The sequence below is a fragment of the Gigantopelta aegis genome, chromosome 9 (genome assembly GCF_016097555.1).
Source record: "Gigantopelta aegis isolate Gae_Host chromosome 9, Gae_host_genome, whole genome shotgun sequence".
NCBI lineage: Eukaryota > Metazoa > Mollusca > Gastropoda > Neomphalida > Peltospiridae > Gigantopelta > Gigantopelta aegis.
The window spans coordinates 59,798,794-60,049,645 of NC_054707.1; the positions used below are offsets into that span (position 1 = coordinate 59,798,794).

Below are 250,852 nucleotides of genomic sequence, written 5' to 3' on the forward strand. Positions count from 1 at the left end.
TAGAGGAACCACACCACATGTACATTATTGGATGTCCAACAGTTGGTAATTCTAACATATATAGTCTTAGAGGAACCACACCACATGTACATTATTGGATGTCCAACAGTTGGTAATTCTAACATATATAGTCTTAGAGGAACCACACCACATGTACATTATTGGATGTCCAACAGTTGGTAATTCTAACATATATAGTCTTAGAGGAACCACACCACATGTACATTATTGGATGTCCAACAGTTGGTAATTCTAACATATATAGTCTTAGAGGAACCACACCACATGTACATTATTGGATGTCCAACAGTTGGTAATTCTAACATATATAGTCTTAGAGGAACCACACCACATGTACATTATTGGATGTCCAACAGTTGGTAATTCTAACATATATAGTCTTAGAGGAACCACACATGTACATTATTGGATGTCCAACAGTTGGTAATTCTAACATATATAGTCTTAGAGGAACCACACCACATGTACATTATTAGATGTCCAACAGTTGGTAATTCTAACATATATAGTCTTAGAGGAACCACACATGTACATTATTGGATGTCCAACAGTTGGTAATTCTAACATATATAGTCTTAGAGGAACCACACATGTACATTATTGGATGTCCAACAGTTGGTAATTCTAACATATATAGTCTTAGAGGAACCACACATGTACATTATTGGATGTCCAACAGTTGGTAATTCTAACATATATAGTCTTAGAGGAACCACACATGTACATTATTGGATGTCCAACAGTTGGTAATTCTAACATATATAGTCTTAGAGGAACCACACATGTACATTATTGGATGTCCAACAGTTGGTAATTCTAACATATATAGTCTTAGAGGAACCACACATGTACATTATTGGATGTCCAACAGTTGGTAATTCTAACATATATAGTCTTAGAGGAACCACACATGTACATTATTGGATGTCCAACAGTTGGTAATTCTAACATATATAGTCTTAGAGGAACCACACATGTACATTATTGGATGTCCAACAGTTGGTAATTCTAACATATATAGTCTTAGAGGAACCACACATGTACATTATTGGATGTCCAACAGTTGGTAATTCTAACATATATAGTCTTAGAGGAACCACACATGTACATTATTGGATGTCCAACAGTTGGTAATTCTAACATATATAGTCTTAGAGGAACCACACCACATGTACATTATTGGATGTCCAACAGTTGGTAATTCTAACATATATAGTCTTAGAGGAACCACACATGTACATTATTGGATGTCCAACAGTTGGTAATTCTAACATATATAGTCTTAGAGGAACCACACACATGTACATTATTGGATGTCCAACAGTTGGTAATTCTAACATATATATAGTCTTAGAGGAACCACACATGTACATTATTGGATGTCCAACAGTTGGTAATTCTAACATATATAGTCTTAGAGGAACCACACCACATGTACATTATTGGATGTCCAACAGTTGGTAATTCTAACATATATAGTCTTAGAGGAACCACACCACATGTACATTATTGGATGTCCAACAGTTGGTAATTCTAACATATATAGTCTTAGAGGAACCACACATGTACATTATTGGATGTCCAACAGTTGGTAATTCTAACATATATAGTCTTAGAGGAACCACACATGTACATTATTGGATGTCCAACAGTTGGTAATTCTAACATATATAGTCTTAGAGGAACCACACCACATGTACATTATTGGATGTCCAACAGTTGGTAATTCTAACATATATAGTCTTAGAGGAACCACACATGTACATTATTGGATGTCCAACAGTTGGTAATTCTAACATATATAGTCTTAGAGGAACCACACCACATGTACATTATTGGATGTCCAACAGTTGGTAATTCTAACATATATAGTCTTAGAGGAACCACACATGTACATTATTGGATGTCCAACAGTTGGTAATTCTAACATATATAGTCTTAGAGGAACCACACCACATGTACATTATTGGATGTCCAACAGTTGGTAATTCTAACATATATAGTCTTAGAGGAACCACACACATGTACATTATTGGATGTCCAACAGTTGGTAATTCTAACATATATAGTCTTAGAGGAACCACACATGTACATTATTGGATGTCCAACAGTTGGTAATTCTAACATATATAGTCTTAGAGGAACCACACCACATGTACATTATTGGATGTCCAACAGTTGGTAATTCTAACATATATAGTCTTAGAGGAACCACACATGTACATTATTAGATGTCCAACAGTTGGTAATTCTAACATATATAGTCTTAGAGGAACCACACCACATGTACATTATTATTGGATGTCCAACAGTTGGTAATTCTAACATATATAGTCTTAGAGGAACCACACATGTACATTATTGGATGTCCAACAGTTGGTAATTCTAACATATATAGTCTTAGAGGAACCACACCACATGTACATTATTGGATGTCCAACAGTTGGTAATTCTAACATATATAGTCTTAGAGGAACCACACCACATGTACATTATTGGATGTCCAACAGTTGGTAATTCTAACATATATAGTCTTAGAGGAACCACACCACATGTACATTTTTCCATTAGCAACATGGTATCTTTTACATCCATTTTCCCACAGGCAGAACAGCACATACCACAGTCACTGATATGTCAGTCCTGGCCTTGGGGCACTGGCTGCGATGGGAAAATCCAATTATAGAATGAGTCCACCAAGGGGATTCGATCTTACAAACCAAGCACCTTAGACAAGTTTAAAAAGAGTCCACTGTATACTGACAAGTGGTTAAGCATGGCAGGTGCTGCCACCTGGTTCTGAAATGAAAAATTAACTCCAACCCAGAGTTCACAGCTAAATGGTCAATTTATTACCTGCAGTAACTCATACTAACATTTATCATATTTTTTAACTGTCAAAAAAGGAACCCCCATTTGATATAGTGCACAAATCAATGGATAATTTAACACTTTCTAACCAATTAACTCATTGGTATAAACAGAAACCAAAAAAAATAAAAATATGACAAGTGTTTTTTGTAGACTAATAAACGTGGTACAAGTTATCAAATTTATGTCCATCGAAGCTGATCATGAAATAATTTTCATTTGCTATATAGTTGTTTAAGGTTGTGATAAATGTAAATTATTTTACTTGGTACAAAAACTTAATAATAATAATAAAAAAAATAAAAATAAAAAAATAAAATAAATAAATAATAATAATAATAATAATAGGAAACTCATTATCTTTCATAAACCAACTTCTCTCCAACTTTATATATGTAACAGTTTTACAGAGAGCCAAAATAGCTGAAGTTAAAAAGGTTTGGATTAAAAGGGTTCAGAATGAAAAGCAATTATAAAATTTTAAGTCCTAAATGGGTTGAAAGCATGCACTACCACTTGATATTAATTAATATTTATTTCAAATTCATAATGCTGAAAAAGAAGTGTTACAAAAAACATTATGAAGTTTATCTGTATCAAGCAAATTTACATTTTAATTGGTATTTCAGTTTTTCTCTATTCAGTCATATATAAACACACACTTCATTCTTCAGAAACAGTGAATGTCGTCAGTCTGGCTATTTGTTTCCATGATTAACAGAAAAAAATATCGAAACTAAAACCTCACTCACAGCAAAGGCACTACTAGACCACTAGACTGATATGATATTTATTCTTTCTTTCTCTTTCAGACATTCCTTGACAACACTCTCTATAAAACACAAGCCATGTCCAACTCTTCATCCGACTTCCTGTCAAACCAAACCGTCTGGACGTACACGGTCCCGACCCTGCAGGAGCGTGCCCACGCCATCCTGGCCCAACCGGTGGCCATCATCAGCCTGCTGTTGTGCTTCTTGTCCCTGTGTGCCAACCTCTTCTCGATTGCCTCCACCCTCCTCGGCCCCAGCAAGATGGTCACACACATCAAGCTGGTCTTCAGCCTCGGCCTGTCAGATATCCTCCTCAGCATCAGCGTGGTGAGCCACACCCTCAACAAGGTCTTCAACCCCATCCCCAGCGTCCCCACGGAGCGGGAGTCATTCTACTGCACAACCATCTTCCTTTTCACCCTCAACACCATGGCCACGACCATCTCTCTGCTGAACCTTCTGGCGATGGCGCTGGATCACTACGTGGCCATAATGAAGCCCCTGCACTACTCCCAGTATCTGAGTCGGTCCAACGGAAATATTCTCATTGTCACCATTTGGGCGATCTCCTTCGCGGCAGGCCTGACGGTTTACATCGGAGATGTGTTTAAGTATCAGAAGTCTTCATACAAGAGTTACTGTGAGTTTCTTCGGTCGAGTGTCTATCAAGGAGAATACCTGGTCATCGCCACTGCCTTTGTTTGTTTTGTCTTTATAACCTACACATATCTCAGAATCTACTTAGAAGTGCACAGGGTGTACCACAACGGTCCCTCGGGGCGAACAGATTATGCAAGGAATCGCAAAGCCCTGCTGACAACTCTGGTGATCATCGGAACATTCCTGGCTTGTTGGTTACCAACGTGTCTTCTACAGGTTTTTATGATTATATTATAATTATATAGTTTATTATTTCCCAAAACAATCATATATCATATGTCTGGGTTGGACGTTCGATATCACTAACTTACAATCAAGTTATAGACAAATGATAACAATGCAAATGATATGGATACACATATAATGTATTACAACAGTACTATTAAAATTATTATATGTGGAAAAGAAATTTAATGACTTACATAAAGTTGTAAGTATAAAATGAGAAATTTTTAATGACACCTCTAGAGCATATTGATTTATTAATTATTGGCTATTGTATGTCAAACTTTTTGTACACTTGACATATAGTCTTAAAGAGGAAACTCGCTCCATTTTTCCATTAGTAGCAAGGGAACTTTTATATGCACCAAACCACAGACATACTTTGACATACAAATCATGCTGCACTGCCCAATGAAAGAAAAAAAAGAAAGAAATGTTTTATTTAACGACGCACTCAACACATTTTATTTATGGTTATATGGCGTCAGACATATGGTTAAGGACCACACATATTTTGAGAGGAAACCCGCTGTCGCCACTACATGGGCTACTTTTCCGATTGGCAGCAAGGGATCTTTTATTTGCGCTTCCCACAGGCAGGACAGCACAAACCATGGCCTTTGTTGAACCAGTTATGGATCACTGGTCGGTGCAAGTGGTTTACACCTACCCATTGAGCCTTGCGGAGCACTCACTCAGGGTTTGGAGTCGGTATCTGGATTAAAAATCCCATGCCTCGACTGGGATCCGAACCCAGTACCTACCAGCCTGTAGACCGATGGCCTGCCACGACGCCACCAAGGCAGGTAAATGCCCAATGAGCCCACCAACACAGATCAATCCCAGACCGACTACATAAAAGGCGAGCAATAAATACCAATGGGCTACATACTGCCCCTTACATTAATAATGAGCCAATTTACAAATACTATCATGTTTTTTTCCTTTATTGCTTTGGTTTATCTGCTATTTTTAATTCCAAACCAAACTTTTTTCTTGTTTTTTTTCCAGGTTATTTTATCTATCCAGGCACACCTGAATCCCCAGTATGTAAGGAGACACTTCCGAACATTTCTCAGACTGAACCGTTACTTCAATACCCTGCTGTTGGTGAACACGCTGTGCGACCCCATCATCTATGCCGTTAGACTGAGGGACGTTCAGCTTGGGTACCGCCGACTCTTTCAGAAGTGTCGCATCCTTCGCCCCAAACGTCAGGGGAGTGTCCAGAGTCGATCCGGGTTCGTGCGGCAACACACGCAGGTAGCTAGACTGTTAACAGCAGAGAACAGCTGCACGAAACCGGAGAACCAATCCGAGAACAAGGATGACTCGGCCTTCAGTCAGCCGATGACATGTCTTAGCAGTCAGCCCAAGGAGAACAATATTTATCTGAAAACCCAAGACAGATTGTCCACCAGCACCAGTACCTTGTAACACAGTGTATTAATGACATGTTTTAAGTTAGCCCAAGGAGAACAATATTTATCTGAAAACCAGAGACAGGTTGTCCACCAGCACCAGTAGCTTGTAACACAGTGTATTAATGACATGTTTTAACAGTCAGCTCAAGGGGAACAAGATTTATCTGTCAAACCTACCAGCACCAGTAGCTTGTAACACAGTGTTTTAATGATATGTTTTAATAATCAGCCATATTTTTTAATTACCCATATCAGGCTGCATGTATGACCCTATATATACAGCAGAATCTCGTTGGCTTGAACTCGAAAGGGTCGAACACACTGCAACGCTCGAACCAAAAACGAAGTTCCGAGTTTTTTGTTCGGTAAACCCTTATATTAACTGCTGACATGTCGAACACGATCAGGGTCAACTACACGCCTTCGCTCAAGCTCAAACTAAATTATCGGTCCCATCTGTGTTATTAGCTATATTTCCCTCGAACTGGTGATCCATCAAATATTGAATGGAAAACCACAGAAAAGGAACTATTGCTGCGCTTGCACAGTTGGTTATTACAACCTTCAGATTAATTATTTAGGCGGAATGAACTATAGATGAATCGGGGAATCACAACAATAGCCATCCAATCCTTTCTTTATGTTGTTTGTTATAGGTGCCTGTCGGTAATGATATTAATGTTGGTAACAGTTAGATGAATCGTAATACCAATCAAAGAATTAGTTCACAAACGGGCCTCAGCATAAAGCATTACTTTGAACATGTCTGCAAGACCAATTTTAAATGAAACAATGGGCGAGTTAATCAGCTGTCATCACTTCAGAAACCACACATTTAATTAATACCGTCAAGGGCTTCTGCATCAAACAATTGGTGTAATAGACTTCTTTCTCATTCCACTGTGCTCGAGGACGCAAACCGCAAGATTTCGCGAGATCTCGCCAAAATAGACCTATCTGCAAATTGGGGGGCAAAAGCAATGGGAGGCCACGACCATTGTTCAATTATTAACTGTTCCATCACATATGTCCAAGAAATTCGTTATCCTTCCATCGATATCCAGCCAATGGATATCGGAAACGTTTGTGGGTAATCGTTTCACGTAGAAAACGATTTTAATGTTACTCTTAAGTACGAGGGTTTGTTCGGCACATTTTGTAGGAGGGAAGCCAGTGAACGCATAAGGGACCAAAACCTTACCGGTTCTGTACAGGACGTTCCTACACAGGGCGGTCTAGTATACTTAGATATGGTGGCAAAACACATTAACAGTAAAGAAAATAAATATATATTTTGTATATAAAGAAAATATATGTATATTTCTGATTATACTCAATAAAATATATAACATGTGAGTGTGTAAATATATAAAACATATATGTAGTCAGGATAGCTCTGTACAGAACGTTCCTATACAGGGCAGTCTAGTATTCTCTACTTAGATATGGTAGTAAACAGTAAATAAAATAAAATAAATATATATTTTGTATATACAGAAAATATATGTATATTTCGGACAATACTCAATAGAATATATATATATGAACTTTTAATGTTATTATTACTCAGTATGTTTCAAATTTAATTATAAGTATTGTCTGTTATTACTTTTACGTTCATCTAGGTATGAAAAAAAAAAATCATCCGCAAACTTATGTGAGAACGGCTTCGCAGATTCACACAGTTTATGGATGATTTATTTTGTTCATACCCCGATGAACATAAAAGAAATAACAGACACTCCTTAAATAATAATAATAATAATGTTATATAAATATATATCAAGTGATGACGGCTCTGTACAGGACGTTCCTACACAGGTCCGTCTAGTATTTTATATACTTAGATATGGTGGAAAACACATTAACAGTAAAGAAAAGAAATATATTTTTTATAATACTCAATGCGTTCATGTTGACACTGTATAAAAACGTGTGTATGGGTAAACAGAACGGCACCTACCTTCAACCCCCCTCCCTCAAATCCGCCTACTTTAAATTCCCACCTTATGGATATACATGTAACAGCATAAAATCTCTTCTTTTTTTTTACTTTTCCCAATAAATAGACACTAAGAAAAATGCAACAAAACACATATATATATATATACACAGTCAAACCTGTCCTAGCGGTCACCTGCCTTAAGCGGCCATTTTTTTCCTCCCAAACGATTTATAATGTAAATGCACCTGTAATAAGCGGTCACCTGTCTAACGCGGCCAGCGGCCACCTAAATCGGATCCCAAATCGCTAAAATACCTGCATTAAGCGGCCACAGTAAAGTTTTACTCTTATATAAAAGGGATATTTTAACAACAGCGATAAGGTGCAGCAAATAACCCATCTTCACACCTTCAGGAATACTAGTACCCATTCAATCCCGACATCTCCACTGTGTATCAATTAAGGAAGTATGAATCTGACATGCATATAATTGCTTCTGGGCAGGCTACGCTTGACATTTGTATATTCACTTACTATGACAATACATCGCATGAAGTCGGAATTAAATAATTAAATGGAAAAAGAAAACAAACTTGTGGAGAACGGTTAATTTAATATATTCTATTTGCATTATTTCTGAAGGAGACAACATGTAAAAAAGTTGATTTATAGTCAACTATGAAGCACACATCCGTTAATTAGCAGTACAGACGGTAAAACAAGAAACGACAACGAATGTTTTAAAGACTATATATGTGGCAACCTGTACTCGGCGGCCACCTGTCTTAAGCGGCCACGTTTATCTACTCCCTTGTGTGGCCGCTTAAGACAGGTTTGACTGTATATATATATATATATATATCTATCTACATATATATATATATATATATATATATATATATATATATATATAATGTGTGTGTGTGTGTATATATATATATATATACTCTCTCTCTCTCTCTCTCTCTCTCTCTCTCTCTCTCTCTCTCTCTCTCTCTCTCTCTCTCTCTCTCTCTCTCTCTCTCTCTCTCTCTCTCTCTCTCTCTCTCAAATATATATATCGATCGATGCCATAACCTGTCGATGCCATAACCTATGGATCTGTCAAATGTTTTGTTTATACTTTTTACGAGATAGTCTTTTAATCTGGCGTTATGAAAAAAATGTCAACTTTCAAATTTCACTTCTGACCTCAATCGTCCTTCAAGAACTTTGGTGGTCATAAAACCTACTATAATACTTAACTACCAGTTGTAATTACGTCTCTTCCCCAAATTATGCCATTATACTTGTTATTACATGTGTGCTTTGAATGATTATTATTAAATAGATTATGTTGAACCATATGAATAATGAAATTATGTTTACCAGTAGTAAGATTCAATGCCACGGTATATTTTATACAGACATATATACTGTAATAGTGAATTAAATCTGATCCTAAATATTATGTGTTCCCTTATTTCTTTTTATCAGTATATATTTGAAATGAAATAAAAAATTATCACATGCTAATATACTAATTTTAGGTTTATTTTGACAGAACCAAAATAGCGACTGCTTTATAGTAATACAAACTCCTGTGAGTATTAAATGCTGACACAGAATACAATCAAATAAGCTCTTTAAGTCGATGTATTATCCAGCGAATCGGAATTTAATTGTGATGAAAATTAACTTTATTCTATATTTCAAATCCCTGTGCTAATTTAATCAGTACACATACAAGCTTTCAAATTTTTATATAAACTTCAATAGTAAAAAATTTAAGTTCAACTTCCAAGGACATACAAATGAAGCATCATTAATATTGACAAAAACTGTTATTTGTTTACAGAGATGAACAGTTATATATGTTATAACATATACACATACCATTATTTGTTAACAGCAAAAGGCAAAGTCATCATAAAATGTCAAAATTGTTTTATAATGCTTGTATTTATTCAAACTGTACAACAAATTACATAGTTTAATTATGGAACTATATTTTTAAGTGGACAAATCAAGTAATATATGTCTAAGCATTGATCCTTTCCTATTATTTCTGGTTCCAAAAACATAAAATGTTTTATTCCATTTTTAGATTGTTATTTATTTTAAAGATATAAATAAAGATCAATAATGGGTAATCAATAAAATATTAAACATAATACCATTTCATATCAAGTTTATGTCCCTTAATTGTGAAATAATTTTTATTATTACTCACTAAAGCTTAAAAAATATGAAAGCTAATTTAATATACTATAATTAATAACACACTATGCAGGCACACACATGGATGCAATATGTGTTTGTGTGTTTATGTACGCACGTATCTGGGTTGTTCTCTTTAACTTGGATGAAATCATTATCAAAATAAAATCAATATCTGTGTATTCATTATGTCGTCAAATAATATATTTAGTACTGCCATTTTTGTGCATGTGTATATGTAATTTATTAGTACTGCCATTTTTGTGCATGTGTATATATATAATTTATTATTAGGGCCATTTTTTTGCATGTGTATATGTAATTTATTATTAGTGCCATTTTTGTGCATGTGTACATGTAATTTATTATTAGTGCCATTTTTGTGCATGTGTATATATAATTTATTATTACTGCCATTTTTGTGCATGTGTATATGTAATTTATTAGTACTGCCATTTTTGTGCATGTGTATATATATAATTTATTATTAGGGCCATTTTTTTGCATGTGTATATGTAATTTATTATTAGTGCTATTTTTGTGCATGTGTGGTCCCACTGGGCTATTTCTCATTATAGCCAGTGCTCCACAACTGGGATGTTGCCCAGTGGTAAAGCTCTCTACTGATACATGGTCAGTCACTCAAGGATCAATCCCCGTCGGTGGTCCCACTGGGCTATTTCTCATTATAGCCAGTGCTCCACAACTGGGATGTTGCCCAGTGGTAAAGCTCTCTACTGATACATGGTCGGTCAAGGATCAATCCCCGTCAGTGGTCCCACTGGGCTATTTCTCATTATAGCCAGTGCTCCACAACTGGGATGTTGCCCAGTGGTAAAGCTCTCTACTGATACATGGTCGGTCAAGGATCAATCCCCGTCGGTGGTCCCACTGGGCTATTTCTCATTATAGCCAGTGCTCCACAACTGAGATGTTGCCCAGTGGTAAAGCTCTCTACTGATACAAGGTCGGTCCAAGGATCAATCCCCAACTGTCGGTGGTCCCACTGGGCTATTTCTCATTATAGCCAGTGCTCCACAACTGGGATGTTGCCCAGTGGTAAAGCTCTCTACTGATACATGGTCGGTCAAGGATCAATCCCCGTCAGTGATCCCACTGGGCTATTTCTCATTATAGCCAGTGCTCCACAACTGGGATGTTGCCCACTGGTAAAGCTCTCTACTGATACATGGTCGGTCAAGGATCAATCCCCGTCGGTGGTCCCACTGGGCTATTTCTCATTATAACCAGTGCTCCACAACTGGGATGTTGCCCAGTAGTAAAGCACTCGCCTGATGCAAGGTCGGTCTATATCCATTGGGCTATTTCTCATTCAAGCCAATGCACAATGACTGGTGTATCAAAGGCCATGGTATGTGCTATCCTGTCTGTGGGATGGTGCATATAAAACATCCCTTGATACTAATGGAAAAAAATAGCAGGTTTCCTGTCTACGACTAGATATGTATGTCAAAATCACAAAATGTTTGACATCCAACTGCCAATGATTAATAAATCAATGTGCTCAAGTGGTGTCGTTAAACAAAATAAAGTTCAACTTTCCTCTGTTTAATGAATATGGAAGACCTACTGTAAATGGTTAATTAATAAAACTATATTTGAATCTTCGTCTTTAATAAATGTTTTGTATTGTTTACTGTGTATTCTGATATCAAATTAAGATCTTTTATTACAATTAAGACAATTTAAAGGAAGGGACAATTAAGGCATTTGGCCTGGTATGCATATTCAACGATATATAATGCACATTATTGCTTAATATCAACAAGTATAATTGTATAGATAATTAATAAAATGGTTAAATGTGATGGCTATTATATATAACGGGCGCAGCCATTTTGTACCATCTCAGTGAGTACGCCCTCTGGCAAGCTGGTGGTTACGTAATACTCAACATGTAACATCAGGAATGAGCCTTAGAAAGACAATCTATCTGGTTTTTGCAGGATGATAAATAGTCATATATTGCAATGTTCTGTAATAATACACATCCCACTAAGCCAGCAATAAGTATATCCAGCACTATATATATTATTTTTCAATACAAAATAAAATACCATTGTCAAAGTAACAAGTTGAAATAATTAACAATGTTTTGTCCATGCATTAACCTACGTACTGAAATGATACATGGCGTGTTTTCTTAGTTAATTGGTCTATGCTGTTAGTTGCTTCTACCTGTGATTCCTGATTGGCAGGTGTGTATTTGATTAGTAACAGACGAGCCAATTAACTGATGCTGTCTTGACACCAAAATACATACCGGTATTGTGGAATATTACCTGTCACCCCTAAAATGGTAATGGACATGGTTTATTACTGTAAATAGTTCTGTAAAACTATTGATTAAGTAGACTTTTCCATCTAAAACCACAGAACTGACCAATTACGTAGTCCCAAAGAAATGAAAATTATTACTTGGGCATCGTGGGTTGTCGTTTTTGCTCCAATGTAGCATATCAAAAGGCCTAATAGTGTACATTTTTCCTTTGGATTATTTAACAGAGAAAAGTACTATAACTCCATTTTGTTCCGTTAATGCAACTTGAAATATATTTAGTTTAATAGTTTATTATATTATGTCATTTATGCTGGTTTACAAGTCAGGTTGATCAAAGAGAAGTGCCTTGTCGAAAATTACTGCTTTTGTTTACACTGTACAAACAGGAAATGGTCAGGAGCTGACATCACTTCGCCCCAAGCTATCCCACCGGACGTCACAAAAACGAAACAAAATGGCTGTCCCCAGTTAGCAGGAATAATCATGCTTTTTTAATAACTCTAAAATTACGCGTTTTTCATTTGCTAAAGTGTCAGTATGTGTTGGTGGTCCGGGTATGCATCTTTCCAACACATAAGGCTCTTGTTTGAGTTGACCCTACCTTTAAGGACTGCCAGCAGAAAACAAAAGACAATATGTTGATTGAACATCTTGAGAAGACAGTTTTCACTAATTATGTTGTTATTTTTAGACTTCCATGTTTATAAAATGATGTCATGTGATTGTGGACTATATAAGTATGTATTAACCAAATTTTAAAAGTCCATACCAGGCACATATATACAACCATGTCCGGTGTATCGGCGCGTCCAGTGATTCGGCGCACTTGGTATTTGGCTTAAGTATGCTTAGGAAGTTGTCATGTTGTCGGTGTTTTTAACGAATTAAAGTTCAATTCCTTTTTCAATGGAATCAACATATTTATTGTTACGGATGCAATTTTTTTTTTAGAATTATCAATAATTATATCATAATTTCAAAATAAATAATTCACCTGTTTTCGTGAATATTTATAAACGCAAAATAGGTCAGCCGTATTGATATTAAGAATGTTAAAACCAGTCTAAAAACACCTTTCCCGCATTTTTAAAATTATAGTAAATAGTATAAATGTAAAAAACAAAATTCAGTTATTTTTATTTAAACTGAAAAGGAAACACAGACAAATGCAAACAAAACGAAACTTTTACACCTTAATTGGCAGTCATTCCAGTTTACAATTGTCACATTGTTATAAATAATAAAAGCGAAATAAGATCCACGTATGTGCACAATCTACCGGCATCTTAGCCATGCATGACAATAAACATGCAGTACTGTGCCACTCAAGAAAACGATTCCGAAACTGATCATGAGATGGGTCACGTGTGATTGTTCATTTTCATAGCAATATTTTTAACAAGACAAAACAAAAAAGTACTAAAATAGTCCTGGGACAATAGTGTAGCGTTTATGGGCTACAAAATGAGGTCATGGGTGGTCTATAAATAGTGGGGTCAACAATCCACATCTACTGCGCCAAATCACCGGACATGCAAATCGTTTTGGATACAAGGGGGTGCCTATATTTATACACCATTTAAAAATGTTTATTTACTACATACATAAAACAGTTTGTAGTGTATTTCAGATTATGCACTGCTTCATTGGTGAGAGACACATTTTATTAAGTATTTCACAGTGTTTACATAGAAAATGGTCTTTGAATGCTTATGTGCGCCAATACACTGGACAGCACTGTATACATCTATAAAAGTCCATACCAAGCACATATATACACATCTATATAAGTTATGCAGACCTTGTCTTTTAAGGTGCACGGGTGTGATTCAGGGATGTGAGAGGGGCTGGAACAAAAAAGCTTACTGAGTCTATAGGGGCCCTGAATGCAAGCTTTTAATATATGCCTTACAAACCCGAAACAACTGGTTTATAATAGACATCTTCGAAGACGTACCAATCCGATCAGAACTCCTTTGCCTATTTAATTTATTATTATTTGCAAGGTAATAGATCACAACGGCCCAGGAAAGGAAAATGGTTGTGGTGGGTGGGAGAGGGGGCAATTTTGATGCTATTGAATTTTGAATATTCCGAGCACATTGATTAGTAATCATCGGCTATTGGATGTCAAACATTTGGTAATTCTGACTCGTAGTCAATAGAGGAAACCCGCGATATTTTTTTAATGCAGCAAGGGATCTTTCATATGCACTTTCCCACATACCACGGCCTTTGACCAGTTGTGGTGCACTGGTTGGAACAAGAAAAAACCCAATCAGTTGAACGGATCCACTGAGGTGGTTCGACCCTGCGACGCAAACACATCAAGCGAGCGCTCAATTGACTGAGCTAAATCCCGTCCCTTCTTGAAGGAATGTTGGTGTATTTTAGAACTGTTCACCAAGCAAACAGTATAACATTGTTAACATTTATGAGTTTGGTGGTGTTCTACATTTATAGGGTTATTTAAAAAAAAAAAGACTATACGGGGGGGGGTGGGTGGGTGGTGGTGGTGGTGAAGGCACTGCAATTGTAATATTCGTTCCGATGATAAGAAGAGACGTACGCTTCTACTTGGGTCAGAAAAAGGGGCGGGGGTGGGGTTGTGGCAGTATCAATTGTGGGTAGTATAACGGTAAATAATTATTGGGTGGAGGGTTTTTTTTTCGGGGTGAGGGTAGGAATAAAGTCTGTAACTCACTTTGGTGAAAACAAAGTCCCCTCCGATTACATGCCACATAAATGATGTATAGACTTTCTTCTCTCTTTTTTGTTAATTCAAGATGTCTGTGGGTGTGCATTCTGGGATATTTAATTTCATTATTCATTATTAGGGTGGGTTAAATTCTTTAACCATTAAATGCGTTTTTGGTTAATATATCTTGATAATTTAATTTTATTCTACAAATACATAAAATATATCAGACACTACTGTAACGGTTTTTCTTCGTTGTCTTCTTATTATTTGGCTTTTAACTTACTGTATTAAATACCTGAAAAAGAGAAAGAAATCCAATGACAATCCAAATATCATAAATTAAAAACAAAGTAAATTAAGTGTGGATGAAACCAATCTTCGTCATCTCATTTATGTTTTACTTTATTGATTGATTGATTGATTTTTCTAGGAAGATAGGACAATTTACTGTCATCACTGCTGATAGATCGCAACTATATAAATAACATCCAGGCGCGGATATTAGTAGGTTTTTTTTTTATTAAAGCAGAGTACACATCTAAAATTTCAGTTGCTATATGTAGTACCGTAGCGTCATCTTTCATGTATATATTTACCATCGGTTGATACCGTGCGCATATGGTGTCGATTTTTAAAAATTATTATTATTTTTTTTTTTTTTAACCAAAGATCCACAGGGTTTTTTTTCTATCAAATTTAGATAACGTTATTCTTATCGAGTCTTACCCATTGTTGGTCCCAGCACGAGGAATTCGTACCTCCACCCCCTGGCCTAGTTGTGCCTCATCGCCGGCCCAATGACACCTATTTTCTCCCACCTTTTACTATTACCGGCCATCCCATATAACACGTGGAAAAGAGGGAATTAACACCCATGCACGGTGTGGTGATTTGCTTCCTTTGAGAGTGTGTATTCGAGACGTCTGGAGTCGGTGTATTCGAAACGTCTGGTGGTTTGCTTTAAGTCAGGCAAAACAAGACCGTAAAAGAGAAATGTTTTGCATACTTCGGATTGTGGTTAGGTTGTGGGGAGCATAATTGTATATAATTATTATTATTTTTGCTTTTTAAGCCTGTAACACATTTTGTTCGATGATGGGGACCTAGGTACTATGCCTACAGTTTTAATTCAGTATGTGAGTAGATGAATTCTAGGATATTTGATTTCATTATTCATAAATACAGTCGGAAAATATACTAGATACTAAGTTATAAAGGTCTTATTTCATCTGCCGTATTATTTTATTTTTTAACTTACTGTATTAAACACCTATGGGGGGGGGGGGGGGGGTCCAGAAAGTGAAAATATAAAACAATAAATATAGCGTGGATGAATCCAATCTTCAGAATGCTGTTGTTTCTCCACTCCCGCTGCACTGAATTTTAAGGTGCTTAAAAAGGAACAGCTGCGAGACAAAATTTGAATTAAAATGTTGTTGTTTGGGGTTTTTGTTGTTGGTTTTTTAAATCGTCACAATATTGTAAATACTAATCAAAGTCAAAACTGATATATTTGAAGAAAAAGACCTTAATAAAAATAAAATAAAAGTAAATAACACCTGAAATAACCCCAGAACCCCTCTATCTGTGTGTGTGTGGGGGGGGGGGGGGGTCGCACACACCAGACAAACCTGCACAGTTAGTGAAAAGGTAAATGGGGTTAGATATAACATATCTGCAGCAACAACATCCCCATATAACACCTCTTCCAGGCACATGTAGCACACACCTCTCCCACTTGTGGACGAATATGTACGGTTTTTGTTTGTTTTGTCCTATATATAAATACAGATTTTTAAAAATTGGCTTCTCTTCCCAACCCCCACTAGAGACTGAGCCCCCTCCATTAGAGATTGTGCTCCAAACCCCCACACCCGGATATTGTTACCACGTGCATGCGTACCTTCCTATCGAAAATCACTCACAACGCAGACGAAACGACTAACGATCATTTGTCAAATCTGTGGTAAACATACATGTATAATGCTATTGTTACAGATAGTGAAGAAAATGTAAATGGGGGGATAGCGGGAATATATCCACAATAAAAACAGCCTCAAATAAAACCTGAACCCTAATTCCTTTTGGAAATCGATTAACAAAGCAGCTTGCAGACCCGCGATCGTTTGGGCCGTTGGTAAATTAAGCCGCAAACATAATTATATTGCAGGCGCGTGTGCACAGGGGTGTGCTTCAGGGTCTACCCTCCCCCCCCCTTCCCGAATTTTCTTTAAAAAAAATATTTTTTTGCGAAGCATGACCCGATATTCCCAAAAAAATTCTCACCAGTCTACACACCGGTACTCAATTTTCTGCACATGCGCACATTGTTTTGTAACCCCACCCCCCATAAACGTAGCTCGCCAGTCTAGACCCCCCCCCCCACCCCCTTGCTAACATTATTTCACACGCGCCTGCATTGGCAAAAACAGAAAAAGAAAAAAAAAAAACGAATTTTAAAAAACACCCTAAATAATAATACATGTAATAATAATACAAATAAAATGAAGTTTTTGTTAGCCGCTTGTGACAGACGTCACGTAGGCAAGCCACATGCACATTTATTTGTCGATTTCACTTCTTTTCTCTCAAAACCGCAATACCCCCCTCCCCACCCCCCACCCCAGACACATGCAGTGACGCTCCTTTTCCTTTATACTTTTCCTTTTTCAGCTGTCTACAAGGGTTGTCGGTCAGTTAAATTACATCATGTGTTTTGGTTTTAAAATTTAGAGTGAATGATTTAAAGATGCCAATCGGAATATATCAATAACAGAAGTTTTAGGATAATAATTTAATAATTCTGCTTTTAAAACGTATGTCAACGCTGCGGCATACAAGTTGTTGTTTTGTTTTTTGTTTTGTTTTTTAAATTAAATTAAATTTATAACATATCGGCAGTTAACAACAACCGACAGATAAAGGTCACAGATTCGCAGCAAAGTGACCGGTGCGAATTTGCAGAATCGCAGCAAGTTGTTACTGGTGTGGAACAAAATAGTCTGATAGCCAATTTGGTTTTAAACATCCGTCCCTCAAACCAACCCCCTCCCCATTTTTTTTTTTTTTTTTATTCGGTGGCACATCGAAAAGTCAAACAGATCAAACTGATCCCCATCATATATAATGAATTCTTCCACAGCTGACGCAAGTTGCACGTGAGTCAGTTTCACAATTTATTTATTTTTAAAAATTGGTGTGTCACTTTTATGACTTGAAGCTGTTAATAACAATGTGCATGTAGACATGGTCAGTATAATCATAATGAACAGTTCTACGCGTTGGATGAAGTGCAAACGTAATTCTTGTTGAAATAAATATTTTACAAAATTGCCAATCCGCCGATCGGCGAATGCTTGAAAACTTTTTTTTTTCCAAGACCGCCGAAACCGCCGAGCCGACCGCCGAGCCGATCTCCGATATTGCCACTATGGTTGGTTCGTGTACATGTCATAGTCTAATGCTGACATTCTTCAGATACACACATAAACCAGGCTATTGGTTTTCAAAGTGTCGTGTGTTGCTCCATATGCTGTGACCAGTCAAGCGTTGTTAATCCTTGGCCACATTTATTTCAATATTGCCCGAACAGAACGGCACATTATCAGCTACTCAATAATATCACGTTTTTAATGCAACATACACAGGGCTTCTACAATTGTTATAAAAATCAACTAGCCATGAGATGAGTGATTAACATTTTTTTACTAGCCATGATTAAAATTTAACTAGCCCTATTTTTAAGTAAATACAATTTTACAAATAGGAATAATTTGATGTGTCACCTCAAGGAGATATTTCTTAGAAACCCTTAGATTTAAGGGAAGGATATTCACATTTACAAAATAGACTTCAATGCAATATTTTACAAAAAACAATTGACTAGCCATCGGGCATGGTGATAGTCGTTATTTACTAGCCCAACATTGAATATCACTAGCCATGGCAGTTGGGTTACCATAATCTAGAAGCCCTACATACAACTGTGTTGTTTAAAGTTTATTACCGGTAGTAGTATTTTATTTCAGTATATTACGATTAGAACAGAGTGTAAAACTTGGAATTTTTCCAACTGAACGCGGAAACTGGCAAAACTTTCAGAAATGTACCCATAAATATTCACTTTGCCTATTTTTATCAAACTTCTCCCCTTTCTTCTGGGAAGGGAGAAGTCACTTCTCCTACTTTTCAATTCTAGATTAGTGCCTGCATTTAGCTAAAGCACAATTTCATATTGCTGTTACAAATACCAATTTCCAAGTGATGGCATACCACATCACACACAATTGTTAGCATTTACTAACAAAAATAACCAATAACTTCAAAACAAGGTCACTCTACAACATTAAAATCATATCACTGTGTACTTCTCTTAAATGGTACACTTTTACACGATATGTCTGTATGACAACTAAAATAAGTGTCATTACATTTACATGTATAAGCAAGATTTTTTTTGTTTAAAGACACCACTAGAGCACTTTGATTTATTAATCATTGGCTATTGGGTGTCAACCATTTGGTAATTTTGAAATGAAGTCCTAGAGAGGAAACAAGCTACATTTTTCCATTTGTAGCAAGTGATCTTTTATTTGTATAATCCCACAGACAGGATAACATATACCACCGGTGCACTGGCTGGAATGTGAAATAAGCCCAATGGGCCCACCGACCGGAATTGATCTCAAACCGACCGCACATCAGTCGAGTATTTTACCATTCAGCTATGTACACTGCCCCTGTATATACAAGAATGATGACAGCCAGTAAGTTAATAAAATCATCAGTTCTACAGTATTCTGCAGCACCAGAAACAGCATCACGTGTAGAATCTATCAGTTGTCTCCCCAGCCTTGGCAAGTACCAGTCCATCGTGCCAGTAGATATTTTACAATGTTCTTTCTATTTTCACACCATTATACAAATATTTTTTTCGACCAGTCAATCCATATAAAAGAATGACTTGTTACACCGAGCATCATTACAATGATATTTACACCATCTGACAGAAAAATAGAGTATTTGAAAACATTAATATCTTGTCTTATAATGGAATTCATCTTTCAACAGCAGTAGTTCTAATTTAGAACATACATGTATATTCAAATTGCCACTAAAGATGATGCCCCACAATATGAGTGCCTCGAATGAGAATACCCACGAGTATAACCAATTGCATGGCAACTGATGAAATTGTAATTCATGTATTTGTCTGGTCAGTGCTATACTCATACAAGGCACTCATATCATGTCTGTAGGGTGGTATTTAGCTCAGTAGGTTGAGTGCTCGCTTGAGGTCCTTGCATCGCAGGATCAAACCACCTCAGTGGATCCATTTAACTGACAGGGTTTTTTCTCATTCCAGCCAGTGTACCACAGCTGGTCAAAGGCTGTGGTATGTGCTTTCCTGTCTATCAGAAAATGTGTATAAAAGATCTCTTGCTGCATCAGGAAAAAATGTAGCAGGTTTCCTCTGAAGACTACGTGTCAGAATTACCAAATGTTTGACATCCAATAGCCAATGATTAATTCATTAATGTGCTCTAGTGGTGTCCAAGGCTGAAAATTCAGATGTTGATTCCAAAGAAAGTAGTCCACGGGAATCCCCTGATTCTAAACATTTTCAGAAAAGAACTTTATCAACAGTGTTAGTATATAAAATTATGTGTCATATGCTGTATATGGATTAGTGTATATAAAACAACCCTTACTATTTACTGGAAAGAATAATCAATTTGTCAGTAACAGTGTATCCATTACCACATAGAACTGTGTTTTGACGTATGATATATTTCTCCATGGAAACATCTTTTGACGTGTAAACGCATTTCCATGCAGATGTCTCTTGACGTGTAAGCGCATTTCCATGCAGACGTCTTTTGACGAGTACGGAAAAAAACGATTATAACTAAGGTAATATTCGGTAAAAACCGACATATTTTTCCTAAGTTCAAGTTCAAGGTCTAATGGAAATTTCCCACAAGCCAGGTCATGACCATTTATAAATAAAAACAGGTTATATCCGGTTTTTAACAACACATGTAGCAACATTTTACAAATTGTTTACCATGGAAGAAAACAGCGAAGAAAGTGATGGAGAGTCATTATTTGAGGGTTTTGATGAGAGTGAAGTAGGGGATGATATTTCTGACATTGATGTTGGAAATACATCAGTAAGTGATATTGAATCAAGTGACGATGAACTGTCCGATGACGCTGATGACGGTGACCTGAACTGGACCTATCAATTTGACAACACTTTCATGGTGAACGATTTTCATGAAGAAACTGGACTTCAACTGCCTGAAAATTTTGATGTAAATACTGCTTCGCCGTTAGACTATTTTTACATGTTATTTCCTATGACATTACTTGTTAATATTGTTGACCACACAAACAACTACGCAATTTGGAAAATGGCCCAATCTGGCGAAAATGAACCAAAGTGGATAGCAACCACCGTTGAAGAAGTGGCCGCATATCTCAGACTGAACATCTTTATGGGGATCGATTCCAAGCCACATTACAACATGTACTGGTCAACAGATGAATTTATTGGAAATGCTGGTTTAAAAAAAAACAATGAAGTGCAAATCGTTATGAAAAACGCAGTATTTTCATGTGGCAGACCGACAAAGTGAACCAGAATGCAGATCTCCAAACTATGACCGGCTATTCAAAATTAGACCCATCATGGACACTGTGAAAGAAACATTTTATAAGTACTACAAACCATACAGGGAGATGGCTATTGATGAGGGAATTATAAAATTTGCAGGAAAAAACTTCATGAAACAGTACATGCCAGCTGAACTAGTGAAACGAGGAGTAAAAGTGTGGATGAGATGTGAATCCAAAGCCTCGCACCTCACGAAGTTTAACTTATACTTGGGCAAATCAGACAAGACTTACGAAAATGGCCTGGGACACGGAGTTGTAACTGAACTAAATTATGATCTACGAGGAAAACATCACCACATATATTTCGACAACTTTTTCACCAGTGTCAAACTGCTAAAAGATCTGTTGAAAGACGGTATATATTCTTGTGGAACTGTTAGACAAAACCAGCGACACTTTCTGGATGAACTGAAATGTGTGAAAAAAATGTAACCTGGAGACAGCAAAATTATGCAATCAGCTTCGAAGAGAAACATTACAGCTGTTATTTGGCAAGTGAGTGTGCTGAGTAGCTCGAGTCTACCACAAGACATCCTACAAGCAGGCAGGAGGATTGGAAACACCCAGGTACAGCTCAACCAGCCACATTCTGTACACAGCTACAACAAGTACATGAACAGCGTAGACAAACTCGACCAGTATCGCTTGAAGTATGATGTTTTGAGGGAAAGCAAACAGTGGTGGAAGTACTTGTTCTTCTTTCTGGTGAACTGTGCCATTGTGAAGGCATATATTCTGTACAGTTTGTCGTCAAAAAGAAGAACACAACACAAGCAATTCACGCACTTGGACTTCAGGAGGGAGCTTGCCAGGGCCCTGGTTGGAGGCTTCACTTCAAGAAAGAGAAGTGCCATGTGTGACATTCAGGACGTTCCCGTTGCTAATGCAAATGTGAGATTGCATCGCAACACACACATGGGCAAAGCACGCCAGTGCAAAGTTCACAGCAAAAGTGGAAATTAAGCGCAAAGAAACTGTTTATGGGTGTGAACTGTGTGGGGTTCATTTGTGTAAGGAGGGGTGCCATGCAAAATTCCATAACACTCAATGATATTCAAAGGACAAACTTGTAAATAGAACATAACATTTTTATTATAATTCTTTTTCATACAGTGGAGCACTTCTCATTGTTTTGTGACCTTCTGTTGTGACCTGAAACTTATAATAACCAAATACATGTATGACAATGTAAGTAACATTTTAAAAATATTTAATCTTTTCTCTAGGATGTATATATAAAAAGTTATAACTAATTTCCTTTGTTGTGTGGTGTTAAATTATTTGATAATTGACAAATTGTCTTGTGGAGATGCTGCCTGCAGGGCCTTAGTAGGTCATGGTGCTTATAATAGCAGCCAGCAGACAATAGGGCTCTATGTGGTAATGAGTTAAACAAAAAAACAAAACAATGTTTTTGTTTTTTTACTAACAGATTTTTTTTAGTTCCGTTTTTCTTTACAGTTGATTTTTTAGGTGTCTTACCAGCCCCAAGTTCAGTCAGCAAATGTTTCGCTAACATTTGCGAACTAATTGATTGGTTTTACTGTGAAGCACATAAACCAGTTTAGCAGTCGTTTTGCTGCTCAGACTGGTTGAACGCAGCCCAGGTTACTTTCGAAGATTGCTTATTCGTAAACAGCGCATGGGATACTTTTACCGATGTATTTTGCGCATTGGTTCAATGTTTGTATGGATATTATTGAAGTACATTTCCGCTACTGACAAAAAGATTTGATTAAAAAGAGCAGGTAATTCAATGGTAAAGGAACATAATATCAGCAAAATGTTTGATGTATTACTAAATTTGGCACACTAGTGTCTATTGTTATTATGTAAGAACCTAACAAACGTGTTCCTTTCGGTTCTCTTCATTGGCAATTTGGTTCATACAAATGGACCAACCACCGCTTGACTCCTTTATGTTTCGAACATGCGCGGATTCAAATGTATGCTATGCTTTTGAAGCCAGTTTAAACTGAATCTTGATAACCTGACTATTTTTTTTATTTTTTTATTTTTTTATTCTGTAACGTTTTACTCACTGATTATTCAATTTAATAAATTTGTGGAAATATTTCACGCGAATCCAAATAGATTCTGATGTTTTATGCTTGCGCGAATCCTGGCATGAATCGGATTCGGAGATTCACATGATTTTTAGCCCTGGTGTCGTTCAACAAAACAAACTTTCCTTTTCATATTGTGTGGCATTGCGGTAAGAGCACTTCTTTATAACGACAAAACAAAACATTCAAGAATGATCAACATATCAGAGAAGCTGTTTAAACATCTTTGGTGACGCAAGCTGGTGATGTACAGGTATGAATGTACATAGGTGGCTATTAGATTATCTTGACCTCACAGTCGCGAGTATCACACGACATCCAAGTTGTCAGTGTCTATAGAGCCAGCACGGGGTACTGTTTTAAGAATTAATTACCAGTGATTAATGATCTGTTATGCAATTTGTGACAGTTCAAAGACAAAAGCCAACGATCAATGATTGTTTTTAACAAGATGAATGTATTTCTCCATTATAGGGACAGACCTTAGTTTCAACTCATAAAAATTAACACTACGTTTAGTTAATCTATAAACCTGTAACACATTTGGATAAAGTTACAACTGAGTGAAACACGAGTCCGTGATTTTGAAATGGTGAAATACCCTCTAAAAATAGACTAAAACCAGAGTCCATAACAGTAACTTCTCAGACACGTGCGGTTTTTAAAATATGAGAAATGCATTTTGTGATATTAAAAACACAAGGATGACCAAAAACACTTTGAATGTACGGAAATTAATAATCTTAAACAATACAATCTAAGTAAAGTATGATTTCAGTTATCAAAAACAGCTCTAATAGTAAAAACAAATATGCCGTAGTGTTTAAAAACTAGGGTATGTCCCTTTAATTAATAGTAGTGTACTGCAGTTCTGTGTGTGATACCACTGGCATGACTGAGTGACTGCAGTTCTGTGTGTGATACCATTGGCATGACTGAGTGACTGCAGTTCTCTGTGTGTGATACCATTGGCATGACTGAGTGACTGCAGTTCTGTGTGTGATACCATTGGCATGACTGAGTGACTGCAGTTCTGTGTGTGATACCATTGGCATGACTGAGTGACTGCAGTTCTGTGTGTGTGATACCATTGGCATGACTGAGTGACTGCAGTTCTGTGTGTGATACCACTGGCATGACTGAGTGACTGCAGTTCTGTGTGTGATACCACTGGCATGACTGAGTGACTGCAGTTCTCTGTGTGTGATACCACTGGCATGACTGAGTGACTGCAGTTCTGTGTGTGATACCACTGGCATGACTGAGTGACTGCAGTTCTGTGTGTGTGATACCACTGGCATGCCTGAGTGACTGCAGTTCTGTGTGTGATACCACTGGCATGACTGAGTGACTGCAGTTCTGTGTGTGATACCACTGGCATGACTGAGTGACTGCAGTTGTGTGTGTGATACCATTGGCATGCCTGAGTGACTGCAGTTCTGTGTGTGATACCGCTGGCATGACTGAGTGACTGCAGTTGTGTGTGTGATACCGCTGGCATGACTGAGTGACTGCAGTTGTGTGTGTGATACCGCTGGCATGACTGAGTGACTGCAGTTGTGTGTGTGATACCACTGGCATGACTGAGTGACTGCAGTTCTGTGTGTGATACCACTGGCATGACTGAGTGACTGCAGTTGTGTGTGTGATACCATTGGCATGACTGAGTGACTGCAGTTCGATACCATTGGCATGACTGAGTGACTGCAGTTGTGTGTGTGATACCATTGGATTGACTGAGTGACTGCAGGTGTAATCATGTTGTATTTGAAACATCATTTACTGTGTAGTTGTTACCAGGTTTTAAGAAAATAAAAACAAATAAAAAACAACACTTTTTGGACATAGTATTTGTTTTGGATATGTTGGTGTAATATAGGCTTAACACATGATTAACACAGGGCCAATGTTACCATAATGAAATAAAAATTTCATTATTAACACAGGGTCAATGTTACTTTAATACAGTGAAACCCCACCTAACAACCACTCCGGTATTAAAACCACTCTGCTATTAAGACCACTTTTTCAAAGAATGGAATATTTCCTTATTATTTTATAGGTAAAACTACCCCAGTATTAAGATCACCCCGCTATTGCAGATTACGGCCAGTAAAATCAGTCCCATTGGTTGTTTGCAGACCCAGTCAAAGCAACCATATTATGGTAGAAAATTTCAGCATTTTCATTTACACAAGTATTGAAAAGTCACATATCTAATGGTTGGTTTGTTCTCGCTGATTGTTAACAAATGACAGGTAATACAGTCAAAGAGTAATCATGTTAGTTTAATCTGTGAGCATATCTAAATCAAAAAAGGATACCAGTACTTTCAGTTTCGGGAAAACATTGTCACCTAGTTAATATTAATGAGCAATGTAACGTGTGACACGCACCTGCACACATTCCGATCACAGCTAATTAAACACAATTGTAAAGAAACACACTGACCATACAAATGATGTAACTTATTATGCGATGCATCACAACAATTACTTTTAATGTCCAGCCCAGAACGTTGAAGAATAGTTCCTCATAGAAAGAAACAGAAAATGGATGATCTAAGATCCTTAACCGGAATAATACCCGGGACCAAACTCATTATCTGCCTAGTATAGGACAGATTTCTTCAAGGACATGGGTCAGTTATTTTAAAGAAGTGACAATGAATCAGGAAACACACATAAACGAGAGAAAATTGGGTTTAGTACCTCATCTCCATAATACAGATTTGTTATTTATTTATTATGTTAATGCTGTTAATGACATGTCTTCATTATTCATTCTCAACAAATATTCACTGCCTACAAGACTCATTGCTGTTTTATAGTACAGTGAAACCTCTCAAAACCAGACCCTCTATAAACGGGAATTCCCTCAAAAGTGGACATTTTCTGTGTCCTCCTTTTATATGTCTGTACAGAAGCGAACCTCTTTAAACCGGATACCTCTTATAACCGTACATTTTACAGGAGTTTCACTGTACATTGTTTAACTAAACTGCTCAAAATGAGACAAACTATTGGTTTTTAATAACTAACAGTGCAATAGTGTGTGACCTAGAATGGAGACAAAATTATTAAAAGACAATTCAAATGGCAGAATGGTGGTTCATAAGGAGAAACATAAAATGGATTATCAAAGCTATAGGTGCTTGATCAAATTAGATCCAGGAGAGCAAACCAACTCATTATCAGCCATGCAGCTTGGGATAGGTTTGTTCAAGGACATGAGTCAATTCTTTTAAAGAAGTGACAATGAATCAGGAAGTAAGAAAACAACAAAGCAAACTGGGTTTAGTACCTAATCTCCACAACAATAATTATTATTTAGTATTTCTTTTATTTCTTTTTATTGCTGGTATTCTTTCCACAGTGAAAGCTCTTAATCTAGTCATAATATCTATTTATATATCAATTAAAAAAACACTATTTTTGTAGTTTAATTAACAAGATGTTTCTATCCCGATCAAAGCATCTCCCCACTCTGCCTCTTATGCAGTTTAGGGAAATAAACTTCTCTTTCTGTATGTCTTGGGGTCAATGGTGTTCTGTTATGCCAATTGCCCTGAAAAATATCATGAGTAATGCCCCTTATCGAAAGTTAATCCATACATGTGACGTCACACTATTGTTCTAGGTGTAGATTATTTTTCAAGAATCAACAACTGTGAAACAATGCAATTTGAACTTTTTATGAGTTTGGGACAGGGATTCGAACGTACTACCAACAGAACTTGTACATTGTAAACAAGTACAACGCATTAGCCCACGAGGCCAAAAATCTGCATCATCAAATAAACATGTAATTTAAGCCTTATAACCCTGATACTAGTGATTGTAATATATTCTGGCCGAACACAATGAAGATTGTCGGAAACTAAATCGGAAATCAGAGGTTACACGTTTAGCACATTTAGCTTAATGCCAGCTATCTATTGCTGAGGTTTTCTTGACCGTATCGTTCTGGTTAGGTCCGAAAGGATCTTACCATTTTGAGTTATTAGTTTTGTAAATATTCTTTGCCATTTTAACTAATATTTTCATTAAAAAAAAAAGATCAAACAGAAGTTAATTTAGCAGTCACATAATTTTTTAAAATGAATAATGGAGTAAGTTGGAGAATACATGGTTAACTGTCGATTCTTGAAAAATAATCAATGAGCCCATAGGGGTTTGTGGGTTATTTTTCAAGAATCGACAGTTAACTGTGTATTCTCCATTACTTCCGTTACTAGTGTTAGAAAAATGATTAAATGCAGTTTTCAGTGTTTAAATCACCAGCATGACCATTTACATACGAAGTGGATATAGCATGTCATGAATTGAAGACTGTTTGTTTTTTTAGATTGCAGTCCATGAACTGTTGACAAAATGATAGAGTTGTGGCAGTCTAAATGAGATGACAGAAATATTTCTCCCCAAATATCATAAAGTGATATAGATTATGTCTTTACTGGAAACCCTTTTAAACAAGAGTACCGGTGAGGTACATGATATGCCCGTCAGGAGTTTGTTGGAAAACCATAGATATTAATGAATATGCTATGGGTATGATTCAATTCTAATTATATGAATATAGACAAATTATTTGATTAATTTGTATCACAGTGACCTAGTAATTGTATGTGACACACCACCATCCAAAGGTGTTCCTACATATGTGAGGTTTGATGGTCCTGTATGCATCTGTATGCAAGATATGATCCAGACATGGATTTACTGTTATATGCAGTAGACCATGAAAAGTAGGTCACAGTGACCTAGTAATAGTATGCGACACACCGCCATCCCATGCTGTTCCTACATGTGAGGTTTGATGATCCTGTATGCATCTGTATGCAAGATATGGTCTGTACAAAGATTTACTGTTATGTGCAGTAGACCATGAAAAGTAGGTTACAGTGACCTGGTAATAGTATGCAACACACCACCATTCCAATTGGTTCCTACATCTGAGTTTGATGGTCCTGTGTGCAAGATATGGTTAGGAAAAGGATTTACTGTTATGTGCAGTAGACCGTGAAATGTAAGTCACAGTGACCTAGTATACGACACACCGCCATCCCAAGTTGTTCCCAAGAGTTTGAAATATAATTTGTTTCATCTTTACCACTATTCATACATGTTCTGTAATTACGTAATTTTCTATGTTCAAAGATTGGGGAAAACATGTCATACTTTTAAATTATCCCTCCATATAAGCATTTCTAAAAAGATACATGTATATGGATCCTTGAATGAAAAGTAGCAAAGAAAAATTGAATTAAAAATAATTTAGCATATTTTTTTCACAGCATATATGTACTATGATTCCTCCCCTCACCATGCATTTAAACATTTTAAAATTCAGGTGGAATAAAAGCATGAATGGATGGATGGATGGATGGATGGATGAATTAACAAATCTTGGACATGAAGCAAAGCATCAGCTTTTGTATGTCAAACTAAAGTACAAATAATGAAATTCATTTCTTAGATTCACGTACATTAATTTTGTTTATCTAAAACAAGCCTTGTTGAGTGTCAGAAAAACAAAACAAAAAACACAGCCATACCTAGCTGAAGAACAGTGATTTCCCTGTCTAAAAGACACAAGTGATTGATTATCAATGTAACTTGATGGCGATGAAACCAGGTAATAAAAATCCTTTGACAATGTTGGAAACACAAAGCCCACATGTCCTCTTCAGTCATCGATTACAGACATAATAATCAATTACTAGTAACAACCATTGACACCAACCAATCAATTTCAAGCCGAATCAATCTCAATACATCTCTTGAGAAATACAGATGATGATGTCTAAATCAAAACCTTATGGGACAGGCTGAACTAAACCAGAAATCGACAAATGCACTAGTGACAAACAAAATAATTTTGTGTGCATTTTTTTTTTTTGGTGTGTGTTTTAATTTATTTGTTTTGTCTGGTTTTTCGGGTTTTTGGGGGATCGTAATTAAAACATTGTATCAGCAGAGATGAAAGTGGTTTATAAAAATAAATCCTGACTGGCACATAACCGTCTCCCAATTAAAAAGAAAAAGAAATCAGACGTCAAAAGGTGTTATCTGATGCATTCCGGATTATTCTTGCAAATTATTTTTACCTGAAACCAGATATCCATGAGCCTAAACAGTCAGTTGAGGAAATTGTTGACCCCACCAACCATACTCATGGAGTGAATAGCATCCATATTTCTGCCGAGTCAGAATGACCAAATTCATGATTTTATTGCTCAATAGGTCAAGGAAGCTCCCACCAAATTCAGTTAGAAATAGTCTTAGACCAATACTTGTTAAGGAATTACAGTTTAAATGCAATTCATCTACACAACTCTAGTATTAATAACTGACTCCTCCACAGGCACAAAACCAGAACCCAACATTAATAAAATTCACAACTTTGATAAACCATTTGATGACTTTTGCATACTGGTTATAGCATTTCTGGAAGTAGACAAAAAGTATATCTTTTTTAATTGGTTTCATTGCCCCTTTTGGGCCCTGCCCTCCTCCTCCCCTTGGGGTTCTCAATGATCAAATACACAAATTGATTTCTCCATTTGCCAAGGTTTGACATTTATTGAAAAAAATATTTTTCAAAATTGGCTTATTTTGTTCTCTTTTTGAACTCTGGCTCTCATGTCTCTGACAGAGGGAGTGTGTCAGAATGATAAATTCACAAATTTGTTTCTCCATGAGCCAAGGAAGCTTGTCACATCGCAAAATGTGGCTGGAATTGGTCAAGTAGTTTTGGAGAAGAAGTCCAAAAAATTAAAAGTGTATGCATGATGCATAACGATGGACGAAAACAGATTGCATTAACAGGTCACTTGAGACTTCGGCTCAGGTCACCTAAAAATATAATGTAAAATAGAACACACTGTCCAGTACATGTAACTCTTCAACATTTGGTCTATTCTTACAAGTGGGTACAACATCCATTCTGATTGTTGCCCTCTAACAACAACCTTTCAAAATGTTGAAGCTGATCTGTCGACTTCTACATTGTTCATCTCTTGAGCAATTAAGACACATAACCATACCCCCGTTTACAACACTTCAAATGTTTTCCTAACATATTTAAAAATTTTGTTTTTCGTAAACAACTGGTAAATGAATATTCAACTTCATCTACTGTTTCTTCTTTGCATAACAGTGGTTCTTCGAGGCAGTACTATCATTTGGATATCAGTCGATGTGTGAAAATCTAGTTTTTGCAATCAGTAACTTGGCAATTTTCGAAACTACTAAGAAGCTGTACAATGTTCTAAAATGGCGGTCACCATTCAGAATGCAGGCAAATCATCAGCCAAAACTAGAAAGGCAAATCATATTGTTTTGGACGGAGAAGATGGAAAATTTGAGACAAACAGAAAACCTTGAAACATTCTACAGATGATTAAAAATTCAGAATTCCAGATACAGTAAGTCCAGAAATCTTTCATCTCTGCCTCAGTCTCCAGAGAATTCCATATAATTGCTTTTGATAAACACAATAATTACCTTGCTACGGATGATCCAAACAGTGTCCGTATGTTGTCAACGTAGGATGAATTCTGTGGTGTACGAACATCAGCCATGCTTTCTCCCTGCTGTAAAAGGAAAAAGAATGTATGATTAACAATACCTTTGAACAAGTTTTAATCAACCCTGAACAACAATTGCAATTAACCATGGCAATTGGCATGCAAGGGCAGTGTAAACTGTCCGGCTATGGAATTTAATAAATGAATTTCATTCATGTTTATAATTTAGCCTCACATATACCAATAATAAATAACCGACAGGGTTTATTTTTGAAAAAATATTTCCATAATGTTATAGGTTAAAATACACTGTCCCCATTTAAAATTGCAAAAGTGACCTACATGTATCACAAGAGTTCCAAAGAGAAGGAAATTATCATGATGACCTCATTTGACATACTTGGTGATTGTAGGTTGTCATTTTTGTTTGAACATACTAGTATGCATTTGATCTCATTGGATTTTTACAGGACAAATATTAAAAGCCCATTCCATCATGTTATAACTGAAAGTTCAAAGATACAAGTAAATGTATTATGTTCAGACATAATGTTCCAGCTAGTAATCCACAACTGGTGTAACAAAGGCTGTAGTATGTACTATCCTGCCTGTGGGATGGTGCATATAAAAGATCCATTGCTGCTAATCGAAAAGAGTAGCCCATGAAGTGGAGACAGTGGGTTTCCTCTCTCAATATATGTGTGGTCCTTATAACCATATGTCTGACGTCATATAACTGTAAATAAAATGTGTTGAGTGTGTCGTTAAATAAAATATTTCCTTCTTTCCTTATACTATAGCAAGTAACCAATTTACAAATTAGCACAACATGATTGATATAATAGTACATGAGCCAGAGGGGTTGGTCGGTACCATCTAGGGGGACGAATGCTCATAGTGATTTTTGTTAAGGCCTACATCCCTAGGGATGGAAAATGTATGATAGCATTGCAGGACTCGCAGCTTAATTTCTGTGTGTATCTACCTGTTTTGTGACCTTAACCCCATTTTCACAACAGTTATATTTTTACAGAATTATATTAAAAGAATTGTTAAATATTTGTCAGGGCATTTAAGAACACAAAATTTGGAGGATTGGGAGATAATGGATTGGAAAATACAGATATATTACTAATATTGATATCCTTTGAGGATTATAACACTTTTTTGTAACATTACAAAATACAACAATTTACAGAGTTTTATTTTTCAATAGAAATGAAGAGTTTTCAGCATTTTTTATGCTTTACAGTTACACAGATGCATTGCTTAGCCTTCTACAAGCATCTCATGTGGGAATTGCACTTTAGGGCTATTAAGTTAGTGATTCCATGGTGTTCTGCTTTGACAAGCTGTATTATGGCACATACACACCGACCTATTAAGCACAAAACCTATCTTCCAATTGAGCACCCTGATATGTTTGAAGCCTTTCAGATTAGCAGCATTTTTTATCAGATGTATGGCAACCATATTTGTGGATACATTCCTAAAAACCAATAAATTAAAGTGAACAAAGATGCCCGGACTCTAGAGGTCACAACAGGGTTAAGGCTAAATTCTGCTGCTAAAAAGATACATGTACAGCAGAACATCAATCAATGTGTTATCATAAAGAGTTTCCAAAGTCAAACGTTTAAAGGGATTATGACTATATTCCATAGTACTGGTAGTAAGCCTCATTCAGTGTTGATTAAATGCATTTGTGGAGAACATCTGTATTGCATAGGCAGTTTCAGTGGATACTTACTGCCTTTGACTTGATGAAGAACAATGTTATGTAGCCTTCAGTGGTGAGCGACTATATATACTCTTCAAAAAAAGAAACACAAAAGGGTACAAATGGGTTATAACTCCGATTTTATGTTTCCTACCGGTTCATGCTTTGTGAATATAAGGTCATTGCATGTCCCAAACACATTCCCACGGTTACATTCGATAAAACGCAGCTACTGTACAATAAAGTTCCAAAATGTGAATATTCGCAAAAACGCAGCCACGTGCAAACCATGTCACCACTGCACGTGCGTTGTCTGCACGTGCAACATGAACACCGACAGTATAAAAGTGCAGGGTGTTCGCTTGCCTGGCCTCTGTATCTGGCCGACAGTTGACAATCCAGGACATGCCACGTCTCGGTGAACCGCAGAGAAACAATGTCATCGGCCGACTAGACGCAGGCGAATCCAGAACGGCCGTTGCCAGGGCATTCCATGTGTCCCCAAGCACCATCTCCAGACTGTGGGACCGTTACCAGCAACATGGATCAACACGTGACCTCCCTAGATCCGGTCGACCACGGGTCAATACCCCCGGGCAGGACCGCTACATCCGGGTACGCCACCTTCGGGAACGATTGACTACTGCCACCTCCACAGCCGCAGCAATACCAGGTTTGCGCAGGATATCCAACCAGACCGTACGGAACCGCCTACGTGAGGTAGAAATTCGTGCCAGACGTCCAGTTCGAGGTGTCATCTTAACACCACAACACCGTCGACTCCGACTGCAGTGGTGCCAGATTCATCGACAATGGCCTCAACTGCGATGGAGACAGGTGTGGTTCAGTGACGAGTCCCGATTTCTGCTCCGACGTCATGATAGAAGATGTCGCGTGTATAGGCGTCGTGGTGAACGTTATGCGGCAAACTGCGTGCAGGAAGTGGACAGATTCGGCGGGGGTAGTGTCATGGTGTGGGCAGCCATCTCACACACTGGCAGAACTGACCTGGTCCACGTGCAGGGCAACCTGAATGCACAGGGCTACAATGACCAGATCCTCCGGCCACACATCGTTCCAGTTATGGCCAACGCCAACGCAGTGTTCCAACATGACAACACCAGGCCTCACACAGCACGTCTCACAACGGCTTTCCTACAGAACAACAACATTAATGTCCTTCCTTGGCCATCGATATCACCGGATTTGAACCTAATTGAGCATCTATGGGACGAGTTGGACCGACACCTCCGACAGCGACAACCACAGCCCCAGACCCTGCCCGAGCTGGCAGCAGCCTTGCAGGCCGAGTGGGCCACCATCCCCCGGGACGTCATCCGTACTCTGGTTGCTTCAATGGGCAGGCGGTGCCAGGCAGTTGTCAACACACGCGGAGGCCACACCCGGTATTGACTCCAGATGACCTTGACCTTGGTGGTGTGTCCTATCACTTACTCACAATGGACTAGAGTGAATTGTGAACAATCCTGCAACATTTGGTAATTATCGGACTCACCATTCAATAATTAAATCAATTCTCCAAATGTTACGACAATGTGGTTTTGCGTTTCTTCTTTTGAAGAGTATATAACAATAAATCTCATAACAAAATCAGAACACGAAAAGCTGAAACATCAGCCAATTGTGACAAAAAATGAATTGAAAACCAATCACTGTTTTCGTGCATCACTGAGCTGGCACAAAGCATAATTTCCAGATATCCTTTAAGTTTCATTGGTACCTCTATAATGGGCCTCTTTGCAGATGAATTTGACATGAGCAGATAGTCTAACAGAAACAGAACTATTGTTGATGGGATTGACTGGGTCCAGGTAGTAAACAGTTTTTAGAGTGCGAGTGCGAGCTCATATACCACAAGAGTTTCGAGCATGTCCGTCCCGGGGCCCGTCTCTGGATAGCCAGTGACTTTGAGGTTTGAGGTGGGCAGAATTTGGAATACAAATTTAGTAGTTAGGTCAAAGACCAAAAGGAAAATGAGCTACAAAAATTTAACTCCAAACAATAAAATTAGAGTGCTCAACCGAAAAGGTTTTAAGGTGATTTGAGCAATTTAGACGGGCTGCCAAAATAAACTGCATCGGACTGTTTACCGAAAAATAAACATAAAATTTTGAATTGTGGCCGAAATGTTTTAAGTCCAACTAAGCCCAAAAAAGGAGGTGCCTGTCCTAAGAGAGGGTGCAGAGCGAAACTCATGGCGAGTTGATGGGATGATCGGCTCGGAACCTCGGGAAGAAGTGGAGCAGGTCGATGTAACACTCTCCCCGAAGTAGTGCTGAGTATTCTTCTGGAAGTATCAGCTTGATAATCCGATGGATGATTGGATTATCCATGTCTGTCTTCAGCAAGCCTTGCCGGTACATCCCGTTCCGCTCCACAGTCAGGTAGAAGGTGCAACTTTCCTCGACTAGTACCACCCTTGACCAGATGGTGTTGGTCTCCAGCTCTTTGGGACGAAGGGGCCTGGTAGTTGAGAGGTCGCAGTGAACTCCCCCCTTCACACACTCGTGGTACCTTCCTCTTCTTGGCATTACGCTCCGTAGCAGCTGTCGCAACAACTTCTGCCGGTGGACTGGTTGGTGTGGACATCACTCTTCCGGACTCCATCGGTGCTGGTGCTGCAGGGGGAGGGACCATCACTGCCAGTTTAGCCGACAGCATTAGCCCCCCCCCCTTTGCCACTTTTGGCGTCTGCTGCTTCCGAGTAGTGGGGGGCGGTGACGCAGAAGGGACTGTCACTGGCAGTTGAGCTGCCAGTTTTGATCCCCCCTGAACCGCCCCTGCCGGTCTTGTCTTCTGTAAAGCCGAATGGACTGCCCCTGGTGGTTGAGCCGCCTGGTTTGGTCCCCCCTGAACTGCCGTGGGACGCTGTCTCCTCCTACTTCCCAATCTCTTCTGTCTATTGTCACCATAATAAAGGGTGACAACAGCTGTGCTCCCATTGTGTTCAATGCGATACTAGGCCAAACGGCGAAGCTCACGCAACACTCCCGGGGGGGGGGGGGGGGGGGGGGAAGGAAGAGGGAGGAAGAGAAACCTTGACATTTTCTAAACACAACTGCATTGTAGCACAGGAACCTTTAATGGGTTTATATTAGAAAATAATAACAAATTTATTAACAAATATGTTTTTTTAAAGCCATGCTCATGTTAATAACTTCATCAGTTAAATAGGTTAATTTATTCAGACAAGCCCATCCAGGGCCTGGCCTCTGACATCGCTAGGGGGCAGTTACAGGACAGAAGGAAACCATAATTGACATAACTATCAGTTAGTCAAATCCGCTAGCCCGACACCCATGGCTAGTGGTTTTTAAGTTCGAACTAGTGAGAAACCCTCCCCCTCTTCTTATCACTCTATCATGTGCTTTTTTTCCTTTTTCTTTTTCTCTCGGCTGAAATGTCATTTAATAAATTTGATCGTGACGTTTGTCATTGAATAATATCAACAACGTAATCAGTATATAATAATAATCCACTTGAATTAGCTCTGCAAACTGCAGTAACATGCAATCTCTACATCTTCACAGTTACAGCATGCATTATTTACTTTTCCCTTTCAAGTTTCTGGCACAGGAAATAAAGTCTAATGACATGCATGTTTTGATTGGTTGGACACGTTGCGTGGTAGTTAATCTCGCACATATGTTTTAGGCTAAGAACTTGGAAACCACCAATCGCGATGACAAGTTAATGTCAATCAAGTAAACCCAGTCATGCTTTGAATTTCAGTGTTTGTTTTATTTACCTTGTTTACTTTATTGTTTTCTAAGTTAACACTTTGCTTACATGTTGTTATCGGCAACCAGAAAAACTATTTACTTTAATGGTAACTGCACATGCAATGACTGAGCTTGGCCTGTTATGTGTAGAGGTTTGGATAATGCATCACAGCTGATAATAACTTTTTTTTGTTCATCAATTAACAATGGATTAGATGTTCGCCGTTATATTCTTTTGATATCGGTCTGACACGGGATGATGCCCTGTATTTGAGCAATTGGCATCACCGTTCCTGGCGACATAAATAGTAGACCCTAAATGCATTACCAAATACACTGAACCATCTATGACCATGTGTCACACTGTCGTACCCTCATTTAAATTTAATATTTTGATAGTGGGTTTAGATACCAAGCATGAGTTTGCTCAATTGTTTTTTTTTTCCGGCAAAAACGGCACAATGACGACAAAAAGATGTAGATGTTTTTTGCCACAATGGAAGCAATCGTGGCCATGGCTAGACTATTCAGAAGACCAGGATTGAGTGTGTGAAAGGTACACGTCATGTAAATGGACACAATCAGCCTGTTGTGGATTCCTGTGCAAGGTGGCTCTGTGGACGAGTTGGTGGAACTTGATTAGTAACTTTTGGACAAATTTCATGACAGTTTATATTTTTGTGTATTTTATGCTCTTGCTTGTATGTTACAACATGATTTAAGTGTTGTTACAAAAATTATATAAAAATCCAGTTATAATTGATCAGGAATTTGGGCTAGTGCTTTATCTTGGTGGGCTAGTGTTTTTCACAAACCCACTAGCCCTGTGGCTAGTGACTTTTCAAAATATTTGTCATACTCTGTAAAATAAACTTAGAAAGAAAGACTGTAACCAGGAATATGTGATGCAATTCAATGAATACAATGTAGGCTGTGTGTAATGAACACACCCTCGAGACCATTTAAGTGAAATGAGCAGGATTAGTGTAATGAAGCAGCTGTTCACAAAAAGACATCACACTGGTATTATAATCTGTCATCGTTGTTACCGAAGGAGTTTCAAAATACAGTAATGTCTCTAAGACGGTATTATCACTGGGTGCTGGATCAAACATATCTAACTTTAGAATAGTCAGAGCCTAATCCTGTAAGCCTATTCTGTTCTTAGGTGCTATAGCTGACTGCCTTATGCAATGTTTATGTCAGTATTGGAAAGTAATAATGCTCAGGACGGTATTAAACTTCGACTATTTGGTGCAAACAAAAGGGCTATTGTTAGACACTTGTCTAGACAGCCAGACAATTGTCTAGATAGATAATCTTGTTTAGACAGCCAGATACTTGTCTAGACAGCCAGACACTTGTCTAGACAGCCAGACATTTGTCTAAACAGCCAGACACTTGTCTAGATAAATAATCATCTAGACAGCAAGACAGTTCCAACCAGTGCACCACAACTAGTATGTGCTTTCCTGTCTGTGGGAAAGTGCATATAAAACATTGCTTACTGCATTAGCAAAAATTAAGCAGGTTTTCTCTGATGACTATGTATCAGAATTACCAAATGTTTGACATCCAATAGCCGATCAATGTGCTCTAGTGGTGTTGTTCAACAAAAAAACGTTTAACTTGTCTAGTCAGCCAGACAGTTGTCTTGACAGATAATCTTGTCTAGACAGCCAAAAGCTTTTCTAGACAACCATACATTTTTGTCTAGACAGATAGACAGTTGTCTAGACAGACACACAGTTGTCTAGATAGACAGACAGTTGTCTAGACAGAGACACAGTTGTCTAGACAGACAGACAGTTGTCTAGATAGACAGACAGTTAGCTAGATAGACAGTTGTCTAGACAGACACAGTTGTCTAGACAGACAGACAGTTGTCTAGATAGACAGATAGTTGTCTAGACAGAGACACAGTTGTCTAAACAGACACAGTTGTCTAGACAGAAATTCTTGTCTAGACAGCCAGACAGGAACCAGCTTGAACAAAATAAGCTAATATGGGATGTATATTAATAGTATCATGACAAATACCATAACCATGCAGTCAAGGAGTACTCACTGGAATGGGAAAACACCAACAGGTCCACTAAGAGTGATCATTTCTGTAACCCAGTGCACCTCAATAAGTGAAATGCTTTATCACTGAGTTACATGTCCCATGTCTTGCCAGTGGGTTCATTTTTTACCAATTACATGTAAGTTCAAAGACTTGCCCATCCCTCGAAATTCATGATGGCATTTCAGCAGTGCCAGTGCTAAAATCTGTTTCAATGAAATTAGATTTTTGTTATTATTGAGGTATTTACTAACATGGACCATCCCATGATGATCTGAATTTTTAATGCTGCTTGTCTGATAATCAATTGTTAATATAATAACTAATATACATGCATATAATATACCATATGTCAAAGTCCAATAGCCGATGATTAATAAGTTAATGTGCTCTAGTGGTGTTGTCGTGTTACACAGAAAATAAAAGTTTTATCTTTTTTGTTCTTGATTTATCAGCTTAAAATAAAAAAGTGTCAAGGTTTCATGTAATTAAATAGTTTAATTAATTTAATGTGTATATAAATTATTATTTCTGTGATTTTCCTGTCTTTTAATTTCTAGTCCCTAATTTCAAGCATTGAAAACTTTTTTTTTATTGACCCGTTTATAAGTCAACCCAAAAAACATTACCAGTAAATATAAAAGTATTTCTTAGGATGTTGTCTTAGCATGTGCGATCAGTTCTTTTTCCCCATGACACATTTCATAATCAAAACTGATATAATGCCAAAAAACTAAAATTATAAAACTTAAAATATAAAATGAACACATTTGAGTATAAACACTGGGATAATTCAACAATAAAAACTTCACCATAATGCTAATATTTTCAGGTGTAATTTTCTGATCCCCTTATAGGGTGTATACTACTAAATCAAATCCCATAGACGACAATAGTAACATATGTGGCTAAAACTCCTACCTGCAACGTATCAACCGACATAAATGCCACGGATATAAATACTACCACCCCTTACACTTAAAGTGAATCAGAAAAAAATGGGGGTCAAGCTGCTCGTTTCTGAGATAACGGGTAGCGTCTATGACTACCCTAGTTTCGCACAAAATTCGAGTACTTTTTTTTACAGGTACCCCATACATGTTTCAAGTACAAGGCTACTTGACACAATGGTACTAGATGAAATAAAATTGCACATTTTTTTTACCCAGATGAAACTATTATTTTTTACAACCAACACACTCACATTTATAACCAATCACAGGACTTGTGGTGTTCACTTCCCTATCAAAAGTTGGGTGCACCTCCAACTTTGACCCAGCCGGAAGTTATTTGGTTTAGTACTACCTATAGGTCAACCCCTTAGTTTTTCATAATATTTTGATGAAAAACATTTGACTTATTGGTGAAGATATACGGTATGTATTTTTGTGTGAATGTACCATATATATTGTGAAGCCCCACTAAACCGGACACCCTAGGGACCAAGTAAAATATCCGGTTTTAACAAGTATCCGGTTTAGAAAGGTTAAGTTCTATACAGATTTTGACAGTGAAACATGTCTGCTTTGGGGGAGAATTCCAGTTTACAGAGGGTCCATTTTTGAGAGGTTTTACTGTATATGAAAAGTAATCTCAAGATACATTGCACAGACATGTGCAGACAAGCATGATTAAACACTTCATGTAGTAAACTCACAATCGTTTGATGATGTGATAAAGAGCAGCCAGTAATAAAGGATATAATGCAGCTTATACATACATGAATAATCAATAAATGGAAAACAAAATCAATGCAAACTGGTTAAGTTTAATAGATGAGTCTGAAGGAATAACCTGGCCTCCTATTTATTTAACAAGACAAGACATTTTATTCCTAGTGGTCAGCCTTAGTCAAGAAAAAAAGTCACCACATTGGTTTTAAAAAATTGCAACTTTCAGAATTTTGTAGCCACTTTAATGTTTAAATTACTTTAAGAAATTTTTTTGTCAAACAGGTCTTTTTATATGCATTACATCAAATACATGGCAGATATATAAATATTTTAAGCACATTCATCTCAAAACTATTACTGGCAAGCCTCGTCCCAGGTCGAAATTTTCACCACCTCGAGTGTACTTTTTCTATCCTATATGACCACATATGATGGAGTCTTATATTCTTTGTTACTGAATACCTAAAACTGAGCTCGTAAGTATATATGTTTTATTAAAAACAAAATCACCACAGACATTAGCCACATTGATTATTTAGTGACCAACAGTCCGAGTACTGCATTCCATTTATTTTCATATTTTTATCAAATTAAGGTTTAAGCACAATGTCCTGGATACACACCTCAGCTATTTGAGCTATCAGAGGTATCAGAGATTTAATGGTTAGGTGGTAGTGGTTAGTGAAAGGAAGGAAATCTTTTATTTAACAACATACTCAACACATTTTTATTTACGATTATATGGCGTTGGACCACACAGATATTGACAAAGGAAACCAGCTGTCGCCACTTCATGGGCTACTCTTTTCGAATAGCAGCAAGGGATCTTTTATATGCACCATCCCACAGACAGGATAGTACATACCACGGCCTTTGTGGTGCACTGGCTGGAACGAGAGAGAAGTCAGTTTAGTGGCTTTACACCTACCCACTGAGACATAAAAGCTCGCTCTGAATGGGAGCTAATGCTGGAATGTGAACCCAGTACCTACCAGCCTTAAGTACAATAGCTGAACCACTACAACACTAACTGACTGTTTAACATACACACCCGCTCCCCAAAAAACAAAATACATCAGCATTTGTGTGTCAAACAAGAAGAAGTTTGTTTTGTTTAACGACACCGTAAAGATTAATTAATCAATGACTACTGGATGAGTAACATTTGGTAATTCTGACTGGTAGTCATCAGAAGAAACCCGCTAAATTTTGCTAATGCAGCAAGGGATCTTTTATATGCACTTTCTCACAGACAGGAAAGCACATGCCATGGCCTTTGACCGGTTGGGGTGCAATGGTTGGAATGAAAAACAACCCAACAATCCTGCGACGCAAGCACCTCAAACGAGCACTCAACTGACTGACTAACCACTACAACACCAACTGATTGTTTAACATACAGCTACCCTGCCCTGCCCCCCCCCCCCCCCCCCCCCCCCCCCCAAGTACTAAACAATACATCAGCATTTGTGTATCAAACAGGGGCAGGACATAGCCCAGTGGTAAAGCATTTGCTTGATGCGCAGTCAGTCTAGGATTGATCCCTGTCGGTAGTCCCACTGGGTTATTTCTCGTTCTAGCCAGTACTCCACAACTGGTGTAACAAAGGCTGTGGTATGTACTATCCTGTCTGTGGGATGGTGCATATAAAAGATCCCTTGCTGCTAATCGAAAAGAGTAGCCCTCTTTCAATATATGTGTGGTCATTAACCATATGTCTGACACCATATAACTGTAAATAAAATGTGTTGAGTATGTCATTAAATAAAACATTTCCTTTCTTGTGTGTCAAACAAAGATAAGTACAAGATGAAGTGATGACAAAATCAATACAAAAGTTAAATAATAACGGTAATTAATAATTATGAGAATCCCACACTGACTATACCAATATATAATATAATATATATCATTTATGTTTATTAAGAAAAATTAAAATTTTAAAAGTTTGAACATTATACAGCTGCCAAGCAACCTAGCAGTCTAAATTATAACACGTTTTATGTGGTCTGTTGCCAGATCTGTAGTTTGCACTAGCATAGACGAGGTGTTTTTTGTAACATTCAATTTAGTCTGTTAATTTTCGACTGATAGAACACTCGCCAGACTCACACATTGGTGTTATTTGGGTCTAAGTTGATATTTTAAAAAATAATATCAAGTTAAATAGGGGAGATATTGCCAGTTGTTTTGATCAGTCGACATTATAACCAATGATGTAGAAGTTTGGATAGTAGTAGTGTCAACATACTGTACATGTAAGCTGTAGATACTGTATTAATTTCTTACAATAAATGAAAATGTATAAAAATAGTACAGCGTAGCTAATAAATACAGTACTTTTCAACAAAAGAAGAAAGAAAAAGATTATTACTTCACCTAACAGAACCTTTACTTGTCTGCCTTTTTAAGAAAAGTACTTGGGATAAAAAAATTCATTTGCAAATTATTGAGTAGTGGAGTGCTCCATGGAGCCGAAATATAAACATTTTCCTATTTTATTAAAAAATAATCCACCTTGAGAAAGAAATATGTGAAGATAGAGGAAAGGATAAACTTCTTTTATATTTTTAATTAAGAACCATTCACAATTAACAATACTTGCACTACCAGTTACCAGTTTATATATATATATATACATGTATATATATATATACTGTAAATCATGTAATTAATACGTCATGATATTATTGCGTCCGTACATGAGTGAACAAAAATGCGTATTTTTATTAATGCGTCGGGCAAAAGTCCACATCACATAAAAACCACAGTTGTGTTGTTATTATATTGTTTGGGCTTCATCTTTCATCTTTGTTTTGACAGCTACTACATAATCTGAAGCTAATCGCATGGTGGGTCGACCAGGAAACTCTAATTACTTAAAGCAGAGTAATTAGTATAACTACATCTTATTGTTAAGGGTATGCCTCGCACTTTTGTGTGGTGATTGCTTCTAATTAATCCACCAGTAGGAATAAAAGGTAAACCGGTCACTATTACAGGGCACAATATTTCACGCGAACGCAGACGTATTATTCTAACAAATGTTTTAGACTGATTTTATACACTTGATGCGCAGCACAGTAATAGACGTTAACAAATGCGATATATTGCAACAGTGACAACTTGCGACCAGTCTAACTTAAATGCCATGTATAGAGTCGAGCCAAATGGTTTCAAGAAATATGCACGGATTGTTGGTTGCGGTTACTAGTATATAATTTTCTACTGTTTAATTTTTAAAGGAATATATTTAGTAATAAAATTTGTTGATTATGATTATGAGTATTATAGTAAAATCCTGCAAATTTTTTTGTATTGGGAATGAGACTAAACAAAATGCGTCAAGTTATTATTGCGTCGATGTGTTCGCCGCATTTTTCGCATTAATTACTTGCTCGCATTAATTTCATGATTTACAGTATATATATATGTATATGTATATACCCCGGTATATATAAACCCTTCCCACCTCAAAATATTTTTATTTTGCAATGAATACTTTTTATTGTTTTTGTTTGGTCAAAAAGGTGTACATTGCCATTAGCACACCCCAACCCACCCACTCTCAATATGTATGGTTTGTAAAAACAGCTGTAAACAGACATTTAATTTGTTTATCAATTCTCAAGTATTAACCCATTTTTCAACATTAACTTATGTAGGCAGTGTTTCTGCCAGAAAGAAATTTTTGGGTACGGCTCTATGGAATTGAATGCAACCACAGTAATCAGGGTGTATGGGGGCCCTACCCAGAAAGAAAATGGGTTAAGTTTAGGCTTAGGGTTAAGATAATCATACAGTAATGATAAGAGAAATTAATTTTGTCAAAAAGTTAACTTAAACAAATAAAATCTGCCAAAATATTTGGGTATGGTGTCATACCCGTTTTACCGTCTGGCAAGAAATCCTGGTAGGTGCCATTACTTGTCTCATGAACTTGGTAAGATTAGTATGTCTATGTAAGATGAGGTTTTTATATTAAATATCCATAAAAAGTAACTGTAGTAAAACAGACCTTCTTGACCCAGTGAATAATAGAAGTAAACACAATTCACACTTACTTTCTTTAGTGTAAAGCCAACTTTACAATTATGGACTGCATATCTGAAATTAAAAAAAAAATAAAAAATTAAAAAACATTCAGAATATATTGTAAGATAAATAAATTATTTGGCATTTTAGAAAATGTTTATCATCCAAAACAAATTTGGAATGAGTAGAAGGCCATCTAAGTATTATTTTCAGGTTAATTTGGAAAAGGACATATATACAATGTAATGATGCATATAAAGATCACATTGAATGGGTCGGAGAAAAAACAACTGGAATTTCTAAAGATTATGTCATGATAATAGAACAAGCATTTTGAGAGAACTGTTAAAGCAATGCATGTCCCCTACTTGGCCCAACAATTTTTCGTATCTCTTAAATTCAAGGGCCATAACACAGAAAAGTGGGTAAATCATCATGAAACTTCAACTTGATATGTAAAGCTATATACAAATGATAAAGCTATATACAAAATTTCATTTTGTTATCTTCAGGCATTGCAAAAATCCAGAAAACTAATTTTTTATATTCCTAAGTTCAAGGGCCATAACTCCATCAAAAATGGGTAAATCGTTATGAAAGTCAAACTTGATCTGTAACAGTACATAATAAACCAATACACAAAAGCTCTATCTCAAGGTCTTCTGAAAACAAAGTCTGGAAAACAAATTTTCACATCTCCTAAATTCATGGGCCATAACTGCATTAAAAATGAGTAAATCGCCATGAAAGTCATACTTTATCTGTAAAAGTATGGGATAAACCTATACACAAAAGTTCAGCTCAATATCTAAAGGTATTCCGAAAAAAAGAAGTCTGGAATTTTTTTTTCCCACATCTCCTAAGTTCAAGGACCATAATTCCGTCAAAAATGGGTAAATCGTCGTGTAAGTCAAACTTGATCTGTAAGAGTACATGATGAAGCTATAAACAAAATTTCACCTCAACATCTCAAAGACTTTTGAAAAAAACATCAGGAAACATGTGGGACAGACAGACAGACGGACGGATGGAGATGAAACCTATAGTCCTCTCTGGTTGGACCGGTAGGGGACTGATAATTGGTATGTCTGGATAATATGTGTTTATTTTCTTCTTCTTTTTATTTATAACACTGCCCACTCTCCTTTTTCGAATTTTATTTCCATCTCATTTATTTTATCTTTTAAAATCTGATAACAAAAAATAAGGAATTTAATTAAAACATTATAAGGTACTACATATACATTAACATTGTCATATAGGAGACTATAATTATTTGTTGTAGTGCAAGCTTTAACAGTTTGCTAATGCTAGAGACATGATCATCTATATTGGGGTGGAACATGAACAAAGATAAAATATAACGAGTTACATGATGCTTGTATTATTCATTATATTCATTTCATCTGAATTTTTCAGTACAAATGGCTGCCATCTTGAATTCCAGATTGTGTGATCAAATAGAGAATAATACATGAGTTTCCGTTTGATACCATTTATCTTATGAGATGTTTAAAAATATAAACAACGAGTTGTAAAATAAATGGTATCAAACGGACACAAATGTAGTATTCTATTTCTCACATACTTCGAAACAATGAAAATGTAAACAATATAATGAACTAAATTATGTTGTTACAGAATATAGCCTAACTGGGTCATGGTATGGATACTTGGCTTTAAGCATACATACTTCCTTTTAAAAATAGAGCACTCTGAAACATTTGCCAACCACTCAAAATGAAATTGATGAAAAGCAAGCATTTTAATGTGCCGATCGAAGCAGAGCATAGTGAACCAATATCAAAAGTCAAACTGAGAGGGAATATGAAGATCAGGGCTAGCTAGGTCAATTCCAAGTGTAAATCAAAATCTATCAATTATTTTAAACAAATCTTTTTATCCCTGCAGATACTTTACGCAATTTTTCTTTTATTAGCAGCTATTAGCACCTGTTACACATAGATTTCCCACAAAATACACAGTGGGGGAGTTACCATTTAAATGTCATGACTACACACAGGTTTTAATATTTACTATCTTCGCAGATGGATAATACATTTCTTAATTAACACAGACAACGTGCTGTTTAATCAGTATTGCATGGCTACTGGGGAAAGGTGAAATTATAACTACATGACACTGTATGCAACATTGATCAATACCAGGTTGCAAATTTAGCATGATTCTGTGCTTCTGCAAATCCAAGGTTTTGGGTTTATGAGATGGGATGTAAAAATATCCAGCGGCTACTTTTATCCATTCTTGCAATTTTTTCAATTATGAACTGAACATGTGTACAATACAAAAATAGATGAAAATATGTTTGAATGCATTCCTTAAAGAATTTAGCTACAGTTTAGACTAGTGATCATATTGATAACAAAACTAAATTTATTTGTTGGGAAATTGTGTTGTGACGTCATGTTATGACGTCATAGTTTACGCCAGGCTATGACCTAATACTTTCCGTTTATGACATCATACTTGTTTTGAATGTTTTCAAACAAAACAATTACATGTAAATAACTAACTTATGCAGCTTAAAATGTCAGGTAGAGGGAAAGCAACAAAACAGAAGGCTGGAGGACCAGTGTCTGCGAGACAAAAGAAGGCAGGCAAGCAGGAAAAAAAGGGTGTCCGAATCGATACTGAATTTAAATGAGTCTTCTGTTATGTGGGCAATGCCGCAGGTCCAAGTTCATGGTACAGGAAAGTAACATTTTTGGGCAAAAAAAACCATTTGAAATAATTCCTTTAGAGGGTGATGCAATATAATTACAGGTCCCAAATAATTTGAAGCAAAAAAATTGTGGTTATGAATATTTTAATTTAGCATTACTTCTAAAAGGTAATGTTGAGTTAAGTCAATTTGTGACATCGACATTTGTAATAAATAAACAAGGAGAATTGGAAACAACACCGCAATCTTGTAAAGATAAAATTATGACAATTAAAAATTGGACTGATGCATTTCTTGTATATATGTCAATTTATTTATAAGAGATGTTACAATACATGCAAATGATTAGAAATGCATCATCGCAAGGAACTCCATTTGGATGGTGTACATATGATGAACAGTTCAGAGTACGACTAAGCCACAATCCACTGCAATCATGCGGGACAATCAATTCTAACTTATGGTTAAAGGTTATGTCACCACAAACAATGCAAAATAATATGGTTCCAAGGAAATCAAGAGTAAATACTTGTAATGCTTTTAATAAATCAGTTTGTAAGTGGAAAGATTGTAAATTTACACATGTGTGTGAAAAATGTTTCGGCAATCATGGCACATTAAATTGTTTTCGTACCCAACAAAAGAATCAAGTAAAGGGCAGCCAGCAATTCAATTTGGGTATGTTTAGGCAGAACACCAGTACGAAGTAAGTTATTGTGTCAAGAGTTTAAAAACCACCCTAATCAGAAAATAGCACTAGAATTAGTTGAGGGTTTTAAACAAGGCTTTAAATTGCATTATTGTGGACCAAGAGAATATTTTGAATCAAAAAATCTTCTATCAGTCAGATTAAATACCGAAGTAACTTTGGAGAAAATAAATAAAGAAGTTAGTTTGGGTAGAGTAGCTGGACCTTTTAAAACTAGACTAATTCATAATCTTCAAATATCTCCAATTGGCATCATTCCCATAAAACAAGAAGGAGAATTTAGACTTATTCATCATGTTTCATATCCTAAGGATAATTCAGTAAATTTATATATTGATAATAAATTATGTTCAGTCAAGTATACAAAACTTGATAGGGCCATATAAATGGTACAAGAATAATAGGAAAGGGGCTTTATTAGCAAAATCAGACATTAAGTCAGCTTTCTGATTACTACCAGTTTTTCCGGATGATGTAACTTTACTAGGATTCAAATTACAAGATTTGTATTATGTGGATTTGTGCATGCCAATGGGATGCTCTATATCATGTTCAGTCTTTGAAAAGTTCACCTGTGCTTTAGAATGGATTGTTAGGAATAGGTCTGGAGAAAGATTTCTGCTACATTATCTTGATGATTTCTTATTTGGGGGAAAAGCAAATAAAAACCATTGTGCACAACTACTGCAACAATTTATGGAAATGTGTGATCATTTAGGTTTCCTTTATCAAAAGAAAACACACTGGGGTCTCTGTAGAATTATTTGCTTCTTGGGTTTAGAAATAGATACAAACGAGTTCACAATAAAGATTCCAGTTGAGAAGGTTCAAGAAATTTGTCAAAAACTAAACTATATTTTAACCAAACAAAAGGTCACTTTATTAGAAATGCAGTCTTTAATTGGATCATTAAATGTTGCATGCAAAGCAGTACGTCCAGTACTTGGGGATTTTTGTAGAAGATTAATTAATCCAATAGCTAGTTTAACACAACCGCATCATCATTTAAGAATAACAAAACTTATAAAGCAGGATATTGAAGCATGGATAACTGCTTTCAATGACTTTAATGGAATTGCAATATTCCACAATGACTACTGGGAGAGCAGTGAAGTTTTTAATTTATATGCGGACAGTGCGGGAGATAATGGTTTAGGTTTTGGAATATTTCTAAATGGAAAATGGGCAGGTGGAATTTGGCCATCTGATTGGCATGAAAACGGGTATACAAATAACATATTTTTACTTGAATTTTTTCCAGTTTTGACAGCAGTGGTCATTTGGGGTGAATTATTAAAAGGAAAAAAGATCATTTTTCACTCAGACAATATTGGAGTAGTTAAAATGATTAATACTTTAACCTCAAAATCAGAAAATTTAATGAAAATGGTCAGATATTATGTTATATCATGCTTAAGATATAATATTACATTTAAGGGTAAATATGTTGAAGGTAGTCATAATGTTATACATGTATGTGATGCGATTTCCCGTTTGAAATTACAGGAATTCAGGATATTGGTTCCATGGGCAGACAAAGAGCCTTACCCAATACGTCACCATCTACGGAAAATATTGGATTAGAGATAAACAAACTATTGAAGAAAAGTTTGTCTTTGAATACACAAAAAGTTTATGAAAATGCATTGAAATCTTTATCGGATTTCAGACAACCGTACACTTAATAAAAGTTGTGGCCAGTTCCAGTTGACCATTTAGTGCAATATATAGTGTTTATGTCAATTAACAATTATTCTTTCAAAACAGCTCAGACATATTTATCTGCCATAAGTCATAAACACAAAATGAATGGTTGGCTAGATGCAACAAAAGAATTTATTGTTAAAAAAGTATTCCAAGGCTTTAAAAAAAACAAAAAAAGCCAACAAAAGATGTTAGATACCCAATAACATTAGACGTACTTAAAAAAGATTATACCATTTGTAAAATTCATTTGTTCAACATCATATGAAAGACATTTATTTGAAGCAGCGTATATTTTGGTATTTTTTGGCCTATTAAGGGTAGGAGAAATAGCGCTAACACCTTACCAAAGTAACAGAGCATTGTATGTTTCAGATATAGAAATAAACAATATTTCTATACATTTATTTTTAAGACATTCAAAAACTGATCGAACTGCAGAAGATTGCATGATTGTAATTAGTGAACTGCCATCTTCTCCTTTGTGTCCAGTACAGGCCTTCACGAAATTTATAATTTTGAGACCCAACACTAAGCAGAAACAGTTCTTTTGTCATGTTGATGGAAAACCTTTAACATGTTACCAATTTTCAGCAGTTTAAAAAAAAAATCTTTCTGGAATTAATATGTCGACATCTCATAGTTTTAGAATAGGTGCAGCTACTTCTATGGCCATGAACAAAGTTTCAGAATCAGATATACAGAAAATAGGTCGGTGGAATTCAGATTGTTTTTAAAATTATATTAGAATTGAAAGCTCAAAGGTGTTTAAGTGAAATTGCCTTGTTTTTCATTGTTATTTTGATTAATTAATTTTTATTTCATTTTGTCTATGTAATTGTAATCAGTTTATTTAATTGTTATTGTAGAAACAGAATCATGATTTGGATAACAGGTTCTTCAATTATTTACGTAAATATTATTCATATAATATGTTATTAATAGCAGGAATTAAGCCTGCACTTATGCATGCTGTGTAAGAAAGGACACTTACACCAAGTTATGGTGATGTATGGCTCACCGATCAGCTGGACATAGGCCCTTCCGGCTGTGGCTCTTCAGCTAGGTTCCCTTGTATATTTTAGCCAGCTGTGTGAGTCAACTGACCATTGGCAGTGCGCATAGCATATAGCTGGGTTTCCCCGTGTATATTTTTTAGCCAGCTGTGCGAGTCTGCCAACATTGACTGACCAATGGCAGTGCGCGTAGCATATACATTGCCGAGAGGGAACGTTTGCATTGGGGAACCTTTTAAAAATGTAAAGGGATATTTTTTTTAATGAAGTTATGTCTGCTCGTAATTATTATGGCAAAGATACAAATTATTGATGCTGTATCATATTTTGCATTGACGCAAGAGAGTGGAAATAATTGGGGATTCCCTGATGGGATCAGATGCTGGGTCTCGCCAATATTTCCCCATCTTTTTGTATGGTGCTAAAAATATAAAAAGCATTTAGAGAACACAGTTAAATAAATAGAAAGGGGTGGATTGTTTGGGATGCCCCAACCAATCGGATGGAAGTTTGTTTTGAAAACCTCTGCGGATTTCAAGCAGAGCCACTTTAATTTGAATTTTCATTGAGCGCAGACGTTAATTATTAAAAGCGAATTTTACTTTTCTCCCACTGTCCCACCCTTTATACCTATGTTTAAGAAATGCATGTATGTAGTTGTAGTTTTGTAGTAATAATAGTATAGTTTGTATATGAATACATGGTTATTAATTTGTGTTTTAAATTCATTGTGTGCATTCAATGAATGCAGGGAATGCATTTGCGTATTCCACTTTCAAAATAAAACCATGATTTTCTCCCAAACCTGCGAAATTTGTTTTGTTTACTTATATATGTATGTACTGATGTTAATTGGGCATATAAAAGAGCGTGTCAACGATTAAATGTCAACATAAGGCTGGAAGACAGGAATTTGAAAATAAAATGGGTAGATGTTCGGGGAATGAAGCGGAATGATTTAGTACCATTGGTTAAAAAACTTGTTCAGGACCCAATTTACTATGGAGGCCCTACAATGTTGATTATACATTTAGGGTCCAACGACATAGTTAATTGGAAATGTGATGACCTCTGCAGAGCAGCAGACAGAGATTTGCACCAAATTCAAAACATGTTGCCAGATACGTGTTTGGTTTGGTCGAATATTTTACCCAGATTATTTTGGTATGGTGCTAAAAATATAAAAGCAATTGAGAGAACACAGTTAAGAATAAATAGAAAGGAGTGGGAAATTGTTAAGGATTCTGCATTACATGGAAAAGTTATTTCTCATTCTGAAATCACTTTCGATTGTCATGGTTTATTTAGATTTGACAGTACTCATCTTTTCGCAATTGGTTCAGACATTTTGATACATAATTTACAGGGTTTAATTGAACAATTTCTTGAAAAGGAAGAAACTACAATTTATGAATAATTAATGTTATAGTCCAGAATTGAGGCAGTAGATATTGACTTTCTGTGTGGTGGAATTCTGGATGTATATTACATAAGCATTTATTAAATCTGCTTGGTTAACCCAAAGGATTTTAGTTTATTGTGGTCTGACATTAACATAAACAGTTACAGTTTAATGACTGCCTGGTCTGCACGGCATGCATTTCCCAATTGATCATAATATTTGTTTGCCTGGTTTTCACAGGGAACAGGGTTTTGGCTACTTTGTCCTTTCACCAAGCTGGTGGGCATGAAGCATTTGTTGTGGTTATTGCCTCCATGCTGGAGCAAGTTTAACGGGTATGCTATATACATGTATGTATATAACTATGTGTGTAATAATAATAAATCTGTGGCCTGTGTATTCAACAATCTATTAATTGTTGTTGTTTATTAGGAAGAACTGTTGTCATAAAATAATGTGTCCCTAAATTAATGCGAGTGACGGTGGGCAGACAGAATGCAACATGAAATTAATGCGAGTGACGGTGGGCAGACTAAAATGCAACATGAAATTAATGCGAGTGCCGGTGGGCAGACTAAAATGCAACATGAAATTAATGCGAGAGGCCTCCCTTTGAAATATTACTTTCCTAACAACACGTCTGTGTACTTTTCAGTTAAATCCTAGTTACAGGTTGATCTCTTCAATGAGACCAACCCACTAACATGTTGGGGTACATATCAATTAACCTGTTTAGTCCCTAGTCTTTTTGGTGAGATGTCACTCAAAGCATATGTTTTCAGCAATCATTTACGTAACGTGTCTATTTAGCTAAATCTGGCTAAACATTAGTACATGTGTGTACTATACAACTGTATCTTCTTTATCTGTGAACTGTGATTTCAAAGTCATAATGAAAGAACAATTCACCCAGTGGTATGGCGACAAGGTTGCATCGAACTTGAACAGTAAAAACAAAGAAACCGTAGACCCTACAATTAGCGTACTAAAACACATTTACGCGTAATGGATCATGTCAGCTTTTGACAGGGTGGCCAAGAAAGAAAGAAAGAAAAAAATGTTTTATTTAACGACGCACTCAACACATTTTATTTACGGTTATATGGCATCAGACATATGGTTAAGGACCACACAGATTTTGAGAGGAAACCCGCTGTCGCCACTACATGGGCTACTCTTTCCGATTAGCAGCAAGGGATCTTTTATTTGCACTTCCCACAGGCAGGATAGTGCAAACCATGGCCTTTGTTGAACCAGTTAAGGATCACTCGTCGGTGCAAGTGGTTTACATCTACCCATTGAGCCTTGCGGAGCACTCACTCAGGGTTTGGAGTCGGTATCTGGATTAAAAATCCCATGCCTCGACTGGGATCCGAACCCAGTACCTACCAGCCTGTAGACTGATGGCCTAACCACGACGCCACCGAGGCCGGTGACAGGGTGGCCAAAGACCCTACAATCATCACATGTGGCTGGAAGCTTGCTGAACTATTGGACAATTAGTCTGTCTCGCCTACGATGAATTGTTTTCCAGTTGTCTGTTACAAATATATTAGAATTTTAAGGCTTCAATTAACAGGGTGTCAATTTCTGTTAATGACGAAACTGATATAGCAGTTAAACATTGGGAGCTTGAATCAATTGGAATTCTACCTGAAACAAAAGAACAGTTTACAGAACTTGAGACAGAAGCTTTAAAACAGCATCGTGAAAACATTGGTGATGAAACAGGGTTAATTCGGCATCCAGAATGGAAAGACAGTGTGCTCAGATCTAACAAAGCCATGGCAATGAATCATTTGAGAAGCTTGGAAAATAACCTAAAGCGTAAACCAGAGCTGGGTATTGAATATGAAAAGCAAATTCAAGAACTGTTGAAAAATTATCGTGCTGAAAAAGTGTGTGATAAGCTTGATGCAGAGTATGGTGTTTGGTACTTGCCGCATCATACAGTGATTTAAAAGGAAAAAATTACAACTAAAGTGCATATTGTGTTCGATGCATCAGCAAAGGGATCGGAGGGCGTGTCGTTGAATAGTACACTCCTACCTGGACCACCTCTTCAACCTGATATATTAGCTGTTCTACTGAGATTTCGAAAGCATCCAATTGCAGCTGATGTTGAGAAAATGTTTCTTCAGGTGAAAATAAATGTGACTGATCGAGATTACCAAAGATTTCTTTGGAGAAATTTGAATACTGATAGAGAGCCAGACGTGTACAGAATGACAGGAGTAACATTCGGACTAAAACCATCACCATTTTCATGCATACAAACATTGTTGGATCATGTGGAGTCAAAACGAGAGAGTTTTCCGTTGGCTGCAAGTGAAATTTGTGATAACATATATACTGAACAAAAAAAGAAACTTCCGATTTGCACATATAGTATTTGTTGTGTTAAAGAATTCATTGTGTAATGAAATTATATAGGTAGTATTAGCCTTGAGCTGTATTATCAGGTTTCATGAATTTTATTGATTATTTTTGCACTGTTAATCGTCGACAACGTGAAATTCAATTTGCACGTGCATGCATGGTTCGACATGTCCCGTGTAGTATTCAGTCAATTTGTTTTACTTGTCTTACTGACATTGTTGTCAAGTAAACGAAAAGCATTTTTAGTATGCCAAGAATACCCAATAATTTACGCGAACGGGCGATTGATATGCTTGATGCTGGCATGTCGACAGAAGACGTTGCAAGGCATGATGGGAGTTCTAGTCGAGCGATACGAAATCTTCGCATAAGATTTCGAATGACAGGAAGCACCAACAACTTGCCATGTCGTGGATGTCCGCGTGTTACAACGCGTGGTCAAGACCGCTATATCATGAACACGCATTTGCACTATCGGTCCAAACTGCCACTGCTACTACTGCTAACACACCTGGGCTTCATAATAACCGAATCAGTGGGCAAACTGTTTGCAATCGTCTGCGGGAGAACGGTTTACATGCACGACGTCCTTACGTCGGATGCGTTTTAACGCAACGTCATCGTCTAAATCGTCTTAATTGGGCACGTGTACACACCCGTTGGATACGGCGACGCTGGAATACCGTTCTTTTTTCAGATGAATCCAGATTTTCTTTACATTGTGGTGATGGCAGGGTGCGCGTCTACCGTAGGAGAAATGAACGCTATGCTGACTGTTGTGTTCTTGAACGAGATCGTTTCAGGGGTGGGGGTTGTGTCATGGTCTGGGCAGCCATTGCCCATGGTTATCGTTCAACACTAGTCGTCATTGATGGCAATTTAAATGCTCAACGTTACCGCGATGACATTCTCACTCATCACGTCATTCCTCTGTTCCATAACAACGCCAACATCTCGATTTTTCAGCATGATAATCCCACCTCTCATACAGCTAGAGACACTGTAAATTTTCTTAGGACAAATAACATTGATTTCATTGATGACTGGCCTGCTAAAAGTCCTGATCTCAACCCCATCGAGTATGTCTAGGATACTCTGGACAGATGATTGAGGCGTCGTCCCAACCCACCCGCTAACGTCAACGAACTTCGTCAAGCACTCATTCAGGAATGGATCAATATTCCACAGGCAGAAATCAACACTTTAGTCAATTCTATGCGCCTGCGGTGTACTGCAGTGGTCAATTCAAGAGGTGGTCATACCCATTATTAAGTGGGGTTTTTTTTTTGTTTCTGTTAACCTATGGCCATGATTTCTGCACCAAACGATGCATCCTGGAACACTCTTTAAACGCATATATAACAATTCTTCCCCCGGTTTGTTTTCATCAAGTTATGTTCAAGCAAAGTTAGAGGAAGTTTCTTATTTTGTTCAGTATATGTAGATGATGTGCTTACTGGGGCAAATAGTGTAAAAGAAGCTGCTCAGTTGGCATTAGACATGAAAATAGTGCTTTCGTCAGGAGGATTTCCACTGAGAAAATTTGTGTCGAATAAACCAGAAGCTTTATCACTCTTAGAAAAGGAGGATTTGGCAGAACATCACATAATTCTTGTAGCAGGGGAGGAATTGTCAACCAAAACATTAGGTGTGAAATATGTTCCAGGTAAAGATGTATTGATGTTTTCATTTTATGAACAAAGGCAAGCAAATAAGTTTGAATCAAGACGAACTGTGTTACAACAACTGAATCGTAGTTATGATCCCATGGGTGTGCTTTCTCCTTTTACAGTTAAAGCAAAGCAAATATTTCAGCAGACTTGGGTGTCAAATGCTGGTTGGGATGAACAGTTACCACAGGAACTTACAGACTTGTGGAGAAAGTGGAAAGACCAAGTATGCATACTTGATGTCCTAAAGGTACCACGGTGTGCGACACGAAAACAGTGTGAAAACCCAACATTTTCATTACATGCATTTGGAGATGCTTGCGATGTATCATATGGTGCTGTTGTGTATTTGTGAGTGGAAGATTCTGAGAACAATAACATTCATACATCTTTTTTATGTTCAAAAACTAGAGTTGCACCTTTAAGAAAAAAGAGAAGTGTACCAGAGTTGGAATTAATGGCTTCATTGATAACCACTAGATTGGTGACATATGTTAGACGAGAGCTGAAAATTAATATTCAGTCTATTCATTGTCAAAAATACAGCAGCTAACTGATTCAAGTGTATGGAATTATGTTCCAAGAAAATTGAATCCAGCTGATTTGTGTTCTCGTGGTTGTAAAGAAGAAAAATTGATAGAATCAGTTCTGTGGTGGAATGGACCTGATTTTTTTTACGTTGGATCAAAGTTATTGGCCAAAACAGAAAGAAATTGATGAACAAACTATTTCTGAAATTGAAAAGGTGAATGTTAAGTAATTAACATGTTATTAATATGTTGTAGATCGCCCGCCCACAGATGTTTCTAAATGTCGGCACGATTAATTGTCGGCGAGATATGCATGTCTTTGTTTACCTTCCTGTGACTGATGTCGTAAGTTGTTACGCATCGATTACATCCGTTGTGCATTGCATAACATGCCCTGTATAATTGTAAGGTATGTCCTCTGCCTATCGAAGGGCACATCACATATTCTGTACTTTGAATGGGCCAATGATAGGGCTTATAAGCAAGATCCTTTGTTTAACCCCCAAAATGAGGCATTGTTTTTCCGGCAGCGATAAAGTGTCACATAATTTACAAGCACTAAAGTTTTATCCCCACCCACCTCACCCTAATTCTGATATTTAATATTAGTTATTTAGTTTAGTGATTATGTAGTTATAGTTTTGAGATGGAGGACTATAGTTCTAAATTCCTATGTCATATTTGACGACGACATTAGCATATATAAATAAAACTATGGTCTATTACCCAAACCAAAATATGAATGTGTTGTTGTTTATTCTAGTATATGTCATATATAATTTATCGCAAACAGTTGTTAATGAGAGTATTTAGCAAAATATGAAACTTTAAATAAGTTCATAGGTGTTTTTACAACAGTGAGAAGCTGGCTGAGAAAACACAGACAACTGAAGAATGAGGGGAGTGATGATCAGATGCAACCTGTTGCATGTAGTGATAAAAATGAGGAAGTACTGTTCTGGATTCGTTTGGCATAAGCAAGTATGTATCAAGATGAAATTCAGTTACTTCAACAAAACAAAGTGATCAGTGTAAAAAGTAGTTTGAAATCATTAGATCCAGTGTGGGATAATAAAGATAAAGTGCTTCGTGTTGGGGGGGGGGGGGGGGGGACTACAGACTACAGCAGTCACTATTGTCAGACGAAATAAAAAATCCTATTATCTTGCCAACTCATAATATGTTTGTTGAAAAACTTGTTATGAACATTCATGTTCAAACTCATTACACAGGTGTAGTGCAAACATTAGCAACTTTAAGACAAAGTGACTGGTTAGTTCATGGACATCAGGTAGTTTGTCGAATTCTGAATAAGTGTCTTAAATATAAGGAACCAAGACCATTTGTTCAGAAAATGTCTTCTTTACCATATGAAAGAGTAAATGAATCCACACCATTTACTTATGTGGGTGTAGATTTTGCTGGACCTTTGTATATTAAAACTGTAGATAATTGTGACAAGAAACTGTACATTGCATTATTTACATGTATGTGCACAAGAGCTGTTCATTTGGAGCTGACAGAAGATATGTCTGCTATTGAATTCTTGAAGGCTTTCGAGAGAATGATGAACAGATGAGGAAAATGTGTAGTGATGTATTCTGACAATGCTAAAACTTTCAAGAAAGCAGCAAGTGTAATTAATCAATTGTACAATGACAGAAAGAATAGAGACATTATTCAAGACAGACTGAAAAGAGAAGGTATTGAGTGGCATTTCATTACTGAAAAAGCACGGTGGTTTTTATAAGAAGTTTGATAAAAACTCTATTGAAAAGAATTCTTGGAAAATCAAGACTGACTTATTCCTAGATGGAAACAGTGTTGACAGATGTAGAGGCACAAGTGAACTCTCGTCCACTGACTGATATTTCTGCAGACAAGAATGATCCGTTACCTTTAACAATGGGTCATTTGGTAGTTGGTAGAAATTTACAACATTTACCAGATGTTAGCAAAACTTTGACTAAAACTGTGTTATGTAAATGCTGGCAATATTGTCAACGTATTGCTAAGATGTTCTGGAGTAAGTGGAAAATGGAATATCTTACTGAACTAAATCGCCAAAAGAAATGGTTCGCAGAGAGTGACAATGCCAAAGTAGGTAATATGGTATTGGTAGCCAAAGACAATGTGATGAAAAACCAGTGGGTAATTGGAAACATTTAAATCATTCATCCTGGATGTGATAGTAAAAACAAAAAAAGGTTGTATCAGAAGACCTGTGCAAAGACTGAGATTGTTGGAAGCAGCTAATTAAAATGTGCTTTAAACCATTAATAGTATTGCGAAAATCAATAATCAAAGTATGGTGAAAACATTAACAGTATTGTGGCAATCAGTATTCTGATGTTAATGCTGTGACAATCTATATGTGAGAATTAGATTGTCAGAGGGGAGTGTTCCTTAATGCTTCTAGTTTGAGGTATTTCCGATTTAAACATGATTTCTGGTTGTGAAAAAACATTATTCAAACTATTTGGAGAAATGTGTTCTGTCATAGTGTGTGGTGTTATATCTTGTGGTGAAAAACTTTGTGTAACGAAAATAAATAGTGAATTGAAATGTTTGCATTATTTTATAGTAATCGAACGTTAATCAGTTGGTTCAAATTGATGAAATTCCAATCGATTCACAAAACTATGGGAGAAAAGTTTGTTTTGTTTAAGGACACCAGTAGAGTACATTGATTTATTAATCATCGGCTATTTAGAATATGGTGGGAGAATTTTTTTATTATCTTTACTAAAACATTCTTTATTTTATGTTCTGTGTATTGAAAACAAAGACTATTTATTTTTCTCCACCAGCAATAACTCACATTCTAAACCCAATTCATTTTCCCATTTAGACATATATTCAGAACTGTCAATCTTCCCAGATTCCACTGCAGAATCCTGGTATTTGACCAAGTCTCCAGCAGGAAAAACGTTTCTCCTGGGAAATCGTTATTTTCAAAGCATAACAAAATTCAAACAATGGCCATATATTAAAAAAATCCAATTTAGTCCTAATAATGCCTCTGACTTGTAAAATGTCTTCCCACTAGATTACATAATGCAAAGTTCTATGGCTGGAAGTGTCAGAGTTGACAGCGACCACATGCATCAATACACACGATGTCAAAATCACATGTCAAAGTATAGGACAACCGAAAGACCAATTAGCTATATAAACAATACTTGTATCTGTTAGATTTGTAGATTTGTGCAGTAAAATGTTGGTAACAAGAGTAAACTTCAAGGGATTATTTTCGTACAATTAATAAATCTTGTGTTTGACATAAAGTTACTCACACGATGTCCGTAATGAGCTTTTACTTATAATTAGTGGAAATACAATGTTTATTGCATGGTTATGATAATTTTAAATAAGTACCACACCACTGTACTGTACCTCATTATAGTAAAAACTGAATATTAATTTATAAGATTTTTATAAATTTGTCTTAGGTCAACTTTTCAAAAACCACAAATAGCGATGATGCAACCTTTAAGTGTAATACCGTAAATGTACTAATTAATTTCTAAATTTTTTGTTAGTATTCTTAACATTTTTGGATAAAAGAGGTTTTTTTAAAATATGTATTAAATCATAATAATATTTAAACAAATACACATGTACATATAATTTTTTTCTAATTACTTTTTTTTCTCTTTTTTTTTTTAATGCCAAGATCTAAGGTTGACAGGTATACATGCCATTATGTAGTGTTCATATAACTTATTGTAATACTTTTTAAAAACTTAAATCATGTGCATTTAAAAAATCTCCTGCTTTTTGACAAAATCTCCTGCTTTTTCAACACACCTCCTGTTTTCTCTTGACTAAAGGTTGACAGGTCTGATGTTATTAAAACAAAAGACGAATCAATATTTTAGTTATATATAGCCCTAGATCCCTTTTCGTTCTTCATAATAATGTACCTATCGAAATAAGTACTTGTTCGTTTGTCTTAACAAGTGAATATTTACTCGGACAAGCATAATTTACCTTGGTGGTTATCCGGCAGACAAGTAAAAACTTTAAAAAAACAAAAAACAGTATCATCATTTTTAGCAATGGTTGTACTTAAAAAAAAACCCACCGAAATCAGCAGTGTCTCGTCACAAAATGTACAAATATCGTGGTTTTAGAGTTAAATAAACATGGTCTTGATAACACAATAGTCTTAGCTTGTGAATATTCGGAATACCTTGGAGTTGCGATTGAGTTCCAAATTCCCCACTTGGAACGTCTTGGCTGAAATTACATGTCAAAAGTTTGACAAACGTCAACTTGTTTCATGATGAAAACACACCCCGACCTCCCATGCTAAGTGCTTTATAAATTGCATCATTTTATCCACATTTGATTGTAGTTGTTATTTGACAGTTTTATTACGTTTTCCATATTTAATAGTGAACAAAGACTTTTACGTCAATTCCCCTGTAAACTGGATACCCATCGAACTTACTTGTGCCCAATTGGGCACATGGGTTTAGGCTACTGTTTAGAGGAGATTCACTGCATCATGTAAACTTGTACATACTAGTATATGTTTAATAAAGGACAGCAGTAACATTATTTTAACATTTGGTGATAGTCATTTTCATTTATGATAGGTCATTTCGACAAGCACCGCCAAACAATTATTTCTAGGCCTTCAGCTGAAAGTGAAAGTTGAAAACCAGTGATGTGTTCTGAATGGAATGTGCTCAAGAAATGGTTTTCATTGAATCCTAAACAAAAACACACATTTTTTATGACTTTTGTTTCATGCTGAAACAATCTCGACTGTAAAACATTCTACAATTTGTTCCAGTCACCTGAGTCATGAAATTACATGCAATCTTAAGTGAAGAGTAATAAGCGAACTGGTTTAGAAAAAAAACCCAAGGGCTTTAACTTTTCCTTCTGCATCCACCTACTGCCCTACAAAAATGGACAAGCAGAAATATTGGCAGACAAGTAGATTTTATGGTATACTTGTCCAGTGGACAAGTTTTTTTCTTTTTCTTACTTCTATCACTGCCTATACTTCAGCCAAGAAAGAACATTTTCTGGGAGATTCCTAAATTACAGTGGGCAATTTTAGCTTCTCAAAAATAGTAAACAGAGGAGTAAACATATAGTTAATTACCGGGGATAGGTTACCATTCAGATCAAATGTATCATGAACATTTGTGATACCTATTGTATTCCAATTATGATATGTACTTCTGTTACTAATTTTGACTGATGAGTTGTGCCAATGTGGTTCTGGAATATCAAGTTTTACTTTATTCTTAAACAATGCAAAACTGTATAATTGATTTGATTATAGATTCCAATTATGATGATATGTACTTTTGTTACCGATTTTAATTGATGAGTTGTGCCAATGTGGTTCTGAAATGTCACGTTTTACTTTATTCTTAAACAATGTAAGACTGTATAAGTGATTTGATTATAGATTTATGTATTTTTGTGTGTACCTTTGTATGTCACATTGTAAATAAATCCAAAATTGATTAATGATGTGGATATTGTTTCTACTAAAGGTGACAAATATCTTTTTAAAATGTGTATGTGTGTGCGTGCGAATGTGCGCGTGCACGTGTGTATGTGTGTGTGTGTTAATAATTAATTATTCACTATTTAAAGATAAAAACTATGTTGAAATAATTAAAGAAACCATCAAATATGTTAAATGTCAATATGCATTACCTGTATACAATTTAGAAAATATTAATGAAATCTCAAATTAAAACATTCAGTTTACAATTAATGACCAACTCTTCTTAGAAGTTTTACTAATGGAGATAAGAGGTAAAACTATATAATATTCTTCATTTAAAAAGAAAAACGAAAACATTAAGGAAGCAAATGTCTGTGATGAAATCAATATTTTAGAAGAGGATGAAAATGTGATAAATTCCAAATTATTAGAAAAGAAAAGAAATGAATTAATACAAATTAGAAGAAAGAAAAAAAGCTAAAATGTCAGTTCATCAGGTCTAGGGCAAAGTGGATTGAAGAAGGTGAGAAACCTACAAAATATTTCTGCAGTTTGGAATCAAGAAACTTTTATAGTAAACTTATTTCTAGAATAGAACTTAACAATGGTAAAGTAATAACTGATCAAAAACTAATTTTAGACGAAACTAAAACAGGTTATAAAACATTATACTCTAGTTAAGCTTAAAATGAGTCGAATGTGCGCGTGCACGTGTGTATGTGTGTGTGTGTTAATAATTAATTATTCACTATTTAAAGATAAAAACTATGTTGAAATAATTAAAGAAACCATCAAATATGTTAAATGTCAATATGCATTACCTGTATACAATTTAGAAAATATTAATGAAATCTCAAATTAAAACATTCAGTTTACAATTAATGACCAACTCTTCTTAGAAGTTTTTTGGTTAGATTTGGGTCATTTCATTTTATGATCAATAAATCATAGTTATGACATTAAAGAAATGTCAAATACACAGAAATTGGGAATAATAACTTGCATACCAAAACAAGATAAACCTAAAAAAAAAAAAAAAAATGGACACCAATAACATTATTAAATTTTATATATATAGTAGCTTCTGGTTACATTGCCAATAGAATAAAAAAAAAATGTTAGATAAAATAATTGCAAGAGATTAGACTGGTTTCATTAAAAGCAGATACATAGGGGGAAATATATAAGATTAATCTATGATATTATGCAATATACAGAGTTGTATAAAATTCCTGGATTGCTGCTACTGGTTGATTTTGAAAAAGCTTTTGATTCGGTTTCCTAGAACTTCATTGAACAGACCATAGATCTATTCAACTTTAAAGCATCAATAAAACAATGGATAAAAGTGTTTTATAATAATTCTGAGTCTAGAATAATGCAAAATGGTTTCTTATCTGAAAGCTTTGAATTAGAAAGAGGCTGTAGACAAGGCGATCCCCTCTCCCCCTATATTTTTATCATTTGTGTTGAGGTACTTGCGATATTAATAAGAAATTCTAAAGAAATAAGATGCATAAACATAGGAGGTGAAGAATATGTAATATCTCAATATGCAGATGATACAACCTTCGTTTTAGATGGATCCCCTGAATCCCAGGACAGTATTTTAAGAATATTAGATCAGTATGCTAATGTTTCTGGTTTGAAAATAAATTATTTAAAAACAAAGATCATTTAGATTGGTAGTAAAATGTTTTCTAAAGATGTATTTCACCATATAAAATGGAAGTTAATAGGGGGGAACAAAACTTTAATCTATTAGGACTACAATTTTCTGTCAATCTTGAAGAGATCATTGTTAATAACTTTGAACAAAAGGTGCTGGAAATGAAAAAATTAATAAAACATTGGTTATCAAGAAAGTTAACTGTTTTAGATTGAATTACTGTTGTTAAAACTCTAATAGTACCAAAAATAACTCATTTACTTATTTCACTACCAAACCCGCCAGATATAATAACAAAACAAAAAAATAACAGTGGCATAGCTTCCATATATGCAGGTACGCAGCTGCATACCAACTGAGATTACAAATAATTTTTTAAAATTAAAATACATGATGTAAATGCACAGTCAATAGCGTTTTATTCCATCGCCGAAAAAGTCTGCATACCACCTGAAACTCCCAAGCTAGGCCCTTGAATAAACTATTATATAATTTCATTTGGCAAAATAAACCTGAAAAAATTAAACAAGAAATATTGATACAAGATTATAGCAAAGGAGACATTAAAATGTTACATTTTTCAAATTTTATGATGGCACTAAAAGCTTCCTGGACAAAAAGATTCTTCAATTCAGATTCAGGCAGTAACAAAATTAAAGACAGAAGATATGTTTACATTTGGTTATATGGTTAAGGACCACACAGATATTGAGAGAGGAAACCCACTGTTGCCACTTCATGAGCTACTCTTTATCGCTTAGCAGCAAGGGATCTTTTATATGCATCATCCCACAGACAGGATAACACATACCACAGCCTTTGATATACCAGTCGTGGTGCACTGGTTTAAGCAAGAAATAGCCAAATGGGTCCACCGACGGGGATTGATCCTAGACCGACTACGCATCAAACGGGCGCTTTACCACTGGGCTACATCTCACCCTCGTTTAAATTTGGAGACAATTTTATTCAAAGAAAACAAAAATAAATAAAAAATATATGTGTCAGTGGGATCTAAAACACCAAGGCTGTTCAACTCACAAGGCTGTACACACAAATAACAGAATTCACATCCTTGGGAAACACATGATTTTGCCAAGTACACACATCCACCATTAAAAGCATACTTAGTAATTTAGCCTTCAAATGGTGGGTCAAGTGCTAAAGAATTTGTTACATGAACTATAATGGCATTGTCTGAGGGTCATCGTAAAAATACATACAATCAGTAGTACAAGTGGAAGAGACGTCATCACTGATCTGATAAGCATTCAAGGCAGAAAACTGACACATTTAAAGGCACAAACCCTAGTTTCAGCCCGCAAATATGGACACTAAGTTTGGTTAAGTTACACACCTGTAACACATTTGGATAACATTACAAGAGAGTGAAACAAGAGTCTGTGATGTTGAAACGGTGAAATATCGTTAAAAATAGACTAAAACTCGACTCCATAACTGTTACTTCTCAGACAAATGTGCGTATTTAAAAATATAAAAAATACATTTTGTGGTATTAGAAACACCAAGATGTACAGAAATGAATAAGCTAAACAATAAAATGAAAGTAAAGTTTGAGTTCAGTGATCATAAACTGCTCTAGTAGTGAAAAATATGCCGTAGTGTTTAAAAACTAGGGTCTGCCCCTTTAAAGGTCATGAATCAATTGTCAGTGAACAAAACACTTGCAGGTATACAATGTAGATGCAATGCATTACGGATCATTCTGTATGTTAATGTTACTAAATCCACAATTGATTACATAATGCAAAGTTCTATGGCTGGAAGTGCCAGATTTGACAGCGACCGCATGCATCAATACACACGATGTCAAAATCACATGTCAAAGGAAGACAACGAAAAGACCAATTAGCTATATAAATAATACTTGTATCAGTTAGACTTATAGGTTAGTGCAGTAAAATGTTGGTAACAAGAATACACTTCAGGGGATTATTTTCATACAATTAATAAATCTTGTGTTTGATATAAAGTTACTCATGGAAATGGGTATAATTCCGGTATACTTCACACGATATCAGTAATGAGCTTTTACTTATGATTAGTGGAAATACAATGTTTAGATAGGAAAGGAAAGGACTATTTTTTTTAGCGCCAAGTAAGCACATTTTGAATTACAGCTATTTGTGTCTATACATTGTAATGTGTGGCTGGTACTACCTCCTACTAAAAATGCTGCTTAGAGATCAACTTTCTAACCTATTCACTACAATACGTCTAACGAGGAAAGTGACTGCTGACTTGGCTTCAGTAAACAAAGAGATTTTCAGCTGGCTTTTATTTGCAACAACTGCAAAGATGAACGTTTTTTTTTCAATTCAAGTGTTCTAAATCACTTGGAGCTTGGCCACTTTATGAATAATTTTCTGATCAACCAATATATGTTGAATTAAGTAATGAATATTTTATGTAATGCCAACATGTGTTGAATGCACAAAAATAAACTGATATAAATGCAGATTTTTTAGTGTTGACCATCCATGCCAGTTAAAGGGACACACTGTCAAATAAATATAAAAAGTAACAAAGCATTGAAAACTGTAAATCGGCTTACAGTTTGGCACCAATACTGTAACTTGCCTTGAAAATGTTTTGTGCCATTTTGAATTTGCTATATGACTGTGCAACATGCACTATTTTCTCTAAGCAAATATTAAATAAAGGCCAAAAGTCCAAGGTATGTGTTGTTTTTTAATTATTACCTCTTTCATTATAATTCCTGTATGTGAAGTTTCATGAAAATCTGACTATCATTAGTAACAATAAACATTTGGAGGAAAATTTATCATTGTGTATAAAGTAGACAAACAAAATATTATGTTAAGAAACATTCCTCCTTTTTTATCTTTCTATTTTAGCTTTTCTCCTTCTTTTTTCCATTTTCTCCAAGAATGTCAAAGTATTGGACAAAATTTTTAACTATAAATATTGTGTTTGTATAAAATGCTGGTAGAGGCCTTAATACAGAGGTTAGCCAGTTGGCCAATCCCAAAACTGCTTATTTTTACAGCAAATAAATATGTTTAAACCAATATCTGATAAGAAATAAAGTGGGTAGATGTTATAATAAGAAATAAAGTGGGTAGATGTTATAATTTATATTTGTAGTAAGTAGGCTGCAAATTTAATAGGATTCCGCAAATTTCAGTAGTTTTTGTTGAAAGCATAAGATTGCAAGATGGAATTCCAAAAATCTATAGTAAATCATTTATTAAAAGATTTTCTTAAATTTAAAATAAAAATTCAATGTCTGGTAATTGACCTTGACCTTTGACTCAGAGACGTATAACATGAACTCCTGCAAGAAAATCAAATGAAAAATGAAGTTGGTAAAGTGATATAATTTCTATTTTTAGTAATAGTAATATGACCTTTGACGCAGAGACAAAACACAAACTCATTCAAGATATCATAATCATATTCCTATATGTGAAATTTCACGAACTTTGGATGAAATATAGTCAATAGAACAGTGACATAATTTATATTTTTAATTCATGACCTTGCTCTTGTTACACATGTCATGATCCTATTCCTGTATATGTCAGGTTTCATGAAAATTGATGAGAAATGAAATCAGTTGAGTGGTGCTGTCGTAATTTCTATTTTCAGTACAGATCTGACCTTTGACATGGAGGCAAAACTCAAACTCATTCAAAATATTATGATCCTAATTTTATATGTGAAGATTAACACTACAAATGAACAAAGTTATACAATAAATATCTGAATAGGTAAATAACTGTGGTTTTAATTTTAAATAACGTGTGAAAAAACAACTGTCAGGGCTTAAATAAGATATAAAACGATATTTTAATTCATTTTATTACATTATAATGTTGCCACACAAACAAATTTGGGAACTGAAAAGGGTAAAAATTCACAAACTACATCCAATAACTTTGAAAAGAGGATTGTGTTTTTTGTCCAAAATATGTTTAATGGATACATTATTTTAAATGTTTGTTGCAATTTAAAACAGTTTAGTTTTTGTCATAAAGTACACAGAAGTAGAGTTATAACCATGTGACCTTTGTTAGGCCATGCATTAAGGTATAAACAACATATATTGGGGTTTAACAAATAAGCTATAAGTTGCTATGGTCCATTAAAAAATCTGGATAAAACATGTTTATAAACTTGTGTAAACACAAATATAATTAATGCCCATTTATTCATTTAGTATATAGAGGTTATTACAAGAGTGTTTTTCGGTATCATCAATACCATATATTAGGAATAAAAATTGTAAATATGTGAGCAATACATTGTTTTTATTCCTAATATATGATACTGATGATACCAAAACACATCAGTTTAATAATCTCTTTATCATATAATCTCAAGCTTAATGCAACATGTTTTTGTAAATGGTCCATGCAACTTTAATTCCAGTCAGCCATTACTAAATATTCAAATGAAGTAAGAATATGTGGAGCCATGTCTTTTTGAATGGGAATGAAGTCAAACTCGAATGAAGTCATTTTGGATGTCCTTACATCAAAATAAACAAGTGTGTACCGTTTTTTGTTTTCTGAACGCTGGACAACTTCCAGTGTAGAATTGCTATTGATATGTTTTTATTTCATGACTATGAATGCATATGACAATTATGGAGTGTCACCCTATTACATTTGCTTAAATGTCAATAAACCTAGTGCCATGACCGTAATTAATTTACATCTAATTTGCAAAGTTATCAAATTCTTAAAGTATGTGATGTGAAAAACATCACATACTTTGATTGCACTGAAAATGTAAGATATATGATAAACAAACTTATTGTAGCATTTTTCAATGAACTCTAACCATCAAAATACCAATGTCATCTAGTTTACTATGTGACCTTTGTTAGGCTATGAACCGAAGATGTATAAACAACATAGTGCAGGTTTTAATTAATATGGAATCTACAAGTTATGGTCCATTAAGAAATCTTAATAAAAACATTTTTATTAAACTTGTACAAACACAATCATTATTATACCACCCATTCAGTCATTTAGTATATACAAACTTATCGTAGCATTATTAAAACAGTTAATGTTTTGTACTAAAGCACACAGAACTAAAGGTATAACCACATCTGTTCTTTGTGTGAACTATAGATCGAATGTACATGCATAGACAATATACTAATCAGTTTAATTAATATGAAAAATTATGGTTCATTTAGAAATCTGAAGAAAAAATATTGAAAAACATTTGTTGTATAAACACACACTATTAAGGCCCATTTACTTATTTAGTATACAAACAGTAGCTTTTTCAATGAACTCCAATCATCATAATATCAGGGTGTCATCTAGTTCTCTCTGTGAACTTTGTCAGGCCATGAACTCTTGATGTATAAACAACAAAGTACCAGGTTTAACTAAGCATTAAGAAATCTGGATAAAAATCTTTTAGAAACTTTTGTTGCGTAAACACACACACTATTAAGCCCATTTACTCAGTATGCAAAGTAACCATACTTTTTCCAATCATCGTAATACAGAGCTTCAGATTGGAAAGTCAAATTAAGTACAAATATGTTGATCTCAAAACATTTCAGATCAAAAAAGTTCTGAATTACCACATTTTAATTATAGTTATAAAACATCAGACATTTGGGTAAGGACCACATAGCTGAGAGAGGAAACCAGGCGCTACTATGTAATGGACTACTCATTCCCATTAGCAGCATGGGATCTTTTATATGTAGCATCCTACATACAGGATAGCACATACCACAGACTTTGTTACACTAGTTGTGAAGCATTGGCTGGAATGAGAAATAACCCAATGGGCCCACTGATGCGGATCAATCCTAGACCAACCGTGCATCACGTGAGTGCTATCCCACTGATATGCATCCCACCCTAGGTTATGATGAAAATATGCAATAGGTGAGAGCAGAGATCTTTGTAACATACATGTAGATGTCAAATGAAAGTTAGACGAGGTTACAACATGTCACGAAAGTTGAGAATGGAACTTAGTTCTCTTTCATTTCAACTTATTTTCATGCTTATATCCAATTTAGGTTCAAGCACGCTGTCCTGGGCACACCAGCTATCTGGGCTCTGTCTGTCCAGGACAGGGTGTTAGTTGTTAGTTGGTTAGTGGTTAGTGAGAGAGAAGAGGGTGTTGTGGCCTTACACCTACCTATTGAGTCATTATTGGTACAAGGCTGCGAATCCTGTACCTACCAGCCTTCTTAGTTCTCTGTGATCTTTACAGTAATACGAATCAAACGAAAGGAATATTTGCTTAACAACACCTTAGCACATTTTAAAACTACAGCTATTCGGTGTTTAACATATTATGTTTATTTTAAAACTTTGTCAAGAGAAAACAAAGATAAAATGTACACTGATTCTTAGTGCAAACAGACACAATAATTGGTACATACCACCGGCCTCGATGGCGTCGTGATTAGGCCATTGGTCTACAGGCTGGTAGGTACTGGGTTCGGATCCCAGTCGAGGCATTGGAGTTTTAATCCAGATACTGACTCCAAACCCTGAGTGAGTGCTCTGCAAGGCTCAATGGGTAGGTATAAACCACTTGCACCGACAAGTGATCCGTAACTGGTTCAACAAAGGCTATGGTTTGTGCTATCCTGCATGTGGGAAGCGCAAATAAAAGATCCCTTGCTGCCTGTCATAAAAGAGTAGCCTATGTGGCAACAGTGGGTTTTCTCTAAAAAACAGTGTCAGAATGACCATATGTCTACAGGCTGGTAGCCGATGATAAGATAAAAAACCAATGTGCTCAAGTGGCGTCATTAAATAAAACAAACTTTTTGGTACATACCAATTATTGTGTCTGTTTGAAGGGATTTTACATTAAACATATTGAAAATTGTGAACTTGATAAATTTACCATATTTTGTGTTAACCTGTGGAGGGAGTGAATGGCATTAGATTAACACACTTTCCTGCATGTAATTTTAATAGTAGTCATGAATAAACTTTACTAGTTCATTATAAAAACAAATACCTGTCATAAATTTATGGCGACTCCCACTGATTGGGGTGTTATTAAACAAACATTCCTTCCATTTTCTTTATTCTAAAATGACTGTGTCACTTGCCTACTGACGACTTCGGCTATCTTGGCATGTTCCTCTGCAGCGCTCCGAAGTGCTTTCCGCCGTGTGGCAATATTGTAAAACAAGTCTTCAACCTGCAAGAACAGGGGAAATATAAACAAGTCATCAACCTGCAAGAACAGGGAAAATATAAACAAGTCTTCAACCTGCAAGAACAGGGAAAATATAAACAAGTCTTCAACCTGCAAGAACAGGGAAAATATAAACAAGTCTTCAACCTGCAAGAACAGGGGAAATATAAACAAGTCTTCAACCTGCAAGAACAGGGGAAATATAAACAAGTCTTCAACCTGCAAGAACAGGGAAAATATAAACAAGTCTTCAACATGCAAGAACAGGGGAAATATATACAAGTCTTCAACCTGCAAGAACAGGGGAAATATATAACAAGTCTTCAACCTGCAAGAACAGGGGAAATATAAGCACCTTTCAGCAGCTCAACACGGTTCTTGTGATGACCAAAGCAGATGAAGAAGAAAGGAGGGAAATGGTTCATTTAACTCAACACATTTTATTTACGCTTATATGGCATCGGACATTAATGGTTAAGAACCACACAGATACTGAGGGAGGAAACCCGCTGGTGTCACTTCATGGGCTACTCTTTTCGATTAGCAGCAAGGTATCTTTCATATGCACAATCCCATAGTCAGGATAGCACATACCACAGCCTTTGATGTACCAGTCGTGGTGCACTGGCTGGAGCGAGAATAAAGCAGATGATTGCAAAGGCACAGCAGGTGGACTATGTAAGTATTATTTGTTATTATCCACATAGTTCAAGATATTCAGTGTAAAGTGTACAATTATAATGGAGCAGAAAAAACAATGAGGGACTTCCTTTTCAGTGACAATGGATCTAAGTGAAAACAGGCCAAAAAAACCCAAACATAAATGTTCTTCCATTCAGAAATAGACCGTCTGACAGGAAAAGGTATATAAAAACTCACAGTGATCTGAGTGCCAACATTTCCAGCACAAGGTTTAATGGCTTCCTTCAATCTGCCATCAAGATAACAGCCCCTGAAAAACAAATACATGCCATGTACAAGACAGGCATGGACAGTTACAATTCTAACACAATTATCTGACACCAATTTTTTTTTTTAGCTCTTAGCATTCAAATCTTCTTGTGGCGGCAATTTAGAACAAGTAGCATAATATAGGGTTGCATGGCCCTGGCACTTGCAAAATTCGTCAACTGTGAATTTAAAACACAATTGGTGAATATTATTTTAATTTGGTGAAATGATTTCATGTGATGACTGATATTTAGTTCAAAATTAGCTGTCAGTTCCTTAATTCTTTTTAATGTTAACAGATAATTTAGTGACTTTTTCTGCCCATCCAGAACTATATTTGTAGCCCTGTAGTAACAAAGTACATGTAAGTACCCAATAATCATAAAAATGCCATTGTAGATAAAACTTTTGTGGCAGCACTGCTGAATGCCAACTCAAATTTCTAGAGCTGTTTTTTTAAGAGGTGGGGTTGTGTGTAACTGTGGCTACATTATCTTTCATAAATACATATACTAAATACATATACTATAGCAACCTTAAAAAACAAGGATGTTTCTCTTCCCTATCAGCTGTCAACATATAATAAAATTTGCATTGTAATATTTATATTTTATTTCAACTTAATTTTTATGCTTATAATTAATCAAGGTTCAAGCATGCTGTCTTGGGCACACACCTCAGCTATTTAGGCTGTCTGTTTAGGACAGTGATTAACCCTTCGAACCCAAGTGGCCGAAAACCGGCCGTGACGTCAACCTCCAAATACCCCAACGGCTGGAAAACCAGCCGCCACATGTCTTTGTTTATAAACAATATCGCTAGGCAACTTCCCAACCAATCAACAGCTTTGTTTTATCTAATTTTCAGTCCACACTTCCTGTGAATGTAACTTCCGTGCTTCCAAGAAAGTTTCCCCATTTGACACGTATAAAATTGGCAAAATAATGGCTAAAAAATTATTCTCTGTTCAACAAGTTTTAGCTGAAATACTGAGTTCTGACGATGAAGAAATAGGTGAAACAACGTACGGTAATGAAAGTGATTTTGAATCCAAAATTGATTTACAAAGTCATATTGATATTGATATCACTGAAATTGATAACAATGTGCAGTCGTCTATTGACAGGTGGTCGTCAGAGGGGGTAAAAGGGGGCGTGGCTCTAGTGATCATTCTTGCAATAACAGGAGAGGTTTTCAACTACACCCACAACATAGCAGTAGCATGCATTCCATTGGTAGAGGATGTGGTCGAGGTAACAATGACAGGACGGTTCACAGAGGGGGCAAAAGGGATTGTTCTTTGGTTTACCTTCAGTAGGGAGTTTTTTGATGTACCTTCTCAGGCTTCTGTAGGGAGTTAATGTGCATTAGACAGCCGGACAAAAACTGCTGGTTTGACTGGCACCACACGAGAGAATATTGGAGATAAATAACAAGGAAGTCCATATTTATTTCAAATAGCCTTTACTTTGATAAATTAATGACAGAAAATATTCTTAGTGGCTGAAAAACAAATAAATACATATTTTTAGATTTTCCTGATTTTCGTGTCAGGAGCTCAGGGTTCAAAGGGTTAAAGAGAAGACAGCCTTTGAGAAATTAATTGCGTAATTAATTTATGCGTTACACAAAAACAAATTCAGCCAACACATTTTGTTTTTGCATAACCCATCATGACCATGTCAATGATGTCCTGAAATTAATTAGCAAACAAAAAATGGGTTACATAAAACTAAACTTACACAAGTGACTGAAATGACTGTTCTCGCAATTTTCAGACGCCTTATGTCGTGCTTTACATCCCTCAATGAGCCTTTAAAACTTGCTCTGGGTCGGAAACAAGGAGATGTTTTATTTAACAATGCACTCAACACATTTTATTTACAGTTATATGACGTCAGAAGGTCTGAGTCAACTGAGGCACACATAATTGAGGAAATAAATATCATAATTACTCACTGAGTTATTATAGTACATTGGTGTAAAGTACAATATTACTGGATGGATTTGCACTTACAAACCAATGACATTGCTGATACTATATATGTAGTCAGGGCTGTTATGACGTCATGAATGATGATCTGGTAGACATACACAATGACAACACAAAAAGAGTTTGCATTTATGCCTATTAGGTTTTGTTGTTAAATTTGTCATAAAATGTCATTTTAGTACAATTCATTACAGACTTTTTTTAACCGAATACATTATTTATACAATATATTATTTATTTATTCTTATTCTTATTATTTATTATTTGTGGACGAACCAATTAATTGATGCCATCTAGACACAAAAATACATACCGGTATTGTGTAATATTACCCGTTGCCACTATAATGGTAATGGACATGGTTTATTACTGTAAATAATTCTGTAAAACTATTGATTAAATAGACTTTCCCATCTAAAATCACAGAACTGACCAATTACGTAGTCCCAAAGAAAAGAAAATATCACTTGTGTATCATGGGTTTTTGTTTTTGCTCCAACATGGCATAAGGCTACTCTCCCATTAATGATTGTAACTCGATTCTTGCATAAAGACTGGTTTCAGTAATATATTATGTGTTGCTCTGGCACACACTTGTGTTTTCCGCGCAGACTCGTGTGTATAAATTATATACAGTTAAACTTCGATAACTCAATCTTGAAGGGGACAAGGAAATAGTTTGAGTTTCAGGGAGTTCGAGTTTTCGAAATTAATATATAAGAATTCAAATTTGAAACTGCATTGCAGCTGGTTGCAGCATTGCAGCTGGTTGATTTCGCTTAATATTGTGAGAAGCTTGTACTTCGCTGCCTGCCTCTGAATTCTGAAAACTATGCATTCCCAGTTGAAAGGCGAATTAATATATCCCCGTCACCACACCTCATGCCACCCCATCCCATCTCACCCCACCACAGCTGTTGGCATCTTCGACGCCTGTATTTTGCATATATTTGTCAAATTAAGTAAATTACAAAACAAAAAGATAGCCCAGATGAATTTGAAATATACTCTTCAAAAAAAGAAACGCAAAAGGGTACAAATGGGTTATAACTCCGATTTTATGTTTCCTACCGGTTCATGCTTTGTGAATATAAGGTCATTGCATGTCCCAAACACATTCCCACGGTTACATTCGATAAAACGCAGCTACGGTAAAATAAATGTTCAAAATGTGAATATTCGCAAAAACGCAGCCACGTGCAAACCATGTCACCACTGCACGTGCGTTGTCTGCACGTGCAACATGAACACCGACAGTATAAAAGTGCAGGGTGTTCGCTTGCCTGGCCTCTGTATCTGGCCAACAGTTGACAATCCAGGACATGCCACGTCTCAGTGAACTGCAGAGAAACAATGCCATTGGCCGACTAGACGCAGGCGAATCCAGAACGGCCGTTGCCAGGGCATTCCATGTGTCCCCAAGCACCATCTCCAGACTGTGGGACCGTTACCAGCAACATGGATCAACACGTGACCTCCCTAGATCCGGTCGACCACGGGTCACTACCCCCGGGCAGGACCGCTACATCCGGGTACGCCACCTTCGGGAACGATTGACTGCTGCCACCTCCACAGCCGCAGCAATACCAGGTTTGTGCAGGATATCCGACCAGACCGTACGGAACCGCCTACGTGAGGTAGGAATTCGTGCCAGACGTCCAGTTCGAGGTGTCATCTTAACACCACAACACCGTCGACTCCGACTGCAGTGGTGCCAGATTCATCGACAATGGCCTCAACTGCGATGGGGACAGGTGTGGTTCAGTGACGAGTCCCGATTTCTGCTCCGACGTCATGATGGAAGATGTCGCGTGTATAGGCGTCGTGGTGAACGTTATGCGGCAAACTGCGTGCAGGAAGTGGACAGATTCGGCGGGGGTAGTGTCATGGTGTGGGCAGCCATCTTACACACTGGCAGAACTGACCTGGTCCACGTGCAGGGCAACCTGAATGCACAGGGCTACATTGACCAGATCCTCCGGCCACACATCGTTCCAGTTATGGCCAACGCCAACGCAGTGTTCCAACATGACAACGCCAGGCCTCACACAGCACGTCTCACAACGGCTTTCCTACAGAACAACAACATTAATGTCCTTCCTTGGCCATCGATATCCCCGGATTTGAACCCAATTGAGCATCTATGGGACGAGTTGGACCGACGCCTCCGACAGCGACAACCACAGCCCCAGACCCTGCCCGAGCTGGCAGCAGCCTTGCAGGCCGAGTGGGCCACCATCCCCCGGGACGTCATCCGGGACGTCATCCGGTTGCTTCAATGGGCAGGCGGTGCCAGGCAGTTGTCAACACACGCGGAGGCCACACCCGGTATTGACTCCAGATGACCTTGACCTTGGTGGTGTGTCCTATCACTTACTCACAATGGACTAGAGTGAATTGTGAACAATCCTGCAACATTTGGTAATTATCAGACTCACCATTCAATAATTAAATCAATTCTCCAAATGTTACGACAATGTGGTTTTGCGTTTCTTCTTTTGAAGAGTATATATGCTTGTGCATATAGGCTACATGTATTTATTGACAGAAAAAAAAAACAAGAAAAGAAGGCATTTACATACATATATAAATAACAGAAAGTAAATGATATAATAAAAGTTGACACATTATGCAGATGGCAAAACATGGCAAAAAGTAACTAACAAATAAAACACTGAATGCCGAATAACACAAAATTATGTATGCTTCGCACCTCTACTTTCTTTCTTCAATCTGGCCACCCCATTTCTGGACACTAAACGAGATTGCTTGGATGACAAGAAAGCAGAATGTTTTAAAACCGATCTGGGTATCCCCCATTACCCGAGTCCTTCCCCAGATTTCTCAATCTGTGATGTATCAATTGTTAACATAACTTGATAAACCTTAACTGATGCATGAATAGAAAACCTAAAGTTTGACATGATTCACACTTTTGTGAGCAAAAACCAAACAGGGATAATAATTATTACAAATGCTCTTTGAAGTTAACCAGACTGTGTCTGTAATCATGTATTATGTCGCGAGGCTCTCCACCAGTACGACCACCGACAACCAAACACAGGATCATTTCGTTCCGCTTAGTCGGCAATTTATTATTCTGTAATTGTCACCTTAATCCTCAACAGCCAAGACCACCCGAGACAGGCACGCTTCATCTGATTGATCTGACAATTCATTCATCTTTGAAGTACTATCGGCAACAACAGTTTGAGCAATCCACACGCGTCAAGATTTAGAGGTGCATAATCATTAAAAAATTTAATACGGGACAAAAAAATTATGTCGAGAGATCAAGTTTATCAAGTGTTCGAAGTTTACTTTTTCGTAGGTCGTTATTACTAGTTTGTATAGCAATTCGGCCAGGACCATCGCTTCAGGTCAAGAGATCAAAATTTTTGAGAGATCAAAGGTGGAGTTATCAAAGTTTGACTGTATATTGGTTCAGTCTTTCTTGATATTGTGCACATGTTGGACAAATGTTGCTCTGGCATACACTAAAGTAGTGTCGGAAATAGAATAAAACAGATTTTTGTCGATTATATTTTTCATATTAAACGGACAAGTACATATTTTATAAATATCTATTTAATGACACTCTACCTAGATTAGCATTTACTTGTTTGGGCTCTCACTGATGTATAAGGTGGTGTTTACTCTTGAAATTAAAAGAAATATGTCTGTAAACAGGTGATTTGTGTACTTTACTGGAACAGACTATAACACATTTTGATCGACATTTACCCTTAAACAAACTTTTAATTTAAAACTACAAGTTAACTCATTATTTTGAATTGCAGCATAAATTATTAATTATGTGAAATTAATTTATTAGAAATTTACACAATCTTGCAGCCACTTAAAGGTGTTATATCATAGTTATATGTGAGCATCTATTTGTGATAAAGATTCTCCAATAAAAATGTATTTTCTACTAGTAGATAAAATTATATTGTTAAAATCATTTATGGGCATATAGTTGAAGGTGTAGTCTTTAAATATTAAAGCAAAAATTAATTTAAAAAAATATTTGCAATAGCTGTGATTAGGCAACTTGGAGATAGCACCTTTAATACATATACATAGCACCTTTAATACCTGTATAATAGATCACACACTCAGAATGGTTCTTGACAGTTTTGCTCAAAAGTTACTTAGAAATGTCTACAAATATTTTGTTTGGGAGAGGGATAGGGGTAAACCTTCAACAGAGACAGTCCCTCGCATATTGCAACAGGTAAAAGAAATTAACACGTCGATCAAAATATGTTATAGTCTGTTCCGATAAAGTGCACAAATCACCTGTTTACCGACATCAATCTTTTAATTTCAAGAGTAAACACCAACTTGTACATCAATGAGAACCCAAACAAGTAAATGCTAAATTAGGTAGAGTATCATTAAATAGATATTTACAAAATATTTACTTGTCAGTTTAATATGAAAGACATAATGGACGAAAATCAGTTTTGTTCTATTTGCGACACTACTTTAGTGTTTTCCCCATAGTCTTTCGTGTAACATACATACTGGTTCAGTTTTTCTTGATGATGTGCACATGCTGAACAAAATGTTTTCCCCAAACTCAAAAAAGGCAGACACCCAACAGCTTGTCTGGGTTTTTTTGTGTTGGATTGTTGTTAAACATTAATTCATTCAAAACAAGGCAGAGTAATGGATTCTGATGACTAGGTTTTGATGTGTTTAAAAACACCTCAGCATATTTTGAACTACGGCTACTTGTCTAACATATGGTTCTTTCAACGGAAGCATAAGAGAGGAAACTTACTGCTTTCCCATACCAAGAGATCTTTCTGTACTATGAAATATGTTGCAGGGCACTGGTTAGAAGACGAGAACAAAAAAGCCCTGTCCACCTGATGCAAGTGCTCTATCACACCATCCTGGGTGATATAATACGAGGTTAGAATTGTCAGTCAGAATATTCCAGACTCAAGGGATATACTGATGGGGAAGAAACAAGGGTTTACATGACATTTAATTTAGATCAGATTTAATTTATTACTAGTATAGTAATGTCTGTATAAAATACAGATATACAAATGTAGTGTGGGATTGAATGTCACTAATATGGGATTGAATGTCACTACAATGGGGTTGAATGTCACTATTACTGACTGAATGTCACTATTACTGGACTGAATGTCACTAATATGGGGTTGAATGTCACTAGTATTTGGGTGAATGTCACTAATATATGGTTGAATGTCACTAATATGGGTTTAAATGTCACTAATATTGTCACTAGTATGGGGTTGAATGTCACCAATATAGGGCTGAATGTCACCAATATGGGGCTGAATGTCTCTAATATGGGATTTAATGTCACCAATATGGGGCTGAATGTCACTAATATGGGATTTAATATCACCAATATGGGGTTGAATGTCACAAATATGGGGTTGAATATCACCAATATGGGGCTGATTGTCACCAATATGGGGCTGAATGTCACTAATATGGGGCTAAATGTCACTAATATTGGGTTAAATGTCACTAATATGGGATTGAATGTCACTAATATGGGTTGAATGTCACAAATATGGGTTTGAATATTACCAATATGGGGCTGGTTGTCACTAATATGGGGTTGAATGTCACTAATATGGGGCTAAATGTCACTAATATTGGGTTAAATGTCACTAATATGGGATTGAATGTCACTAATATGGGTTGAATGTCACAAATATGGGTTTGAATATTACCAATATGGGGCTGATTGTCACTAATATGGGGTTGAATGTCACTAATATGGAGTGAATGTCACTAATATGGGGTTGAATGTCACTAATATGGGGTTGAATGTCATTAGTATGGGGATGAATGTCACTAGTATGGGGATGAATGTCACTATTACTGACTAAATGTCACTAATATGTTGTTGAATGTCACCAATATGGGGCTGGTTGTCACCAATATGGGGCTGAATGTCACTAATATGGGGCTAAATGTCACTAATATTGGGTTGAATGTCACTAATATGGGATTGAATGTCACTAATATGGGGTTGAATGTCACAAATATGGGGTTGAATATTACCAATATGGGGCCGATTGTCACTAATATGGGGTTGAATGTTACTAATATGGGGTGAATGTCACTAATACGGGGTTGAATGTCACTAATATGGGGTTGAATGTCACTAGTATGGGGCTGAATGTCACTAGTATGGGGCTGAATGTCACTATTACTGACTAAATGTCACTAATATGGGATTGAATGTCACCAATATGCAGCTGAATGTCATTATTACTGACTGAATGTCACTAATATGGGGCTTAATGTCACTAATATGGGGCTGAATGTCACTAATATGGGATTGAATGTCGCTAATATGGGATTGAATGTCACTAATACGTGGCTGAATGTCACTAGTATGAGACTGAATGTCACTAGTATGGGACTGAATGTCGCCAATATGGGACTGAATGTCACCAGTAGTTAATATTTTCTGTCACTACGTGTGTGTTCCCTTATTACTTTCCATCAGAATATTTACTGTGTCTTGATGGGTGGGTGAGTTAGAGATAGGCTGGTTTGAGGGTCATGGGGTCAAAACATCACTGATTAATACCTGTTTGCACATTAAGGGCTCAATGGGTAGGTGTAAGGCCACTACACCCTTTTCTCTCTTACTAACCACTAACTAACAACTAACCCACTGTCCTGGACAGACAGCCCAGACAGCTGAGGTGTGTGCCCAGGAAAGTGTGCTTGAACCTTAATTGGATATAAGCACAAAAATATGTTAAAATTAATTAATTAATACCTGAATGCACATTTGGAGTCTGAGGTTCTGGTTGTTATGGTAACATGAGCCACATGGCTGATACTGGCTAGTGCTTCTCCCCGAAAGCCATAGGTTGCTATAGTTTGGAGATCTTCAAACTTCTGTAGTTTGCTGGTTGTGAATCTCTCACACACTATCTCCATGTCTTCTTTCTGTAGGTCACAAATCAAAGGAAAATTTGTTTTAGTAACAGCTCAGCAATTTAAAACTGTATGTCAGCAAATTAAAACTGTAGCTCAGTAATTTAAAACTGTAGCTCAGCAAATTAAAACTGTAGCTCAGCAATTTAAAACTGTAGCTCAGCAAATTAAAACTGCGGCTCAGTAAATTAAAACTGTAGCTCAGCAATTTAAAACTGTAGCTCAGCAATTTAAAACTGTAGCTCAGCAAATTAAAACTGCGGCTCAGTAAATTAAAACTGTAGCTCAGCAATTTAAAACTGTAGCTCAGCAAATTAAAACTGCGGCTCAGTAAATTAAAACTGTAGCTCAGCAATTTAAAACTGTAGCTCAGCAATTTAAAACTGTAGCTCAGCAAATTAAAACTGCGGCTCAGTAAATTAAAACTGCGGCTCAGTAAATTAAAACTGTAGCTCAGCAATTTAAAACTATAGCTCAGTAAATTAAAACTGTAGCTCAGCAAATCAAAACTGTATCTTGGTCAATTAAAACTGTAGCTCAGTAAATTAAAACTGTAGGTCAGCAATTTAAAACTGTAGCTCAGCAAATTAAAATTGTAGCTCAGCAATTTAAAACTGCAGCTCTGTAAATTAAATCTGTATCTCAGTAAATTAAAACTGTAACTGGGCAAATTAAAACTGTAGGTCAGCAATTTAAAACTAGCTCAGCAATTTAAAACTGTAGCTCAGCAAATTAAAATTGTAGCTCAGCAATTTAAAACTGTAGCTCAGCAAATTAAAACTGTAGCTCAGCAAATTAAAATTGTAGCTCAGCAGTTTAAAACTGTAGCTCAGTAAATTAAAACTGTAGCTCAGCAAATTAAAACTCGATCTCGGTAAATTAAAACTGTAGCTCAGTAAATTAACACTGTAGCTCAGTAAATTAAAACTGTAGCTCAGCAATTTAAAAATGCTGCTATTTGGCAATAATACTGTATGAAAAAAATACTGTCTTTAAATGACCTAAAATTAACTGATATTGCAGTACTGCTAATAGGAAATGATCCTAGTCATCTGGCAATGTAAAATAGTTTAATGTTTTAATTGACTTAGTATTTACAGTAGCAGCAAATGCATTTTGTGAATGAATGAATGAATGAATGAATGAATTTAACGACACCCTAGCACAAAAATACATCAGACATTGTGCATCAGACAATGGTAAATATATGAATGAAATATAAAAAGTCCAACGTTAAATTAAAACCCAGTATAAGTAGCTGTGCAAAGTGTAATTATCACAGGTAAGTATATTAAAATTCTGAATGTATGCAAGACAGAAAAGAGATCTAGCATTCGACTAGTGACTATAATTATAACTATTTAGAGGTGTTTAAATGTAACAGTTATAGAGAAATAATGGGGGGGGGGGGGGTGTCAAATAATGTACTAGTTAGCAGTTTAATACTGGGTCCTCGTACATTAATGATTTTTATTAAACATGCAGCAAAACTCACCTTAATACCTGTACCATTGTCTTGAATCTGTAACAGCTTAAGACCTCCTTGTTTTACCGTTACTTGAATGTTTGTAGCTTTGGCATCCAAGCTGTAAAACGAAAATGCATGAAAGACATTTCACAACTGTTTTGCTTTACTACTATAAAATCATATTTCTAGTTACAGATTAAACAGGGGCGGCGTGCCACTTTTGTGTGTGTGTATGTGTGTGTGTGTTATATTTGTGAAAATATCCTTACAAGTAATCTGAAAGGCGAGTCTGGCACGAGCCGTACCACTATTTTTTTTACACTGTCCCTGTTTAAGTATGACTAAAGGATCAGCATGGACATTATGTAGGACAGAAAAAAAGAAAGAAATGTTTTATTTAACAACGCACTCAACACATTTTATTTACGGTTATATGGCGTCAGACATACAGTTAAGCACCACACAGATTTTGAGAGGAAACCCGCTGTCGCCACTACATAGGCTACTCTTCCGATTAGCAGCAAGGATCTTTTATTTGCACTTCCCACAGGCAGGATAGCACAAACCATTGCCTTTGTTGAACCAGTTATGGAACACTGGTCGGTGCAAGTGGTTTACACCTACCCATTGAGCCTTGCGGAGCACTCACTCAGGGTTTGGAGTCAGTATCTGGATTAAAAATCCCATGCCTCGACTGGGATCCAAACCCAGTACCTACCAGCCTGTAGACCGATGGCCTGCCACGACGCCACCGAGGCCGGTTTATGTAGGACAGGTGCAGACCTCAACAGAATTGAAAATCTGCGTAAATCGTTTATGTTTTATGCAGAGACAAATTTAGGTTTGGGATCGATCCATTCCAGTCAATACACCACAACTGGTATATCAAAGGCCATGGTATGTGTAATCCTGTCTGTGGGATGGTGCATAAAAAAGATCCCTTGCTACTAATGGAAAAATGTAGTAGGTTTCCTCTCTATGTCAGAATTACCAAATGTTTGATGAATACATCAATGTGCTCTAGTGGTGCTGTTAAACAAAAACAAACAAATTCAGGTAACCTGTCATGATCAGGTAAATGCTGTCCTAAATTTAATATGCAAACACAAAAAATTAAAATGACAAATAAAATCAGAAAATGGAGAAAACTTAGGAGTGTTTTCTTTTTCATAGATGCATCACCTGTTCTCAAACTACCCCTGCGTGTGCTGTAACCTCACTGTGGTGCAGGGGTGTAACATTCTCTTTGAGAATGGCCAATACAGCACAAATCCCTTTGTTTTCTTCGGGATACAATTAAAATTTTGAATAAAAGTCAGTATCTATCTGTGATGTTTGTATTTTTGCACAGTTCTTTACACTGTGTTTTTATTTAAATCTTGAATTTTTATATTGATGTTGATCATCACTTTATTTGTTTGCATACAATAGTTTGACACCCAATAGCCGATGTATTTTCGTGCTGGGGTGTCGTTAAACATTCATTCATTCATTCATTCATTGTTCTCAAACTAGAGCATATTCCCCTAAGGATAGAAGTCTGGTTCGAACATCCAAACAGCATGGCCAAAGATTCTTCTACTGTGGACCCCTTCCTGTCCTGGTCACTTGACTGTAACGTCCTTCTTTTCCCTGAGCGGATTGCACGGAGAACTGGAAGCGGGGAAGCCGGGTGGGTATAACCCTTGAGGACAGGTGATGTATCTATAAAAGAGAAAACATTCCAAGTTTTCTCCATTTCTTTTCAACATCACCTGTCCTCAAAACTAGTGCAGCATTCGACAGATGGTGGTGGGTTCCGTACTCCGAAGATGTACACGTCTTTTCTCCATGGACTGGTAGGAATCTGAAACAGTGGGGAAAAAAGGCCAGCCTTGCTTAGCCCATCCCCCATGGGATGCCGGGAACAAACTAAACCCGTGCTGTTGGTATAAACAGTGGTGATGGTGACATCCGTCAGTGGTATGGAGGAATGAACCCGCGTAGTATGTATGGACTCGCAATTTCGTCCTCCAACAAATGGGTTCTGACAGGGTGGATAAGCGTAGCCACCAAGGATGCAGATATTAGGTAACCTCCCATGCCATTCTTGAATTAGTAACAAAAACAACAATACTATGGGTGCATCCATCAGAAACTTGAACTAAACAGTGATTTGCTAGCTCAATTAGGTGGAAATAGTTTGTCAATATGCAGTGCAGTAGAATGACTAGTTTTATCCTGACAAATGTCCTGTCACCAACCAGTGCGTAAACTTCGGAATGGTTCAAAAACAAATTGTCAAAGTCAAGTCCTCACCTGTTGGACATCTTGGGGTGCAGTCCGGAATGCGACAGACATCTTCATTGGATATATCACGTAAGTAGTAGTTAGCGAAGATCAAGTCAGTGACCCAATAACACCCTGTTAAAATGCTGTTAAGACATGTATTGCAGTGCAGCAGCATGGTGGCAGCCAGTGGACATAACTCATATGGGTTAGACATCAACGGTAAAGGTAAACCCACTGCTTGGTAAGAGCACAGGATAGTGGACCAAATCCAGGTAGACGCTGTGTTTTTGGTGAAGTCTTTCAAGTGGCTCTGGTTACATGAGAAGAACAGGTGCTTTCAATGCTTGCGAAAAGACTTAGTTCTCTTGATGTAATGCTTGAGGGCTCGAACAAGTCCTCGACATTGTGGGGACCCACAATGGAAGAGAGTGCTTGAACAGCGTAGGTGCGAGGCGCTTGATCACCATCACCGCTTCATCATGTTCACCGTTGAATGGACTGAAGAAGACTTGGGAGTCGACATAACTGTAAACGGCCTCGCAGTGTCATGTCTTACACCGCATCAAAGAGACCCAACAGGCTCTGCCAAGCCATAGGTTCTGCAGGACTGTGGAGACAGCAGATTGAATCTTGGTCCATCTGTCGGCAGGAACCTGAAGTAGTCCAAGATCGGTATGCAGCAGGACTCCAGTGAATTGGAGATTCTGTGTTGGTTACAACTGAGACTTTTCTAGGTTGACAAGCCAGCCGAGGCAATCCAAGAACTAAGTATATAGTTGACATGTACTGCTAACTTCATCTTGCTCTGGCAGTCATCCAAGTAGGGGTAAAAGGATATACCCTGACAATGGAGGAACCATGACATCGTGGCTGTTATTCCGGTGAACGGCCAAGGAAGGAAGGAAGGAAATGTTTTATTTAATGACGCACTCAACACATTTTATTTACGGTTATATAGCGTCAGATATATGGTTAAGGACCACACAGATATTGAGAGAGGAAACCCGCTGTTGCCACTTCATGGACTACTCTTTTCGATTAGCAGCAAGGGATCTTTTATATGCACCATCCCACAGACAGGGTAGTACATACCACAGCCTTTGTTACACCAGTCGTTGTGCACTGGCTAGAACAAGAAACAGCCCAATGGGCCCACCAAGGAGGATCGATCCCAGACTGATAGCGCATCGAGCAAACGTTTTACCACTAGGCTACGTCCTGCCCAACAACCAAGGAGCGACCAATATACCAAAAGGCAGGACTATCCACTCATAGTGCACTCCCTGCAGCATGAACCTGAGGTATTTGTAATAGGCTGGATGGATGGGCACATGGAGGTAGGCATCCTTGATGTCCAACGAGGCTAGCCGGTCGTTCGGCTGGACGACGGTCCTCACATCCTGGACAGTGAACATCTTGAACTTCGGAGAAGACTCTAGATGATGATGCCAGGTTGTGAATCATCTGGAGGTCTCCGGAATCTTTCTTTGGTTCAAGAAAGATGTCTGAGTAAAACTCCGGATGTACTGCAATGGTATCTTCCTGACCGCTCCTTTCTCTATCAGTTTGTCGACTGTCTCTTGCAGAACCTGCACATGTGACATGGAATGACAGTCTTCCCTTGGTGTAGTCAAGGGTGGTAGTGAAGACAATTGCAGCCGGTAACAGCGTTGTTTAAATTTCAACGACAAACACGTTGTCCCCAGTACCTCCAATACCTCTGTAGTCAACCAGAAGTGTAAGTTGAAAATCATTGTTCAACAGGATGGTTGAAACAGTCGAAGGAGTCCAGGGTTGGCCAGCTGGCATCAACGATGTACAGGCTTTCCTTGAGGTCGACTTCTGGTTCCGGCAGGTGTTCGAGGGGTAGGCTTTCTACGAAACGGCTGTCGCTTACAAGGTGTATGTTTCCACTTCTTGGCCCGAGTTGACCGAGAAAAAGGATTCTTCCTTTTGGATGCTTCCAGGGTGGAAATAAGCTCAAGAGCCTTGATGATGGCAGTGGACTGCTGCACCTTCTCATTATCATTAATGACCTCCGTGATCTTGTCTGCAAACAGTTTCGACGAAGACCAATGTTACGACAACAACGTCTTCTTATGCCCCTCATCCAGGGAAGAATATTTCAGGCATGGCTGGCGCCGCTGCTGAGTCAACATAGTAGACATGGAGGTGATCATCGATGTCATAAATGCAGTTATTTTGGCTGATTGCTGTAGCAAAGAATAACCTTTCCAATCTTTCACCTGAGAGGCTAACGCCACCAAGAAGACATCTAGTATGTACAGTAGCCATCTCTGTGTGGTGTCCATGGCCGTCTCTGTACGCTTCAGAATCTCAACAGTAGCTGGGTGTTTGCCGAGCCTGTCTAAATCTGCGTCGAGTTCAGGTGCCCGATCTTTAAACGGCATATTAAATACTGGGTACAAATGGAGGGAAAGCCAATGGCAACGTCATCTCTTTGAAGTTGGCGTCCAACTCTGAACCCACGTTAGCAATCATGGTACCAGTGGCTTATGATCGAATCACGACATCCTCTGGAGCTGTGTCAGTAGCTATCATCGGCACAGGACCCTTCTGTGCTGCAAACATCTCTTGGGGCATGCTGGGCAGAAGAATCTGAAGTACTTAGGCTACCGAGTCCATAACTGAAGGCTGTGGAGGGGCTAAAGCCAGAAACGTCTCAACCTTCTTGGCCCACTTACATAGAGGTAACAGCAAACTCTGTAGGACCCAAAGGTAAGCATAGACGACACCTGGATTCTATGTCACACAGCAGCCGTCAACTGGGACACATGACATGCAGGTCCCCTCCAGCCATAAACTTGTTGCAAGATTTCACCACTCTCGATGAACTTGTGTCTGACATATTCAATTATAGCTGTAATGAAAAAGCAAACACATGAGTCTGTACATTTCCTGTAAACAAATGGCGACCTGAGCTCTTGACCGGCACACATGGGAATCAAAACTTTTCACACAAAACTTTAAATAAAGTGATTGCAACCCAAATAATTGTACGACAATAAAGTAACAACATTGTAGAATGCGTTACAGACATTAAAGCCTCAAATAAACCAAGAAAAAAGGATAGATGGCTCAGATTAAGACGAAGTGAAAAATAAGAATGTCCGAACCATAAGAGCGAAGGAAAAAGAAGGAAGTTACAGTCACATGACCGGAACAGGAAGGAGTGTGCAGTAGAAGAATCTTAGGCCATCCCAATGGCTGTTGGGATGTTCGAACCAGACTACTATCCTTAGGGGAATATGCACTAGTCTGAGGAAAAGCGATGTTGAAAAAAAATTAACAGAGCGAGACAAAATCTTTTCTTACCTATTTTCTATAAGCTCCTTCAGTGCATTTGCTGGCCTCTGAATTACCTCCCCTGCTGCAATTCTGTTCACTACAACTTCATCAAGTTTCTTGATTGTTGAAGGCTGTGGTTTTGATGAAGCCATACTAAAAGGTCGAGTTAATAAATAATAAATAAAAATGGAATAGATAATATTCATGTAGAAAAAAAACACTCTACAGTCAAAAGAAATTATGTAATTTTAAATCTGAAACCATGAGTTATTATATAATGTTTTCTGCACAATAGACTATGGAAATTAATGTCACATAAACAAAAATGCATCCTATGGCTTACATTGCTGGTATTTTGGGTTACTTTTAATCATGTTATTATACAAACCATGTTGGTTTGAATCTGTCTACAATACCAATATTAAACTGGTGTATCACTCCAAAACTTTCATTATAAAATTGCTATTGGAAATGTTCTGTATGTAGACTGCTAATGCATCTTATTGTTTGAAAAAAAGAAATTGTCATTTAATTAAAATAGTACCATTTGCAAAACAAAAATGGATCTGAAGTGAAATTAAGTTACAATATTTTATTAATTTATAGTACCGGGGTATATGAATATATGATGTCAAACAATGGTGCCAAAATGCTGTCATCAATGATTATGAACTACATATCTCACAGCAAAATAAAATTATCTGACCCAAACTTTGATTGTGAGGAACCATTTAAGATATTGCCATATAAATTTACACTTTTTTAATAGAATGTCCAGTTAATTATTGTCTGCTCGGACTGACTTTGTTTCCAACAGGTCATTCATGTATTATTTGCTCTTTTATGATATACAATTGTTTGCTCTTAGTGACAGGAGATTGAGGAAGCGTAATATTAAGAATGATGTCAGTTTTGTGTGAGTGTAATCCAAAAAAAATAAAAAATTAGGAATGAATGCTAATTTTTTTTTTTAAATCACCTTTCCCTTTTTTTAATTCTTATTTATTTTGAAAAACCTCCAAAACAACTCATATATATATATTCATGTTATCTTCTGAGGGCTCTTGCTGTCACCACTTCATGGGCTACTCTTTTGGATTAGCAGCAAGGGATCTTTTACATATGCCATCCCACAGATAGGATAGTACATACCACAGCCTTTGTTACACCAGCTGTGGAGCACTGGCTGGAACGAGATATAGCCCAATGGGGCCACTGACGGGGATCGATCCGGCATGAGAAAATACATCCATTTACATGTTAACGATATTTACTTTCATTTGATTATGAGATCAGGTAAAATACTGCTTTCTAACATAGTCTGAATTCAGGGTTCATGCACTATTTTCAATTAAGTTAATTTTTCAGGACTTTTTCACTTTTCCAGAAGTCTTAAAGACATTACCTGGAAATGAATGTTTGTTTAACGACACACCAGGAAATTGGTTATTCAGCGGTTGGTATATGTCTCAAAAATAAAGTTTTTGTCATACATTGTGACGGTCTACAGAAAATACATCACTAAAGTTGTAAAAATACATAAACAAAATATATTTCAGGGTGCATTTTCTTTTTTAACTCTGTATGTGTGCGAGTATGCATGCATGTGTGTGTCTGCATCCCAATGCTTGATCTTGAAGTAAAACACTGGTGTTTTGGGGGATTTATTGTGTACCCTATGATTCATAAAAATGTAGTGCACGGGGCACATTAAGGCGATACTTTTCTTAACATGCACGGCAAGTTACTTCCCTCTATGTAGCAAATTTAAAATGGCGTGGACATTTTTAATGTTGTTGTTGGAAGATTTATTTTGTTAATACTGATGCAAGTACTTCAATTGGGATTTAGTGAGTACGGTATCGTCAACATCCCTAACTGTGTTATGCTTCCAACTCCGTTCAGTTTGTTTTCTCATGCACGGTTCGCGCAATCAACATCCGATTTGTTGTCGTCTGCTTATCGTTCATTTCTGAGGTATTTCTTGACAGTTCTAAATACAAAACTTTACAAACCCCTAAAACCATTAATTTTACTAAGTCGTGTTTATTTATTAAAATTACCAATATCAGGTCCACATGACTCGTAGAAATTGACTTAAAATGGAGGAAGATGAATTAACATTTGGTATGTGTCAAATGACTTCAAACGAGCTAGATCAATTCATTTAATTTTTACGATTTTAAAGGCATATATATTGTCAAAGACCACTGACCTACATGTATTTAATGGTCTAAAAAATAATTACCTGAACAAAAATAATTTGATTTGTCGCTAAATGTACTTTATTCAACCATCTTCATAACCACCATACTCCATTTATTAATGACATTTTGTAAAAATAATTGAATTATTGCAATGGTCCATAATTCAAAAACTAAAATTGCCGAGAGGGATGACATGGATTTCGCTCCATCATGGTTCAGTTAAGGTGATGCAATAGCTAGATTTGGTTTCCACCAATTAATGTAATTTTTATTTATTATCCGTTTTTAGAGAAATAAGTTCCTTAAATCCGTGACAGTATGCCTTTAAACCCCGCTGTTAGAATTTGTTTTCAATTATTATATTCGATCTGCAAAAGGTATGCTACATTTTTGGGTCTCTACTGTAGTGAATAGTATTCATAATCCATTTATTACAATTGTAAATAATTGAATCAATTCATAAAAAAAAGGAGAGATATTTTACAAACTCTTCACTGGTATGAATGTAATGCCTATCCGTATTGACATCATGTGTTAGCGATGGGTGTTGGTAAAACGCGGACCGGACCAGAATGCTTAATAAATTAAATTTTTCCTTTTAAAAAATATTAAACAAAGTGTTCATCAACTGCATAGTTAAGAACCTTTTTTATTTCATGTAGTAGCCTTAAAATGGAAAAAGATTAATCGCACACGTGCAGTACCATACTTTTTGCAAGCGTATGCGCCTGAACACAGTTACAAAAGTTGCACTCTTTCCTGTTTACTGGAGGGTGCGTCATGTTTGTTTAGTAGAATGGCTTTGTTTTTACAGTTTTATGTCCACATTGTTGATTTTTTACATTAACTGATTGCAATCTATTTTGTTTCACATATTGTAGCTAAAAAATGTAAAATAATATTTCCGTAAATGTTGTATGTGTTTTTGTCGTTAGGTGAATGCAGTTTGGGACGTTGATGGTACTATTGGTAGGTTATACATTTTTGGTTTGTGTATCCATTTGTTGCACTATTTCAGTTGAGAAACAGTTGAAACATGGTTCCACAAGGTTTTAATAACAGCTATATATATATACTACAGGGTATGTAACAAGATCCGGATGTAGAAACCCCCCCCACCACACTTTCTACATCCCTTCGAACTAATAACAGGGCTAGCTCCGAGTTAGTTCACCAAGGTAAACATCTATGGTCCGTTTTTTAACATTTTGACATTTATTGGACTGGAGACGTTTATCTTGATGAACTAGCTCTGAGTGAGCAACAATTTCGCCAAATTACCTATAAAACTTTAAAAATAGCAGAAACTGAGTTATTTTCTAACAAAATATCAATCATTACACGTAATCTTTTCGCCAAATTAAAATATGTTTTTAAAATCGAATTTGGCGAGTGGCAGAGCTAGTCCTGAATAAAAATGCTGAAAACGGGATACACAAGACTTCAGACAAGAATATTTAACTTTTGCGTTCATTCATCATTGGGTTCAAACTTCATAAAAATTAAAATTTTACAACGCATATGACAGCTACCTTGTGATATATAATAATGTTTCTCTTCCTACAGAGTACCAATTGCTGCTAACATAAAAAAAAAAAAAATATCTCTATATATTTATAATATTGTTAAATCAGACTCATAATTTTAATCAACAAATTTCTCTTTCCCGCAATGCGAAACATTTGTGTCTTCAACATTGAAGAAATCGGGGATAAGCTCCCTTTGTTGTTTTAAGGTTGCACACCACTACAAACGCTTGACTAAACTCAAGTATGATATAAATGATGAAAACTAAACTACAACAAAAAATAAACAAGTGGGAGAGGGGGAGAAATAAGTAAGATTAATGTATAATTTAAATACTAAAATTGCTCGGTAAAATATATCAGAATTAAAAGTGCATTCTCTACAAAAATGTGTTTTGTAAATAATGTCAGTTTGGTTTGACGTAAGAAGAAAAATAAAAATGTTTCGAAAATAACACACAAAAACGCTGACATTTGTAATAGTCTCTGGAAAAGGTGGCAACAAAGTATTTAACAACACTCATATTTGAGCATGTAATGATTGAGTAGCCTAAATCTTGATATTACTTTCAACCTGTCCTCTGGCAAAATTAGTATAATGTCCAGCTTGATGAACGTAATAGGTAAAGTTTCCAACCTCCACTGAGGTGATTGACACCACTGGCTCTCTGTGCAAGTCCAGCGCTAATAACACAGCGCCCTAACAATTGAGTACTAGTAATAGGTGGGGACATTCCCGCTAGCTAGTCAGTAGTGAGCACTTTATACATATCAGTGAAAATTCTACATACATACCCCGTCAAGTATAGCGGAGTCTCATGTTTTACAGACTTTGAAAAAGCGGAAGTATTAAACAAATATTTCATATCAGTTTCGTCGATAGACGACGACAATAAAATCCTGCATTATTTTGAGAAAGGGTACATGGATAAATTAGAGTTATAAATAAAACCCTTCAAGAAGTTGTTGATACAATTAAATCTTTAGTTCCAAATAAAGCATGTGGTTTCCCGTCCCGATAAAATAAATCACAAATTATTAAAACAGGTGTCAATTCTGTTGTATACCCACTGTAGCTATTATTTAATAAATCACATCTTTTATCAATATATCTTACTAAATAAAAAATTGCTCATGTATAACCATTATTTTAAAAAGGTGACAAGAGCTGGACTCCTACAAATTATAACCCAATTTCATTAGTTAGTTGTCGGGAAAATATTTGAAAGAATTGTATTTAAGCGCCTTTTTATAAAAAAATTTATATCCAACATCTGTTTTATAAATTTCAGTGTGCTTACCATCCGAATCATAGCTCCTTATATCAATTAATAGAGCTGTACACCGAAATATGTGAATCTCTTGATAAATAAGGAGTATTTTTGTACTGTTTCTGTGACATGTCCAAAGCATTCAATATCGTATGGTACAAAGGCCTGCTTTATAAACTAGAACGTTACGGTACTACCGGACATCTACTTGAATGGAAGAAAAATTAAATATCAAACAGAACACAAGAGTTTATATTACTGGTTCTTTATCCAACTATGACACATTAACGGCCGGAATATCCCAAGACTCAGTACTCGGCCCAAGTTCTCTTTTTAGTATACGTCAATGATATTGACCAAATGACATAAAGATTATCGAATCTAATCTCAATAAAAATTTACAGAAACTGCACATGGTCAAAGCAATGGCTAGTCACTCCCAACCCTGATAAAATCACGTAGTATATTTTCGAAAACTAACTTTAACTCATTTCAGGTAACCAGTTTGTATTTTGGTATCACCCCTATTTATATAACACAAACACATAAGTATACAGGTTTAACTTTCACAATTTATGAAAAATTGACATACATCACATTCAAAATATATACATTAATCAGCTTCAACTATGATCTCTGTTCTAAGGAAATACAAATACTTTTTAGATCGACAACTACTGATACAAATATACACAACTTTACCAATTGTATTTACCAATACTTGAATATGCATCTTAAGTTTGGGTTGGGTGTTTAGTAATAGATTCTGAACATTTAGAAAAGGTTCAACTTGAAGCAGCAAGGATAATAATAGGTCTACCGTTGTTTGCATTTAGAAACACATTATATTTAGAAATAGGTTTGGCTACACTCTCTGAACGCTGAAAGACCTAACAATTATGTACTATGTTCAAAATAATCAATGGTATGACTCTTAACTTCTTACTCAGCAGCGTACCACCTAGGGAAGTTATTAATGTGGACAATTCATGTCTACATTTGTGAAACATTAGTATTGTATGCGCACCATCAACTATTCTAATAGCATATGTTAGTTTAATAACTACAAATGAAGTAATTTATCAGTAAGAAGGCTGTGGAAATTATTTCCATGCTTGGTTATATCTGGATGTTAGCAGTCATTTAGAATTATTTTTTTACTGTCTTTTTTCTTAACAATGATATTAATAGTTCTGTATTATAAAAATCACATTAACATAGGTTTACAAACTATAACTAAACTAATCCATCTGCTAGCCGGAAATAGTTGCTATAATAAGGAACAAAAGGTTCTATGTATGACAAAACCTGGCCACTTTTAGTTTTGTCAGCCATTTTGAGTTTTGTCAGCCATCTTGGAAGTTGTTAATATCGACATTTCATGTCTACATTAGTTAAGCATTGTATTAAAGTAGGTTTACTAACTTAAAAAAATGTATTAAACTGTTTGATAGAAGGCTACACCTACAATAGAGAAAAATAGTCTTCACATATTGTAAAATTCAAAATGGCCGCCAAAAATTCCAACTAGACCTCGCTACTGCCAGTAGAAATACTTTATACCAAGTATAGGCTCAGTTATGGTAGATGCTCATGCATTGATCCGGTGCATAAAGTATAAAATCTGTTTTATACCTTGATCTATACATAGTGATTCAGGATGACGTTGACTTTCACACAACGCTGTATGATAAAAGGGATGACTTCAGCTTTCCAAAAGTAAATTTTCCCTTCGTACCGAGCAATATTCCTTCTGGTCTATAGTTCGCAACTTTTGAGATATATCTTAGGGCATGCCAGGGCCGTACCCTGACCAAAATCCATGGGGGGGGGGGGCACTAAATTTTATAAATAATTTTTAACATACTATAAAGATTAAACATTTCTATGCTATTACTGGAGATATATAAAAAAAAGAAAAAAGGACAAGATTCTCGGGGGGGGGGGCAGCTGCCCCCCCCCCCCCCCCCCCCCCGGAGGGTACGGCCCTGCATGCTCATAATATGCCGAGTTTGAATTTGAAGACCGACATATCTTTCTGGTAATGAACTTGTTTGATTAGGATTTTAGCATCGAAACACTTTTGAAAGCCTTCAGATTTTGTTTTTATTATTGTAGGCACCCAGAGGCCATTTCACGATATGACACATTTCTGACTGAAATGATGTTTGATGCAATATCTTATTTTGACATTGTACATGCCTTTTTATCTTTTTTGGTAAAATTCTTGTACATTTTAATTATGGATTTGATGGCTGTATGTTGTGCTCATGACGTTGCCACCGGTGGGGAAGGATATGCTTAACTTTCGCGAACACCTATTGTCACTGTTTTTGCCACTCGAATGCATGCAATCACAGCTGAACACTATACTGTGCAAATTTTAGTTTTCTAAGCCAGTTTTTGGAGAGGCAGTCTTCTTACATGAGGTGCAAGAGGGATTTCTTAGTGGAATGGCGATACTATTAAGGACAAGTACCTGATAGTGGATCATAGAAGCAATCACCACTTTGCCTGACATCCTTTCGACTCTGCCTTGTTCAAAGATACGATTTTAATTAGGGATTACGGTTTTGTTGTTCAGATTTATATTCACCAATGGTTCTACTTTTTATAAACAAATGAAACTCTATACAAATTAAACCCTGAGATGTGTATGCTATTTTTTGGAATAAAAAAAAAGTTAAATTCTCAGGGGGGAAACTGCCGCCTCCCCCCCCACCCCCGAAGAATACGGTCCTGTATTCATGTTTTAAAGCTACTTATTTGGAATGTGAAATATTATATATACATTCTTAAGCTTAGACCAAATGTTGGATAATTTTTAAACATGCTGATTTTTGTCAAACAAAAAACCCCTCCAAAAAAACCTAAACCGAAACACACACAGACGCATACACGCACGCACAAACTAGACCTATTATAAAAATAAATGATGACTAAAGAGGGAAGTTTACCAACTATTATTAGTATTATTTAATGTCACTTAATCGTTATTTCATTTATATAAATTTATCAATTAATGAATTTATAATAAATAAACAACAAAGATAGAACGTCAGAGTAGGCCTAAAGGCCTTTACACGCTATACGCGAATTAGACAGGCGAGCGAGTGAAAAATATAGAACAAACACAAACTATACTGTGAATGCACACTGCACGCGTACGAATAGAGAGCGAGCGAATACTTAGGCGAGCGAATTTAAAAAATAGAATCAATCCTATTTTTTTTCGTACGCGTTGACAATTCGCCTGCAACGTCATTTCCTGTTTCCGGTCAAGAAGCACGTGGTTAAAAAAAACTGGCACCGTCAACCAAAACAAATAAAAAGGAAGAACTGATAATAGCCGTCCAAGAACATGTAGTGCTTTATAATAAAAGCAGCTGCAACTACAACTCCACAACTGGTGTAACAAAGGCCGTGGTATGTACTATCCTGTCTATGGGATGGTGCATATAAAAGACCCCTTGCGTTAAATAAATCAGCTCTTTCTTTTACAACATGGGGGATAGAACATTTTGGGTTTTTTCGCGAGCAGTGTGCATGTACTTGTCGCTAGTGTCAACGCGAAATTCGCGCCAACAATCGCTCGCGTACAGTGTGTAAAGCACTTTAAGCTGAATCCTAACTGGACGCGAGCGATGCGAGCGATTATTTTAGAAATCATTGATTTCAATTGCCGCATCCTAACCGCACGCAGGGGCGAGGCGTAGCTCAGTGGTACAGCGCTCGGCTGATGCGCGGTCGGTTTGGGATCGATCCCCAACGGTGGGCCCATTGCGCTATTTCTCGCTCCAGCCAGTGCACCACGACTGGTACATCAAAGGCCGTGGTATGTGCTATCCTGTCTATGGGATGGTGCATATAAAAGATCCCTTGCTGCCAATCGAAAAGAGTAGCCCATGAAGTGACGACAGCGGATTTCCTCTCTCAATATCTGTGTGGTCCTTAACCATATATCTGACGCTATATAACCGTAAATAAAATGTGTTGAGTGCGTCGTTAAATAAAACATTTCCTTCCTTCCTAACCGCACGCGTACGGCGTATCTCTGGTCAGGATACAGTTTAAAGTTACATTCTCTGGTTACCATATTATAACATCATGTACAAATGTCAAATACAAGCTCAAATGCACTTTTAAAAAAGTTGTGTGTGTTCGCTATGAACGGATATCGTCAAACGTATACGCTTGATGGTTGGACTATACCAATTCAAATCCCATAGGCGACCATGTTAACGTTTGTGTTTAAAAACACTATATGCAATATATCAACCATGCTATGACCCATAAATATCAGTACTACAACCCCTACCTCAAAGTATTAACTGCAGAAAATGGTACCTTTCATGGCTCATTTTCGGTATAACCAGATGTTTTTACAACACCCCTAGTTTCGCACAAAATTTTAGTATTTTTTTTTTAAATGTACCCCATACATATTCCAAGCACGCTACTTGACACAGTGGTACTAGATTAATTAAAATTGCATACATTTTTAGCCCAGATGAAACTAAATTTTTTACGTCCAACACACTCACATTTATAACCAATCACAGGACTTGTGGTGTTAACTTCTCTATCAAAAGTGGTGCACCTCGAACTTCGACCCAGCCGGAAATTAATTGGTATAGTGCTACCTGATTCGTCGCCTGTGCCGCCATAGCTCGGCAAAGCACAAACGACAGCCCGTTGTCAGTTTCAGTTACACGGGCGTTTGCCGATTTCAAATTGTAGGGTTCGTCTCAAAAAATTAAAAGAGAAATCTTGCGCTGTACAAAGAACGTTCGGTTGAGGATACGGTAGTTAAAACCGGTTTAATCTTGACAACGTATTATTGACAGTCGTACCTTCCTATTTCAGAATATATTGATATTTTATAAAGTGTTAGTAGAACTTTCAAAGTTTAGCTTGTATACTAGTAACACATTAATCATGTATATATTTTTAAAATAAAATATACTAAAGTAGACAATGAACGTTTTCACTTCTTAATTTTACGTGTTAAAATCGACAAATTCAAATAAATAATATTTCGTTTGGAAATGGTAAAGTGGGGGGGGGGGGGGGTTAACGACATCAAAGATAAAGCATATTGATTTAATAATCATCCGTCCCCATACAACCGTAAATAAAATGTGTTGAGTGCGTCGTTAAATAAAACATATCCTATCCTTCCTTCCATCTGCTGTTGGATGTCTAACATTTGGTAATTTTGACATATAATCTTAGAGAGGAATCGGGTTTATGTGCAGGGGGAGGGTATTGGAGGTCGAAACCCTTACGTGCCCAAGCTTAAAAAAAATTTGAAATGTATTTTTGGGGGGAGCATGGCCCCATATAAACTTCGCTCAACAGTCTATAACCCCAACCCCGCTGAAATCCCTGCACACGCGCCTTGTAAACGCGCTACATTTTTTATGGGGTTTTTTTTAGCAAGGGATCGTTTATATGTACCATCCCACAGACAGGATATCACATACCATGGTATTTTTGTATACCCGCCGATGGGGATCGATCCTAGACTGACCGCGCATTTCCAAAAATACCTTTTTAGGTCTAAGTAATGAATAAAAATAACATATAGGCTAGTCTTGAAAAATGTTACGTAAATCGAACACAGTACCCTCTTCCTCTACCCCTAGAGCGTTACGTAATTAGTAACACCCCCTTAGGGTAGGGTGGGGCAAGACGCACCCCTTAAGGGGAATTAAGTATATTTTTGTTCAGACCCAACATTTCAGCATTTTAATGGCATAATATGATAGACGTGTTGGTGTACTATGATTTGCTGTCTATTTCTGATGAAAAACAACTATATTGAACATGCAATCTTTAATAAAATATTTTTATCCAAGGGGGCATCTTGCCCCGTGCCTGGGGCAAAACGCCCTTTAATGTGGGGTAAGATGCCCCAGCATAAATGAAACAAAACTTTCAACTTTTAATCAAGGAAGAAACCTGAACTTCATTAAAACAACAGTTTGCCCCCTATTTGTATCTGAACTGGTGTTTGTATCATTGAATCAGATATCAGTCACTATCTGAATCACAGTTGGGACAAATAAAACAGTCTTGACCCTCTGTACAATCTCTGTGCGCCCATTTCTTACAGTCATGGCACTGGACCCACACTTCGCGTGGTCTGCTGTTTTCGAATGGTTCTCCACATATAAGACATGGCCACTCTTCATCCTCACTGCTGCTCATTTCGCACCTCTGTTTCTTACACTGGCTGCTTTGGCCCAAGAACAACAACGCCGCTGTATTTCACCTTGAGGTCCCGGTGTCGACGTAGCGTGCGAGCTGGAATACCATACTGGCGACTAACCTGCTTCAGCGGCTGATCTTTTAGGGCATTTAGTGCTGATTTGAGCTTTTCACCACCATACTTCCCTCGGTCCGTTTTCCTTTTATATATCCGAACCATTATCTGTAAGAAATCAAAGAAAGAAACTGAGAAAGCTTTTAATTGCATCATTTACATTGATATTATTAATATCATGTATTGTACGAGTTCAAAAAATGAAATTAGTTTAGTCTATTAAATGAGACTATCGTGTGGGCAAGACGCCCCCTTTCAGAGGCGTCTTGCCCCACGGTATGCATGACGTAAGAACATACTTTACGTCATCGGAATCCATATTTTCGCCCATGTGCGTCAACAATTTTTGAAACTTGAGATATTTATAAGTAATATTATAGTGATTGCACGTTGAAGTATAGTATCTTGTTTTTCACAGAGATTAATTCATTACTTACCATATTTATAAAAATGGACTATAAAAACATAAAATGTGAATATTTTACGTACCGTCAGTTATCAGCGTTTGTGCTTTTGTATACACCAGCCGTTTGATGGCAGCACTGTCTGCAGTCGTTAGACATCCGCATAAAGTCCATACAGGCCGAGTAAATGGAAAGAGGCGTTTTACCCCGAGGGTGCATCTTGCCCCACCCTACCCTACATGTAACGCGTATGTCAACAGCTGGCCACTGTCAAAATTTCAAGGCAAATCCCCCACTCACCGACCCCTGGAAAGTTGTATCTATGGATATAAATATGTTTTGGAGATATGAGACGACCCCTCAATCAAGACAGTTAAATTTGTTCAAAAAGTGCGAAATCTCACGTGATCTCTTGTTGGGCCTATCTACATGTAGGCCTACTAGTAAATTAATTAAATACATTTTTATAAACCACAAACTATATTTGTATGAAAAAAAATACGCCTTAAGCTGTAATCGGTCGCGAGCGATGCGAGCGATTATTTTAGAAATGATTGATTTTAATCGTATCCAAACCGCACGCGTTCGGTGCGACGGATTAATCTGTCGCGTCGCACGCGTGCGGCTAGGATGCGGCAATTAAAATCAATGATTTCTAAAATAATCGCTCGCGTCCAGTTAGGAAACAACTTTTAGGTAGGAAATACTATTGAATCGTGCACTTTATAATAGAGACATGAGCGAGAGAGACTGAACTGAACTGAACTTTATTTACAATCAGGCCGTAGTCTACGGCATATGAGGATATATATACATACATACAGCAGTCAATATAATTGTAACAAGATGGTGGGTGTACATAAATACAGTAAATAAATACTAATAAATACAAAAATACACAGAATATCAGCCAGAGGATTTGAAAGCATTCATAATTAGATTACAAAATATAAACCGTTTTCTAAGGACACCAGCTTTCTTAGAGTTGAATAATTTATAAAATTAGACTGACAGAAAGATGGTAAGTAACGCTTTCTTTCATTCTTGAAAAACAAACATGTAAATATATAATGAAACTCATCTCCGATATCGTAATTATTACAAAATGGACATATTCTATTTTGTAGTGGTAGGCCTACATTTGTCCATCTGCCCGTTTCAATTGGAAGATTATGGTTTGATAATCTGAAGCGTAATAATGGACACCAATGTTTTCTCTCTATAATTGTGATGTACGTCTTAAATTCAACAGTATTATAAAATAATTTATAATTTGAAGCTTTGGATGAGTTATCAATATAAGTATACCATGATTGTAAGTATTGATCCGTAAGCTTTTTATTAATATACGTTTTGAACATGGAAGCACTAGTAATAGCATTGCATTGTGATAACCATATATATGTACAACCAATATCACCTAAAACAGATTTAACATACATAATCCATTTGTGATTATAAAAGTTATTATTAACATCATTCAGTAATAATGTGTACACCAATAATGACAACTTGGACTGTTTTCCAGTAATTAGTCGATACCACCTTGAATATGACCTCTGGTGGGCGTGGCCACACATTTAATATGATCAGTGAGGTCATTCTTTTATTTATGCAATATACTATAACAGTAAAAATAAAGAAGTGCATGGTACTGAAAAATAATCTCAAGCAACCTTCCTTGTGCAAGTTTCTTCATACTGATAATGGAAATTCTATTGGTGTTGTGCAACCAATGCCAAGGGGAATAATCCAAATGATTGCAACGTCAGACGCGACAAGTTTTTTGAGGCAAATGGCTGCCGATGTGTTTGTTAACTTTTGATTTTGTTTTGTATAAAATATAATAATGGATGACGAAGAACGTAAAAAGAAACTTGAAGCAGGAAAAGAAAGAGTATGTGTATAGTTATTGCTAGTTTTATATAAATAACAGTATTTCTTTATAGTGCCATATGCGGGTGCATGTCATAACACTCAGTTACAGTGTAACTTACACTGTCATTTGAGAAGTTGTCTGGACTGAAGTCAAGACGAGTACAGTGAAAACTGGCCTTGTCAGTTATCTAACTTGTAATTTTCGGAATAATATGTAATGCATTAACCAAAAAACAAAAAACAAACGTAAACTGTTAACATTTGCATGATATAAACAATTTTTTTTTAAATGAATGACATATGAATTGCAGGAAAGTGTCCTACTTCCGCTATTTGTAAGTGTAACTGTAACTAGAAACTCGAATCATAGCAACCCATAAAAGAAAAACCCCAACAAAACAACCCTAATGTAAAATTAATTTTAAAATATACATGCTTTACACTTGGTAAATTCGAATTACTGAGTTGAAATTAAATCGGTGTATGTTTGTTTCAGGTGCCCGTCAACCGATCACATGTACTAGAAATCTGACACTACCAAGGTCAAAGTCCTTGGCTTTAAATCACTTGACCAGTATCGTGAAACAGAAAGTAGAAATGTGCGAATACGTCGCTATGCTATTAACAAAAACAAAACCTGCTTTACTAAATTAGTTTTTTGTTGGTGTACGCGTTTACTGTGATATCAACATGTATAAACATTATACACATAGAATTATTGGACAGAGCACCTATTATTTTTTCTGTACGTGATCAAAACGACGACAGTGTAAAATAAATTTCATTACCTGCATTATACGAAATTAAACACAACAAAACCGACGAGATCTTAATAATAAGTGAACTCCTAGCTGATTGGCTCAGTGTAAAGATAACCAACGAATCGTGTTTCAATTTATAAAAAGTATTCTAGGACGTTCATTGTGAACAGAATGGAATGGTTTGTGGCATTGTGGATTGGATTCAATACACAATTAAAATGGCAGAGTTAAAAAAAAAAAATACAAGCGTGATTTGTTCAGTTTAGGAGTGCGTTATCTCGCCTGTCAGATTGAGTGGATGGGGGTTCACGGGCGTGATAGCGCTTGTGCCCGTTAAAAATGAAAGTCTGCCTAATTATGTCTCGTGTGAAATTAGAATTCATAAAATGTAAAGGCTGTGATAAAAGTGGATCACAGTAAACTGTAAAAAATGGAGTTTGCCAAAATACAAAATGGAAAATCATACCCACTACTGGTATGCAGTATAAAACATGCGTTTGCATTATCACATGGAAGTATATTTTAAGCTGTAATTTCATGATATGTTTTATGAGCCACTTGTACTCATGATGCCATATTTTATATTTCCTGTTCAATATGTTTATTTTCAAACTTCCAATTTCAGTTAGCAGCTTTCAGAAAAAGAAAAGCGAAGAAGAAAAAGCGATCTGTAGGTGATGTTGCAAGTGGTGGAGACTTGACAGTGAATGCTGGGGTTGATGGTAACTCGGCTGACATTTCTTCATCAAGCGATGTTCAATCACTAACTGAAGACGTAAGAAGGTTTCTCATAACAGACATATGAGTGTACTGTAAATTTAGTTTGTTTGAAAAATAATAGCTTTTTTCAAGTTTGGGTATTTTGCTGTGTTTGTATTAAAAACAATTTAATTGTTGTTTGGACTCCTTTACTTATGGTTGTAGTAGAAGTGATCACACAAGATACACAGGTGAATGAGAGACATTGTATATATCGTTTTATTTAAAAATTGAAAGTGATACTTTTTGACGTTGATACAAATATTAACCACAGAACCATGAAAGGTGTAGCTCATTAGCATGATCGAAGCTGTTGAAACATAAATATGTAAAGTGGTTCAGTGGTTCACACTTGCATGAACGTAAAACATTATCACATTAAATTTTTATAATTCCAAGTTAAACTATTGCATAAAATACAATCAAATAACAGACTCCTCGAGGAAATTAGGAGCAGGACGTAGCCCAGTGGTAAAGCGTTCGATTGATGCGCGGTTGGTCTAGGATCGATCCCCGTTGGTGGACCCATTGGGCTATTGCTCATTCCAGCCAGTGCTCCACAACTGGTGTTACAAAGGCCATGGTATGTACTATCCTGTTTGTGGAATGGTGCATATAAAAGATCCCTTGCTGCTAATTGAATAGAGTAGTACATGAAGTGGTGACAGCGGGTTTCCTTTATCAATATCTGTGTGGTCTGTAACCATATGTCTGATGCCATATAACCGTAAATATTGTGTTGAATGCATCGTTAAATAAAAAATGTCCTTCCTTCCTTCTTCCTCGAGGAAATTAATACAAGGCAACAAGCTGAAAAGTCTCATCTCTTTAGACTTGTAAACAACTTTAAAAACAAATGTCTGCATGTTGTTGTTTTTTCCAATAAATATTAACATTTACTAATTGAACATTAACATTTACTGTTTCAACATTAACGGTTGTTTTATTAATATTTAACAATAAAGAAAACAGCTGAAATGATCTGTTTAGGGATTTTTGGGGGGTTTTCTGAAAATAGTGCAAAATTGAGATTCATGCAGTTATGGACCATCAGTTTTGTTGTAAGTCATGTAATATCACCTGGACCAATCCAAGCATTTATAACAAAAAGATTATTTAAGTCATGTAATATCACCTGGACCAATCCAAGCATTTATAACAAAAAGATTATTTACAGATTGGAATTATATCTGTAGGATTTGCTACATCTTTTTTCCTAGATTTGGTTTAAAGATTCACTTTATATAATAAAATTATGAACTTTGAGCTGTACGAGTTGAAATGTCTTAAAACCATGACATTGGTTGAATTCATTTCTGTTTGGCTGTTCTTGATATGTGCATGGTTTTGTATTAATTACATTAAGGCATGATGATTATATACTAAACTTCATTGAAAAAGCACCACCTGATTTTCAGTTATTATTACATGTATCATGTTAGCACAAAACACACACAATAAAAAAAACCCCAGAAACAGACAGACCTTTTCCAATGCTGTATTAAATACACTTTCAAAATACTTCAAATGAAAAACTACCAAAACAACGTGAAAAGCAGTTTCTTATCAAACAACCAGTGAAATGGACGATAAAAAATACTTCTGAGATAAAATTACGGTTCGCTTGGACACACAATCGCGATTGCACACCTATGATATGAAGTATTGTTTATGTTACTCTAACCTTAACGCTCATCCAAATCATAAACCTCACTGTAAACCTTGTTTACAATTTTTGGTTTATCTGTCTACAGGAATCCATCAAATTATGCAAAATTAGTTAAATATGTTAATTCTTTTCAATTTTAAAGTGGTTTTTTTTCACTACTACCACTACAAATACAGGTGCATTTTCAGTGGAGTTAAGTATATGTGCATGGTGTTCTGTTTACATTTCAGAGTGACCAACTGTCCTTTGATGATACTAGTGGAGATGAGTGGTCTGGCAAGGTGTGTTTCATATACCGTATATCGCTGTGTATTAACCGACTTTTCAAGCCTCTAAATACCATACAGTCAACAAAAAATGTCTGAGAAAATACAACAAAATATTGGCGTGTACGGAAATATGATACTAATTAAAACATGTCGGTCAATCCAGGCTTCAAACCTTACAGTTGTGTTATTTAATCAGTATTTTTAACAGCCTTTGTTAAGTCCCATACCAGTATCCATTTGATTGTTTGATACACGCAATAAAAGTTATATTTTATTTGAGAAATTAAATGAAATTTATTTAATTTTTATTGTGTTGACAATTTCCGGCAAAAGCCACTGACAGGTAGTACCAGTATTTGGCACCAAGTGTGTCACGTGATCGGAACGGTCATTAAGTCTTTTCATGACTTCTGATATTTTGTCCCTAATTGCAGGTTTAATTGGTCAAAACTGATGATTTTTACTTACCATCATTGTTGATTCTGCAATTCCTAATAAATTATTAGAAACTATGTTTTATTAGAGATAACACCAGTTATTAAATGAACAGAATGGGTGTGTTCATCATTGCAATTATCTATTGTGGGTGTTTTTATTATTTACACCGCCGTATAAAAGTGAAACTACATGGGTGCGATTCATTCGAGAACCAGGGCATAAAATTTGGCACAAACGATTTTGTCGTTCATCTGTCAGTTATGCAAGACCAATATCAACTTAAAAGATGGATCGTTCTTGCAAAAGCTGTAATAGCTTGTCAGAAAATCAAAACAAACTTAAGTTGGCTAATATCAATGTTCTGGAAACTGTGTGCAGTGGGAAATCCCTGACCTAGATGTACGTCATATGTGCTTGATGGTAATGTTCTAAACAGCCTTTTCTCCATCGTTCAACGTGACCAGCTATTTTCTTCATGACCACCATCCCTTTCATTATAAAACGCATCCTACATTGGTATGCCACCAACATATTTACAATTTACAGACGTTTGCTGAAATTCTCAAACTCTTGACGTGATGATATTCAGTATTTGAAGCATGCCACAGAACTTTTATGGGTACTTTCTTAGAATACTATATTATATACTGAAGCAATTTAATGACACTGATGAAAAAATATGTTTAAAAAATAAAAATAGATGGGTGTCATGAAAATCTCTCTCACCACTACTCCAAGCCAATCGGAATAAGTCAGCTGATTACGGATTTTCTGTGGAGTTCGACACTTGTAGGTTCTTTCAGACTGATTCAGGTCTATTAACAGCAAACATCATGACATTCTAGTGACTGTACCTAGTGTCGGGACAGAATGACCACTCATATTAACTTTGTGACTGTCACAGCATGCCAATACATAACCTCATCTGGCTAATGCGAATGTACCCGTGCAGCTACCGTTAGATTGATTTAGTTTAAAACCCATTTTGCCTGTCACAAGAGCATGTAGTATTGCTAACATGCACTGTGGTGCACTAGATCTCGTGCCACAGTTGCGAGAAAATCGTGTTCTCGTTACTATGAAGAGCATTTTACAGAATTTCTAATTTTCAACGAATCGAAACTACCGTATATCTTCGCCTATAAGTCGAATTTTTTTCACCCAAAAATTATTTTATAACTTGGGGGGGTCGACTTATAAGGGTAAAAAAATTTCACCAAAAAATATTACTGTTTTGGGGATTATTTTACAACTTTTATTGTTGAAGTATGCCATGTATTTATACTCAAATATGTTAATTTGACACATTTATTTTTTATAACCTTTTTTTTTTTTGGGCATTATAACGGTTTTCGTTAAGCGAAAAGGCTTACGATCTCACTCACATGCCAAGACAACAGTCCACTTAGTTAAATTAACAGTCATCACTAATAGTAAAAATGTAAACAATACTAACTACCTGTTGCCTGAGTTTATTTTGAAATCTGGTCACTGGCATTAATGGTTGTTCAAACAATGTTTTGGCGGTGATTAACTTCATGAATATTACTGAGCTTTCCCTTAAAATAAGACTGATCTCTGCAGTTCACTATCTAGAGCAATAGGGACACATCATTTGGTACAAAAACCAGTGTACTTTCCAGAGTTATCCTCCTTACATATATTAATATGGCGGCAAAACGTGATACTTTCAGTTTTATCGTAGTGATCTGTTGGCAGTGTTTATAAATAAAGTTGTTGTCTGTGCACAAAACCATCTGTACAGTACCATACAGTAACAGTCAAACAGCTTTCACTCTCTACTAAGGGAATATTTCGTTTTGATGCTATGTAATAATGACAGTTTGATTGGAATAGTCTGATTATATTGCGATGTACAAAACGTGAAAACCGAAGTTTGTAAAATAATGTGCTGAAAATAAGAAATATTTCAATATTTATAAGTTGTTTTTCATGGGTCGACTTATAAACGGGTCAATAAAAAAATACGTTTTCAGGGCTTGAAATTAGGGACTCGACTTATAGCCGAGATCGACGTACAGGCGAAGATATACGGTAGCTTAATTTTTATTTATGCCTGGCAGCTTTCAAATTAGTCTAGCACACAAAAAGTATATTTTCGTATACAATAATCACTCATCTTAGATTCATGTTTGATTATCATTACCCATTAACCTTTTCATTTGTATCTAACTACTAAAGAAAATCGTTTGTGTAAACACTAAAACCACATAAACGACATATCGGTTGTCTGAAAAATTCAATTTTATGTCCTGAGAACAAAGTTATCCCACAGGAGGGGATTTAAAAAAACCATAAACCTTTATTCTTTTTTAGCTATCTTAAATTTTTTATTAAAATAGTTTTTGTACATTGTACTTTGATGGTTCACCAAAACAAATTCCCGCGATTGACTGTTGCACGAGACCGACATTATGATTATCTTGATTGGATATATTCTATATTTTTGCCCGTTTGAACTATGTAAAGTTGAGTCAACTTATACATCATACCAACCTTTTTGTACCAGATATTGAGGGGCAAAGTAAGGGGTCAGCTTATCCACAGAGTTGGCTAATACACAGCGATATACGGTACTAGCCCATTTTTCAAAATGCAGTCGCTTATACCCAGTGACAGAAAAAATCCTCTGTTTTTTATTTTTATGAAAAACATAACTGATGGTAGTTACGTGTATATAAACTATCAAATCTCAGATGTAACAATGAGTTTTTGATCAGATTATTTAAAATTTTGGACTGTTCTTAATTGCCAGCATTTTCACAGATCTATACAAACAGGGTCCATTTGGGTTGCTGCACCCCTTCCACCATATAAATGCATATATAAAATAAATGCTGATTACTGCCAGGGATATATTTTTTTTTCAATATTTCATTTTGTTTACAAGTGTATGTTAGTATTAACGTCCTCATTTAAATTTGTATGTATGCCATGTATGTAACTGAGTAAAAGTTGAATAAACACTTTTGTATTTGTATTTGTTAACCTCCTCATATTAGCGTATGGTTTGCATGCTTGTGAAAATATTGATAATTGTCTGCAGCCCTTATAAAATAAGAAAAATAAAACTTTCAAGACTTCAGTTGGGAAAATTGGAATCTGTTCTAGTGCTATTTCTGTATTCCTCCGAGACTTACAGGCCTCATTAAATTGTAAAAACAATAGTTTCGTTCATGCATTGATCATGCAAATCTAATTTTGTGTTTTTTTGTTTGCACATTAAATTTATGCTGTCATGTACATGGACATAATGGGTTATACAAAAATGAAATGGATTATTTAAATTTATTTTTGGCATCACTATTTTTAATTCTCAATGGCCTGACTTACATGCAAATTGTTTAATACACACATCTTTAACAGTTTAATTTAAATAATGTATTTAAGAAACATATATAATTTTAATTTTATTATTATATTATAGGAGTCTGAGTTACATTCAGCAGTATACTACCAGTCCAAGCTGAGCAATGTGATTCAACGTGTGGCTGAGTTGGAGGAAATGGTGGAAGGGAAACAACTAGCACTGGACAAGCTTGTCAGTGAAAACGAAGCACTTAGATCTCAACAAGCAAGTGCTGAAAATCAGGTATCAAAATATATACAGCTAAAATTGGTAACAAAATGTTTTTATATTTATATATTTTTTTATATACATAGAACACTTTACTCTTTATCTCCCTGTATATTATGTGTATTGCTGTGAAATACATTTATTGTGTATTATTATGTTAGAAACTTATGTATATTTTTTGGTTTTTAAAATATTTCTGCTCTGTGAAAGAACAAATATTTGTGATATCTTTTGTGTTTTTACTTTTCCTTCAGGAAATAATTAAATATCAAAAAAGTTCTGTTTATTTTTTAAATATTTCTCATTAATAAAATAATTATCAATTATTGCCCGCCATTGAGGGCAATATCAGGTTTTATGGACCAAAGAAATTGATATTGGCCGAGTCCATAAAACCTGATATTGACCGAAATAAGGTCAGTAATTGTTTTATTATATAATAAAATCCATAAACTTGTACATTACTGCTTTATTTATTAGAATCGAAATAATCTAATTCTTATAATTTCCCACAAAATAATTTCTAACTAATGAGATTTAATGACAAGCAGATGAATGAGGAAATAAACAGTTGAAACATTACCAAGACAAAAATTAAATTAGAGACACTATGACCAGCAAGAGTGTCCAAATCATATTAATCACATAATAAAAAACAAAAAATAATAAATCTGAACATACATTTAAACTGAACAGTTACTGATTACCTCCAAATGCATTTTTTATTTGTAACATAAAATCCTGAGAGTTCCGATTCCAGCTGCATTTTGATGCATCATGTACGTTTCTAAATGCGAAATATTCCTCAAACAATGTGACAATTACTGACTTTGCCTTTGTCATATTTCTGGAATTAAACTCAGTATGTTATCTTTTTGTTGAAGGACAGCAAAGCGTTTTGTCACAAGTTTGTGGTTGTTTACATTAGAATTAGCAGTTGAGGTTTCATTACGTTACCTACTCATTAATTGGATAGAGTTTTGTCTCATCTTTAGTTTCATTGGTTAAATTTCCCAGGGCAATGTCACTTTTGATCGGACCGGTGAGACCGTCTCATGGCAATATCACTATTTACGGAAGATGTGACTGGTTTTTGACCAATAAGAATACAGATAAATTTTCATTATATAATAATAACATATATGTCGCCTTTTTGTGTTTACAGTTAGAATCAAAGGATCAGATGATCAACCAGCATGGTGATGGCTTGAAAAGTAACCATGATTTCCCTGAAAAGGTTTGGTTCAGTTATTTTATATTAAAATGTAGCCGGTATTCTCTTTAAGACTGTAAAAATTACCAAATGTTTGACATCCAATAGCCAATTAATTATTAATGATCAATGTACAGGGAACATTTCGTTTTCAAAACTTTGATTAGAGATATTTTTAATCAATTCAAAATTGATTAGCAACTACTGTTTATAATGTTTTAAAATTCTGTAGCGATCTCTGAAACTTGTGTAGTAAATCAGGACGCGATGCTGAACAAAATGTTGCCAGATGTGCTCTAGTGGTGTCATTAAAAAAAACCCACCGAAAAACTTTACATTTACTGTAATTAGGGGTTGTTCCAAAATTTATGCTGTAATTATACCCATTTATAAAGTTAAGCAATTTATTATCAACATCAGGGGTCGAAATTGGCTGATATTCCGTCTGGCAAGTTACAAATTCTGCCAGCCCAAATCAAAACCTGCCGGACCAAATGTGATTGACTTAAACTATGAAAATAATTGTCAGTCCGGCTGGACGACATGCAAAAATAATCTGGCACGTGGTGATGTTTACTGGTAAAAACAGGTTGGGATGAAAGTATTTTGACCCTGAATATGATAATTCTTTTTTAAATTACAATGAGATAGATGTCTGTTCTTATTCAGTTTATGATATTAACATTTTATGGTGTTTTAGCTCGGGCACGCATGTATGATATTTTTTGATATTGCTAAAATAAGTTGACATACATGTACAGTTGGCAAGATCATTAATTAAAAAAATAAAAAACCACACACACTTAAATTGCTTAATTTTCTATTGGGGACTATATTATTTTGTACCTTGTGAGTCTGCCACATCTTTAATTTAATAAATGATTCCTACCCACCCAACGTGAGAAATACAGGAACAGCGTTAATACTTATTTATTTATTACTGATCCTGTCCTGGTAGCCATTTTGACTGAAATTTGCTCTCTTGCTTCAGACTTTTTGAGATCAGTAAAAGTTTGCACCTGAAGCCCTCTAATGAAATTATCTGTTCCCCTCAACTAATAGTAAATTTTTTGATATTTATCTGTTATTTCCAATTTTGTGTTTCCTAGGTTCGACTCCGTGATGTGCAGATGGCTCTTGGTCAGCGAGATGCCATAATTCAGCAACTCACAGTGCGACTGCGAGCAACGCTGGAGAACTCTGTTCCAGACTGCTATGCAGAGACACAGAATTTAGCCAAGCAGGTGGCTGTGCTACAGCAGCAACTCATGGAGGTAATTGTTTCTGTTAAAATTTGCTTCGTTACTGTCCTTTTTTACAGCATAAGAAGGGTGTGGGCTAATGGTACCAGATGTCTTAGGATACAAACAGTTCGTTGCATATTTTCTTGGTTTTTTTAATATAGTGCTTCATAAACTAGTATTAAAATGATTGAGAAAAAAGTGTTGTTGCTTAACCTTCTGAGTTCTGCAGGCGAGATATCTCGCCCGACGTCACGTCGATATACTGTACGCTGTATACAGTGCATTCTTCATTTCATATTTCCCGCCGTTTTGCACACAACACTCACCGGAAACGGAAATATAATTAAAGAAAAAAGATTTTTTTTCAAAATGGTGGGTTTTGTTTTGATTTTTTCAATTGAAAATACCTTGAAATTTTGAGTTCAAAAAGTGGTTTTCGGCAAGTATTTTCGCTTCACAACAATGGCGGCACGTCGCGGTCATTTTCAGGGATCGATAGCTGATTGTGACAGCTAATTTGATAATAAATTTGATCGTTTTACCAACAACGAAAATTACCAAATATTGCAATATGAATCGTAGTTCGGGTTTAAAAAAAAATTCTGGTCAGAAAACCACTGTTATCGGGCATAATGGACATAAATACTGGACAGCTGGCCACAAATGCCCATAAGTAAACGCAACTTTTTTGATTTTTTGCCTAATTTTAATCACCATTAGCCGATCTAAAATAATAAAAAATTACAAAAAAAGACACGAAAATAATACTTACCAATTCATATATGAACTTTATTTCATGTATTAATAAAACATTTAAGTGAATATATGAGTAAAAATTATAAACTTGTAACCACTCAACATGGTTTTTGTTAAAAATTAATCCAGTAGTCTAAAGGCTAAAACAGATTTAATCTAATACTATATAATACTGATAGTTCAAACCTCTGAGAATTGAAAACTGGCATAATCCATTTATAGGTTACACAGAAACTAATTTAGAGAATTCATTTTGTTTATGTTTAACCCATCATAACCATGTAATCTGAACAAGAAAACGGTTATACATGGGCAGGGCCATATTGAGTGCGCATTTGGCAAAATAGTGGTTGATTCCATGAATCTCTATCTAGTGCCTCATCTATATGATACCCACTTCAGAAGAAATCCTTTACTGGAGATTTCATCCCTCTTGCACTTCCAAAATGATGTCCTAAATTTAATGCGTGAACAAAAATGGGTTATGCAAAACTATATTTGTGAGAGTGATGTGCCAATAAATCGATCACTCTAGCAATGTTAAGAGTCCAATTGTAGCGGATTGTTAACAGGAGCATCTGTTACAATAATGATTTTTTTTTTACACTTTGCTGTGTACTGTACTGCACTTACCAAGTTAATATAGTATTTAACACTAGTGCTTTCTTTGTATTCTGGATTTTGAAGGTACTTAATAAACCAAGTCCTTAAACAATGATCTTTGTTTTGATTTGATTATACGATTCTCATTTTCATACATCAGTTTTTTGAGTGAAGCATTTTGCTTGATTTGGTCTGATCATTTTTATGAGCAGAATATTTTGCCTGATTTGGTCCCTAGCTTCTGCGTAGGTTGTCAGGGCCAAGACCTAAGCAAAGACCTGGACGCTTGAACATTTTCGTGTTGCGGTTAGTATTCTTTGTGTAGATAGAGACCATTTAAGTCTAATACACATCGTAGTGCTAAAAACCTGATAGTGATTATGTAAACTGAATTCCATGTCTTGCTGTATCAAGTCTTTGCTTAGTCTCTAACAGCTTGCAGTAATAATAAGGTGTTGAGAAAGTATGAAATCCTTCAAAACCATTTGCTGGCTGGTTTTTCTTCTTCATAAACCCTAAAAGCAAACTATTATGGTTTTCAGTTATACCAGTTATGTCATAATAATAATGTCCATAAAGTATTATTTTCAAAATTTTATATTTTTAACAATGGTTTTGGTAATAACTTCATAATAATAGAACATACCAGTATTTCTTATTCCAAATTGTGAATTAAAATATGATAGTTAAATTGATTTGAATACATAACTGTCTGAATCCTCAGGAAGTTAGTTAACATTTCAAATTGATATATCACATATGTATTGCAAAATTGGTATAGCTACATGTGTATGTTAAGTTGAAAAGCTGCTCATTTAGCTGTTTCAATTAAAATTTCTCATCACTTTGCATCTATAATTCTAGCAAGACCGCTTGCATGTTCTGTTATTCCTTTGTGTTTTGTAGTTAACTGGAGCATCGTTACAGTTTATATTATATTCCTCAGCAGGAACATTATTTTAATTCATGTCACGTTCTTTAAGAGGAAGAGGTTACACAGAGTATTTCACAGTCATTAATGTTATTCCAAAAAGCTCTTGCATCTTTGAACATTTAGAAACATACCGAATGATGGAACAATAAAGCTGTTGAACCATTTGTAGTGAAAACCTCATTCTTGCCAGAAAACAAAATCATTGAAATAGTTAACCAGTGTATTTACTTGGCCACTTAATCATATTTATGTACCTACCTTTGTTTGACACCCAGTGGCCGATGTGTATTTTTGTGCTGGGGTGTTGTTAAATGTTCATTCATGAATTCATTTACTTTGGATCTTAACCTTTTGCATCACTGTAGTTGGTCATACAAGTAAAACGTTGGCATGAAACCTGTAGATGTACAAAATTAAGGCCTGAATTTGTATGGAATGAAGTGTGATAAATTAATCTGCTTGTTCCTGTTGAAAATAAAACAACATTTTTCATTTCTATATATTTCATAAGAGAAATTATCAGTTTCAGTTTCCTGCTGTGAAAGTTGTATCCTGTGATTGCTTATGCAAATAATATACTACATTTTAGTCATAAATGTTAGCATGAAAAATACAATTTTACTTTATTTAATTGCACTTTTGAAATATGTTTATTAACTTCACCAGTGTTGCATTTTTATGTTTGTTTTGTGCATGTCTTTAAAAAATAAAATTAATTAATTTGATTTGTAATAGTTTTATGTTTTGTCTTTGAAATGCATTGTATATTACTTGAAATGTAGTAATTGATATTGTCTGTAAATTAGAGCAAGATTTACTCATACATACAACAGAGAATAAAGTGTATGAAATATTTGTATGTAAATCATAAAGCATAGTTATTATTTTAATGTGTATGTCCACATAATTCTTCTAAGTAATGTGTAATTTTCAATTTAAAGTAATAATAAAGTATATATTAATTTAGGGTAGAAACACTCATTAGAATTTATAAATATATTATTACAAAAGTGAACTACAAATATATTTATAGATAATCGAGGGAACATTTTGCTTTCAAAATTTTGATTAGCGACATTACAAGTAAATTGAAAATTGATTAACAACTACTGTTTAATGTTTTAAAATTGTGTAGCAATTTCTGAAACTTGAGTAGCAAATCGCGACATGATACTGAATTTTTTTTTTCTCCGATATTATAGCATTGAATTATTTGGCTTGTTCATGAACTCTTCCACAATTAAAAATGTTAATTTATTCATGTGTTCTGTCACATACATATTAGGAATTAGTATTTCGTGAAAAAAAGACATAATTGAATTATCTACAATTAAGAAAGTAAAGAACTACTTCTTTGCAATTTATGCCACCTTATAAAAAAGAAAAATAATCATTTTCTATAACCAAAACATTGTGTTCCTGTAAGAAATATAAATGTGGCAAAATTAAAATCCACTCTGTTAAATTAGCACAATAATTGCAAATTATGATAAATATTTGACTTAAATTTAGCTATGAATAATACTTAGTGCCAAGTGGACATTTAAAAGTTACATCAAGTTAAATGATAATAATGCATGATTTAAATAATCTTGTAATGATAATCTCAACTGTTGAAACGTTTCTTCAGTTTAAATTGTTTATCTGTAATTTTTAGCATGCATATTTGTTTAAATTGGTTAGATTGATTGAAATAAAAAGAGACATTTGATGTTTAATTTTTGAAAAATTCAGTAAGTAGTAACGAAATGTTTTTGTTCTTTCAGGCTGGAGAGGTTTTGCAGGCTCAGATGAACCATCATAGCCTATCATCAAAAGCACTGCAGGAAGCCAAGGCAGAAATCCTTTCACTGCAGGTAAAGCTACAGAAGAAGGATGACCTTCTGGCACATCTCAAACAGAACCTGACCTGGAAGTCTGAGGAAGTCATCAATCTTGGTAATACATGCAACGAGCTTCAAGCACGGCAAGAAGATCTCCAAAAAGAACTATTAACGACAACAGACGACAAAAATGTATTGTGCATGAAATTACATGATCAAGCTGATGTGGATAGTTTGAGGACAGAGTTGGAAAAACTAGAGGCTGACTATGCTAATGTGGTAACTGAGATGACAGTGGTTAAAGCATGTAATGCAGAATTGGAAGCGGTCAGTGTTCAGAAGGTTGGTATGCATGAACATTTTGAAGACCTAGAGTCCCAGGTGCTAAAGCTCACTAATGAAAATATGAGACTGTTATCTGAAGTAACATCACTGAAGTCTGATATTGTTGATCTGAAAGTGTCAAGTGCAGAATTTCAAGAGGAAGCTCGACAAAAACAATCTGAAAATGACAGAATGAAAAACAAAATTAATGATCAGCAAGGAGAGATTGTTGACTTGAGAGCCCAGCTAGAAATGCTGGAAGATGAAAATTTCTTGATGTCTTCTGAGGTAGTTAAGCAAATGGTTGAGAGCAAAGAGGCAGCATTTGCAAGTGAATTAAAGGCAAAAGTTGATGATATTCTAGCTTTGAAGGAAGAGCACCAAAGATACAAAGATACCATTGCGAAATTGAATGCTGAAATCCAAATGTTCAAGAATATGCACTTGAAAGAGACTGTAGAAGCTGCTGTGTATACTGAAGATGTTAGTGTAATAAAAACTGACTTTTCCACTATAATTCAGTTGGACACTAATGACGGTGCTGAAACTATATCGGGTCAAAACTTGTCAGAAGCTAACAGAGTGATGCGCCATCTTGATCCAGAACAAGATGTCTTGCAGCATTACAATCTAAATACTGACCAAGCATCTGTTGATGGTGGTGCTGTTCTAGTAATGCAATCCCAGCATGATAAAAATTCCATTGTTGTGGAAGTAAATACAAATGGTGCGCATGATAAGCCTACAAAAGGTGCAACACAAGATGATCCAAATGATGAGAAAACGCTTTCTGAAAAAGTTAAGATTCTTATATCTAAACTTAAGAAGACCAAAGCTGAGCTTAATGCAAAACAAGAAGCTTTAAAAGAACTTGCTTCTGAGAATGATAATTTGAAGTTACAGCTTGAAAACATGAGCAGAGTACAAGAAGAGTTGAATCAGTTACAGTCAAACCAGGAGGAACAGAATTCACAATATAATGAAGATAAGAAAAGTCTTCAGAACATGGTAGACATTTTAACAGCAAAAATTGAAGAATTGCAGTCACATAATTCTGAACTGTCTGTGGAACAGACAGACCAAGAAAGTGTTGTACAAACACTGTTGACTGAAAAACATTCTTTGGAAGAGAGCATAGCAGCATTGAAGACAGATGTTGAAAGAATGAATTCAGAATCACAGTGTTTGACATTAAAGTTGGAATCAGACCATGATCACCATGAGAAAGAATTTAACCAACTGGAAGAAGAATGTAAAACATTGAGACAGCAAAATGAAAACATCATGTTAAGTCAAGAAGAAATGCTAAAACACCACAAAGAACAGCTTAACTCTTCAGCTACAGACATTGATACACTGAGACAAGAACTGGCAGATGCTAAGGCTGGTGTGGAGATCGTCATTTCAGAGAAACATAGATTGGCTGAAGAAATCCAGATTCAGAAAGAGGCCTCTCAGCGTGAGATTCAGTGTCTTAGAGCAGAGTTGGAGCAAGCTAGACAAGAAATACAAAGAACAGTGATGGAGGAACAGCAACAGAAGTCTAGTACAGAAATAGAAGTAGAAAATCTGTCTGAGGAACTAACCAAGCTTCAAACCAAAGTGGGCAGTTTAGAAGCTCAGATTCTGAATGAACAGAACCTTAAAAACCAGTATGAAACTGAAAATTCTAATTTGTCAAATGAAGTTGGTAGACTTAAAATAGAATTGGAAGAATCCAGAACAGCCATTCAAAATTTAGAATTAGATAAAACCAAGTTGGAAGATGACGTCTCCAAAGCTAATGCAGATGTACAAAAGATTACCTCAGATTGTGAAAGTATGAAAAGTAACTTTGAGAGTCAAAATCTTCATGTAATGGAAGAGATTCAACAGTATGAAGCATCTATAGAACAGATGAAAACCGATATCGAGAACACAAAAATAACAGAACAAGAACTAAGACAGTCCCTTCAAATGCAGTATGAAAATTCCCAAGAAGAGGTTTCACGACTTCAAATGGAGGTTAATCAGGCGAGAGTAAACTTGGAACAACTAGAAGGGAAGAAAAGACAGGAGGCTGAAGCTTCTGAAGCTCGACTATGTGAGTCTGCTGCAGAAATAGAGCAACTGAAGAGAGACCTTTCACAGAGTAGAGTTGAACTGGATAATTTGCAGGCGAGTTATACAACAACACAAGAAGAATATCAAGAATTCCAGTCTCGAACACAACAACAAATAGATACACTTGAAAAGAGTCTTGAACATGCTAATGAAGAAACTGAACAAATAATAGGTCTCAATGATCAAAAACAAGCTTGTCATGAAGCCAGTCTTGCTGCAGCACATGAAGAACTCGAACAACTAAAGACGGAAGCAACTAAAGCAAAGTCTGCATTTGAATCACAGCTCTTGTCCAGTACTGAAGAGCTTACAGAAACTCAAATAAAGCTGGAAAATTTGGAAAAACGTCTTAAAGACGTGATGGATCGATTAAAGGTAGAATGCACCACTAGAGTTGAAGTTGAATTTCAAAGTGAAAACGTTTCTGGTGAGTTACGTAATCTTCAGAATATGCTGGATGTTAGCAAAGCAGAAGTAAACAGCTTGCAAGGTCGACTTGATATGATGACTGAAAAAGTTCAGAACGAACAGACTGCAAAAGAAGAAATACAGAATCATTGTGATTCATTGACTGAAGAACTTGATCGGACTATTCAAGACAGAGATGACTTGCAGCTTTCAGTAGATAATCACATAGAGGTACTTCAGGCATTAAAGAGAAGACTATGTGATGAATTGGATGATATAAATATTAACACACTTGAGGATGGTTCAAGAGTGGTGGAAGGTAACATGACCAGGATGAAGTTAGAGATGGAGAGGCTTTTGATCTTGGTGGATGATAGAAATTCAAATATTACTGAACTGGAATTGGCTGCTGCTAAGAAAAATGAAGATATGGAGATTATGACGGAATATACAAATACCTTGAAAACAGAACTCACCGAAGTTAAAATTTGTTTAGAGGAAAAATTGGAAGATGTATCCAGCAAGGAAATGGATATTACTTGTCTTCAAAGTACCATAGACATTTTGAAAAAGGAAAAAGAAGTTCTCAAAAACAATTTTGATTCATGCTTGGAGGAAATGCAATCAAAAATAGCTGAACAGGAAGGTGAAATAAGAAACCTTATGAGCCAGCTGGTTGAAAATATGAAGAACAATGATAATGATGAGGATATCAAGATGACATATGAAACACATATATCAACTTTAGAAGATAAGCTTGAGAAGGCTGAGGTAGAACTGGAAGAAGTGAGACAGGGGTTCACTTCTGCTCTTGATGACAAACGTAACTTGCTGACTGCTGCAGAAAATCAGCTTGCTGAATTGGAAGATACTTGTAATGGTTTGGTGAATGAAAATGCTCGTTTGAAAGAACAGATGGAAAAAAAATCTGAAATCTTCCAAAGGGAGAAATGTGATTTACAGAAAATGCATGAGGCACAAATTGCTGAAATGGATGATAATTGTAGGACTTTGGAAGAAAATATTAGTAGACTACAAAGTCAGATGTCTGAGCAGGCAAAGACTTTTGAACAGCAGCAGAATGAACTAGAGATGAACTATGAAAATCAATTGGCTGATATTGAAGACAGATGCCGTATATTAGACATGGAAAATGGAAAATTGAAACACCACCTGGAGGAAATGGCAAAAGATCACAAGCAGGAGAAGGAACATCTTCACAGTATGTTTGAGAATCAGATAATTGAACTGGAAGACAGATGCAGGGAAAATGAAAATAAATCTGGCTTCTGCCAACAGAAATTAGAAGAGCAGCTCTTTGATTCTGAGCAGCAGAGGCAGAGACTGGAGCAGCAGGTGCAAGAGTTGAATGACAGATGCAGGGAACTAGAGCAGAGCAGGACATTAGTGCATGACAGGCTGGCAGAGGCCATTGAGAGTTCCAAGCAAGAAAAAAGTTTCATGGAAAGAGAAATTGCCCAAGAAAAGCAAACAAATCAAGAATTGGAGCACCAGCTGTGTCTTAGGCAGAAACAGGAACCAGACCACATAACTGAAACTCCATTAGTGGGAAGTGAAGCTGAACTAAGAGACGACCTTACTCCAAATGGTGCTGAATGTAAAGTTATGCAGGAAGAGATGGAAGAGAGTCATGATGCAGCAATACAGGTGTCACAGAATAATTTAAATATACCTGAAAATCAAACACTTTCTGAAGCCATGTCTGATGCAGAACAAATACATGACTTGGAAGAGAAAATAAAGTTATTAAGTATACAAAATGGAAGACTCAAAGAAGCCATTATGGAAAGTAAGAAGATTACCCAGTCACAGACTTGTTCACGGCGTTTCAGTTTTCCAACAAATGACGATATATTTGTTCTTAGAAGTACTGTTTCAAATCTACAGATGCAAACTAACCATTTATCAGAAGAAAATGATGCCATCCTAACAGATCTTCAGAATGAAAGGGAAAGGTTAAATGCAGCTATGCGGACAGTTGAAGAATTAAAAGAAGGCCTAAGAAGTGCTAGAACAGTTTTTGATGAAATAAAAGCTGATCACCAGAATGAAATGGATCAGCAGAAAGCTGAGTCAGATCGTGAAATAGAGGAACTTCGCGAGAAGCTTGTTGCATGGGAAATGGAATTAATTCAAAGAAGACAACTAGTGGATAGTTCGCCAAGTGAGCAGATGATTGGTGGAATCACTGCCCAGGCATGTCAGTCTGTTACTGTCCAACTTGCAAGTTCTGAACCATCAGAATTGGAACGTGACGGTACAAATTCAGAGTCAGAGTATGGGAGTGGCAGTAAAAAAGCAGCAGAATTGGTCAGATTGGTTGCCGATTACGAACAAAAGGTGGGACATTTGTCTTTGGAGCTAACCCGTTTGCAGTCAGAGTATCAGACTTCAAAGAATGTACATGAAGCTGAAGTGCTTGATCTAAGAAAGAGACTTGATGATCAAGATGAAGTAGACTTGATAGGAGTTTCTGCTAGTGCCTTCAAGCGAGAATGTGATGCAGTTAGTTTGTCAAAGATTCAACTTCCATCTTTGCAATCACAGACTAAACCACCAAGTAATCTGTTAGAAATGTCTGGTGAATTTCAGCCAGAATCGGTGGGCTCTTTTGAACCAGAAATTCTTACTCCTGAAATTGATCCTACACAGAATAGGTTCCATCTTGAGTCTGAGCTTCATCAAATACTTCCTTCCTCTGGAGATCACATATCTTTTAATAACGATTTTGAAATGGACATGGAGCTGTTAGCGAGTCCTAAACAATCTGCCACACAGTTTCTCATAAATAACCAACCTGTTTATCATACTGATGTGGGTACCCAAGCAAACTTCAGTGTTAAAGAGAAAATTGAAAGCAATTCTTTGTCCATAGGTGTTAGTGAAAGATTTGATCCTGAAGGAAACTCGCACCTTTCAACAGAAACATCATTAAAGTCATCATTGTCACTGACTGTAAAACCAATTCACTTGCATGAAAATGTTATTCACCCAGATACCAGTACCCAGACTGAATCAGCAGAAATTGGTGCTAATGAATGCACACAGCAAGACATTAATAATGCAACCGAGCTTCTACGAAGGCAGTTGACACACGAGAAAGACATGCTAGAAGAAGACTACATCAAAAGGTTGAGAATGCAGGAAGTTGAAATCACGCATGCATGTGATGCTGAGAAAGAGAAGCTGAAGAAAGAACTGGAGCAACGTCTTCATAAGAAAATGTCGGCCATTACCATTGAGAAGGAGCAGCAGTTTATTAAAGCCTTGAGGAAAGTTAGAAAGCAGTTGGAAGCAAGGCATGAAAAAGAACTTGAACGAATTCGACGTCAAGCTTCGAAGCAGTCTGCAAACAACTCTCCTGTAGATGAACAAGATGAGATAGTTCTTCAGCTGAAACAGGAAAATCAGGTAAAATGGGGTTCTTACCTTTTTTGCATTTTGTAAGACATTTTGTCTGTTTGCTTTTTTAAAATAAATGTTAGCATGGTATCTAATATGTTAGCTAAATGTTAAGCATCTGCAAATCTCATTCACACTTACTCAGGGTGGTGAAACTTTGTTACCAGTCCAGTACCTATGAAATATTTTAGTAACCCACGAGGAAGTCAAACATGTTGCCCTTAATAAAATAACTTCACACAAATTTCATGTATGCAATTTGATTTATTACTAAAGTTAAAATAAGAAATAAGTGCTAGAGAAATATTTATTTTAGTGTACTACTTTTGTTAAAAGAGAAAACATACATGTTTGTAATCTCTTGGTTTTCCAGGAACTGGCAGAAGCCCGAGATGCCTTATTGAAACAAGTGAACATGACACAGACACAACAGACTTGGCTGCAAGATGAACTGGATACAGTACTCTCTGAACAAGGCTCACAACCTTCTCTTGTTCTGCCAGATATGTCGAGAGCAGATGATGATCTACCACCAGGTTCACCCTCATTTCCTTCAAACAGTGCAGAGTTTCTGGAAGAACTAGAAAAACTTTCCAAATTATCTTCATGTGATGTGCCTTTGGAATGGGAACTATCCATGTTTTCTGAAGATGGCGTGTTTGACAAGGAACTTGATTCCAGTGGACCATGCACCAAGTATGAATGTACTGAGTTGAAACGAAGGTATGATCATCTTGTAGAGTTGTTTAACAAGGTCCAAGGAACTGAAGACGGTGCCTTTGTAGAAGAACCACAAGTGAATTTGTGTCAAGTAACAGATGTTGTTAAAAAGTCATGTAGTAGTAGAATTTGTAATGAAGAGAATGACAGTCTTAAAAGCAGTCCAAGAAGTGGAGATGAGATTTCCAATATAAATGTTGCCTCAATGCAAGACCCGCTAGGAACAACTGACAATGACTTTATGGACGGTGATTTTAGGCAGCGGATTATTCAGCTCGAAACTGACAATCTTTCTCTTGAACAGAAACTGTCTGATCAGCTGGATGTGTTCAGCTCTGAGAAGCAACACCTGCAACGCAAATGTGAAAAATTACAGATAAGTTTGGATCAGGCCTCATTGTCTGGTCGTGAATTGGAGCAAGAGCTGATGAAGCAGAATGATGTCCTTCAACAAACAGTTTCCCAACTAAGACAAGAGATAGACCAGAGAACACTGGGACCCTCAGTGCAGGCTGCATCAGTAACAGTGAATTTAGATGATGACCAGAAGATGCAGATACAGTATTTAACCACTGTTCTTGAGACAAAAGAAGTCCAAATTGAACAGCTTCAGAACAGGCTGCAACTAATGACGTCAAATCAAGAATCAACGGCATTAGGTAAAGAAAATGATGTGGCTTCAGATTTGGGAAATTCTGAATTTCCTTTTGAAGGAAAAGAACTAGACAGAGTTGAACATGTCATTCCCGGCACTGTACCAAAAACAATTTACAAACCTCGACCTTCAGAGAAAGCCTCTAGTGATGAGTTAAGACATAATGGCTCACCACAGCATGCAGATGATTCATGTCTAACAGATAACATATGGATTGATCAGTCTTTCAGTACTATTGACGACAATTTGAACATCGAGCATTCAGAGCTTATAGAAGAACTACATAAAATACAGCAGAAAAACCATGAACTCAAAATGATACATGCGGAGGAAAAAGCTCTCCTTCAGGAAGAATTGGAAAGGGAAAAACTCACAGTTCAGTTACTCCAAACAAAGACTGAGTATGAAGCACAAAACCTGTTTTCCTCAGAAATGGTTGAATTACGAAAAGAGCTTGCAGTTCTAAGAGAGTTTAATAAAGTATTGTCTTTTGAGAACAAGTGTTTCTATGAGAGAATGAGAGATCAAGAGCATTTAGTTCTCTGTTTGAAAGAAGAACTTCACAGAGAGGATGCTAGTTTTAATGATTGGCAGAACACATTTGGTAGGCAGCTTCTGTTGTTGCAGAAGCAAAGGGAGCAGTTACTGCAACAGATTGAAAACGGTCATTCCAAACAAAATCAGTTATCATCTCTTCTAGGAGAGAAAACTGTTCTGGAGGAAACTCTTAGAAGAGAAAAAGAAATTCTGCTTGAAAAACTTGTTCAGTTTGAAGACTTGCAACAACAGCTGACTCAAAGAGGAATTCACTTTGAGCATTTCTTCGGGGAACAAAGACGCCTGGAGCAGCTGCTGCTGTTAAAGGATGAGAACGAGAAACAGCTCATGCGACAGAAACGTCTGCTGCAGGAAGAGCTGTTTGAAATTGAAGCAAAGCTGAGAGAAAGGGAAGCACTTCTTCAAGAAGAAAAGATGAGGCTTCTCAGAGAAGTCAAGGAAAAAAATGTGACTATAAAGAAACTGGAATCGTTAAATATTGGAGAGTCTTCAGAGGACGGTATGGATTTGAGAGTCACCCATGCCAGATGCAGGCGAGCTTCAATGGGAAGGTTGGAGAAGCACAGTCAGCTTCAGCTTGGCGGATCATGGCGTGCCGGTGAACAGTCTTACGATGAGGCCATTGAGACTTTGAGAAACAAGTTGAAGATGGAGTACGAGGCCAAACAGGCGGGACTGGAGGAATCACATGCAAGCCAGATGGCATCGTTTTGGAATGAGCAGATGCAAAAGGTGCCTAATCAGTAGTAAAGTTGCTTTGTTTATCAGGTTGTGGGGTAAAGTTGGTGAAAGACTAGGGTGATGGAGTATGTAGATGGTGTATTTGGTGATAGTCCATTTGTGTTATTAGTGATGAATATTGTCAGGGCAAAAAGTTACATACCATCCATGATAAATATCCATTTGTCCCATTAAATCAAAGTTAAAAAACCCTGCCATGCCATATTTGGTACATCATGTGATGAATTCAAGATATACATTTTTGTGTATAGTAGTCCTATCATTCTTGATAAATGTCCATTTATTCCACTAAGTCAAGGCTGAAAAACCTGTTTGCCATTTTCAGCTGATTTAAAATTTGGTACACTTTAACATCGTGATCTACTATTACAAAATTTTGGTTTACCTAATATTTGTTTATATGGGTATAGTTAAGATCTGGGGTTAGTTTTCTTTCTTTCTTTCTTTATTTTACTACCAGAATCGAGAGTGCAGACACATTTTGGCATGATTGCTGCAAATATACCTGTATGTTATTTTATCTAAAGGTGTACATTTTACATAGATTTTGTATTTTTTGCATACTTTTTGTTTTTCTTAAATTTTGCTTCTTTTTGATAATTGCATATTGTCTGTGAAACCCATTTTTTTGTTTGTGATATTATAAAGACTTCTTAGTGTTTTCTTACATTGTAAGGTTAACTATAATACTTGTTTACTGTTATCACTTCCATTAACTTAGAAATGTCCATTGCTTAATTAAGCTGTCATTTGTTTAACAATTGAAACTATATTTGGCTTAAATATTTTACAGTTGTATTTTTCAGACATCTAAAATTGTCAATTGCTGATCTAAATTTTACTTCTATGAATATTGTCTTGTGATAAAAAGTAAATTAGTAAAGTAATTGTAATTATTATTTAAATTTGCATTTGATGCAAGATGTAGCAAGTATTTGTAATTTAAATAATAATTTAAATCATGATGTACATGTATTTGTAATTTCCACTTAATAAATTAAGCTAACTGTAATATTGATGCAAATTACTACAACAATTACTTATTTTCAAGTTTTATATATTTGTGTTTTATAAACATACCAGTAATTCACAATCATGGGCTTTCACAAATTTGTACCAATATGGTATCGAGACTTCTTAAGTGTTCTTCCACTACTTAAATAGCATACCAGTTGGTACTGTTGTTCAACAAATTATTATGATACAAAATGACGACTATGCAAGTCAGCGGTGCAAGTGGTAAGTTTTATTTGAAACAATCTTTTGTCTCACCTTTTTTCAACAGCGATGACGGCATCAACTTTTGGGTTTAGCTCATTATTAATGTTTCATGTTTAGCTTCATTTTTCTCAAACTATAAGCCCTAGATTAATGAAACTTTGTTTATAGTTGCACCTACTGATGTTCATAACAATGCGTGTGAAAAAAGATAAACATTTATTTTAAAAATTTAATTAAAAATTATATTGAATTTTAAGAAACAGTTTGATTTTGATTTTTAAATTTAAAATCAAAATAATTTGTTTAATATATATATATATTTTTTAGCATGCATTAAAATGAAAATCCATTGATGCAACTATCATCAACAAATTAATATCTGGAAGACGAGATATTTAAATCTGTCAAATTCTTGTATATGCATATTAATTGTATGTTATTTGAATAACGGCCATACATATATATATACTTTTTATTAGTTCCTATATTATTAAGCACAGCACACAAAATCTTCAATAATCATTAAACAAAAACAAAACGGGTAAAATATTCATGTTGTTGAATATTCCATAGGATTTGATTTCTTTAGTATAATCCATGATTTTAAAATGTAAAAAATTGCATTGTGTTGCAGTTTTATTTCATTTGTATTGAGATAGGTTTCTTTCTGTTTCGTTCTTAAAATATAAAGACTAATATTTCACTTCAAATATATATATTAAAAAAATAAATATGCTATCGATTTAATGTGACATAAGAATGTACAATTATTTGTAAAAGATATTTTAAAATGTAATTTAGATTTTAATATTTAATGTTTATTGACTATACAAGTATTAATTACAGATATGGTAACTTACATTTGCAGGTACAGTGAAACCCCACTAAACTGGACACCCATGAATCCTTCGTAAAAAGTCTGGTTTTAAGGGGAATCCAGTTTATACTGATATTTAAAAAGGGGCTGTGACAAATGTCCAGTTTTGTGGAAATTTGCAGTTTACAGAGGTTCTGTTTTTGAGGGGTCTCACTATATTTGTAAAGTTTGTTTCTAATTTGTGTAAAAAAAAAAGAGATGCTAAATGCCATGATAATTTCAAAGGTAATATATTTTAGGCTGATTGTCTCCCTTCAATTGTTGGGAAAATGCAAGATCCACATTACTTACAGGGCTATGTCACATTACATTTGATATTTATGTACATGTACATATTGCTAAATTAGTTGTGAAGTAATGGTGAAAATATATTTCCTTAAAATACTGGTAATATATATAGGCTGGTTACCAGAATAGGGGGGGGGGGGGGGGGTGAGGTGGGGGGTGGAGAGCATACATGTAATAGGAATGATACAAAACTATGATTTTAGACCATCATAGCTGGTTTTGATTGTCAGCATTCGATATAATTATTTGATATAACTATTGTTTGAAACTGGTACAGCATTATGACTTAATGACTTACTTTAATATTATTAATTAGCAGTCTTTGTCAGGCAGGTGCCGGGACGTAGCCCAGTGATAAAGCGTTCACTTGATGCGCGGTCAGTTTGGGATCGATCCCCATCAGTGGGCCCATTGGGCTATTTCTCGCTCCAGCCAGTGCACCACGACTGGTATATCAAAGGCTGTGGTATGTGTTATCCTGTTTGTGGGATAGTGCATATAAAAGATCCCTTGCTGCTAATCGAAAAGAATAGCCCATGAAGTGGCAACAGCAGGTTTCCTCTCTATATCTGTGTGGTCCTTAACCATATGTCCGATGCCATATAACTGTAATTAAAATGTTTTGAGTGCGTCGTTAAATAAAACATTTCCTTCCTTCTTTGTCAAGCAAGGCGAGTGATCACTCCCGCTCACCTCCACACTCGCCTCCACACTCACCTGCAATAATGTTTTCAATGAATTTCATTTAAAACTTCATGTGATTGTTCGTCTGACATCAATTAAGGAGAGTGATCTTCAGCTTGCCTTGATTTTGTTTGTGGAGAAGACTGAATCGGTGTTTAACTTTCTTTATTAAAGTTTACATATATCCTTAGAATCTCCATGATGTGTTTGCTCGTCAGTGAAATACTTCTCCACTACTGTTGCAGAATCTTTATTCACTTTCCTGCATCTATGTATCATTTCATTTCTACATCATATACACTTGGTGTATTTATATATAATCTTTATTGCTTTATCTGGTGGGAAATCCACATCTTGCATGTGCTTTACGATCATTTATTCCATGGCTATTCATATGAAGGTCTTGATAAGATATTTAAGTTATTAACTAAGGTCTTTATCAGTGACAGATGAAACCGGTGGGTTTGTGCAAAAACTTAATAACTGTTTGAGATCTGGTGTTCGAAGTCAACACAACTGAGTACATTATCATAAATCTCATGTCTTAACTGATGTTTGTTTTAAGGTGTATATATATATGCATGTTCATACATGTGTTCAGTGGCATGTATGCAGTATTAACAGATTATTGTAGATGGGTTTTTTTGTTCATGAAAGCTCGCTCACTGGAGGTATACGTGTATATTTGTGATCACAGCTACATTACAGATGTGCAGATATAATCTGTTTGCCAACAGATTTTCATTGTTACCTGATTAAAAATGAAACAAAATTTTGTTGCATGGTCTTTGCATCAGTATTCACTTCAAATGCTTGCGATTTAAGTTATAGCAAAAACAAAGAGAAAAAAAGAGAGAAGATAATGTATTGAAGGGTATTTTAGGTACTGGATATGGTGGTCATGTGTTATATGATTCCAATGTAATTTAGTTTTCTAATACATAAAAGGCGGAGTTCTTTCTAAGTTCATGTAAACTATACATGCATGCAGACCGGCCTCGGTGGCGTCGTGGCAGGCCATCGGTCTACAGGCTGGTAGGTACTGGGTTCGGATCCCAGTTGAGACATGGGATTTTTAATCCAGATACCGACTCCAAACCCTGGAGCAAGGCTCAATGGGTAGATGTAAACCACTTGCACCGACCAGTGATCCATAACTGGTTCAACAAAGGCCATGGTTTGTGCTATCCTGCCTGTGGGAAGCGCAAATAAAAGATCCCTTGCTGCCTGTCGTAAAAAGAGTAGCCTATGTGGCGACAGCAGGTTTCCTCTAAAAACAGTGTCAGAATGACCATATGTTTGACGTCCAATAGCCGATGATAAGATAAAAAAAATCAATGTGCTCTAGTGGCGTCGTTAAATAAAACAAACTTTACTTTACTTTACATGCATGCAGCTAATGATTTACAATGCAAAAGTTAATTAGTTTATTAATTTTTTGGAACACTGTCACTGTAAACATGTTCTATATATGAAGTATACATGTACATTGTCTAGTATTTTAAAAATTAAATTTACATGTGTAAGTGGTTTGATTTTAGACATTGGGAGGGATTGATTAATATTTTTGTAAGATGATGATTTAATATAGTGAATTGTAAAAACCTATGTGTACATGTATATTATCAGGGCACGTTTTGTTAAGTATTGTTGCAATTTGTTGCACAAAATTCAAAGTCACTACACAATTCTAAAACATTAAATAGTAGTTGCTACACAATTTTCGATTGATCCCCATCTGTCACTAATCAAAATCTTAAAAATAAAATGTTCATTGTATATTGGGTCCAGATAGTGTGTGTTAGATGGGTTGTAACAGTTGATACTTGAAGACTAAATATGAATGTAATTAACTACCATGGTAAGGCTGGTTGCCGTAAAATAGTTTTTTTCACCTTAGTTGTAACGTTATTGATCTTGTGTGCTTTTCTTGCTTTGACAATACTTATATGTGTTAAAAACTCTTTCTGACCTCATCACCAGAATCTTTAATTAATTGATTGTCGTGGTTTTCGGTTTGGCATATTATCCCTGCTGAACACTATAATAAATACGATAATGTTTTTCGAGTACACAAACTTAATTCAAAACTAATAAAAACATAATACACCCATCATTCTTAAACTTATAGAAATACTAGTATTAGTTAATATTGTATCTTGTAATTTCTAAAATTAAAACTTGCTCACTAGCTGTCATCACATACTCTTAAAAGAACTGGCCTCGGTGGCGTCGTGGTTAGGCCATCGGTTTACAGGCTGGTAGGTACTGGGTTCGGATCCCAGTTGAGACATGGGATTTTTAATCCAGATACCGACTCCAAACCCTGGAGCAAGGCTCAATGGGTAGATGTAAACCACTTGCACCGACCAGTGATCCATAACTGGTTCAACAAAGGCCATGGTTTGTGCTATCCTGCCTGTGGGAAGTGCAAATAAAAGATCCCTTGCTTCCTGTCATAAAAGAGTAGCCTATGTGGCAACAGCGGGTTTCCTCTAAAAAAAAAAACAGTGTCAGAATGACCATATGTTTGACGTCCAATAGCCGATGATAAGATAAAAAATCAATGTGCTCTAGTGGCGTCGTTAAATAAAACAAACTTTACTTTTACTCTTAAAAGCAACTCTTAGAATGCATGGAACTTAAAACCGAATTATGACCTTGTGTTCTTTACTAACACATTTCTATTAACTATTTATAAACTCTGCACTCTTTATATATACATGTATACTCATTCGATCAAATCACATCCAAACCTTTAAAATATTTTCTTTGTTTGATAAGGTTATAAAAATATACAGTATGCATATGTGTCTTTGTTTTATTAATTTTAAAATGATTGGTATTCTTTGACAGTAAAGATTCTAGACTATGTTTTGCCTTTATTACTCTTAGAAATGTGTGTTCAAATATTATAATACAATATGACAGTTTCCCCCCAAAATTAATTATTTTAAAAACCCACCAGACATACAAGGTCTGTTATTTTTGTAAAAACATTACTTAGGAAAAAGTGACTTGTCATCATACTTTGTTTTATTTAGTAAACATATTTTTGCTACAAAAAGTATTGTTTGTTTTTTGTTTAATTTTGTTCCAAGTCGTTGATATATTAGATGTTTTTTTTAAATTTTGTTTTATAATTTAATAACATAGATATCAAAGAACTATAAGCTAAACTGTAGCCACAATAATAAATAAAAACAACAACAATTTAAAAAAGCAAGAAAAGTGCACAAGAAATACATATTTTTTATTCTTCATGTACAATGCAACCCTTCAAAATCGGACCTTCAATTAAGATAGAAATACCTAAAAATCAGGCAATTTTCATGATCCCTTTTTAAATATAAGTTCATAACAACCACTCTAACAACCAGATATCTTAAAACCAGGCTTTTTTGTATTGATTCCATCAGTAAGTTTAGAGGGGTTTCATGGTACACACATACCCTTGATCCACTCCTGCACACAGTAAAGTAAATTTTGTCACCATTATACCAGTACTGTATAATAGGTAAATACCCAGGATATTTGTGATTGTCTGGTTAATGTAAATTTATAGTTCAGGTATTTAAGACTGCATTTTACAAAGCTTCGGTCCTTTGGCTGGGTTTTTACTCATGAGACGTATTGTTGTATATTCTGTTTTTGGAACATCATTGTTATATACATCAGAATAGGTTCATTTGAATTAACTCCTTCAGCAACATTTAGAGGCATACATGTATATCTATTTGTGGTAACCATGAAAAAAGTTGTTTAAAACCTCCATTTTGGACTATGATTAGATGCAAAAAGAACTCGAAATATAAAGCACCTTAAAATATATATAACAATCAGTGTTCATGGGAATCCATTTTATAAGAAGTTTGTAAATGAAATTGAACTATTTTTATGACTCACTGACTGGAGTAAACCAGTAATATACTGGTACCATGCATATACCATCTAATAAACTCACGGGTTGTTTTATTTTTGTTTGAAGTCCCTTTTAAAATCTGTTTACAGTTAATTGATTTTCATAACAAGAAGTCTTTTGTTATACACAGGCCAATGTCCATTATTGTGATACTTACATGGAACAATAAGGTCTATGACAATTAGTTATGTTTAAGTTGTGGATATATTTAATTTTTGTTTTGGATGCATCTATATGCAGCTGCTATATAGATAATATTTCATATTCATCGGGGACAGGATGTACCTCAATGGTAAAGTGCTCACCTGATATGTAGTCAGTCTGGGATCGATCCCTCTCTGTGGCCCCAGTGTGATATTTTTCATTCCAGTCAGTGCACCATGACTGGTATGTGCTATCCTGTCTGGGAGGGTGCATATAAAAGATCCCTTACTACTAATGGAAAAATATAGTGGGTTTCCTCTGACTATATGTGAAAATGACCAAATGTTTGACATCCAATAGCCAATGATTAATAAATCAATGTGCTCTAGTGGTGTTGTTGAACAAAACAAACTACTTTTTTTTTTTTTTTTAACTATTCAGCACAACCTTAATACCCACCCACCGACCCCTTTTAACTTTCACAGTCTTAACTTGGTAAATCTACAACTGCTATTTTCCCACTTCACCACAAACATAATCATGCAGAACTCTTAATGAAAATTCATCAGTCAAATTTATACATGCAGTTGTGAAAATGATATAAGAAGAAAATGTAATATATTTAACTGATTTTGTATAAGTGGATGTATTCTGATGGGGAATAAATGACCCAAGAATTGTATACCGTACATAGATTAGTGTTATAATTGGTCTTTGACAAATGTTTGAGAAAGTAACTAGCCCTCACAGAATACAGTTAATAATTTCCACTAGCCCTCACAGAAGCTTTGGCTAGTGCCCTATGTATTATAGTAATACAGTTGATAATTTCCACCAGCTCTCACAGAAGCTTTGGCTAGTACCCTATGTTTTATAGTATTACAGTTGATAATTTCCACCAGCTCTCACAGAAGCTTTGGCTAGTACCCTATGTTTTATAGTATTACAGTTAATAATTTACACCAGCCCTCACAGAAGCTTTGGCTAGTACCCTATGTATTATAGTATTACAGTTAATAATTTACACCAGCCCTCACAGAAGCTTTGGCTAGTACCCTATGTATTATAGTAATACAGTTGATAATTCCCACCAGCCCTCACAGAAGCTTTGGCTAATACCCTATGTATTATAGTAATACAGTTGATAATTTCCACTAGCCCTCACAGTAGCTTTGGCTAGTGCCCTATGTATTATAGTAATACAGTTGATAATTCCCACCAGCCCTCAGAAGCTTTGGCTAGTGCCCTATGTATTATAGTAATACAGTTAATAATTTCCACCAGCCTTCACAGAAGCTGTGGCTAGTACCCTATGTATTGTAGTATTACAGTTGATAATTTCCACCAGCCCTCACAGAAGCTGTGGCTAGTGTCGGGACTATGTATTATAGTAATACAGTTGATAATCTCCACTAGCCCTCATAGAAGCTTTGGCTAGTACTCTATGTATTATAGTGTTACAGTTGATAATCTCCATTAGCCCTCACAGAAGCTTTGGCTAGTGCCCTATGTATTATAGTATTGCAGTTGATAATCTCCACTAGCCCAGACCAAATATTCACTAGCCGGCACTGAGGGCTAGTAGATTTGTCAAACCCTGGGTTCTTGTGTGTTTTATAGCAACCTCACACAAGCAATAGCAACTGAAACTTGGGTGGTATGTTTTCAATGGAATTTAGTGTATATATTGAAGTCTGCTGATATATGCCGGTTGTTATAACCAAAAGTCTCGCCCCATCCCACTTTGCACCCATACACGGATACAAACGCACATGAGACCAGGATAGTGAGATGATTTTTGTCCTTTATGTAAATGGGTTGGGGAGACATCCATTTGTGTGAAACATTAACCTTCAATGAAGTCTTTATGGTTTGTTAGTATAATGGACTGTCACACTATATGACAGTTTAACAATTGTGACATTAAAGGTGAAATAGTTTTTTAAGTTCAACAAATAACCTGTAAGCGAACGCCATGCATTGTTTGAACACCACTATAGTATAATGGTAACTGATATACACATGCAGGTATGGTTTGGTTCTGGACAATTAGAATCAATATCTCATGGCCATAGTTTGTTGTTTGAGCCAGCATTAACCATTTTGGTTTCTATTGTGTTCTGTTAGAAAATCTCAGCATGGGTGAATTTTATGTTAATTGTACTCGAATGGCAGTAGCCTCCTGGAGGACCCAATGTTTGATTTCTGTTCTAACCAGTTGCCCATGCGCGGTATGTCAAAAGACCATGGTGTATGTTTTGCTTGCTGTTATTTGGTAAAAAAAACCAGTGTTGTGTTGTGCTTATTGAAGGATTGGAATGAGCAGAACAGAATGTCAAGTCCATATATTCTAGACATGTTAGGGGGAGGGTGGCGTAGCCCAGTTGGTAATACACTCGCCTGATGCGCGGTTGGTCTGCGATCAGTCCCTGTCGGTGAGCCCAGCCAGTACACCATGACTGGTATATCAAAGGCCATGATTGTTTTCGTCTGTCTGTGGAATAGGGCATATAAAAGATCCTTTGCTATTAATGGAAAAACGTAACAGGTTTCCTCTCTCTAAGATCATAAGTCAAAATTACCAAATGTTTGACATCCAATTACCAAATGTTTGACATCCAGTTAACAAATGTTTGACATCCAATTTGCAAATGTTTGACCACCAATAGCCAATAATTTATAGGTCAGTGTTGTCTAGTGATACCGTTATACAAAAATTAACTTACCTGAGACATGTTAGTAATGTATTGGACAGCAGTGGCGCAGGCATCGGTCCTGATATGAAAACACTGCAGATCAAATGTCCATATACAATTTAGACTTCCCAACTCGGCCAGCCTTCTGGGATGCCATTGACTTTGATGTCATGCAATGATGTCCCACATTCTATGCATCATGCAAAGACTCAAAAAGGTAGTACATCTTCAGGCACAGTGGAAGCATGTAGACATTGTGATGGTGGTGGGGGGGGGGGGGGGGGGGTGTGTGTGTGTGACTGAGATCCATCCCACAGACAGGATAGTACATACCACGACCTTTGTCACACCAGTTATGGAACACTGGCTGGAACGAGAAATAGCCCAATGGGCCCACCAGTGGCAATCAGTCCTAGATCGATCAAGCGTCAGGCAAGCGCTTTACCACTGGGCTACATCCCACCCCTTCCATAGGATTGAACCTCTTCAGTGGACCTATTGTTTACTGTCCCAACCAGTGTCTGATATATCAAAAACTGTGATATGTGCTTTCCTGTCTATGGTAAAGTGCATATAATGAATACATTTTGCAGGTTTCCTCAAAATTACCAAATGTTTGATATCCATCAGCAAGTGTTAATTAAACAGTGTGCTTTTGTGGTCAGTAAACAAAGAAAAGTCTGACTTCTACACCTTTATTTGTATTTAATTCAAATATCACCTAAGTATTATTTTGAACACTATTGAAAGTGAATGGTTTATACAGTGAGACCTGTGTTAAACAGCCAGAAAAGTAAGCATCAGAAGTTGGCTTCTAAGAACACTACTGCTTAATACAGGTCAGTTTGCACTACCAGTATATTAGATGATTTGTGAGAACAAAATTAATAAGTGGCCTGTTAGGACAGGTGGCTGGTTAATAGAGATGGTCACTGTAGCAGGTTGGACTGTAATGTGTCGTGGAACAAACATTTCCAGTTTTTGTTTGTGCTTGTTCAGTAGTGTTTACTTGTTATACAAAGGTCTTGTAAGTCATGATCTGACAATGTCAGTGTAAGTATAAGCCACCAATTTGACCGTGATGTTGACGGATCACTGGAATTTGTCGCGCTTGATTGGGCATTTGGTGATCAATAACGGAGTACAGTCTAATCGGGTCTGCTGGCCGGAATGTGTTCTTGTTACTGTAAGAATGCGTGCATACTTGTCAGTACCTATCAGTTTTGTTGGGCGGTTCTGTCAGGATCTTTGTTAATTTTTTATGAATTAAATATTGATTGATGAGACATCGGGGTATTTCTTAAGGCATGTCCGGTAAACAGATGGTGGTAGGATTATAGCCGTTGAATTAATAAAGATCAGAAAATACCATTGTTATTGAAGACCCGTATATGTACTTGTGTGTATGTGTTATTGGCTGGCCAGTTGAAGCAAAACACTTATTTTTGTGTTTCATTTTCATTTCTTTGTAACTTGATTTTTATGTGTGTATCCAACTGAGGTTCAAGTATTTTGATCTGGGCTCCCATATCAACTAGCTGTCAGGGCCATCTCCCTACAGAACTGTTAAAATGTGTTCTGGGTGGGAACCAGTACTGAGATATGAACCACTGCATTTATTTCAACACATTTTTGTGCTTGTATCCTATTAAGGTTGAAGCTCGCAATCCTGGCACACACAGATGTCATGGTTGATTATCCAGAAGAGTGGGTTAATGAATAATTGTTGGTACGTTAATGAATAATTGTTAGTGGTTGATGATACCAGTCTTTTAGGTCTGATCGTTTAACCATTATAAGGGCGGGATGTATTCCAGTGGGACGTAGCACAGTGGTAAAGTGCTCACTTGATGCGCGGTCGGTCCGATATCAATCCACCTCAGTGGGCCCATTAGGTTATTTCTCATTCCAGCCAGTGCGGGGTGGGACGTAGCACAGTGGTAAAGCGCTCACTTGATGCGCGGTCGGTTTAGGATCGATCCCCATTGGTGGGCCCATTGGGCTCTTTCTTGTTCCAGCCAGTGCGGGGTGGGACGTAGCACAGTGGTAAAGCGCTCACTTGATGCGCGATCGGTTTAGGATCGATCCCCATCGGTGGGCCCATTGGGCTATTTCTTGTTCCAGCCAGTGCGGGGTGGGACGTAGCACAGTGGTAAAGCGCTCACTTGATGCACGGTTGGTCCGATATCAATCCACCTCAGTGGGCCCATTAGGTTATTTCTCATTCCAGCCAGTGCGGGATGGGACGTAGCACAGTGGTAAAGCGCTCACTTGATGCGCGGTCGGTTTAGGATCGATCCCCATCGGTGGGCCCATTGGGCTATTTCTTGTTCCAGCCAGTGCGGGGTGGGACGTAGCACAGTGGTAAAGCGCTCACTTGATGCGCGGTCGGTTTAGGATCGATCCCCATCGGTGGTCCCATTGGGCTATTTCTTGTTCCAGCCAGTGCGGGGTGGGACGTAGCACAGTGGTAAAGCGCTCACTTGATGCGCGGTCGGTTTAGGATCGATCCCCATCGGTGGTCCCATTGGGCTCTTTCTTGTTCCAGCCAGTGCGGGGTGGGATGTAGCACAGTGGTAAAGCGCTCACTTGATGCGCGGTCGGTTTAGGATCGATCCCCATCGGTGGGCCCATTGGGCTATTTCTTGTTCCAACCAGTGCGGGGTGGGACGTAGCACAGTGGTAAAGCGCTCACTTGATGCACGGTTGGTCCGATATCAATCCACCTCAGTGGGCCCATTAGGTTATTTCTCATTCCAGCCAGTGCGGGATGGGACGTAGCACAGTGGTAAAGCGCTCACTTGATGCGCGGTCGGTTTAGGATCGATCCCCATCGGTGGGCCCATTGGGCTATTTCTTGTTCCAGCCAGTGCGGGGTGGGACGTAGCACAGTGGTAAAGCACTCACTTGATGCGCGGTCGGTTTAGGATCGATCCCCATCGGTGGTCCCATTGGGCTATTTCTTGTTCCAGCCAGTGCGGGGTGGGACGTAGCACAGTGGTAAAGCGCTCACTTGATGCGCGGTCGGTTTAGGATCGATCCCCATCGGTGGTCCCATTGGGCTATTTCTTGTTCCAGCCAGTGCGGGGTGGGACGTAGCACAGTGGTAAAGTGCTCACTTGATGCGCGGTCGGTTTAGGATCGATCCCCATCGGTGGGCCCATTGGGCTATTTCTTGTTCCAGCCAGTGCGGGGTGGGACGTAGCACAGTGGTAAAGCGCTCACTTGATGCATGGTCGGTTTAGGATCGATCCCCATCGGTGGTCCCATTTGGCTATTTCTTGTTCCAGCCAGTGCGGGGTGGGACGTAGCACAGTGGTAAAGCGCTCACTTGATGCATGGTCGGTCTGATATCAATCCCCCTCAGTGGGCCCATTGGACTATTTCTCATTCCAGCCAATGCACCATGACTGGCATATCAAAGGTCGTGGTATGTGCTATCCTGTCTATGGGATGGCACATATAAAAGATCCCATGCTACTAATGGAAAAATGTAGTGGGTTTCCTCTCTATGACTAAAAAAAAAAGACCATGTTTGACATCCAGTAGCTGATGATTAATAAATCACTGTGCTCTAGTGGTGTTGTTAAACAAAAACAAAAATTAAGCCAGTACACCACGACTGGTATATAAAAGGCTGTGGTATGTACTGTCCTGTTCATGGAATAGTGCATATAAAAGATCCTTTCTACTAATGGTAAAATGTAGCAGATTTCCTCTCTAAGACTATATATCAAAATTACCAAATGTTTGACATCCAGTAGTTGAAAAATTAATAAATCAATATGCTCTAGTGGTGTCGTTAAACAAAAACAAACTATAACTTAACCATTATACCACAGAGGCCAGATATATCTACTGCACATGAATGGTGTTTATAGCACACTATCCGTGTCAATGTTTTATACCACATAAATCAAAATGACAGTCATTTGAAAGTCTATTAAAATTTGCCCAAAATACTTGGATAGACACCATTACACAAATGCATACCTAATTAATATAAATGAACCAATTAATATTTGTTACTTTGACAACCCATTGAACATCAAAACAATGACCTTAATTGTCCTGTTTTGCTAATTGTAATCCTAATGACCAACCTGTACTGATGGAATGTTTTATGGGAAGGACGGTAATTAATCCACCATGTAATTGAAATAATAGATTAAACCTCACGTGAAAGGTATTAAGAGCCATGCCACCTTATATTATCTATATATATATTTTACTGGCATTGTGCATTAATCTGTCATTAGGCCTGCTTGTTTGAACATGTTCGTCTTGGAGGGAAATCCCAGTCTGCCTGCTAATACACTGTGTGAGTGAGTGTCCTGTTCACCAGAGCCATTATTGAACAGTTAAATGTACCAGCGCATGTGTCACAGTGGTGATTCTTGTTGTTTTTTTAGAGGAAGTTTACCTTGTAACTACTTTAAAAGTCGTGATTAGATAATAAGCTGGGAATTTGCATGCTGAGCTTCTTTCTCCCATTTTGGTGTCATTCTGCATGCAGAAGACTTTTTACAGTGTTGACATGCAAACTCCGTGTCCGTGTTCTTTGAAAATATTATCCGCTGTCAATATTGTATAATTTCCAACTCCCTGTTTGCACGGATTACATGTACACTTGACTTTCTTGGATTGGAAAGGCTTCGCACGGTTTCTCTCAGTTCTATAGTACAGTCATTAACTGAAGACTGTTGATGCTGTTCATAACACTGGATTTTTGTTTACCTTGAATCTCCCCGGATAGCTGCCTGCATTTCCACTGAAATAGACAAGGTATAATTTGCTTGATATTGATTTGTGATATTGCATGGTTACTCTCATACATACACCTGACATTATAACATGAAGTAGTGCTTAAACATTATAATTTGTTTTATTTACAAGTGCATGAATGCTATATATGTGTATGTATGTGTATGTATATGTATATGTATATGTATATGTATATGTATATGTATATGTGTATGTGTATGTATGTATATATATATATGTGTGTGTGTGTGTGTGTATATATATATATATATATATATATATATATATATATTACTATTTTTATTTCATAAAATTTTATAGCTATTTATAGCTATATATTGCACAGGGTATATGCCTAATAAATTTGTAAAAACATTTACACATTTATAGTGTGTATCATCATCTTTCAACAATTTGCAGTTAGTTTGAGACCATTTATTTGTTGCACAGGAACCTGTTGCCATTAATATACATGTATATACTGAGTAGATCACATGACATACTAATTTATAAAACCTGAAGCAAGTAGCAAACTGAACTATTAAAGGAAGTATTGTGTGGGATGTAGCCCAGTGGTAAAGTGCTTGCTTAATGCGTGGTCGGTCTAGAGTTGATCCCCATTGATGGATCCATTGAACTATTTCTTGTTCCAGCCAGTGCTATAAGACTGGTATATCAAAGGCTATCCTGTTGGTGGGATGGTGCATATAAAAAAATCCCTTGCTAATAATAGAAAAATGTAGCCAGTTTTCTCTCTCAAAGAGTGTATCAGAATTAACAGTATCAGAATTAACAAATTAACAAACGTCCAATAGCCGATGATTAATAAATCAATGTGCTCTAGAGGTGTCATTAAACAAAACAAACTTTTTGAAGGGAGTAGATGCAGCTTGTTATCGTAGCCTATTACATTTACAATGCAATGTATCTCACAGTCTGCTACTGTGTACATGTAATCTGATTATCAGTATGTATGCATGCGTGAAGCCAGCAATTTCAGAATTTGAGTCCCATGTCTATGGTTTCCCTGATTAAAACCTGCATATTTTATATGCACTGGTAAATTGTTAATGAAGAGCTCTGTATAGAAGGTACCCTGATCAATACAGCCCCACACAATTACATGCTTATGTATACCGGTATTGTGTCCCTTTTGTTTTGTGACGGGCTAGATGTAGCTCTGTGGTAAAGTACAGGCCTCGGTGGTGTTATGGTTAGACCATCGGACATAAGGCTGGTAGGTACAGGGTTCGTAGCTTGGTACCGGCTCCCACCCAGAGTGAGTTTTAACGATTCAGTGGGTAGGTGTAAGACAACTACAACCTCTTCTCTCTCACTAATCAGTAACAAACTTAACAACTAACCCTCTGTCCTGGACAGACAGCCCAGATACCTGAGGTGTGTGCCAAGGACAGTGTGCTTGAACCTTAATTGGATATAAACAAATAAGTTGCAATGAAATGTGGTAAAGTGTTCGCATGAGGTGCAGTAACTCATAACATCAATTTCCTTCAGTGAACACAGTTTTTTTCCTGTCCCAACCAGTGCCTCACGACTGCAGACATGTTACATGTTACATCAGAGGCTGTAGTATATGTTGTCCTTTCTATGGGAAACTTATATAAAAGGTCCCTTGCTGTGTTTTGGTTGGAATATAAGTCTTTATGATGGCAGTGAATTTCGTCTCGGTCTCTATAAATAATCATATAATTATATATTTATACAAACATACATATTTACGTACATACTGATACATACACATACATGTACAGGCACATAGACACATTATTGTAGATAAAAGTTAATAATTGCTTAACACCAAAACTCTTAATTTTGTAAATGACATTTACTACTTTAGGTACAAAATAGTAACTTTGTAAATGATGTCTCAGTAGTATTAAATTCTTATTCAATTTTGATCGCTTTATTAAAAAAATTATGGCAATTATGGAATTCTCTTTTATAATCTAAATCAAGTGTCAACTATCCATATGTTTTCAAATACACATAATCTTACTCTTCTGGTAGTTAAAAATCAAAATTAGGATTTTTGTCTTGACTAAATAAAAAGGTACTAATATTTTATAGGAAAATTGTGTGTGTGTGTGTGTGTGTGTGTGTGTGTGTGTATATATATATATATATATATAGTAGTCGTTTTCGAGTTGAAAGACGCTATTTTATAGAGTGCTCAACCGTGTGGGAGCCCATTTATATATATATATATATTTACAGCTTACATATAATGTTTGTTGTAATTGTGGAAGTGGCTTTCAGATTGTTCTCTGCAGAATATAATACATTTTATATATGTTGTACATGAGTAATTGAGTCCCAGTTTTTATAGCATGATATATAAACACTCCTGGCTGACAGCTATATTTTTTTTGTCACACAGCAATGACAATTAAAGTGAAAGATATGTAAAACAGCTCAGTCACGTGTAGGCTACTGTGAAAGTCATGGTCACATTTATTAGAAACAGTATGGTATTTTATGACAGTGGTTCAGTGATGGGTCATGATTGATTTTGATTTTCTTCACTCAGTACATGGTCATGCTACATGTAGTCCTCTTGGCTTGTGAAGGTAAAAAAAGGTATTCACTTTTATCACAGTAATGTATGCGTTGACTTAAGTTGACAGGTCTCAAGTGTTCGTTCAGATGTGTGTTTACAGTGCTTGAGAATTTTAACAGCCAGTGTTACGCTTTATGATTCACTTCTTTATCCCGAGTCCAGCAGTGTTTACAAGACTCAAATGCCTTCATGGTGGATCCCTGCTACACATGATAATAATGTAAGAGATTATGTCAGGTGTGAAGTTTTGCAAGCTACTTCTGTATTGTATCTTTCTGTTTTATCTCTCTGTTTTAAACAGTCCAGGTATGAAACATACCTTAGTTGCTAGCACTCTTTATAATAAAACAAAGGAGCTTTGACCTCATTTAAGCACAATATGAAACCCATTTCGTTGTGTCCGATATACATCATTTCTCTGAAATACACTGTGGTATTGATTTTCTATTTTGCAGTTAGTGAATCAAGGTAAAAATAAAGATGGAAATATGTATATATTTTCTATTTTGGAGTTAGTGAACAAGGTTTACAAAAAAAAAAGAGGACATTTGTATATATTTCTGTTTGGCAGTTAGTGAATCAAGGTAAAAATAAAGAGAGAAATCTATAAAATAATGTACACGGCTGTTTTAATAGTTTCCAATCATTCTGATTGCTTTTTCTCTTGTGATCTGTACTGCCGATCGCCGCCTTTGTATTACCGACCACCTTCTTTGTACTTATCTGATGCCACGCTTCACAAGGATCTTTTTGTGCTCAAGTCTAGTTGAATACTCATCGTGCTGAATATTACATTCAAAGATGAATTCTATAAATACAAGGGCAGGATATGGCCCAATGATAAAGCTCTTGCTTGATGCGCAGTCTGTCTGGGATCGATTCCCGCCGGTGGACCCATCAGGCTATTTCTCGTTCCAGCCAGTGCACCACGATTGGTATATCAAAGGCCATGGTATGTGCTATACTGTCTGCGATATAGTGCATATGAAAGATCCCTTGCTACCGATGAAAAAATGTAGTGGGTTTCCCCATCTAAGACTAATTACCGAATGTTTGACATCCAGTAGATGATTATTAATAAATCAGACTTGCTGTTGCTAAGTATAGGTTACATCTAGTACATATATCTTTTCTATTTTCTGTCATAGCGGTCCCAGAATTAATCAAAGTTTGTTTTGTCTAACAACACCACTAGAGCACATTGATTTATTAATCATTGGCTGTTGGATGTCAAACATTTAGTAATTCTGACACGTAGTCATAAGAGGAAACCCGCTACATTTTCCTAATGCAACAAGGGATCATTTATATACACTTTCCCACAGACAGGATAGCACATACGATGACCTTTGATATACCAGTTGTGGTGCACTGGCTGAAATGAGAAATAGCTGAGTAGGCCCACTGATGTGGATCAATCTTAAACCGACAGCACATCAAGCGAGTGCTAGCTTTTACCACTGGGCTATACCTCATCCACAGAATTAATCAAGTAAAGGAGATGGCATTTTATTTGGGTGGATTTTTTTTTTTTCTCTCGGTATATTTGTTTTAAATAAACTTTTATTTGAGGGATGATGGGTATACAAAATAATTGCTTGTACCCCCCCCCCCCCCCCCCCAACAACCAATCAATTCTAGAACAGTCCTGTTAACTTTTATCAAATAATGAGGCCTGCATGCCTTGTCATGTAATACACTTGTACATCAATTCATGGGTACAGTATTGATTTTCTATTTGTGAATCAAAGTAGAACAAAAAAGAGGAAATACATTGCATGTGTATACATGTACTTTCTATTTATCAAACCTCCCTTTATATATAGTCCCTATGAGACAATATTCAAGATTCTTATTTTGAAAGACCAGAGTAGGTGATCCTGTTGAAATAGCAGGTCATGTTGATTTTGGAACATTGAAAAATAATCCGTTAGTTATAAAACTGAAGCAGATAAAATGTTGATAGCCAGCAATCATAGGCGGTAAGTAGCAAAACTGAGGAACCAACAATGCTGAAATATTATTTTGCAGTATAATGAGGCTTAACTGGTTAGTTGCCATGGGATGCTTTGTGATAAGAATACAGCTCCAGGTGACAAGTGATAATGATTGGGGAACACTGAAACATAAACAAAATGTGTATTTGTTGGTAATAAGGGTTCGGGTAGGTGTAGCTTTGTCAGTAGAGTGCTTATCTGAGTTATACCGGCCTCGGTGGCATAGTGGTTAAGCCATCGGACTACAAGCTGGTAGGTACAGGGTTCACAGCCTGGTACTGGCTCTAACCCAGAGCGATTTCTTAAGGGATCAATGGGTAGGTGTAAGGCCACTGCACCCTCTTCTCTCTCACTAACCACTAACCAACTAACAACTAGCCCACTGTTCTGGACAGACAGTCCAGATGGCTGAGGTGTGTGCCCAGGACAGCGTGCTTGAACCTTAATTGGATATAAGCACGAAAATAAGTTGAAATGAAATATCTGAGTTATAAAGTTTGTTTTGTTTAATGACGCCACTGGAGCATATTGATGTATTAATTATTGGATGTCAAACATACATCTAGTCTTAGAGAGGAAACCCACCACATTTTTCCATTGGTAGCAAGGGATCATTTATATACACCATCGCACAAAAAGGGTAGCACATACCACCACCTTTGATGTACCAGTTATGGTGTACTGGGTGGAACGAAACATAGTCATGCATTAAGCAAGTGCTTTACCACAGGGCTACATCCCGTCTCACTTATCTGAGGTGTGTCGTAGGATAAAACACCCTTGGTGGACCAATTCTCTTTTATTGGATTTTGTCCCATCCCAACCATGCAGTGCCCCATGACTGGTATATCAAAGACTGGTATGTGCTGTCTTGTCAGGAAAAGTGCATAAAAAGATCCCTTGCTTTTAGCATTCCTCTAAGACTGCATCTCTGAATTACCAAATATATGTAGCTAATGGTTTAAAAGGTTTAAAATTTTATTTTTGTTGGTAGTGACTTAATTCATGATAGTAAATTACTGACAGTGAATTATTATCAAGTGTAAGCAAAATTACCAAACACAATGCATTTTAAAGTTAATGAGAAAACAATTACACATAAGAAATATTTATAAAATGTATGGTCAAATTCGCAGTACTTACAGAATGGTATTATTATTTGTATTCAAACATTGCAACATGACTGAGTTAACATACATACTTCATATCTGTGTGGAGTTCAAGTGAAATTTTGCATCTATCTGTCTGCTCATAGGTCCATCTGTCTGTCCATTGGGAAGGCAAAACTTAACTGACCAGAATGAAAGAACTGACCCCAAAGAAATACACAGTGAGATCTCCCATGTATATAGAATCACAGTAATTAATTGAGCTTTTGATCCTCTAAACACAACATACACATATGTCCTGACATGTTTTACTACACTGATCATGAAGTACAATAGCCTGTAATAAAAGTACTGTATGTCATTCGATTTACACATGAAATTGGTTTGTTTACACATGTTAATCAAAAGTATGCTAATAGTAACTAATAAAATAGCCCAATACATCATGTTGGCTCATTCAGTATTTATCACACGAGCTCCACGAGTTGTGAATTGGAATTCCAAATACCCCTTTGCTGCTGTTCGAAGGATATTATTCATGTGTTCATAATTGTGGTCTCATAGTATTTGGCAGTTCTAAGCAAACATTCAAGCTTGATGATCATCAATACGTTCAGTTGACAGACTTTTGATTATATGCTTGCGAGGCTTTTAATATTTGATGACATAGCTGGTGCTCCCTGACTTAATAAAGCCCGGTAGATAGAGGTACATATCTGTACATGCAGGTACACGTAGGAGAAGTTCCTTACAGTCTTAACTTGGCAGTTTCTTATAGAATTCAAGGAGGTGTGTTTCGGTTTCAAGGATTAATTGAGAGTTTTGTGAATTGTGTTTTGTTATTTTAAAAAACTTAAGACGTTTGTCTTCCTGCAGCTACTTCAATGTTCAGGAGCCAAACAGAAAAACAACCAAAATAGTTTTGAGTATTCATTTGGGATATTTGCAAAATTAAGACATCAATCGATCATTCCGGTTTTTATATCCAAGTGCTTTTTGTACACACAGCTGAATTAGAGTCTTGGAAAAAAGTGTTTATTTAATGTCCAGGAGATTCTAATCATCAATTATAGTTGATCAATACATTGATGGTGTAGATTACTTCATGCATGTATCGGTACAGGGTACAGTATTTGCAACAGTTGTTCATTGATTTGAATTTGTGTCAAGGAAAAGTGTTTAATGAAAGACCAGGAGATTCTAGTGATCAGTTATAGTTGATCAATACATTCATGGTGTAGATTACTTCATGTTGATCGATACATTCATGGTGTAGATTGCTTCATGTATCGGTAATGGGTATAGTAACTGCAACAGTTGCTTATTGATTTGATTTTATCATTGCTATCCAAACCTCACAGATTTTTAAATCAGAATACAAAATGAGCAAAAACAATACCAAGCTTCAAACATTGTACATAATTTAAAAAAAAAAATTGTGATCTGGTTTGTAATCAAGCAAGAACCACATCATTATCATTTTTGCTAATGAAATATAAATTTGTCCCAAATGTGTATTCATGACCTTGGAATAAATTGTCTGATAAATGTTAATGGAAGTTATGATTAATTACTCGTAAAGACTAAGTGTTACCTGTTGCGATTGATTTCCTTTTGAGCAAACATGTTTCCAAGACACTTTTCCAAATTAACCGGCTCCTTCGTGTAGCATAACTCCGTTACCGCTGCAGCGCCGATGTACATTGTATGGCTATAGCAATGAGGATGTATTAGGACCAAAAGTCCTTGACAGAATGATTTTGACCGGATCTTGTGAGTCAGCATCTTTATATCAGTGAAGATTCCCACTGTCGTCATTGATTGGCGTCTAATTGGCACAACACTCATGTGGGATTACAGTAATCTACAATAGCTTTCTGTGGGGCTTTTTTTCTCCACACATATCTGCTGGCTATTTGTCCACAGGTTCATGTCAAATGTGCATAGTTGTTAATAGGAATGTGATAAATAATCATCACATCTTCCTTACGAACATGATGTACAGAGATGATATATTCTATTCTGGTAATCCTACTGGCTACAGGTACATTCATGATGGTTGGAACTATACATAATAGCACTCCAGGATTCCTCAGTCTTGTTGTTTCTTCCGCTTGTGCTGTGTTTCATGATATTGTTTATGAACGGAAGTAAATTATAATGACAAGATACAGGCAAGTTTTGGGACTAATATTGACAGAATTGGAGACACTGAAATTCAAATTGTAAAGTGTGAGTACATACAGAATGGAAAGTTTACAGCAACTGAGTGTAACTTGTGAAGACGGTTTGTTGATCAGCTGGATGCCTGATGGATTGCTACTAGAACTAGCCAAACAGAAGGTAGTATCATGTTCATTTTCACTTTGTATTGATCAGAATTGTAGACACTGTAGGAGACTGTATGATATATGATGCCATATTTCCAGCACAGTTCTCTAAGCATTACCAGAAGAAGTTAAAGTTGTTAGTGACTGTGTTTTTTCAAATTTATATCTGCATATGGTATTGATTGTATATAGCTCCAGTAATTTAAGGCTTCGTTTACAGTTATTCTGGTATTGATCTCATGGGGAGGGGGGAGCAGTATGCATTTTATTTTTGTATACCTACCACCCACAATTTAAAAAAATATATAAACCAAGTATATTTATAGAAAAATTGAAGCATACTCACCAGAGATTTGTTTGATTAACAATGCTTTTTTCCCATAATAAACCTTGTTGGATCAATTTGGTATACATAAATATAGTAAGGTGTAAAGTTAAAGTTTGTTTTTGTTTAATGACACTACTATCACACATTGATTAAATAAGCATCAGCAACTGGACGTCAAACATTTGGTAATTCTGACATGGTGACTTTAGAGAAAACCTGCTACATGTTTCTATTAGCAGCAAGGGATCGTTTATATACATTGTCCAGTACACAGAACAGCACATACCACAGCTTTTAATATATCAGTTGTTGGGAACTGGTTGGAATGAAAAAAAAACCCAGTGGGTTTGCCAAAAAAGTACCATGCCTTGATATTTTGCCTTCTAAACCCCCAGTGTGTATTTTTGTGCTTGGCAAATAGTTTATTCAATTAGCCCTTTGTTGTTCAGTTGTTGCATTTAACACCAGTGATCTACTTGTGTCTGTTGAGCCATGTAATCCATGTTTGCTATCAAGCATTCTTTGGCTTTGTTTCATAAAACATATGTTTTTGTACATATGTTTGTAAATAACTAGTTATTTGACCTCAACAACTGACCTCAGTGGTATAGTGGTTAATCCATTAAGTTTAAGGTTTGTAGATATTGCTTTCATGTCCCACAATGGGCTCCAATTCAGAGGGAGTTTTAATGAATATTGGGAACAGAAGTATATGTATATAATGACCAGCCTTCTTTCCCATTATAACCATTGATTTCTGTATTGGACAACCCATTCAGATAGCTGAGGTATGTGCCCCAGACAGCAAGCTAGAACCAGAAGTGGATTAAGTATGAAGAAATAAATAAAATATGAAATAAATAACCTCTTGTGTATTACAACTGATATACTGATTTGCTTACTAGTTAAGGTCATATTGAACATTGTCATAAGATTGTGCAAATTTTATAGAAGGATTAACTTGTGCATGTATAATGCATTTACTTGTCTGTCCCATCATTCTATAAAATTGTGTTTTGTAAATAATTTCAGTTGGTTTGATGTAAGAAAAAAAGTAAAAGTGTTCTGGAAATAAGAAACAAAATACTATTTGTGTGTGCAATTTACAAATCGGTAGCCTCAGAAATAAATAACTTGTAGTAAATTCCACAGTATGAAAAAAGGTGTTCCTGTGGGATGGACTATAATTTCTTTAACAGTAACATGGATTGGGTTTTTTCGATATACTAGAATCATTACTGAGATAATTGAGTGGTTTTTTTTATTTTTTTTATTTTTTTTTGCCTTCTGAATTCTTTAAATTGGCTGTTGTTTAATAGAAAGCAGAATTGAATACTACAGATGTACATAGTTATTTATGTAAATCTACAAGGATGTATATCACCAAATCAAATCCCATAGGCTAAAACTGCTGTGTGCTCCATTTCAGTCAAGACACATACATGTACTATGGATATAATTTCTCTAGAAATTTGGCAAGGCATTGTAGAAACAACACTTTGGGGACATTTTTGGCCTTTTTCAGGGCACTTTTTATGCATTAAAAGACAAAAACAATAATTGAAATAAACATAAATGTAATTAATGTTCTTGCTTTTATAAATGAATGGCAAAATATATAACAGATATTTGTATTAATTAATAATAATAAATTTTTATATCGAGGCAATTTTAGAATTAATTATTGAAAAAGGCGTTTTTAAATTTCAGTGCAGCATGGCACTGATTATGGCAAGATGGTGCTAGACTAGTGAGACATGGTGCTAATGCTAAAACAAGCTAGGGAAAAAACTAGGATATAAATAATGTAACCCCTTTTCCGTAAAAAAAATTGGAAAAAATTGTGGTTTTCAGATATAATGGGAAGCGTCTGACTACATTAGTTCCGCAGAAAAATTGTCATCCTATTTTTGTTTCAAGCACAATAGTAGCTGGTATGTTGATAATAGTTCAAATTAAATTGCATGTATTTACTGGCCAAATGAAACAACAATTGTTAAGTCCTGCCAGACATCTCATTTGTGGCAGGCATCGTCTTATTTAATTTGACATTCAAAGGTGCTCTTCAAACTGTACAACTGGCAACTCTGTGAATAAAATTAATATAATTACAACACAATCAACAAAAAATTGACATCATGCACTGATCATGTTTAAGTGACATGTTCATATGAGGGTATGTTTTTAAAGACAAAATTTTCTAGCCTTATGCAAAAGCTAGCCAATTCATTCCAGTGGGCATGAAATGGAATCTTGAGAGAGTGGAGGTCTTCTTTTTGTCAAAGGCTGTGGGCCTGTGCTTATAAAACTTTTAAGAGTCCAGACTCCATTTTTAATGACGTCACACACATACAATTTGTATGGCATTGCCATGACGTTCACGTCTCTGTCTCAGACAGGGGTGGGGAAAAGCCCTTTTTTCCCGGTCTGGTACTGATTCTCGATCTGTTTGCTGGTCCCACTTCTGTCATTCTTGTAGGTCTGAAGCATGTGTCCGTTTTATTATTGTATGTATATATAGTTACTTAGGCTCAGAAAAGGTCTTTTAAATGTTTTTTAATTTTTCTGTACACATTCCAGCAATTTTATTTTAAACAGTTCCCTTTCAATATGAAAGAGAAGAACCTCATGTATTTTTAATATTTGCACCCGCATTTCTGTGATCCTGTTTACTTTTTCATTTAATCCATTGTTTGTTTTACGGTTATGTGTAAAGTTGACTTAATACTCTTAACTGAGTCACATAAATTTGCAGTAAACAAGTAAACATAGTCTTTGGCACTGTATTGATTCGGCAGTGCTTCTTAGGCACTAAATAATTTGAAAACCTGACTGTTCACACTGCAGTGAAAAGAACAACAAAAGCATGTATGATTGTGCATACACTTGGCCATATTTGACGCGACATCAAGATGACCAGAGTAAACACCCATTTCACATATAAAATACTTGCTCTATGTTATTTGTTGTACCAACACTGGGCCTGCCGTCTTTGAGTCAACAAAGGGAATTGTGTGGAGTTTGTAACATTGTCAATTTCCGTTATATTGATTCCAACTTAATGTTGCTCAGGTGAAGCTAAAACAAGTACCATCTTACACGGCTGACCTACATTATTAATAAATATGGCTGTACTATTCATGAACTGGACAGGCTAGGTAGTCTATGACAACAGACAAAAAAAATTGTTAGCTCTAACCCAACTAACATAAACAAAAATTACCCTATTGAGCTGTGGAATGTTAAAATTTCTTTCTTTTTTACAGTATTTGCTTTCTGTATTAAAACCTAAAGAAAATATTTTCCAATTGACCTACTATTAAGAGTAATAGGCAAGATATAACAGACCAAATGCTCTATAGGAAAATATTCTTTATTTTTTATACCTGTATTTATCTCCTAAACTATCTACAGCAAATTTATTTATTAGCCAAATTTAACTCTTAAATGCTTTTTATATAAACTTTTGGTGAAATTTATGCTCTGTAAGAAAATACATTTATTTTTTGTATTTACTTGTGTTTATTTATATCTCCCAAACTATATACAGCAAATTTATTTATTAGCCACATTTGATTTCATATCGTAAGATCTACATTTTCTCTTAAATGTTTTTTTTTAATATAAACTGTTGTTAAAATTTATAAAACAGAATATAGCCAGCATAAGATAAGTTGAATTTTTAAATTATGTTTATCATGTTGATTTTAAATGTTAAATGTTACCTAGCCTTAACTGCAGTTTTATGGTCACCATGATCAGGTTTAAATTATGTTTTTGGATATAGCAGTTAATTATGGGTATATTTTATTGACTATTTTGATACAATTCCTAGAGTAGATTTTTAATTTATCGTAGGCACTATTCATAATTGCAATATGAATGGACAATCTTCAGCTTAGTTCTTTAAAGTACATGTACTCATGTACAAAATGTAGGTACTGAATATATGATCAAATTCATGTGTCATACATTAGTTATACAGATGTTCCAATCATGCATTGATTATGTGCCTACTTACATGTAATGTCTGTGCTTATCATGATTGGGAAATGTTCTGAAGAGCAATTAACGTACCACTTTACTTGGTTATTTTTATTTTTATTTTATTTTATGCATTATTCATAATGCTGTATGGAAATTCTTGAAAAGATGGAAATCCTTGAAATGCATGAAATTTTGTCATTAATTTTCCAGGTCCTATAAAATTGAAGAACAAATAATAAGCTTTAACACATTAAAAAAAGAAAGAAAGAAATGTTTTGTTTAACGACACACTCAACACATTTTATTTACGGTTATATGGTGTCAGACATATGGTTAAGGACCACACAGATATTGAAAGGAAACCCGCTGTCGCCACTTCATGGGCTACTCTTTTCGATTAGCAGCAAGGAATCTTTTATATATGCACCATCCCAGAGACAGGATAGCACATACCACAGCCTTTGATATACCAGTTGTGGTACACTGGCTGGAGCGAGAAATAGCCCAATGGGCCCACTGACGGGGATCGATCCCAAACTGACCACGCATCAAGTGAGCACTTTACCACTGGGCTACGTCTCGCCCTCCTTTAACACATTAAAGAACAAAACATATTAGTAAAGTACATGAACATGTAATGATGTCGAAATAACTAAACTATATGGAAAGCATGTACATACATCTAAAGAAAATATGTATTAAATCTGCACCCATCAAGATGTAATTAACTTTGATATTTACTTAGAAATAATAGCTAATATAATTAAACAATGTGGAGTTAATTACATCTACAGTTTCCATTCTTTCAAAAGGTATTTTTTGCCATAACTTCATACAGCAGGATATATGTATATATTTTTTTAATAGTTTAAATGCGACATTTATGCGATGTGCAGCTGATATTCTGTCTGAAAAATAACATATTTCAATAGATGACTGAGAGATGTTACATCTGTTCGACACTTAAAGTTAATATTGCCTTATATTAAAACAGTGTACTGAGTGGTTGATAAATATTCTGTTTCCTTCCAGTTAATTAAATAAGGTTTCTTGTAAAAAGTATCAAAGGTTATAGAGTGGAGACATTTTCTTCAATGCCTGCCATCCACAGAAGTGCCTATATAGTTCATCCCATCCTCCTACAAAAAATTTTTTGTTGTAAATAATTTCAGTTTGGTTTGACTGAAGAAGAAAAGTAAAAGTGTTTTGGAAATAAAAAAATAAAACCCCAAAACCAAGAACTATTTTTGTGTGCAATTTAGAAACAGTCGGCTCAGAAATAAATAACTTGTAGTAAATTCCATAGTATGAAAAAAGACATTCCCTGTGTTAAGGACTCTAGTTTTTTTTTTAAATTCCAGCTGAATAATATTCTACATTACACATGCTGAACAGGCATGTGTTAACAACAGTTACATCATCTACAGTCGTTTACTGTTAACCCTCTTGTCGTTTACTGTTAACCCTCTTGTCGTATTCTCATGTGGACGTGCTACACTAACATTATTTCTGCCCTCTGGATTTCACCTGATACAATTATAACACAGTCGTCTTTAGAATTGAGTTTGGTTTGTATTTGTGTGTTGCCCACAAGATAGAGCTTTGACTTGGTAGTGTTGGCCTGACAGAATTTGGGTACTACTAATTCAGTCTTTGTGTGCCAGTTGTTTGCACGGTGTTCTTGATAGTGGTTACCACACATTCATTATGTAATGCAGTAATAGCAAACACTCCTGAATGATTTTCAAAGATATTTCCATGATATTTTATGAGAGTTGTTTTAATAAGCATTATGTTGTCAGACCTCTGTTTCTACTTCTTTTGCCATCTTAGTCTGTGACTACTATACTGGCAATGATAAGATGAACAGATGTTTTGTAATACATTTTTTGTACAGTATACTAGCAGTAATTAATTTGTAGATAAACATGTGTTGCCTTAAATAAAGCATATATTTCTTTTTCTCTTTTTCTTTCTTTCATTAATTAGTGCTATGGGGAAAGCCATTTCAGGGATACATGTAGGAGTAGGACAAAAAACCCAATTAAATAGGGTGAAAATTGGAAATCTCTTTGGGATTAAAATCCTGAGCATCATAGGTACTTTGTGATAAGTGATAAATCAAAATGTATACATCAGACCTGCATGTATGTATGTATGTATGTATGTATGTATGTAAAATGTTAAAGTTTATTAAATAACTACTTTTATTTTTATTTTAATTTTTTTAATTTTCAAGCTTTATTAATACACTGTATTATAGAATTAACAGGATACAGCTACATGTACACCTATGGTATCATGTCATTGTCATGCGATTTCACTTTCATGACCAACATTTTAATGACGGTGTTGTGGATTAATTGTTCATGTTTTCTCGATTCCTGACCTGTGTTTGTTTATTTGTAGCTGGAGAGTCTGAAGAACCAGTATGAAGGCCAAATGGATGCACTGCGACAGGAACTGGCAGCTCAGAAAGAGCAGAAGCATCAGGACTATCTACTCCTCCAGGACCACCACAAAGAGGTAGATCTTTCTCCTTCAGCTCAGCACATTGTATCATGGGCAGGTTGTCTGCCAGGAAATAATTTGAGGTTATAAAAACAAAAGGAATCATAAGTGCCCCTACTAGGTGGTTATGGGTTTGAAAGCTTTTGAACTGGCCTCGATGGCGCAGTGGTTAAGCCATCGGACTACAGGTTGGTAGGCACAGGGTTCATAGCCCGGTACCGGCTCCAACCCAGAGCAAGTTCTTAAGGGCTCAATGGGTAAGTGTAAGGCCACTACACCCTCTTCTCTCTCTCTAACCACCATCCAGCTAACAACTAACCCACTGTCCTGGACAGACAGCCCAAATAACTGAGGTGTGTGTTCAGGACAGCATGCTTGAACCTTAATTGGATATAAGCACGAAAATAAGTTGAATTGAAAGCTTTTGAAACTGAACACTGCATTTCATGTACTTTTACAAATTTTAAACAGCAGTTCTAAAAACTGAGAAAAAAATGTATCCATTAAATTCCAAGATTTTAGGGTACATAATTTTACCTTTCATACCCTCTGGCAGAAATCCTGATACGAATCAAATTTTTCAAACCGCATTTGCAGAAAACAATATTTCAGAATCTTAAGTACATGTAACCAGAAGTCAGCGATTTTTATCCAAGTAACCGATTGTTCAATTATGTGAATCATTATCGTTTGGTTTTTTTTTTGGACAGTATTTCCATCTGAAGCAGAATGTGTAAGCAAAATGGAAACATTTTTATAAACAATTTCTTTGGTACTTAGTAAAGTGACTTTCAGTTTATCACGTATCCGATTGAATTTTTACAAGAATTTAAATTGCAAAGCCAACATGCTAACAGAATGACAATTCGTATGACATATTGTACCCTGATTTGTATTCTTATGGTTTTCGTGTTTATAACAGAGGAATGCTATTAAGATGTTTACCTAAAAGCTATGTGGCTTGAAAAGACATGCATACAGAGAGTACTGCATGTGACTTGTTTACCAGTACACGACTTTATTACTTATCCAGCTAGACTTATTTATGCACCATTTTTCAAGCCATTTGAATTAGTGCTGTTTGAATGTTTAGGTTCCTTCAGCAAAGTCTCATTGATTGATGATTCTTTGTCCTTAGAATATGATAACAGATGTATACACATAGATGTGTGTGTGTATTTCTTAAGGTATAGAGGATGGGTTCCAACACTAAGCTATTTAGGTTTAACTGAAAATACATATAGTACATGTATTTATATATAAAAGGATAGGTCCATGCATACTTAAAACATAATAATAATAAAATTTTTTTTATATAAATGAGAAAATATTTATAGTGGAAAATAAAATTATTGATGCAACCCCACTAAAAAAAATCCCAATCCTCCCCCCCCCCCAACCCCCCCCACCCACAAAAAAACACAGGAGGATAATTTTTATGAGGCGGGGGGGGGGGGGGGGGTTCTAGGCACAATTATTAATTCAGTTTGCCTTGTATGTTAATTATTCTCAACATGCTACCTACATGTGTACATGTACTTAACATATATTTTTTCATTTAACTATGCTTTAATTTAGATTTCTCTTTCAATATTTTAATCATAATACAATTTGGAACTCCTCTGTTTACTTTCAAGATTTTCCTAACAAGTGTACATTCCAGTGCTCAGATAAAAATTGGATACCCACACAGGTTTTCACTTTGCGTGTTGGCATGAGCATGTTTGAACTAATCATTCAGATCACAAATCAAACCATGAAACTGACATGTCTAATCTATTATTCAAATAAAATGTGCTATATCTGAAATTAAATACCTGTTCCTCTGGTTCACTGGTTACTGGGTCTATCAGTATTTGTGTGAGATCTGTATTTCGTGTTTCATTTGCACACCTCCATGGTGCTATTGAATTTAACTTCTAGATCATACTTTACATAGATCTGACGGTGTCTGATATCTTTTGATTATAAAATTACAGTTGCCTGACAGAGATATACCACACTTGAATATATGAAAGAAAAAAATAAGTGTTGTCAACAGAATACTTTTATGAGTACTGGGTATTAATAAAGCATAAAAAGCTGTATTTTTTTCATTGTTCATTGTTATCTGTTCATTTTTATCTGTTAAGTTTTTAAGTTGTTCAGTATGTACTTCTATAAATAAAAAAATCTGTTTGCTATGTGATAGGTCAGGACCTGTTTTCAACTTTCCCTATTTGTGTTTATGTTACATGTACATGCATCAACATATCTCACTGATAATCAGTTTCCTGATATTAGGGTGCTTATTGTATGCTTTTAAAAATGTTGATAATTTTGAATGGCCCCTGAATTCATGTGACTATTTACTAAGTATATTTAGATAACAGGCATGGAATTTGTGGAATTTTTTTTTTAACGGATTCCACCAGAATCATAAACATGATTTTATATAGATATTTAGGGATTCTGTCTTAAAATATTACATTTCCAATCAGAAATCTTAAATTAGTGAAAGCATTAAATCAAGTTAAATTTGCAGCCTGGATAATTTAGCTCATATATGATTATTATTATATTATATTATCAGGCTGTTGAGAAGCTCCGAGAAGGTGTCGATGAAGAGATCAGAAACCAGCTGGATGCCATTCTCGATCAGTTACAGAAAATATATGCTGCCAAAATTGATAAGATTGAGAATGAACACAAGGTAATAGCAATTTGATGTACGGTAAATGTTTTAACATTTGTTAGAACAGGGCTGTACCTAGCATAAAATAATTGGGGGAGGGGGTGCAGTAATTTGATGTGAGGTAAATGTTTTAACATTTGTTAGAACAGGGTTGTACCTAGCATAAAATAATTGGTGGAGGGGGTGCAGTAATTTGATGTGAGGTAAATGTTTTAACATTTGTTAGAACAGGGTTGTACCTAGCATAAAATAATTGGTGGAGGGGTTGCAGTAATTTGATGTGAGGTAAATGTTTTAACATTTGTTAGAACAGGGATGTACCTAGCATAAAATAATTGGGGGAGGGGGTGCAGTAATTTGATGTGAGGTAAATGTTTTAACATTTGTTACAACACGGCTGTACCTAGCATAAAATAATTGGGGAGGGGGTGCAGTAACAAAAATGAGGACATTGTAATATTAAAGACATTGGCCTTAAAGCTGATAGGTTCTGGGTTCGTATCCCAGTGTCATTTGCCACTCACAGTTTTGATCACTCGATGAGGAGGTGTAATTTCTAATAGCTAACCATTAACCCACTGTCCTGAATAGTGTGCTAGTGTGCCCAGGACGGCATCTTTGAACCGTAATTGGATATAGGCACAAAAATCTAATTGAAAATGAAATTTATAAAAATTAAATAAAAGTCTCGTAGCTAGGAAGGACAAACAAAACAACATCATTATTCCGCTGTCACTTGTAATAACGTACATTAGCAAATTTTTGCAGTGGTAAAAGGTTTTGCTTTGAATAATTACCTGAGGCAAATATGACAATGTGATCATGATGATAATGATAGGTATGTGTAATGGTGCGTTCTTATTGGGCGAGATGTATAGTGATGACCTCAGGCATGTGATTTAATGACTTGAAGATTGCAGCTGAAATCTCTATGAATTAGGCATTCTCGTGATACAATTAAAATCATGTGCTACAACCAACCACACAATGAAGACATGTAGGATCAAAACTTTATGGTTCATTGTTTTACACAATTAATAATGCAGGGTTCACTCATGTCATCAGAAATAATGTAATGGATACTAGTATGTAATGTCGGATCCATTGTTTTTGTTTCTTATTTATTGCACATGTTTACTGCACTTGCCTGTCGCACACACAAATGTACCACTTTACCTAGCTGGTATATGTTCTAGGGCACCATAGATCAGTGAAATAAATAACAAGCAAAAACAATGTACGTGACATACTGTTCTTGTTTTCATTTTAATTTAATGTTCAAACCCACTGAGGGTACAGAGAATGTAGCTCAGAGCTAGTGGAGTGCTTGCCTGAGGTGTGATGGGTCATAGGATCCATTGCCCTCAATGTACTCGTGTTATTTCCTGTCCCAACCACTGTTACATGACTATATTACATCAAATGCCAAGGTATGTACTGTCCTGTCCATGGGAAAGTACATTTAAAAGATCCCTTACTGCTTTATCGATAGTAGTATCCTATGTGGTGGTAGGGTGTCCTCCAATTTTGCCTACAACCCATTTTGCCTACACTCAGTTTGCCTACACTGAGTATGAAATGATGACATCCCCAGTTAAAAGTGGAACATTCTATGTATGGTCCCTTTGTATAAAAATAACATTACACAACAAAAACAATTAAACTATTAAAATGGGATCATTGGACTTTGTCTCGTTTGCAACTTATTGTCAAAATAACCATATTTTAGATACCATATAGCTATAATTTAAAAATGTTCTGAGGTGTCATTCAGCAAATATTCCTTTGCTTTCCTTTCAAACCCACTGTGTTGTTATCTTTTATTAGCATATATGTTGAATAAAATATTTCTTTATCATGATATTGATATTAAATTATGTAATAAGCAATAGACGATAAATTAGATAGGAAGGCATGGAAAGTATGAAACCAAAAATATTTTCATGGCAGTACCGTATATAAAATATTTAATTCTGAATAAACAGTAGATACATAACAAAACCCAGTAAGTAAATATGTTTATTTGGTACCAGTTAATTTCCATAGAATATTTCTTATGAATTATGTACATAATTATTTCTGTTCACTTCAGGAGGACATCTATCTTCAAGTGCAGGCAATGAGATTGTCTGCTGAGCAGGTTTACAATGGACAACTCGAGCTGATTCGTTCCGACATTGACGAGAGACATGCTGCCGACATTGACAACCTCAAGAAACAACACAAGGACGAGATCAACAGAATTAAGGCAGAGCTCTCAACAAAAGGTTACCTTTTTTTTCAGCATTTGTTTTGTCTTTCTTTCTTTCTTTCTTTCTTTCTTTTTTAATCTATCTTCTTTTTCTTTTTTTCTTCCAATCTTTCTTATATCCTTCCTTTCTTCTTTCTTTAAAGAGTAAAATGTCATTCAGTGCTAGAGCGCTCATCTGAGGTATTGTATACTTTAGAATTTTCAAAAAATATTGATCTATATTGATATTCTGTTTGTTTTTCCTTTTGTTTCAGATTCAAAAGCATTGTCAGAATTTGAAAAGTTGGATGTGAAATTGTATGAACGATATCAAGAAATTATCCAGGTTTGTTCTAGCCACAATAATATTCTTTACTAATGCCATATTGGTATTTAGCTTGTTTAAAAAAAACATGTAATGTTCTTCTTAATATCTGTAATATCTTTAATATAAACATGTTGGTAATTCAGTGCAGGTTTTTAATTCATTAATGTCAGACTTACATGGTTAGGTTATTTATAAATGTAATGCATTTTACAAATTTAAATTGATTTTTTTTCCATTTGTTAGTTTAATTTTCTGTGATTTGTTATGTAACGAATGATATATTTGTCTTTCCAGAAAATCAGTGCTGAATTGGAAACAAAAGTTTTGAAAGGTCTCCAGGAAGATAACTCTGAACCAAATGGTGCCTGTTTGTTTTGTTTTTCTAATCAGTTCTCTTAATTTAGGATATTTTATAATGTTGCTATACTTCACTACAACATGTTAACAGCTTGGTTAAAACAAATTTTTTATGTCTTTTACATGTCACTCAGCAAAATGCTTCATAAATAATTGAAGACTTGTTTTTTTGTTTTTTTAAAATAAAGTTTATTGTCCCCTTCCCTCGATTTTCATAGTAAGGCCAGAATGCCAATATTTGTCACAGATCTCTTGCACCCTTCTGAAAGTCTTACTGTGGGGCAGGATCTAGCTCGGTTGGCTACATGTCAGAATTACCAATTATTTGACATCCAGTAGCTGATGATTAATAAATCAATTTGCTCTAGTGGTGTTAAAACAAATCAAACTTTAACTTTAGCTAAGTTGCTAGAGCGCTCGCCTAAGGATCGAACTACTTTAGTGGATCTATTCTCGTACTTTTTTTTTTCATTCCAATCGGTGCACCTCGACTTGTATATACAAGGTTATGGTATGTGCTGTCCTGTCTGCGGGAAGTGCATATAAAAGATCCCTTACTGCTAATGGGGAAAAAGTTGTGGGTTTCCTCTGAGACTACGAGTAAAAAATTACAAATTTTTTGACATCCAATAGCTGATGATTAATAAATCAATGTACTCTAGTGGTGTTGTTAAACTAAATAAATTTTTACTTTTACTGTATTGGGGCCCTGCTAGAGAGATATGAGTATTGTTAAGTATCCCCTTTGCTTTCTGTTAGATGTGTGTGTCCTGCTAGAGAGATAGGAGTATTGTTAAGTATTCCCTTTGCTTTCTGTTAGATGTGTGTGTCCTGCTAGAGAGATAGGAGTATTGTTAAGTATCCCCTTTGCTTTCTGTTAGATGTGTGTGTCCTGCTAGAGAGATAGGAGTATTGTTAAATATCCCCTTTGCTTTCTGTAGATGTGTGTGCCCTGCTGGAGAGACAGAAGGAAGACTTGGCCGAGTTGCGGAGTCGGTTCCTGTCTGAGCATGTGGAGCACATGAAACAGGTTGAGCAGTTACAGGAGGAAATTGAGAGTCTACAGCAAAAATACGAGGAGGAGGTCTCCACCTTTAACACTCGGCTTCAGCAGTATACAGGTGTGTGTTGTTTATTGTCAGTAAAAAAACAGTCTCGTATACCCACCTTGTTTTTTTACCTTAAAGACTTGTCTACAGCAGTATACAGGTGTGTGCTTTTCATTGTTAGTAAAAACAGTCTGATATACATGTTCATTCTGGGCTAATTACCACTTTGCTACACAGCATTATGTAGGTTATGGGGCGGGATGTAGCCCAGTGGTAAAGCACTTGCTTGATGTGCGGTCAGTCTGAGATCGCCCATTGGGCTATCTCTCGTTCCATCCAGCTCACTGCATCACGACTGGTATATCAAAGGCAGTGGTATTTGCTATCCTATATTTGGGATGATGCATATAAAAGATCCCTTGCTACTAAGACTATATGTCAAAATTACCAAATGTTTGACATCCAATGGCCGATTATTAATAAAGTTTGTTGGGATTCAACATATATCCATTAATTTTCAGTTCATTAAAACTAAATTTTAATAGGTAAATTCTCAATGAATTATAGGAATGATTACGTTTATCTCATTATCATTAATTTCAGACCAAGATGGTGAAAGAGAAAAAATACAGGAGAACCAGCAGAAAGAACTAGATGATCTTCGTGCTTATTACGAAAAGCATGTCAGAGAAATGGAAAAATCCTTCGAGGAAGAGATATCTTCTTTACAAGCTAAATATGAGGAAAACATGAGTACAATGCACATTCAGATACCTGAATCTAAAGACTCCAGTGAGAATCTGGATCTGTCAGACTCTTTAGAACTGTCCAAGGTTCGTGAGTATGTTCATAGGACTACCAATCTGACTGTGATATCTGACAGTGACGAATCCATGTCAGAGGCATCAAAACAACATAACATTGATGCTTTGGAGACAAAGGTTTCTGGACTGGAAGACATAATTCGTGAGCGTGAAAAACAAATCGGTGATCTGGAAGTGTTGTTAGAACAGGAGCGAGACAGGACCTCCCAGCTGGTAGAGGAGGTGAAGTCCCTGAAGGACCAGCAGAACGAATCTCAGCAGTTGGTGGACAGCCTGAGGCGAGATCTCTCCGACAAGGAGATGCTGATTGCCCAGATGCAGGAAGAAAAGTCTGACGGAGAGAAAGGTGCTGAGAAAGTGGTTCAGCTGGAACAGGACCTGTGTGATTCCATCCAGCGTGAGAAGGACCTACAGGTTCAGATGGAGGATCTTGTTCACAGTCACAAGGAAGCTCTGGACGATCTGAGGCAGGAGCTCGAACACGAAGCCAAAATAGAAACCGAAACTATGCAATCTGAATTCAGAGTCCAGATGGAAATCGAACTCAAGAGACAAGCAGCTGAATTAGGAAGAGACATATCGACCAGAGAAGCAATTGCCGCGTCTGGACTCCATGCTGTTGATTCTGTTGAAGGGGAGGTAACTGAGAGTGTATTGTTGAGAAAAAGTTCTGATTCTACTGATGGTACTGTAAGTAATGAATCGACTCAAACCAATGGTGCTAAAGTATGTAAGACGGATGATTCTGTTGTGTCGGATAAGGATCTAAACTTGCTGAAGCAGGAGTACACGGACAGAATTGATAAACTGACTCAAGAACTTGCAGCTCTGACTGCAGAAAAAGACGGATTGTCGAAAAAACACCAAAGTGATATTGAAAATATGCAATTGAAATTAACACAAGCTCAGGAGAAATACGACAAGCTTATAGAAGGTAAATAAAGCTAAAAAATTTTATAATTGTTTGTTCAATTCTAGCAGTAGGGTATGGTTAGTTTTAGACAACGAATGGACATTCCGCAGTACTGTATATTCTTGGATAATCCCAGTTATTTGTTCAATTCTAGCAGTAGGGTATGGTTAGTTTTAGACATAGAATCGACATTCCGCAGTACTGTATATTCCTGGATAATCCCAGTTATTTGTTCAATTCTAGCATTAGGGTATGGTTAGTTTTAGACTTAGCATGGACATTCCACAGTACTGTATATTCCTGGATATACATATATTGATATACGGTTCAGCGGAACATAGTTCCAGACAGTTTGTCGATATACTACGACACTGAACTTGGAAGTCAGTCTGATTACAAGTTACAATTATGATGGTCGTTCATTTCTGTTATGGGCCAGTTTGGTTCTAAGAATTAATATGACCAGTATTGTATCGGGTGTTAACAGTCAATATATACATGCAGGATCATGAATTTATTAAATCATTTTGCTTATGCAATTCCATATTTTATAGATGGTTTCTGATGTGGGCCAGATAGTTAAATATTAAATTTATTAATCAGTTTGGTTTTCTAGTTCTAAATTTTATATCTTGATTCTGACGTTGTGAACCAAACTGGGACTTGGAATTTATTGATATACTTTGTTATGAACAACACAATATGTTTTGTTTGTAGACATTGAGAATGGAGAATGTCCCGAAGTTGAAGACATAATACGAGACAAAATAGACATGGAACTGGAACTTGCCAAAAATCTCATGCAACAAGAGTTTGATGAAACACTGGAGTCAGAGAGGGTAAGATAAACATAATTTAATAAAATAAATGCAACAGAATGCAACATGTGCATGTTATTTAAATATAAACCTATAAAACTGTATTTTGCACCAGATTTCCTGGATCAATTTTGCAGAAAGGTGACCTCTTATCTCTTCATTCTTAGGTAACCGGAAGTTGGTTCCCATGATTTTTACCTAGATAACTGATTATTTGGTAACATGAATTATGTTGCACAACCAATGAGTTGCCAAATCCTGACATGCTTATACTGTAGTTCTGTACTACAATGACATTCAAAATACATTTCAAACTGAATTTGCCATGAGTTAGTATATTTTTTATTTTAAATTTTGGAATAAGTTAATAAAACAGCTCACTGCATAACTTATAAGCAACAGCTCACCACATAGCCCATAAGCAACAGCTCACCATGTAACCCATAAGCCATTCACGTGAATTTGAAGATGTGTAACAGACACGAGCAGAAACATGAAATATTGTGCCGTTTACAGATTTTGTTTGCACATCCATTCAATTGTTCATCTTGTAGTGAAATTCAAAATGTACGAAGCCACATATATGGATTGATTTAATTTTTTAAGTTCTTTGAACTTTACATTGTCATAAATAATATTTGAATAAAAATCTCCTCAAACTTCTATCTTAGCACTTCTCAGTGAGGCCAGACTACACGATAAAAGCATGCAGACTGCTGTTAAACTGTTTGCTGTGCAAATGTGACAAAGTGTCGTGAATGTTTGACTAGGACTGGCTTAATCTTCCATTATTCGCAATGTTTACTATTTCAATGTCCATATAGGGGTCACATCCAAGACAACAGTTCAGTTTTAGTGTTTATTACCTTTGGTTTCTTTTTCCTCCATTTCTTTCTTTTCATCCTTTGTTTCGTTTTTAATAGCCGATAATTAGTAAATCAATGTGCTCTAGTGGTGTCATTAAACAAAACAAACTTCCATTTCTTTTCTTCCTTTATTTTTTGTAGTATTTTAAAACCTTTTCTCAAAACATCCTAGAATTAATAAATTTTATATGTCATCATCCCTGTACACAAATCATTATTCCATAGTGATACTTAACAGCTGATTTGTTGTTATGGCTTGCGTGTCATTAATGAATGAATTAATTTGTAAAGTAATAATTAAATTGTTGTAGCTTGTGTGTAATTCATTCATTCATTCAAATCATCCATCCATCCATCCATCCATCCATCCATCCATCCCTCCAATCCAGTCATCCATCCATCCCCCCATCCATCCATCCATCCTTCCATCCATTCATCCTTCCATTCATCCTTCATTCGTCCATCTATCCATCCTTCCATCCATCCATCCTTTCATTCATTCAGTCCAAAAAATTTAATTTAAATACTGTTACCATCTGGCTGACATCGTGCTAAAATGATGGCCCAGCTTACAGCAAACATTATTAATTGATGGCCTTGGTGTTCAGTAGTAAATTATTTGGATGTTGTCATAAAGTACATTTTTCCACTTTTGAAGATGGCCTTTATGGATCTAATGATGATACAGGTACATGTATACAGTTTCTGTTTGCTGTAGGTAAACCGGCATATACACATGATCTTCACAGGCAGGCGATAGTTAATTGTTTAAGAATGTTGTGAGACAACCCCCAGGTTAGGCTTCATCTCTCTGTAATTTCTATTATGCACTGAATTTTATTTTTTCATGCACCTTATGCAAAAACGTGTTTGAGGTTTTGCATGTCTGGTCAGTTCCGTCAACACAGACTTGTTTACCGTTTTCTTGATTTATTGATCTGCCCTGGAAAACTGTAAAAACATAAAGTTGAATCTTAAACACATTTTTATTCATTTTATGATGGAAACGACCCTGTGTATTTCTGAGCTGCTTTCAGGGCATTCAAACTTTAGAAAGTATGTATCACTTAAAAAACCCAGGTATATGTAGTCTGTTTTCTATCTTTCATTGGTGACTTGACTTAATACATATATGTAAAGCTTAACAACATATAACAGATCAAATGTAACTGAGAGTGGTTTTTTTTTCAGTGATTACAGTATACCAAAATAAAATAAAAGATAAAAGGAAAATAACCAAAACTTGTTTTATACATTGAAGGCAGAGCACTCGCAGTTGCTCACTAGGCTGATTTTTTTGCCTAATTTTAAATGAATAATTCGATAGGATACATGTCACAGGAAATTAAATTGAGTGAGTGAATCTACTTATTTGGTCTGTTCATTTGTTTTGTTTTTTATTAATATAATTTGCTGAAGTCATTCTGGAATGTCAGACTACCAGATAATGTATTTTCTTTACTTGCTAATTAATTTTTTATGCTAACATGTCATTCATTTATTCATACTTTCATAATTTCATAAATCCCTCCCTTCCTTCATTGACTTTCAGAAGCGTTTCATGGAGTGTCATCGTAAAATGATGGACGACTTCATGGCCGACCGAGCTAAAGAAGGTGAGGAACTGCAAGAGAAGCATGACGCGGAGGTGAGACGCCAGCGTGAAGCCATTCAGCAGTATGAGGAACAAATTAGACGGCTGGAGACAGATCACAATGAACAGATTCAGAAGCTACAAGAAGCCACTGCGTCGACTCTTGGCGACCAGCAGAGCGTCTACATCCAGACAGACAATGGTGATGCTGATGATGAAAGGCTAGAGAAAACTCAGGAACTACAAGAACGGCATGAGAAAATACTGCAGACTATGAAAGAAGAATTTGAGGAGAAAATGCAAAGTGTGTAGTTTGTCAGAATTTTGAGTAAAAATAGGTTGTTTTTGCATTATTTAATTGTTGAACAGTTTAATTATGAAATCAATCTCCCCCAAAAAATATCAGGTACTGAAATATTCATTTTTTTACTTTTACAAATTTTATTTACTTCTTGTGAGGTGAAGAAGATCTTTGTCACTATGTCTTTTAGTAAATTTTGGATAAACTTTGTTATATTTATATTTTTTTCTTTCCATCCATCATTACCAAACTTTATTTTGTGCAAGCAGAGATTCATTATGTTCTGGTCATAAGTAGGACTTCTACACTAAACCTAAACTATATATTGACATGCTATTTGCATTGATATAGAACACTACCCCAACCCCAAAGCCTCCACACCCCCAAAAAAGAAAAACAACCCTGAACCCAATCAACTAAAAAAGAAAAAACTCCACATTTACATATTTTATCAGCTATACAGAGATCTCATGATGATGCCCTGTTGGCAGCTGCCATGGATACGGAAAAGGTCAAGTCGGAACTGGAGGCTGCACACCAGCAAGAGTTACAGGACCTGGAACAACAGCTGCAGGAGAAGCATGAGAAAGAAATGAGGAACCTTGAACATCGGCATCAGCAAGTGTCCGAGGAGGTCAGGGAACAACATCAGGTAAGTCACTCAGTGTGCAGTACAATACAGTGGCTTACTTTACCATACATTCCTTAAAGGCTTACTTTTACCATACATTCCTTAAAGACTTACTTTTACCATACACGTCTTAAAGGCATACTTTTACCATACATTCCTTAAAGGCTTACTTTTACCATACATGCCTTAAAGGCTTTCTTTTACCATACATTCCTTAAAGGCTTTCTTTTACCATACATTCCTTAAAGGATTCACGAATGGTTTTGCCTTGAGTGAAATTGCACTTGTATTTTAAAAAATTTGACGCATTAACCAAATATGTCAGTAGTAAAGCTTACACCTGAGCTGAAGTATGATTTTTTTCCTAACCCAACCAGTGTCTATGACTTGTATATCACAAGTATTAAGATTATAGTTGGAGAGGAAAGAGAATAGCACTTTCCCATAGATAGGAAAGCAAATACCAATTGTGTTAGACACCAAATTAGTCTTGGCTTAAAAGTGTGCAGATGTCATTTAAAAACACATTCCTTTCTCTGCATTTCATTAGTCCATGTAATTTAAAATCTACATTCCCTTCACCCACCCCCACCCCACCATCAGATTTGTCAAATGCATCCTTATTTTATTTATTTTATATTTTTTTATTATTTATTTATTTATTTTTTATTATATCTGCATGTTTATATTGAGTGCTGCACTAGCTAACCTGTGTGTTGCAGATGGAACTAACACAAATGCAGTCACTAATGTCTACACAGCCTGAGCACATGGAAGAGATGAGAGAGTTATCTGAAGTTGTGCTTCCAGTTCACACCACGTCACTGGTACACTCCTGCCTGCACTATCATATACCACTACATATCGCACACTCTTTATTCCACATTCAAATTTATTTTTATATTAACTTTAGTAGTTATTGTGCATTATGAAAAGCCTTTATATCACTGACCATAGTTTCCGAGGTATGGTATTTGAATTTCATGATGTTTGTTCAGTGTTTTGAGCTAAAATAAACACCATTATAAACAGAAACATTGATATTTACCCAAATTGATCATTTTAGTAAAATGTTTTAAGTAATTTATAATTAATGGTAAAATAAGTTGTAATAGCCAGAAATACTTTGCATTGCCTAATGACTACGGTCCGTCACATCCTCCTACAAAAATGTTTTTGTAAATAATTTTTGTTTGGTTAGACATAAGAAGAAAAGTAAAAGTGTTTTGGAAATAAATAAAAAATACTATTTTTGTGTACAATTTAGAAAATAATCGGCTCAGTAATAAATAACTTGTAGTAAATTCCATAGTATGAAAAAAGGCATTCCCTATGTCATTAGTATTTCTAATACAAAAATAATTTTAAATTTCTTGGCTTAATTAATTTCATTTTTGCTATTGATAGTGTTATTGAATGTTTTTTTTTTTTTTATGTATAACTGAAGAATGGCTGCATTATAATTTTCTCACCAGTTGCAGAAAGTGGAACTGAACTCGACTCTGGACAGTGATGTGTCTGGGAGCGAGGCCCAGCTGAAGAGTACTCCTAGAGAGGGCGCCGATGACGAGGAGGGTCGCCGGACTCCGTGTAGCTCACCCGACGACGACCTGATGGTCACCCGGTCGTTCGCCGATGTAGTCCGAGGTAGTCCGCAGCAGTCATCCGTGGACGAGTCTGATCAGAAAGACGAGAAAATTAAACAGGTACAGTTGATTTATCATGCATGTTAGTTGTTAGTAAATGGTGGCCATTAAAGACACTGATCTAAGGTAAAAGGCAATGTAAAATAGTTGTGGTTTGCAGCTTGTTTTTCCATTATATTGCCCATTACATATAACGTTTTCTTTAAATTATATTAATATTGACAAGCACAATGTGTTTCTGGCCGTCCTGGTGTTTATAGTAGCTCCAAAGGCAAACAATAATAGTTTGAACCGTGACTAGGTGCAATGACTTTGAACTAAATCAAATTCTTGGAGGGAGTTGGGGGGAGGGAGAGTTTGGTTGATAAAACCTGATATTGTATTAAATTTTCCAGCACTAATAGTTTTTAGGTTGGTTTTTTTTTTTTTTTTTGCTAACTACATATAATAAAGATATTAAATATAAATTGTTTCTTTACAAAATAAAATTATCAGAACCTCACCAATTTTGAGGATAGAATGGATGATTTTGGTTCTAATAAAATACTGTTTTTAAAATGATTAACACATTTTCTTCATTAAATCTGTATTATGTTGATGTTTTTGTTAAGCTCTATTTTATCAGACATTATTTTAACTATATGCCATGCTATTTTGATTATTATATTTTTAAAACATGTAATCGTTCTTCATGACCAGCTGGAGGCCACTGTGAAGGATCTCACTGAGAGACTTGAGCAATACGACCAGGAGGAGGAGGTTCTGAGTGGCCGGCGCCAGAGGGAGGCTGCGGAAGACTCTAACTTGGTTAACATGCTCAAGTCGGATTTCGAGAGAATCAGTGCTGAGAGGTGTGTGTGTGTGTTAGTTAGGCCACAGATTATCCACTTCCATGTTAACAACAGAATGATAAGGATATATATATATGTGCTTTATAATAGTACCTTTGGTTGACATCCAATAGCCGATGTATACTTTTGTGTGAGAAGTCATTAAACATTCATTCATTCATTTATAATAGTGTGTAACAGATATATGTTGTCTGTATGTATGTAAACACATGTATGTGATTTTTTGCTCATTTTATACTGCATTTAATTTTTTTTATTTTATAAAATAATTATTGATATGTGCATGTAGAAAATACTGTAAGGCAATGAAGCAGGGCACCCTAACTGTGTCACCATCCAGTGGTCTGGGGACAATAAAAAACCCCTAAAAAAGCAATAAAAAAAACAAACAACCCCAAAATGAGATGAAATTGGCTACTGATTTGTGACTGTTTTGATTTGAAATGTGAAAACAGTTTCCTTTATAGTATTGTAAAAATGTTGACAGTTTTCTGTTCCTGTGATTTCAGAAATACCGTTCAGAAGGCCAACGACCATCTCCTTCAAACCCTGTCGGACTCTGTAAAAGCGTGCGTGTCCGTGGAGGACAGGATTAACAGGAATCTCACCAAGATCCTGACGCAGTCTGCATCGCACGACTCATCTGATGAGCGACCTAGAGCAAGCTGGAGGACAAACTACGAGGCTGAGCATGAGTTGAGTCGTGACAGGAGAAATCTCGACGTGGCAGGCAGGGCGTCATCGCCCAATGAACAAGGTGATCACTGGCCGAAGTTGCGAAGCCTGTTTTTTTATTATACAGGAGTTTAAGCATTGTAAACATAATCAGCCCCTGTAAATTAGACCTGAAATTTTTAAAAAGCAAATGCTTGACCCTAGTTATTAACCAGTTTAAAATATTTTCGGATCTTACAGCCTTAATTTGCCACAGAAATACATATTATTTCCAGCAAATCCAGTGTGTTTAACTTGTTTTTATAGTGACTTCAAATGCATTTTTATACACATTGGAAAAAGACATCTTGAAAACAGGGACAGGAGCTTTATTGATATAAATGACAGATTATGGGCTGATATGCAGTTTTTATGCATTAAACCTAACCTTTACCAATCATGTGAGATGTCATTGTTGACCTCTGTTCTGTAGTACTGTTTTTGAGTGTTCCCATCCCATCAAATCCCATTATCCAAGCATCCATCCATCCATTCATCCATCCATCCATCCATCCATCCATTAATTCTTTTGTATCCCATCCCATCCCATCCCATCCCATCCCATCCCATCCCATCATCCATCCATCCATCCATCCAATCATTATTTTGAATTAGGTAAACAGTCAGCTTCATACATTAACCTCTTCTCTCACCAATATGTCACCAGGAAAAGTCAGGTTAAGTATTTCAGATGAAGGGGACACACTACAAAGGTTAACTCAATTTTCGACAAACTAATTCAGATGACAATACAATTTTTTTTTAATTGAAATTGAGTTCTTTACACATTACAATTATACCGCAAACTAATAAGTTGTCTATAAAGATAAATTATCTTTAAGTTGTCTTCTGTACAGGTTTCACTGATATTCCGTCTTTCCTCCGCAGGTAATTTGAGCCAGGATAGTAGTAACCTGGCAGAGACCAGCATTCTGTCTTTAGCAACCGATGAAGGACTTGATGTATCACAGAGATTTACAGATTCCATATTCACTGGACCAGATCTAGAACAAGAGGAAGAAGAGATTGTCACAGGTAGGAAATAGTTTTATAAAGTCTTTTATTCAGTGATGTATTTAAATGGGATGATACTACCCACAATTCACACAGTACCACTTAGCACTTTGACCAGTTTAGGCATTTTGTGCAGCACCAATGATGACTAAATAATGTATACAAAACCACCTTGGAATGCTTTTAAATTTGTTAGCAGCAACCATGCTAAGCACCAACATAAAAACACCTTATATATAAAATTTGCACTGAATTTCTTAGTGCAGACAAACATTTCATATAGTGTGAGATGATAAACTTTAAATTAAAAAATGGTTTAAACTTATAGCCGTGACTAAAAAATTTAGCCTTTGCTCCTCAACTACAAATAGCTGTAGTTTTGAAAAATGTGCTGAGATATGTCATTAAACAAAACATTTGTGTTCATATACTTTTCTTCTAATCCAACGCCATATAACTGTAAATAAAATGTGTTGAGTGTGTTGTTAAATAAAACATCTCCTTCTCTTCTAATCCGATGCCATATAACCGTAAATAAAATGTGTTGAGTGTGTCGTTAAATAAAACATTTCCTTCTCTTCTAAACACTAGATTCTCGGCTGCGTTTGCAAGAGTCGGTGAACAAGCTTCTCGACATGATAGAGCAGTCGACCCAGCAGCTGCACGAGACGAAGCGGACTCAGCAGGAGCTTGTGGAGGCGCTGGCGGCCCGCAGTGATGAGCTCGAGGCTCAGCAGCAGAGGAACGAGGAACTTGAGGACCGGCTCGGGTCGGAGGTCAACGCCAAAGAGTATCTAGCTCTGGAGCTCAGTAAGGCTGAAGGTTTGTGTTTAGATAAAAACCAAAAATAATTTGAAAAAAAAGTGAAAATAAATAAGTCATTCTTGTTTTTGCAGTGCGTCCAAGTATGGGATTAGATTTGTTTAATGTGATAGTATTGGAGTTTATAACATTATATAAGTTTAATTGAAAGTTCAGACTCTAGCTTTTATGAAGTACATACAAATAGTTTGTACTTGTAGTTTGGAGCAGGGGTGGGGAAAAATAAAATTGTCAATCGGTCCCGCTTGATGTCATCATTAACGGAGGGGGAGAGGGGGAAAAAAAGAACGGAATAATTTTTTAAAAATTATTTCACATCAGTGAAAAAAAAAAAAAAAACCCCACAAATTGTATATATTTTACATAATGGAATAAATAATAAAAAAGGAATAAAAGTTATGAATTTAAATCCCATATATGTATAAAATGTACGAGTATTCAGTACTGTGTCCTGAAAATTAATAAAAGATCGCACCGTTGAAGTGTTTGACAGCCTGAGCTAGCACATGTTTAGACAAAGAGATTAATAACGTCATCACTGATTGGACGAAATTTGACCTCTACTGGCTCTTGAGATAACCAGTACATGTAGCTGTTCTACTTACTCCCACTTGTTAATTTTAAAATCCTTTATAATTATTGGATAGACTACATTGAACAGTCAACAATAAATACATTTATAGATTATTTCAGTATATTTTATGCTATTTCAAGCAGTTTGTATTGCACAAAAGTCTCTTGCTTCGGACTGGGACACTCGACCCGACAAAGCTCCGTACATAGGTGTTGACAGGTGTTGATTGTAACCAGTTGCAAACTCTAGGTCCTTTGTTTTAATTGGAGTGTAATACCTTGATGGCTCTCTCACCAAGAATGGTGTTATTGTTAACGTCTGTTTAATCTCTTGGCTGGCTCAGCAACTTTGACAAAATTAATGTCTAGCCTAGTGGCTGTGGATTGACACTACTGTAGGTCCGACTTCAGTGACTGACGATATATACTTAGGCAGACTTCAAAATCACAGACGTCTTGCCACTAGCCATATTGACTACTATTTATTTATTATTTTAAATCATGCATGAGATACCGATGTCTGGGCAGGACGGTCCACTTGACGGATAAGAATTTGTTCCAATAATAGAAATGGACAGGTGCTTCGGACCGACAAGAATGACAAAAGTGGGACCGGCAAACACACGTTTTTAAAAAATAATTTCGGTCTCAGGGATCGAGAATCGGTCCCAGACCGGGAGAAAAGGGCTTTTCCCCACCCCTGGTTTGGAGACTGTTGAAGAATGGAGACCAGACTGCAAAGTTTTATAAGACATTAACCTTTAGACTTCTGGATTAATTTTTCACAAAAAACTCGTTGAGTGGGTACAAGTTTATAATTTTTACTCACATATATTCACTTAAATGTTTCATAAATACATAAAATAAAGTACATATTTGAAATGGTAAGTATTATTTTTGTGGGTTTTTCTAATTTTTATGATATTTTAGATTGGTTGATGTTGATTAAAATTAGGCAAAAAAAAAAAGAAGTTGCATTTATTTACGGGCATTTGTGGCCAGCTGTCCAGTATTTTTGTCCATTATTCACAATAACAGTGATTTTCTAACCAGATGAAAAAAAGAAAAAGAACTACGATTCATATCCCAATATTTGGTGATTTTTGTTGTTAGTAAAATGATCAAATTTATTAGAAAATTAGCTGTCACAATCAGCTATCGATCCTTGAAAATAACTACGACATGCTGCCATTGTTGTCAAGCGAAAATACTTGCCACTTTTTCAACTCAAAATTCCAAGGCATTGAAAAAACAAAATCTAAAGAAACAGGAAGCTGACTTGTCTTTCATTTCCTGTTAATAAATTGCTTCCGGTGAGTGTCGTGTGTAAAACATCGGGAACTATGAATTAGAAAAATGCACTGTATTCAGTGTACAGTATGTTGACTGGCGTGACATTGGGTGAGATATCTCGCCTGCAGTAGTCAGAAGGTTAACACATGCATGCCGAGTCTAAACTTTACCTTTTTTAAGCATGGCGCTATTTCTAGTTAGGAAACAATTAGAAAAGAAATTAAAATCGCATCACAATTTGTTTCACAAGTTTCAGAGTTAGCTGTACAATCCTCAGACATTAAGTAGTAGTTACTAATGTTTTGTTTCAATTGATTAGCAAATGTTACTAACCAAAATTTTCAAGACAAAATGTTTCCTGCTGTTTAATGTAACAGTATTGGGATTCGTAGGTCTCTTATATCTCGACAGAACACTAAATACTGCACCAGAGTTTAGAGTAACAGTATTGGGATTCATAGGTCTGTTATCTGACTTCTCATTGGAACGAGAGATGCTACAGCAGAGTTTAATATAACAGTATTGGGATTCATAGGTCTGTTATCCGGCTTCTAGTCGGAACAAGAAATGCTACAGCAGAGTTTAATATAACAGTATTGGGATTCATAGGTCTGTTATCTGGCTTCTCATCGGAACAAGAGATGCTACAGCAGAGTTTAATATAACAGTATTGGGATTCATAGGTCTGTTATCTGGCTTCTCATCGGAATAATAGTGCAGCAGAGTTTAATATAACAGTATTGGGATTCATAGGTCTGTTATCTGGCTTCTCGTCGGAATAATAGTGCAGTAGAGTTTAATATAACAGTATTGGGATTCATAGGTCTGTTATCTGGCTTCTCGTCGGAATAATAGTGCAACAGAGTTAATATAACAGTATTGGGATTCATAGGTCTGTTATCTGGCTTCTCGTCGGAATAATAGTGCAGCAGAGTTTAATATAACAGTATTGGGATTCATAGGTCTGTTATCTGGCTTCTCGTCGGAATAATAGTGCAGCAGAGTTTAATATAACAGTATTGGGATTCATAGGTCTGTTATCTGGCTTCTCGTCGGAATAATAGTGCAGCAGAGTTTAATATAACAGTATTGGGATTCATAGGTCTGTTATCTGGCTTCTCGTCGGAATAATAGTGCAGCAGAGTTTAATATAACAGTATTGGGATTCATAGGTCTGTTATCTGGCTTCTCGTCGGAATAATAGTGCAGCAGAGTTTAATATAACAGTATTGGGATTCATAGGTCTGTTATCTGGCTTCTCGTCGGAATAATAGTGCAGCAGAGTTTAATATAACAGTATTGGGATTCATAGGTCTGTTATCTGGCTTCTCGTCGGAATAATAGTGCAGCAGAGTTTAATATAACAGTATTGGGATTCATAGGTCTGTTATCTGGCTTCTCGTCGGAATAATAGTGCAGCAGAGTTTAATATAACAGTATTGGGATTCATAGGTCTGTTATCTGGCTTCTCGTCGGAATAATAGTGCAGTAGAGTTTAATATAACAGTATTGGGATTCATAGGTCTGTTATCTGGCTTCTCGTCGGAATAATAGTGCAACAGAGTTAATATAACAGTATTGGGATTCATAGGTCTGTTATCTGGCTTCTCGTCGGAATAATAGTGCAGCAGAGTTTAATATAACAGTATTGGGATTCATAGGTCTGTTATCTGGCTTCTCGTCGGAATAATAGTGCAGCAGAGTTTAATATAACAGTATTGGGATTCATAGGTCTGTTATCTGGCTTCTCGTCGGAATAATAGTGCAGCAGAGTTTAATATAACAGTATTGGGATTCATAGGTCTGTTATCTGGCTTCTCGTCGGAATAATAGTGCAGCAGAGTTTAATATAACAGTATTGGGATTCATAGGTCTGTTATCTGGCTTCTCGTCGGAATAATAGTGCAGCAGAGTTTAATATAACAGTATTGGGATTCATAGGTCTGTTATCTGGCTTCTCGTCGGAATAATAGTGCAGCAGAGTTTAATATAACAGTATTGGGATTCATAGGTCTGTTATCTGGCTTCTCGTCGGAATAATAGTGCAGCAGAGTTTAATATAACAGTATTGGGATTCATAGGTCTGTTATCCGGCTTCTCGTCGGAATAATAGTGCAGCAGAGTTTAATATAACAGTATTGGGATTCATAGGTCTGTTATCCGGCTTCTCGTCGGAACAATAGTGCAGCAGAGTTTAATATAACAGTATTGGGATTCATAGGTCTGTTATCCGGCTTCTCGTCGGAACAATAGTGCAGCAGAGTTTAATATAACAGTATTGGGATTCATAGGTCTGTTATCTGGCTTCTCGTCGGAACAATAGTGCAGCAGAGTTTAATATAACAGTATTGGGATTCATAGGTCTGTTATCTGGCTTCTCGTCGGAACAATAGTGCAGCAGAGTTTAATATAACAGTATTGGGATTCATAGGTCTGTTATCTGGCTTCTCGTCGGAATAATAGTGCAGCAGAGTTTAATATAACAGTATTGGGATTCATAGGTCTGTTATCCGGCTTCTCGTCGGAACAATAGTGCAGCAGAGTTTAATATAACAGTATTGGGATTCATAGGTCTGTTATCCGGCTTCTCGTCGGAATAATAGTGCAGCAGAGTTTAATATAACAGTATTGGGATTCATAGGTCTGTTATCTGGCTTCTCGTCGGAATAATAGTGCAGCAGAGTTTAATATAACAGTATTGGGATTCATAGGTCTGTTATCCGGCTTCTCGTCGGAACAATAGTGCAGCAGAGTTTAATATAACAGTATTGGGATTCATAGGTCTGTTATCTGGCTTCTCGTCGGAATAATAGTGCAGCAGAGTTTAATATAACAGTATTGGGATTCATAGGTCTGTTATCCGGCTTCTCGTCGGAACAATAGTGCAGCAGAGTTTAATATAACAGTATTGGGATTCATAGGTCTGTTATCTGGCTTCTCGTCGGAATAATAGTGCAGCAGAGTTTAATATAACAGTATTGGGATTCATAGGTCTGTTATCCGGCTTCTCGTCGGAACAAGAGATGCTGCAGCAGAGAATTGAGGACCTGGAAGAGAAGCGGCAGACGATGGCCCAGGAGCTGGAGCTGACCCAGAACCGCCTGCGCAGCCTGCAGCAGTCGCAGGATGAGGTGGAGCAGCTGAGATTACGCTTGGAGCGCCAGCAGACCATCCTACAGGAGAACGTGGGCGACGAGAACCAAGGTTTCACGACTTACACCTTTTTACTTCTTCCCTTTGGGGTGTTCGTTGGTGCTTACTTGATACGTGAATGGATCACAAGATGATCATCTGTTGGTTTTTGATAAACAGTAGCTGAACTGAGATGTTTCTGTAGAAGTGGAATATATATATATATATTTTTTTATTTTAGTTTCATCCATAATGTACAAATTAAATCAGTCTTGGTTAAGTAGGTTGCTGATGATTGTGACGTTAAAATTGTTTATTCTGATACTAAAGGTTACTTGGATTTTTGACAATTAACAGACTGTGCATGTTTTTTGTTTTATAGGAATAGTGAATTGCCCAATGTGTTCTAAATGTTTTGTTTTTCATTAGGGATCGGGAAACAAGGAATAGTTATTTCATATGATGTTGCATTTAACAAACATGTCTTTTTAAATAGCTCTTAGAATCTTAAATTAAAAAAAAAAATTACAATAGATTTTGTGGTTTTTGGTTGAGAATTTTGCCTTTTTATTTATTATCTCCACCCCACTCACCCCCATGCTACATCTGTTATTTCTGGTGAAATTTGGTATTATATTATTTTGGTAGTTATTGGTTACGAATAAATATAGAGGGATACTTGGTATTATAACAATTATGTTCATGTGGTTGCCGAAGGGAAATTTAATTTTGACAGAATTTTGTCAATTTTGATCTTTTATTTTTGATAGATATTAAAAATTTACTGCTAAAGAAAGTTTTTGTTTTTATAGACTGTTTACTATCTTAATATTTTATTTTTGTTAAAATATAAAAATTTACAATAAAAAATTAGAACATATTTATAACACTAAGTTCTAGTGACAATCAAATTAAATTATATTAACATAGATTATTATAATTATGTGATGGGAAATATTCTAATGGAGTTATTTTATGTCATTGTGATTCAATGTTGAAAGTATGTTACAATGTGATTATTAAAGGTAAAACAATATAGATCAAATATATTGCTTTTGTTATTATTGTGGTGAAGGGAAAACATAATAAAAAACCTATTTTAACTAAAAAATATTTACAATATATTCAACTGGAACAATTTTGTTTCTAGACTTCTGATTAAGAATATATTTTCTGATTAAGAATATATTTTCTTTCAATGGTTTTTTCTCCCTGCTGCTTAACTGTATGACCATCACTTTTTACAATTTAGCATGGCAGTTTGCAATTGAAGATTAATATTTATAATTGCTGTAGTTTATTGTTGAAATAAGATACTAACCTTTGTGTTATAAAATTGTTTTATGAATTATGTAAATACACACCACATAATTAATATTTATGGCTTTTAGGGTCTCCATGAGCCTAAAATGACTCTAGTACTCGAGGGTGAAACTCGACCCAGACCCGAGTACCTGACACTTACACTAAATGAGACTAAAAGAATAAGTTGAATAGTATTATGCATCTTAATTCCAGCACTGAACATGAATGCCAAATCGTGCCATTGTATTGAATTCCACACATTCTCATAGCCCTATATTGTAACCGGTTGCAAGTATATTGCAAAACGACTTAAAAATTTTTTTTTTAAATAACTGTGCTTTTCCTTGCACAGTTACTCGAGTCATGTAAACGAACTTGAGTCTTGCTAGACTCGGCCCGTGCCCCAGTACTCGTGGAGACCCTAATGGCTACTATTTGAATATGTTTGTTCAAATTATTGCAATGACACAGTTTTATAAATACATTACACGTGGGTTGAATTTAGGCAGACATATATTGGACTAACCTATATACATACTGATATTTTTAACTTGAGCATGTACTTGTTTTTGAATACACGTATAATTTAGAATAAAATAATTCTAAGTATAATATTATAAGTATTCTTTTTACTTTATGTGTATTTTTATATTTTGCTTGATTAATTTATGGTAACCAATACTAATATTTTACACACAAAATAGTTCAAACAGAGGATGCAAACAATATTGTGGTGAGGATGAATACAAACAAGAAATATAAGTTAGCTTGTTATATATATATTTTTCATTTTGGAATTGCATACAAAACATTGTGTTCATGTCAGCACTGATATTTGTATTCTTCATAGGTGTCATAAGACGACTGATTTGGGGGGTGGGGGTTGGGGTGGCAGTATGTTAGTATCTTCAGTGGGAGGGTGCAATGCATTATCTTCAGAGTTGAGGTGATCAGTGCCTCCCTGCCCCCATCCCTCTTCCAATGCCTATGTTCTTTAATACCACTGGTTGACATCCAATAACCAACTTTTCCATTTGTGCTGGAGTGTCGGTAAACATTCATTCTTCATTTGGGGTCATTAATTAATTCCTGGGACTGGAGTTGTGTAAGTTGTGGCCAGAAGCGGTACACCCAGCCATTGTTTCCCTACACTACACTAATATATCTACTAATATGTTCTGTGAGGCTCTCAAAAGATTTTTCAGTAACATGGGCAGATGTTTACCCTGCGGAAGTTATTGAAGATGTGTGGACAGGAAATTGTAATGGGTTGAGGTCAGGTGTCCGAGGTAAGGGCAAATTACTCTGTTGGGACTGGGTGTTTACCTTTCTAAACACTGGTATATCGGAAACTATTTATTCCATATTGATTATAAGATTGTTTTAATAAATAAATTGTTTGACCAAAGCAGAATTTATTTATTAAGGCTTCAGCTTGCATGCTTTCTAATCAATTCTTGGTTGCTTACTGGAAATTTGGTCATGGCTTTTTTTCCTCCCCCAAGGTGTACCCATAACAGCTTTATTTCCTTTTCATTCCCCTTTTTTTAAATTTCTCTCGGACATTTCCTTTTGCATGGTGGTAATGGAATTATATTCCAATTTTGATCAGTCATCATGTTTTATATTATTAGAGTATAACCGTATACATAGTGAATGTCACGTTATTAGCATGGTATTGAAATATGACACATTGTACTAAGTGTCTTATAAACAGGTTTTTCTTGACCTAGTTCAAATAAAGATTTTGCTGATCTTTTCTATACTTTCATGTTTATTTAAATTATCAGTTAACTTGTTACTGTCTGATTATATTATTTTTTGTTCTTTGAACTGTCATTATGTATAGAGTGAAAAAAAAGCAGTGTACATTTATGTTTAGTTTTTACTGATACACTAGCATAACACAGTTTATAAAGTGATGATGTTAAGTGTCAGACAGGTTTGAAGAATTTTTTCTTTTCAGTAATTAATTAATGTACATGTATATACTCTAAGGGTTTAGAGTCTTCAGCAGGAATTTGTATCTTGTTATTAGTTTATGTATCAAGTGAGCACCAACTACCCTACTGTTTTGTTGTTTTTGTTGGTTTTATTTATTGTAGTTTGTATTGTAGTTGATTGTTTTTAGAGATTTATAAATAATCTTATAATTTAAATATTTAATTACGTTTATTGAAGTTATTTGTATTAAACAATAGACAGCAATATATATGTGAGTAATTTTACACTTTCAGATGATATTTTCATTTGGATATAAGTGGAATTTGGGTTGAATGTTTTTTTAATTAAGGGTACATTATATTATTATTTTGTTGTATATTGCACAGCATGATTTTCATTGGGAGACTAGGTTGCTTGACAATGTTTCATTTAATGTAGTAAGATAGATTAATTATTTAATTACTAATTTAAGATCCGTTTTTGTTATTATTAAATTTTTATTAATAATGATTTGTGGGAGTTGTCATTCCTTCACTAAAGCAATGGTATTCATGTTTTGTGGGTGGCTTGTTTTTTGAAGCAGTTATTGTTTAAATTTAGCTTTTAAAAATAATGTGCATGTTTGAATGCTATCAAACTAACCCCCTCCCCCCATTTTTTCAAGTATATTGATTGTACAGTCTCAATGTTTAATACATTAATAAACTCATATATCTGAATTTGTGAATTAATGCTTTTATAATCTTTAATCTATCTTTAATGGTTTGTAAGTTAAAATATAAACTATGAAACAGATAATACAGTGTTAAACATGATAAACAAGCCGTTGAAATCAAGAATTGTACTAAAGTTTGGAAAAATATCTTTTTTTTAATCCAAAATGTTTTTTTTAAGCATTTGTTTATTTTTGTCTCAGGAAAATGTATTAATAGCTTAACAATTATTAAAAAAAAAAAAAAAAAAAAAAAAAAAATGTATCTATGAAATTATTATTATTAATTATTGAAGCTGCTTACAATGTGCACCCTAACACAAGACTAATCCATCATTGTAAGCGAATAGATTTCAAGGCGACTCATTACGTTTATCACTCTGCCAGTTTTAAATAGTGACATCTTTTGCAACATACATGTATGATATAACTTTCAAGTTCTAAGTCAAAATAAGGTAAAAACAAATTTGAACTCTAAAGTAAAAACTACATTTTCAAAACATTTTAACAAAATTTTCTTCTCATTATATTACAATCTAATACTTTTAGATCCAAATCCGTAATGAAATGAATTTTTTTTATTCAACTTGTCAAAATATTTAGTCATCTTGTCAAACCAAAGTTAAAGATGGCTCTTAACTAGGTAAAAAGGATCTGTTAAAATAGTGATCTGATCAGCAACTGGAATATTTTACTAATTTGTTTGTTAATTAATGTATAGTTGTCACAAGTGTATCCATTATATAATTGTTTTAATCTTCTCTGCAACAAAGTCACAAATCCCTGTGCTAGTTAGAATTTTATATTATTTATTTATTTTATTATTATTATTATTACTATTATTATTTTTTTTTTATTATTATTATTTTTTTTTTTTAATTTAGATAATTTCATGCTTTGCTTCAATGTAACATTTTATTTTATTAACATTCACTGCTGCATATGCACTGCACAGATATTGACTCTTAATTCTTAAATGCATGCTTTGGTCTATAAATATAATGTACAATGGACTTTTGGAGAACAGCATTTAAGTTTCTGTCATCTGGGTTTCTATGTAAAATTAAATTAAATTCTTAGCCCCAAATTTTTAATGCAACAAAATTCATTCTGAATTCTGTAAATAGACATTTGTTTCAAATCTGTTTGCTTTTCCAAGTCCACTGTGTATTAATCAGTATTCACTCAAATTCTTTTTAAACGGTCGTTCCATTTAACTCTGTGTATAAGTGAAGTATGAGTTTGTAAGCATCCTACTCTGTCTGTTAGTTCATGTTACTGTATAATGTGAAATGTATCTTGTACTCTTTTGTTTATGATGCTTACTTGTGTATGCTTTTTGTAATTAGTATTTCACAAATACAGGGTTTAAGTTGGACTTAACAAATTATTAGCAACTTTGCAAATTTGGTTACAAATTCTGTTGCCAAATTTAATTCCCAATAATCTTGATAGCCAAATTGTAGATCTACCAAGGGCAGGTGATTTTCTAATTAGTTTTTTTGGCGATTTAATAAGGAAAAATTATTAGCAATTTGGTCACAAACTCTGTAGCCAAATTTAAAATCCAATTAGCCAGATAGTTAAAATAGCTGTAAATCTACAAACGGCAGGCATTTTTTATAATAGCATTTTGGCAAATTAGTAATTAAATATATTTTTCCAAAATCACATTTAATTCACAATTGGCTTACTGCAGCTTAAACCCTGTTACTACATATAGAAGCCATATAGTTCACAATATAATAGTACACACATATGTTTGCTTCATATTTTCACAACTATTTTTACTGGAGAGTCAAAACAAAATGGAGAAATAAAAGATGATTTTAAAAAAAAATTATATATTTAATGTGATAGCTTGAATTATGTAGTAGAATGCAGATAGCATGATATGTATTTTTCTGTCACTGTTTGCATGATAAGTTGCTTTTCTGTATGCAGAAGTGGATAGCTGTGAACAAAACGAGGCGGGTCCTGGTGATGATGATGGTCACCCAGGTTGGTCTTAACAACATGAAATGCAGTACTCCAGATAAACTGACTTATACATAGAGCTTCCTTTAATACTGTCTTTGTATTGTTAACAATGACATGAAACAGTGCAAATTATAGTATCCGTTTATGGTGATTAAGTTCAGTAAAGGCAAATTAGAAGTAAAAAGAAACAGTTCTGTTTTCTGTTAGTTGTGTTTCTTATTTTTATACTTAACTGCTTTGTTTTTGTGTTAAAATTACAAAATAATTTTTATAAAATCCTTTAAGAAAGTATAATAATTTAATGTATTATTCACAAAGTTGCATGTTGCTTTATAGTTAGTAAAAATGTGAGAGAGAGAGAGAGAGAGAGAGAGAGAGAGTGAGAGAGAGAGAGAGAGAGTGAGTGAGTGAGTGAGTGAGTGAGTGAGTGAGTGAGTTAGGGATTCTAGAAAACTGTGAGATGGGTAGTAGGGGAGACAGGGAGGTGGTAAAGAGAGGTTGTGATGGGAAGAGATACTAGAGATGGGAAGAGAGAGAGAGAGAGAGACAGACAGACAGAAACAGAGAGACAGAGAGAGGATAGAAGTTTAGTCAGCTTTGTGAATTCTACTTAAAAAAAAAAAAAAATCAATGTATTTCAGTTTTTAGTTAGATAGGTCAAAATTAGTGTGGAAAATACATGTAAAATACCTGTTTCGTTTTTGTTTAGTCAAAAGCCTATCTGGAGCACTGCTTATTTTCATGTGTCAAATAATACAGTTTAGTTATACAGAATATCACTCAGTCATCTTAAATACAAAATTATTTACATTCACATCATTTCGTAATCAGTAATGTATATTTTAAAAAAACCAACTTAACACTTAACACTAACAATAGAACATGCATTGATTCTGTTCTTATAGTCAGTATTGAAAAAGTTGCTATAGTTAATCATTTCTTCTGAACTTTAATATTTCAATGCTTAATGCATTTGCAAATTTCACATAATAACCATTCTGAAGTTACTTTATCATCATAACTTCATCATTCATCATCAGCATCCTCGTTATTTCTGTCTTAAAACAATTCAGTCGTGAGACTTTTTAGTGCACACTGTAGTATTAGTATAATAAATTAATAACAAGGTTTATAAACCCACTTCTTAAGGTATAAATCTATTACTTTCCTATGTTAGGTGAGGTAATCTAATCATAATATTTCTGGATCTCTAATTTCAAAAATAGTGACTTGTCCTTTTTAGCAACTTAATAAGCCACATAGTTTGCTTGAACACTTGAGGTGTTTTTAAAATTATCTACAGTATAGTTTTTAAGTTATACCATTTTAAAATTCTGTAGTCATAATTAATATCTGTAGTCATAATTAATTTTGGGTCAATTCCAATAGCTTAATATTAGTTCAGACTTGATAACATAACTGAATAATTTTCCTAATCAGCTGTGGGTTGTTATTGCTGTATTTTGCTTTGAATGTAATATTATACATGTAGTACTATGGATATTAGAAATAATGTGCATATTGTATGAGAGGGAGATTACTTTTAGAAGCTTTTGTGTATCTTTTGTTGGAGGTATAATGCATCATGCATGTACATATATGATGGATAACAAAACCAGTTTATCACAAAGTACCACAAACTATATCGGGCCATGAAGTAAAGAAACATATCTATAAAGAAACATATCTATGTTTTTAAGGTATTGTTGGATTTAAAAAACCCAAAACATTTCTATTAGTAATAGTTACTGTAATAACCCCTTTGTAGGAACACTTCTACTTTACAATATATGGAAATAAATATTTCTACTTCTAATAAAGTAAAAGATTTTAAGGCAAGTTTGCATTAAAAAACCAACCCCCCCCCAAAAAAAACCCCCACAAAAAAAAAAAAAAACACCAACCTATAACAACTTCAAGATGTTTTATGAGTATTATTTTCCAATATAAAATTGTATGCAGTTATCAGCATGAGATACATTGCAGTATATTGTAATATTTTGATGAAGATTTCATCTGAAAACAATGATGACCTGCAAAGTACCGCTAATGCTTTGAGTTGTTCAAGAGCTAATTAATTTGTCATATTACATGTATATGTGCAGTTAGTGTAAATTGTGTCCAATGTGTTTGCATGCTAATTGTTTGCAGTGCTTTCTTGTTGAAAATGTTTTATTCACATCAGTTTTTGCATGCAGTGTATTTAGTTCATGACACGACAAACTGTCGGTTTTTTTACTTCAATTGTGGAACTTCTAAAACTATTGCATGTTGTTGCAATGTAGTGACTGTTTTGAAATAAAATTTAAACTGTTTTATTTATTTACTAATAAAATACTTTTGCATCGTTTTTATTTATTTCAGAATTTTTTTTGCAGAAAATAGCATAATGTTATGTTTTAAACATTTAAAAAACAAACATAAATCAACAGTTATGGAAATAAATATTTATATGGGTTAAAACAATAAACTGATAACAATAATGCATTAAATTTTTAAAATACCCTTATTTTAACAAATACAAAGTGAGTAAAATGCTTATCTCGAGTTTAAGAGGATTTTATTGTTTCAAAATAAAAATAAATAAATCATTAATCATATTTCATAGATCATAGATCATCTTCATTACTTTTTATGAAGTTTTCATCATCATTCCATTTTCTTTTTAAAATTAAAATTTTCATTCATGTATGATCATCATTTTTCAGGCATCCTGGGTTTTTTTTCGTACTTCATACCCAGAACATCTGCCATCCTTAAAATCATCATGCACCTTATACATTCAGTTATCATCTTATTTTAGTTGCAATCTAATATTCCTATTTTTTAACTTGTAATGCGTTACCTCCCTTGTGACAGCTCTCCTGACGGAGGTGAACAGCCTGACCGCGGAGAAGCGGCAGCTGGAGGAGCACACACAGCACCAGCTCCACAGCTACCAGGCACGCGTCCAGGACCTGGAGTCCGTGTCCGAGGAGCAGGAGCGGCACCATGAGGACCAGCTCGAGCTGTACCACCAAGAGGTGGAGGACCTCAAGATGAAGCTGGACAAGGTCGAGAGGCAGCTCAAGGCCAACAAGCAGTTCATAGATGTAAGTCTGAGATCTGGTGTTTTATAAAACTTTTAGAGTCTAGACTCAAGATGAAGCTGGACATGGTCGAGAGGCAGCTCAAAGCCAACAAGCAGTTCATAGATGTAAGTCTTAGATCTGGTGTTATATAAAACTTTTAGAGTCTAGACTCAAGATGAAGCTGGACAAGGTCGAGAGGCAGCTCAAAGCCAACAAGCAGTTCATAGATGTAAGTCTTAGATCTGGTGTTATATAAAACTTTTAGAGTCTAGACTCAAGATGAAGCTGGACAAGGTCGAGAGGCAGCTCAAAGCCAACAAGCAGTTCATAGATGTAAGTCTTAGATCAGGTGTTTTATAAAACTTTTAGAGTCTAAACTTAAGATGAAGCTGGGCAAGGTTGAGAGGCAACTCTTGGCTAACAATCAGTTTATAGACTTAAGTCTTAGGTCTGGTGTTTTATTAAACGTTTAGAGTCTAGACTTAAGATGAAGCTGGACAAGGTTGAGAGGCAGCTCAAGGCAAACAAGCAGTTCATCGATGTAAGTGAAAGGCCCATATTTTCGAAGCTATCTTAGCGCTACGAAATTGTAAAACCATTATAAGCTACGATGTCACTATGTATAACTAAATTATCTAATAGAATAATTAACACAGGGCTACTAGATTATGGTAGCCCCACTACCATGGCTAGTGATATTCAGTGTTGGGCTAGTAAATAACTAATATAGCCATGCCCAACAGCTAGTGTAAAAAAAAGAAGTCAAATGTTGCAGTGAAGTTGATTTTGTAAATATGAATATCCTGCCTCCACCTCAACCCCCCAATGTTAGTGTTTTTAAGCTCTATCTCGCCCTGAAGGTGACATATCTGATTATTACTATTATTTCGTAAAATTGTATTGACTTAAAGTAGGGCTAGTGAATTTTTAATCGTGGTTAGTAAATTTTTTAAATCACTGATCCCATGGCTAGTGGATTTTATAAAAATTCTAGAACCCCTGATTAACATGTGTATATATACCATATAATAATGTTAACCATCTAACATGCTGAACCTCTTGATATGTAGTATACTAAATTATTGAGAAAGCATGTCACAAGTGACTTAAAACGTGAGCATTGATTGACCCCAACAGGAACAGTCGGCTGAGCGAGAACAAGAGCGTGAAGACTTTCAGAGAGACATTGACAAACTGCAGCAGCAGTTACGTGACAAGACGAAACAATTCAACACCGAGGACAGGCTCCAGATGGAGGTAATGACTTATTGTTATAGCCAGAGATCTTACATGCAAAGGAAACAAAAAACATACAAAATTCTAGGGGTTGCTGTAGTATTTAGTTTGCTAAAGGAAATAATATTCTGAAGTTATTTCAGACTTTTTCTAAGTGAAGGTAGATCGTAACTGCAACCAAGAATGGTTGTAAGGCATGGATTAGTAACTGGGACGAGATTTAGTCTGGTGAAAATGAGCACCAGGTAAATCTAGTAGGTTTTTTCCTGTGCCAGTCAGTGTTTTAATGGCTAATATAACAAAGGTTGTGGATATGTACAGAAAGGGAATATAAAAGATCCCAGTTTTATTTGGCAGCAGTGGGTGTCCTCGTGTATATTCTCAACAGTATAGAAATGATCATATGTTAAAGGGACATTCCTGAGTTTGCTGCAATTTTTAAGATGTCGACTAACAGAGACTTTTTAGTGATTGTAATTATATGTCAAATATATTTTTCTGCATAAAATATTAGTGGCTGTATATTAAACATGTTTCTGATCATTCTAATATTTGTACTAGGTTAAATTTCATTTTATTTCCTAAAATGTGTTTTTTCATTTGAAGACAAAATCCAGTTTGGGCTTCTTACTAATATTAAGATGACCAGAAACACATTGAATATACAGACACTGATATTCTAAACAAGAAAATATATTTAATATGTAAGTTTAATTGTAGAAATATTTTATTAGTTGGAAACATCTTACAATGCATCAAACTCAGGAATGTCCCTTTAAGACCCCAAATAGTTATCATTAAGTAGCTTTTATTTTCAAAATGTACTTTGTTCAAATGAGGGGCTCCCCTTGGATTAAGTCTAGGTCATGTAAAAGCACAACCATGTTTGAACACCTCAAAAACTAAGATCTGCATTAAGCCAACGTTATCTTCCTTTTCTTTCATTGATAACTGTATGCACCATCTTGCAGGTTCAGGAGCTTACGGACCAGCTTCAGAACCGTATAGACACGCAGACTGAGATCCTGCAGCGAGCCAAGCAGCTGCAGAAGGAGCTCCAGGACAAGGACCAGGCCGCCGCAGAACTCAACAAGTGGGTCGGGCAGCTGGAGCTGAGCCTGGAGGAGAAGGAGCTCACGGAAACACAGCTCAAACAGGTGTCACAGACGGTTTGGTTTTCTCATTCCAACCAGTACACAACGCAACTGGTCAAAGGCCGTAGCATGTGCTTTCCTGTCTGTGGGAAAGTGCATATAAAAGATCCCTTGCTGTTAATGAAAAAATGTACTGGCTTTCCTCTGTTGACTACGAGTCAGAATTACCAAATGTTTGACGTCCAATAGCCGATGATTAATTAATCAATGTACTCTAGACTAGTGGGGTCATTAAGTAAAACAAACTAACTTTTTCACTGTTTTTGTTTGTAGAAGAAAATAATTGAAAATTATTTTGATGGAATATCAAATAATGGTGGTTATAATAATGAATTTTCGGGGGACACTGACAGAGAGGATCGAAACAGATTTAAATCATGGAAGAAATTGGAAAGTTTTTTTTTTATATTGACTTGAGATTGATAGGCAGAGGGTGACTGACACATGAGAAAGATAAATGAAAGTATGAGCTAAGTTTTGTTTCACTACTTTAGATCTAACTTTTTTTCTTTTTTTTGTCTTAGTTGCAGTGTGGAACATAGTTAATATTAAATGTAAAAAGAAATGCAAATATATTTTGTATTTCAGAAAATTGAACGCCTTGAAACTCAGATTGTCAGTCAGTCGGAGGCTGACTATTCTTATCGATCTCTGTCTCCGTCAGCAGAGTCTGATCAGTTTGGCAGTCCTAACATCCTGTCTCCTGTGAGACGAACGCCGGCACAGAGGATTATGACACTGGAGGATGAACTGAAAAAATACAAGAAAACCGAAGAGGTATACTGACATTGAGCAATGTTTCATCTTGTGGTCTGATATTGATAAAACATTATTCCTCAGATTTTTTATTTTTTTTATTTTTATTTTTTTTTAAATCCCACTGCCCCTTTCCTTTTACTCCTTTGAATTCCAACTCATTTCTTCTCAATCTGGCAACTCCTCCTATCTTTCAACTTCTTTCGCTGTCCACCCCCACATCTCAGTCCTTGTCTCTCCAACCGTAACAGATGCTTGTCTCTTGTGGCTATAGTCATTCATCAGGTTATGTTCTTTTCACTTGACACGGACCATTAGTTGGTCTTTAATTTAAATGAAAGTGTACCATACCACTCTATTTTCAGCTCTTTTGTTGTGATATATAACCCCAGAATGCTACTAGTTTTTATGATACTGTTACAGATAGATTTTACTTATGTTACAGATCCCCAAAAGCGAAAGCCCTATTTCAGAGGTTGGTGTTTCAGAGTCCATGCTTAATAAAGCTTTAGAGTCTGTAGCTGAGACTCGGGCTAAAGAATCTGGTTTCATAAACATTTAATTTTTATGGCATTCGTGTCTAGTCTTTATTTTTATGCCTTTTTATTTCACTGCTTTAGGTGCTACTTTTATTTTTAGTTAAGTCATAATTGAGAACTGATTCGCATCCTGAATCTAGAATGTATTTGCGTTTTTTTATGTTTAGCCTGCTTTTGCTAATCTGTTTCATGAAACTTGATGCTTTAGCAAGTTAAAAGTTAAAGTTTGTTTTGTTTAACAACACCACTAGGGCACATTGATTTATTAATCATCGGCTATTGGATGTCAAATGTTTGGTAATTTTTACATATAGTCTTAGAGAGGAAACCCACTAAATGTTTCCATTAGTACCATTAGTCTTTTATATGCACCATCCCACAGACAGGATAGCACATACCACAGCCTTTGATATATCAGTCGTGATGTACTGGCTGGAATGAGACATGCTTTCCCCACAAAGGATGGTGGGACTTGAGGTTTTTATATATTTTTTTACATTACTACTTGTATGGTTCAGGACCTGATGCTTGAGAAGGAAGCGCTACAGAGGACTGTCCAGGAACAGCTGCTACAGATCTCGGCACTGAGAAACCAGCTGGATGACATGCGACACTACGGCAGTGATCCCAACAGCACTCACGGCAGTCACGCAGCCGAACTGCGGGAACAGCTTCAGTCAGCCAGAGATGCCCTGGAGAAGAAGGAACAAGAGGTATGTGTTGGGTTGCCCTATAGTCGTGTGATCTTTCCCTGATCAGAACATTTAATGTTGAAATATTTGTCCATCCATTAGGTCAGTACTTCCATAAATGTTTCGATTCCTGGGCCATATCTTTCTTATCAATTCAAATAGGATCATCAAACCTTGCAAGCAAGTACAACTTGGGATGATGGTGTGTAGCATACTATAACTAGGTCACCATGACCTATTTTTGCACTACTGTCCAGGCCATGTCTTTCTATTGAATTCATGTAGAATCATCAAATCTTGCATGCAAGTACAACTTGGGATGGCGATGTGTTGGGTACTATAACTAGGTCACTGTGACCTACTTATGATGTGCATGCCATGTACCTCACTGGTACTCTTGTTGGGTAAGGTAGACTTAGCAGTGAGTTAAAAGCATTTTTTTCTTATCTGCGTTTCTTTGTTTATATTTATGCCAGCTAAAGAATTAACTATCCTGTATTGGTTATGATATGGAATTCGTGTGGCCTTTTTAAATGTTTTTGTTGTGAACACTGACAAAAATAAGGAATAAAATTTAGAAAGTTCTATGTAGAATGAGTAATTCTTATTTTAACAAAGCATCATCTCATTATTAAGGTTTCAGTGATGGAAGAGGAGTTAGAGCGGTGGAAGAAACAGTTCAGTGACAGGGACACTGAAATAAAGAAACTAGTAGCCAAGCTGGAAAACGATGCACAGTCGACATTGCCTGTCACAGAAGACATTGAAAAACTAAGAACTCTCGAACAGGAAAATGAAACACTCAAGGTATTGACAAATATTACAATATTATTTCTACATTATTATGATCGTGCATTTAAATTGCTGTCAAGTTAGTGCATTATTGCATTATATTATCTGGTGTGTTTCTTGGTGTTTTTTGTCTTTTGTTATTAAAGTGTACAATAATCTTTAAGAACTAGATCTTATAATCAGATTATTTTTGCAAATGTCTGTCATATCTGTAGTCCGTCTCACAGGGAATGCCTTTTTTCATGCTATGGAATTTGCTACAAGTTATTTATTTCTAAATTTGGCAAAAAAATAGTATTTTTTTGTTATTTCCAAAACACTTTTACTTTTCTTCTTACGTCAAACAAAACTGAAATTATTTACAAAATACCTTTTTGCAGGAGGATGGGATTGACTATAGATTTTCCTCATTTGTGGGTTTATGCAACAAACACGATTTTCTATTCAAATTTTTATTTACCTTAAGTTAATTTCATAGATTAAATATTGAAAAGTTAAAATTGCTAAAAGAAGAAGTATAAATGCTAAAATACATAGATTACTTCTGTCTTTTTGAATAATGAGATTTGGATTAAATTTGGATTGTGTTTTATTAACCAGTAATCTTTGACTGTTAAACTAATAATTCAATGCTATTTACAGAACTGTTCTAAATTTTGTTGCATATTATAATTAAAAAAAATCCCTGAAAACATTCTCATTAATAAATGTTTATACTCCTGTGGCCTTTGCAGCACCAACTAGACAGCTTTCATGACCACAGCGATGGCAGCATCATCCTGTCTGAGTTTGCCGAGAGCCTCCTGAAGGAGAAAGACAGTGAAATTGATGACCTCAATGAACATATTAATCAGTTGCAGGTCGCTCTTCAGGCCAAGGAGACGATTGGCGATGATGCAGAGGTATGGTTGAAACAACACTGAAAATGAAAATATCACAAACAGCTCATCTTTAAGAATAACTAGTCAAGTTGTAAATGCATATCTTCCATTCATCATCACTCAGTTCATTTCATGCCATTGTAATTTGATTTTAATGCTGTATATCCATTTAAAGTTCAGCTGTCTGTCCAAGGAGTTAATGATTAAGGAGAGAGACGTCAAGGTAGTGGTCTTACTCTTCCTCACTGAGTGGGAGCCAGTACCGGGATGCAAACCCAGTACCTACCAGCTTTAGGTCTGATGGTTTTACTACTACGCCATCAAGGCTAGTCCTGACTCTTATTTGTCTCTGCCGCATAAGTTTATACAACTGCAATTTTAGAACTACAGTCTGACAAACAGAAAATACTGTAATTCATGAAATGTTAATGAACATGAAATATTTGTCGGTCTAGTGAGGTCATACCAAGTGATGTTTCCCAAACACAAAATTGGTGAACAGTGTTTAGTGATTTGGATGGTGCTAGAGAGTGATTTTTGTTTTCTTGGATACTATATTTTTTTGTGTGATGTTTTTGTTGTACCTTTATGTTGTTGTTTCTTTTCATAATTAATTTTTAACTTTTTCAACCAAGACCCTGAGAATTTTAAGGTTTATGTTGTTGTTTCTTTTCATTATTAATTTTTATCTTTTTCAACCAGGACATTGAGAATCTTAAGGCAGAGTTACATGCTAAAGAAGAGTCGATCGCTGAACTTCAGTCGACAATTCAGAATCTTACAAGTGAACAGTTTTCCGGTGATGTGTCTCTCACAGAGATTGACCGGAAACTGCTCAGTGTTTCTCTTACAGGAAAGGTAATGAACATGAAAACTGTCTAGTTCTCTTTATGAACATGGAAACTGTCTAGTTCTCTTTATGAACATGGAAACTGTCTAGTTCTCTTAATGAACATGGAAACTGTCTAGTTCTCTTAATGAACATGGAAATTGTCTAGTTCTCTTAATGAACATGGAATCTGTCTAGTTATCTTTATGAACATGGAAATTGTCTTGTTATCTTTATGAACATGGAAGCTGTCTAGTTCTCTTAATGAACATGGAAACTGTCTAGTTCTCTTAATGAACATGGAAATTGTCTAGTTCTCTTAATGAACATGGAAGCTGTCTAGTTATCTTTATGAACATGGAAATTGTCTAGTTCTCTTAATGAACATGGAAACTGTCTAGTTATCTTTATGAACATGGAAACTGTCTAGTTCTCTTTATGAAACTGTGTAGTTTTCTTAATGAATATGGAAGCTGTCTAGTTCTCTTAATGAACATGGAAGCTCTCTAGTTATCTTTATGAACATGGAAATTGTCTAGTTCTCTTAATGAACATGGAAATGGTCTAGTTCTCTTAATGAACATGGAAGCTGTGTAGTTATCTTTAGGAACATGGAAACTGTCTAGTTCTCTTAGTGAACATGGAAATGGTCTAGTTCTCTTAATGAACATGGAAATGGTCTAGTTCTCTTAATGAACATGGAAGCTGTCTAGTTATCTTTAGGAACATGGAAATTGTCTAGTTCTCTTAGTGAACATGGAAACTGTCTAGTTATCTTTATGAACATGGAAACTGTCTAGTTCTCTTTATGAAACTGTGTAGTTTTCTTAATGAATATGGAAGCTGTCTAGTTCTCTTAATGAACATGGAAGCTCTCTAGTTATCTTTATGAACATGGAAATTGTCTAGTTCTCTTAATGAACATGGAAATGGTCTAGTTCTCTTAATGAACATGGAAGCTGTCTAGTTATCTTTAGGAACATGGAAACTGTCTAGTTCTCTTAGTGAACATGGAAATGGTCTAGTTCTCTTAATGAACATGGAAATGGTCTAGTTCTCTTAATGAACATGGAAGCTGTCTAGTTATCTTTAGGAACATGGAAATTGTCTAGTTCTCTTAGTGAACATGGAAATGGTCTAGTTCTCTTAATGAACATGGAAGCTCTCTAGTTATCTTTATGAACATGGAAATTGTCTAGTTCTCTTAATGAACATGGAAATGGTCTAGTTCTCTTAATGAACATGGAAGCTCTCTAGTTATCTTTATGAACATGGAAATTGTCTAGTTCTCTTAATGAACATGGAAATGGTCTAGTTCTCTTAATGAACATGGAAGCTGTCTAGTTATCTTTAGGAACATGGAAACTGTCTAGCCTTCTGTCTATTTTAAGTCCACTTTTGGGGGAAACCAGTGTTAGTGGCAGCACATTGCTATTTTAGTATTCTGGAGTTAATTATGCAAACATTCGGGGTTAATTTTGTTTAATCACAAATGAAAATACCACAAACTATGTCACTCAAAACTGATAATGGGCCATTAATGCCCGAGAGTAAGTTTGTTACATGGGCATTGGAAATGTTCTGAAAATTAGTTTTTTCTTTTTATTAATAGACAACATTACAACAGGAGTTGGAGGAATCCGTTGCACAGTTGAAGATGCTGGAAGACAAAGACACACAAACTGAAGAGGAAGATAAGTCGGTAAAGTCGACATCTCTTCAGGCTGAGATAGATGGTCTGAGAACCTCACTGTCTGAGGCGGAGGCCAGTAGGGAAGAACTAACACAGAAGTTACAGGCAGCTGAGGAAGAACGGAATGATATCCAGTCTCAGCTGGCAGAGAAGGAAAGAGAAGCAACTCTCTTGCAGGAAGATCTAGATGCTAAACATTCCACCGCCGAGCAAATGACAGTTCAGATTGATAGTCTACAGGAAGAAATAACATCACTGACAAACTTCCAGGTGAGGTTGTTATCCATGTTGGTGAAGGGAGCAGTTAATAACATGCTTACAAGCTTTATTAAAAGTTAGATCTGTGTGTGTGAACCTTCATCAGCCAGAGTCCAATGCTGATGAACAGTAAATGCTGGTAAAGCCTCAAGATAACTTATAAAATATTACTTTGTAGATGAACAATAAACACTGATGCTGACAAACCTACAAAATAACTGCTTTATAATATTGTGTCTGACAAAATATTACTGGTTAGACAAAACATAAATGCTGCACCTAACTAATGATTCATATTTATGTACTAAAGGGAGTGGGATGTGTCTCGGTGGTAGAAATGCAACTTGGGGGCAGTGAGTCATAAGACTGATTCCCTTCAGTGAGCCTAATTGGTTTTTCTCCATCCCAACCAGTGCTCCATGACTCCGCTATTACAGACCTCTGAAATTACACAAAAAGAAAATGGGTTAACTGTATTTATTTTTGCAAATTTTCAACTCTCTCAGGTCATTGTTGGGTTCTTTTTTGTCTGTTCACTGCTGTTGGCAGGTGTAGCTTATGCTCTTGATCACATATTTAAAAAAAATCACCTTAGATGCCAAATTGTCGTAGTTTAAATGTGCTGTGGTGTATTAAGCAAATATTCCTTTGCTTTATATATTAAATTCAAGATTTGCTTGGGGAAGATAAACAAATACAAGTGAAATCTTATTAGCTATGCGTGTTTTTAGACCTGTTTATAATATTCAGTAAATGTTATCATATCTTTTGTAGAATTCTCTATGTGATCAGGTTAGAACATTTTAAATATTTTATTCTTAAAATTTAATTTTGTTTTGGGCTAGCTAAATAATTTAATTTGGTTTATAAAGAAAGTATTATTTGAAATAGATTTTTTTATTTAAAAAAAAAAGAGAACAAATGACTTTCTTCAAAGATTCTTTTTTTTTTTTGCTTCTTTTTTTCCCATTTTGTTTTTCACTTGTCACTATTTCGTGTACAGCTGTATGGGGCATGAGGAAAATAAAAACCTCAGTTGCAAATTTATAAATGTGTAGAACTTGTGATGTACATGATTTAACTTTTTTATTTTCTTTCTCCTTTGGGGCTTGTACTTTTCTTTATATGCATTATTAAGGGTGCTGGTAAAATGAATGTTCTTTTATTTAAATCTTTGATACTGGATTGGATTAATTTTCATCATTACACTTCCTTAATAGTAGCAGTTTTTATATGAGTTTAATAAACACATTTTATTTTGATAATTGTTTTTGGATTTATGTGTTTTGTTGTATGTTAACAACAGGCTTTGTTCATTTTAGGTTTAGGTAAGAAAGGGAAATATAAGATTCAGTTTTGAAGATTATTAGTTGTATATTGTACTGTTACTTGAAATAATTGTTTTATTAACGTTTTAATCATACAGATACTATTCTAAATATTGTCTTGATTCTATTTGTGTATCTTTTAATAATAATTTTATATTAGGAGTGCAAAAAACTAGTAACAATTGTATTGATCAAGTAATTAATTTTTCTAAAATTGCAAAAACATTATAAGTTTCCTTCATTGATGAATATTCATAAATAATGAATCAAATTGATCAACTGATTTCATGGTGCATTGAAAGTCATAACATACCAGACTGAACCTTCAGTGGGTTCTGACGAATGCTATGGGTTATCTTGGTGTGTTTGTGGTTTTCACAGAATGAGCTGCAGAAAGACTTTGATCTTATTCAGTCGATGCTGGAAAACAAACAGCGTGAGATGGACGCTCTGTCGCAGGAACTGACTGACAACCTTCAGCCACCAGAGACTGAGGTACTTATAGTCACACAGTGATCATGTACTTGTTTACTTGAGATAATACAGATGCTTTTTTCATGTGAAAAAGGTGGGTGGTACAGCTCAGTGGTAGAGTACTTGCTTAGGTGTGATGGATCACAGGATCGATAGCCTTAAAGAACTCAAGGTTTTCTCCATCCCAACCAACATCCCATAACATGTACATCAGATGTTATGGATTTACCGTTCTACTGCCTGTTTGAAAGTGACTATAAAAGATCAGTTGCATCATTTTCAATGGGAGTAGCCTATGTGGTGACAATGGGTTTCCTCCCTCTCTCTTTCTCCCTCTCAGGCTTTCTGCCAAAAAATAAATCAAGGGTACATAATAAAAATAAAATGGACCATAAGTGCCTCCTTCTAAGTGGTTACTTATTTGAATATTTTGAAATTGGACCCTAAACTTTATGCACTTGACAAGTTTTAAACTGCATTTCTCCTACTCCCATCTGTCTAAAATTAAGAAAAATATCCATTAATTTCCAAGATTGTAGGGTAATTAATATTACCCTCTGTATCCTCTGGCAGAAACCCTGCCCCCTCCCTATCCCTCTCTCTCTCTCTCCCTCCTCCCTCCCTCCCTCCCTCCCTCTCTCTCTCTCTCTCTCTCTCTCTCTCTCTCTCTCTCTCTCTCTCTCTCTAACCCTCCAGTCCAAAGTGTTGACATAACCATATACCTCAAATAGCATACATTAAAATGTGATAAAACAAATATACCTTACTTTTTCTTCATACCATAAGTACTGTTTGTTTTATGGATTATATTTTACATGGTAATGAAGGTTTTCTTTTTGTTTTGTCATTCATATTTATGTACCGGCCTCGGTGTCATCGTGGTTAGGCAATCGGTCAATAGGCTGGTAGGTACTGGGTTCAGATCCCAGTCGAGGCATGGGATTTTTAATCCAGATACCGACTCCAAACCCTGAGTGAGTGCTCCGCAAGGCTCAATGGGTAGGTGTAAACCACTTGCACCGACCAGTGATCCATAACTGGTTCAACAAAGGCCATGGTTTGTGCTATCCTGCCTGTGGGAAGTGCAAATAAAAGATCCCTTGCTGCTAATCGGAAGGAGTAGCCCATGAAGTGGCGACAGCGGGTTTCCTCTAAAAATCTGTGTGGTCCTTAACCATATGTCTGGCTTTCTTTCATATTTATGTGTTTTTCATTTCATTTTCCAATTTTTTTACTCTCAGCAGTTGGAAAAGGAACTGAGTGAGCTGAGAAAATCTTTGGAAGATAAGGCAAACATTATTGAAGAGAAGGAAGAGGAGCTCTATGTTCTGAATGAAAAACTTGAATTACAGGTAAGTTCAAACGGTTACAGTCATTATTTGTTTTGAACGAAAAACTCTAATTACAGTTAAGTTCAAATGGTTACAGTACAAGGCTGGCTCTGGGACAGCAAAACATTTTGTCAAATTGTCTACTAAATTTCAAAAAACTGCAGAAACCCAGTTACTTTATAACTTAATATCAATTATTTCATGAAATTATTTCGCCAAATTAAAATAAAATTCGCCATTGTTTATTGAAATTTGCAATTGGTGAATTTGGCGATAGCCAGAGTTAGCCCTGGTTACTGTAATTACTTATTTTCAATGAAAAAGAGTGGTAGGTAAGTTCAAATGGTTACTGTAATTGTTTTGAATGAAAAACTTGAGTTGTGGGTAAGTTCAAACGGTTACTGTAATTGTTTTGAATGAAAAACTTGAGTTGTGGATAAGTTCAAACGGTTACTGTAATTCCTTGTTTTGAACGAAACAGGTAAGTTCAAACTGTTAAGTACTGTACTTGTTTTAAACGAAAAACTCGAATTACAGGTAAGTTCAAACAGTTACAGCAATGATTTGTTTTGAACAAAAAAAAGTTATAGATAAATTCAATTGGTTTTTGAAATTTTGTGTTTTGCTACCTAATGAAAATGTGTAGTATTTTATTGATTACCAATCTTAAAAGTGTGTAATAGAGTCCATAAATTAGCTTACGGCTAATCATGGTACCATCTCCTGCACAGATTGAGGTTGGGAGCTGTAAGGCCACTAACCATTAACCCATGTCCTGGACAGAAATCACAGATAGCTGAGGTGTTTGCCCAGGACAGCATGCTTGAACCGTAATTGGATATACACAAAAATAAATTGTAATGAAATACACAGTTTATGTCAGTAATGTATTGCCACATTCCTGTTTTGAGTGATTTCTCTACTCTGCTCTTGTCATCTTCAATGGGTTATTTCTTATCTTAATTTATGACCTATATAGGTTTCACTGTGTACCTAACAAACAAACAAAACTTGTCTGGCGGTAGTACACTAAGCTAAAGAATGCTGTTGGTGCAGTGATCACTAATATATTACTACAGAGGTGGATCAACAGGATTGGGTGGGGTTAGGTACATACCCTTTTAAAAACAACTGTCCAAAACATTAATTAAAAAAAAAAAAAATGTGAGAAAGGCAATATATTTTATGTATCTACATGTAGTAAGTTTCTACTCAAGCCTCTTTCTACCACTGTTTCGCTACCTACATCCCAAGTCAACTACTACACCCTGTAAATGTGTGTGTATGACTTGGTATTCATTGTTGACTTGTATCTGTTGTACTGCTATAGTATAGTAAGCCAGCTATGGGTGGAGTGATCTGGGTTGTGTGTGTTTGTAGCATTGTTTCTGTATGGATATATTGAACTCTGGAACTATCGTCATTATGGCAGTATTGTGTGTAGGTATTCAGGCTGTTTAGTAAAAGGGCTACTTAAGAAATGAATGTAAGACAATTTTGCTTGGAATATTTGTTCTAAATAGAAAATTAATATATATTATTTTACTGATGTTATTGGTCAAAGTCAACCAAAGTAAATTTTTAAGGATCAAGCAACAATGAATTTTTTGTTATTTTTCACATTTCTTGTTTGGACCAACTTATATGAAACAGTCTTTTATAAAAATAGTTTTTATTTCATTTTCTTCTTCTTCAAAAAAAAATATTTTGTTGTAAGATTTAAACATAGATTGTATGTGTTAACTGAAGACTTATATAGGCCTACAGATTAAAACAGATGCATTTGTATGCAACATGTGTCTTTTAAAACCTAACAGAACTACATATAGATTTGGTGTCTGTAATTAAATTTGTTTGGTTTAATTTCATGCAAATTTTGATATAATTTTCGTCTTCTAGGACTCCCTTTCTTCTGAACTTGCCAGTGTGCGACAAACCCTGGAAGAAACGGAACAGAGTCTGAGGCAAGAAAGAGAGCTACGTGAGCAGGTTTCTAAACAGTTTGAAGAATTACAGGAACAGAACATCAACAAAACGGACACTGAAAAAGAGGACCAGAAGATAAAACTGGCCGACACAGAAGACAAACTGAGAGAGATACAGACAAGGCTCACGGAAACGGAGAGCCAACTCGAGGAGATGAAGGAATCGCTCTCGGAGAAGGAAGAAATCATCAAGGAGAAAGAAATCATGATTCTGTTGCAGAAAGCAGACGAGGACCATCAGGAGGATCTCCATCAGTTTGAGCAGAAGAGTATCCGCGAGGAGCTGGAGACACAGATATCTCAGCTGGAGTCAAAGATATCTCAGCTGGAGCAGAAGCTGCAGGAGAAGGGTCAACTGTTGCAGAGTCTGGAGCAGAAGTATCAGGAACAGAGTCTTCTCTTGCAGAGTCTGCAGTCAGAAAAAGACACAGACACCACGTTACTGACATCGGTGGCAGATTTACAACAGAAGCTCGAGGCCCAAGAATTGTTGTGTGATCAGTATGTCTCAGAACGAACTGAATTGGATTCCAGAGTAAAACAGAATGAGGAGTTTATTGATCAGCTGAAACAGGAGAAGGTTGATGTTGAAGGAAAACTTGAAGCCAAGGAAAAGGAATTCAGCCAGCTTGAAAGTGTACTGCGGGAAAGTAAAGACCAGCTGCAGCTTGAGACTCAGAGGTTGGAAGCGCAACTTGAGATGAAAACATCTCAGGAGTCTGCCAGTGAAAGTGATTTGCTAGAAAGAGAGAGCAGGATTGAGACTCTGAGTGCGGAACTGGCAGGTGTGTCTAGACAACTGAAGGAAGCACAAGAAAGACTTGACCAGACATCAGCGAGGCTTGCAGAACGCGAGGCACAGATTACACAGCTTCAGGCCGAGTTACTCGTTGCAAGTAACAGTGCTCAGGTGAGATTAACTGAAATCCAGAGTTTAAACTGTTAAACAATTTGCCAGGTAAAAATTGTAATTAAATTTAGCTGTATTTAATTAAACATGGTACTACCTAAACACAAAAATGTTTAAAGGAGAAATGCTCTGGGGAGCATCTTGTTTATGAGAAAGATAACTAAACAAACAAAGGCTTAAGTAAATGGTCATAATATGTTAAAAATATTTGATGTAGGTTTTTTTTTTCATTTCATTATTTTAATTTAATTTTTTTTTTTTAATGTAAATAATGCTTAATGTAATTCTAAAATTGGGGTTGGTGGCAGCTTTTCAACAAATTATATTTAATGCTATATGTCCCATAAAAACTATCAGGACGTTTTAGTCATTGCTTTATTGACAGTCTCAAGGTCTGAATAGGAAGGATGTGTCATCCTGGTTTTTGGCGTGTCTAACAGTGATTCATGGAAAAGTCACAATCTTCTCAAAACATTCTTTGGACCATGTGCAGATATATGATTTTTAAAACAATTATAGGTTTTAATTATTTCTCCCGAACAGGCTCCATCTTCCGATCTTACTTCTGACATGGTAGAAGCTAAAGCTGTGGAGAAAGAGGAACAGATAACAAACCTGAAGTCGTCCCTCACAACCACGGAACAGGAGTTGGTGAAGAAATCTAAGCAGCTACGGCAACTGGAGACCGACTACAGAACGCTGACAGAAGAAGTCGCTGAAGTTAGACAGCACTCCGTGTCGGACCCGAGTCCCCGAGAACTGTCAGACTTCCACCCAGATATACGTCTGGCGAGGTCGGAGTCTGAGCCGACGCTGGACATGTGGAGGAGGAGCAGCTCGGAGTTCATGTCGCGGGTGAGCCAGATCGAGGCGCTAACCATCCAGCAGAAGATGGAGCTGGCTGAGAAGAACCGGCAGCTGAGCGTCGTCCGAGAGCAGATGGAGCGCTGGCTGGCGAAGGGACAGCAGGATCAGGGCGACGTCAGAGCTCTCATCATGAAACTGTCCACAGAGTTGAAGGTAATGACAGTGGGTTTTTGGGTGGGTTTTTTTGTTGTATTTGTGGATGGCTAAATGTTTGTGAAGATGTCAAGTGAATATACTGTGTATGTTTTAGAATGAATATGATAGGTGTAAAACCCTTTTAGTTTTTGTAGATGGCTAAATGTTTGTGAAAATATCAAGTGAATATGTGTATGTTTTAGAATGATATGATTTGTTATGTGTAAAACCCTTTTTGGTTTTGTAGATGGCTAAATGTTTGTGAAAATATCGAGTGAATATGTGTATGTTTTAGAATGATATGATTTGTTATGTGTAAAACTCTTTTTATTTTTGTAGACGCCAAAATTATTTATTTAGATAAGAATATGATTGTTTTGTGTAAAACCCTTTTTGTTTGTGAAGAAAGAGATGATTCATCTTTGCTTTGTGATCATGTTAGATGTAGCCAAAAGAATACCTTAAATTTGTAAAAATTACAGGCTAAAGTCTTTCTGCTGTCCTTTTTTAAAAACCAAATCTGTGTTCTGTTAATTTTTTTCAAACTTGAACAAATATTGATATGATTCATGTGACAAAACCTGGACCATTCTTGTATATATTTAGTATACTGTCAATCATGAAATTAAGATATTAATGTAAAAAACTGTGTTACCGAACATAAGACCCTTCCCAAAAGCTTGTGGCACTGAAAATTCCCAGATTGACATGAATATTTTTGTAATTATGTCTGCTCTGATAAATTAATTTAAAATGGTGCATTGCATCATTCTGTGGCCTAAACAGATGTCCCAGTTATTAATAAATTGTACTGATTGTCCCAATCCCGTCAGACATGGGACCGTGGCGTAAACTCTTGGATAAATCCCTGGTATTGATGTTATAAGTACTTCACTCATTGTTTTATAAAACTACCAAGAATAAAATATTTTAAAAAACTATTATGAAAACAAATGTCAACACACACAATGAGCATCTTTTAAAAACAAAAACCCACTATTTTATGTCGGTAGAAACAAACAGACCACTAACTAGAATAATGATGTTAGCTCCAACTTTCGACTTTTCTTCAATGCTCTGCATAGGAAGGAAGGAAGGAAATGTTTTATTTAACGACGCACTCAGCACATTTTAGTTACGGTTATATGGTGCTGGATCTCTCTCTGCATAGGTTGAGGAAAATACTACCAATTTGTAAAACATGGATAGCTTTCACTGGTTTGACAGTGAAAACAAATGTCAGCTTTTGTTTTTGTGGGAAAAACTAAAATATACTCTTCAAAAGAAGAAACGCAAAACCACATTGTCGTAACCTTTGGAGAATTGATTTAATTATTGAATGGTGAGTCCGATAATTACCAAATGTTGCAGGATTGTTCACAATTCACTCTAGTCCATTGTGAGTAAGTGATAGGACACACCACCAAGGTCAAGGTCATCTGGAGTCAATACCGGGTGTGGCCTCCGCGTGTGTTGACAACTGCCTGGCACCGCCTGCCCATTGAAGCAACCAGAGTACGGATGACGTCCCGGGGGATGGTGGCCCACTCGGCCTGTAAGGCTGCTGCCAGCTCAGGCAGGGTCTGGGGCTGTGGTTGTCGCTGTCGGAGGCGTCGGTCCAACTCGTCCCATAGATGCTCAATTGGGTTCAAATCCGGTGATATCGATGGCCAAGGAAGGACATTAATGTTGTTGTTCTGTAGGAAAGCCGTTGTGAGACGTGCTGTGTGAGGCCTGGCGTTGTCATGTTGGAACACTGCGTTGGCGTTGGCCATAACTGGAACGATGTGTGGCCGGAGGATCTGGTCAATGTAGCCCTGTGCATTCAGGTTGCCCTGCACGTGGACCAGGTCAGTTCTGCCAGTGTGTGAGATGGCTGTCCACACCATGACACTACCCCCGCCGAATCTGTCCACTTCCTGCACGCAGTTTGCCGCATAACGTTCACCACGACGCCTATGCACGCAACATCTTCCATCATGACGTCGGAGCAGAAATCGGGACTCGTCACTGAACCACACCTGTCTCCATCGCAGTTGAGGCCATTGTCGATGAATCTGGCACCACTGCAGTCGGAGTCGACGGTGTTGTGGTGTTAAGATGACACCTCGAACTGGACGTCTGGCATGAATTCCTACCTCACGTAGGCGGTTCCGTACGGTCTGGTCGGATATCCTGCGCAAACCTGGTATTGCTGCGGCTGTGGAGGTGGCAGTAGTCAATCGTTCCCGAAGGTGGCGTATCCGGATGTAGAGGTCCTGCCCGGGGGTAGTGACCCATGGTCGACCGGATCTAGGGAGGTCACGTGTTGATCCATGTTGCTGGTAACGGTCCCACAGTCTGGAGATGGTGCTTGGGGACACATGGAATGCCCTGGCAACGGCCGTTCTGGATTCGCCTGCGTCTAGTCGGCCGATGGCATTGTTTCTCTGCAGTTCACTGAGACGTGGCATGTCCTGGATTGTCAACTGTCGGCCAGATACAGAGGCCAGGCAAGCGAACACCCTGCACCTTTATACTGTCGGTGTTCATGTTGCACGTGCAGACAACGCACGTGCAGTGGTGACATGGTTTGCACGTGGCTGCGTTTTTGCGAATATTCACATTTTGAAACTTTGTTTTACAGTAGCTGCGTTTTATCGAATGTAACCGTGGGAATGTGTTTGGGACATGCAATGACCTTATATTCACAAAGCATAAACCGGTAGGAAACATAAAAAAAGAGTTATAACCCATTTGTACCCTTTTGCGTTTCTTTTTTTGAAGAGTATATATTTATAAAAAAATAACTTGGCATTTCTTCTTTGCTTAGTGATCTTTTAAACAAATTTGCATTTATCATAAGGCGTTAAGACAAATACATGTGTGTACACATTTTTATGTGTACCTGTCCTAAGAATAATATCATAACATATTTTCATGATTTGCAGTATTCAGATAAATCAAGGAAACTAGATGTTTTGAATATTTGTGAGAACATGAGTTTTATTATTTCTTTAATGTGGTACTATTTTTAGTGCTTTACCGGTAGTTACTTGTTTTTGTAGGGGATGGTTGTTTGTGATTAATTCTGCTTTTTTATTTGAGGTGGAAAAACAAATTCTTATCTACAGTGTACATGTAATTTAGTTGTGTGTGTGTGTGTGTGTGTGTGTGTGTGTGTGTGTGTGTGTGTGTGTGTGTGTTGGGTTTTTGTGTTTTGCCTTTTTTTATGCATGCCAGTTGTAATTTTAATAAATTGTGAATAAATGTTGAAAACTCTGCTTTCTACAGAATATATCAGAACCTACTACTGAGCCAGCAGGAGGGGTAATCATTTACGACAGTTTTTTCCTATTAAACAAATCAAATGGAGAGAAACAAATACATTGTAGAATTAATCAGTGCTACCAAAAATATTAACTGTATATGCTAATTGTTGAATTAATGCCATTTCTGTTCGTTTCTGTGACATCAATACAAACATTTGAAAATAAAACTTAAAATTACAGTTATCTGTGGAAACATTTCAGACTACTTTAAAAGATATTTTGTATGATTTTTCTCATGTATTTGTTACTTTTTTTCTCTTCATTTGAATTTGTTTCAACATTTTGTTGTTGCTGTTTTATGATCTTTTTAAATGGAGTGCTTAGCTTGCAAGTTGATTCATAGTGTGTAGTTTTTAAACAGCTGATTATGTTAATAATGTGGGTTTAGTTTCTAGCCAGAGGGAGCCAAAGGGTTTTTTTGTTAATAAGAATGTGTGGAATTTAGCTTGCTTTCAGCTATTAATTTTTGGATACTAATGGTTTTACTACATCAATTAAAATATCATAGTTGATAATGGTAATGAATGTCTCTGAAAATACTATATGCAATATATCAACCAAATTATGACCCATAAATATGAATAATACAAACCCATCTCACAATGTATTAACTGAAGAAAGTGAAATCATTCATGGCTGATGTTAGAGTTTGAGTTTGTTTTCATGTATACATAAAGAAAACCGATATTAAATAGGTATTAAAGGTAAAAATTAATGAAATGTATGGTCTGCCCCTGTGAACATGTCATTATTTAAAATCCGTCTTTAGAATTATATAATCAGATGTTTATTGATTGGTGCAAACAAATTATAACATGATAGATGAGTAAAAACCAACTGGTTTCCAACACTAAGCTGTCCAGCCTGTGGGTGTATGTATACAAAAGATCCTTTGCTGCTATTTGATAGGAGTAACCTGTGTGGTGGCAGTGGGTTGGACATCTAATAGCTGTAGTTTAAGATGCCATATCCAGTTGTGCCCATCAGAAATGTTACTGGCAGGAAAAAATCGGTGTATTCTAAAGAATATCAAATTATCAGCAAACTGTTATTTTATTAACCACATTGATACAGTTTATGATGAACTACAAGTCTTTTTTAACTGAAGGTCATGGATATTGATTGTCAAGTTCAAGGTCATTGTAGATGGAAATGATTGAAAACAGTTGGAATTTTCAGTATACTATGTCATGGTTATATGCATTGTTGCTGTTCTAGGTGGAGGGGTACCTTGTTTGTTTTGAATGTGTAAACATGTCATGACTTTGTGAAAAATCCCCCAAACTGTTCAGAGAGATAACTTTTCATATACCACCACAAAAAGATCAGTTCATAATTAGGCAAATTCCAGAACATTCCAGCACATTTTATATGTATTTATATTAAAACAGTCTGATATATTTCAGTATTGTTTACAGGTTAAAAAAAAAATGACCGTGACTATGGGAAATATTTTGTCTCTTCCCCCCTCCCCACCCAAGAATATCCATCTTGTTTTGTTTGGAAATTTAAATTATGTAAAGGTTTTCTGTTGACGAGGTGACTGTGATCATTTATTAAAATTGTCTAAAAGATAACAAAGGTTTTAAGATAAACACCAATAGAACATGAGGTGTGTTATGACAGGGTGGCATAAGTTTATTGAATTATCTGGGTTATTATTATTAAAAAAATTTTTATATTGAAGGGTAATTTATTCTGGCTAGAACATTTGATTCTGATGTCAAGAACTATTTCAATTTTATTTTCCCAAACGGTGTGAAAACAAGAGCTGCATGATATTTAAAACTATAAATAGGATGCGTGAATGGTGTCAGTTTTCAGCTCACTTGATAATGGACGCATGCTCTGTCACTGCAACACACTCTGGAGGAAGGATAAAATGTACAAATGCATGTCAGTGTATTCACACAAGGAAAGCAATGTGGTTGGGGTCTATTGTCTTGTCTGTAATGTCTGCGTGTACACGGAATCGGACAGCACTGCAACTGGTATGGTATATGTGTATTAATGGATATATATCTAAATCCATGAAAGCCTGGATGAACACAGTATTCACAGACGTGTATTATAAAAAATTATTTATAGATATATGTATATTTCTCGGTTAAAAAAAATATGGAATTAGTAAATAGACTTGAGGAATAGATAAAATATTTTTCATAGGTAATATGGTCTATTTTTGAGTGCATAATCAAATTGTACAATGTAAATTTTTTAATGTCTATTTCTGTTTCCTGTTTTCCTGTTCATAGTTTATTTGACTTTTTAAAATGTTATTTAGTTACTAATTTATAGAATTAATAGAATTTTTGTAGTGCATCAATAGATGTGTGTTATTAACATTCAAAGTGTATAGACTGAAGTGCTACTCATCTTGTTCTGTCCTCAACATAGTCATATAAGACTAATTTGGATACATTTGTCTGGACCTGAAGTGGCATATTATAATGAGCTTCAGTTCCAGTCCTTACCATTTTTTAGTAATACTTGTTAAATATCTTATATTATTTACTGTCTGTCCATTCATTTAGCTCATCATTTAGTTCATTCATTTAGGTCATTCTTTTTTTTCCCATCCATATCATTTAATTAAAATGAATTAATTATTCATAAATTCATTATTTTATTCATTCTAGTCCCAGTAAGTTCACTATTGCTTCATCTATTCACGAGTGAAGACAGTTCATATTCACAACAGTTGCATGTAATAGTGTGAGACTACCAGACTTTAAATGTGTCACACTGCATGCACAGGCAGCATGGAAAGCTACAGAACATTCACTGTACCACACATGTTTTCCCCACAGTTAACAGTATTGTTTGCTGTATGAGATTAATCAGTCACAAAACTAATAAAAATAGCATTGAGTTGTGTAGAATTTATATACATAGAACAAACTACTGCATAGAACGAACTGATTGTAAAGTCCCGTTTTATCTCCTTATACATTAATAACCAACTTATGCAAATGTGTACAACAAACTACTGCTATAACGAACTACATGTAACTATCACGGTCCCATCCGGTTCGTTATAAGAGTACTTTACTGTAGTTATTATATTTCATTGATGCTTATAAAGCCTGTTATCTTTTAACTAGAAACTGTAAGTTACACAAAATTCATAGATACAGTAATAATTTAAAAAATGCTATTACAATTTGGATGTCTGTTTATAGATGAATACTAACGTTGTGTTTAGTTTGAAACTAAACATTTCATATGCTAGGTTCAGACTGTCAACTGTTATGATGAATTTGGCCAACTTAACAGTTGCGTTGTGATTTTTCCAACTCCCAATTATGGGTGCGTTCAGATTAACAACAAATGGGTTATACGACAAGAATTGAGTTGTAAGAGCACTCAGACTAGCAACTGGACATTCATAGAAGTCGTGAGAGCAGAAAGTGTGCCAACTTTGTGGTGGCAGTTGGTAGTCTTGAGACTAGCATTAGTTTTTAACTTGTCATTAGTTAAGAATACTTGTATATTTGTCCAGCTTAAATGTTTTTCCTTTAAAGAAATATTAAATACCAGTAGTTATTCTTTGGTGAATTATATTTTACAGACGTCTGTATTTAGTTTACTGGCTCATTGACTGTTGTATCTATGTCATTGAAATCATAATCTAAAAACTTACCCCCAAACTTTCCCATCATTTTAGTAATGGTTCAGTACAAGCATGTTATTTGTGTTGATTTTTATTTTTTAAAACTCACACATGTAGTTGTAAAAAAAAAAAAGAAAAAAAGGTTTAGTTGATTTTCATGAGATTAAATACTAGCATTGCAGAACAAATGGTTGAGCCAGTTATAGATGTTTGTTTTTGTTTTGAGAAGAGGAAAGAGATATACATTTTGTTTTTAAAAGGGGGGGGGGGGGGAAGTAATATGGTTGATTTTTGTGCATTTAAACATTGCTCAACATATGGCTGATTCAGTTACAGACAACATGTGTTTGTTGTAGGAAAAGGAGAGATATATTCGACAGTCCCAGCGAGAGGTTGAAACTGTCCGGCGCACTCTCCACCTCCATCAGAACGAAATCAGCGAACTGAGAACGAGTAACGAGAGTCTGCGACGGGAGTCATCAGAGCGTGACGTGTCTGCGTCGAGGAGCGAGCAGCAGATCCTGCACCTCAAGAGCAAACTGCGGAAAGCCAAGTCGACGCTGGCTGAGATGCACAACCAGAGCGCGAACAACAACTACCCGCTGCCTGATGGCACCTCGAGTGGAGACCACACCACCATCGATTCGTTTGTCGACGTCAACAGTCTCAAGCAGGAGCTCATAGACTGCAGGAACGAGATACAGATACTGAGGGACACAGCGCCAATGTCAACTCAAGAATTAGTGAAGGTTTGTTGTATTGAAAATTAAATCCCTATTAACAAATACAGTACCTATGTCAACAAGAATTTGTGACGGTTTGTTGTATTAAAAATGAAATTCATATTAACAAATACAGTACCTATGTCAACAAGAATTTGTGAAGGTTTGTTGTATTGAAAATTAAATCCATATTAACAAATACAGTACCTATGTCAACAAGAATTTGTGAAGGTTTGTTGTATTGAAAATAAGACTCAGATGTTGAGGAATACAGCACCCATGTCAACACAAGGATTTGTGAAGGTTTTGTTGTATTGAAAATTGAAAATTCAGAAATTAAAATGGTTAAAGTCACCGACTCTTGTGCCTGAGGTAAATCTTTCCTTTTTCGTCATGCATAAACTGCTACACCGTCCTCCTTACAAACATACTGTAGATCCTGAAATTAATGCGATCATAATATTAATGCGAAAAATGTGAGTTTGTGTTATTTGCATTAATAATATGACACATTTATTTCTGTTTTGTCCACCAAGCTAAAACAAAGATTAAAATTCGAATACATTTATAAAATAACTGGAGCACAATTCATCATAGGCAAGACAGACTAATTATCCAATAGTCCAGCGAAAGCCGACACAATGGTAAATAGGTTTTAGCATGCTAATCCTGATGTCGACCATTTCTCTGTTTTTCTCTGTGTTTAGCAGTTTAGGTAGATACAGTTGTGATGGTACATGTATGCTAATGTTTAGCCAGATTTAGGTAACTGATATGCTTTGAGTAATTGATCTCACCAAAAACACTAGGGACTAAACAGGCTAATTGATGTGTACACTGACACGTTAGTGAGCTGATTTCATTGAAGTCATCTGTAACTCTGATTTAACCGAAAAATACACAGACTTGGGTCATTAGGAAAGTAGCATTTCATATGAAGGCCACTCGCATTAATTTCATGTAGCATTTTAGTCCACCGTCACTCATATTAATTTAGGGACGCGTTAATTTCAGTATCTACAGTATATCACAAATATTGATTTTGCAAGGGGTGTTTTTTTTAGCATATTTAAAATTTGTTTTAAAAACATACACTGGCAATAATGCCCTACTCCCCAATATATGGTTTGTATACTTGTTGAAGATGTTTGTAATTGTGAAATGGTCTCCTGAAGGTAAGTTTCACATTAGTGATTTAATTTTTCAGAAAATCCAAGATACGCAAAATGAGTTAAACATGACATTATACTATACTGACGTCCAAAAGAAACTTCTGAGAGACTACTGAAGAAAAACCAAAACATGTTGCATGTTCAAAAGATATATATTCATGAGAGTGGTGTTTTGGCATGTTGTGAACAAAATTTCATTCAATAAAAGCATAAAATGTTCAAGAAACTGTGCTACAAAGACACATGGGTCAAAATGAGATGATTCACAAAGTCACTGTCAGAACAGCTTTTCAACAACAGTATGTTAAGTGTCTGCAAAGTCACTAAACATTGGATTAATAGCGAGTATGTCCACCTTGTGCATCAATGCATGCCATGACACGTTGCTGCATTGATGACATCAAGCGCCGGATGGTGTTAGCGGGAATTTGTTGCCATTCGTCAATTAAAGCTCTCTCCATGTCCTGATGGTTGGTTGGTGATACTATACTAGTTATCTTCTGATTTGTCTGTCAAGATGATCCTACAAATGTTCGATGGGGTTCATATCAGGCAAAACATGAATGTTCATGTTGTTGAGGAAGTCCTGTGTTATCCTTGCAGTATGGGGTCTAGCGTTGTCATGCTGGAAGAGTATACCATGTGGCTGCTATTGAATAATTGGCAACAGAACGAGTCGCTAAACTTCATCTCGATACCTCTGTGCATTAAGGTTACCTTGAATAATAACCAGCCTTGTTTTGAAGTTCCCACAGATTCCTCCCCAGACCATGACACCACCTCCTCCAAATGCTTGAACTTCCTGGACACAGTTCTGCACTACACGTTCTCCTTGACGTCTGTATGCACACTGTCGATCATCTAAACAGGCAAAACGTGCTCTCATCACTGAATACAACTTGTCGCCAGTCTCGCACTTGCCAATGGCGATGCCTCCTGGCCCATATCAATCTGTAATGTCGGTGTTGTTGCATTAACGTAACTCCATGGTAGGGTCTACGTGCTCGAATACCATGTCCCCGTAATCGTCGTGACACTGTCTTGTCGACTAACACGATGTCCTAATGCCGTTGATGCCGGGGGAGGAAGCGATTTTGAAGATGGTGAATGCGCAAGTAACGGTCTTGAATGGGCGTGGTAACACGCAGTTTTCCGCTCCTAGCCCTGCCGAAAATGTTCCATCAACCTGGTTATGGTAGTACGGGTACAAGCGAATGTTCTTGCAATGTGGTTATGCGTGGCTCCCAGCTGGGCCATGCCAATGGCTCTCTCTCTCTGTGCTGCTGACAAACGAGGCATTTCTTGTGTGCTTTCGGGTACTGTGTTACTAACGTGCAGTTTCAAGAGATTTTTATACCAGTTTAGCATGTGCATTTCGTTATATGAATGCAGATGTCGTTATAGCAATATGCACATTTTTTTAATGAAAATTGACACTTTCGCCGGCTTTAGGTAATTGGATACATTTGGTTGTACTTGGGCGACATTTTAAACCATTTTTGGGGGGTTATACTTTCTTTTGGACATCAGTATAGTTCAAAATATAATGTTTTATATTTAAAACAAAATTAAAATCTTGTGGACTTCATGAGTTTCGTAAAAGAACACACTGTAATTATGTCTTGGTGCCATTATCCTGATGTATTCTGTGACATTTAAATAAAATTTTCTAAAATTTTAAACATGATTTTATTTCAGTTCAGGCATCCCTGTTGCTGTGGAGTCTTTAGCTAAGTTATCGGTTTAGTAAGAAAGACTCATCATTTGATTGGAACCATCAGCTGAACCCATGTTGAAATCATGACCTCTCATTAATGTAAGCTTCACGTTATTGAAATCTTTCTCTTTCAGAAAATCCAAGACCTTCGTAGCGAGCTGGCGGCGGAACACAAGGAGCATATACGCGACATCCAGCACCAACACGCGGAGGCCGTGGAGGCGCAGCTGACCACACTGCAGCTGAAGCATGACGCCGAGCTGCAGCAGCTACGGCAGCAGCATGAGCTGAGGGTGGAGCAGGCGCTGGCCACGCTGAGACAGGAGGTGGAGAAGGAGCACAAGAGTGAGATGAACCGCCTGCTCATTGAACACCAGCACCAGGTCGACATGCTCAGAAACGATCTCGTCGGTCAGTACTGCAGTCAGCCTGTAGGGATACAGTTGTTAAATGGGAGGTGGGGGGGGAGGGAGGGAAGGTGGGTTGGGCAAACGTACATAAAGTGAAATGTCGTTATCTCGATGTTGAAGGCATGGCACTGAATAGCTTTAAATATCGATAGCTGGAGATAAGCATAATAGTTGGTGGTGAAAAATTATACCATGGGACCATGTCTTGACCATGAGATATCCTGGACTGATGAGGTTACTAGAGATCGAGAATTAACATTGAAACATTCTAAACTTTGGGTTGTTCCACCTCCGGCATCCCCTATTGTTATGGATTATTCAGCTGACTGACTTAATTTATCTAGAGATAGCATCATTCGATTGGTACAGTTAGCGGAATGTTGAAATGATGTCCTCTTATGGATTAAAAACCCTTCGTTGAAGTGGATGTGAGAAATTGAAGCAATAGGGTAATAATTTTGGGGTCCGCTCAGAAAACCCTCCAACTTTATGGCCAGAATTTTGTTTATGATGTCATTTAGGCATCTAATATTTGTATACTAGTAACTAAAGCAAATGCATTTATACATTCATGTTGTTGTTGCAGTGCATGATGATGCCTCTGTTGTTGAACGTTGTGACCGACTGCGCAACGAGGTTTCGTCCACGGAACAGTTTGACGGACGGCTTCAGAATCGCCTGTCTGGATCGGGTCTGGTTGTGGTTGGTCATGATTCTGACATCAGTTTAACCGAGTCGAGCAGCACCGAGTTCCTAGCGGAGGATAACATCTCAACCAAGCTGCAGGTAGGATCACTACAGCGGCTTTAGTTTGCATTCATTCTTTTGTGGGCGGGACATAGCCCAGTGGTACAGCGCTCGTTCGATGCGCAGTCAGTGTGTGATCGATCCCCATCAGTGGGCCCATTGGGCTATTTCTCGTTCCAGCCAGTGCACCATGACTGGTATATCAAAGGCTGTGGTATGTACTACCCTGTCTGTGGGATGGTGCATATAAAAGATCCCTTACTGCTAATCGAAAAGAGTAGCCCATGAAGTGGCGACAGCGGGTTTCCTCTCTCAATATCTATGTGGTCCTTAACCATATGTCTGACGCCATATAACCATAAATAAAATGTGTTGAGTGCGTTGTTAAATAAAAATACTTTCTTTTTCATTCCTTTGTAGTTATTTTCATGCTTATATCCAATTAAGGTTCAGCTATCTGGACTGTCTGTCAAGGACAGGTAGTTAATTGTTGATGTTTAGTGAGAGGGAATTCAGTGTTATGGCCTTACACCTACCCACCGAGTCGTTAAACTTGCTCTGGGTAGGAGCCACTACCAGGATGCGAACCCAGTACCTACCAGTCCTAAGTCTTGATAGCTTAACCACTACTCCAAGTAGACGATATGGTTTTCAGTGTAGAAACTGGGTGTTTTATTGTCTTATGAATCCATTTGAGAGAATGTTGGATATTTAACAACTGATAGGCTTCTTCATGATGATCACCTACATGTCTGATCCAAACTGTCCACTGAAATTAACACTACAGATACCTGTGGTGCATAAATTATCTGCAAGTTCAAGATCTGTAAATAACCTTTTTTTCCATCTCAACCAGTGGCGCTTAATTGGTTCGTCAAAGGCTGTGGTATGGCTAAGAATAGCTGTGTGGCAGCAACGGGTTTCATCTTTCACTCTGTAGATCAAACCATGTTTGACACAAAATAGCCTTAGCTTAAATTGTGCTGGGGTTTCATTAAAGTTACATTTTGGGTAAACTGCCAGTTTCAGTTTGAAAGATTGCCTCTGAAATGGTAGTTAATATGTATCCATCGAGTACATGTTGATTTAATTTGCTTGTGTTTTGCAGGCTATAATGACGAAGGTTCACAAGCATGGTCTCAACATCCTGTCGTTGTCGGAGATGCAGTATCTTCGGCGTCACATGTCTTCTGAACAGATCGGTGCCAACATCGACGTACAGGCACTGACAGAATCGTGGGAACGTGAGCGGCAGACATTCGTATCCACCATTAACACACTCAAAGAACTGCTGTCCAAAGTCAAGAGCAGTGACCGGGTAGGTAGAAAAGATGTGCAGAATAGCAGATTAAGTCTCAACACGAAATAAAGGGCCAGATCCAGAACATATTTGGTGGAGGGGTGTGGGATTAAAAAATAGAGGGCACATGGACCAATTCGTGGAAAGGGCAACCTGATGAAAGTAAAAAAAATAAAAAATGGGGGAAAAAGGGCACTTGAATATATTTAGTGGAGGATGAATTCTCTGGTCTCCATTTGAATCTGTCTGCAATAGTTTAAAGGAAATTTCATTAAAAATTAAATGATTAAATATTTGCTTTCCACAGTCTATATACAACCCCCCCCACCCCCCACCCCCCCAAAAAAAAACCCCAACTTTATTTCCATTAAATAGTTTTTCTCTTAGGTCAGTATTGTGAAATTTAAGTTAATTTTCTTGTTTTTCAGTCGGTTGATGCGACTGAAGACTGGAGAAGTGATCTGTTGACGACTCTCTGCAATCTGTTTACCAAAGAACGTGAAATGTTACTGGCCGAGCTTCACACCTACATTGCATCACATCCCGAGGCTGACAAAAACACCATTATCGGCAAACTGGAGCGGCGCATTCAAGATCAGGTAAACATCTGACGGGGTTGATCCACTGATTGTCCCCTTTCTTGACAAATTTATTTATCTTGAAGAAGGATCCTCCACCTCAGTGTGAGCACTGTCAGTCTACTCTGATGGTACGCCATATTTTGATGGAGTGTAATCATCTGAAGGAAACTATAAAAGATATATTTGGACGAAGAAATGTGATGGAATCATTTTCATTCCATCCTTAACGTTTTTTTTAGCAATTTCTTCGTGATACTGACTTTTATTCTAAATTTTAATTTTATCAATCTGTGATATTTGTATTTTTTGCAGTTCTTTACACTGTGTTTTAATTTAATTGTTGAGTTTTTATATGGATGTGGTTCATGACTTATTTTTGGTGCTGGGGTGTCATTAAACATTCATTCATTAATATTTTTTTTTTTTCTTTCCCACTTATTGTATTACATGAATAATTGCACAGACTGCAGATTTAAAACATTTTGCATAACTATAATTACAAACACGGGAATAAATAAGTTTTGTTTTAGAGGAATCATTGCACAGACTCAAACTTAAAAACTTTATGCATAAATATAATTACTACAACGATGAAACATGCTTTGTATCTCATGAATAATTTCACAGAATGCAGATTTAAAACTTTATGCATAAGTATAATTACAAAGAAGAGAATAAGTCCATTTTGGTTGTTTTACAGGAGTCATTGCACAGGTCGGCCATTGATCAGGTTTTCCACGCTGATCGCCAGTCTCTGCTGTCGGAAATCGAAGAGCTCCGATCTGCGCTAAGTAAGACTAGAATAGAGAAACACGACCAGCAACAGAAACTGAGTGAGCAGTACTCTTCACGGGAAGAAGACAGTTTGAAAAAGGAGAGACAACTCCAGAGACAAAGTATGAATCTGGAACAAAGTATTTTGCAATCAGTTGGCTTACTTTGAAGTTAAAACTAAATTAATGTTAATACAACATAGGTAGTAGGACATACTGCAAATGTACCACCATGAAACTGCTTATCATTGTGGACAAAGAATTTCTCCTTTTATATTTTTTACACATGCATGCGCGCGCACACATACACACACACTTACATAATGAACCCACTATGTATAAATAAAATAAAATTTATGAAATTAAGAAATAATAAAGAAATGTTAAATCTCAAAGTATGGTTACTGTATATATTGTAAAATGTAAATGGTGAAACATGGGATAGGAAATGTGAGTTTCCAACTTTTAAGTATCAGAATAATCATATGTTCGACACATAATAGCTGAAGTGTCCTTATACAAATATTTCTTTCCTTTTCAATAAAACATATTGTAATGATTTTCAATTTTACTTCGCACTCTAGTCCAAGTACTGGAGTTCAAAATTCAGCAGGAAAAGGTGATTGAAGATGACCTTCGAAACAGTCTTGAAATGGAGAACCGCAGAGTAATGGAACTTACTAACCAGTTGTCTAAGGACAAGAGTCAGCTCCTGGATACCCAGTCAGAAATATCCTCTCTTCAGATCCAGCTTTCCAAGGCTCATGACGCCCTTGAGAGGGAACAGAGCAGATTTACATCCGTCACGTATGTATTGCACTTTATTTTGGTACTGGTGTCATAAATGTTCCTTTGGTATTTATTCTCAGTTTCTTAAAGGTGTAATTTTTTTTATCAAGATTAATTATTTGTTCACGTTTTTTTGTCAAACCTTTTTGGTTTTCAAACATTTGTCAAGCCTGATAAAGCAGCCACCTTTGAAAATTAACAATCTTGTCCATAGAGACCAATGTTCTTTCTTCTCAAATCAGCAGATTGAGTCCAAATTAAACTCTATTTGTTATTTCTTCCTTTTCTTTAAAATATATTTTTTGGTGCCTATATCTAATGAAGGTTCAAACATGATGTCCAGGACAGGTGTTAATGGTTAGTTGTGTGTGAGAAAAGATAGTGTAGGAGTCTTACACTTGTTCATTGAATTCTTCACACTCACTCAGGCTGGGAAGCCAGTACAGGCAACAAACTCAGTATGGACCAATCTTAATGCCTCAAAGTTTAACCACTACACCACTGAGGTCCGCATTATACAGGCAACCCTTTCTTTATAATACTGTGATTTGGGACTGTTCAGGTGGCTGCTTAACACAGGTTTCACCATATTTGATGGTTATTATTTACAATATATGTTTTTTTTCTGTTTATATCATTTCTTCTCGTGCTGTCACTAATAGCCCTAGCATTTCCCAAAATTATTTAAGATCTTTCTTTACGATGTCTTGACTGTTAAAGGTACATAAACTTCTCAAAACAATATATGGTATTTCTGACAAATGTTCAGAAGTGATCATGGAAGATCGGTAGACTGGTTTTGTGCCTCATGTTAAATGAATATGAGATGATAAAAGATGATGGTACCAATCAGATTATTCATGAGCCCTCTGCCTCTTGAACACGCTATCGGTTGCAACATAGTTTCTTTCTTAGAATATACATCTCTGTACATAAGCTTAGACTATACTTCTAGCTTAGAATATACATTTCGGTACATGCAGCTTAGAATATACATATCTGTACATACAGCTTAGAATTTACATCTCTGTACATCCAGCTTAGAATATACATCTCTGTACATACAGCTTAGAATATACATCTCTGTACATCCAGCTTAGAATATACATCTCTGTACATACAGCTTACAATATCTGTACATCCAGCTTAGAATATACATCCAGCTTAGAATATACATCTCTGTACATACAGCTTAGAATATACATCTCTGTACATAAAGCTTAGAATATACATCTCTGTACATCCAGCTTAGAATATATAACTCTGTACATCCAGCTTAGAATATACAACTCTGTACATCCAGTGTTGTCTTGGTTATTCTAATGTCCATAGAGCTCATCTGCAGATAAGATTTAGACATTTTGCGTTTTCTAGTGCTGGATGAGTTTTGTAGGTGGTGACTAACTCAAAAATAACTTTCACATACATGTACATATGTACCTAAGCATGGGAAAAAAAAGAGAGAGAAAGAAAAGGTTAAAACCTAAGTTTTAGATATTGATCCTATACTGTATGATGTAAGACGACCAGGTAAAGTTAATGTGGGTTTAAAAACAATCGGTTGTTGATGGTTACTTTATTCTCTAACAACAGGGAAACTTGGAGTTCACTTCTGTAAGTTCTCATTCTTGCTATCCATGTATCCTTGCATGTGTCTTACAACACCTTTTTACAGTTTCAACCAAAACATGCAAACCTCTGTTACTTACAGCAGATCATACCTCCCCAAAATCCGCTCCTTTTCTCGCACTTAATATATTCCACACCATCCACTCCTGTTTTTGTGATGTATGCTGTGTAAGATTTTTCAATTTTGTTCATGCGATCAGTTGATGTTTTTAAACATTTTTATTATAGTTTTACAGGGGTTTTATTTAACATATTTGATTTTGTACTTTTATATTTAACCAAGAATAATTGCATTTTAAACAAGAATAGAAGTTAATACTGATGAGTTTTCTTTTTTTTAAACTTTTTTTTTAAAGGCATGTAAACAATTTTCAGGTTTAACAACTCTTGTACATTTTTTTTTATCAGTATTGAATTTTTCTGATTGTTTTGATTAACATGATTTCATTTCTAGCTGGATTGTATGGTTTTTCAGAATTAAGTATATTATATCCCTAGCTTGAGTGTTTCCATCAGTTTTAAAGTTGAAAAGCTCATAAATTGAAATGTTTTTATTATAGACTGAAATTAGGAATAAACCATATGATGTAATATTTTATTAAAATCATCAAGGGGCGGGACGTAGCCTAGTGGTAAAGCGCACACCTCATGCATGATTGATCTAGGATCAATCCACGTCGGTGGACCCATTGGGCTATTTCTCGTTCCAGCCACTGCACCGCGACTGGTATATCAAAGACCATGGTATGTACTATCCGTTCTGGGATGGTGCATATAAAAGCATGGGAAAATTAAGCGGGTTTCCTCTCTATGACTATCAAAATGACCATATGTTTGATATCCAATAACCGATGATTAATAAATCAATATGCTCTAGTGGTGTCATTAAACAAAACAAACTTTAACTTTTTTAACTTTAAAATCATCAAAGAAAGCAGTTGTTCCTTAGTTATGAATGCAACATGACCCTGATTTCCTTCCCATATGTATAAATGTACATCAATGCCATTAAAAACCATTGCTAAAAGTATTTACAAATAAAACATTTTAAAATGCTGCTTTAACAGCTTAACAACAACCTGCTTAGAAAATATATGCTAAATAATTCAACCTAATAAATAAACTGCTTCAAAAATATTCATAGATTATGCATGTTGTCTAAATTAATATTGATGTTGGTGAAAGCAGTTTTGAAATCAAAGGGTCTGAAACATGTTTCAACCTAATAAATAAACTGCTTCAAAAATATTCATAGATTATGCATGTTGTCTAAATTAATATTGATGTTGGTGAAAGCAGTTTTGAAATCAAAGGGTCTGAAACATGTTTCAACCTAATAAATAAACTGCTTCAAAAATATTCATAGATTATGCATGTTGTCTAAATTAATATTGATGTTGGTGAAAGCAGTTTTGAAATTAAAGGGTCTGAAACATGTTTTAACACTTGTATATACAGTGAAACCTCTCAAAACCGGACCCTCTGTAAACTGGAATTCCCTCAAAACTGGACATTTTACAAAGGCCCTTTTTTAAAATCAATACAAAACTTAGTCTCTAAACCGGATCCCTCCTAAGACAGGACATTTCTTTCAAAGGTGTCCGGTTTATAGGGGTTTCGCTGTATTACCTTTAAAAACCCCCACAAGAAACATTATTAAAAATACTACCCCCAACCCCCAATTGAACATGGATTCAAAGTTTCATTGCATTGTCTTTCAGTTAGTTTATTAGCTTTTTGAGGATATGAGGTTGCAACAAGATGACTTTAATTTTGTGGCATGTTGTGAACATTTGTGTATAACTGCAACTTGTTTTTCAATCTCTTTGGCATCTGTGTGCTATACAAATTGTTAAGCATGTTATTCTTGCAACATTGGCTTTTTTAAATTTTAATGCTTTACATACATGTAAATGTAACATACAACTGTAAACTGACATGAACAATGCAGCCTGAGTGGCTGTGCTATCTTGTCTGAACTTGGTTTTAAACAGGGGTGGGGATTCTCCTCCGATCAGCTGTTTTCCTCTCATGGAACATTGCATTTCCTTGCGTTTTAATCATCCTTTCCTCCAAACTGTGTGAGATGGCCCAGATTTTAATCTATCATTTCAAGAATTTCCGAGGCCCCTCTTAGATTTCCTCTTTTTTTTACAGTTCACCAATTCCCACCCCTGTTTAAAAGGAAAGAAAAGAACTGCATAGCAGTTGGATTTTCAGAAATATCAATTAGAATATAAAAATGAAAACAACTTAGTGAAACAGATTTCTGTAAAACTAGCCTCATTAAAATGTGATACGATGGTACCATGTATCTTTAATTAATCAAAGCATAGAAGATATTACTCAACCAAAAACATTTAGCAATTGTTGCAACACTTTACTGAGGAGAACCATTTTAATATTAAATTCAAGACATTAAGATTAATTTTTGTCAACTATTTGTGTTGATTATATCTATTATACTGGTATGTTTTTAATGTTGCATAAAAAACAAACAAAAAATTAGAATTTTTTTTCAGATATCACATTTGCTATCAATACAGAGCCGTGGATTGGATTTAGCTCAGTGGTAGAGTGCTTGCCTGAGATGCTTTATTGGACATATGATTAATCCCGCTAAGTGAACCTTGTAGTTCCCGGAATGGAAATAAATTACTTGAATTGTAATAAGAAACGGGCGGGACGTAGCCCAGTGGGAACATTGGACTATTTCTCGTTCCAACCAGTGCACCACGACTGGCATATCAAAGGCTGTGGTATATACTACCCTATCTGTGGGATGGTGCATATAAAAGATCCCTTGCTGCTAATCAAAAAGAGTAGCCATTGAAGTGGCGACAGCAGGTTTCCCCTCAATATCTGTGTGGTCCGTAACCATATGTCTGACGCTGTATAACTGTAAATAAAATGTGTTGAGTGCATCATTAAATAAAACATTTCCTTCCTGTAATAAGAAACTGACTTGTACCCATATGGTCATCATGCATATGGGCCTGATTTGTAAGAAACATGGCTGCTCTAAATAGTAATAGAAACTGCCTTATATTGCAATAATATGGGTTGGGGAGGAAAGGAAAGCTTGTTTAACAACAGCAGTTAATAAATGTAAAATGAGGTGTTTGCTACAAACAAAAACCCACAGCATGCCCTATCTTCTTCTTTTTTCTTTATTCCAACCACTGCTTTATGACTGAGATATGTTTTGTCTGGGGAAAATGCATGTAAAATGACCTTACATAGGAGTAACCTACATGGCAGCAGCAGGTTTCTTATCTTACTCTTGACCAAGTGTCACAATAGACACAAATATCCAAATAGATGTAATTTATATTATGCGGGGATGATGTTTTAAAACTGAAAATTTCTTTCCTATCTTTTCTAGTCGGTTATGACTGTCGGTTCTTTCATTCTTTGGTTATATATGAACATGTGATTGAAATAATGTCTACAACTAATACGATCATGAGTGATAATTTTTAAAATTATTTATTTATTTAATTATTTTTTGATTGTGTAAAGGGATGCATTGGAAGATTCTCGTGAGAAGAACGAACATCTGCTTGAACTTGTTGATGCGGAGAAACGTAAAGTCATCCTCCTGGAGTCTCAAGTTGCTGACCTGAAGTCTCACAACAAAGACTACCTGGATAAAGAAAGCAGATTTGTTGAGGTAACTAGAACCAGGGTTTGTCATCAGTATATGGCAGAACAGAAATGATTCTTTTTTAAAGTGTTTAACACTTTGTAATTCAAAAATGCATTCATCGCACACATGTGTATGGTTTTACAAATCTAAGGTACCAAAATCAGAATAGAGATTGTGTTTTCCTGACTTGCAATTAGAAGGTTTCTCTTTTACACATCTTGCTTGGAAGAGAAACTAGTATATAGGATATGTAGGATAGACGTATCAAGAGTTCGACAGCCCCGGTCTTGTAGATCATAAATAATTTCCACTTATTATCTTTGTGCATTTAATGATTGCTATGCAACAGCTTATATTTCTCAGACTTTAAATTATGTATTTTGTTTTATATGATTACTTTATTGTCAAAAATATGGTGCAAAGTATCACAAGTTCATATTTTGACTGACTCGGACACATTTGCCTGTAAGTCTGACAATGTGATCTGATGTTAGACATACTTCCTATTTTTACAGATCTTATTAAAAGTACCCACATCATTATCATTTTTTGATTTACTTATTATGTGACATACAAGTACATACACAGATATCATTATGTATAATATCAACTTCTTTATAATTTACTAGTTGTTTTTTAATCACTGTTATTATGTAAAATCCATTAAAAACAACTAAAATGGTGTCAGACTCTTGGTCGTGTCCAACTCATAATTAGTTTGTATCCCATTAATTTTAACCATTCAAAGTTTTGTTCAGTTAAAATATCATATCTGTTTAAAAATATTTTCTTTTAGGTTGTCAATTTGTTTCCATTGTTCTAGAAATACATTAAGATATCTGTATTTGTACATTTATGTTATAAATTACTTTCTACTGCTAGTGATTAGTTTTTGTTCTTAAATCTATATTACAATGTGTTTTTTATATTCAGCAACTCCGTAATGAGCTGACAAAAGAACAGGAGCGTCGCATCGACTCGGTTCGACATGCCGAGCTTGAGAAGTCTGCGAAGACGTCAGCTCAACAGGAGCTGGAGATGGAGAGACGGCGAGTGCGGTCCATTCAGAACGACTACGATGTGCTGCTGGCCCAGCTGAAGTCTTCGCTCGAATCAGAGAGACTGAAATGTGATGAACTCAGTGGGTATGTATTCCGGCAGAGTATAGACCTTTGTTGAGGGTGGCAGAACAATATAAATACATACATACAAGTGTATATTTCTGTTTGAAGGTGTAAAAGGTTAGGAACATTTTGTTTAATGACCCTTTGGCTGATGGTTATTTGGTGTATAATGTGATTCTTTGGACACTTGGACTAGAGAGTAAAAAAGAAACTTGCTGCTACTACATAAGCTTCTCCTGCCAAAACAGCAGCAAATTAGGACCTTTTATATATACTTTCCAAAATCAGGTCAATACTCTGCCACTGAACTACATTCCACCTCTTGTTGGTATAAATGCTGTCAGGTTACAAACTTTAAGTAATGTAGGTAGCACTGGTGGATTTCTATTTTCACATTCGGGGTAATGTTATAACTACCACCAGAGTCCGAACAGGATACACCTGGATCTCACGCATATATCTACTGAAGACATTCACAGCAACCCAGAGCACAGCTTCTGACAGCACCAGCCACCAAGTCTGGGGCAAAGATCCTAATATTCTCTTTATTTTAAATAGTATGTTTGGATATTGTCCAACAAACACATCATTCTTTTTTCATTAATATAATTTTATTTCTCCTCACCAGAAACTTGGAACGAGAGCGGCAGCAGACTTCTCAGCTGCAGTCCCTGCTGGATGTGGAGAGATCGGCCCGTCAGCAGATGAGTCACCAGGATCAGACGTCGCTGGACAGCTACCTGTCTGAGCTGCAGGAGCAGAAGACACTGGTTGAGGACCTGCGGCGTGCTCTGGCGCGGGAGAAGCAGAACTCGACCAGTCTGAGCGACATGCTGGACTTGGAGCGAGCCAGCGCCCAGCACGACATAGAGGAGGAGAGGAACGTCGCCCGCAGGATCAAGAGAGACCTGGATACGTTACAGGTAGGTCTCGGCTTACAGTTTGGCCTTGGTTGTTAGCATTCCTGACTGTCATCTGTCAACTTCTGACATTTTCGACTTCCTCACAACTTACACCAGGCAGGTTTCAACCAAACGTGGACCAAATGATCCTCTCATGGAACCGAGTAAAAAAGTCCAGTTTTAAGTAGTGTCCAATTTAAATAGGTTGTATTCTGTACTGAAATTTAAAAAGGGACCATTAAAAATCATCTGTTTTTGAGAGAATGCCAGTTCACAAAGGCTCTGGTTTTGAGGGATTTCATTGTATGAATATTTGTGTGTTTTAGATGGAGAAGCTTGAAATCAAGAGACACCTTGACCTTGAACGAGAGAGGTCGCGAGCGGTTCAGTTGCAAGTTGAAGACCTGCAGGCTGATCTCAAGGCGATGAAGCAGCATGAGAACGAGATCAAGAAACAGACCACCTCCGAACTAAAGCATGAGAAACGCAAACAGCGCGAATTGGAACGGGAAAAAGACGAGATCAACATCCAGCTGGTAACGACTTAACAAAGTTAATCAATGTGCTCTAATTAAACAAAACTTTACTTTAATTCCACATCCTTACTTATTTTTATTTTGATAGGGACTTAGTAAGGCTATTAGTAGTCATGTGTTTGAGTGCTATTATTGTTGTTTGTAGCGTGAGCAGGAGCTGGAGTCTCAGCGTCTGAAGGAACAGCTGAGAGATGTGGAAATGGAGGTCAACCGATCATTGATAGCCACTTAGTAAGGCAATTAGTAGTCATGTGTTTGAGTGCTATTATTGTTGTTTATAGCGTGAGCAGGAGCTGGAGTCTCAGCGTCTGAAGGAACAGCTGAGAGATGTGGAGATGAGGTCGACCGATCATTGATAGCCACTTAGTAAGGCAATTAGTAGTCATGTGTTTGAGTGCTATTATTGTTGTTTATAGCGTGAGCAGGAGCTGGAGTCTCAGCGTCTGAAGGAACAGCTGAGAGATGTGGAGATGGAGGTCGACCGATCACGTGACCGGGAGCAGCAGTCGCGCATCGAGTGGGAACGGATGAGACATGAATTTGAAAGAAACCGTCTCCCGAAGTCACCCGGAACTCCAGTAGCAACTGAAGCGGTACGATCTTGAATATATTGATAAATATCAGAAATTTTAATATTTTATACCGTGCCCTTCCTTTTCACTCCATTTCTTTGATTTCCATCCTGTTTCTTTCTGATCTGGCAGATCTTTTTGTCTTTCAGCTTATTTTACTGTTCACATTCACATCCTATCCTTATTTATCTCCTATGGCCATCTGTGTTACACACTTGCCATTTCTCATCAACTTTTGCTAAGGGCTTCGTCAACTGCTTCTGAGGGTGTTCATTGGTTACTTCTGGTTCCTATACTCTTCTACCGCCAATAATATTTGGGAATTTTATCTAAACTTTTAAACTTTCTAATAATTGCAGCTGCTTTCATTTTTAAGCTAATTTGACTACTTTTATTGTCTTGCCTTTACAAAATAAAATTTCCGGTTGTGACGGTGTCAACTTGTGTGTTTATCGTTAAAGTTTTGCATTAAGATCAGTTTCTGACAAACTATATGTCCTAGGTCAATAAAACTTGGTTTATAGTTGCACCTAGGGATTTTCATTACAATGCACTGAAAATGTTTATGATAAAGAACCGGCCTCGGTGGCGCAGTGGTTAAGCCATCAGACTACAGGCTGGTAGGTACAGGGTTCGCAGCCTGGTACCAGCTCCCACCCAGAGCGAGTTTTAACGACTCAATGAGTAGGTGTAAGACCATTACACCTTCTTCTCTCTCACTAACCAACTAACAACTAACCCACTGTACTGGACAGATAGCTGAGGTATGTGCCCAGGACGGCGTGCTTGAACCTTAATTGGATATAAGCACGAAAATTAGTTGAAATGAAATGAAATATGATAAACAAGATATTTAATTCTTGTTTGTGTCTGTAGCTGCCGTCTAGCTCTGTTGATTCCGTGAGATCTCCGTCAGTCAGCATGGAGATGCTGAAGAGTTTGCAGCAGCGACTGGAGTACATCGCCATCCGAATACAGGATGAGGTGCAGGCGTCTCCACAGCTGCAGCAGGACCTGACAAGCATCCTGTCGCAGATCACCAACCTGCATCACAGTCACACAGACCAGGTACAGCTCACAGTGGGTGACACACAGGTGGTGTTGGGATAGAGTCAGGAATTAGACTGGGTACAAATAGTACAGCTCACAGTGGGTGACACACAGGTGGTGTTGGGATAGAGTCAGGAATTAGACTGGGTACAACTAGTACAGCTTACAGTGGGTGACACACAGGTGGTGTTGGGATAGAGTCAGGAATTAGACTGGGTACAAATAGTACAGCTCACAGTGGGTGACACACAGGTGGTGTTGGGATAGAGTCAGGAATTAGACTGGGTACAAATAGTACAGCTCACAGTGGGTGACACACAGGTGGTGTTGGGATAGAGTCAGGAATTAGACTGGGTACAAATAGTACAGCTCACAGTAGGTGACACACAGGTGGTGTTGGGATAGAGTCAGGAATTAGACTGGGTACAAATAATGATCAAAGTGGAACAGCTCAGTGTATTGCATGCAGATGGTGTTAGGACAGAGTCTGGGATTAAGCTGGTCAAAAATAATGAAGAAAATGCAGTCAAATTATGAAAAACATTGTCAAAGTGATGACATGTAATTGTTTTTGAGACATACTTTTTAAATATATTCATGCACAGTTAATGTGCCTTTATTTGATGTGATGGGTGGTAGGAATGATTGCCATCGATGGACCTAACCAGTGCCACACAACTGGTGTATCAAACAGGTGTGGGAATTCTCCTCGAATCAGCTGTTTTCCTCTCATGGAACATTGCGTTTCCTAGCATTTTAATCGTCCTTTCCTCCAAAATATGTTAGATGGCACAGATTTTAACCTAGGATTTCAAGAATTTTCGGAACCCCTCTAGATTTCCTCTTCTCTTTTTTTTTACAGTTCACCAATTCCCACTCCTGATCAAAGGTTGTGGTGTGTGCTGTTCTCTCCATATAAAAGATGCCGTAGGAGTAGTCTGTGGTCATAGAAGGTTTCTGTAAGACTAACTCTCTAAGTGTTAAACCAAATAGCCTTAGTTTAAAAATTATTGTTGTGTATGCTTAACTGTAGTTTAAAATGTTCTGATGATTTGTTAAACACTGTTCCAGTTTAGAATTGTGTTAGGGTGTCATTAAACAATCATTAATTCCTTTTTCTTTCTCTCTAGGTTGATGGATCTTCAGTGGGAGACTCGATGGTGGAACACACCCTGCAGCACAATGATCACCTGACAACGTTCCTGTCCCAGGTGTGTAAGGAGAAGGAGGAGCTGCGCGTCCACCTCAACCAGCTGGAGGACGAACTCGTACACTACCGCAGGAACGAGAGACATCAACAGGTCCGTACAGACTGAGTCCAGTCAAAACCCCCAATTCATGGTTTAGTTAGTGGTTAACAAGGGGTACCAGCAGGTCTGTACAGACGGGGTCGGATTAAACTCCCAATACATGATTTGATTAGTGGTTAATGAGGCATCAACAGGTCTGTACAGACTGAGTCAGGTTTTTATTACCTACGAGGTACAGCATAACGAGGGTCATATTTATCGTACGATTTCCCTCGTATGTCATAACTAAATCGTATGTCCGCCTGACATTGTTTATTAACGATTGGCTGTTGTAAGAGTACATTTCTTTCTGATTGGCTGACACGACATTCCACAGATACTACTTTCTTCATTAATACATTTTTATTTCGAGTAAGCTATCACATGCCGTAATGACAAATACGTGTTTTTAATTAATTTAATAAAACATTAATTGATTATTTATGATAACTTGTATTATATTACGATGTAGTTGTGACACATCAAACACTTAATTATGAATATAACATTCACAACTGTTAGAAATCTATACTAAGGTGGACGAGTCACTTTTCGCACCCTTGTTTTGGCTTCGTACGTAATAAATGTAGCATATCTTACCGTAATTTCACTTGAAAGCCATATTTAGTAAAAGGTACAATGTTTTAATCACAAGATTTTCTTCAAACACATTCAGGTGCGTTAATAATGTTCAAAAAAAAAAAAAATCAATAGCGTCATGTACCTAATTTATAGTTATTGTAAGGAGATGCAAAGTGACGTCATTGGAATACTGACACTCATATAATATCCTCTATTTATGATACCCCAGCTCATAGTTTAATCAATGTTTAATGAGAGGCACCAAAAGGTCTGCTCAGGCTGGGTGGTATTTATTTTAACTTAATTTTATATCATATTATAACCAATTTATGTTCAGTTTGGTGTGAAAAGGAAAGGTTTTTTTTAATGATGCTCAGGGTTTGCAATGGTATCTAAATACATACATATTAATGGGTGTATTGTCATTTCACTATTTGAACTGTGACAGGTCACAACTGGCTCAGTGTTATTTTAATGAAGTTGTTCAAGTAACATGTGATTTTGCTAATTTGTAGATTAACCAGGAGAACGGTGGTCTGGCCGAGGACCGGTACATGCACGAGCGTGTGATGTGGGCCAACGAGCGACTGTCTCTCCAGATGAACCTTGACACGGCCGAGCGCGAGACAGAGCGCCTCCAGGGAGAACTGCGCATGTTACGTAATGAGCAGAACGCAGTTCACATTGTCGACACTGATCGGGAAAAGGTAAGTTATTGATATAAAAAGAGATTTTAAAAGTTATTATTTTCTTAAGAAGCCACTATATAGCAGTGAATGAAATTTAATATTGGAAAGCCAACCACTGCCAGATGTTATATTCATAGACTTAAATTAAGCACAAACTATACCATATAAAAATAAATTGCATATCAATCTAGATAATAAGTGGAACTGTATTGAAAAAAGGGTGTCTGTTTAACAATCAAATTGTGGGCTTTTCTCCAGGGATCAATTGCCTTCCGTCGATTCTGTGTTTGTGTGGGTGGGTGTTCCAACTCAACCAGTGTCTGGTATATCAAAAGTTTGGTATGTCCTGTCCAATATATGAGAAAGTAAATATAAAAGATACCAAGTGCTTTATTGATAGGAAGCAGTGGGTTTCCATTATCTCTATCAAATGGAGGGCAGAATGTAGCCCAGTGGTAAAGCGTTCGCTTGATACGCGGTCGGTCTGGGATCGATCCTCGTCGGTGGGCCCATTGGGCTATTTCTTGCTCCAGCCAGTGCACCACGACTGGTATATCAAAGGCCGTGGTATATGTTATCCTGTCTGTGGGATGGTGCATATAAAAGATCCCTTGCTGCTAATCGAAAAGAGTAGCCCATGAAATGGTGACAGCGGGTTTCCTCTCTCAATATCTGTGTGGTCCTTAACCATAGGTCTGACGCCATATAACTGTAAATAGAATGTGTTGAGTGCATCGTTAAATAAAACATTTCCTTCATTCCTTCTCTCAAATGGCTGTCAAATAACCACATAAGACACGCAATAGCTGTAGTTTTAAAGTGTGTTGAGTTGCCGTTAAGCGTGCCTTCCTTTTATCCTTCCAGATGCAGCGTCTGTACGGCCGGCTGTTGAGGTCTGAGAGTTTCCGCAAGGCTCTCGTCTACCAGAAGCGCTACCTGTTGTTACTGCTGGGCGGCTACCAGGACTGTGAGCAGGAGACGCTCATGTTGATCGCTCAGATCGGCGGCTATCCCTCTGACGTGGACATCCAGCGGCGCCGGCGCCATCCACGCATGTACATGATCTTCAGAAGCGCGGCCCGCGTCGTGGTCGCAATCTGGAGGTAAATGTTTGTCAAATATTGTTGTTCATTTTATGAGAGTTTGGTCAGAGAATATTGTGTCCAGTATCATGTTTCAGAGATGGCAAAACAATTGTAAAATATTATATAGTACTTGCTAATCAGTTTTAAAATTGTTTAGTATTTGTTGCTGATCAAAATTTTAAAAAACTAAATGTTTCAAGGCTTTTCATATATATATAGAAAAGTTCTAGTTAATGATGTACCGTATATCGCTGTGTATTAGCCGACTTTTTGATACAAAATTTATCAAGTCAAAGGCTGGGGTCGGCTTATCTAAGGAGTCAACATTTTATTGGAAATGTAAAGTTAGAATAGTGACGTCACGGCTCGACTCGATCTATTGTCATTATTGTGCTCTGCATTTCCGCTTTCATAAAGGTTTAATATTGCATTTTAACACAAGCTATTACAAATAAAAGATATTAAAATTGTATATATATGTTCATCTTTAATAAATGTTGGTGTTTAAAAGTTATTTAGTAATATTTATCTGTTTAAACAACAATAAATGGTGACCGATCAAAACAATTTCGGAAAACTTCGCAGGTCACGTGTCATTACAAAACTGCTTACTAAACCGGTGAACACGTTAATTGTTCCAGCTTCATTTGTTTTGTTTGTCGGCTTGGGATTAATCGACACGGGTGGTTGGGTATGGTAGGGTATAGCCGACTAGTAATGAAAAGACCGATTAGCACAATCAACAATGCAAACAGTCACTGTGTTTTTAACGTGTGGCTGCAATCAAGAATGTTTAGGTATATTTCGCTATCTTGGTACTTATATTTTACGAGAAATAAATTAACCGGACACCGTTTCTATAAATAGAAATCGGCTACTGCTTCCGGATAAGTTTGCTGTGACAAATGACGTTTGAAAGCAGATGTACTTTGTCATTTTGTAGAGACCACACAGACATCTGACTTGGTTAGTTTTATATAGGGGGGTCGGCTTATATACAAGGTCGATAATTTTAAAGCCGATTTGGAGGGTGAAACTAGGGGGTCGGCTAATGCATGGAGTCGGCTAATACACAGCGATATACGGTAGGATATTAGCTTTTTCCTGTGAAGGTAAGAATGGGAAATTCTGCAAGGCTTGCCAAGCAGAATATTTCATTCGGCATGAACAGGATAAAGCTGATATCCTACGTTATTAACTAGTTACTATCTTTCTTCTGCAGTAAATAAAAAAAAAAAATGGGAAAAGCTATTATTTCTGTTATTTCAGCTACATTATGATGACTTCATGACCGATTTTTTAGGGTGTATACTACCAAATCAAATCCCATAGACGACAATAGTAACATATGCGGCTAAAACTCCTACCTGCAACGTATCAACCGACATAAACGCCACGGATATAAATACCACCACCCCTTACACTTAAAGTGAATCAGAGAAAAAATGGGGGTCAAGCTGCTCGTTTCTGAGATAACGGGTAGCGTCTATGACTACCCTAGTTTCGCACAAAATTCGAGTACTTTTTTTTACAGGTACCCCATACATGTTTCAAGCACAAGGCTACTTGACACATTGGTACTAGATGAAATAAAATTGCACATTTATTTTACCCAGATGAAACTATTATTTTATTACAACCAACACACTCACATTTATAACCAATCACAGGACTTGTGGTGTTCACTTCTCTATCAAAAGTTGGGTGCACCTCGAGCTTTGACCCAGCCGGAAGTTATTTGGTATAGTACTACCTATAATGTACAGGGATGAAAATTAGCTGCCTTGCGGTGGAATTTCCTCAGTTGAAAAAAATATTTCAGCCCTTTTTTGTCAAGGGCAGCTTTCATTCCTGAATGTAACTATGCATGTGACTTCACTCATTTATATTCTGCCACTATACGTTTATGACTTTGCTCTATCCGTCATCATAATCTGTCAATAAAAACAGTGGTTGCAGGATAAAAATCAGGCACATGTGCAGGAGGAGTTTGGGAGTTGAAGCTCTCCCCGCTTAAGCAAATTGTTTTTTTTTTTTTGTTTTTTTTCAATACATTTTCTGAGGGAACGTGTCTTGACCCCCCCCCACCCCACCCCTAAACTTCACTTACCAGTCTAGACCCGCCCCCAAAGGAACACATTTGCCATAGCTTATATTTAACAAGGCCATCCCTATTTTATATGGTTCTGCATAACAATAACAAAATTAAAATAACTTGGTTTTTATGCATTGGGTAAATGAAAGGTTGTATATTTATTATGAAAACTGGTCTGATTGATATATCCTGAACCAACAACATGATGTTTATTTTTTTACAACCGTGTCTTAAAACTCACTGGCAAAATAACTGGTTTCGACAGTACAAATATGAGTAGTGTTACAGCTTGCTGCTTCTCTTTTTATTAGGATGAAGTACATGGTGAGAAAATGGCGGCGTGCAACCCGAGTTGGCTCTCCGGTAGTGGCAGGAAGAATAAACCAGCAGTTTGGTATGTATTGGATTATCTGTATTTAGATATTGGTGTATTTCAGTAACACAAATATTCCTTTCCATTTTGTAATCTTGAGTTACATTTGCCTTTAACATTCAGAAATGAGTAACCTTCTCAGGCATTTCTCTTATTTACAATTCCACTGGGATTCATTTAAAATATTATCAAGCAGTTTAAATCCTCATTTTTTAAGAGAATTATGAGGTAAATTCTTTTATTGTGGATTAATTTTTAACAAAATAGTGCTTTGAGACCAGCTTTACACATCCCCCATAGCATATTTTATCAGAAAAAGCAACACATTCCATAACACCCTCCTCATCTCAAGAGTGACATGATTGTTGAAAGACCTCTTTTATCAGATTTTAATCTGATTTCAGATTTTCTTTTGCCTAATTTTCAGAAAATAGACTAAATTCAATCTGAAATGCTAAAAAACAATTACCAACACAATGTATATTTAACTGGTATAGTTTTTTCAGCTTTTTAAAGATAATTTCAACCTTTATTTTTAAATAGACATTGCATACACAGATGATGTGTTGGGGGGGGGGGGGGGGGTTTGGATTGTAATCTCAGATATATATATATATATATATTGGGTTTTTTTTCAGGCTATGTTGGTACGAACAACTCCTTTTCGCCACCTCGACCGTCCTCGTCTCTGCCTCTGGCCTCGACTCATGCCACTGCTGTTGAAGCTCATTTTGCAAACCGTGCCAATGTGTCGCCTTCCAGAGTGTCACAGCCGACAGCGTCGTTACAGAATGGTGACATGCAGCGGCCTGCATTGACAACGGCTCAAGTGTGTAGCAGACGGCGGCTCTTCTCAACACCTCCAACGAAAGATCCTTCCTTAAGATCAGGCAGTTCGGTGCCAGCTTCCTCTAGTGCTAGAAGGTTAGTGTCTCGTGGGGGATTTTTTATAGTTAATTTAAATGTTTCAATGGGAAAAATATACATACAGTTATATTTATTATTTATGATAAACATTGAGCAGCTTAAAAATACAATATAGGTGTTCATTTCGTCTTTTTGTTTTTTGTTAAAATATACCTGTAATTTTAATTTGCTGTTAATATAATAATTGCTTTTCATATTTTATTCTTATAACTTTGTGATGCTATTTCATGTTTGATTATTATACATAATAAATTGCCTCAAAATGAAAACAATTATTATAATTACAAACTATATTATAATATACTTTAAAATGCACATAATTAATTTGCATTCATATTTATCAGTATCAGTCATCCATAATGAAATCATTTTAAAGGATAAAAATTAATTTTTTAGTGACCTTACTCAAAATCTAGTAAGTCGTATCATAGCAGAAATTATATAATTATTCTTGATCCTTTATTTTAGACAACTTCTTCGAGACCTCGAACATCCATCTTCCAATGACCAAGACCTTCCCCAGCCCCAGGAAGAGTCTGCTAACGATGAGTTTATTCAGAGGTTGGAAAACCTCGAGACGAGGTTAGGCAGGTTTGTGCCAAGTGCCAGATCAGGACAGAAACTCAGTAGAGACTCTTCGTGGAGGTAGTACAGACAAAACGTTACTTCTGTGGACTGCCATTTGTACCAGCTGACTCTTAATCTACATGGCATAACATGGAATGGATTGAATACTGGAATGAACTTGATACCTGATCTATTTGGCAGAAGGATTTAAGTGATACATGAATTAAATGTGGAGAATTTAACTTATTCTTATTCTTGATGAACATGGCAAAAATGTGACATCTTTGATCAGTGTGGCAGTGGATTTAACCTGATATTTGAGGTAGCTTGCAGACGTTTTTCAGCTAATTACCATTTTATTTTGCTTTCAAGCTTTATTTAATAGTTCTGCCTCAAGAAGGATTATGTCCTGTCCTGAATGTAGCCATCAGTAGAATCATCCAAAAGAAGACTGTTTTTTCCAGACTGTTTTTTCTCAAGGATCAGACGTTAGTCACTTGCATCCATAGAACCAGTCTAAACTGGCACAACATTCGGCCTTGTCAACATGTACATTCAGTATTGAATGTGGCCATCAATGAAATCGTCCAGCTTTTGTAGCAAGTTCTCCTTGGACTATGTACACAATGGCACTGTTTTGGTATCCACTAATGGATCAACATTTTGGTCATGGGCATCAATAGAATCATCCATATTATCTAGACTTCAAAGCATCTATAATGTAGACTGTGTACCTAATAAGAGGGTTTTGGTATCGATGATACACTGTTGCCTATGGCAACCACAGAGGTAACTCACCATACAAGTTCAGAGGTTCAAGCCAGCTGTGATTGTTGTACAGTTAATTTATTTTTTCAAAGAATCATTAAACAATGCAAAGGAGGTGCAAGCAGAACTACATTCAAATTCAGTCATTCACAAAATGAAAATAGAAAATGTATTATGTGTCTAGTGTTTTGCTTGTTAGTGAAATAAATATATGAAGCAAATCAAAGCGATTTTACTCTATATGCAATAATATTGTCCCTAATGTTACCAAGCATTTTTTGAGTATTCATCTGTTAAAGATATTATTGTGTAATAAATTTATATGTGTGATAAAGATGTAGTACTATTTGACTTGTGTTAAGGTCCAATTGATCTCTTTGAACTAATGGTGTAAACGTCAATTGCACATAATTTCAGGGTTGAATTATAGGTTTACCTTCTAGCTAATAAGTTAATTGACCAACATAATTACAAGGCTTAATTAATGTCTATCTTCTCGCTAATCGTTAAAAATAAGAAAAAGAGCCGTGTTCAGTGTCCAACTTCTGACTTGCACATCTCCAAGAAATCAATGAATATAACCTTTATAACTTAAAAATTGGTTCTTTGATTTATAGTTATAAAACGAGCAGAATAAAGTAGTATTAGATGGGTGAATATGTAGGTTCCTTCTACAGTGGGTTACGTATTTGTTTGGGTACCCTGGGTTTATTAGTGCCCTTTGCATTAGCTGTATACTTACTTTTGTTGTACACAAAAAATAATGTATATGACATAAATTGTTACCTACAAATAATTTTGTTTCTTTCAATTCTCATTGGGGTATTTATTGTGATCTCTTTGTGTTGTAATAAAGTATTAATTACTGTGCATCCATATAACTGAATACATTGAATAAATTGACGATTAATGACCCATAGTATAAAATACTCTATTTACAGGGTATATACTGATTATTTCCTGCATGGTGTCTTTGTGTAGTGAGTGGTAAAATGGAAAACAACCAACTAAATGGACCTTTTTGACTGTTCTGAAAATATATATTTTTTGTTTCATCAAATGCCGTTGGTTATTTTTTTGGCACTCGCTCTATTGGTAAAGCAGAATGGATTAGTTTTTGTCTTGTATTTAAATTATGTTCTAGCATAGGATTGTTAGAGGAGCCACTAGCCTGAATATGTTTTAGAGTTATGCACCATTTTATCTTTAATAGTTTCATTTTTAATCAATACCTTTTCAAGAAGAAGGTTAATTTATTTCTGTTTTGGTATTGGGGGCGTTTTATGATCAATTGTATCGAGGGATAACTCAGAGCTTCCTTTGTTTCAATAGATTTGTAGTTATTCCCCTTGACATGATGGATATGCTGTAAATTTGTGTTATTTTATTTTGCAGATATATGCTAGCTCTTATTATTCACAGGCTCATATCATTCAATGGATAGGCTCGGGATCATAATCCACAGAATTTGCTTGAGGAATATTTTCTTTATAATGAACTCTATATCATGCTATTTTGCTATTTTGCAATCTATGTTCAATATATTTGTTGTTATACCGGTAATCTTTAGTTTTAAAAACAAATCTTATTATAAAGTACATGTACATCCGTGGATATTTGTCATTGGTTACGATATATGCTTATTACATAATATATGAAAATTATTTATTGAATACTTTTTTATGAGTAAAAAATGTAATTGAATATATCAAGTAATTTAACAAGTTTCTGTATTTCATCCATAGTTGTTTATGATTCTTCACCATTTTGCCTAGAATGATTCACATCTTTCTTTTGTTTTTTCTTGGCTTTCAAATAATCCATCTTACCTCACTGTGATACATATACATCATGTAAACTAATGTAACCCTTCTGGACCAATATATATTTTGCTATTATGTCAGGTAATATTTATTCAAATAGTTAAATGAACTGAATAAAATATTATTTTGATCTAAAGTTGTGGTCACTTGTTTTATTTGTTAGTCCATGACGTATAGGGGAATGTCCGAGTAACTCTCCATTCCTGAAACATAATGGAGACGAGGTCCGCTAGGATACACCTGTGACGTCACAGTATTGTCTCAACGCTCCATTATTTTTCAGTAATGGAGAGATGAAACTCTACTTAATTAACCCACCGAAATCACTAATGTTAAAGTAAAGTTTGTTTTATTTAACGACGCCACTAGATCACATTGATTTTTTATCTTATCGGCTATTAGACGTCAAGCATATGGTCATTCTGACACTGTTTTTAGAGGAAACCCGCTGTCGCTACATAGGCTACTCTTTTTACAACGGGTAGCAAGGGATCTTTTATTTGCACTTCCCACAAGCAGGATAGCACAAACCATGGCCTTTATTGAACCAGTTATGGATCACTGTGGTTTACACCTACCAATTAAGCCTTGCAGAGCACTCACTCAGGGTTTGGAGTCTGTATCTGGATTAAAAATCCATGCTTCGACTCGGATCCGAACACAGTACCTACCAGCCTGTAGACGGATGGCCTAACCACGACGCCACCGAGGCCGGTCACTAGTGTTAAACTCCATACTAACATATATTAGCATAAAGTTATTATTTAGTGGTGTATTTTTATGTGTTGACTGCAGTTACGGTAATGCTAAAATACTTTCAAAGATGATACTTTGTTGTCCAGCAGAACCTAAGAGACCTTTGTGAATTAGGCCCCTGATTCACAAAGGTCTCTTGGCCGAGATCGCAAAATTGCGAGAGTTTAGTAAATTAGGCCCCATATCTAAAGTATTGTCACTAAGACGTGCATGACATAACCGTACACGGATTACTGTAATAAACAATAAACTTGCCTGCTTTGTAATACGATAAAAAAAAAAAAGTACATCCTATATTTTGGTAAAATGTTTGTCTTTATTTTTTTCACATATTTAATTTTCTTTTGATATCTGTTTTATTAGTAGCCTACTACTGTAGCAATTTACAATATCCAAATTAAACAACACATACAGACACACCTACACATATAACACACACACACACTCTCTCTCTCTCTCTCTCTCTCTCTCTCTCTCTCTCTCTCTCTCTCTCTCTCTCTCTCTCTCTCTCTCTCTCTCTCTCTCTCTCTCTCCTCTCTCACACACACACTATTATTATATTTACTGAGGCAGAAATTAATTTTGAGACTAGTGTCCGTTTGCGTCAAAGGGGAACCGATGAATTGGCATGTAACTTCATAAATAATAAAAATAATATTCATATAAAAACATGATTTATTACATTTTAAACCCATACCATCTCAAATAAAAACAAATTGGGGAAAAAAATTAAGTGTAAATTAAAGGAAGGAAATGTTTTATTTAACGATGCACTCGACACGTTATTTACGGTTATATGGCGTCAGACATATGGTTGAGGTCCACACATATATTGAGAGAGGAAACCCGCTGTCGCCACTTTCTGGGCTACTCTTTTTCGATTAGCAGCAAGGGATCTTTTATATGCACCATACCACATATAGGATAGTACAGACCACGGCCTTTGTTACACCAGTTGTGGAGCACTGGCTGGAACAAGAAATAGCCCAATGGGGCCACCGACGGGAATCGATCTTAGATCGATCGCGCATTAGGCGAGCGCTGTACCACTGAGCTAGGTCTCGCCCCTTATCTACATGAGTTGTGACATAAGCTCCCATTACTTACTGCACCCTCTAGATAACGTTCATGATTTGGAGGTGCACAGGGTTCTGTGCAGTAAATTATGCAAGGGGTCTAGACATCACTAGCACAAAGCTACGCCAGATGGCGGCAACAACTGCAACGCCAAATGTAGTTGCAGTTCGGTAAACCCACATTTTTAGTTCTTTGTGGGTTTTGCACCCACAATTGTTGTGGGTACTTTGATGGGTACTGATTGAGAATCCGGGGTGTGTAAACTTTGCACCCTTGAGCATTTTAAAATATTCAAGATGGCGTCCAAGATGGCTACCGAAACATATAAATTGCAATATCTCGAATACTACATCACCTAGAATAAAACGTTTGAGGTCTATGAGTTGGTTTTAAGAGTCAAGGAATTCAGTTTTAAGTGCCCTTAGCTAATCAAAGCATTGCACCATTATCTAAATCCAAGATGGCCACCAGTATGACTGTTAAACATGAAAATAGATACTTCCTGGGAAATATTGGAAATAACCAAAACAATCATGTCAATGATTGGACACAATGGATCATAATATTAATTTATAACAAAATTGTGGTAAATACGACATTACATGATCATTTAAATCCAAAATGGCCACCGTGACAAAAAATTAACCATATATTACTTTCTAAATCAACCGTAACATAGGTTTTTTTTTTATTGAATGACACATTCGGTCAGACATGTTCATTAAAACAACATTCATGAGATATGGCCATGGACCAGGTGGAATCATTGGCATAACATTTAATCCATCTTCTCTCAAGTCGTCAAAGATGTAGCAGATATGAGAAATGCAAGCAAATATTCTATACTAGTCAGAACTTACAAGGAGGAAATGCTATCTTGCAGAGAATCTGATAGAAAGGACAGAGAGAAAATCAAGGACAAGCTTGCCACATGCATGGACCCCTTAAACACAAAACGTCATCCCACAACCCTGGTAAACATTATCACTGGGCCAATATGTCCTACTACAGTAAATGTTGACGATGCAGTCACCATTGGAAAACATCAGATGTAAATATATGAAGCAAGCTGGTCAGACTGCTTCTATGGTTCTTTGGTTAAAAGGGTGTTGACGATGGCTGCTAGCAAGAAGCACGTCAAAGTTAATTCAAATGGAATACTCAACATTGACATGGCTCTGATGAAGTGACGTGACATAAGTCTTCAGGAAATCTTGCAGTACGAGTTGGCTCCCAACGGCGCTCTTTGGAGACGACAATAAAATGCATATAACAAAGACAAAGTCAACCACGAAGAAAGCCTGCAAGTTGACGTTTCCATTAGAATCTCGCAAACACCTTAAGTCACCGCCATTGATGGCTGTTCAGTACTGTGAATTATTCATTGGTCAACAAGTGGCAATATGCAAGACTTTGTAGATGGGTACGTGAATTATATCATTAATAAACTGCATGAGATGGATGTTTATCTTGTCTTTCACTGTTACCATCCATACAGCATCAAGAGTGGTACCAGGAATAGCCGTGCAAGAATCAAAGTTAGCAGGCAGTATAAACTACTTCCACGAACTCCGCTTCCACCACTACAAATCTTCTTGTAACAGGATCCAAATCAGTTCCAACAGAATATTGCAGAGGATTTTTCATACAAAGAGAAGACAATAAAACAATTCACCGAGAAGCCGATGTGATAATTCCACAGCAAACGATGGCAGCTGTTACAAGGGGCAAACTGCATTAAAGTTATTTCAGATGACACAGTTGTTTTATCTTGCTGGTGTATTATTACGTTTGCAGCAAACTGTCATGTGATTTGCTGATGGAAGGAACTAGTACGACTAGAACTATAATAGACATTGGAACAACTGCATGAATTAACTGCACTAAGTTTGCTAGTAGCCCATACCATTTCAGGTTGTGACACTGTGGCTATGATGTGGGGTATCCAAAAAGGAACAGTCATCAAAGTTCTTTCTAAAGGACATAAACTTACTAAACTTGAGGATTTAAGTTCCAATATGGATGATATCATAGAAAAAGCCACATAATTTGTTGCTGCTTGTTATGGCACTAATAAATACAGTAGTCTGTCAGATGTTAGGTACGAATGTGATTGAAACGAATAGAAAAAACCCACCTGACACAGACCCCGAAGATGAAATCCCTCCGACTGATATCAGCAGCCTTTTGTGAAAATCAGGACCCACACGATGCAGACCCAACAGATTTTGGTTGGTCAAGAGATGAAGCATTGACAACTATGTCTCCGGTAACTCTTCCATCTGGTGTCAAACCTCCTGAAATTATGATGCTGATTCGTTGTGGATGTTCCACCGAAACACACTGTTTAACTGCAAAATGTAAATGTGACACAGCTATCGTGTACAGGTTTCTATAGCTGCTAAGGAACAGACATTTGCAGCAACCGATTCACCAAAGAAGTGGACTTAAATAGTGGAAACGAGGACAATGAACATTTGAAGGTTGAATAAAGTGTGAAACATTCATTATCACTGGTCATTTGGTACTTTCTGGGAATCTGTAATTAAAATAAAACTTGATTGTTTGGGTTAAAGTAGAAGGCAAGATTTGGCCACTTGTTCTCTTTTGGCAGCGATTTTGATGGCCATCTTGGAGTTCAAATGATGGTGCAATGTCCTAGTTAACAAGAGGTTGTTATCAATGAATGTTATGACCACTAAAGCCCAATTACAGATAGCATTGCAACTACAGATCGCTGTTGTTCAAGAAGAAAGTTTGTTTTGTTTAACGACACCACTAGAGCACATTGATTAATTAATAATCGGCTATTGGATGTCAACTGTTGTTCAACGTTCTACATAGTCGGACACAGCGGAAGCAAATGCACTTTGGAAAGCGGAGTTGGTATGTCCGATCGAGGCATGCTCCCTACGAAACGTTTAAAAACTAGATGTTCTGAAATGCAAATTCCTGCATTCTACAAGTAAAATTCATCTTGCCAAATGCTGATAAAAGTAAGACTTTTTAAATGCATTTTTATGATGTATAATTTGTGTATACATCATGTATTGGATGATTAAAAAAATGTCCCACGTTTTGATGAGAAACAGCAGAAAAAGTAAGAAATGCATAACAATTGAATTTATGCACAATACCAGTTTGTTGTGTACTGATGGCAAACGTTTATTATTTTGATTAATGGCTTACATGGTTTAAACGCAATGCATGTAATTCTAAAATGTGTAATAGGAAAACTGACGCCTGTCATCTCGAGGAGGGACGGAAATGGATACCTATGTCCGCCTTAGATCCTATACACAACCAGGGGCTTGTATAATTAGTCTGTCTTGCATTGCAGTATGTCGTATGTCGGTATGTCAAAATTAAGTCAATGCCAAAATATTCACCACATAATGCAATGTTTGATAATAAATGTATAAAGTTATGTTATGAGAAGCTGGAATCCATTTGCACATTTAATCTTCGAATTATGAGCAGGTATTTTTGTTGTGTTTTTCCGAATCCTTTTCCAACATTGATTTAACCAACATTTCGGAAACGCCTTCACATTTTGTTTTGCCACCATGGTGTATTAAACCATCCAAAATTGTATTCGAACTTGTACACCTGAAGGAAGATCGCACAGATCCAGTTATTTATAAACAACACTTCATGAGAATTCAACACACCATACCCTGGTTACATTACTGATTGTATGGATGAATCACGGAATGAGAATTCAAGACACCATACCCTGGTTACATTACTGATTGTATGGATGAATCACGGAATGAGAATTCAACACACCATACCCTGGTTACATTACTGATTGTACGGATGAATCACGGAATGAGAATTCAAGACACCATACCCTGGTTACATTACTGATTGTACGGATGAATCACGGAATGAGAATTCAAGACACCATACCCTGGTTACATTACTGATTGTACGGATGAATCACGGAATGAGAATTCAACACACCATACCCTGGTTACATTACTGATTGTACGGATGAATCACGGAATGAGAATTCAACACACCATACCCTGGTTACATTACTGATTGTACGGATGAATCACGGAATGAGAATTCAACACACCATACCCTGGTTACATTACTGATTGTACGGATGAATCACGGAATGAGAATTCAACACACCATACCCTGGTTACATTACTGATTGTATGGATGAATCACGGAATGAGAATTCAAGACACCATACCCTGGTTACATTACTGATTGTACGGATGAATCACGGAATGAGAATTCAAGACACCATACCCTGGTTACATTACTGATTGTACGGATGAATCACGGAATGAGAATTCAACACACCATACCCTGGTTACATTACTGATTGTACGGATGAATCACGGAATGAGAATTCAAGACACCATACCCTGGTTACATTACTGATTGTACGGATGAATCACGGAATGAGAATTCAAGACACCATACCCTGGTTACATTACTGATTGTACGGATGAATCACGGAATGAGAATTCAAGACACCATACCCTGGTTACATTACTGATTGTATGGATGAATCACGGAATGAGAATTCAACACACCATACCCTGGTTACATTACTGATTGTACGGATGAATCACGGAATGAGAATTCAAGACACCATACCCTGGTTACATTACTGATTGTACGGATGAATCACGGAATGAGAATTCAAGACACCATACCCTGGTTACATTACTGATTGTACGGATGAATCACGGAATGAGAATTCAACACACCATACCCTGGTTACATTACTGATTGTACGGATGAATCACGGAATGAGAATTCAACACACCATACCCTGGTTACATTACTGATTGTACGGATGAATCACGGAATGAGAATTCAACACACCATACCCTGGTTACATTACTGATTGTACGGATGAATCACGGAATGAGAATTCAACACACCATACCCTGGTTACATTACTGATTGTATGGATGAATCACGGAATGAGAATTCAAGACACCATACCCTGGTTACATTACTGATTGTACGGATGAATCACGGAATGAGAATTCAAGACACCATACCCTGGTTACATTACTGATTGTACGGATGAATCACGGAATGAGAATTCAACACACCATACCCTGGTTACATTACTGATTGTACGGATGAATCACGGAATGAGAATTCAAGACACCATACCCTGGTTACATTACTGATTGTACGGATGAATCACGGAATGAGAATTCAAGACACCATACCCTGGTTACATTACTGATTGTACGGATGAATCACGGAATGAGAATTCAAGACACCATACCCTGGTTACATTACTGATTGTACGGATGAATCACGGAATGAGAATTCAACACACCATACCCTGGTTACATTACTGATTGTACGGATGAATCACGGAATGAGAATTCAACACACCATACCCTGGTTACATTACTGATTGTACGGATGAATCACGGAATGAGAATTCAAGACACCATACCCTGGTTACATTACTGATTGTACGGATGAATCACGGAATGAGAATTCAAGACAGCATACCCTGGTTACATTACTGATTGTACGGATGAATCACGGAATGAGAATTCAAGACACCATACCCTGGTTACATTACTGATTGTACGGATGAATCACGGAATGAGAATTCAACACACCATACCCTGGTTACATTACTGATTGTACGGATGAATCACGGAATGAGAATTCAACACACCATACCCTGGTTACATTACTGATTGTACGGATGAATCACGGAATGAGAATTCAACACACCATACCCTGGTTACATTACTGATTGTACGGATGAATCACGGAATGAGAATTCTTTTGCTTGTGCTACTGTTTTTCCATCAGGTACAATCATTTCTATGTGATTTCCTGATTCGGCATTTTTTTCTGCCGAAACCTGCGCAATCATTAAAACCCTGGAAAATATTAAGCAATTCGTGGCATCAACATATATTATTTGTGCAGATTTCCTTTCATGTCTCCAAGCTTTACAAACTGAAACATCCGTTAATTAAGATGATGATACGAAATTGTGTCTTTTTATCCATTGACAATAAACACATTGCATTTTGTTGGAAAGAAAGAAATATTTTATTTAACGACGCACTCAACACATTTGTTTTATGGTTATATGGCGTCAGACATATGGTTAAGGACCACACAGATTTTGAGAGGAAACCCGCTGTCGCCACTTCATGAGCTACTCTTTCCGATTGGCAGCAAAGGATCTTTTATTTGCGCTTCCCACATGCAGGATAGCACAAACCATGGCCTTTATTGAACCAGTTATGGATCACTGGTCGGTGCAAGTGGTTTACACCTACCAATTGAGCCTTGCGGAGCACTCACTCAGGGTTTGGAGTCGGTATATGGATTAAAAATTCCATGCCTCGACTGGGATCCGAACCCAGTACCTACCAGCCTGTTGACTGATGGCCTAACCACGACGCCACCGAGGCCGGTTTGCATTTTGTTGGGTGCCCAGTCATACTTACACCAAGGGTAATGAAAAGGCAAACACAGCTGCCAGTATGAACCCAATATCTCTTTGCAACTATGCAACATGATTGGAACGGTGCATTTATGAACAAGCTTCATTCTTCCAAGCCAGTCCTGGAAGCGTGGCAGTCCTCTTAAAGTATTATGTCGCGCTTTCATCGGTAATAAATACTTGATACATTATTTTATTCTGAACAAGGATCCTCCACCTCAGTGTGAGTACTGACAGTGTATTTTGGTGGTGGAGTGCAATCATCTTAAAGGGACATTCCTGAGTTTGATGCATTGTAAGATGTTTCCGACTAATAGAATACTTCTACGATTAAACTTACATATTAAATATATTTTCTTGTTTAGAATATCAGTGTTTGTATATTCAATGTGTTTCTGGTCGTCTTAATATTGTAAAGAAGCCCAAACTGGATTTTGTCTTCAAATAATTTCGTACGTACGAAAACAAATATTTTAGGAAATAAAAATGAAATTTAACCTAGTACAAATATTAGAACGATCAGAAACACGTTTAATATATAGCCACTCATATTTTATGCAGAAAAATATATTTGATATGTAATTACAATCGTTAAAACGGCTCTGTTAGTCGATAACACCTTACAAATTGTAGCAAACTCACGAATGTCCCTTTAAGCAAATGAGAAAAGCTATTTGGTAGAAGAACTTGTTTTAAAATTTCTCCGAGATACATATTTTATTCTAAATTTAATTTACTTACCTGTAATATTTGTATGTTTTGCACGGACCTTTACACTGTGTTTTAATTTAACTCTTGAATTTTTACAGTTATGTTGATCATCGATTTATTTATATATTTACCATTGTTTAACACCCAATAGCCGATGTAGTTTTGTGTTGGTGCTGTCGTTAAACATTAATAAATAAATAAATTAATTAATTAATTCGTTCATTCATTCATTCATTCCCTTAGATCCACCCTGAATGAAATGTGTTTTTAGTCAAACCAAACATTTGTTGACCAGTCGGAATTCAGTATAGGTGTGGTAAGTTCATGAACTCATAAATCAGACTGTTGGTTTTGTTTGGAATCAAGCTCCGTAAGTGTTGATCAAACGTTTCATCAATAAACAAACCTTTCAACAGAGCATATTACCTTTCATTAATCAACTAACGAAATCGGTTAGACATATTTACATGTAGGCCCACTCTGTAAATAGCAGCTTATAACAACAGGCTAGGCTGGCATTGTATTCCCAGGGACGGTTACACAATTGTTCTAGGGTGGTAGTGCAATTGAAATAAACAAACAAAAAGCCACAACAACAAACACTGGTACTTGCTAAAGTATTCCAAAGTAGAATAAAATACATGTTACATAGCAGACGTCGCTAATTTCGGGAGCTGCTCACTCCAATTCCCCATCACTCCCACGACTAGTTCAAGGACAATCATTTTTAGCTATCTGGGATGTCTGTCCAAGACAGATAAGATAAGTTTTATCGCATTTAGTTCCACATGGGAACAGAGTGCACAAAATAACATTAGAGAGTTGCAGGGACTATAGTGGCCTTACATACACCCACACAGCCCTGTAAGTCACTACTACAGTCTATTCATTATATTGGTAAACAGGCTGCGAACCCTGTACCTACTGGGCCTGATAGTCCGATGGCTAAAAATACTGCGCCACCGAGGCCGGTCGAATTTAAAAACATGTTACATAGCAGTTGTCGCTAATTAACGGGAGCTATAACTTCGACCGCTGATCTTATATTTCTTACATTAGTACAATGGACAATCATTTTTCAGCCCCCTTTATTCATGTGACTTTAATATGGTATCAATATGGCAGTATCTCATAATGACTCCCCATAATCTTAGTTAGGATTGCAATTAAAATTACTCCCCTCAATTTTGTTTCACGTCGAGGTCTAATATAGTATATATTCTCCCCAGAAATACCATTATAATTATATTTGATCTATTAAACACTTCAAGACACATTCATTTTTATTTTTTTTCATTGTGTGACACCCAATAGCCGATATATTTTTGTACCGGGGTGTCGTTAACCATTCATTCATTCATTCATTCATTCATTTATTAAATTTCGGCGAGGAGGTGCACACTCCTACCCAGAAATACAATTAAACATCTCATTTAGTAAAATAGATGTCATTAAACCTATACTGATCCATTAAACACTTCAGGGCACTTTGAATTTCGGCGACGAGGTTCACACTCGCAGCAACCCCCCACTGAGCACGCGCCTGATACCATAGATTAAGTAAACAGAACTAAATTTGCATTCTTTACCAGGTTTGTGAATGTAATGTGGGAAAACATATTTTCTTTGAAACCACACGTTCAAATATGATTAATTAATCAAAGCATGATGATTATTTCTCGCCGTATTCTGTGTAAGGTAGAACATTTAGCCATTGTGTTCAGTAAACACACCGGGTCCGCTACATTCGTTTGCCAAACCACCCGTTCAGTCATGCTCGCGATCAAGTTATATCCTTTTGTGTGTCAAACGTATTGTGTTTTGAATTAAGAATATTGGTAAGCGGGTTTGGGATTCAACTTCAGTGGCGGTGGTGCTCTTGGCACCCCAGCTTATTTTGGTTTGTGTTATCAGTGGTAATATACCGAGAGAAAGAAAATAAGGGAGCACTTGGTTTTATAGACCGAATTCCAGTCACTGTTAGCGTTTTAATACATGTATAAAGTACAAATATATAATGTGGGATTGAATGTCAGTAATGTAAGATTGAATGTCAGTAATGCAAGATTGAATATCAGTAATGTAAGATTGAATGTCAGTAATGTAGATTGAATGTCAGTAATGTAAGATTGAATGTTAGTAATGTAAGATTGAATGTCAGTAATGTAAGATTGAATATCAGTAATGTAAGACTGCATGCCAGTAATGTAGATTGAATGTCAGTGATGTAGACTGAATGTCAGTAATGTAGATTGAATGTCAGTAATGTAAGGCTGAATATCAGTAATGTAGATTGAATGTCAGTAATGTAAGACTGAATATCAGTAATGTAGATTGAATGTTGGTAGATCCTGTTGGTTCCTGTTGGTGTGGTGTAATCATTTGTTTCTCATTTCGTTTGCTTTAAATTGTTGTTCAAATCATTCATTTCAACGTCGATACCTTGCAGTGAAAGAAGTTGTTGTGTTGTTTGTTTGTTTGTTTGTTTACTTGCTTAGCTTAGCGTAAACTCTATTGGCACGCCTCTATCCAATTAAGGTTCAGGCACGTGTCTCCCACACCCGATCTCTGGCATGGCCAGTGGTCGAGTGTGGGACAGAAAAATTAATGGATCAATTTTGAATTATTTATAAAAAGGGGAAGGGGAAAATTTTGATGCATCGTTCAAATAACCTATAGTATTTATATATAAAATAGTTTTAGTTAATTTAGTGTGACGCTTATTTTTGTTTGTTTGGAATTTAATATGGTTTGTTATTTCGACATTTGATCGAAAGAAAGATGAAGATGATATTTGCTTCAACCCCCCCCCCCCCCCCACCCACCCACCCACACACAAGAACCCCAGCTAAAAAAGGTTTCACAATTTCCAACAGGCAGGACAATACATACCACAGTCTTTGATGTACAAGTCGTAAGACACCAGTTTGTGAAACCCAAATCTAGTATGGAGGCATCCCCCAACCGAAAAACGATTACCTCTCTTGGAATCTGCTATTGTGTGCATGCCTTAGTTAAGTACGCACCACCGGCCTCAATGGTGTCGTGGTTATAAGCCATCAGACGTAAGGCTGGTTGGTACAGGGTTCGCAGCCCGGTACCGGCTCTCACCCAGAGCGAGTTTGGTGGGTGTAAGACCACTACACCATCTTCTCTCTCACTAACCACTAACAACTAACTCACTGTCCTTGACAGACAGCCCAGAAAGCTGAGGTGTTTGTCCAGGACAGCGTGCTTGAACCTTAATTGGATATAAGCACGAAAATAAGCTGAAATGAAATGAAATATGCCATCTTTATTTAAAATGAATTGACCCCTAAATGACAGCAAATGTTTATGGTCGTGTCCCCGTATTAAATTAGTAGTAGGGTCTCACATTTGGAGGTCTTGAAAAGGCAATTTTGAACTGTTCGGAGAGTGACGTGTCAACTTTTATACATCGGACCTCGCTATTAGAAAGGGAGCTACCGCTCCCCATAACTCCCTTAAGACCAGTTCAAGGAAAGTAAATTTCAGCTCCCCTAAGCAAGTGAATATATATGGTATCAGTACGCTAATCTATGTTAGGAGAGTTAATGAGTCACTCCCCTCAGTGTGTGTTTTCATTGTCATACTATTTTTATAGTTCATTTTGTCTTGTACACAAGGTGAGACGTAAATACAAAATATGTCTATTTTTGTATCAATTTTAATATGGAAAATGATGCAATAACACACCATGTTAGGATATACTCCAGTTGATTCCTCGCTATTAGCATATACCCAACCGAACATTGTTCACTGTATGTGTCTATGTGTTTTTCAATGGTGTGTATCATTTGTGAATGTTCTGTACAATGCGGCGTAGTAAGTTGTTTATTCATATAACCGGGCGTGTGACAACGAAGTAGATTTACACGTTCGCCGATAAACAAAACTAGATCTACAGTTACAGGTTACTATTTTCCAATAGATACATGCGGATTGTTTACAGAGAAACTTTTTCAGTCATTTCAGTTATTTGGAACAGAGGATCAGTTTGATTAGGATATGTGGCCAGGTTTAATAACTTTCTAATATGCAATGAATGGCACGGATTGGATGTTAGCATCATCATCCATGTGGTAAGTCATTTTACTATGTCGTGCGTTACAAACTGGAAAAAGTTAAAGTTCATCTTGTTTAACAACAACATGGTAGTAGATCACTTTGATTTATTAATAATCGACTGTTGGATGTCAAACATTTGGTAATTTTGACATATATATATATATATATGTAGTCTTAGAGAGGAAACACGTTACATTTTTCCATTATTAGCAAGGACTTTTTTATATGCACCATCCCACACACAGGAAAGTACACACCAAGTCCTTCGATAAACTATCCGTGATGCATTGGCTAGAACGATAAATAGCACAATGGGTCCACCGACTGGTATCGATACTAGACCGACCGCGCATCAGGCGAGCGCTTTACCACTGGACTACGTTCCGCCCGCTTGTAAGTCAATGTTTGAAATATTAAATATAGTGGTTTTAGTTGTGTGTTTTTTCAAACTAACATCTCGTTGTACGGAATTAAAAAACTCTAGTATTGTTTGTGCTACATCGTGAAGTGGACTACATATGAAGTCTGATCACGAACTAGATGTATTGAAATTATTGATTGCTTCCTATCTGCATATCTCAACCCTATCAAGAGTCACAGATTAACGATCAAATCCATTTGTAGATTAGTAACGAGAAAAATATTGAACCCTTGTTTCTGAAAAAGAAATCTTTTAAACTTAAAAAGACATTCCCGAGTTTACTGCCCATGTAAGATGTTTCTCTTCAAGAACTGGTCTAAAACTGCATACAAGTCACCAGGACCCAATGTCTAGCTTAAGCGGTAGAGATGTCGCTTGGGTGTGTTGGTCATAGGATCGAAACCCCTTGGCGGACCAAATTAGACGAGTATTCCAAGACCGTAATATGAGCTATAAAAAATCCCTTGCTGATACTAGAAACGTTTACCTTGTTTCGTCTACAGACTATATGTCACAACTATCAAATCTTTGACATCTAACAGTCGATTATTAATTAATCAATGTGCTCTAATCAAAGGACCCCTACGCGTGCTGTAACCTCACCGTGGTGCAAGGGTGTAACATTCTCTTTGAGAATGGCCAATACAGCACAAATTGAAGTTTAGAGTAAAATTCAGTATCCGTAAAATTCTGTGATATTTGTATTTGTATTTATTCACAGTTCTTTACACTGTTTTTGTTTAAACCTTGAATTTTTATATTGATGTTGATCATCACTTTATTTATTTGCATTACCATAGTTTGACACCCAATAGCCGATGTATTTTTCGTGCTGGGGTGTCGTTAAACATTCATTCATTCATTCATTCTAATCAAAGGAAGGAAAAGTTTTTATTTAATGACGCACTCAACACATTTTATTTACGATTATATGGCGTGGGACATATGGTTAAGGACCACAAAGATATTGAGGGAGGAAACC

At 36.2% G+C, this 250,852-nt stretch overlaps 3 protein-coding genes and 1 long non-coding RNA gene across 11 annotated transcripts in view; 2 read left to right on the forward strand and 2 right to left on the reverse strand.

Moving 5' to 3' along the window:
* The window catches only part of LOC121382358 (DNA mismatch repair protein Mlh1-like), a 273,672-nt gene extending 181,788 nt beyond the window's left edge, over nt 1-91,884 (reverse strand). The window contains exons 1-8 of the mRNA XM_041511944.1: nt 91,747-91,884; nt 88,035-88,160; nt 82,455-82,545; nt 80,799-80,971; nt 71,944-72,016; nt 70,976-71,067; nt 44,665-44,707; nt 31,377-31,465 (exon numbers count right to left, since the gene is read on the reverse strand). Of these exons, the coding sequence (XP_041367878.1) occupies nt 31,377-31,465; nt 44,665-44,707; nt 70,976-71,067; nt 71,944-72,016; nt 80,799-80,971; nt 82,455-82,545; nt 88,035-88,159 (686 nt within the window). The 5' untranslated portion in view covers nt 88,160; nt 91,747-91,884. The remainder of the gene's footprint in view (nt 1-31,376; nt 31,466-44,664; nt 44,708-70,975; nt 71,068-71,943; nt 72,017-80,798; nt 80,972-82,454; nt 82,546-88,034; nt 88,161-91,746) is intronic.
* A 6,950-nt stretch (nt 91,885-98,834) lies between these two features.
* On the reverse strand, nt 98,835-99,945 carry LOC121382233. Its single transcript, XR_005959136.1, has 2 exons — nt 99,829-99,945; nt 98,835-99,447 (listed from the first exon to the last, which is right to left on the reverse strand). It is a non-coding gene; the product is annotated as an uncharacterized LOC121382233 (long non-coding RNA).
* Nucleotides 99,946-101,524: 1,579 nt separating this feature from the next.
* LOC121381236 (A-kinase anchor protein 9-like) lies at nt 101,525-236,489 on the forward strand. 8 transcript variants are annotated; one of them, XM_041510454.1, is made up of 60 exons: nt 101,525-101,640; nt 103,008-103,157; nt 105,041-105,091; nt 108,966-109,130; nt 110,281-110,352; nt 111,438-111,602; nt 115,632-121,955; nt 122,320-124,611; nt 153,955-154,071; nt 156,629-156,748; nt 158,823-158,997; nt 159,236-159,306; nt 159,583-159,649; nt 160,587-160,766; nt 161,298-162,452; nt 163,149-163,270; nt 165,668-166,013; nt 166,466-166,662; nt 167,364-167,468; nt 168,117-168,347; nt 168,987-169,138; nt 169,648-169,895; nt 170,741-170,887; nt 171,458-171,688; nt 176,546-176,758; nt 182,592-182,648; nt 185,487-185,719; nt 186,836-186,955; nt 187,906-188,091; nt 188,677-188,865; nt 189,902-190,096; nt 190,712-190,882; nt 191,602-191,769; nt 192,451-192,606; nt 194,190-194,540; nt 195,303-195,320; nt 196,238-196,351; nt 197,572-197,682; nt 199,561-200,556; nt 201,100-201,576; nt 204,832-204,867; nt 208,839-209,231; nt 212,228-212,504; nt 213,090-213,289; nt 214,359-214,568; nt 214,979-215,149; nt 215,832-216,027; nt 216,489-216,711; nt 221,845-221,995; nt 222,905-223,116; nt 223,724-224,018; nt 224,324-224,533; nt 224,950-225,126; nt 225,982-226,173; nt 227,286-227,456; nt 228,542-228,733; nt 229,580-229,818; nt 232,207-232,289; nt 232,907-233,192; nt 233,664-236,489. In XM_041510454.1, the coding sequence occupies exons 1-60, from the start codon at nt 101,593-101,595 to the stop codon at nt 233,842-233,844; spliced, it is 20,781 nt and encodes a 6,926-aa protein (XP_041366388.1). In that variant the 5' UTR covers nt 101,525-101,592; the 3' UTR covers nt 233,845-236,489. The 8 variants fall into 8 exon arrangements, with proteins under 8 accessions (XP_041366388.1, XP_041366389.1, XP_041366390.1 ...); XM_041510455.1 differs by having other exon boundaries at nt 197,575-197,682; XM_041510456.1 differs by having other exon boundaries at nt 168,123-168,347.
* Nucleotides 236,490-249,178: 12,689 nt separating this feature from the next.
* The window catches only part of LOC121381280, a 42,914-nt gene continuing 41,240 nt past the window's right edge, over nt 249,179-250,852 (forward strand). The window contains exon 1 of the mRNA XM_041510526.1: nt 249,179-249,463. The gene's annotated coding sequence lies outside the window, so the exon portion shown is untranslated. The remainder of the gene's footprint in view (nt 249,464-250,852) is intronic.

What these genes read in the sequence shown, in the direction of transcription:
- LOC121381236 (XM_041510454.1), top strand. Translation starts at nt 101,593, where the DNA reads ATGGATGACGAAGAACGTAAAAAGAAACTTGAAGCAGGAAAAGAAAGA. An exon ending in AATACAAGAAAACCGAAGAG is followed by an intron (nt 188,866 to 189,901) that starts GTATACTGACAT and finishes TGTATGGTTCAG; the next exon opens with GACCTGATGCTTGAGAAGGA. An exon ending in GAGACCTGGATACGTTACAG is followed by an intron (nt 224,019 to 224,323) that starts GTAGGTCTCGGC and finishes TGTGTGTTTTAG; the next exon opens with ATGGAGAAGCTTGAAATCAA.